The 288,358-nt window shown below is 42.1% G+C and overlaps 1 protein-coding gene across 2 annotated transcripts; it reads left to right on the top strand.

Annotated features, from left to right (window-relative positions):
• The first annotated feature begins 100,500 nt into the window (after positions 1 to 100,500).
• Positions 100,501 to 277,184, top strand: ARHGEF26 (Rho guanine nucleotide exchange factor 26). Of its 2 annotated transcripts, XM_089672609.1 has the most exons (16): positions 100,501 to 101,425; positions 102,243 to 102,309; positions 105,538 to 106,669; positions 114,045 to 114,084; positions 126,726 to 126,868; positions 162,183 to 162,239; positions 163,544 to 163,704; positions 194,267 to 194,419; positions 197,141 to 197,270; positions 199,448 to 199,522; positions 202,061 to 202,150; positions 220,661 to 220,815; positions 252,594 to 252,803; positions 256,119 to 256,186; positions 259,742 to 259,846; positions 273,855 to 277,184. In XM_089672609.1, the coding sequence occupies exons 3-16, from the start codon at positions 105,614 to 105,616 to the stop codon at positions 273,995 to 273,997; spliced, it is 2,586 nt and encodes an 861-aa protein (XP_089528735.1). In that variant the 5' UTR covers positions 100,501 to 101,425; positions 102,243 to 102,309; positions 105,538 to 105,613; the 3' UTR covers positions 273,998 to 277,184. The 2 variants fall into 2 exon arrangements, with proteins under 2 accessions (XP_089528735.1, XP_089528734.1); XM_089672608.1 differs by lacking the exon at positions 102,243 to 102,309.
• Positions 277,185 to 288,358: the final 11,174 nt, after the last annotated feature.

Genomic DNA, 288,358 nt, shown 5'->3' with positions numbered 1-288,358 from the left:
AATAATGGGGCACTACTCCCCCCACTGACACCAATGATGGGGCACTATTCCTCCCACTGACACCAATGATGTGGCACTATTCCTCCCACTGACACCAGTGATGGAGCACTACTCCTCCCACTGACACCAGTGATGGGGCACTACTCCCCCCACTGACACCAGTGATGGAGCACTATTCCTCCCACTGACACCAATGATGGGGCACTACTCCCCCCACTGACACCAATGATGGGGCACTACTCCTCCCACTGACACCAATGATGGGGCACTATTCCTCCCACTGACACCAATGATGGGGCACTATTCCTCCCACTGACTCCAACGATGGGGCACTATTCCTCCCACTGACACCAACGATGGGGCACTATTCCTCCCACTGACACCAACGATGGGGCACTATTCCTCCCACTGACACCAACGATGGGGCACTATTCCTCCCACTGACACCAACGATGGGGCACTATTCCTCCCACTGACACCAACGATGGGGCACTATTCCTCCCACTGATACCAACGATGGGGCACTATTCCTCCCACTGATACCAACGATGGGGCACTATTCCTCCCACTGACACCAACGATGGGGCACTATTCCTCCCACTGACACCAACGATGGGGCACTATTCCTCCCACTGACACCAGTGATGGGGCACTATTCCTCCCACTGACACCAGTGATGGGGCACTATTCATCCCACTGACATCAGTGATGGGGCACTATTCCTCCCACTGATACCAACGATGGGGCACTATGCATCCCACTGACATCAGTGATGGGGCACTATTCCTCCCACTGACACCAGTGATGGGGCACTATTCATCCCACTGACATCAGTGATGGGGCACTATTCCTCCCACTGATACCAACGATGGGGCACTATGCATCCCACTGACATCAGTGATGGGGCACTATTCCTCCCACTGACACCAGTGATGGGGCACTATTCCTCCCACTGACACCAGTGATGGGGCACTATTCATCCCACTGACATCAGTGATGGGGCACTATTCCTCCCACTGATACCAACGATGGGGCACTATTCCTCCCACTGATACCAGTGATGGGGCACTATTCATCCCACTGACATCAATGATGGGGCACTATTGCTCCCACTGATACCAACGATGGGGCACTATTCCTCCCACTGATACCAACGATGGGGCACTATTCATCCCACTGACATCAGTGATGGGGCACTACTCCTTCCACTGACACCAATGACATGGCACTACTCCTCCCACTGCAAAATTACAGTTATGAAGTAGCAACGAAAATAATTTTATGGTTGGGGGTCACCACAACATGAGGAACTGTATTAAGGGGTCGCGGCATTAGAAAGGTTGAGAACCACTGTTCTAAGACCTCCTGCTTGCCAGTTTCATCATCAGCTCCTCCAGTGCTCATCATCAGAATTTCTCCTGAGCCACTCCCATCCACTGGAATTCACTACCCAATCTGTTTAGCTCAGTCTCCTGCTCTGCTTTCCTTTTGGTGATCCTTGAAAACTCATCTCTTCAGCGAAGCCTATCCTGCCACTTCTCTAGAAAGCCTTTCACAACCACTATTAAATCTGGACTCTCCTAACCAGATAGAAAGGGTATTTGCGTCCATTTCAGGGCATTGCACAGTGTTTTGCTGCTATATAAAAACTGCTCAAAGTGACACATGTTGACCTCCCAAACTACTTGGCCAATTGAGAACATGAATTGTCTCATGATCTCACTTCAGAACACAAATACAAAATTCTTCTCTCCACCCATATTGGTATAGAGATGGTATAGTGATCCAGTGTACCTAATTAGATGGGGTTATGGAACTTCTTCATTGTGTTGGGTGTGTGGTCTAGTCCCAGGTGCGCTCTCTTATATTTGCTACAAGTGTTCACTAATAAAAATCTTTCTGGGCACATATTGGCAATGTAATTTGAAAGCTAACTATTGTGACTCATACATAGGACCCTTGGTGCTGCTGTTGCACAATACACCCAAGTTTGTTTCCAAATATAATAAATCAATTATGCCCACCTCCTAAATGCTGCTAAAAATCTGGTCCCAAAATATTGGAAGCCCTTTAGTCCACCAACAGTGATGGAATGAATACTGTAATTAGATAAAATACACCGGATGGAAGATCGCTAACCTAAAAAAGTTGACTGTGAAACTTATTACAAAATCTGTGTGAGCTGGTTACATTTTAAAAGCACTAGTGACACATATATTTTCTTTAACTACCTACTATGTTCAAGATTAAATAATTCATCTTTTTTCACTATAAAATGTTTTATATGGGTATTTTGTACTTTAGTTTTTAGCCAGCTAGAGCACTAGGTTCCCCATGGTTGAAACAAGACAATTGTCTACAGAGTGCAATAGTTAAGGCTCATATTTACAAACACATAACTGAAATAATCAGAAGACTGACTCATCTCCCTTTTTGCTTTGTTCAAAACAGAACTGTAGAGTCTGAAAAGCTTCTGTTATTCTCTCTTTGGAAAACCCATATACAGTATACTCATATTTTCCTTTACTGTGTTGGAATAGTCACCTTTAACCCTTTTTTAAACTCTCATCATCCCTGGTATACTAAGTCATACAGTTGCAAAAAAAAGTATGTGAACCCCTTGGGATTACGTGGAGTTTTGCATGAATTGGGCATAAAATGTGCTCTGAACGTCATCTAAGTCACAACAATAGAAGAACACAGTCTGCTGAACATAATATTACACAAACATTAGATGTTGCCATGGTTTAATTGCACATAACATGTAAACATTCACAGTGCAGGGAGGAAAAAGTATGTGAACCTTTGGACTTAATAACTGGTTGACCCTCCTTTGGCAGCAATAACCTCAACCAAACGTTTCCTGTAGTTGCAGATCAGACCTGCACAACGATCTGGAATAATTTTGGACCACTCCTCTTCACAAAACTGTTTCAGTGTAGCAATATTCTTGGGATGTCTGGTGTGAATCGTTCTCTTAAGGTCATGCCACAGCATTTCAATTGGGTTGAGGTCAGGACTCTGACTGGGCCACTCCAGAAGGTGTATTCTGTGCTGTTGCAGCCATTGTTTTGTTGAATTACTTGTATGCTTTGGGTCATTGTCCTGTTGCATCACCCATCCTCTGCGGAGCTTCAGTTGGAGGACAGATAGTCGTACGTTTTCCTGCAAAATGTCTTGATAAACTCTGGAATTCATTTTCCCATCAATGACAACAATCCGTCCAGGCCCTGAGGCAGCAAAGCAGCCCCAAACCATGATGCTCCCTCCGCCATGTTTTACAGTGGGGATGAGGTTTTGATGTTGGTGTGCTGTGCCTTTTTTTCTCCACACATAGTGTGTGTTTTTCCCAAACAACTCAATCTTGGTTTCATCTGTCCACAGTATATTTTGCCAGTAGTGCTGTGGAACATCCAGGTGCTCTTTTGCAAACTTCAAACGTGCTGCAATATTCTTTTTGGACAGCAATGGCTTCCTCCATGGTGTCCTCCCATGTACTCCATTCTTGTTTAATGTTTTCCTTATTGTAGATGTGTCAACAAAAATGTTAGCATGTGCCAGAGATTTCTGTAGGTCTTTAGCTGACACTCTGGGATTCTTCTTTACCTCATGCAGCATTCTGCGCTGTGCTCTTGCAGTCATTTTTACAGGACAACCACTCCTAGGGAGAGTAGCAACAGTGCTAAACTTTCTCCATTTGTAGACAGTCTGTCTTACCGTGGACACATGAACATCATGGCTTTTGGGGATACTTTTGTAACCCTTTCCAGCTTCATGCAAGTCAACAATTCTTGATTGTAGGTCTTCTGAGAGCTCTTTTCTGCGAGGCATGGTTCACATCAGACAGTGCTTCTTGAAACCAGTAAACCCAAAACAGGTGTGTGTTTTTTAAGGGCAGGACAGCTGTCAGCAACACATCCAATATCATCACACTGATTGGAGTCAAGGTTGGCTCACTCCTGGCTCCAATTAGCTTTGGGAGAAGTCATTAAGCTAGGGCCTCACATACTTTTTCCTCCCTGCACTGTGAATGTTTACATGTTATGTGCAATTAAACCATGGCAACATCTAATGTTTGTGTAGTATTATGTTCAGCAGACTGTGTTCTTCTATTGTTGTGACTTAGATGACGTTCAGAGCACATTTTATGCCCAATTCATGCAAAACTCCACGTAATCCCAAGGGGTTCACATACTAATCAGGTCAGGTTTGTATACAGCACCAACAGTCACTGCTGGCTATGACCTGACCAGAAACTAATGTTGAAAAAAACATGCCTAATTGCTTTTGATTTCCGAGTTTTAAGTCAGGGCTGGATAAATCTGTAGTTTTTCTTCCCCACCTTTTTCTATAACCTACAAATGTATGGTCAAATGATGCAACTAGATCCCTGAGGGTGGCCAGATAGTGTCTGCACATCTTCAGGTACAACTATCACAAAATTTTCCCTTTCCTAGAACGTTTTTAATAGATAGTAGTACCTCTTTCAGATTGTATTACTCTCCCCAGCGGGGACCCATCAGCAAATTGTCAGGTTTTTATTGCTGTCTTTATTTCCACTTAGGAGAGCTCATCCTTACTTAATGTCCAGATGGCAGATGTCATACTGAACAGGAAGTGAAGTGAAATTTTTCAAAAGACGTTAGAGATAGTAGTCTTGGCTGCGTTTTAATTGCTCTAAATACTTTGGTATTGCTGATGTTATGTTTTGAATAATGGCAACCTGGTATTAATTTCAGTAACTATTTCCAGATTATCTCTCAAAGGCAACTGAATTGTATATTTCCATTCATATGAAGTTATGTTCCTTTTCTTCTTAAGAAATCAGCCAAACATCATGTTCTTTGAACAAATGTATTCCATATGTCAGAGGCCTGTACAATCTGTTACTCTGCTTCCGTGTTTGCGGCACCCATGCAAGTTATTATTACAGCTAATTAAACTAATTCATTATATTAAACCAAAATCTGACATTCCTACTGATGATGTTTCTGTGTCTCTAGACACAGTAAGGATGTTACATATGTTAAAGTATAAAAGAATAAGCTTTTAGAATAGATGTGACATCTATATACCTTTTATGACGTATTATCACTGAAACAACAGTATGGGAATAAAAGTGGGATAACACTAATTCTTCTGTTTTAATAGTCTTGACCCTCATTTATAAACATTTTAACTCTTGCAACCCTAACATTCAGTAAAGGACAGCACCCAGCACAACAGTTATGCATGATGATCACAAAAAAGAGATCAAAATACAGGTGTTTGGTGTATGTGTTAGAGCAGTTTTTCTCAAACTTTTCAACACAGAGGAACCCTTGAAATAACTTTCTGGTCTCAGGGAACCCCAGCTAAAAATGACTATATTTACAACTCACTTAGTGAGATGGTCAGTGGGAAGTATGCTCCTTACACTTGTGGTCATTGTCATTACCCTCTTACAGATACCTAAAAATATTAAAGGAGTCAGTAGGAACTTATTTGAGAGGCAGAAATTGCTCATATCTCAAGGAATTCCTAGCAACCTCTGGAGGAACCCTGGAAGAGAAACCCTGCGTTAGCGCAATGATTAGAGATGAGCGAATCGAACCAGGCAAAGTGGAATTCGTTTCGAATTTCAGGAAAAATTTGATTCGCGGCGAATCCGAATATTAGCATACTTCGGGTGCGCGAATCGGATTTTTCCCGATCAGCCGGCAAAAGTGTCCCTGCAGAGAGCTCCGCTATTTCTGACAGTTCTCTGACAGTTCCTTCACATGTACAGCGGTTGAAACATTGTATCTATTTGTTTCCATTTAGGATACAGATGTTTTTATTCGGAAATAGATAGATACAATGTTTCAACCGCTGTACATGTGAAGGAACTGTCAGAGAACTGTCAGAAATAGCGGAGCTCTCTGCAGATACACTTTTTGCTGTACTGGAATACTTCTTCTTTTCATTCTTCTTTTCATTCTTCTCATTCTTCTTTTCATTCTTCTTTTCATTCTTCTTCTCATTCTTCTTTTCATTCTTCTTCTTCTTTTCATTCTTCTTTTCATTCTTCTCATTCTTCTTTTCTTCTTCATGAAAAGAAGAATGAGAAGAAGAATGAAAAGAAGAATGAAAAGAAGAATGAGAAGAATGAAAAGAAGAATGAAAAGAAGAAGAAGAATGAAAAGAAGAATGAGAAGAAGCATGAAAAGAAGAATGAGAAGAAGAATGAGAAGAATGAAAAGAAGAATGAGAAGAATGAAAAGAAGAATGAAAAGAAGAAGAATGAAAAGAAGAATGAAAAGAAGAAGAAGAATGAAAAGAAGAATGAGAAGAAGAATGAAAAGAAGAATGAGAAGAATGAAAAGAAGAATGAAAAGAAGAAGAAGAATGAAAAGAAGAATGAGAAGAAGAATGAAAAGAAGAATGAGAAGAAGAATGAGAAGAATGAAAAGAAGAATGAGAAGAATGAAAAGAAGAATGAAAAGAAGAAGAAGAAGAATGAAAAGAAGAAGAAGAATGAAAAGAAGAATGAAAATAAGAAGAAGAATCTTTTCATTCTTCTCATTCTTCTTTTCATTCTTCTTTTCATTCTTCTTCTTTTCATTCTTCTTCTTCTTTTCATTCTTCTTTTCATTCTTCTTCTTCTTCTTTTCATTCTTCTTCTTCTTCTTTTCATTCTTCTTTTCATTCTTCTTCTTCTTTTCATTCTTCTTCTTCTTCTTCTTTTCATTCTTCTTTTCATTCTTCTCATTCTTCTTTTCATTCTTCTCATTCTTCTTTTCATTCTTCTTTTCATTCTTCTTCTCATTCTTCTTTTCATTCTTCTTCTTCTTCTTTTCATTCTTCTTTTCATTCTTCTCATTCTTCTTTTCTTCTTCATGAAAAGAAGAATGAGAAGAAGAATGAAAAGAAGAAGAAGAATGAAAAGAAGAATGAAAAGAAGAATGAGAAGAATGAAAAGAAGAATGAAAAGAAGAAGAAGAATGAAAAGAAGAATGAGAAGAATGAAAAGAAGAATGAAAAGAAGAAGAAGAAGAATGAAAAGAAGAAGAAGAATGAAAAGAAGAAGAAGAATCTTTTCATTCTTCTCATTCTTCTTTTCATTCTTCTTTTCATTCTTCTTCTTCTTCTTTTCATTCTTCTTCTTCTTTTCATTCTTCTTTTCATTCTTCTTCTTCTTCTTTTCATTCATCTTCTTCTTTTCATTCTTCTTTTCATTCTTTTTCTTCTTCTTTTCATTCTTCTCATTCTTCTTTTCATTCTTCTTCTTCTTCTTTTCATTCTTCTTCTTCTTTTCATTCTTCTTTTCATTCTTTTTCTTCTTCTTTTCATTCTTCTCATTCTTCTTTTCATTCTTTTTCTTCTTCTTTTCATTCTTCTTCTTTTCATTCTTCTTCTTCTTTTCATTCTTCTTTTCATTCTTCTTCTTTTTCTTTTCATTCTTCTTCTTCTTTTCATTCTTCTTCTTCTTTTCATTCTTCTTCTTTTCATTCTTCTTTTCATTCTTCTTCTTCTTTTCATTCTTCTTCTTCTTCTTTTCATTCTTCTTTTCATTCTTCTCATTCTTCTTTTCATTCTTCTTCTGATTCTTCTTTTCATTCTTCTTCTTTTCATTCTTCTTTTCATTCTTCTTTTCTTCTTCATGAAAAGAAGAATGAGAAGAAGAATGAAAAGAAGAATGAGAAGAATGAAAAGAAGAATGAAAAGAAGAATGAGAAGAAGAATGAAAAGAAGAATGAGAAGAAGAATGAGAAGAATGAAAAGAAGAATGAGAAGAATGAAAAGAAGAATGAAAAGAAGAAGAAGAAGAATGAAAAGAAGAAGAAGAATGAAAAGAAGAATGAAAAGAAGAAGAATGAAAAGAAGAATGAGAAGAAGAATGAAAAGAAGAATGAAAAGAAGAATGAGAAGAATGAAAAGAAGAATGAAAAGAAGAAGAAGAATGAAAAGAAGAATGAGAAGAAGAATGAAAAGAAGAATGAGAAGAATGAAAAGAAGAATGAGAAGAATGAAAAGAAGAATGAAAAGAAGAAGAAGAAGAATGAAAAGAAGAATGAAAAGAAGAAGAAGAAGAAGTAGGATGAAAATAAGAAGAATTCCAAGCCGGCAAAAAGTGTATCTGCAGAGCTCCGCTAAGTGTATCTGCAGAGCTCCGCTATTTCTGACAGTTCTCTGACATTCACTCCATACAGCGGTTGAAACATTGTATCTATTTGTTTCCATAAATGGAAACAACCGCTGTATGGAGTGAATGTCAGAGAACTGTCAGAAATAGCGGAGCTCTGCAGATACACTTAGCGGAGCTCTGCAGATACACTTTTTGCCGGCTTGGAATTCTTCTTATTTTCATCCTACTTCTTCTTCTTCTTCATCCTCATCCTCCTCTTCTTCTTCTGAGGATGAGGATGAAGAAGAAGAAGAAGAAGAAGTAGGATGAAAATAAGAAGAATTCCAAGCCGGCAAAAAGTGTATCTGCAGAGCTCCGCTAAGTGTATCTGCAGAGAACTGTCAGAAATAGCGGAGCTCTGCAGATACACTTAGCGGAGCTCTGCAGATACACTTTTTGCCGGCTTGGAATTGTTATTTTCATCCTACTTCTTCTTCTTCTTCGTCTTCATCCTCATCCTCAGAAGAAGAAGAAGAGGATGAGGATGAGGATGAAGAAGAAGAAGAAGAAGTAGGATGAAAATAAGAAGAATTCCAAGCCGGCAAAAAGTGTATCTGCAGAGCTCCGCTAAGTGTATCTGCAGAGAACTGTCAGAAATAGCGGAGCTCTGCAGATACACTTAGCGGAGCTCTGCAGATACACTTTTTGCCGGCTTGGAATTCTTCTTATTTTCATCCTACTTCTTCTTCTTCTTCTTCATCCTCATCCTCAGAAGAAGAAGAAGAGGATGAGGATGAAGAAGAAGAAGAAGAAGAAGTAGGATGAAAATAAGAAGAATTCCAAGCCGGCAAAAATGTATCTGCAGAGCTCCGCTAAGTGTATCTGCAGAGCTCCGCTAAGAAATAGCGGAGCTCTGCAGATACACTTTTTGCCGGCTTGGAATTCTCCTTCTTCTCATCCTTCTTCTTCTTCTCATCCTTCTTCTTCTTCTCATCCTTCTCCTTCTTCTCATCCTTCTTCTTCTTCTTCTCATCCTTCTTCTTCTTCTCATCCTTCTCCTTCTTCTCATCCTTCTTCTTCTCATCCTTCTTCTCATCCTTCTTCTTCTTCTCATCCTTCTCCTTCTTCTCATCCTTCTTCTTCTTCTCATCCTTCTTCTTCTTCTCATCCTTCTCCTTCTTCTCATCCTTCTTCTTCTTCTCATCCTTCTTCTTCTTCTCATCCTTCTTCTTCTTCTTATCCTTCTCCTTCTTCTCATCCTTCTTCTTCTTCTCATCCTTCTTCTTCTCATCCTTCTCCTTCTTCTCATCCTTCTTCTCATCCTTCTCCTTCTTCTCATCCTTCTCCTTCTTCTCATCCTTCTCCTTCTCCTTCTTCTCATCCTTCTCCTTCTCCTTCTTCTCATCCTTCTCCTTCTTCTCATCCTTCTCCTTCTCCTTCTCCTTCTCCTTCTCCTTCTCCTTCTCCTTCTCCTTCTTCTCATCCTTCTCCTACTTCTCATCCTTCTCCTTCTTCTCATCCTTCTCCTTCTTCTCATCCTTCTCCTTCTTCTCATCCTTCTCCTTCTCCTTCTTCTTCTCCTTCTTCTCATCCTTCTCCTTCTCCTTCTCCTTCCTCATCTCCAAGGGCATTTAAATTAAAGGTACAGTGTTCTGCACTAATATAAAGGCTCTCTGAAGCCTAGAAACCCTTTTTATAAGTTAAATTCGTAGCGAATAAATTCGCATCGAATCAAATTTCTTCCTCAAATTCGGCGAATCAGCCGAATCGAATTTTTGAATAATTCGCTCATCTCTAGCAATGATCAAACTTGTGTAACTTTCTGGCAGAATAGAGATATTTGTGTTCTATGCTCCAGTCCTGACAGCATTTTCTACAATTTCAGGGTGTACCTGTGATTGCTCCATTTAGCTGCTTGTAAAATTGGCTACTAATATTTCGAGCTGTAAAACTAAAGCTTTCAGCCAGTGTCTTGCTATACAGTACTTTATAAGACTGGAAGTGCTCATTGATGACCTGTGTAAGGAGTGTGTCTAACAGCTGAGACAGAACTTGGAGGTGAAGGCATGCACATCTTTCGGTTCCAGCTAATTCTTCTTTGTTGCCCAAAGTGTGCCTGTACTTGATTCTTAAAAAAGGTTGGAAGTAGGTTAATGCAGACCTGCAGAGGAGCCAGCAAATATCTTTGTTTATATCCTACAGCAGGGTTTCTCAACCAAGGTTCCGTGGAACCCTACGGTTCGTCCACAGGTTACTAGGGGTTCATTGAGTGATGAGAAATTTCTGCCTCTCAGATAAGTTCCCACACTAACACCATTGATCCTTTTCGATATCTATAAGGGGGAATTATTCCCAATGACTACAAATGTAAGAAGCTTCATCCCACTAACCACACTAATATATCATGATATAGTCATTCTTAGCAGGGGTTTCCTGAGACTGGAAAGTGATTTCAAGTGTTCCTCTGTGTCGAAAATGTTGAGACAGGCTGTCCTAAAGTGTGCCTGGATCTTCAATTACAACCCAAGAACTTAGTAGAGATTAATTTTCAGTACCATTTCAAAGCCCAGCAGATTCTGAGACCATAAGGGTTATTTCCTACATTCAGACGTAAGAAGGGCAGATCTGAGAGGTAAAGGATGCTTTACATCTTGATCATCCTGTAAAACGTCAGTTCCCTTGCACCACAATATGTATTGTGCTCTTGGCTCAACAAAATTCACCCATGTATGCTGATGTTCTGACACATGGAGTTGATTTACTAAAGGCAAAAGGATGTTCACTTTGAAAGGGAACTTTATCTTAGCTTATTTAATGCAGAAAAAAATCACTTTGGAAAGAATACCTAATCATGTGCAAGGTAAATTTAACACAAAATGTATTTTTGCTTGCACATAATTGGATGATGGAAGCCAGCAGAGCTTCACCTCATTCATTAAGCTAATAGAACATTTCCTTGCGATGTGCACAGCCTATTTGCCTTTAGTAGATCAACCCCATGTGGAAAAAAAGAAACTAATGCTGCCACCACATCTAAGGGCTATTAGGCTAACAAATATTACATTTTTGCTCTTGGTTTTAGTTTACTTTAGGAGCTTCCACTCCTCATATTTAGAGATAAAAACTGGGCAGCTTTTGGAAACAGATGTGACTCCTATTTCTTTGCCACTACAAGTATTAATGGAAATCCTGTCAGTCTATGTGATTTGAAGTTTTATGTGCATAGAAGAGTTTACTCATGTCAAGTGTGTTTCATCAGTGAAACATTTGCCAGCAGAAAATAATTACGACCACTTCCGCTAAATTCTGCCACATCTCTCTTTGCAGCCTTTCCCCAAATCTGCCCAGAATTGTTGCACACGTGAGAGATTTGTCAGAGTGAATTTAACATCAATATACATCCAATCTCATAATTCCCTTGAAATGAATAGCAGATGAGTTAATAAAAGTGTTGTCTTATTTTGGGAAGCCAAAATGATCTGATTCATCCATGCATGTAATCTGTTGCCAGTATAAGCAGCTCTGATATTGGAATGGCTTCTAACCAAAATGTTATTCAGACTGCTTCTTTTCTGCTTCAAATTGTTCTACAATGTTGATCCAATAGCTACAAAGTAAAGTTTAGACATCAGTGCAGAATAAAATCACCTTTGAAGATTACATCCATGAAGATGTCCTATGTTTGAAGTAACTGACTCTGACCACATCTCTGGCCAGCAGATATTTTCCATAGAAGCACAACTGTATGATTCCTAGATTGCTAGGGACAGGAGGGTGATTTTAGGAAATGGCTTATTTGCCACTGGTTTTCTTCATTTGTTTTCTACTTGGAATGTGGTAGGTAGAGGACATGGGGTTGGGTGAGGATGGGGTAAGTGCCACCTGCAAAACTCTTGGACATTCTGATTCCTATTGAGTTTTATGTTTGTCTGTCTGCCTATCTGTCTGTACATCAGACATTTTTGCAAGAACTCCTTTTTTATTTTTATTTAAAGGAAGCCTGTGCTGAAAGAAATACTGGAGAAGCTATTACTTGCTTCATGAAAATGTTGACTGCTGGCAGTCCTCTTGATCCTCTGACTTCAATACTTTGATCGTCACTTACTCAGAATAAGAATGCAGAACATGAAGTCAGAACTACTTATCTGCATCCATATTCTGGGTTGGTACCTCAAAAAGTAATGATGACATTAGATTAACCTGACAGGCAACTAACAATTTGTGTGGTGAGGCCAGAAATGGAATCCTCCATTTTACTTTCAGTATGGGTTTCTTTTACCTAAGGTTTTCATCATAGAGTTACTCCTAAACAAGAATACATTGGGGAACATTTATAAAGCAAATAAGCAACACAAATAGATGTTTCAAATCGAAACAAAAACGAGAAGCGCACCAACCTTGCGCATTACTTCAGTAACCAAAGTTTATTAATTATAAAATAATACTCACAAACAGCAAATAAAATCAGGCATGTAAGTCCTCAAAGGGACCTGAAAGATAAAGAGCCAGCACGGATCCCGGGGTAGATACTCAGTACAGCTGACGTGTTTCGAAGGGCATCCCTTCTTCATCAGAGGACTTACATGCCTGATTTTATTTGCTGTTTGTGAGTATTATTTTATAATTAATAAACTTTGGTTACTGAGGTAATGCGCAAGGTTGGTGCGCTTCTCGTTTTTGTTTCGATTTGCAGTATTGGTTGGGCTTCCCCAGCCTTATTTGGAGCTGCACAACTCTACATGCATTGGTGGTCGATCTTTCCAGGTCTGGTTCCATCTATTCGCCACCCGCCTGAGTCCTTGAGTGCAGGAGATTTCGCTTATGACAAATAGATGCTTACCAGGCTGCCTGAACCCTGTCCCTGAAACTCCAGGGAGCCAACTGCCACAGATTTAAAAAGTCCTGTGATAGATTTAACACATAATATTGACAGATTTTGTACTCCAAACAGGTGATCAATTAAAAAATGTTCAGGGTCAGACTTTATTCTGTCACAGTGCTCCTTTAGTGCAGCTGAGGGAGGGATTTATAACTCGCTAGTAATCTTGTAGTAAATCTATCACAAAATTTACCTCACAACTCCTGTTTAGCACTGCCTTGCTATGCGACTGAACTGATTAAAATCCCCCATTGAGTTTTCTAGACAGTTACAATAAAGCTAGAGCATGTGAAAAGCCATTCCTGCAGATGACCTCTATGTCAGGAGTTAGTGAAGGCAACAATGTGGCTTGTTTAGAGAAGCTATACAGTACTTCGGGAGAAAAGCTTAGAGGATGGAAAACACTGGAGGATGAACATATTACAGGAACAATATGTATGAAATAAAAGCAATAAAATGGTAACCAGATAGTTACATTGTTAGTCTGGTTGAAAAAAAGGCACAAGCCCATCTAGTTCAACCAATAAAAAGAAAAAAAATATATACAATCCTATATAAAAAATCCTATACCCACAGTTAATCCAGAGGAAGGCCAAAAAGCATGATCCAATTTGCTTCAGCAGGGGAAAAATTCCTTCATGATCCCCCTAGAGGCAATTGGATATTCCCTGGATCCACTTTACCTATAAATGTTAGTATCCACTTATATTGTGTGCCTTTAGGAAATAATCCAGGCCCTTTTAAAGCAATCCACTGAGCTAGCCAGAAGCAACTCTTCAGGGAGTCTATTCCACATTTTCACGACTCTTACTGCGAAGAAACCTTTCCATATTTGGATATTAAATCTCTTTTCCTCCAGTTGTAATGAGTGCCCCCTTGTCCCCTGTGATGACCCTAAAGTGAATAACTCTACACCAAGCTCACTATATGACCACTTACAGTATGTATTTATACATGTTGATCATATACCCCCTTAATCTCCTCTTCCCAAGACAGAATAAATTCAGTTCCTCTAATCTTTCGTCATAGCTGAGCTCCTCCATGCCTCTTATAAGTTTGGTTTCCCTTCTCTGTACTTTCTCCAGTTCCCCAATGTTCATTTTGTGAATTGGTGCCCAAAACTGAACTGCATATTCCAGATGAGGTATTACTAATGATTTGTACATGGGTAATATGATATCTCTCTCTCTCTCTCTCTCTCTCTCTCGTCTATACGTCTTTTAATACAAGAGAGGATTTTGCTCGCTTTCGATAGTATAAATCAGTTTTATTAATTTGTTGCAAGTCAACACCTGACCGAAGAAATGATGGGGTAAAAAAAAAGAAATGAAAAATAGGAAGAAGGTGACATGATTTCCAAAATGTTGGGGTACATCACAGTAATTCAATAGTTAAAAAAGATTCATGTCCATAATGTTCAGCCTCTGATAACTCTGATAATTCTGTGTATAGGAAGGCGTGTAGTACTAGCAAAGACTGAAAGGAAAAGTGAACATTGAAAAGTTAAAGTGGTTGTACACCCCTAACGTATACCAACTGACTTGACTAGCCTCAGGTTATACAAAGAGATGAAACAATCCTCCTGTGTATGCTCTACCTGTTTATCTGCAGCCTTCTATTCTGTACAGCCATTCAAAGTACATAATTTATACAGAATTTCTACGCTCCAGAAGGCAGGGAGCAGGGATCTGATGTCACATACTGCACAGCATAGAGCACAGAGCTGATTGTAATCTGAGACCTGAGTAGAGGGAATAGACACACTCCCATATGCACAATCTCAAAAGGAAACATGCACAAATGAGGCTGCCAATCACCTGTTGTGGGATGTAAAGGGGGCCGGGTGATCTCCCAGGATTGTCTGGTGTCAGCATAACCTGTCAGTGACTCATGTAGATAGCAGTTGAATGGCAGAACAGACAGAAATCACAGTAGTTACTTTGGATAGAAGCAAGTACACACTATAGAAGGATATACTTTGTTTTTTATTCATTTGTGAGGTTTACAACCACTTTAAGTACAAATATTACATTTTTACTTTATTATTAAAACCCATTGTTTTGTGTGTATTGATCTAATGTTGGCTCTCAAATCTCATGATTCACAGGTGGTTTGGTCTGTAACAACCATAAAACAGCTTTTCAACTTAAAGAATATATGAACACACCAGCAGTAATTTTACCTGTGATATACAGTATGCTGTTTATGAGATTTTATATTAAAGGAAATGTATAGTCATATCAGTTTTTCTTGGATATAATGTACATGTAAAAGTGTCCAGCCTGTGGTAGGGCTGATGTCAGATAGCACACTCTGCAGCTAGCAATCTTGCTGCTGGCAATTTTGACAATTCAGATTTGTTGAAAGGCTGCCTGTCTGTCCCAATGGAATCACTCCTTCCCTCTGTAGCTGAGGCAGCTCCCCTTGATGGTAATCAAGATTCATAAATGAAGCATACACAGGGGCAGCTATATTTGTGTAGCCAGATGCTGCGCTACAGCAATAGGAAGAAGGAGACATTGCCTATTATTTTTTTCGATACTGATATCATAAAATACTGATCTCATCTTGTGAGCAGGGGGAGAGCTAATCCCAAGCAAGCCCATAGACTTCAGAGCGCTGAGATTCCTGCGAGGTGTAGTACGTTGGGGGCAGCCAAATAATGGGATAAATAGACTAATTAGACTACAGATCCCAATATGCACTGGAGTGGAGAGATTTTTTGATTTTTTTAAACAACCTGGGAAAGTTCTTGATTTTGGCACTGAGGCAGTTAGAGAGATAGCATCTCTGTCTGGATATTTGCCTGCAAGCTGGAGACCATACCATACTGAGATTGGGAGAGAGGACATCTGGATGCAGCACAGCACTGCCCACATCACAGCACCTGCACCTCTACTACAGGAAGAGTGTCCACTTACCCTCTGCTTCCTACAGCTGATCACCGAAGGCTTTCAGGGAAGTGACCAAGTGGACCTCCCCTTCTACAGTGAGAAGTCATCGCAAGATCCCAGAACAGGTGAGAGGGCTATTCACTCATTGCTGATATGGCTAGTTGGGACTGAGCCACTGAGAGCAGGACACCAAGTGTACCCAATCTATACTGTACTCTACAACACACGTATTCCACACCTAGAATGCAGCTATACCAATCCTATACCACATTATACTGAACCTTTACCACATCTGAACCACATCTTCCTTGCAGCTGTGCTGAGACTATACCATACCTATACTGTATGCAGGTTGACTGAGACTGTCCTTAAGTGCATCGATGCTCAAGGGCCCTAGCGATAGCCGGCAGAAGACCATCTCAAAGAATTGCCCCTCCCATAATAATTATTCTGCAAGCATTCTTGGTTCCCCTGCTCCTCCAATACCATCCTTCTTTTTTTGGACAGTGCATACCCAGTCAGTCTAGCATCGCTGCCATCAATGCGCTCGGGCAGTATAGTTCTAGCACTCGATAGATTCAACTTTACTACTGCTCACCGCTGCATTACCTGTTTCATTGCTACTATTTATGCTGATCTGGATGCCAAATGTCATCTTATGCCTAGTCCTTAATGTTAATCACCTTGTATGCTAAATTTTCTTATATTACCGTTGTTAATCCATTTCATGCTTGTCTACTTACCAACTATATTGGTTTGGCGTTGGTTTTCTTTGATATAGAACTATAGCATTACTATTGGGTTTCAAGTATTACTTTCAGTGAAAACCTGTGTTATTGTATGTTTGAACACTCAACCTGGTGTGTCAAAGAGGCTGAGGTTCCTTGGAAGGTCTAGGCAAAGAAAAGAGGACCCATCCTATCCAGCAGCTCCAACGGGGGTAGAGCTACATTTGTTTATTTCATGTACAACCTCAACTCATACTATTACAATACACTAAGGCCCACACACTGGGCGATTACATGCATACAGTGGATTCCAGTGGCAAGAATCGGTAGATTCTTGTGGCTGGAATGACAGATGTATGTTAATGGCAGCAGCTGTTCAGTCTGTACAAACTAATGACAGGCTGACAGTTGCCATCCCTGCTCATATGTAACTACACACCAAGGGATATCTTGCTGTTAGAGATGCGTCCAGGCTCAGACATCTGTCCATAACTGCAGGTAACCTCTTAATGTGCAGACATCTGAACAGCAATGGTTGCTGTCAGGCTGTCATTACCTTGTACAGGCTGAATGGACACTGCTATTTACATAAACCCCAGCAGCATAATCAACTCATTCTTGCCCCTGAAATCCAGTGTAAGTAAAGATGGTCTAATGGTTACCAGTAGATCGCGGATGCAATACCTGTGGAGGAGGGGGTGGGAGCAGCTGGGAATAGAGAAGAAAAACTGGAATCAGGAACAAGGGAAAGTGGGTACAAGGCAGCAGGGTACAGGGTGCAGAGCAGCAGCAAGATCAGGATAATGGCTAGCAGTATATGGCAGCAAACAGAGCTATCAGATCGGGACCAGGGGCGGACTGACAACTTATGGGGCCCCTGGGCAATAGGGGATCATGGAGCCCCTGTGTCCTTGCCCAAACTCAAAAAAGCCTATGAAAAAGGTACCAGGGGCATCTCATGGGGCCCCCTACTGACCCCGGGCCCTCGAGCAGTGCCCGAGTTTCCAAATGTCAGTCCTGATCGGGACTGTATGGGTTTTGCTTACCTATCCCCTACCTACAATGCATCTTCCCTCAGTCACCATACATTTCCTGACCACCTCAACCTCTCACTGCTTTTGTCATGGCAGCAGAAATTGTGGGTAATGGCGGGTACGCAATACCTCAATGTCCCAAATTGAAATTGCACGTATACTAAAAAGTCAGCAGCACTGTCCCCAGTGCTGCCCCAATCTAACAGCAGCCTCTGGGATTCACTGGTATAAATGACTTTAAATACCTTCAGACCCATTCATTGTATGAATGGGTTTGGAGATAAATAAAGCCATTCATGTGAATGTAGAAAGCTAAAGTGAGCACAATGGTGACCAAACACAAATCCATTTATAATTTTGAAAAAATGTAGCAGGAGGGCAGCTTCTCAGTTATCATTTCTAAACAGCCTTTGCTGGAGGTAACAAGGGATGGCCAGTATACAGTATCTAGGACTCTATAAGAGTAGTCCCAGTCCTTATATCATCCTCTGGAACCCAGGTCCCTTCTAGCACATGTACACCTAGGAGTCCACAACAAGGTCTGTACTTACAATGTTTTAGGAGTTGTCTGTCACCCAAACTCTACTGGTAGATCCTCAGTGAGGAAAATAAAATATCCTTTTCCAGGTCAGGACTCCAGGATGATGTCCTACAATAGATAATCCTTTAGCAGTCTTCTCTAGGCTCTCAGCTCTCAGCCCATTACCTGATCAGGCTCAGACCTCCCTGGTCACCTTCTGGATACCTCTTCCCAGTGATTCGCTAGAGCATGATAAATACTTCATACTGGTCATTTCACTCAGCCTGCCCTATATTCTGGAAGGGAGAAACCAAACACTCAGCTTGGGAAACCCTGACCAGACAAACCAGACAAAAGCAATGGATCACTGCTCCACCGACTTCAGTGAAGCCAAAGGCACCTTTCACACGGGTGTTCCATTTTTTTCATCAGTTTAGTCACATTTTTCCAAGAAAAAAACGGATCAGTTTTTTTTATCAGATTTTACATCAAGTTTTACATTAGTTTTTACATCAGTTTTCATCATTTTCTGTGTGTCCATTTACATCCGTTTTTATCCGTTCCATTTTTTTTACGGGAACAAAAATAGGGCTTTGATCCGTTCTAAAAAAAACAGATGTTGAAGGATGCAGATGTAAACAGATGATCATCCGTTTACATACTTTTTTCCATAGGGATGCATTGATGTTCATTTTTCATCCATGAAACGGAATGCCCATGTGAAAGGGGCCAAAAACTAAATTTAGCCTAGCAGTCTAACCAGAGAAGGGTGCTACAAAAAACATTGTCTCTGTCATAAAGGATTGTAGTTTTTCTAAAATTCTAATTTAGGTCACAGATTCATATGAGTCAAATAATTTATGCTTTATAGGCTCATTTGATTTCCTTTTATTTATGCTATAAGACAACATAACACATATACATGCACAAATGTTAAAATAAAAGTAAAAAATAAACACAGGAAATAATATGAAATAAATAAAATATAGGAACAATGAAGCGTTTATGAATTCCAAATTCCAATGAATTACTCCTCTAGTTGGCTTTCATTTCAGTTATAATGATTTTTGTGTTTCAGCCATACACCCATACACCCACGTGTAATCTGTTCTAATAAAATTGTATCTCTTTTCTAATTATGGGATGATGTTTCTTTTTAAAATAGAAATAATTTTCTGTGCAATGCATGTGTGTATATTTTATGCAGGGCTAGTGCTAGATAAAATGGGTCCCTGGGCACTTATAAAAATGGGGCCCCCCGTGCTGAAATTCAGTATTTCCGGACGGGCCTCTGAAAGTAAGAACCTATACAGTAAACCAGCCTGTCTCAACCTTTTCAATACAGAGAAATCCTTGAAAATTACTATATCTACAACTGATTAGTGTGATGGCCAGTGGGAAGAATGCTCTTAACACTTGTGGTCATTGGGAAGAATTACTCCCTTACAGATAGCAAAAAAGATTAATGGTGTCAGTGGAAACTTATCTGATAGGCAGAAATATCTTTTCTCAAGGAACCCCCAAACAACTCTGGAGGAAACCTGGTTGGGAAACCCTGCATTAAACTGTAGAAGCAAAATGTGAGTGTGTTTTTAGGAGGTACAATAAATAGTGCTAAACCTTTCAGCCTCAACATGCTATGCACATAACAATCTTCTCAATGTGGTTAAATTGCTGTAATCAGCAGCAAAAAAGGCTCATGCATACTGTACATTAGTACAATACTCTGCGCTTAGATACAAAAGTTTTATGCATCTCAACACAGCAGTATGTTGACCTATCGTGACATGCAATAGGAATTTTTGGAGACTAGAGACATGCTATAGAACTTTTTGAAGGCTGAGGACATACTATGTTGAAGACTGGGAAAATGCTACAATAATGATTAAAGACTTTGGCCCTGCTATAGGATATTATATAGACTGCAAACATGCTACAGGAGTTGGAAACTGTGGACATGCTATAGGATATGATATAGACTGTGAACATGCTACAAGAGTTGGAGACTGCGGATATGATATAAGAATTATTGGAGAGAGGGGAAATGTTGTAAGAGTTGTTGGACATTGGGGGCATGCTATATGACTGTCGGGAAGTGGAAACAGTCATGTATGGATGGGATCGTGGAACCTCCATGCAGCATTGTACAGGATCACCAGTAGTATCTCAGAATGTAGAACACTAGGAGTATAGGGGTCACTTGGAATCTTCTCAGGAGGCCAGGGACACAAGAGAATACTGGAGGCACACTATGAATCTTCTCCACTAGAAGTCACAGGGGACATTAGGCAACTTCTTAAAGAGCACTCCATGTCCTGGAGGTCCTGGTGCTAAGAACACTAGCTGTTGCTCAGGAAAAGCCTGAGGAAATTTGCAAAGTTTAAATAGAAGGGAAGACTGTCTGGTTGGGCTGGATGTGTAGCTAATTGAGTCAACAACAGGTTGTTAACCAGTCTTGAGCACAAGCCTTGTGGGATAACAGGTAACAGCAGAACCTTGCAAGTTAATGCTATAGACTTACATGTACCAGCATGCCTGCTGGTCTTTGGGAATAGAGGGGATAGGTCTGTAAGACTGAGTTGTTAGAGAAAAATGACATGCTATAGGAGTTGTTGGAGACTGGGGATGTGCTATAAAAGTTGTGGAAGACTGAACATGTCATAAGAGTTCCTGGAGACTGTAAACTTGCTATAGGAGTTGTTAGAAACTTTGAACATGCTGAAACGCCCTCCATGTTAGTGAGGAGTGAGGTAGTGAGGTTACCTCAGGACAGGCTGGGAGGTTCTACCAGGTCAGGGCTCCTGGAGCGCTCCCACCTCTCTAGAAATGTGTGAGCTTTCTGGAGGAGGGGAGCAGGCCCAGATCTGCATGTTTGAGGGACACTGACCAGTCCCCTTGCAGGAGACTGGGCATGGTGACCAAGGCAACCCTCAAATATCAGAGAACCTGGGGAATAGTGTGCTGGGTTGGGTGGAACATGGATTGTGGAAGGCTGGAGTGTGGAGCCTGGTAAGAAGCCCCAGAGAGAGGAGCCCACCTACAGGTAGGTCGCTGGAGAAGAGGATCTCCACTTCCTCCCATGTCTCCCAGGGAGGAAAGCCTGTGCAGCATGGAAGGAGCCAGATCAGTGTAAGGCCTGAAGGCAGCCACCAATCCACGAAGCTAAAAGGAGAGGACAGTGTGAGTACTCCTACACGCTGGGCCAGATAAGGGGAGAGGACAGTAAGGTGCAAGACCCAACTAGCTTCTCATCTGAGACTGTTCTAAATTAACAGCTCTCAGGCCCCATTGCCCAGGAATACCCTCAGTGCAGCTGGGTGACGAGAAGGAATCATCCAGGGTCTGAGGAGGTACACCAAGTCATTTTTTTTGTCATTCATGCTGTAGGATGTAAATTTCCAATAAATAAACCACTTAAACACTGGTAAATTAAATTTGTTTTATTAAAAACAGTATATTTTCCCCCAAAAGTTCCCCCAAAATACTTACCAGACCCTTAAGGTATGTGGCTACGGATGATTGTTTGTGCCAAATTAATCAGTAGTGGATGCAACACCCTACAAGTGTCACTGTCATTGCAAGACCTCTGAAAAGGGATCTGTGGTAAAACAGTTTTCAGAAATGTTTGACAGGTGGTGAGGAGGTGCTATGTTGCCTCCTAACTGCCTGTTTTAACCATGTAACTGCTTTAGGGCAGTTGTGCAGTCATGCAGTGGTACTGCCACTGAAAATGGCAAATGGGATTATTTTTTCTGTTACCTCAGCATGTGTACAACCCAGTTTGGCTACCTTTGCAGCTTAACCAATGGCCGACCGACATGTCAGCAAGTGGCCATGACGTGCATAGCAGAACTTATTAAGTGTTCTTGCATGGCAAGACAACTTATTGTTATCTCACATATATATTCTTATTATTATAGCCAAATTTACCACTCTAACTCCTCCCACAGTTTTTACACTACATAGACAGTAATATACCAAAACGTGCGGATTGTTCCCGATTGGTGTGCTATTACTTTGTGGAAAGTTTCGCCGAATGGTTCACGAAATATTGGCGTTTTTGAGGTGAAATTGGTCCCATAGGAATGAATGGCGGAATGTTCAAAACTAGAGTGGGAACTGACAAAAGCTAGAGTGTGAGCTGAAAAATCAGGACATGATTTCTAAACTGCCATCACTCCCTCATTTTCATGCCCACCTACACAAATCTTATATCAAAATGTTCAGCTATCCCTGTTGCCACTAAAAATGTCCATAGTCCTGATAGTTTCCACAATATGACCATTTGTTTGCAACTCACGCTGCCCATTGACATTCATTGAAACTCCACTCTAGCCATCTCAAATTTGTAGGGCAATTTCTAAACTGCGTCTGTGCCTTCATTTTTAATATTTCAGAGACATACTATGCATCAAAATGTAGGTCTGGGTCTTGTGATTCTCACAATATAAAGCTCTTTGGTGTAGGATTCATCATTTGCAAACTACAATCATTTGAAGATGGCAACCGCCAGTGAAGTGAGCAAGTTGGAGCAGTTTGTTTTTAACCGCTCTTCTCTGCTCTTGCTGTAGAGTAAGTTGCCATAGGAACCCAGGTGTGTGAGCAGGCAGCAGAGTGACAAGCCACTCCACCCTGTTACTCCGCCCACTCCAGTTGTAGACTACTGGTGGAGGCAAGAACACTTCACACAATTTCCCCAGAAATTGTAGCTTTTCTAGTTTTCAATTGTATCCTTGGGTGGCTCACATTTTGCCACGCTGTTTTGACGTCTAATTTGTAAAATTACTAGTTTTGGGTATTCAGTGTTTACATATTGTTTATACTGTTTAAGTATTGATTGTCTTAGTTTCTAATAGATGTACTGCTACTCCCGTAGGGGCTGCTCGATGATGCTTGTGCCCAGTGATTGCCCTGACCCTGCAAGCCTCCTGACACCTCTGACACTCTGAGTTCAGTCATAATTCAATAATAGAGAATAATAATGCAAGAGACACAATTCTTTAGTAACACCTCTATATTAGTGCTTGTAGATCAAAGGAACAATGGGATTAGTGTGCACAATTCCATTAATGTGTGAAAGCAGAAACACTAGTACAATAGGAACAGTCAATTAGCAACCTTAACAGATTATACAGTTATAAGAGGGGGAAGAGAAGGCTTGCTGGCTTATCAGCTCCCTCTGGGCCACCTGCACTACAAGGGGTAGGCAGAGGATTATGTAAAAGTATACGCCTCAATAGGTATATGTAGGTACCCTTGTTTGAGTAACACTTACTGGCCAGATTACTGGCCAGTACCCTTGTTTGAGTAACACTTACTGGCCAGATTAATGGAAAGAAAGAAAATGAATGCAGCTATCACATCTAACAATTGGTAAGCTATAATATAATAAAATGTTTGCTTTTGGGTTTAATACTGCTTTATCAAATTTGTTTCCATCCAGTGAGCTCCAGTTCTCACTGGTAAAATGAATAGTGTTGCCTTCTTGCTCAATCCCTAAATCTGCAAGATTTTATTTCATACTGGACAAGCAAACAGCTTGCTATAAACAAAAGAACTATAGTTACTTAAAGTGTTACTAAACCCACAACAATAAAATCAGTCTGTATATGCAGTAAAGTATGCTTGTTATACTCACTGTGGAACCTAAGGGGTTAATCCTCTGCATTGTGTAAAAAGGCTGTTTGATCCCTTTTTCTCTGTTCCTCCCCTTTTCAAGTGACCACCTCTTATCTCCAGACTAAACCATAGGCATGCACATGCTCAGTTTGGTGTGTATTGCTAGAGAGGCTTTTTTTTGTCTTGGAAGAGTGCATGTGATTAGCACAGGGCCAATCAGCACTGTCCAGACAGAGGTCAGGGGATTTCCATCCTCGTAGATCAAAAATAAAACTCCTCCTACAAGCTTTAGCTAGTGGTGGGCTGGACACTGATAGAAGTCACAAGACTGCTCTAACTGCTGATGAGAAAAGGTATTTAGCATTTTGTATTTACTAAAAATAATTGCATTTCCATGTTGAGTGTACTGTGGGAGACCAGATATAGTGAATGCAGGGTCCTGGGTTTAGTAACACTTAAATGAAATTACAGAACTGTGTTATACTAAAATGAGGATGGTGTACTTTCTGGACAATCACTTCATTATTTAAAATGCCCAAAGGGCAGATAAGAGGTTTATATCAGTGAAGAATGGGTTAGAACCTCTTCCGGTGTTTTTTTCTGTGTGTCCTTGTTGGGGAGATTTACCTTTGATTTTATTCGGAATAACCCAAAGGTGGACACATACAGTGTTTTTTAGACTGGAGAAGAGTTCATACTTATGTTTTTGCTGTCTTTCTACCCATTGGAAGACATGACAGGTGTCAAACAGAACAGGAAATAAGGGAAGCGCTCTCCAAAGGATATACCGCCAACAGATTTGGTTGGAGTTGGGTCTTAGTTTCTCATTTGTGCATCTCTGATATTACCTTTTTGGACAATGGCAGTCTGGTATGAATTTTTAATGACTGGACTATTTCCAGTTTATCTTGACTGAGTTGTCAACTGAATTGTAAATTTCCATTCATATGAAGTTCTGTTCCATTTTCTCTTTAGAGATCAGCCAAACATCATGTTCTTTTAAACAAATGTACTCCATATGTTGGAAGCCTGTGCAGTCTGTTACTATGCATTTGTGTTTGTGGCACCCATGCAAGTTATCACAGTTAATTCAATTAATTTATCCTACTATATCAAAATCTTTCATTCCCACTGATCATGTGCCTGTGTAACTAGAAACCGTATGTTACATATGTTAAAATATAGAATACCAAGCTTTCAGAATACTGCAACTTCTACATACAGTAGAGTACAGTTTCAAAGTCAGAATATTTCTTCTTTTGCTATCATGAAACACTTCAAAAAGAACTTGTCATAACTGGGCTTATGGACTTTTCTAGATAGTCAGAGAAAAAGCTGAAGTTTAGTAAAGATTTACTTTTAAAACCGCACCAGGGACAGTACTTAACAAAAGAGTGTCCCATGTGCTGGTGGTTGCTGTGTACAGTTTAAATCCAAGGTCCTCTGCCCCCAGTAGACATGTGCGGTTGGTTTCATTCTGAATTGAAATTTGGACAAATTTTTTGTTATTCGGAGATTTGGATGTATCCGAATGACAATAGTAACGATTCCAAAATAACGAAACAAAATTTGATTGGAATTTGAACAAAATTTGAATTAGAATCAAATTCTAATCAAATTTGAAAAGGAAAATAATTGAATAGAACATAAAAAAATAGCATAGATTAGAATAGAATAGAAAAAAAAAGAATAGAAAGGAAAAACAATAGAATACAATACAATATAAAAGAATAGAATAGATTAGAATAGAAAATAAAAGAATAGAATAGAATAAAATAGAATATAACTGTCTTCTGAAATTCAAATAGAATAAATTTGAATTCAAATAGAAAAGAATAGAATAGAATTCAATAGAATAGAATAAAATAGAATATAACCATCTTCTGAAATTCAAATTCAAATAGAATACATTTGAATTGAAATAGATTAGAATAGAATAGAAAATATTAGAATAAAATAGAATAGAATAAAATAGAAATTCAGTTACAGGTTTGCAGTGAATCATGGCTGACAGAGCAAATACAGTACATACCAACTGAGCTGAGACATGAGATGAAAACAGCCACACTGCTGTGACTCCATTAACCCCTCATCTGCCACATTGATAACGCTCTCCTGTGGAACGTCCCACTTTGTAGGCCCAGCACCGATAATACTGTCCTGTGGTGAGAGGAGACGCAGCGTCACTCCTCATTGGCTGACAGGTGAAGCACTAGAAGGGTTGCGCAAGAGGTGAGTGTGACAGGGCTCTTAATGTCGCCTGAGCACAGCAGCATTAGGTCCCCTGTCCCTTAAAACTGGGGTAATGTGTTAGGCTTGTGTTTCTCAACCTTTTTACCTTCGAGGAACCCCTGGAAAAAAGTTTGGGATCTTGGAGAACCCTTGAAATAATATTCACATTTACAGGTCACGGCACATTAGTATTATCAGCGAGCTGTCGATAATATCAATTATTTTTAGAAATAACATTAAATAAAATAATAAATATTAGAATTTACATATTTAATGTGAAACTTGTGCTTTCACTTTCCGCAGAGATGCTTCATTCTGTGTCCAACTTGGGATAAACAGTGTGTGGTGGGGGCAGCAGGACACATTATCTGGGAACAGGGCACATTACATGGAGACAGGGCACATTACAGGGGGGAAAGTCACATTACATGAGGGCAAGGACCATTATGTGGGAGCAGGGCACATTACGTGGAGGCAGGGCACAGGGCACATAGCATGGGACAGAGCACAGGGCATGTTAAATGGAACAGAGAACAGGGCACATTGCATAGGACAAAGCACATTACATAAGACAGGGCATAGGTCACATTACATGGGACAGAGCACAGGGCACATTGCATGGGACAGAGCAGATTACATGGGACAGTGCACAGAGCAGATTACATGGGACAGAGCACAGGGCACATTACATGGGACAGAGCACATTACATGGGACAGAGCACAGGACACATATCATGGGATAAGGCACATTACATTGGACAAAGCACAGGGCACATAGCATGGGAAAAGGTACATTACACAGGACAAAGCACATGGCACATTACATGGGAAAGAGCACAGGGCACAATAAATGGGACAGAGCACATTGCATGGTACAGGGCACATTACGTGGGACAGGGCACTTTACATGAGACAGGGCTCATTATGTGGGACAGGACACATTGCATGAGGCAGGGCAGATTACATGGGACAGAGCACAGGGCACATAGCATGGAACAGGGGACATAGCATGGGACAGAGCACGGGGCACATAGCATGGGACAGAGCACAGGGCACATAGCATGGGACATAGCACGGGGCACATAGCATGGGACAGAGCAAAGGGCACATAGCATGGGACACAGCACAGGGCACATAGCATGGGACAGGGCACATAGCATGGGACAGAGCACAGGGCACATAGCATGGGACACAGCACAGGGCACATAGCATGGAACAGAGCGCAGGGCACATAGCATGAGACACAGCACAGGGCACATAGCATGGGACACAGCACAGGGCACATAGCATGGGACACAGCACAGGGCACATAGCATGGAACAGAGCACAGGGCACATAGCATGGGACAGAGCACAGGGCACATAGCATGGGACAGAGCACAGGGCACATAGCATGGGACAGAGCACAGGGCACATAGCATGGGACAGAGCACGGGGCACATAGCATGGGACAGAGCACAGGGCACATAGCATGGGACATAGCACGGGGCACATAGCATGGGACAGAGCAAAGGGCACATAGCATGGGACACAGCACGGGGCACATAGCATGGGACAGAGCACAGGGCACATAGCATGGGACAGAGCACGGGGCACATAGCATGGGACACAGCACGGGGCACATAGCATGGGACACAGCACGGGGCACATAGCATGGGACAGAGCACGGGGCACATAGCATGGGACACAGCACAGGGCACATAGCATGGGACAGAGCACAGGGCACATAGCATGGGACAGAGCACGGGGCACATAGCATGGGACACAGCACGGGGCACATAGCATGGGACACAGCACGGGGCACATTGCATGGGACAGAGCACGGGGCACATAGCATGGGACAGAGCACAGGGCACATAGCATGGGACATAGCACGGGGCACATAGCATGGGACAGAGCAAAGGGCACATAGCATGGGACACAGCACGGGGCACATAGCATGGGACAGAGCACAGGGCACATAGCATGGGACAGAGCACGGGGCACATAGCATGGGACACAGCACGGGGCACATAGCATGGGACAGAGCACAGGGCACATAGCATGGGACAGAGCACAGGGCACATAGCATGGGACACAGCACGGGGCACATAGCATGGGACAGAGCACGGGGCACATAGCATGGGACAGAGCACAGGGCACATAGCATGGGACACAGCACGGGGCACATAGCATGGGACAGAGCACAGGGCACATAGCATGGGACAGAGCACGGGGCACATAGCATGAAACAGAGCACAGGGCACATAGCATGGGACACAGCACGGGGCACATAGCATGGGACAGAGCACGGGGCACATAGCATGGGACAGAGCACAGGGCACATAGCATGGGACATAGCACGGGGCACATAGCATGGGACAGAGCACAGGGCACATAGCATGGGACATAGCACGGGGCACATAGCATGGGACAGAGCAAAGGGCACATAGCATGGGACACAGCACAGGGCACATAGCATGAGACAGAGCACAGGGCACATAGCATGGGACAGAGCACAGGGCACATAGCATGGGACACAGCACAGGGCACATAGCATGGGACACAGCACAGGGCACATAACATGGGACACAGCACAGGGCACATAGCATGGGACACAGCACAGGGCACATAACATGGGACACAGCACAGGGCACATAACATGGGACACAGCACAGGGCACATAGCATGGGACAGGGCACTTTACATGGGACAGGGCACATTACGTGGGAACGGGGCACATTACACAAGAGAAGGGCATATTATATGGAGGCAGGGCACATTACAAGGGAGCAGGGCACATTACATGGGACAGGGCATATAGCAAGGGACAGAGCACATTACATGGGACAGAGCACAGGGCACATTACATGGGACAAAGCACAGGGCACATAGCATGGAACAGGGAACAGGGCACATTACACGGGACAGGGCAAATTATATTGGACGGAGCACAAAGCACATTACCTGGGACAGGGCACATCACATGGGAAAGAGCACATTACATGGGACAGGGCACATTACATGGGAAAGGGCACATTGTATGGGACAGACTGTTGGGCACAGTGTGGGGAACACAGCTGAGCACATTAATGTACTGGTTTCTTTCTTCTTCTACCCAGCTTCAGAGGGGACTTTCAACAGTCCTCCAGTAGCATGCTGTTCCCTGTCGGCCCCTCCTCCTATCCTTTCCATCCCAGATAATGTCACATACAAGCACCAGATGACGTCACATACAAGCACCCGGGATGGACAGGAGGGGAGAAGGGGCAGGTGGGGAACAGCGCACTACAGTCAAATGTATGCAGCTGCTTCCCTGCACCTGTGTCCATGCAAGCTACCTGTCAGCTGCTTGTAACTGACAGGTAAGTTGTCGTGGAACACTGGTTGAGAAAAAACACTGCATTAGGCAAATTAGGCAGCCACAAGGCTCCTGTGAGTGCAAGACCTTAAGCGGCAGCCCAATTCAAGAGCTGCCTCTGCTCTTGAATTACTTCAACCCCTCTGACACACTAGGCTAGGTGAACACAGCTTGCAATATCACAGGCATCACTGACGCTGTGTTAGGAAACACACAAAACGAATTAGTAAAGGCAAGTTTCCATACATTGTCACACAAGATGATTGTTAACAATAAAGGCAAGAAAGTGGATTGGCAATGGTAATAGTGCAACTCCACACACAGTATGATCAATAGTCAGCAGTAGGAATAGGAAAACACTATACACCAGGATCAGCATAAATAGTAGGAAGATCACTGTGGGTGCAGCAATGGACAATATTCTGGTTGGATTAACTGCATTCAGGAGACCATACAATCAAAGTGCAATTATTAATAAATGGAGTTAGTAGAATGGCTTTGTAGGGCGGCAGTACATTATTTGGTCTTCTGCCAGCTACAGTGGGGATCGAAAGTTTGGGCACCCCAGCTAAACATTTGTATTAATGTGCATAAAGAAGCCAAGGAAAGATGGAAAAATCTCCAAAAGGCATCAAATTACAGATTAGACATTCTTATAATATGTCAACAAAAGTTAGATTTTATTTCCATCATTTACACTTTCAAAATAACAGAAAACCAAAAAATGGCGTCTGCAAAAGTTTGGGCACCCTGCAGAGTTAATATCTTGTACTGCCCCCTTTGGCAAGTATCACAGCTTGTAAACGCTTTTTGTAGCCAGCCAAGAGTCTTTCAATTCTTGTTTGAGGTATCTTTGCCCATTCTTCCTTACAAAAGTCTTCCAGTTCTTTGAGATTTCTGGGCTGTCTGTCACGCACTGCTCTTTTAAGGTCTATCCATAGATTTTCAATGATGTTGAGGTCAGGAGATTGTGAAGGCCATGGCAAAACCTTCAGTTTACGCCTCTTGATGTAATCCCCCGTGGATTTTGAGGTGTGTTTAGGATCATTATCCATTTGTAGAAGCCATCCTCTCTTTAACTTCAGCTTTTTCACAGATGGCATCAAGTTACCATCCAAAATTTGCTGAAATTTTATTGAATCCATTTTTCCTTCTACTCGTGAGATGTCCCCTGTGCCACTGGCTGCAACACAACCCCAAAGCATGATTGATCCAACCCCATGCTTAACAGTTGGACAGAGGTTCTTTTCATTCAATTCTGTGCCCCTTCTTCTCCAAACGTACCTTTGCTCATTCTGGCCAAAAAGTTCCATTTTAACCTCATCAGTCCACAGAACTTGTTTCCAAAATGCATCAGGCTTGTCTATATGTTCATTTGCAAAGTTCAAACAATGATTTTTGTGGTGAGGACGTAGAAGAGGTTTTCTTCTGATGACTCTTCCATGAAGACCATATTTGTACAAGTATCTCTTTATAGTAGAATAGTGGACCACAACTCCAGTGTCTGCCAGATCTTTCTGGAGGGATCGTGCAGTCAAACGTGGGTTTTGAATTGTTTTTCTCACAATCCTGCGAGCTGTTCTGTCTGATATTTTTCTTGGTCTTCCAGATCTTGCTTTAACTTCCACTGTCCCTGATGACTGCCATTTCTTAATTACATTCCGAACAGAAGATATTGACATCTGAAAACGCTTTGCTATCTTCTTATAGCCTTCTCTAGCTTTGTGAGCGTCAACTATTTTCAGTTTCAGTTTTCTAGACAACTGCTTAGAAGAACCCATGGTGCTGATTGTTGGGGCAAGGTCAGATGAGTCTGGGCATTTAAAACCTTTGAGATTGACATCTCCTGGTCTTCCCAGACGATGATTGAGAACAATCCATGACACTGGCAGGTCTCAGCTTGGCAAAGGGGGCAGTGCATGCTATAAATTCTGCAGGGTGCCCAAACTTTTGCAGACGCCATTTTTTTGTTTTCTGTTATTTTGAAAGTGTAAATGATGGAAATAAAATCTAACTTTTGTTGACATATTCTAAGAATGTCTAATCTGTAATTTGATGCCTTTTGGAGATTTTTGCATCTTTCCGTGGCTTCTTTATGCACATTAATACAAATTTTTAGCTGGGGTGCCCAAACTTTCGATCCCCACTGTATAATTGGGGCCCATAAGCAGTGTTGGTGAACTTATCAACAGCCTTGGTCAGTCAGCATGCAGTATAGGTGCTATGTAATAAATATCCTTCTTCTGGTAACTCAGTCCCTGCTATCAGTGTGCAAATTGTGGACAATGCGTTTTCTCACCAGTCCCTGTGCTATGACTGTAGACTCCCACTGTAGGAAAGGGGCCCCTTGTCTTTGTGCAGATGGCTCTGGTGAACAGGAGTGGAGAAGGGAAGTGTGAGAAGATGCTCCAGTCTCTTTAAAGCAAGGCATGATGAGTGGGATAGTCACTGTTTATGCTGCTCTGCCCCTGTGTCACTGGCCTTAGGCTTAAGGTCACTGTCCCTGATGGTCTGGTCTCCCGCAGAAATGTGGGCACATAGACTGATGTGCTGCCAAGAGGAAGAGGTTTCTCGTGCAGTCTGGTAACACATACACATATGTGGTATCGCTGTGATCATCGGGAGCAGGAACATTTATTTTGGGTTTTTCTTTGGTGCTGGTTTATGGTAGGGGCAAGAAATATACAGCTATATTTAAAAAAATTATTTATTTTACTATTTTGGGCCAATTTTCTTTTGACAATAAAAAATCAGGAGATATAGATTTCCATTTGCCACCAAATGAAAGCCCAATTTGTCCTGAAAAAAAGGTATAATACACCTGGATATACAATGTAGTTGTGATTATATATACAGTTTTAATAACACATGTCAAAGTTGCAAAATTGTGCTTAGGAATGTTCACTTTTTTTTACTCTTAGGCGGAAAGGGGTTAAGGTCAAATCCGAATAGACCATTATTGACTTTGAAGAGGCATTGTGTTATTATTACAAACGTAATAAACTCATATACAGTATACAAAATGAGAATAGGCTGTCTATGCCTTCCTCTAGTGTAGACCAACTGTGGTTTAGAATAATGTATATGTGCGTTTGTGTGTTTTGTTGTTTTTTGGGGGTTTTTTAACTGGATGAACTTGTGTCTTTTTCAGTGAGTCTAGGCAACTATAATGTGGGAGGTTGGTGAGTAAGTTTATTGGTAGAAGTTGGAATTAGCTTAACAGTTTATCAGGGTACATTTTAGGATCCCGAGTTCACAGAGATGAGGTTATGTACAGGTACCTCTGGGTAAATGCATTTTCTTTTACAAAGGGTTTTATTATAGAATAAGCAGAGGTAAACACACAATCGAGAAAGATATACATTGACCAACAAATATGAGACATACAGGGCATTGTTGAAATATTTCAAAGCATATACTTGTAGAAACATAAGCATAAGCTGAGTATTTAAGTGTCGTGGAAGAGAAGACAAGGAAGGGGGAAAAAAAAAAAAAAGGGAGGGGAAAGGGGGAAACGAAGAGCAAACATTTGAAGGTCAATGAAAATGCAAACTCCAATAGAAATTTTGCCATATCAGCTTAATGAAAACAGGAGAGGCCTGAGGAAAAGCCTCTCCAGATTTTAACATATATATTCCAGACAGTGGGCTCACAAAGGAGGGGTTGCAGAAGTAGTATTGCAGATGTAGCACTTAGAGCAATGATCACAATCAGTACAATTAGCATAAGAACAGCTTGGACAGAAGAATAGAGAGGGACAATCGATGAAATGACAAGGACAAAGATAAAACATAAAAACAAAGACAATCACAATAGGGCTCCAGGGCGACCGCAACAGAATCGATCCTCAAATTGACAGAAGGGGCTGGTCAAATCTCGATGGGTGGGCTGCCACCAGCCAGGGACGCCATATCTGCAGGAATTTGGTATGGGTATCCAGCAGTATAGCTGTCAATTTTTAATTAACGATTATAAAGTTCATCCTGTTTTTGACAGCCTCGAAACTGAGGAGAGGAGTATTCCAAGCCCTCGTGATAGTCAGTTTATTAGTCATAAATAAATGTGATGCCAGCTGCCATTCAGGGCGGAGAAGGCCCTCCAGTGGTTTAAATAGGAGCGCTTCATGTCCACATGGAGCATAGTGGGGAGAAGGGCATAAACCCTAATCCATAATCTGCTAACCTTAGGGCAAGTCCACCAGATGGGTAAATGCATTTTACTCATGTTACCAATTTAGTAACTTTCAGTTGTTTTAATCTAAATTACAATTTAGCCATGGATTCATGCCCAACCCACTTCAGAAAAAAAGCTATTCAACTTATGGACATTCACTTCTCTGAAAGTGGAGGGAATTATGGATGAGGTAGCAATAGATTTTATAAAATGGGACTCTGTAGAAAATCCTAAAAACAAATCCTAATATAAAAGGAAGATCCAATCTCATATGTTAAAGAAGAACTCCTAGAATTATATTTTTATTATAATACAGGATTTATATAGTCCAACAGTTTGCACAGCCCTTTATAATATACAAAAGGTACAAAAGGTTATAACTGTAGGGGATGAGCTGATGGAAGTGATAAAAGTTCGGTTGGAGATGTGATAGGCCTCTCTGAAGAGATGAGTATTCAAGAATTGTCTAATGGCAGCCATAGAAGGTAATAGCCTGACAGATTGAGGTAAAGAGCTCCAGAGGATAGGAGAGGCTCCGAAGAAGTTCTGGAGATGAGCATGGGAAGAGGAGACAAGGGAGATTGAGAGCAGGGGGTCTTGGGAGGAGCAGTGAGGACAGTTTAGGTGATTACATTTAGAAAAGAGTTTTAGGGGTTGATTTACTGAAACAGGAGAGTGCAAAATCTGGTGCAGATCTGCATAGAAACCATTCAGCTTCCATTTTTTTTTGTCAAAGCTTGGTTGAACAAACTGAAGTTATTATTATTATTAGAGATGAGCGAATCGAAGTATCCGAAGTGGAATTCGAGTCGAATATCGGAAAAATTTCGATTCGTGCCGAATCCGAAAAATAGCCTAATTCGGACGCGCGAATCGAAATTTTTCAGAAAATGGCGGCTGACATGTGCGGCGACGGAGCGGGGATGTCTGGGAAGGCGCGCAGACAAGGCGCGCTGACCCATAATGCATTCCTCAACTACATGTGATCGCATCAGCCAATCAGCAGCCAGCCAGCCAGCACTGTGTAATGGTCGAGCTATAAATAGCGGCCATTTTGGAATTCTTCATTTGCCTGCAGTTATTGAACAGAGGCAGACCGCTCTGTACTAGGGACAGGGACAGAGTTAGGGCCACAGAAACGATAATTGGGGACAGAGAAAAGTTACTTAGGGACAGAGAACCATTACTCAGGGACACAGACTTGTTAATGAGGGCCACAGAATCGTTATTTAGGGACAAAGAAACGCTAGTTAGGGCCACAGAATTCATACTCAGGGACAGACAGAATTGTTACTCAGTGCCAGAGAATTGTTACTTAGGGCCACAGAAACGTTATTAGGGCCACAGAATTTTTACTCAGGGACAGACAGAATTGTTACTGAGTGCCAGAGAATTGTTACTCAGGGACAGACAGAATTGTTACTGAGTGCCAGAGAATTGTTACTTAGGGCCACAGAAACTTTAATTAGGGCCACAGAATTTTTACTCAGGGACAGACAGAATTGTTACTGAGTGCCAGAGAATTGTTACTCAGGGACAGACAGAATTGTTACTGAGTGCCAGAGAATTGTTACTCAGGGCCCCAGAAACTTTACTTAGGGCCACAGAATTTTTACTCAGGGACAGACAGAATTGTTACTGAGTGCCAGAGAATTGTTACTCAGGGACAGACAGAATTGTTACTGAGTGCCAGAGAATTGTTACTTAGGGCCACAGAAACTTTACTTAGGGCCACAGAATTGTTACTCGCACAGACACAGAATTGTTACTCGCACAGACACAGAATTGTTACTGAAGGCCACAGAACTGTTACTTAGGGCCACAGAATTGTTACTCGCACAGACACAGAATTGTTACTCGCACAGACACAGAACTGTTACTGAGGGCCACAGAACTGTTACTTAGGGCCACAGAATTGTTACTCGCACAGACACAGAATTGTTACTCAGGGCCACAGAACTGTTACTTAGGGACAAAGAAACGCTAGTTAGGGCCACAGAATTCATACTCAGGGACAGACAGAATTGTTACGGAGTGCCAGAGAATTGTTACTCAGGGCCACAGAAACTTTACTTAGGGCCACAGAATTTTTACTCAGGGACAGACAGAATTGTTACTGAGTGCCAGAGAATTGTTACTCAGGGACAGACAGAATTGTTACTGAGTGCCAGAGAATTGTTACTTAGGGCCACAGAAACTTTACTTAGGGCCACAGAATTGTTACTCGCACAGACACAGAATTGTTACTCGCACAGACACAGAACTGTTACTGAGGGCCACAGAAACTTTACTTAGGGCCACAGAATTGTTACTCGCACAGACACAGAATTGTTACTCGCACAGACACAGAACTGTTACTGAGGGCCACAGAACTGTTACTTAGGGCCACAGAATTGTTACTCGCACAGACACAGAATTGTTACTCAGGGCCACAGAACTGTTACTTAGGGACAAAGAAACGCTAGTTAGGGCCACAGAATTTATACTCAGGGACAGACAGAATTGTTACGGAGTGCCAGAGAATTGTTACTCAGGGCCACAGAAACTTTACTTAGGGCCACAGAATTTTTACTCAGGGACAGACAGAATTGTTACTGAGTGCCAGAGAATTGTTACTCAGGGACAGACAGAATTGTTACTGAGTGCCAGAGAATTGTTACTCAGGGCCACAGAAACTTTACTTAGGGCCACAGAATTTTTACTCAGGGACAGACAGAATTGTTACTGAGTGCCAGAGAATTGTTACTCAGGGACAGACAGAATTGTTACTGAGTGCCAGAGAATTGTTACTCAGGGACAGACAGAATTGTTACGGAGTGCCAGAGAATTGTTACTCAGGGACAGACAGAATTGTTACTGAGTGCCAGAGAATTGTTACTTAGGGCCACAGAAACTTTAATTAGGGCCACAGAATTTTTACTCAGGGACAGACAGAATTGTTACTGAGTGCCAGAGAATTGTTACTCAGGGACAGACAGAATTGTTACGGAGTGCCAGAGAATTGTTACTCAGGGCCACAGAAACTTTACTTAGGGCCACAGAATTTTTACTCAGGGACAGACAGAATTGTTACTGAGTGCCAGAGAATTGTTACTCAGGGACAGACAGAATTGTTACTGAGTGCCAGAGAATTGTTACTTAGGGCCACAGAAACTTTACTTAGGGCCACAGAATTGTTACTCGCACAGACACAGAATTGTTACTCGCACAGACACAGAATTGTTACTGAAGGCCACAGAACTGTTACTTAGGGCCACAGAATTGTTACTCGCACAGACACAGAATTGTTACTCGCACAGACACAGAACTGTTACTGAGGGCCACAGAACTGTTACTTAGGGCCACAGAATTGTTACTCGCACAGACACAGAATTGTTACTCAGGGCCACAGAACTGTTACTTAGGGACAAAGAAACGCTAGTTAGGGCCACAGAATTCATACTCAGGGACAGACAGAATTGTTACGGAGTGCCAGAGAATTGTTACTCAGGGCCACAGAAACTTTACTTAGGGCCACAGAATTTTTACTCAGGGACAGACAGAATTGTTACTGAGTGCCAGAGAATTGTTACTCAGGGACAGACAGAATTGTTACGGAGTGCCAGAGAATTGTTACTCAGGGCCACAGAAACTTTACTTAGGGCCACAGAATTTTTACTCAGGGACAGACAGAATTGTTACTGAGTGCCAGAGAATTGTTACTCAGGGCCCCAGAAACTTTACTTAGGGCCACAGAATTTTTACTCAGGGACAGACAGAATTGTTACTGAGTGCCAGAGAATTGTTACTCAGGGACAGACAGAATTGTTACTGAGTGCCAGAGAATTGTTACTTAGGGCCACAGAAACTTTACTTAGGGCCACAGAATTGTTACTCGCACAGACACAGAATTGTTACTCGCACAGACACAGAATTGTTACTGAAGGCCACAGAACTTTTACTTAGGGCCACAGAATTGTTACTCGCACAGACACAGAATTGTTACTCGCACAGACACAGAACTGTTACTGAGGGCCACAGAACTGTTACTTAGGGCCACAGAATTGTTACTCGCACAGACACAGAATTGTTACTCAGGGCCAGAGAACTGTTACTTAGGGACAAAGAAACGCTAGTTAGGGCCACAGAATTCATACTCAGGGACAGACAGAATTGTTACGGAGTGCCAGAGAATTGTTACTCAGGGCCACAGAAACTTTAATTAGGGCCACAGAATTTTTACTCAGGGACAGACAGAATTGTTACTGAGTGCCAGAGAATTGTTACTCAGGGACAGACAGAATTGTTACGGAGTGCCAGAGAATTGTTACTCAGGGCCACAGAAACTTTACTTAGGGCCACAGAATTTTTACTCAGGGACAGACAGAATTGTTACTGAGTGCCAGAGAATTGTTACTCAGGGACAGACAGAATTGTTACTGAGTGCCAGAGAATTGTTACTCAGGGCCACAGAAACTTTACTTAGGGCCACAGAATTTTTACTCAGGGACAGACAGAATTGTTACGGAGTGCCAGAGAATTGTTACTCAGGGCCACAGAAACTTTAATTAGGGCCACAGAATTTTTACTCAGGGACAGACAGAATTGTTACTGAGTGCCAGAGAATTGTTACTCAGGGACACATAATCGTTGAATTAAAGAGTATGTCAGACAACATGCAGAGGAGTGGCAGAGGAGGCAATTTTTTAGGAGCGAGCAGACGTGGCAGCAGAGGAAGGGGTCGAGGCAGCACTATTCGCAGCCAGAGGCCAGTGCTCCCGGTGTCATCCAGCGGTCGTGTCTCCACCGACAACCCTGCCGTCATTGATTGGTTGGCTCGGTCGTCTTCCTCTTCCCAGGTCACCTCTGACACCTACAGCCAACGGTCGGTGGGTACGTCAGACACAACCGTTAGTTGGCATGGCCCGGGAGCAAGCCCACTGAAATCACATGTCCTCTACCTGCCCCTGTCCTTTGCTGTTCCCTCACCAAGCGAAGTATCGCATGCTGTGGGCTCAGCCCCACTGTACAGTGAGGAAGAGCTAACAGAGGGCGGTCAGGAACGGGGGGAGACATCGGCCTTTTCAGCAGCCAGGCGAAGAAGTACTGGCGAGGAGAGTGACATAGGGTGCTGGCAGATTACGGACCTCCCATAGCTGCTGCCAGGCCTCTAATCTGCCATGGGCCCCTATATACCGCCTCCTCATGCTGCTGCCAAGTCCAGAGTCTCTCATGGGTCCCTGTACGGCCTCCCATTGCTGCTGTCTCCATCGCCACACTCTGCCATGTGCCACTTTCAGGTCTCCTCACACACTGCTGGTGTGTAGAATTTTTTGACATAGGGTGCTGGCAGATTACGGGCCCCCTATAGCTGCTGCCAGGCCCCTAATCTGCCATGGGCCCCTATATACCGCCTCCTCATGCTGCTGCCAGTTCCAGAGTCTCTCATGGGTCCCTGTACGGCCTCCCATTGCTGCTGTCTCCATCGCCACACTCTGCCATGTGCCACTTTCAGGTCTCCTCACACACTGCTGGTGTGTAGAATTTTTTGACATAGGGTGCTGGCAGATTACGGGCCCCCTATAGCTGCTGCCAGGCCCCTAATCTGCCATGGGCCCCTATATACCGCCTCCTCATGCTGCTGCCAGTTCCAGAGTCTCTCATGGGTCCCTGTACGGCCTCCCATTGCTGCTGTCTCCATCGCCACACTCTGCCATGTGCCACTTTCAGGTCTCCTCACACACTGCTGGTGTGTTGAATTTTTTGACATAGGGTGCTGGCAGATTACGGGCCTCCCATAGCTGCTGCCAGGCCCCTAATCTGCCATGGGCCCCTATATACCGCCTCCTCATGCTGCTGCCAAGTCCAGAGTCTCTCATGGGTCCCTATACGGCCTCCCATTGCTGCTGTCTCCATCGCCACACTCTGCCATGTGCCACTTTCAGGTCTCCTCACACACTGCTGTTGTGTTGAATTTTTTGACATAGGGTGCTGGCAGATTACGGGCCTCCCATAGCTGCTGCCAGGCCCCTAATCTGCCATGGGCCCCTATATACCGCCTCCTCATGCTGCTGCCAAGTCCAGAGTCTCTCATGGGTCCCTGTACGGCCTCCCATTGCTGCTGTTTCCATCGCCACACTCTGCCATGTGCCACATTCAGGTCTCTTCACACTGCTGGTGTGTTGAATTTTTTGACATAGGGTGCTGGCAGATTACGGGCCTCCCATAGCTGCTGCCAGGCCCCTAATCTGCCATGGGCCCCTATATAACGCCTCCTCATGCTGCTGCCAAGTCCAGAGTCTCTCATGGGTCCCTGTACGGCCTCCCATTGCTGCTGTCTCCATCGCCACACTCTGCCATGTGCCACTTTCAGGTCTCCTCACACACTGCTGGTGTGTAGAATTTTTTGACATAGGGTGCTGGCAGATTACGGGCCCCCTATAGCTGCTGCCAGGCCCCTAATCTGCCATGGGCCCCTATATACCGCCTCCTCATGCTGCTGCCAGTTCCAGAGTCTCTCATGGGTCCCTGTACGGCCTCCCATTGCTGCTGTCTCCATCGCCACACTCTGCCATGTGCCACTTTCAGGTCTCCTCACACACTGCTGGTGTGTTGAATTTTTTGACATAGGGTGCTGGCAGATTACGGGCCTCCTATAGCTGCTGCCAGGCCCCTAATCTGCCATGGGCCCCTATATACCGCCTCCTCATGCTGCTGCCAAGTCCAGAGTCTCTCATGGGTCCCTATACGGCCTCCCATTGCTGCTGTCTCCATCGCCACACTCTGCCATGTGCCACTTTCAGGTCTCCTCACACACTGCTGTTGTGTTGAATTTTTTGACATAGGGTGCTGGCAGATTACGGGCCTCCTATAGCTGCTGCCAGGCCCCTAATCTGCCATGGGCCCCTATATACCGCCTCCTCATGCTGCTGCCAAGTCCAGAGTCTCTCATGGGTCCCTGTACGGCCTCCCATTGCTGCTGTTTCCATCGCCACACTCTGTCATGTGCCACATTCAGGTCTCTTCACACTGCTGGTGTGTTGAATTTTTTGACATAGGGTGCTGGCAGATTACGGGCCTCCCATAGCTGCTGCCAGGCCCCTAATCTGCCATGGGCCCCTATATACCGCCTCCTCATGCTGCTGCCAAGTCCAGAGTCTCTCATGGGTCCCTGTACGGCCTCCCATTGCTGCTGTCTCCATCGCCACACTCTGCCATGTGCCACTTTCAGGTCTCCTCACACACTGCTGGTGTGTTGAATTTTTTGACATAGGGTGCTGGCAGATTACGGGCCTCCTATAGCTGCTGCCAGGCCCCTAATCTGCCATGGGCCCCTATATACCGCCTCCTCATGCTGCTGCCAAGTCCAGAGTCTCTCATGGGTCCCTGTACGGCCTCCCATTGCTGCTGTCTCCATCGCCACACTCTGCCATGTGCCACTTTCAGGTCTCCTCACACACTGCTGTTGTGTTGAATTTTTTGACATAGGGTGCTGGCAGATTACGGGCCTCCCATAGCTGCTGCCAGGCCCCTAATCTGCCATGGGCCCCTATATACCGCCTCCTCATGCTGCTGCCAGTTCCAGAGTCTCTCATGGGTCCCTGTACGGCCTCCCATTGCTGCTGTCTCCATCGCCACACTCTGCCATGTGCCACTTTCAGGTCTCCTCACACTGCTGGTGTGTTCAATTTTTTGACATAGGGTGCTGGCAGATTACGGGCCTCCCATTGCTGCTGCCAGGCACGTAATCTGCCATGGGCCCCCGTACCGACTCCTCATGCTGTGACGTTGCAACAAGGTGGAATTCAACCCTACATATGTTAGACCGCCTTTACGAACAGCGAAAGGCCATCACAGATTTCCTGATGTTAAAAGCGGATAAAGGTACTCCCTGTGTAACTTAGATGTCAGCCATTGGCAGCTCATGCGTGACACCTGCCGCTTGCTCAGGCCCTTTGAGGAGGCCACGCTATTCGTGAGTCGGCAGGACTATGGGATGAACGACGTCATTCCTCTGTTGCACGTCCTTGAACAAATGCTGTTAACAATGGCTGGTCAGGGTGCGGTAGACATGGCGCACAGATCTCAACACCACATGACCCCTGTGGGGGCAGGACAGGAAGAAGAGGAGGAGGTAGAGTAGGACATTGGTGCTCAGGAATTATTGAGTGAAATGGGTGGTTTTTCCACTCAGCGGACAGGAGTGGAGGAGCAGGAGCATCTGGTAGAGGAGGAGGAGGAGGAGACAGAGGACCCAGACGCACCGTGGCAGTATGCTGTGGAGATGGAGGCAGGGAGTCCCTCGCATTCCTTGGCACAAATGGCCCATAGCATGCTCGCTTGCTTGCGAAGCGACAGCCGAATAATAACCATCAGACAGAGGGATGACTTTTGGCTGTCCACCTTGTTGGACCCTCGCTACCGGTCCAAAATGGTGGCCTTTTTCACACCTGCTGAGAGGGAGGCCAAAATTACGTACTATAAAAACCACCTATGTAGTCAGTTGGTCTCTGCCTTTGTGCGCCAACGTCCATCCTCAGACACTGTGGGCCCTGTGCGCTCGCGTTCCGCTGGCATGGCAGCAGGGGAGGGGTGGGGTGGTAGGAGCAGTGGCAGCTCCACCAGCAGCGGCTGCCTCAGTCTGCAGTCGATGATGAGTAGCTTTCTTCACCAGCGCAGTGAGGAAACTACTAACCAGCCGCAGCAGCAGCAGCAGCATCAGGTGGACCTGGAGCAGGAGCTCAAACAACAGGCTTGGGCCTACTTGGACAGCACCCTGCCAACCGAGGTAGACAATCCCCTTGACTACTGGGCAACGAAACTTGACCTTTGGCCCCAACTAGCTGAATTTGCCCTTGAAAGGCTGTCATGCCCGGCCAGTAGCGTGGCATCGGAGCGCGTGTTTAGTGCGGCAGGAGGTATTGCAACTCCGCGGAGGACACGACTGTCCACCCAAAGTGTGGAGAGACTCACGTTTGTGAAAATGAATCAGGCGTGGATTAGTCTGGATTTCAAACCACCAGTTCCTGACACAACTGACTAAATCCGCCATGAATCATGCCTCAAACATGTGCCACTTTCAGGTCTCCTCACACACTGCTGGTGTGTTGAATTTTTTGACATAGGGTGCTGGCAGATTACGGGCCTCCTATAGCTGCTGCCAGGCCCCTAATCTGCCATAGGCCCCTATATACCGCCTCCTCATGCTGCTGCTAGGTCCAGAGTCTCTCATGGGTCCCTGTACGGCCTCCCATTGCTGCTGTTTCCATCGCCACACTCTGCCATGTGCCACATTCAGGTCTCTTCACACTGCTGGTGTGTAGAATTTTTTGACATAGGGTGCTGGCAGATTACGGGCCTCCTATAGCTGCTGCCAGGCCCCTAATCTGCCATAGGCCCCTATATACCGCCTCCTCATGCTGCTGCCAAGTCCAGAGTCTCTCATGGGTCCCTGTACAGCCTCCCATTGCTGCTGTCTCCATCGCCACACTCTGCCATGTGCCACATTCAGGTCTCTTCACACTGCTTGTGTTTTCAATTTTTTGACATAGGGTGCTGGCAGATTACGGGCCTCCCATAGCTGCTGCCAGGCCCCTAATCTGCCATGGGCCCCTATATACCGCCTCCTCATGCTGCTGCCAAGTCCAGAGTCTCTCATGGGTCCCTGTACGGCCTCCCATTGCTGCTGTCTCCATCGCCACACTCTGCCATGTGCCACTTTCAGGTCTCCTCACACACTGCTGGTGTGTTGAATTTTTTGACATAGGGTGCTGGCAGATTACGGGCCTCCCATAGCTGCTGCCAGGCCCCTAATCTGCCATGGGCCCCTATATACCGCCTCCTCATGCTGCTGCCAAGTCCAGAGTCTCTCATGGGTCCCTGTACGGCCTCCCATTGCTGCTGTTTCCATCGCCACACTCTGCCATGTGCCACATTCAGGTCTCTTCACACTGCTGGTGTGTTGAATTTTTTGACATAGGGTGCTGGCAGATTACGGGCCTCCCATAGCTGCTGCCAGGCCCCTAATCTGCCATGGGCCCCTATATACCGCCTCCTCATGCTGCTGCCAAGTCCAGAGTCTCTCATGGGTCCCTGTACGGCCTCCCATTGCTGCTGTCTCCATCGCCACACTCTGCCATGTGCCACTTTCAGGTCTCCTCACACACTGCTGGTGTGTTGAATTTTTTGACATAGGGTGCTGGCAGATTACGGGCCTCCTATAGCTGCTGCCAGGCCCCTAATCTGCCATGGGCCCCTATATACCGCCTCCTCATGCTGCTGCCAAGTCCAGAGTCTCTCATGGGTCCCTGTACGGCCTCCCATTGCTGCTGTCTCCATCGCCACACTCTGCCATGTGCCACTTTCAGGTCTCCTCACACACTGCTGGTGTGTAGAATTTTTTGACATAGGGTGCTGGCAGATTACGGGCCCCCTATAGCTGCTGCCAGGCCCCTAATCTGCCATGGGCCCCTATATACCGCCTCCTCATGCTGCTGCCAGTTCCAGAGTCTCTCATGGGTCCCTGTACGGCCTCCCATTGCTGCTGTCTCCATCGCCACACTCTGCCATGTGCCACTTTCAGGTCTCCTCACACACTGCTGGTGTGTTGAATTTTTTGACATAGGGTGCTGGCAGATTACGGGCCTCCTATAGCTGCTGCCAGGCCCCTAATCTGCCATGGGCCCCTATATACCGCCTCCTCATGCTGCTGCCAAGTCCAGAGTCTCTCATGGGTCCCTATACGGCCTCCCATTGCTGCTGTCTCCATCGCCACACTCTGCCATGTGCCACTTTCAGGTCTCCTCACACACTGCTGTTGTGTTGAATTTTTTGACATAGGGTGCTGGCAGATTACGGGCCTCCCATAGCTGCTGCCAGGCCCCTAATCTGCCATGGGCCCCTATATACCGCCTCCTCATGCTGCTGCCAAGTCCAGAGTCTCTCATGGGTCCCTGTACGGCCTCCCATTGCTGCTGCCAGGAGGCAGCAGGGTCGCAGCAGTGTCAGTGGAGGCAAACGGCCACGGAGTAGAGCACCAGCTCCACTGCAGCCTACCACCACGGCCAGTAGTGGTGCCGGTGTGCACGGAGGAAGTAGCAGTCAGCCAGTGAGGAGTAGAGGAGGCAAAGTTTCCTACTCTGCGGTGTGGCAATTTTTCGTCAAGCCGCCCGAGGAAGTAAACGTAGCCGTATGTCGACTATGTGGCCAGAAAGTCAAGCGTGGCCAGGGGGCCCATGTTGGGACTACAGCGTTGCGTCAGCATATGCAGCGTCGCCATTCGGTGGCCTGGGAAAACCGTGATAAAGATACGGCGGTTCTGCCTGCCCCAGCCCAGGGTTCCATTTTGTCATAGAGTGCTGGCAGATTACAGGCCTCCCATAGGTGCTGCCAGGCCCCAAATCTGCCATGGACCCCCGTACCGCCTGGTCACGCTGCTGCTGGGCCCACAGTGTGACCTGGGTCCCTGTACCGCCTCCCATTGCTCCCACTCTGCCATGTGCCACTTTCAGGTCTCCTCACACTCCTGCTGGTTTCCATTTTGTCATAGGTTGCTGTATGGCCTCCCATTGCTGCTGCCTCCACCGCCACACTGTGGCTCCAAACACTGGTTTTGGCCCCGTGACTGGCCAAATGAGTGAAGTGTGCGGTGATTCTAAGATCGACGGCACTCATCTGCATGTCATACTGAGTGACAGTATTATTTCTCTTCCCCAGCAGACTCCAAGGGCATTTAAATTAAAGGTACAGTGTTCTGCACTAATATTAAGTCTCTCTGAAGCCTAGAAACACCCTTTTTTAAGTTAAATTCACAGCGAATTTATTCGACTCGAATCGAATATTGTCCACGAATTCGCCGAATCAGTCGAATCGAATTTTTCATTTCTTCGCTCATCTCTAATTATTATTATATAGTGTTTATATAGCGCCAATAGGTTTGCTCAGCGCTGTACAATAAAGTGGGGGGACAGTACATGATACAATACAGTAACAATACAATACACGAGGGGTTCAAGGGCCCTGCTCTTTCGAGCTTACAATCTAGGAGAAGTCGATTGGATACCATGCACCAGATTTTGCACTCTCCAAATTTAGCAAATCAACCTCACAATGTTTTAGCAAATAATGTAATCAATTTAGGATTTACATCTATTTTAAAGTGAGCTGATCATTAGATATATAGTATTTTTTCAAGTCAAGTTGCCAGACAAGACATTCATCTGATTTCCTCGCCAGAACCAAGCCATAAACAGTTGATCAGATTACTTGGATAGAGAAAACTGAGGAAATGCTTCCCCCTGCAGCAAACTGATGATATCATCCCAGCCTGGGCAATGACACTTTGGTGGATTTTAAGGAATGCTTTTTAGGGCCCATTCACACTAGTCATGTGTGTTAAAGAATGCCTAACACATTCCTGTTAATGTGTGTTATGTCACCCATTAGTGTGTTGTCACACTTCAGCTGCAGAGCTGATCTGTTCTACAAACAAGCAAAGATGATCTGTTACTTGTAGTTCTATAAACATGCGGTCTGTTCTTGCCTTGCTGCACAGGACTGGAAGCTATAGGCATCACTGTATCTCACCTGAAGATTACTCCAGCTTGCTTCCTGGCCAGTTACTGTTCAGCCTTCCAAACTACATCTCTATTTAAAGCCTAAGTGAAGCCAAAAAAATTTCAGACTGTTCATTGACCATCAATCATTTAATTTATGAAAATAGTGTAATAAATACTACATTAAATAATAGTACTGTGAATAATAATAATGTTCTTATGAATACTGTTGACACTTCCACTTGATATCAGCAACTGTCATTATGGATGTTACAATGCTAAACTTGCAGTAATTACACAGCAATCTGTTCCTTAGCAATCCTTGCTGCGTTCAAAGCAATCATATGATAATCTGATTATTAGTAAACAGCTTACAGCCGAAATTATTCGAAGGGACAAGAAGGAAATTTTTTCTCATACGATACCTGATAGTACGATTTTCATTTAAACAGTACAGTTTTAATCCGAAAATACAGTATGAATACAGTACAGTACATTATACCGTTTTCAAATTTTTGTTCTGTCGTACAAGAATTTTTGTAACTTTAGTAACCTCTTCACTTTCAATATGAGACTAGCATGCAAAAAAAATATTCTTACCATGTGTACATGGCCTAACAGGACACACCACTAATATAAACAGCTCAAGGCCATGCTTGCTGGCAGCTGACCATCAAGCCCTTGGTAACACTCTCTTTCCACTAGCCACCTCCTAGACAAAAAACTAGTGTTGTGCTCTACAGAGAAGTAAAAAAAGATTAACTCAACCTGCTGTTCTATAATTTATCATCCACCTGTAGCACCCTCCTAATTTAGCTAGGGGGAGCTAGACTCCAATGGTTAGTCAGGAGATGAGTAGTAGCTCAGGTACAATAGTCAAAGGGGTCAAATTGTGCTCAGGGCTGAGAGGCTTTGCAGGCCAGCCCCTCTGGAATTTCCCCCTGCTTTGAGGCCAGATCCCCTGCTCAGGAAACCTTCCAGATTGCTGGGTGAAGAGGAAAATTTAATCTGGGGTCTGGGGTTGTACATCGTGGAGATGCTGGCTAGATCTCCAATAGAGACTGTGCTGCAGAGAAGCTTGTAAACAGTTCCAGGAAGTTTGTCCTCAGTTGTCAGTTCCCTTGGGCATCCTATACCCCCCTTACTCTATCCCAGTTCTAAATCCCCTCAATAAACTACAAAATAAAAGCTCAAGGATGATTTCTGACTTCAAATGCAAGCTTTTGTGGAGAATCCCATTTGCTTGGCTGTGCAGGACTATAGGGGGACCCAAATCACAGCAACCCCTAAGGGGGTAGTGCTACACACTTATTGACCCTCAGATATTTACTGGACCCCTTGCATTTTCCCATCCACCAAAAGGGGTCAGTTCTGACCTAGCTTCAGTTTGTGTGCACATTATTGTTTTTACTCTCCTTTCACATGATCGGGTCCACCCGTCAGTTCTTCAGGCAGACCCGATCAGACCCTACATTCATCTCTACGGAGCCGCAGGTGTAAACGGAGGGTCCAATTAGGTGTCTGCAACCAACAAGTGTCCATTTACACCCACCAACCTCCAATCTGATTCACTAAAAAACGTAAGGGAATCTATCTCCCTCTGTCTAGGCAGATCAGATTGGAGGGCAGTCCAGTGTAAACAGACAGTCGGTCCCATAGAGCAGAGCGGACTATATCTGCGCTGCATAAAATGAGCAAACACAGACATGTCATCCACCCTCTCTGCTCTGCTCAGTGGGAGATCAGCAGCCTGATTCCACCCCGTGTGAAAGGGGATTAAGTATACCCAATCATAGACTGGTCTACAATAAATAACATTAAGCATATAACCATTACAATTTGTAAAATATGCCTTTTAACAAAAAATCACAGCTACTATTCTATTCATTTTTGTTTTTACCTCTATCCTTTGTACTCAGTAGATCACTGTGTGATGCAGTTTCTGGTAGTTTTATGATGCTGCCAGCAGATGTCAGAATATGACTTCAAAAAGATCTGATCTTCTATCTTATCTGCCATCTGACATGATTAGTGAGAGCTTTCAATAGGAAATAATTGTACTTAATTATACAGTGTGCACACCATCAGCTTAGCACCAGAACTTTTCTTTCTTCATTCATCCTGCTGTTATAGGTTTACCAGAACAATATACTGAAATGCACTTTTTTTACATATTGTAGTCTTGTGTTTCTCTCTTGACTGTTTATGTATTGAATTCATTTTATAGCCCTCTTCACACTAGTGCAATTTCTCCCAGATCTGTTGCTGCACTGCAATGTACGACATTGGAAATCAAATTATTCTCAAATTATTCTCTGTGATGTCCATTACCATCAATGCTACATAGTGAAGTGCAATTTTTGAATACGTTTTTTAACTGTTAGACAGGGTTAATTCGGTTTGTTGCAGGCTGGCTGCTAAGTGAGCTGGGAATTTTTATTTGTTGTTTTTTGACATGCGTGGCCCTTCCATGTGCTCCTTGCTGCAAAGCCCAGTTATAGGTTGGATTGGTTGCCATTTGTTTGTACTGAAGTGAGATTTTTTAAAGGTGCAGGTGTTTCTTTTGCTGCAACATACTATATTTTGACCTCATGGAATTCACTGGGCGTGCATGTACATGCATTTTTAGCGCATACAAATGCTTCAAAAACACATTTGAAAAAACCCTGAATAATGCATGATTACGCAGCAGTGAATCTAAGCTAAGTGCTAACATATTCTGCAGTGCTCTATACGAGTGTTTCTCAACCTTTTCTTAGTCAAGGCATTCTTTAAAATTATGGACAATATCAAGGCACCCTCTAAAATTATGGAGAGTTCCAAGGCACTCTTAAAAATTATGGACCGTCTTGAGGCACCCTTTAAAATTATGGACCGTCTTGAGGCACCCTTTAAAATTATGAACCGTCTTGAGGCTGCCTATTGTAAAATGTAAAACACTATTATAATAGTTTTATGTAACATAGCAACATACATACACATACAACACTCAACATTACAGGTGATTCATGCTTCCAAAGCAAATACACTTGTGCACACTGGTACTGACTAGTATTTCAGTGTTTTTCCTCTCCCTCAGTTTTTCTCCATCACTGAGCTAATGTGACCCCAGCACTGATGGAGAGGGGCAGGGGAGAGTCAAACAGGGATTGTGTGCAGGCAACCGACATCTTCCTTATCAACTGATGATGTCATTGGTTGTCAGGATGCCGGCGGCTAGTAGGTTGTAATGGTGCACAATGAAAACCTGTGGCTTTGTGTAACTAAAAGGCAGGCTTGTTCTACCTGCTGGCTTGATTTCAAGTTTTTGGCAAATTTTAGACATTTTGCCAAGGCTCCCCTGAAGAAACCTCAAGGCACACTGGTTGAAAAAGGCTGCTATATACCATGCATAGACATTGTTAGCTTCACTGGCAGCCAATCAATCTACTAACATTTTTTTTGGCATGCAGAGAAGTCTACAGTACCTGGAGGACAACCACATCGACTTGGGAAAAAACATAGTCTCAATGAAGGTTGTGTTGTTTCAGAAGTATGACTATAATTTCTAAAGTTTGTTGGACTGAGAATAACTCTTACTTTTTAAAAGTGAGCATGTTTATCCTTGGTGGTAGTAGTAGTTAGTCACATTCAACTACACGTGTTCTGTAATGATGAAAATATTTTGCAGCTCATCCAAGCCACTTCTTTAGTTTTAATGGGTAGCAGGGACTTATTCACTTTCTTCAAGCATCCCATCACTGGGTAATGATTAGAGACATTTCCCTGGCTTTGATCTTTATTATTATTATTATAATACAGGGTTGATATAGCGCCAACAGTTTGCTCAGCGCTTTACAATATAAAGGGAGACAATACAGCAACAATACAGTTCAATACAAGAGGGTTAGGAGGGTCCTGCTCCTTGGAGCTTACAATCTAAAAGATTGATGTACAAGACAGTGTGTGTATATTAGAGAGAATCAGAGTTCATATATAGCCCAAAGGCATAACTAGAGCCTTCAGGGGAGGCATAACTAGAATCTTCAGGCCCCCCCCCCCCCATGTACAAAAAAACATGAAGGCCTCCTCTGACCCAAGCCAGGGGCTCTACCCTCCAAGCCCGGAGCCTTTCCCACTGATCCTGGGGCCCTTTACTACCATTACAGGGCCCTTTATTATGGTCCAGCAATAGGACCCTTTCACATGTTCTGTAGCGGATCCCCTTCCTGCCATGTTGGTGCCCCTCCCCCACATGGTGGAATGCCAATTTCCTACTGTGCATGTGTGAGCCACGCTGCACTTTGTGACTGGTCCCACAGTCTTCTGGGACCTGTGTGTGTCTTAGAAGGCTGCAGAGGGAAGGAGGAGGGGGCACAAATTGCCGCAGTCATCTTACCCAGAAGTGGGATCGGGTACCTGTCAAAACCAGGTACCCACTCCTGCAAATGTGGCAGTGGAAGAGGGGGAAGGTGCAGACAAGCGGAACTTCCCCTTTTTGGTGAAGTTTTGCTTTAATGTTATCAAGGCAATAGTTGTGCAAAAGTCAAAGTCAACAGCCAAAGTCACATGCAAGTCGCACCCATCCAAAGTTGCCTTAAAGTCGCAATGTAAAGTTGCAATGGAGTCGCACAAGTGTGAACGGAACCTTATTCTCATTTTTTAATACTTAAATGTTTGCAGACATTTGGTTCTGAGGGTGAACACATCTCAATGTTTCTCCATTACGTTTTGAAACCAAGCATCACATCTTCTTTAATAAAAAAATAATAAAAGCATTATTTACCACGGAGTCTGAGGTACAAACTGTCTTAGGTATTTATGTTTCTTCAGCTTGCACTGAAAAATGACAGAAAAAGAAGGTGCAGTCTGTGAAAAAAAGAAAGACACTTAAACTCCTGCTTCGCACCTGTACCTAGACATTGGAGGTGCCGCATCGTCTTCTGGCAGCCGGGGAAGCTTGAACATCCCAAATCCAATCCTAATGCACATTTTAGGAGTGTATCCTTGACAGATTTAGGATCCTTAGGTTCCCCAGAAGGCTGCTGGAAGGCCATGTCATCAGCATCATATCAGTGAGTATAGACCAGAAGCTAGAGTTTAAAGACTACTAATGTCTTTTTTAGATTCAGTAATTTTTCATGGGGTGACTGGAGCTTAACAGGGGTGTGATAGTTAGTTATAAGTACAAGGTTCATATAAAGGGGCAAGTTTGACATGTCTTAGATATTCTGAAACATTTTGAAAACTCTAATTGCAAATCACATGGCAGGAACATTGATTGCTGCACTTTATAGTGAACAATGAAAAGCACCCTAACTAAAATAAATTAACATTAATCTTGCATTTCCAGTACATACCTAATTACACTGGCAGACTGCAGGTGTCAATGTCCATCACAGTGAATAGCTAGTTTTCCTTACACTATGGGGTATATTTCTTTCAAAGCAGTGAATGTGACTTTCACCGAATGTTCACTGCAGATTAATCTTTCTGGTGTATCTTTTTAGTTAAAGTGATTGATTCCCTTGCATTGAATGTTTGGTGAAAGCCACATTCGCTGCTTTATAAATATGACCCTATGTTATATCTGCAAGTCAAAAATAAACACTTTCATTCTTTTTAAATTGCTGTGGAGTAATTCTATGTATAATGGTTCAATTCATTGAAAAATACAGTAAGACCAGTAAGGTAATGACTTCTTAATAATCCATCATTTATTCAAATATGTCTGCTCAGTTATTTTTATGATGAGCAAAGCTTTTTGGCAGGGATTATTTGTGGTTGAAGAACGGGATACGCCATCTGCTAAGCACATCACACACGTTTGCAAGTGAGTGTGGTTATATGAAATAGTAGGGTCGGTTTGTTTTGAGATCTCCAGATACTTTTAATGTGTTTTTAATATCCATTTTAACAGCACACATACCGTACATGTATTACATGGCATAGCCTTGCATAGTAAATCTAACAAAGCCCATTTTCCTCCACTAAGGAAATGACCCCCATCAAAATATGATTACTATTTTTCCTTCTATTTCTCTGCCCCTCATGGGCCACTTAGCCTTGTTCTTTGTATAAAATATATTTCTCAATAGCTTTATACAGTCCTCCATCCTGCTCTCATAATGTATCCCTTTTAAGATTGCTCTTATACCAGTTTAACAGTTTCCCTCTCTGACATATTTTTCCCATTCTATTGTATGTCTTCCCCTAAATGTTACATTTATAGCACACTTTTTCTTTTGCTAACATGTTTCCTTTTCTGTAGTCCTATCTTCTTCTGCTCTTCCTCAGCTTGGTGTAGGACCACAACTGGAGCCAGACAATCCAGTAGATTTCTGAAGGGGTCAAGACTATCTACCTTGTGATAATGCCACTTAATATGCTACTTTTAGGATGTACTATGTGATACAGAAATTGGATTCATCATAAAAATGCTAAAATTGCTACTGAGGTTTGACTAAAATATGACACTTCTCTTTGGGACCATGACAATACAAAATGTTCTTGGTTTTAGAATAACAATACTCTTCCAGGTATCTCAAGCTGTTCTGTTTCAAATGCTGTTATATGCAATGGCATACCTCCTTAGACCCCGTCTGTGCGCAGACAGTATGATCACTTGCTGACTTGGACAATTCACAGGCAGTCTAAAGCAGGGCCAGATTTAGGGAGGTGCTGAAGGGGGCTGTGCCCCCCCACAGATTTTAGCTGTGCCCACCCCGCAGGCCTCTGAGAGTATATCCACTGATCCATGAACCAGTCTGAGGCAGACAGTTGATGTAGGGTGACACTCTGATAGGGACAATCCCTTTAAAGGGGCACTCTGACAAATACACTGTATATAAGGGGGCACTCTGATGGGGATAATTGATCATATGTAAGGGGACGCTCTGATGAAGACAGTAGATGTATGGGGGGGACTCCTTTAGGGACAGTGATGTAAGGGGGCGCTCTGATGGGGACACCTGATGTAAGAGAGAACTCTGATGGGGACACCTCATGTACGGGGGCACTCTGATGGGGATAACTAACCATATGTAAGGGTACGCTCTGATGAAGACAATTGATGTAAGGAGAGGACTTTATTAGGAACACTAATGTAAAGGGGCACTTGGATGGGGACACCTGATGTAAGAAAGCACTCTGATTGGAACACTGATATAACGGGGCGCTTGGATGTGGACATCTGATGTGAGGGGGCACTCTGATGGGAACAATGATCTAAGGGGCACTCTGATGGGGTCTGATAGAGTAGAGACATCTGATATAAGGAGGAACAGGTTTTGTTTAATCATACTACACCCTGTTCCAAATTATTATGCAAATTCTATTTAAGTGTCACAAAGATTAAATATTTTGTTTTTCAGTTTAACTCATGGATGGCATTGTGTCTCAGGGCTCTTTTGACCACTGAAAACAATCTCGGACACCTGTAATAATTAGATTGGCAGGTGAGCCCAATTTAAGGAAAAACTACTAAAGGAGGGTGTTCCACATTATTAAGCAGAGCACCATTTTCAAGCAATATAGGAAAGAAAAAGGATCTCTCTGCTCCCGAAAAGAGTGAAATAGTTCAATGCCTTGGTTGAGGTATGAAAACATTAGATATTTCATGAAAACCTAAGCGTGATCATCGCACTATTAAGAGATTTGTGGCTGATTCAGAGCACAGACGGGTTTGTGCAGATAAAGGCACATTGAGGAAGATTTCTGCCAGATCCATGCATCGGATTAAGAGAGCAGCTGCTAAAATACCATTACATAGCAGCAAACAGATATTTGAAGCTGCTGGTGCCTCTGGAGTCCCACGGACATCAAGGTGTAGAGTCCTCCAGAGTCTTGCAACTGTGCATAAACCTTCTATTTGGCCACCAATAACCAATGCTCACAAGCAGAAATGGCTGCATTGGGCAGAAAAATACATGAAGACTAATTTTCAAACAGTCCTGTTCACTGATGAGTGCAGTGCAACCCTGGATGGTCCAGATGGATGGAGTAGTGGATGGTTGGTGGACGGCCACCCTGTTCCAACAAGGCTGTGACATCAGCAAGGCAGTGGTGGAGTCATGTTTTGGGCCAGAATCATGGGAACAGAGCTGGTTGGCCCCTTTAGGGTCCCCAAAGGTGTAAAGATGACCTCTGCAAAGTATGTATAGTTTATGACTGACCACTTTCTTCCCTGGTACAGAAGGAAGAACTATGCTTGCCATAATAAAATCATCTTCATGCATGACAATGCACCATCTCATGCTGCAAAGAATACCTCTGCATCAATGGCTGCTATGGGGATAAAAGGAAAGAAAGTCATGGTGTGGCCTCCATCCTCCCCTGACCTCAATCCTATTGAGAACCTTTGGAGCATCCTCAAGGAAAAGATCTATGAGGGTGGGAGGCAGTTTACATCCAAACAGCAGCTCTGGGAGGCTATTCTGACATCTTGCAAACAAATTCAAGCAGAAACTGTCCAGAAACTCACAAGTTCAGTGGATGCAAGACTTGTGAAGCTGCTATCAAATAAGGGGTCCTATGTTACAATGTAACGTGACCTATTAAAATGTTTAAAAAGTTAAAATGTTGTTAAAAGTTTGATTGAAATAGCTTTTGATTTCAGTAAATATGCTGCAAACACAACAAATGACAATTTTCAGTTCTTTACAACCTATAAAGTGTTTTGAAACTTACTGTGCGTAATAATTTGGAACAGTGCATTGTAAGTTTGTTATCTTTAAAAAAAATACTGTTATTAGGAGGTTTGTTCAATAAAATTTGAATTGTACTCTTAATAGTTGATAACATGAGAATTATGCTGACTGTTATTTACATCAATTATTTAGGTAAATGAGAAAAATATCATTTGCATAATAATTTGGAACAGGGTGTAATCTAATAAAGATTATGGTCAGGTCATGAGACTTTGTGACAGGCTGTCAGTGACTCACAAATGATCTAAAGTGGTATTAAACCAAAAACCAAACATTTATCATATTGCAGCTTATTAGTTCTCAGAAGTGATGGCTGCAATAGTTTGCTTTTTTAGGCTTTCTTTTGTCTAGTTTCATCTGGTGATCCAGCCACTAAGTTTGTTGTTTTTCTAAAGAACAAGCTCTCCAGCAGAATGTATCAGTAACAGAGAGGAGACAAACCATTTAACACTGGCAGGGGTACTTACAATGATCAGCTTTTATTTATGTAAAACCTTTATCCAAAAAAGTAAAACAAAAAAAAACTGTTTGCTGTAACTGTTTATAAAGTTTTAGCTGGAGTTTGGCTGTATTTAAATCTGCTAGTACATCTAACACTCCCTCCCCCCAGACTTACAATGCTGCTGTCCAAATGTACCTCCTGTGCTCATTCATCCACAGTGGGGTAACTCTGAAACAGGAGGTGTGTTACTGGCCAGATCAGCTGGTGAAAACAGAGGGAAAAAGGTCTAAGAAAAGAAAACTAATGCAGCCACCACATCTAATGGTAAGCTTCAATATATGTTACATTTTTGGTTTTGGGTTTAATACCACTTGTGTGTATGGTAAAAATGTAAAATCATATATTCAATTCCACATTGTATGTAAGTTATTTCTAGCATACTCCATTTAATATGAATGATCTTGAAGTTTACTTCCTCAAATTATGGGACACGTTCACTATGCCCTGTATGTCGCACATTTCGCAGGGCCTGCCTTGTGAACCAACAAAGTGCAGAGAGAAGAAGTTTCAAGTGGCCGAGCCAGTATGGCATCACTGCTTGCAGGTAGCAAGGTACCATGGGATATGTAGTCCTTAGAAATCAAAAGTAAACCACAAGAATGAGCAACGTAAAAGCCGCAAAGCATGCAGGCAATCTGGGAAGTTAATGAAAGAGAAGGCCAGCAGACAGGCAGCACTTTTACTTGTACTTCTAGTGCAGTACAGGGGATATCTTCCCAGTCTTTTGAGGTGTAAGAACATAATGACTTTCTCTACCTTGTCCCTACGATGACTATCGTTGATTCAGGGAGCAAAAAAGAAGTGAGAACAGCTTCATTTTAGAAATGATTTGTTTATTTGAATGTTGTTTCATTTATACACATTTTACTTTTTTGGACAGTTAACCATTGATAAGTGATATGCTTCATTTTGGGTTCTTGATAGTATAGATCTTGGAGCTGCAATAAATAACAGTTGAATTGTTGGAATGGTACAGATGAACGTTTGTAGTGGTTTACGTTTCAAGAACGCATACTTATTCTATTTTGTGAAAACAGATGGAGCAAATCTGATATTTCCTAGGTACATCTCAACTCTCATGGATATTTTTGGCTGGCCCAATCTAAGAACTAAGCAGTTGATGAATTTTGGCAGTCTGGATTTATGTATTCTCTGTAGACTGGGCAGATTTACACCTGTGTATTAGTTTTCTTTTTCCCTGATCTCGTGAACAATGCACTTTATGAGACTCTACTGTATAGACAGGTAACACTGTAGTTACTGCAGGACCCCTACTGCAAACTTCTCACAGGCCAATAGTCTCCACATGCCATAGTGTGTAATCTAAGTCTCAGACATTCCATTCTCCCAGATGTTCTTAAGCTTCTTGATAAGGGTTAATTTGGTGTGTAATGTGTGCGGAAAGCTTGTTACCATAATTCATAGGCATTCTATACGGTGATGATGGCTGCTGGTTCATGTTTGGAAAAAATGATGATTTTCTTTACGATATTTTCCAGCAACAGGTATCTGGAATATTTCAAACATCCCTGTAGATTCTGCATTGCTGTTCTCCTACATAGGAAACAGATGTTTCTTTCATATTCCTGTTTAACTCAGGTTGTAGAACATTCACATAGTCATTACATTCATTTTTATAGACATCCCTAATATGAATGCATGCTATGCATATCCCAACATAAAGAAATGTAGCGTAGAGGCTGCTAATAATAAGTGCTTCTTCCCTAAAAGTACAGAAGCTGCCCACCACCGCAAGCACCAGTCCATTCACGCCGGCTCTAATAACACAGTCTAAGACTTATCAGTTAGAATGTATTGCTTGAAGAAACTTTACAGGAAAGAGGTTTAGAGTCACAGGATACTCCAAAATGGTCAAAAGCAATAGTGGGAGGAAAAACTTCTCACTATACTTCTAACAGCATCCTTTACTGGAGATAACAGGAAATGGACAGTATATCTAAAACTATATCAGAGCAGCTCCGTTCCGTTTAGCAACTTATGACACTTAGATATACCTCCCAACTTTCTGAGATGGGAACAAGGGGCACCTATTATCAATGTATGTAGGCATGGAACACACACCCTGCCACGCCCCCTTAAAGGAGAATTATACAAAAAAAATTGTTGGTTAAACCCACAAGTAGTTTTCTGACCACTACTATTCCTTTATATTGGCTTTGGAAATTTACAAATGCAGCAATTTAGAAATTGGATGAAAGGTTTAACACTGTAAAACACTATTTAAAAGATAAATAGTGCATTTTATATACAGTACAACTATATAGATCAGACCAAAATGAGGGACAAATGATGAGGAAAGAGGGACAGAGGGACTTTGTTCCAAATGAGGGACGGTCAGGGGCGGACTGACCATTCGAGCACTCGGGCACTGCCTGAGGGCCTGGGGTCAGTAGGGGGCCCCATGAGATGCCCCTGGTACCTTTTATTGGCTTTTTCATAAGCTTTTTTGGGTGTGGGTGAGGACACGGGGGCCCCATGATCCCCTATTGCCCAGGGGCCCCATGAGTTTTCAGTCCGCCCCTGGGGATGGTCCTTTAAAATCAAGGACAGTTGGGAGCTATGCTTAAATCCCTTCTAGTACAAGCACACCCAATGTCCACAGCAAGGCCTTTACTCATAATGTCCTTGGAGCTGTGAGGAAGGTAGAAAGATCCTTCTCCAGACCCAGGACTTCAGAGAAGTAGCCTCCTCCCGCCAAAGCAGTGTGAGCAATGATGTACAGTCAGTCCATCTTCTATGCCCGTAGAAATGTTCAGGCCCCCAGACAGCACACCATAACCTTATGGCTGGCACCATGTTCCTGACAGATTGCCTCCTGGGTGATCAGGAAGGAATTTTCTTACCCCCCTGGAGTGAATTGGATAATGTTTTATTGTTTGGTTTTTTTTTGCCTTATTTTGGATCAACTGTGGGTATAGGATATTTGGAGGTTTTCTATTAGTTTCTTTTTTTCTATTAGTTGAACTATGGACTTGTGTTTTTCAGCTCAACTATGTAACCATTCAATGTGCCTTAACCAAGCTGTCCTGTGTGCCCTGTTGGCTCAATGGCATAAGAAGTTATTTTTTATGTCTCTGCCAACTTTTACTCTGTAGAACAGGGAATAGATGAATGAGGAACAAACCCTACTTTTTATGGATTTGTGATGGTGGGGAGACATCAAGTTGCCTTCTGTTTTTAAGTAGGCTCTAATGTGCTTTACATAGAAAAAAGATTGAAGAGAATTACAGAATGTGGAGAGCTGCTAAGAGTTTTGGCTGCTGATTAAAGGTAAAAAGTAGGGGAGTGGATCAGTGGATCATGTCTACCATCATTAGTACAATGAAAGCTATAGGAACAAATGAAGTAACGTTTGATGATGATAAGCTGAATAAAATAGTGAAACAAAGGGGAGATTAACAGAATAAAAGGTATTCGAGTGATAATACTGTGAAACATGTAAGTATTATTCCTAAATCAAAGTACTTTGTAGGGTTTCTACAAGCCCTAGTGAAAGGAAAACAAGGGTGTGATAAATCCTAGAAATAATAAAAGGCCTCATTCACATGGGCAATTAGAGGCGATCTGTAAATTATTAAGGCTTGAATCAGTGGATTATTTCAGCTGGGATCACCTGTGTGTATGTTTAGCTGCAGCAACTCCTCCTTGTGAATGAGTGACAAGCTGACAGCAGCTGTGGCATCATGCAAGTAAATTCACACATCTACGGCTAGGGACAGATGATCACCGCTGGATGTGCAAATGGAAATGGCTCCTCTCAGCCCCTTATTACTTTGTACAAGCTGAGCAGCTTCCACTGTTTGCATTTACCTGTGATCCCAGCCAAAGGAATCTGCTGAATCTTTCCGCTGGAATCCTATCTATACCACTAATCACCCATGTGACGGAGGTCTAAAAGAGTAGTAATCGACTACTGAAACTCCTTCATCGGCTTACCTTTACATAGGCTATCCCCCTTCAGTCCATCATGAATGCTGCTGCCAGACTCATCCACCTTACCAACTGCTCAGCGTCTCCTACCCCTCTTTTCCTCCATTGGCTTCCACTAACCTAACAAATAAAATAAAAAATACTAACAACAACTTATAAAATCATCCACAACTGCCCCCAGCTACATCACTAACTTGGCCCCAAAATACCAAACCACTCTCTTCGGTCCTCACAAGACCTCCTGCTCTCTAGTTCCCTCATCACTTCCTCCCATGTCCACCTCCAGGATTTCTCCAGAGCCTTTCCCATCCTCAGGAACTCCCTACCCTAGTCAAATAAATTGATCACATTATTTGCTAAAACATTGCAAGGTCAATTTGCTAAAATTGGAGACTGCAAAATCTGGTGCATGGCAGCCAATCAACTTCTAACTTCAGCTTGTTCAACTAAGCTTTGACAAAAAAAAATGGAAGCTGATTGGTTTCTATGAAGATCTGCACCAGATTTTGCACTCTCCAGTTTCAGTAAATCAACCCCTAAAACTCTTTTCTAAATGTAATCACCCAAACCATCCTCTGTGCTCTTCTCAAGACCCTCTGCTCTCAAGCTGCCTTGTCTCCTCCTCCCATGCTCATCTCTAGAACTTCTTCAGAGCCTCTCCCATCCTCTGGAACTCTGTACCTCAATCTGTCAGGCTATCTCTTGCTCTGGCTGCCTTTAGGCGATCCCTGAATACTCCTCTCTTCAGAGAGACCTATCACATCTCCAAATAACCAAACTTTTATCACTTCCATCAGCTCATCCCCTACAGTTATAACCTTTTGTACCTTTTGTATATTATAAAGGGCTGTGCAAACTGTTGGCCTGATGATAATAATAATATATAATAATAGTAACAGTTGAGGTATGAACTATTGTTAGGGGTAAGCAAACCCTGAGTTGTAGATGCTTAGGAATGGAAAACTACAGTATTGTATATAACACCTGAATGATAAGACTAAACTGTTCTGTTGGGATATTTTCTAAAATCTTTGTGCATTTAACTGTATAGGCATACCTCGGTTTACAAATTTAATTCGTTCTGCGGGACTTTTTGTATAGTGAAAAATTCGTAAGCTGAAACGTTGTTTCCCATAGTAATGCATTGAAAACCAATTCATCTGTTCCGGAGGTCAAAAGAAAGTAAACGCTACTAAAATACCGCATGAGTTATTTTATCAAGTCATGTGGTATTTTAGTAGTGACAGCCATGTGTTAATGTTTCAGCTGTCAGCGGGGCTCCCCACTGACAGCTGAATGTAAAAGAATTGCCGGCAATTTAAAAAATAAATTAAAAAACAGTGTGGGGTTCCCCTTCCCATCCATACTAAGCCCTTTGAGTGTGGTATGGATTTTGAGGGGAACTCCCACACCACAATTAAAAAAAACATGGTGTGGGGGTCCCCCCAAAATCCATACCAGACCCTTATCCGAGCATGCAGCCCAGCAGGTCAGGAAAGGGGGGGGCGAATCAGCACCCCCCCTCCTGAACCATACCAAGCCACATGCCCTCAGCATGGGGGGATGTGTCAGGAATGGACTCACCACAGGTGGTGCTGGGGCTCACCTGCCTTGTGGGCTGCAGTACCAGTGCTGACGAGCGGGTGCTCTCAGCAGTCAGAATCTCACTCCTACAGTCAAGCCATCACCTGAGGCTGATTGCAGGAGGTGTATTTAAGCAATGGCCAGGCCTGCAGTCAGTGCCTTGGTGTTTGTTCCCATGAGTCCCTGTACCTGCAATCTGTCTGCTTCCTGCCTGATCGTGACTCTGCTAGAACTCTGCCTGCATTGACCCCGGCTATTCCTGACCACTCTCCTGCCTGCTCCTTTGTACCTTGTCTGCCCGATGGTTACCGACCCGGCCTGCCTGACTGCGTTTGTGTTCCTGCACATATTGTGATTTGTTGGAGGTTTGGGTTTTGCACTGTGTGTACTGTATAGTCTTAATAAATTATTATGTTTTACACTATACTTGAAGCCTACGTTTCCTGTGTCAGTCCACACATCTCAGGTCATACCCGGATCCCTGACAGGATGCTTTGGGGCAGGGGGGCCCCACCCAAAGCACCTTGTCCCCATGTTTATGGGGACAAGGACCTCTTCCCCACAACCCTGGCCGGTGGTTGTGGGGGTCTGAGGCAGGGGGCTTATCAAAATCTGGAAGCCCCCTTTAACAAGGGGGCCCCCAGATCCCAGCCCCCCCCCCAGTGAATGAGTATGGGGTACATGGTACTGCTACTCATTCACAAAAACAAAAAGTGTAGTGTGAAAAAAGATAGGACACCGTCTTTGACAAGTAAAATAAAAAAAATAAAAAATGACTCCCGCAGTAGATCCAACACCAATCACGATGTCAGCCGCCACCCCCAACCCGAAAAAAGGATTTTAAAAAAAGACTCTGCTCCCGACGATGGTCCCTGGCCATCTGCCTGTTCCAGTGGTTTGACAGTTCTGCCCGCAGACCCCCACAACCCTGGCCGGTGACAAGGTGCTTTGGGGGGTGAGCCCCCCTGCCCCAAAGCACCCCCCATGTTGAGGGCATGTGGCATGGTATGGTTCAGAAGGGGGGTGCTCACTCATCCCCCCCCCTTTCCTGACCTGCCGGGCTGCATGCTCGGGTAAGGATCTGGTATTGATTTTGGGGGGGACCCCCACGCCATTTTCTTGGAGTGGGAGTTCCCCTCAAATTCCATACCATACCTGAAAGGCTTGGTATGGATGAGAGGGGGGAACCCCATGCTGTTTTTTTATTTATTATGGTGCCGGTTTTAAATGTAATTACTTTTTTTTTTTTTCTTCACTATATCTCAGAGATTCAGCTGTCACTTTCCCCTCCAGCTAAAAGAAAGGAAGATTCCTTTTAGTTTATTTCATGAAGGTAAAAGAAACAATGTTTCCTTTTAGTTTCTTACCTTCGGGGAAAGTGACAGCTAACTCTGTGAGCTATAGTGAAGAAAAAAGAAAAGCTGGCAATTGCATTTAAAAATCGTCACCGATATACACTTCGTATTGTGAAAAAAATGTAAAAAATATTCGTAAACAAAGGCATTATTTTCAATGGACTTTCATTCATAAACCGAAAATTATGTTAACCGAGGCATTTGTAAACCAAGGTTATACTGTTGATTCTTGTAACTATTCTACAAAGGTACTTGAACCTTGGTCATTTGATCCTGTGTTACTGCAACCTTTGTTGTATACTAATTGGGCCTTGGCCCTTTGTTCATTGAACTCAAATGCTGGAAATGTAAACATTGTAAGACTCAGTAAAAATATAATTTAAAAAAATGTAAACTGATAAAAGTAATTAAGATAACTTGCACTATTTGTACAGAAGGCATTATATAATTTAATTTTTTTATAATTGATAATTCCATTTCAATCTGCAGCAGCCATGATTTCTGAAAACTGGTTACACTGGGGAAAATCTGTCCTGTTTGTGTAGAGAATGCTCCCAGACATCTTATCTCTTTCTCTTGCCATTGGGTTCCTGATTTTCCAACCAGTTTTTCTTATCAGAACACTTGGATTTATCAGTCAGACAAAGCAAGCAGCCCTCCACTTAGCATTTTCATTTTAGGTTAAGAACGTTATTGGAATGGCAGCGTTATTATAATGATCACAAATGGTCCCAGTTTCTTCAAAAAAGAAGAACCTGCAATAAGGAAACAAAACTCTTGCAATCGTGATCATGGATAAGGGGGTACCACCAGTCCTACTATACGGGGCCCAGGCAGCTGGGTGAATCGGATGTTGGCATGGAGGACGACCAGCACAGTGGGGGGGAGGCAATCACTGGATCCAAACCCTATATGGCTCTCTCTGCAGCAGCTGAAGGCTGGCTTCTTCTCCTCTCCCTCCCACCAGGTTTTAGCTGCTGCAGAGGAAAGCCATACAGGGGATTGGTTCCAGTAATTTCCCCATGTCTCACCAATCACTGTCCCTGTGCACCATACGTTTCCTCCTGCTGCTCAGGCCCCCCTGTGTATCACCCTTTACTCCCACAGTGCTGCGGGCTTCCCTCCTCTCCTTCTCACAGGCATCTGGAAGCACACAATAGGATCCTTCAGGATAGAGTGTGGGGGAAGGGTCAGGTAAATATGTCACATTTAGGTCTCATGCATACTAGAGAAGCTAGTTTCTAGCTTCTCTAGTGTGCACAAGACCTAAATGTGACATATTTAGCAGCCTTTGTCCAGTGTTTGCTTTGTTCAGTGTTTCTAAAGCAGTTTTTGCTTTAGAAACACTGGACAAAGCATTTTGTACCAGCATTTAGCAGTGTTTAGCCTTGTGTGTAAGCTACGTTTAGTAGCTTCAGCGTTAAGAAGTGGGGCCATTGTTAAGGAGAGGGCTGGGAAGCAAGCTGCTCCATCCTTAACAACGTATGGGTCATCAGCTGAAAGTACAAAAAAAAGAAAAATTGCTGGCAATATAAGCAAATGTGAAAAAAACTGTGTGGGCCCCCCCCCCAATCCATACCAGGCCCTTATCTGAGCATGCAGCTTGGCAGGTCAGGAAAGGAGGGGGGGGGAAGAGCGAGCACCCCACCCCTCCTGAACCACAAAAGGCCACATGGCCTCAACATGGGGGGGTGGTTTGGGACAGCGGGGGTCCCCCCCAAAGCACCTTGTCCCCATGTTGATGAGGACAAGGGCCTCTTCCCCACAACCCTCGCCGGTGGTTGTGGCAGTCTGTGGGTGGGGACCTTATCGGAATCTGGAAGCCCTTTTTAACAAGGGGGCCCCCAGATCCCGCCCCCCCATGTGAATTAGTATGGAGTAAATAGTACATCTACTCATTCATCAAAAAAATTTAAAAAGTAAATAAAAACACAACACAAGTTTTTGAAAAGTCCTTTAATAAAAAATAAAAAAAAATGTCCCCCAAGTAAATCCATCGTTAACCACTTGCCCTCCTGAGGATTTACCCCCCTTCATGACCAGGTCATTTTTTGTGTTACGGTGCTGCGTTACTTTACCTGACAATTGCATGGTTATGCAATGCTGCACCCAAATGCAGTATATGTCCTTTTTTCCCACAAATTGAGCTTTCCTTTGGTGGTATTTGATCGCCTGTGCGGTTTTTATTTTTTGCACTATAAGCAATATAATCACTATAAGACCGACAATTTTGAGAAAAAAACCAATATTTTGGACTTTGCTATTAAACATGTCCATTAGAAAAATTTTAAAAATCTAATTTCATCATAAATTTAGGCCAAAATGTATTCTGCTACATGTCTTTGGATGACGTGAAAGTCATAGCGTTTACAAATGGCAGTATAGATAATGGGGGGTTTTTTTCCTACTAGTAATGGTGGCGATCAGCAACTTTTATCGGGACTGCGGCAGTCATTCTGACACTGGGGGGGAACTAACTTGGTGTTACTGACACCCCAGTGACACCAATACAGTGATCAGTGCTAAAAAAAAGCATTGACACTGTACTAATGGCACTGGGCAGGAAGGAGTTACTTTGAGGGGCAATCAAAGGGTTAACTGTGTGCTGGGAGTGTTTTACTAGGGGGCGGGGGGGTGTTCTTCACTGTAAGATCACTGATCGGGATGGCTGTACTGTGCACAGCCATCCCAAGCTGTGTGCTCAAGCTGATAGGGAAGAAGATTGTTTGTAAACAAAGCAATCTTCCTCCTTGTCAGAGATGCAGAGATGCTCGGTAATCACCTGGTGATTGACGCAAATGGCAGCATGGATAGGGCGAGCGCACAGCAGCTCGCGTGCCCCCTACCCAGAAATACTCCAAAGACATGCTGGTAGGTTAATTGGATCCTGTCTAAATTGCCCTAATATGTGTATGTATGAATGTGAGTTAGGGACCTTAGATTGTACACCCCTTGAGGGTTAGGGACTGATGTGAATGTACAATATATATGTAAAGCACTACGTAAATTGACGGCGCTATATAAGTACCTGAAATAAATAATAAATAAATAAAATGATTTTGCTCACAGGTGCAGCCCCGTAGCAGTATATCTGCTATAGGGTGGTCCTTAATCAGTTAATCACGATGCCCATCGCCACCACCAACCCACATTTTTTTTATTGCTGACAGTTTTTGTTTTTTTACATTCAGCTCTCAACGGGGAACCCCACTGACAGCTGATGACTCTTCTGTTGTTAAGGACGGGACAGCTGGCTTCCCTGTCCTTAGCAACCAGTACAAAAAAAAATTGCTAAACACTGGGCAGAGGCGTTTAGCAGTGTTTAGTAGAGTTTAGGAGCTGTCAGCATTTTTTTCAGCAAAAACACTGCTGCTCCTGAATGCACTGGTCCTGGGTTTTTTTTTTCTCGCTAGTAAATGCTACTGATACTAAAAGCTTCTAAACGTCTATGTGTGCATGGACAGATAGGATAGTTTGAAGAGCTATTTGGAAACAGTAAAAAAAAGTCTGACGCCCCTAAATCTGGCTGCAAGAATGCATGAGGCCTTTCCAGCCCCTTGCTTTCCTGAATGAACACAATGAGTGATTGGTACCGGTCTCTCACTGTGTTCATTCATAACTGAAGCATTGTAAACTGTGTTTACTTGGAGGGTGTGGGGGTGGCTCTCAGGTTGGCTGTATGGGCCCTATAGTTTCTAACAGCAACCCTGCTTGTGATGCATGTGTAGCGCCACCCTTGAGAAGGTTGCTTATATTTTTCCCAGGTTTCCCCTTCTTTGTCCTGTAGCCAGGGACAAGGTATTTTCCACAGCCAGGTACAGACACTCTTCCGCTCGTTGTCTTCAATGACCAGTCTAGGGGATGTTTGTTTTTGAAGTTTTAATGTAGAACTGGGGATTGGGATGGGGAATTCAGTAGGATACTCCAAAATTAGAACTATTCACACTGAGGACATCTAGCTGATCTCTTAGTTAGGCACTACTGAAGTCCTGGCTGAAATTAGATAACAGACTTCTCTTTAGTTTGTAGCAACAAGCAGTTTAGGAGTGAGCAAAGTCCGTTTTTCAGTAGTACAGTGATGGAAATAAGTATTTGATCCCCTGCTGATTTTGAATGTCTGCCCACTCACAAAGAAATGATCAGTCTAACAATCGAATGGTAGGTGTGTTGTAACACTGATAGACAGAATAGCAACAAAAAATTCAAAAGAAATGCATGTCTAACAAATTATGCACTGATTTACATGTTCATGAGGGAAATAAGTATTTGATCCTCTTCACAAAACATGATTTAGTACTTGGTGGCAAATCCCTTGTTGGCAATCACAAACGTTTCCTGTAGTTGGCCACCAGGTTTGCACACATCTCAGGAAGGATTTTGGCCCACTCCTCTTGGCAGATCCTCTCCAAATCACTAAGATTTGGTGGCTGACGTTTGGCAACTTGAACTTTCAGCTCCCTCCACAGATTTTCAATCGGATTAAGGCCACTCCAGGACCTTAATATGCTTCTTCTTGAGCCACTCCTTTGTTGCCCTGGCCATGTGTTTTGGGTCATTGTCCCACTCCCAGGCTCCATGCTCCACGCTCCAGCCTCTCACTTCATCTTCCACCCAATACTGACCAACTCCTTCCAGGCTCTATGATTCTTAAGGGTTGCCTTAGTCACCATACCCAGCCAACTGCCAGGGGATTGGCCAAGGTCCCTCAAGCATGTAGGTTAGAGCTTTCTCCCCTCTTCCATCCCTCCTTCACAAACTTCCAATGTTTCTGGGGAGGCAGGAGGGCTCCAAAAGCTCTGACTTTCAGAACCTCCCTAGCCTGTCCTGAGGTAACCTCTGTCTCACTCACAGTCTAACGTATCCCAGGCTGCTACTCAGCCTCTAACTGAAAAAAATAGCTAACCTGGAGGCATTACATCTGTATACAATTATATAACACGCAAAGCAAAATTACTGTAAATTATAGGATTTTTTATTGGAGATATACTTATCTTTTCACGAGAAGTAAATGAAATGAGCAATGAGCAGAGTACGCGTTGACATTCCAAAGTGTGACCTAATTGTTAATGAAATGCAGTAGATGAACAGGTCCCTGCTAGCTCCAACAACAAACGTCTTTACATCCAAAGTATTCCTATCATTGTTGCATGTGGAATGTTAACTGCTTTTGTTTCCATCTCAAGGTTTATTGTTTACTCATGGTTGTTTTTGTTTTACTATTAATGTAATGCTCCTTCTTTGTTTCATAGTTAGGTAGGTGTCTGCTTGGCATTAGGCTGCCACATTTTTCATAAATTAAATTATTTTAATTCAGTTTAACATTATAATCCCTGTTTTGTCTCAAGTAATAACTTGTTTATTATAGCCTTGAAAACAGAGATTTCATTGTGCACCTGGAATGTAATTTTGTACAGCATGTGCAATGCAGGGGTAACACAATGACTTCCTTATTTTACATGCAGTGCAAATAATTACAATAATATTCTAATCAGTGTAGAGAAAGATCTCCAGATTCCAGCCAAATTATGATTTCATCGGCTATATGGGAAATTAAGGGATTCACCATCATCCAGACCCATTGTAATCTACTGTAAAATGCTCTAATATTGACATTTGTTCAGTGGACTGAAGTCCACACTTCATTGATGGCTGTGTTAAGATGCCGGATTTAACTGTAGATTGTACTGTATGTTAAATAAAATTCATTTTGATTAATAAAGGGTCACTTTTGTGAAAAAAAATTATAGAAATTAACAATAATAATATAGCATACACAAATGCTACACAAGCCATATTGTAATTAAATATTATTAAAACAACTTTTTCTTCCCAATCTGCAGCCACTGTAATTTTCTGTAAAATTCAATACAATATGGCCACCTGGAGGCTTTCTGTATAGATGGTGTATGGAACGTTATTATTATTATTATTATTATGATGCAGGATTTATATAGCACCAACAGTTTGCTCAGTGCTTTATAATATAAAGGGACACAGTACAATTACAATACATTTCAGTACCGAAGGAATAGGAGGGCCCTGATCGTGGAGTTTACAATCTAAAGGAACACACCCAGAAATGTAATTTCCTGTTTGCGAGATTAGCTCACTGATTTTCCCAGAAGTCTGCACTAAGTTACAAATAACATTTTGGGCATCCTCTGCATTTTTGGTGATTTACTCCTGAAGGGTTAATTACTTATACAGGAATGCAAACACTGCAACTTTTCTTATTGGAGTTACTCTTTGAATTACTCTTTGAATGCAGCTTTCAGCAACAATTAAACACAGGGGGTATAGAAAGGGATATTTCTCCTTCATTTCAGGCCTGTTCTGTCTGACACTTGCCATTTGAACAGCAAGTATAGTGGAATGTACAGAATGGGGACATAGGAAGCAACAAACATTTGGGAGTAGTCCCTTCCACCACACTATTAGAAAAGCTACTCTTATAGTGTTTAATATCTTCATTATGAAGATTCCCCCTGACATCTGTTAAATTGACAGAAATGAGGTGAAAAGTTTCATATGGGAGCACAGATAGTAATAAAAAGTCCCATGCTCATTCTAAAATAAGGTTGCTAGCAGGGGCAGACTGAAAACTCATGGGGCCCCCGGGCAATTGGGGATCATGGGGCCCCTGCCCAAACTCAAAAAAGCCTATGAAAAAGGTACCAGAGGCATCTCATGGGGCCCCCTACTGACCCTGGGCCCTCGGGCAGTGCCCGACTTTCCAAATGGTCAGTCCGCCCCTGGTTGCTAGTCGTCCCCATTTCTAAGGGACAATCCCTGTTGTGATGGATCTGTACCCGGATTCAGTCCTGGGAGTCTGGCACCGTAGAGTAACCACTACAATGTGCAGACTCCAACAGCATCAATGACAATGGTGGTGCTAGAGCATTGTGCACAGCGATCAATGCTGTTGCACATGCGCAGGGTGCTGTAGCCTCGCTATTTAGGATTGACCCTTTTGCAGTGCGACTTGAGTCTGTACTTTGCAATGGCTACAATACAGTATTCAGCTCCCTGGGACAATACTGGGATGACCAGGATAAAGAAGGGGGAGGGCAAAGAAGTCGGATGCCACATATTGGGGACACCAACCTCACTCAATCTGTGAGTTACTTGCCCCTGACCTGACCCTTAAATGTCACTTAATTCTGACCCCTAAACTCTGTTTGATACCTAATCCTGATCAGTGAACCCTGTGCTTACCTAATCCAGATCCCTGAACTCTCTGCGTTACTTAATCCTGACCCCTAAACTCAATGTGTTACTCAATTCTGACCCCTGAAAGCAATGCATTACATAATCCTGACCCCTGAACTCAATGTGTTACTCAATTCTGACCCCTGAACACAAAGCATGACATCCTGAACCCTGAACTCAATGTGCTACTAAATCCTGACCCCTAAACTCAATGTGTTACTTACTTCTGACCCCTAAACTCTCTTTGATACCTAATCGTGACCAGTGAACCCTGTGCTTACCTTATCCAGACCCCTGAATTCTGTGTGTTACTTAATCCTGACCCCTGAATTCTGTGCATTACTTAATCCTGACCCCTGAACTCTGTGTGTTACTCAATCCTGACCCCTGAACTCAATGTGTTACTTAAAATAGAACTACAGGCAATTTTTGTTTTCATTTTGGATAGAGCAAGAGAGGGTTGTAACCCCTGTCAAATTTGTTTCCACCATCTGTGTCCCATTGTGCAGCTTTCCCTTCACTTCCTGTCCCAAAGCCAAACAGGAAACAAGAGGAAATCCCTGCAAATTAAGTGAATTCCTTGGGGATCCCCAGGTCACCAGAACTAGTGTCCCCATTGGAAGATTTCCCCTCTATTACTTTTCAGGGAACAACCCAAAATTTGGGATTTTATTTTACTTTCACTGTCAATAATGGTAAACAGGGCAAATAGAGAGGGTAAATCTCCTTAATCACTTGCCTACCAGGCACTTTTACCCCTTTACGGCCCAGGCCAATTTTCAGCTTTCAGCACTGTTGCACTTTGAATGACAATTGCGTTGTCATGCAACACTGTACCCAAACAAAATGTTTAACTTTTTGTGAGACAGATAGAGCTTTCTTTTGGTGGTATTTAATCACCACTGGGGTTTTTATTTTTTGCTAAACAAACTAAATAACAATGGCTAAAAATGAAAATAAAAAAAAAAGTTTTTTCTTCATTTCTGTTATAAAATGTTGTAAATAAGTAATTTTTCTCCTTCACTGATGTATGCTAATGAGGCATCAGGCATCACATGTGGGCATTGACAGGCATCACTGATGGGCACTAAAAAAGGCAGCACTCATATATGGCACTGATAGGTGGCACTGATGGGAACTGATAGGTGACACTGATAAGCGGCACTGACTGGCACTGATAGGTGGCGCTGATTGGAACTGTTAGGCAGCAGTGATGGGCATTGATAGGCAGCACTGACTAGCACTGGTAGGCAACACTGACTTGCACTGGTAGGTGGCACTGACTGGCACTGATAGGCAGCACTGAATGGCACTGATAGGTGGCACAGAAAGGCAGCTCTGATATGTGGCATTGATGTGCACTGGTAGGCACTGATATGTGGCATTGATGTCCACTGATGGAGACTGGTATTCCCCTCTGAGGAATTACGCTTACCGGCTCTCCTTACCGGCTTTCCGACAGCCACTAAGGCTGTGCGGACTTGTAGTTCATTCATTCACAGAACTCTGTGAATGAATGACGTGACCATATGGGTGGAGCCCAAAGTGACAGCTAGTACGGGGAACTTCTCCTCGTACTTCTGTCATGGGGGGCAGATTGGGCTGCGGCTGCAGCATTGGGAGCATGTTACATGTTCCACCCTAAAAACAGTGAATTTTTGAAGGGCTAATTTACACTGTAGAACAATTTGTGTTGAAAAACAGAAGTTTTAAAAGCACAACAAATATATATGGAATCTGCACTGCGTAGCAAAGACCCCTCTGTATATTGTGTTTCCAGTTTATGAGTCTCCATGTTGGAGCTTATAAAGCAATGGATAAATTAAGGGCAGGTATGTCTGGAGGGAGATATATATATATAAAACACATACATATTATATACACACACACACATACATACACAAGGTGGTATCAAAAAGCACAAGGCTGCCACCACATTCACAGGAAGCACTGACCTTCAAAGGCAGTGTGCCAAAAGACATTGTCTTGTGTACATTGGGAGCTGTGCAACTGGTGCTATTCTGACCATAAGCATTGCCACATCTGCTATTTCATCATGGACAGCAAGTTAGAACAAACAGTAAATATGAAATTCTGCGTGAAACTGGGCAAGTCTGCCACAGAGATGTTTGACATGATTCTGCAGGTTTTCGGAGAAGCTGCAATGAGTCATTCGAGGTGTTTTGAGTGACACACACGCTTCAAGAGATGGAAGATATCACTGGAAGATGATGAGAGATCGGGAAGACCTTCAACGAGCTCAACCCCTGAAAATGTCAAAACAATTTGCCAACTTCTGCATGATGATTGTCAGAGAACAACCCACAACATTCATGCCATTGTCGGTGTGTCATTCGGAATAGTCCAGGCAATCCTCATATGTGATTTGAATATGCGCCATGTTGCTGCCAAGTTCATCCCCAGGCTGCAATGATCTCATTTCCGCACCCACCCTACTCGCAAGATTTGGCTTCTGCGGACTTCACCCTCTTCCCGAAGATGAAGCTCCAGCTCAAAGGTCACCATTGTGACAACATTGCAGAGATCCAGTGCGAATAGCAGACGGTGCTTGACACGCTTCGAAAAGAAGACTTCAAGAAGTGCTAGGAACACTGGGAGTGCCGTATTGCATTGCAAGCGGACTATTTTGAAGTTGATAGTGTATAAACGTAACTAAAGTACTTTCTTGTAAACAGAGCTAGTCTTGAAACTTTTTGATACCACCTCGTGTATGTATCTATATTGTGATATTTTGGGGGATTACGCTCACACTGGCAGCATGTGAAATCAAGATCAGTCTTTATTGTTCAAATAATGATAACAAAAACAGCTTTCTGGCAGCAAAAAGAAATAAGACTGTCCCAGCAGTGGGATAATAGTCCTTCACACACTCTTAAAGTCTCAAGACAACAGGGACCCACAACAAACTAAAAAACACAGGAGAAACTGCTAACCAATTTCCCCTCTCGATGGCATTTCCCTGCAATCTCTCAACTAGGGCTCAGAACCTCTCAAAAAGAACAAAAATAAAGTCATAAATAAAAACATAAATAAAGCAGGAGTGATGAGACCAAGATGCATCCTTGGTGTCTTCTACAATATATGAGTATACCCCAATGAATATATGAGTACACCCCAATAAATTTGTCAGAAAACCTTTATTTTCCTTTCAGAATCAACATTTTCTATGGGACACTATACTGCAAAATACTCCCACAAACGCAGGCCATTGATTGCAAACAAGATTTGTTAATTTACACACACAAAAAAGTATTTTTCCTAACAAATTCATTCAAGACCATGTTGCAAAAAATGAATACAGCCCACTGAAAGCCTTAGGAGCAAAGTTAAATGTTAGACAACAAAATCCTAATTAACAAGAATTCAACTACAGGTGGGTTGCAAAGGGCATTACTGAACAAAGAAAACTCCATCCCATTTCATGCTGTCAGCAATGGCACCACATGGCAGAGAAATGTCAAAATAATTTCATTACACAAGAAATGTGAAGGCTACAAAAAGATCAGCAAGGTTTACTTATCAGTCAGAATACTGTAGCAAAAGTGATACAAAAATTTTACAAAGATGGAACTGCAACCATCTCACAGAGATGTCAAGGCCATCCACAGAAGTTAGTACCTCAACAGGAACGTCTTCTGATGAGGAAGGTTGAAGAAAATCACCATGCAAGTTCACTGCAGTTAGCTAAAGACGTAGAAAGGCAAAATGGGGTGATTGTTTCCCGTGACACAATATGGCGTACACTGCCGAGGAATGGCATGCACGGGTATTGTCCACAAAGGAAGTCTCTCCTAAAGCCTATGCACAAAAAAGCCCACCCAGAATTTGCCAGGGCCCATGCTGAAAAAGAAGAAGACTACTGGGACTCTGTACTCTGGAGTGATGAGACCAAGATAAATGTTTTTGGAACTGATGGCTTCAACACTGTATGGAGTCGCAAAGATGAGGAGTACAAAGAAAAATTCATGGTGCCTACAGTGAAATATGGTGGTGGCAGTGTCCTTCTGTGGGGCTGCATGAATGCTGCTGGTGCTGGGGAGTTGCATTTCATGTATTCAATGATGGTTTCATGTGTTCACAGATGCACTGCTCTATATTTAAAAGGAAGATGCTACCATCACTCCATGCCCTTGGTCGTTGTGCACTTTTCCAACATGACAGTGACCTAAAACACAGATCTAAGGCCACTGTTGCATTTCTGAAGAAGAGCAGGGGTGAAAGTGATTCAGTAGCCAAGTATGTCTCCTGATCTGAACCCAATTGAACACCTATGGGGGAAGAGACAAGTTGAGCATCACTCTCATCCAGCATCCAGGCTCTAAAAGAGGTAGTTTGTGAAGAATGGAAAAGATAGATGTTGCAATATTTCACCAACTTGTTTATTCTATGTCTATAAGACTTGGTGATGTCCTCACAAATCATGGAGGTCATACAAAATACTAGATATAGTAGTTTTTGTTGTGGAGTGTATTCATTTTTGCATCAACTAATTTAAGTAAAACTGAAGATTTTGTAATCCAAGTTATACTATTAACCTTACATTCATGTAATGAGCTGAAAAATGTTTTATAAATCTCTGTGTTGTCAAAATTTTGGAAATTGTTCTTGTGTTCATTGATATATTGAATAAAATCTTACTTTTCCAAAGGGGTGTACTCATTTATGCTGAGCACCCTATATATATATATATATATTAGAGATGAGCGAATCGAACCAGGCGAACCGGAATTCGAGTCGAATTTCAGGAAATATTCGATTCGCGGCGAAACCGAAATTTTGCCTACTTCGGGTGCGCGAATCGAACATTTCTTGATCAGCCGGCAAAAGTGTCCCTGCAGTGAGCTCCGCTATTTCTGACAGTTCTCTGACAGAAGGAACACATGTTTAGCGGTTGAAACATTGTATCTATTAGTTTACATTTAGGATACAGATGTTTCAACCACTGTTCATGTGAAGAAGCTGTGAGAGAACTGTCAGAAATAGAGGAACTCTGCACATACACTTTTTGCCGGCTTGGAATTATTCTTCTTTTCATCCTACTTCTTCTTCTTCTTCATCTTCATCCTCAGAAGAAGAGGATGAGGATGAGGATGAAGAAGAAGAAGAAGAAGTAGGATGAAAAGAAGAATAATTCCAAGCCGGCAAAAAGTGTATGTGCAGAGTTCCTCTATTTCTGACAGTTCTCTCACAGCTTCTTCACATGTACAGCGGTTGAAACATCTGTATCCTAAATGGAAACTAATAGATACAATTTGTATCTATTAGTTTCCATTTAGGATACAGATGTTTCAACCGCTGTACATGTGAAGAAGCTGTGAGAGAACTGTCAGAAATAGAGGAACTCTGCACATACACTTTTTGCCGGCTTGGAATTATTCTTCTTTTCATCCTACTTCTTCTTCTTCTTCTTCTTCTTCATCCTCATCCTCATCCTCTTCTTCTGAGGATGAGGATGAGGATGAAGAAGAAGAAGAAGCAGTAGGATGAAAATAAGAATAATTCCAAGCCGGCAAAAAGTGTATGTGCAGAGTTCCTCTATTCTGCAGATACACTTAGAGGAGCTCTGCACATACACTTTTTGCCTGTTTGGAATTAATCTTATTTTCATCCTACTTCTTCTTCTTCTTCTTCTTCTTTATCCTCATCCTCAGAAGAAGAAGAAGAGGATGAAGAAGAAGAAGAAGAAGAAGAAGAAGAAGTAGGATGAAAATAAGAATAATTGCAAGCCGGCAAAAAGTGTATGTGCAGAGTTCCTCTATTCTGCAGATACACTTAGAGGAGCTCTGCACATACACTTTTTGCCGGCTTGGAATTAATCTTATTTTCATCCTACTTCTTCTTCTTCTTCTTCATCCTCATCCTCATCCTCAGAAGAAGAAGAAGAGGATGAGGATGAGGATGAAGAAGAAGAAGAAGAAGAAGAAGAAGAAGTAGGATGAAAATAAGAATAATTCCAAGCCGGCAAAAAGTGTATGTGCAGAGCTCCTCTAAGTGTATCTGCAGAATAGAGGAACTCTGCACATACACTTTTTGCCGGAAACCGCTGTATGGAGGGAATGTCCCAGAACTGTCAGAAATAGTCTATTTCTGACAGTTCTGGGACATTCACTCCATACAGCTGTTTCAACCGCTGTATGGAGGGAATGTCATAGAACTGTCAGAAATAGACTATTAATGACAGTTCTGGGACTGTCCTTCCATACAGCGGTTGAAACATTGTATGTATTTGTTTCCATAAATGGATCCATTTATGGAAACAAATAGATACAATGTTTCAACCGCTGTATGGAAGGACAGTCCCAGAACTGTCATTAATAGTCTATTTCTGACAGTTCCATGACATTCCCTCCATACAGCGGTTGAAACAGCTGTATGGAGTGAATGTCCCAGAACTGTCAGAAATAGACTATTTCTGACAGTTCTGGGACAATCACTCCATACAGCTGTTTCAACCGCTGTATGGAGGGAATGTCATGGAACTGTCAGAAATAGACTATTAATGACAGTTCTGGGACTGTCCTTCCATACAGCGGTTGAAACATTGTATGTATTTGTTTCCATAAATGGATCCATTTATGGAAACAAATACATACAATGTTTCAACCGCTGTATGGAAGGACAGTCCCAGAACTGTCATAAATAGTCTATTTCTGACAGTTCTGGGACATTCACTCCATACAGCTGTTTCAACCGCTGTATGGAGGGAATGTCATAGAACTGTCAGAAATAGACTATTAATGACAGTTCTGGGACTGTCCTTCCATACAGCGGTTGAAACATTGTATCTATTTGTTTCCATAAATGGATCCATTTATGGAAACAAATAGATACAATGTTTCAACCGCTGTATGGAAGGACAGTCCCAGAACTGTCATTAATAGTCTATTTCTGACAGTTCTATGACATTCCCTCCATACAGCGGTTGAAACAGCTGTATGGAGTGAATGTCCCAGAACTGTCAGAAATAGACTATTAATGACAGTTCTGGGACATTCACTCCATACAGCGGTTGAAACATTGTATCTATTTTTTTCCATAAATGACATTCTGCAGATACACTTAGAGGAGCGCTGCAGATACACTTTTTGCCGGCTTGGAATTATTCTTATTTTCATCCTACTTCTTCTTTTTCTTCTTATGAGGATGAGGATGAAGAAGAAGAAGTAGGATGAAAATAAGATTAATTCCAAGCCGGCAAAAAGTGTATCTGCAGCGCTCCTCTAAGTGTATTTGCAGAATGTCATTTATGGAAAAAAATAGATACAATGTTTCAACCGCTGTATGGAAGGACAGTCCCAGAACTGTCATAAATAGTCTATTTCTGACAGTTCTGGGACATTCACTCCATACAGCTGTTTCAACCGCTGTATGGAGGGAATGTCATAGAACTGTCAGAAATAGACTATTAATGACAGTTCTGGGACTGTCCTTCCATACAGCGGTTGAAACATTGTATGTATTTGTTTCCATAAATGGATCCATTTATGGAAACAAATACATACAATGTTTCAACCGCTGTATGGAAGGACAGTCCCAGAACTGTCATTAATAGTCTATTTCTGACAGTTCCATGACATTCCCTCCATACAGCGGTTGAAACAGCTGTATGGAGTGAATGTCCCAGAACTGTCAGAAATAGACTATTTCTGACAGTTCTGGGACAATCACTCCATACAGCTGTTTCAACCGCTGTATGGAGGGAATGTCATGGAACTGTCAGAAATAGACTATTAATGACAGTTCTGGGACTGTCCTTCCATACAGCGGTTGAAACATTGTATGTATTTGTTTCCATAAATGGATCCATTTATGGAAACAAATACATACAATGTTTCAACCGCTGTATGGAAGGACAGTCCCAGAACTGTCAGAAATAGTCTATTTCTGACAGTTCTGGGACATTCACTCCATACAGCTGTTTCAACCGCTGTATGGAGGGAATGTCATAGAACTGTCAGAAATAGACTATTAATGACAGTTCTGGGACTGTCCTTCCATACAGCGGTTGAAACATTGTATCTATTTGTTTCCATAAATGGATCCATTTATGGAAACAAATAGATACAATGTTTCAACCGCTGTATGGAAGGACAGTCCCAGAACTGTCATTAATAGTCTATTTCTGACAGTTCTATGACATTCCCTCCATACAGCGGTTGAAACAGCTGTATGGAGTGAATGTCCCAGAACTGTCAGAAATAGACTATTTATGGCAGTTCTGGGACATTCACTCCATACAGCGGTTGAAACATTGTATCTATTTTTTTCCATAAATGACATTCTGCAAATACACTTAGAGGAGCGCTGCAGATACACTTTTTGCCGGCTTGGAATTAATCTTATTTTCATCCTACTTCTTCTTCTTCATCCTCATCCTCATAAGAAGAAAAAGAAGAAGTAGGATGAAAATAAGAATAATTCCAAGCCGGCAAAAAGTGTATCTGCAGCGCTCCTCTAAGTGTATCTGCAGAATGTCATTTATGGAAAAAAATAGATACAATGTTTCAACCGCTGTATGGAGTGAATGTCCCAGAACTGTCATAAATAGTCTATTTCTGACAGTTCTGGGACATTCACTCCATACAGCTGTTTCAACCGCTGTATGGAGGGAATGTCATGGAACTGTCAGAAATAGACTATTAATGACAGTTCTGGGACTCTGACAGTTCCATGACATTCCCTCCATACAGCGGTTGAAACAGCTGTATGGAGTGAATGTCCCAGAACTGTCAGAAATAGACTATTTCTGACAGTTCTGGGACAATCACTCCATACAGCTGTTTCAACCGCTGTATGGAGGGAATGTCATGGAACTGTCAGAAATAGACTATTAATGACAGTTCTGGGACTGTCCTTCCATACAGCGGTTGAAACATTGTATGTATTTGTTTCCATAAATGGATCCATTTATGGAAACAAATACATACAATGTTTCAACCGCTGTATGGAAGGACAGTCCCAGAACTGTCATAAATAGTCTATTTCTGACAGTTCTGGGACATTCACTCCATACAGCTGTTTCAACCGCTGTATGGAGGGAATGTCATAGAACTGTCAGAAATAGACTATTAATGACAGTTCTGGGACTGTCCTTCCATACAGCGGTTGAAACATTGTATGTATTTGTTTCCATAAATGGATCCATTTATGGAAACAAATACATACAATGTTTCAACCGCTGCATGGAAGGACAGTCCCAGAACTGTCATTAATAGTCTATTTCTGACAGTTCCATGACATTCCCTCCATACAGCGGTTGAAACAGCTGTATGGAGTGAATGTCCCAGAACTGTCAGAAATAGACAGAAACTGTCACAGAACTGTCCTTCTTCTCATCCTTCTCCTTCTTCTCATCCTTCTTCTCATCCTTCTTCTCATCCTTCTCCTTCTTCTCATCCTTCTCCTTCTTCTCATCCTTCTCCTTCTCCTTCTTCTCATCCTTCTCCTTCTCCTTCTTCTCATCCTTCTCCTTCTTCTCATCCTTCTCCTTCTCCTTCTTCTCATCCTTCTCCTTCTCCTTCTTCTCATCCTTCTCCTTCTCCTTCTTCTCATCCTTCTCCTTCTCCTTCTTCTCATCCTTCTCCTTCTCCTTCTTCTCATCCTTCTCCTTCTCCTTCTTCTCATCCTTCTCCTTCTCCATCTTCTCATCCTTCTCCTTCTTCTCATCCTTCTCCTTCTCCTTCTTCTCATCCTTCTCCTTCTCCATCTTCTCATCCTTCTCCTTTTCCTTCTTCTCATCCTTCTCCTTCTGCTTCTCCTTCTCCTTCTTCTCATCCTTCTCCTTCTTCTCATCCTTCTCCTTCTTCTCATCCTTCTCCTTCTCCTTCTTCTCATCCTTCTCCTTCTTCTCATCCTTCTCCTTCTTCTCATCCTTCTCCTTCTTCTCATCCTTCTCCTTCTCCTCATCCTTCTCCTTCTTCTCATCCTTCTCCTTCTCCTTCTTCTCATCCTTCTCCTTCTCCTTCTTCTCATCCTTCTCCTTCTCCATCTTCTCATCCTTCTCCTTCTCCTTCTTCTCATCCTTCTCCTTCTTCTCATCCTTCTCCTTCTCCTTCTTCTCATCCTTCTCCTTCTTCTCATCCTTCTCCTTCTCCTCATCCTTCTCCTTCTCCTTCTTCTCATCCTTCTCCTTCTCCTTCTTCTCATCCTTCTCCTTCTTCTCATCCTTCTCCTTCTCCTTCTTCTCATCCTTCTCCTTCTCCTTCTTCTCATCCTTCTCCTTCTCCATCTTCTCATCCTTCTCCTTCTTCTCATCCTTCTCCTTCTCCTTCTTCTCATCCTTCTCCTTCTCCATCTTCTCATCCTTCTCCTTTTCCTTCTTCTCATCCTTCTCCTTCTGCTTCTCCTTCTCCTTCTTCTCATCCTTCTCCTTCTTCTCATCCTTCTCCTTCTTCTCATCCTTCTCCTTCTCCTTCTTCTCATCCTTCTCCTTCTTCTCATCCTTCTCCTTCTTCTCATCCTTCTCCTTCTTCTCATCCTTCTCCTTCTCCTCATCCTTCTCCTTCTTCTCATCCTTCTCCTTCTTCTCATCCTTCTCCTTCTTCTCATCCTTCTCCTTCTCCATCTTCTCATCCTTCTCCTTCTCCTTCTTCTCATCCTTCTCCTTCTTCTCATCCTTCTCCTTCTCCTTCTTCTCATCCTTCTCCTTCTTCTCATCCTTCTCCTTCTCCTCATCCTTCTCCTTCTCCTTCTTCTCATCCTTCTCCTTCTCCTTCTTCTCATCCTTCTCCTTCTCCTTCTTCTCATCCTTCTCCTTCTCCTTCTTCTCATCCTTCTCCTTCTTCTCATCCTTCTCCTTCTCCTTCTCCTTCTCTTTCCTCATCTCCAAGGGCATTTAAATTAAAGGTACAGTGTTCTGCACTAATTTAAAGGCTCTCTGAAGCCTAGAAACCCTTTTTATAAGTCATCTTCGTAGCGAAGAAATTCGCATCGAATCGAATTTCACACTGGAATTCGCCGAATCAGCCGAATCGAATTTTTGAGAAATTCGCTCATCTCTAATATATATATATATAAATATAAAACTTTGTAATCAACAATTGTACTAAACTGCCAGAATAAACATTGTACTCATTTACAACTATTCCCTGGACAAATGGCAAGACACTGGCTGAGACACTTTGTTTTGTGGCTATGGCTTCAAAGTGCTTCAACCCTTGTGAAAGGAAGACGTGTGATGGCTTATTCCTTTGAAGGTAGAAGATATCCATCCCGACACCTCTAACAGTGCCAACTAAAACTGCCAATCAGAGTAGTTTAATGACTACGTGCTTGTTTAAACAAATTACAGATGTCTCAGATCACATTTTACTTGTGAGAAATTCTCTATAAACACAACTAACAAATACATAATAATATTCTCATTTTACTAATAAGTTCAGTGAAGTCTTCTATGGTTAGAGATGTGTTTACTCTATTTAATTGGCCATTTCCTCCCATTCAGTTGGTGACAGACAACTTGTGAATGGCTATGACACGACCTTAAATGCCAGAGTGTTTATTAGCCACGCTGAGACTGAACTACACAGTCTCATAAACTCTTCAGCTAAAGTATAGCTAAAGGCAAAACCTTTTACGTTTTGGACAGGGTGGAGAGGGTTTGGAACAGCGGTAAGGGTTATTTTGCAGTCTGTGCCCCCGTTAAGGAATTTGCCCCCTTTATTTGTCATGTTTACCATTATCATTGAAGTGAAAGTAAAAGAAAATCCCACATTTTGAGTTGACCCTTGAACAAGGTAAGAGGGGGGACCTTCCAATAGAGATAAGAGTTCTGGTGACAACAAGGATTTCCTCAGTTTGGAGAGAATTCCTCTCACTTCCTGTTTAGGTTATGAGACAGGAAATGAAGAGAAGTCTCACCTATGGGACACAGATAAACTTCCCTTACTCTATCCAAAATAAGAAAAAGTTTTGCCTTTAGTTCTACTTTAAGAGCTTGAAGCCTTCTACAACTCTTCCCTACAGTTATATCATCGACTTAGCCTTTAAATATCACCCAAATTGTCCTCTTTTCTCCTTCCAAGACCTCCTACTCTCTAGCTTTCTCACCACCTACCCACATCCTCATATCCAGAACTTCTCTAGAGCTTCTCCCGTCTTCTGAAACTCCATACCCCAATCTGTGTTGCTGTCTCCTACTGTGAGAATCCGTCTTCATCCTGCCACCTAAAAAACTGTACTTAAACTTTATCAACTCTTGTATCACTTGTACTTCCCTATTGGATTGTACACTCTCACCAACAAGGCTCCCCTAACCCAGTTGTCTTGAGTTTCAAATCAAATTTCAAATTCAATGAGTGGGTGGCCCTGTCATCACCACTCTATCAGAAAAAAAATTGTACGGCCAAATAACTCCTGCATCCAATCAGATTCAGGCACTGGTCATGTATTCTGACAGCTGATGGTGCCGGCTGTCAGAATACAATAGTTGCAGCAAAATATTCATTCATCCATCCTTTTTAGCATGAATCAAAAAATCTGTTCAATTTTATTTGTTCAGCCCACAGGCTGATTGATAGTAATCTATAGGTGTGTGACCATCTTAACTGTACTGTCCCTCTGCATATTGTAAAGCGCTGAGCAAACTATCATCACAATATAAATCATGTATAATAATAGAAATATTTTCAATGTGTCATTATTTGGCATTTATCTGTTATTTGTGCACAGCTGTATTGTAATGAGCAGCCTGAAAAATGACAGGGCCTCTTTGATAGCAGCAGCTTGTAGCAATATTCTAGAATAACTTTGTTGTGTATGACATTTTTATAATAGGATCATTTTAAATATATAAATTAGGCGATTAAGTAATCGGATGTTTGCAGCAGGATTCCTGGTAACTTAGGCAATTCTTTCTTTCTGCCATAGCGAATTGAACAAACGCTATGTTGCAACATATTTTGCTATAATCCAAGTTCATGTCACATTGATAAATTACCAATAACATGTTTGTTTGAAGAATAATTTTGCAGCCAATATTAATAAAATCACATAATGGAGCAAATGTGAAATGATTTACAGTGGTTGTAGTTCCCTGGCTATGCAAGATATAAAGATGTAAAAGAGCTTTTATCGGACAAAACTGAAAAGTGTTCCTTTCTTCTGCATCACAGTTTGCACTAATGCACTAATTTTCTTGCAGATTTTCAAATTCAGCAGGACTAAGAAATAAACAGTTCTATCAGACTGTGTAGCTAGGCTGATGGCCTCTCTTTTTTCTGCTGTGGTTAAGCAACACACCTACTGTAGATTATCCCTTTGCCCTCAGCCTTTGATTGGATGGTGAAAGAGCAGCAGCAGTAGCTCATCCCTCTGCTCATTCTACTCTCTCCTCCTGTCAGTAAGGTCCTTGTCAGCACATGTGAAATGTAGAACACTTTATAGGCTCCTAGTGCTGTTCTCAGTTTTAGTCCACCTGTGCCGGGAATTACAAGAACCTGGTACAAGTTAAATTCAGGTACCTACCCCAGTGAATAATGTTTTATATCAATGGCGCCTAACCTGTGGCCCAGGAGCAGTATGCAGCCCTAGACGTCTATAAATGGGGCCCAACATAATCGTAAACTTACTAAAAAATGTTGATTTGGGGGGGAATGTTTTGTAAAATGCATTCACACTTAGCAAAGACATACAGTGGAAGAAAAATTGGACAGCTTCTCTTTACTGTACTTTTAAAAGTTTTATCTTGCCAAAGAAAAATATCCCACTATTCACAATCACAACTTATTCATATCATCAGTTTTCGGCATCACCTTTATTAGTGAGCAACTGATTTCAAGGATGAAGCACACAAAGGTCAAAATTAGAATCAAAATATCTGATGAGCATTTTGAGAATTCATTGAGAATTGCTACTACATCCATCAAACCAAATATTGATGTGTTACTTTATCAAATATTGCACTAGGGCCCTCTTTTATACTTGGGGCCCTCTTTTATACTTTTATAATTTAAAAAAATCCAAAAAATGAAGTTTTATTACACAGATAGGTACATTATGTATATCAGTGATCGGTAACTTGTGATCTGCCAACATTTTTGTGCTCATCAGCCAAACTTATTGTTAGAGTATTTTACGTGTGGTCCAAGACTTTTCCTCTTCTTCCAGAAAGTCAAAAGGTTGGACACCCCTGTTTTGTATAATAGATTAGCCTTTCTCAACCAGGGTGCCCAGGCACCCTGGGGTGCCTTGAGGGTTCTTCAGGGGTGCCTTGGCAAAATATCTAAAAATTGCCCAAAATTTGTATACAAGCCAGCGGGTGGAACAAATCTGCCTTTTAGTTACACAAAGCCACAGGTTTTAATTGTGCACCATTATGACCTTCTAGCCAACCAATGACATCATCAGTTGATGAGGATGTCAGCTGCCTGCGCAGCATCTAAGGCTGGCCATACATTATACAATTCTCTTCCAATTTTCTGCCCAATTTCCTTTAGATTTACCTTCAACTGTGTAGTGCAAGGGCCTGCCTAATTGGATACAAATGAAAGTGTTGTTTAGGTTTGTCCTCCTATTATATGGTTTTTGGTAAATCTAAACCAAAAATCTCCAGATAATTTTATAATGTATGGCCAGCCCTAGTTTGACCCTCCACTGTCCCTCTCCATCAGTGCTGGGTTCACATTAGCTGAGATGGAGAAAAACTGAGGGAGAGGAGAAACACTGGAATACTAGTCAGTACCAGAGAATGAAAGTGTGTTTGCTTTGGAAGAATAAATCCCCTCTAATGTTGGGTGTCCTCCATGTGTGGATGTTGCTGTGTTATATAAAAATATTAGAATAATTTTTCCCATTTTAGAATGGGGTGCCTCAAGACTGTCCATAATTATAAAGAGTGCTTCAAGACTGTCTTTAATTATAAAGGGTGCCTCGGGACTGTCCATCATTTGAAAGGGTGTCTTGACTGAAAAAAGGTTGAGAAACACTGTAACAGATAACTGCATGAATTACTTTTTTTTATCTGCATGAGGTGCAGTTGTAAAAGCCAACTCCTTAGCATTCTTTTGTCTTGAATAAAGTGGGAAGGGTTAAAACTGTCAGTTTTCTTATTGTTGTCTGTGGTTCCAAATCCCCTTTTCTTTTATTTTAGGGCAAGTAATTTGGGGGATTGGTTACAAACTGAAATAAAAACCTGACAACCTGACAGACGTTCTAACCCTTACCCACTCTTTTCACTCTCTGTCACCATTGTAGATATTCCCCACCATTCATGTGACCAGTAAAGAGCAGAATATACAGTACCTGGGTTTGATTAAAGGTGGCTCCTGGTGTCAAATCTAATAAAGTCAAAGGGAACTGAGTGTTAAAACATAATGGCCATTTTTCTAGGCTAAAAGGCAAGGTATTGTCAGATGAGCATTTCCCTAGAGAACATGTACCATAGCAATTCAGAAAAAAGTTGACCATTGCAGAGATTTTTTTTCGTACACACATTTTGCCATACTTTTTTAATGTGCATTTTTGTGGGGGTTTTTTAACCACTTGAGCTCCTGAGGATTTACCCCCCTTAATGACCAGGCCTCTTTTTGCTACTCGGCGCTGCACTAATTCAACTGATAATTGCGCGGTCATGCAATGCTGCACCCAAACGAAATTTACATCCTTTTTTTCACACAAATAGAGCTTTCTTTCGGTGTAATTTGATCACCTGTGCGCTTTTTATTTTTCACGCTATAAACAAAAAAAGCCAAAAATTTGGAAGAAAAACAATATTTTTTATTTTCAGCTATAAAAAATATATAGTAAACTCAAAGTTGGTTATAAATTTAGGCCAAAATGTATTCTGCTACATGTTTTTGGTAAAAAAAATCCCAATAAGTGTATATTGATTGCTTTTTGTGGAAGTTATAGCGTCTACAAACTATGGTATAAATACTGCAATTTACGCCATTTTTTTGCTATACAGCGCTGCGCTAGTTTAACGGACAATTGCGTGGTCATGCAATATGGTACATAATGAAATTTACATCCTTTTTTCCCCACAAATTGAGCTTTCTTTCGGTGGTATTTGATCACTTGTGCGGTTTTTATTTTTTGCGCTATAAAAAAAAAAGGCTGACAATTTTGAGGGAAAAAAAACAATATTTTGGACTTTTTGCTATAAAACATGTCCAGTAAAAAAAAAATGCAAAAATCAAATTTAGTCATAAATTTCTGCCAAAATGCATTCTGCGACATGTCTTTGCTGAAAAAAAAAAAAACAATACGTGTAAATTAATTGGTTTACGTGAAAGTTATAGCGTTTACAAATGGCGGGAAAGATACTGGGATTTTTAGGGGTTTTTTTATTATTATTATACAGTATTATGAAGCGCCAATAGTTCGCTCAGCGCTGTACATTACAAAGGGAGACAGAACATGTGACAGAACAATACCAATACAATGCAAAACATGAGGGGATCAAGGGCCCTGCTCTTTCGAGCTTACAATCTAGGAGGGAGGGGGTGGTGGCACAGGAGGAGATAGCTGTGGGGGATGGAGTGGTAGGAAGAGTGGAGGAGGTCGGCAAGTTAGCAGGGGGTGGGGTAGGCTTCCCTGAAGAGATGGGTTTTCAGGGTGCGCCTAAAGGAGAGGAGAGTAAGTGATAATCTGATGGGTTGGGGCAGGGAGTTCCAGAGGATGGGTGACACCCTGGAGAAGTCCTGGAGGCGGGCATGGGAGGAGGAGACCAGGGAACTAGAGAGAAGGAGGTCTTGTGAGGAGCGGAGTGTGCGTGCTGGGCGGTACTTGGATATTAGGTCAGAGATGTAGTACGGGGCAGTATGGTGGACAGCTAATACTAATAATGGCGGCGATCAGCGAATTATGGCGGCGATCAGGGACTTATGGCAGCGACCAGCGACTTATGGCGGGACTGCGGCGAACATTTTGACATTGGGGGGTACTGACTTGGGGTCACTGACATCCCCAAAAACACTAATACAGTGATCAGTGCAAAAAAAAAAAAACTGACACTGTACTAATGGCAATGGGGAGGAAGGGGTTAACTTTATTTTTCAGGGAAGGGTTATAGGAGTGAGGGGAGTGTTTTACTAGGGGGCGGGGGTGTGTTCTGGGAGGGACAAGGCTGACCAAGAAAGAGAAACTGTTCTTTCTCGATCAGCTCATCCTCGAGCTGAGAAGGAAGTGACAGACAGCACAGCTACTGCAGCTGTGCTCTCTGTCACTGTTTGCCGCCGATTGCCGGGACATAGCCGCTAAGGAGCGGCTGTGACCCGGCGACTGACATCTGCGGCGGTGATCCGCGGGACAAATAGGGCGGCGGCGCGCCTCGTGCGCGTCCCCTATTTGTTTACAAAACACACGTCTTAAAACGTGGTTTTGCCTGTGAGTGCCGCCCTGCCGCCGTATATGTACAGTGGCTGGGCGGCATGCGGTTAATCACACGATTTTGGCGCATTAATGCACATTTAGCACAGGTTATTTTAACACACATTTTGGTGTGGTTTGTAGCACATATTTTGGCACTTCTTCTTGGCACTTTTTTAATGTGCATTTTGATTTAGTTTTTATGCATATTTTGGCAAACAGCACATTTGCTAGCCACTTTTGGAGTACAATTGAGGTGCCATTAACAATTAATGGCACACCAAGCATGACATGCATTTTGCATGCAATTTTGGAATGTACACAAAAATGCAGATAAAAAATTAGCCAAAATACATGTTAAAAAAGCACTGAAATGCATGTAAAAATGTACTAAAATGCATTTTAAACAAAAAGCCAAAATGTGTGTTGAATAAAGCAGCAAAATGTATGTTACAAAACTGCACAAAAATGTGCATAAAAAAGGCCCAGCAAGTCAAACTGAACCTTTTTGAGCATGAAGTGTTGTGTGTTTTTTTAATGTGCATTTTGGCACATTGGTAGCTCATTTGTCAAATGACAAAATGTGCAGAAAAATGCATGCATGCTATCTGTATTTGGGGTGCCATTAGCAATGAATGGCACCCAAAAGCACACTGCATATTTTGACACAATTTATGTGTAATTTGGAATTTCGGAGAGAATTCATCCAACAATTCTGCATTGCTCAGATGTGACTGGGTCCTAAAAAACAATACATTAAAACTATACTGTTTATATGTGTGTGTGTATACATTTGTGCTCAAAAGTTTGCACACCCTGGCAGATATCGTGAAATTTATATTAAAAATATGAGTGATCATGCCAAAAAAACTGTCTTTTATTTAAGGAAATTGATCATATGAACTTGTTTGGCTCCTTTTTACATCATAATGAGAAGAGAAATCACCCAAATAGCCCTAATCAAAAGTTAACATGTTGGAATATTTGTCCTTGGTACAGACACACAAAGTGGCATACACAGGCTAAAATGGCAATTAAATGTTAATTTTGAACATCTGTGGCTTTTTAAATTGCAATTAGTGTCTGTGTATAAATACTTAATGAGTTTGCTAGCTCTCACGTGGATGCACTGACCAGGCTAGGTACTGAGCCAGAAAAGAACTATAAAAAGTCCTGTGAAACAAGGTAATGGAACTTATAAAGATGGAAAAGGATACAAAAAGATATCCAAAGCCTGGAGTATGCCAGTCAGTACTGTTCAATCACTTATTAAGAAATGGAAAGTTCAGGGATCTCATGATACTTAGCCAAATTCAGATAGACCAAGAAAGACTGCAGCCACAACTGCCAGAAGAATTGTTTGGGATACAAAGAGAAACCCAAAGGTAACCTCAGGAGAAATACAGGCCGCTCTGTAAAAAAACGGTGTTTTGGGGTTTTTTTTTTAAGGAGCACAATACGATATTTGAACAAAAATGAGCCGCATGGTCGAGTTGCTAGAAAGAAGCCTTTACTGCACCAATGTCACAAAAAAGCCCAGTTACACTATGCCCCACAACACCTTTACATGCCTCAACAGGTTTTTTTGTGGCATCGGCACAGTAAATAAATTCACTATCTAGAGGAGTCCCATGGAAACACAATGTGAAACAAATTCATAAATTCCAAAAATACAGCAGCTACTGTATCTGGTTGATAATATTTCATATGTTTCATTGGGACAGTAAAGGCTTCTTTCTAGCAACTCAACCATGTGGCTCATTTTTGTTCAAATATTGTTGTATTGTGCTCCTTGAAACAAACACACTCTCTTTTTCCAGAGCTGTATTTCTTCTGAGGATACCTGTGGAGGATACCTGTGGGGTTTTCTTTGTATCCTGAACAATTCTTCTGGCAGTTGTGGCTGCATTATTTCTTGGTCTACCTGACTTTGGCTTGGTATCAAGAGATCCCCAAGTTTTCCACTTCTTAATAAATGATTTAACAATACTGACTGGCATATTCAAGGCTTTGGATATCTTTTTATATCCTTTTCCATCTTTATAAATATCCATTACCTTGCTACACAGGTCTTTTGACAGTTCTTTTCTGCTCCCGATGGCTCAATATCTAGTCTGCCAAGTACATCCACGTGAGAGCTAACAAACTCACTCACTATTTATGCACAGACACTAATTGCAATTTAAAAAGCCGCAGATCTGGGAAATGAACCTTTAATTGCTATTTTATTCCAGGCATGTCACCCTGTGCAACTGTACCAAGGCCAAACATTCCAGGGTATGTAAACTTTTGATAAAGGCCATTTGGATGATTTCTGTTATAATTTTGATTTAAAAGAAGACAAACAACTATGGGATAGTAAATGGCTTCATATGATTACTATACCTAAATAAAAGACAGTTCTTTGGCATGATCAGTCATATTTTCAATATAAATGGCAAATTTCACGATTTCTACCAGGGTATGCAAACGTTTGAGCACAACTGTATATGTAAAACACATATATACACACATGAGCATACAGTATATAGTTGTTATTTGTATTAATAGTTAATCTTGCTGGAGCTGATATTAGGAAGAAAGAAGCCTTTTTCCTCACATCACTGCAGCTTCCCACCCAGATTCTCTACATCTGGGCTACAGAATCTGGGTTGGAGATATTATACAGAGATGGCCAGTGAGATCTTCAGATCACACCTTCATAAATCGGCCATCTCTGTAAAAGTGAATGACAGAAGGGTGTGTCCTGTGATGAGATGTAAAGAACATGTTCTCCGCTTCTCATCTCAGCTTCATAAACTGGCACACCTGAGAGATCAGCTGTGATCATCAGGATCTTGGCTTTTCTCTCTTTCATAAATGGACAAGCCTCAGTTGTGCAGAGAACAGACACATTTGTACAGAAAGTAATACATTCATACACTGATACATTGATACTACGTTAAAAAAAAAATTATCTGCCTTTGAAAGAGAGTGACTGTTGGGTTTCCAAACAATGTAACTAATATCAATGATTGAAGTATAACTAAAAGCAAACTTTTTTTTTTAAATTTGGATAGGGTAGAGAGGGATTAGAACCACTGTCAGTTTTTATTGCCGTCTGTGCCCCCGTTACCATTGAGCCCTGATGCAGTGCGGCAGATTACATTCCTACACTGCATTCCTTTGCAAATCACATGTGATTTCTGTGCGGTGCAATTTGAGCCATACATTTTGTATGGCTCAAATCGCACTGCATGCGTCCAAAAAAGTGTAGGACCCTTTTTTGGTCCGCACCAGAATCAGATCGTATGGGTGTAAACCACCCATGCGATCCGATTCTGAACGTCGCACCGCATTTTGCAAACTGATCTAGGGGTGTCGTTAACGTAAAATACACACCCGCAGTGGTTCGTATGAACAGGGTGCGATTATGATGCGGTGAAGAAATCGCACAGAAACCGATGAGAATTCCGCACCACACCAGTATAAACCCAGGGTAAAAATAAAAGAAAATCCCAAATTTTAGGTTGTCCCCCAAAAAAGTAATAGAGGGGAAATTTTCCAATGGGGACACTAGTTCTGGTGACCTGGGGGTAGGGTTGCCACCTCATCCCTTTAAAACTAAATACATATTAATTACACAGGTTTTAAAGGGATGAGGTGGCAACCCTACCTGGGGGCCCTAAGGAATTCCTTTAATTTGCAGGGATTTCTTTTCACTTCCTGTTTGGGTATGGGACAGGAAATGAAGGGAAATCTCTGCAATGGGACATAGATGGCGAACAAAACATTACCAGGGTTATAACCCTCGCTTATGCTATCCAAAAAAAAATAAAAAAAATTTGCCTATATTTCTACTTTAAAGCGGTATTAAACCCAACAATAAGCATTTATTACATAGCAGCTAACCAGTTATTATACAGTCAGGTCCATAAATATTGGGACATCGACACAATTCTAACATTTTTGGCTCTATACACCACCACAATGGATGTGCTTTAGCTGCAGACTGTCAGTTTTAATTTGAGGGTATTTACATCCAAATCAGGTGAACGGTGTAGGAATTACAACAGTTTGCATATGTGCCTCCCACTTGTTAAGGGACCAAAAGTAATGGGACAGAATAATAATCATAAATCAAACTTTCACTTTTTAATACTTGGTTGCAAATCCTTTGCAGTCAATTACAGCCTGAAGTCTGGAACGCATAGACATCACCAGACGCTGGGTTTCATCCCTGGAGATGCTCTGCCAGGCCTCTACTGCAACTGTCTTCAATTCCTGCTTGTTCTTGGGGCATTTTCCCTTCAGTTTTGTCTTCAGCAAGTGAAATGCATGCTCAATCGGATTCAGGTCAGGTGATTGACTTGGCCATTGCATAACTTTCCACTTCTTTCCCTTAAAAAACTTTGGTTGCTTTTGCAGTATGCTTTGGGTCATTGTCCATCTGCACTGTGAAGCGGCGTCCAATGAGTTCTGAAGCATTTGGCTGAATATGAGCAGAGATATTGCCCGAAACACTTCAGAATTCATCCTGCTGCTTTTGTCAGCAGTCACATCATCAATAAATACAAGAGAACCAGTTCCATTGGCAGCCATACATGCCCACGCCATGACACTACCACCACCATGCTTCACTGATGAGGTGGTGTGCTTAGGATCATGAGCAGTTCCTTTCCTTCTCCATACTCTTCTCTTCCCATCACTCTGGTACAAGTTGATCTTGGTCTCATCTGTCCATAGGATGTTGTTCCAGAACTGTGAAGGCTTTTTTAGATGTCGTTTGGCAAACTCTAATCTGGCCTTCCTGTTTTTGAGGCTCACCAATGGTTTACATCTTGTGGTGAACCCTCTGTATTCACTCTGGTCAAGTCTTCTCTTGATTGTTGACTTTGACACACATACACCTACCTCCTGGAGAATGTTCTTGATCTGGCCAACTGTTGTGAACGGTGTTTTCTTCACCAGGGAAAGAATTCTTTGGTCATCCGCCACAGTTGTTTTCCGTGGTCTTCCGGGGTCTTTTGGTGTTGCTGATCTCACCGGTGCGTTCTTTCTTTTTAAGAATGTTCCAAACAGTTGTTTTGGCCACGCCCAATGTTTTTGCTATCTCTCTGATGGGTTTGTTTTGTTTTTTCAGCCTAATGATGGCTTGCTTCACTGATAGTGATCTCATCTTGAGAGTTGACAGCAACAGATTCCAAATGCAAATAGCACACTTGAAATTAACTCTGGACCTTTTATCTGCTCATTGTAATTGGGATAATGAGGGAATAACACACACCTGGCCATGGAACAGTTGAGAAGCCAATTGTCCCATTACTTTTGGTCCCTTAACAAGTGGGAGGCACACATGCAAACTGTTGTAATTCCTACACCGTTCACCTGATTTGGATGTAAATACCCTCAAATTAAAGCTGACAGTCTGCAGTTAAAGTACATCTTGTTCGTTTCATTTCAAATCAATTGTGGTGGTGTATAGAGCCAAAAATGTTAGAATTGTGTCGATGTCCCAATATTTATGGACCTGACTGTATGTGATGGCTGCATTAGTTTTCTTCATTAGGCTATTTTTCTTTATTTTCATCTGGTGAATCAGCCATTAAGTCTGATTTTTTTTCAACTGAGCAAGCTCACCTGCAAATGTACCAGTTAGGTGGTTGAAACAAACTATTTACTAGTTCATCCATACAGGTAAAACCTTTATCCCAAAAGAACAAACTGTTGCTGTAACTGCAGCTTGAGTTGGAGTTTGGTTTGGCTTCATCTCCCTTCACTGCCCCAGTGGCATGATAGGAAGTACTAAGATGTCACTGAAAAAAGTGTCCCCACTGAAAGATATCCCAGTTTTCTGTTCTGGTGAATATTTAAAAATGTGGACTCCCCCACTCTCTATCCTGTTGAAAATGGTCAGCAAGATAGACAATGAGAGTGGATCTCCCCAAGGGGAATTCAGACTCAATTAAATACAGCACCTACAGTCAAGGGCGTATTTACCACAAGGCAAACAAGGCATTTGCCTAAGGCAGCATTTTTCAGGGGGGCAACACTGCCCCCCAGAAGAAGGGGCACAAGTGGCATGGGGACCAAGTGGGATCTGAGAGAGGCTGCAGGCTGTGTCTCTCTCTCTCCACTGGGGGGGGGGGGGAGGTTCGGTGGCCAATGTATGGGGGGGTGGTAGTGGAAGGCTCTCTTGGGTGGAGGGGCAGGGATGCTGTTGGTAAATGTCAGGCTCACTCCGCAGAATGGGATGAGAGGGCGGTGGTGTTTGATGGCGTCAAGCTCTCTCTAAGGGGTGCCTAGGGCAGCACAAAACCTAAATTCACCACTTCCTACAGTGTAGAAGAAAGTTGTGAGGCATTAGATCTTCCAAAGCAATAAATATTTTCAAGTCGCTGTGCCTTTAGAAAAGGTTCCTGCGCTACTTTGATCCGACTTCAGTGCCAGAGTGTAAAAGTCATATCAAAGTCACTTCAAAATTGTATCTGGATCCTCAGGGTCTCCTAGATTGTAAGCTCCAAGGAGCAGGGCCCTCCTAACCCTCTTGTATTGAACTGTATTGTTGCTGTATTGTCTCCCTTTTTATTGTAAAGTGCTGAGCAAACTGTTGGCGCTATATAAATCCGGTATAATAATAATAATAAGCAGTATAGAAGGAATAATGATCCTTAGGCAGCTCTACCAAGAGTGGTGGCTGAAAGTTGGCTCTTTGCTTGAGTAGAGTCTTCAAGAAGGCAAGAACCAAAAGCAGCCTGGAGTGATCACAAAAATGACCCCTTAGGCCCCATTCGCACCTAGCAATTCCAAATCACACTAAAACTGTGGCAAAACACGCAACACACATTTGAGTACCATTCATTCCTGATGGCACCCCAAGTGTGGTGTTATTTGGCTGCGATTGTTGTACAAAAACAAAAAGGGGGAAATTGTGACAAAACTAGAGTGAATACTTTGCATGAAGCTTCTTGCCCAAAAAGATGCAGGAGCTTCTTTTGTGTGGCAAATCTGCATAGGGCAGCCCATTCAAATGAATCAGCAACCATATGCACAACACTTAAAACATGTGCAAATAGCCCCCGAAAATTTGAGAGTAGGGACAGTTTTCCGGTATGCAAATGTGAACGGGACCATAGGACCCCTTCAATTTTATCATTCTAATAAATGTAACATTCAACAATACCAAGTACCGATGAAGGGGGACCCTTTAAATCCAAACACATTGACTTTTTAGGATACAAGAATCAGGACAAAATTATTTCTAGCTTTATTTAAACAAAATACCCACCAGGGGCTCTAACCCTCTGACACTTAACTGTGTGCATCTTCTTGCATATTCGTTAATTTATAGCGCCTCCAAAATGCTGGTAGACACAGTAAAATTCTTTCCATAATACACAGCAGCTCTGATACATGAATGGCCCTAAATGACCTGGGTGACAATCCAAAGTTGGCTGTGATTTCCTGCACTAGCAGACTTTGCTATACTGGGAATTGCTGGGATCTGCTGCAGCCTGACTTTGTTTCATTACCTTATCTCATGACAATAATGTACTTTCATCACATATATCTATTCATATTAGAGTTCTACAACTGTTGCCACAGTAATTTTGGTAGCATAACATGTCGCTTTGATTGGGACAGTTAATCCACTTCTGTCGAGCAAACTCAAACACATGAATATGTAATATTATTACAGGCATTTACATAGCATGATTTACACACTGTATGTATTGCTACCCCCTTGAGAGCTGCTGGATTTTTCTGGGTCCCCCAAGCGCTATACAGCCAGGCAACATGCATTTTCCACATTTTTTCTCAGTCAGTAAAACAGTCCTTGGGCTTCTTTTTGTTGTTTCTATTAGGGGTTAACAACTTCCAATCCAATCTGCCTAGATGGGGGGGAATGGATCCACTTTTTTTCTTTAACAGAGCAGATCAGATTGGAGGTAGGTGGGTGTAAATGGACACAACGCATGGATAAACCATCCGAAAAGGGCCACCTGAAAAACTGACAGCAAGGCCTGATCAGATCCCAAGAGTGAAAGGGGCCTAAAAGTGGAACTTTAACCACTTGTCCTCCAGAAGATTAGGGCTCATGTACACTGCAGCTGCTAAACTGACATCCAGGAGCTGTTCAGCATTTTTTTCAGCAGACCCTGAACTCTCCCTAATGTGTGCATGTACACATAGTTGTTTACAGTCGCTTACAGGCAGTTGAGTTTACAGTTGTTTTTTTGAACGCACCAAACTTGTGTTCAGGAGTAGATTTTACTGGCGTTTCAAACGCCAAGCGTGTGTAAATGCCGTTAACTGCATTTATAAGCGTTTGCGTTTAGAAGTGTTTTTTAACTGTTCCATGTCCAGAGCCTTTTTTCATAATCAGAAATGCATGCAAAGCATTTTCCATGTATTCAAATGGATCTAGTACACCAGCAGTCAGTTCCAGGTTTTGTGTGAAGGAAAAAATGGTAGAACGTGCTGCATTATGCTCATGACGGTACGCATGTTCCTCACCCCAGACACCACTAAATAACTCGTACACTCCCTTATTATCTCACGCATGGACTACTGCACCTGGACTACTTCTCACTGGCCTACCCAAACACATGCTATCCCTGCTCCAGACTATCCTGAACTTAGCGGCCAGACTCATCCACCTCACCAACTGCTCCACATCTGCCACCCCCCTCTGCTAATCTCTTCACTGGCTCCTGATTGCCCAGCGCATCAAATTCAGATTACTAACTCTGACATACAAAGCCATTCATAACGCTGCCCCAAACTACCTCACTGACCTGATACCCAAATACTACCTTACCCGTGCCCTTCGCTCCTCACAAGACTTCCTACTCTCTAGCTCCCAGGTCTTTTCCTCCCACGCCCAACTCCAGGACTTCCCCACCCAAATCCATCAGACTGTCACCTACCCTCTTCACCTTCAGGCGCAACCCTGAAAACCCATCTCTTCAGGGAAGCCTACCCCACCCTCACCTAACAACCGATCTCCTCCACTCCTCCTACCACTCCATCCCCCACAGCCATTTCCTCCTGTACCACTATCCCCTCCCTCCCAGATTGTAAGCTGGAAAGAGCAGGGCCCTCGAACCCCTCGTGTATTGTATTGTTACTGTATTGTCTCATGTACTGTCCCCCCACTCTAATGTACAGCCCTGAGCAAACCCTTTGGCGCTATATAAACACTGTATAATAATAATGATGGGATCCATAGTGAATACAACCAGAAAAGACAGCTAATCTCAACACATACTACTCTCTCTGCTTCTGCTTTCTCTATTTCTCTCAAAATGTCTGAAATAGTTAAATATTTACTATTTTTCAGTGCATTCTGGGCATTTGGGAAGGTCTCCTGAGGTTATCTTTAAAAAACGCTTCTAAACGCAAACGCACATAAACAACGCAGTACGCAAACACGGCTAAACTGACATTTTTTAACCTATGTTTTCCAACAGTCAGTTTCCATCATTCAGAAGAGTTTTCCAAATGCCCTGTGTACATGAGCCCTTACCCCCCTTCCTGACCAGGCCATTTTTTGTGACACTTTGACAATTGCGCAGTCATGCAACACTGTACATAAATTAAGTCTATGTCCTTTTTTCCCCACAAATAGAGATTTATTTCGGTGATATTTGATCATCTCTGCGTTTTTATTTTTTGCACTATAAACAAAAAAAGCGACAATTTAAAAAAATATATTTTTGACTTTATTGCAATAAAACATATTCAATAAAAAAATAAAATAAACTTTCATCATAAATATAGGCCAAAATGTTTTTGCTAAAAAAAATCCCAATACGTGGAAGTTAATTGGTTTATGTGAAAGTTATAGGGTCTATAAATGGCAGTATATATATACTGGAATTTTATTTTTTTTATACTAGTAATGGCAGCGATCAGCAACTTATAATGGGACTGCAGCGGGCATTCTGACACTGGGTGGTAAATGACTAACTGCCACTGACATCCCCAATGACACTAATACAGTGATCAGTGCTAATTAATAGCACTGACACTGTACTAACGACACTGGACAGGAAGGGGTTAATTTTTGGTTGATCAAAGGGTTAACTGTGTGCTCTCTGTGTTTTATATGTGTGTTGTGTGCTCTTCTACTATGGAGAAATGCTGCTTTGCATTTCTCAGTGAAAATACATTTCAAATATACTGTATGTCTTTAAAAATACAAATCTACATTTTTAGAATGCATTGACAAATACATGTAAAAAAATATGTTAAAATGACTTTTTTATATGTTAAAAAAAATCTGAAGAATATATTTTAAAAAATATATTTTTAAAAATATATATAATTTTTAAATATATTCTTCAGATATTTTAACATATTTTTTATTTTTAACATATATTTTTACATATATGTGTAAATGCATTCCAAAAATGTAGATTGGTATTTTTAAAGACATACAGTATATTTGAAATGTATTTTTAAAAATATTTTTCATATATTTTGTAATAAAAATGCATTTCAACATGCGGTATATATATATATATATATATATATATATATATATATATATATATATATTGAATATGGCCAAAATTGTAGCATTTCAAATGTATGGAAATATATTTGGGAAGAATATTTTTCAAATATATTTTTCTTCCATATAGGTACCTAGGCCCCTTTCATATGTGGCAGACTCCACGTGCGACCCACTTGCTCTGTCTTTTGCACAGCGGACAGAACCTGCTCTCCTTTCTGGGCAGATGGATGTAAACGGACCGAATGTCCGTTTAAACCTGACTGCCATCAGATCAGATCAGATGGAGAGGACCAGATCCCTCTTCCATTTATTTTTGTCAGACTGGAGGCTGCTAGGTATAAATGGACACAAGTCTGAAAACCGGACTGCCCATGTGAAAAGGGCTTAAGCCACTGTGTGGTGTACGTGTAGGAAATACAATATAGAAGGCATTTCATAGAAAGAAGGAGATCTTCCTTAAAATAAATCAGGTGCAGGTAGGGTAGTCCATGTGCAGGCAATAGTATGTAATCATTCCTCCCACACAGCTCATGGGCAGGAAAACATGTGAGTCGGTTTCATATGTCAGCAGCAGTATTCCATGAAGACATGTCAGCCATAATAGCGCCTTTGTAGCTGCCACTAAGACAGATGGAATCCATAGGTTTACAAGGTCCATTTGTTAGAAGGAAATCCCTACAATGGTGACAGCTGTCTAAAACTATGCCTTATAGAGTACAGCCTGGAAGGTTTACACAAGGCTTTTGGCAGGCCAGTCATCCCCAGGAGTACTTGTTAATTTGACAGTAATCATCTGAAGCTTGAAAAGCCATTATAGAAGAACCCAAATAGAATGACATGACGGGGCTCAGCAAAGGCTGGCCAAGCAAATACAAATACACAGAAGCTGACAGTGTGCAGTGGTGGCTTGCACATGTCCCTGCCAGGAAATCTAATCAGAATAAATCTAAAGCTGGCCATACACTATACAATCTCTATTCAATTTTCTTTAGCTTTTCCAACATTATGTAATATAAGGGCAAACCTAATAAACAAAATACCATACTAAATAAATAATAAGAAATACAAACACTCCAGTCAGGCATGTGTACTGCATAGGTTGATCTAAGGATTGCCACATGCGTTACAATCTGACTACAATCATTAGACAATCAACTTTGCATTTATGAAAATGATGTAATATGGGGACCTACCTATACTATCCAGTCAATTTGTATTGAGTCAAGCAGGCCATTGCACTACATAGTTGTTGGCGGTATACATTTGCATTGGCCCCCTGAAGAATGACCCACGGTGGATCACTAATTCAGAAAGAGTTTTGCACATGGTAATGAGGCATCATTTTGCCTCTTCATCTCCCAGTTTAAGCCTGTACTACAACCACAGGGCCATATACAGCCAACTTGACAACCCCCCCCCCCCTTAAAGAAAACAAAAGTTTACTATGCTTCAGTTATGAATGAACACAGTGAGCGATCAGTGCTGATCACTCACTGCATTCATTCAGGAAAGGAAGGGGCTGGTAAATGTGTCATATTTACTGCAGCCTTCCCCTACTCTCCTTCCTGAAGGATCCTATTGTGTGCTTGCAGCTGCCAGTTAGAAGGAGAGGAGAGAACCTTGCAGCACTGCGGGGATAGGTGAACACAGGGGATCCTGGGCAGCAGGGGGAAACGTATAGTGCACAGAGAGGGTGATGGGTGTGGCAGGGGTCAATTACTGGAACCGATGGCCTGCATGAATCTCTCTGCAGCAGCTGAAAGCCAGCAGGAGGGAGAGGAGAAGAAGCCAGCTTTCAGCTGCTGCAGAGAGATTCATACAGGGGATATGTTCCAGTACATGCCCTCCCACCCCCACCATACCGATTACCCTCTCTGCCCACATCCGATTCATCCTGCTGGCTTGGGCCCCATACAGGAGGACTGGTGGTACCCCATTATATATGGCCCTATCCCATTAAATGGGTTACATTCAGTGGGCAGTGTTGGTGGGATCATTTTGGCACTGCTTTGAGCATTGTGGCCAGATATGTGTATACCCATGTATAGCCTCCTTTGCAGCTTAGGGCAAGCATTTGGATGGATGTTAAAAAAAGTGTCTCAACCATGTGTTTTTACCACCTACAAACTGCAAGTGTAAACTAAAGGTGACCATATATGGATCAAAATTCAGCAGGGACTGGCTACATTTCAATCAGTGTGAGGCTGTCCCTGTTTAAAGGGTTGGAAAACTTGTTGATCAGCAGCTGCAGCCTCTGATCAGTGTATGCTGACAGTGCCAAGTCTTGCTGTCAGACTACAATCTCCCAGCTGCAGGGATTCATCCACCCACTTCCATTGTGTGCCTGTTGGCTGAAAAAAAACAAACAAAAAAACGAATCATCTCTGGCCAACTTAATCCTAAATTAGATTGTACAAACAGATTGTAACGTGTATGATGCGTTTAAATGAGATTGTACAACCAGATTGCAGTGTATGGCCAGTTTTTATCTTGTCATATGCTATACAACCAGTACAGTCCCTGTATAATCTTCTTTCCAGTATCCAGTCTGGCAAGCCCATGCACTAGCTAATTTATGGTAAAACTAAATGAGATTGTACAATCAGACTGCATAGTGTATGGCCAGCTTTACGCTCACTGTACAGTCTGTACAATCCCCTTTTCCCTATGTTCACACCTAAGCAATTTCTGTAGCGTTTTGCAGAAACGCACAGCAGTCCATTTAACATGATTTCCTATGAGACATGTTCACATCTCCACGTTTTCACCTGGTGCGTTTTTTAGAAAGGGTCAGGGACTTTTTTAAATGCAAAAAGTTGCATTTTTTTTCTATAGACTTCAATGGAAATGCTGCAGAAAAGCATGGATTGCATTTTTGCTGCATTTGTATGCGTTTTTGATGCATTTTGCATCTGCCTAGCAACAAGAAAAAAAAGAAAAACACAGCAAAAACGCAATACAAAACAGCTCAAACGCAACCTGCATAGGTGTTGATTTACCATCAACGGCACAGTGCAAATGCTTGCCAGACTGGGTACAGGTTGACCAGATAGATTAGGTGTGTCCTGTTATATCATTTTGGAAAGTCTAACAGACATTGTACAATCAGATTGTATAGTGTATGGTCAGCTTTCGCCTGATTGCTCGATAATTGTTCAATAGGCTCCTCCGCTGACGTGTCTCCACTCCTCTGACTTTCTTGTAACATATGGTGACCTCACTAGACTTGTCACATGCTGATTGATGACCCCACTAGTCAGCCGGGGCTTGGTGTTCCAGCGAGTCTCCATCAGGGGGCGCCCACACCATGATAGGAAGGTCCAGCCAAGTTGCAGTAGAAGTGCGGAGTGGGCTCAGCCTGCGCTGGGAGAAGTGACAGGAGCTCCTCTACTGCTACTGCGACCGCTACTACTTCCTGGCTGCTTGGCAGCTCTCTGCCTTCAGATCACCGGGGGATCTGCACTCTGCTCCTGCCTGGGTGTCCCTCCCAGAGGAGCCTTGTTACTCCACCCTGTACAGGTGGAGCTGAGACTGCTAACACTGACCTGAGCACACTGGGCGACTAAGCCGGAGAATAACGTTGTGTCTACTCCGATCGTTACTACTGGACACTGATCGGTGCTGGGCAGACAAGGAGCACACACCTCCTGGACACTGATCGGTGCTGGGCAGACAAGGAGCACACACCTCCTGGACACTGATCGGTGCTGGGCAGACAAGGAGCACACACCCCCTGGACACTGATCGGTGCTGGGTAGACAAGGAGCACCGACCTCCTGGACACTGATCGGTGCTGGGTAGACAAGGAGCACCGACCTCCTGGACACTGATCGGTGCTGGGTAGACAAGGAGCACCGACCTCCTGGACACTGATCGGTGCTGGACACACAAGGAGCACCGACCTCCTGGACACTGATCGGTGCTGGACACACAAGGAGCACAGACCTCCTGGACACTGATCGGTGCTGCACAGACAAGGAGCACACACCTGCTGGACACTGATCGGTGCTGCACAGACCTCCTGGACACTGATCGGTGCTGGGCAGACAAGGAGTACAGACCTCCTAGACTTTGATAAGTGCTGGACACACTAGGAGCACAGATTGCCTGGGCAGTGATTGGTCCTGGACAGACAAGGAGCATCAACTTTCTGGACACTGATCAGTGCTGGACACACTAGGAGCACAGACGTCCTGGACATTGATCAGTGCTGCACAGACATCCTGGACATCGATGGGTGCTGGAGTGGAGAAGGATCGCTGATCTAGACGGTAATGTTGTACACAGCCCGATAAATCATCTATTATCTACTTCAGTTTCATCTTTGATTTTCCAGTATAAAGGAAAAGTAGCAATGAAATCACTTTTTGTTGCATATTTATTCTCAGTGGTCCCTGGATCTGGGGGTTCTGGCAGGGGCACCTTATCTTTATCCAAAAGGTACCTGGTCTTTATCCAGGGGGTACCTGTTCTTCATTAAAGGGGTGCCTGATCTGTATCCAGGGGGTACCTGATCTTTATTAAAGAGGTACCTTATATTCATCCAGGGAGGAACTGTTCTTCATTAAAGGGGTACCTGATCTGTATCCAGGGGGTACCTGATCTTTATTAAAGAGGTACCCTATCTTTATCCATGGGGGACCCGATCTTCATTATAGAGGTACCTTATCTTTATCCAGGGTGGACCTGATCTTTATCATCCCAGAAAAGTGTGGGGGTATATGAGTACCCTTGCATTCCTAAAACAATAGGAATAACGTCTCAGGTGTCAGTGGAGGGAGACTTGCTGGAATTTGTGGTTTCACCAGAGAAGTGAAGAGTTGAAGCCTGCCCCCAGCTGTCTATGCTCATTACCCCCATATTGCTTTGTGACTGTTCATTTTGTGCACGTTAGGTGTTCCACCTCCACAGGCAGGTACGTATTAGATCATGGGTCATTGCCTGTCTTAAATAGTATGATGAAATCTAATCGGTGATCAGCAATCTCTTCACATTTCCCAATCTGCCTATTAGTGTGATTTTACCTTTTTCCTGACCCATCACCAGCTGGATGTGGTTTTCATTCTTTTCTTCTTTTATTGTATTCAGCATAAATAATCCTTTCAAGACAGATCGGCTTTCTTCCAAAGGAATCATTGCATTGTGATACAGCCAGGTGAGAAGAACTGGAAAGAACTGCCATTTGTACGGGGAGTTCACAGGCAGCAGTCAGCTTCCTTTATTTAGGACTTTATAAACCTGTATAATGAACCAAAAGGGTATCACCTACATAAGGTTACCTGTCCTGCTGAATACTGTCACTAAAGTCTATATTGCATATGGGTGATGAGTTCAGATTTGAGTTTGAACCAGGGGCGGACTGACCATTCGGGGCACTGCCTGAGGGCCCGGGGTCAGTAGGGGGCCCCATGAAATGCCCCTGGTACCTTTTTTTTTTTTTTTTTTTTTTATAGGCTTTTTTGAGTGTGGGCAAGGACACAGGCCCCATGATCCCCCATTGCCCGGGGGCCCCATGAGTTGTCAGTCCGCCCCTGGTTTGAACCCACCTGAACTATCCTGGTGGGAAGCTTTCAAAGCTGACAGCCAATCATAGGTGGCAGAGGTACTCCCAGACCCTCAGCTTCACAAAAAAATGGCCTTTGCATGGCCGGAAACACCTCCGCTGCCTATGGCAGGCCGTCAGCTTTGACAGTTTCTTGGCAGGATAGCTCAGGCGGGTTCGGACTCCTGACAGATGTTTCATTTCCTGTCATTATTGGTGAAGAATGTGTTTATCTATGTGCATGGTTAGTAAAACTCTTCTAAAGCTGACCATACACTATTCAAGTTGATTGCACAGTCCCCGTTAGATTTACCAAAATTATGTAAGGGTTCTTTCACAAGGGTGCACTCTATGCCGCTCTGTGGGGAAACCATGAGCACATCCCCTGCTAAATCAGAGCAGAACATGATGGATGTCACTTTTGTGATGTCCCCACCCATTTGATTTTTGTCTGCATTTTGACAGTGTACTGTAGCAGACCCAAGATGGATCTAGTGGCTGCAGCATGTATTTAGACTTGTGTCCGTTTACATCAGACTACCTCCAATTGCCCATGTCTAGGTCCAGAAAAGCAGTAAAAGACTTGGATGGACTTGAATGTAAGCAGATATAAACTACCACTTCCACTTGACCATAGATCTGCATGGAGATTCCATTAGGGCCACCTAAAAAAAGGCCACCTAAAAAAACCTGACAGGTGGACCTGATGAGAAAGCACTCATGAAAGGGGCCTAATAGAAGGACACACCTAATAACCCATTTAATTTGCATCAAGTTAGGCAGGCTCTTGCACTACATAGTTGATAGCAGGGGCTGACTGACAACGCATGGGGCCCCCGGGCAATAGGGGATCATGAGGCCCCTGTGTCCTTGCCCAAACTCAAAAAAGCCTAACAAAAAGGTACCAGGGGCATCTCATGGGGCCCCCTACTGACCCCGGGCAGTGCCCGAGTTTCCAAATGGTCAGTCCGCCCCTGGTTGATAGTAGATCTAAGGGAGGTTTTACAATCAGATTGTATAGTGTATGGGTATAAGGAACCAGTGGCCATTTGTTCCTGAAAACAAGAGTTAATGAGGTCTCTGCACCTTCTGGAATACACTGTAAAGCCAGCGAGGACCAACACTGTCTTAGAAGATGAGTGATCATCCACATGTGGCAAAAAATACTTGATCTCTTTTTATAGAGAAGGGAATGCTTTGTACCCACTTGTATGTATTTTCCAAAAGCAATGTGAAATGTTTACTATCTCACTAAAGAAACCCTTCGTATTGCTGAAATTGGGTCCATTGCTTGAAAGAACCAGGTCACATGTGGCCAGACTACATTATATAAACCAGTCAGACTTCTATTGGGATGACTGCTTTAAATTGATGAAAGATGAACTGCCAAGGAGTTCGTCCCTTCACCCATCATGATTCCTTTTAAAGTACACCCGCCATTATATTTGTAATATGGGGTCTGCAATTAATGGTATCTTTCTGAAAATACAAGTTGACTGGCTAATATGCTGACTTACTGGCTGGCCATTCACTGATCAAAACTCAGCTAGTTTAGTAGGGACTGGCCAAATTTTCAATCAATGTGTGGCTTCACTTCTTCACTCGACAGAAGCCAATTGTTTGACTTCTATTGAAAGTACATGCTGGAAACGTTTTCTTGATCGGTGGCAACAGCCCCTGATCATCTTATTCTGACAGCTGCAGGTGCCACTGTCAGAATACAATAGCCCAATGGGGGGAGAAAGCAGTAATAGCGACCACCATGTTCCATGCAGAGATTTCCCTTCGCTTCCTGACCCATAGCCAAAGAGGAAGTGGGAGGAAATCCCTGCAAATTAAGGAAACCTCTTAGGGACCTTCAGGTCTTACCTGTTGGAAGATTTCCCCTCTATTACTTTTTTTCAGGGATAACCCAAAATTTGAGATTTTAATTATTTTTACCTCCAATGATAATTGTAAATAGGACAAATAGAGAGGGTAAATTTCCCAAGAGGGGGAACAAACAGCATTAAAAATCCATCAGGGGTTCTAATCCTACTCCACTCTATCCAAAATTTAAAAAAAATGAATTTACTGTAATTAAGACTGGTCACTGCTGCTCTCTCTCTCCTTGTGTAGGGTTTCTGGTCTTGCTTCCTGCCCTTCCTTTAGCTTTCTGCAGGCAGCCTGTAGTGGGTGGGGCCTGCTAGGCCCCTCCCACCTTTATGCTCTCTGCAGAGTCTATGTACAGCACATTAGATGGTCTTCAGTTATTTTTTCTTTTTTGTTTGTTTTTATTTAGTTATTTTATTTGTATTTTATTGTTTCACTTTGGTGGGGTGTCAATGTGCTCTTCTTTTTTTTTTTTTTTCTTCTCATTTATAAAATAGCTTCCACTTCTACCTTACAGCTGCAGTCCCCTCACTTTATATTTTTTGATAATATTTTTTTTTTTATTTTAGGTGGGGAAGTGGCACTGTTGTATTTTTTTGTTTGTAGCACAGTGATGGTGACACTGCTACTTTAGTATCTGGGTTTGCCAAAGGCAATTGGTGTGTGTAAAGTGGATTTATATCTTTTGTGGCTATTGAATGATATATTTAAATGTAGAGTTGTATGTATTGGGCTGAGCTTTAAGGTTAAAATGACAAAATAGGTAATAATAATGAATTTACAAATCAAACCCGAGCTTTGCAGCAATTAGAGGAATATTCTGCCTAACAGATACGTTTAGGTTAATACAGCTGAAGCTCATTATAAGTATGTAAATCACTTTGAGAATTAGTATTACTCTGCAAACTTTGAGGTGGTGCATTGCATCAATCACTTGATCACTGATGCATAACAGTATCTCTCTTCTAGGAATGGCAGAACGGTGGCGATTTGCTGATTTTCATTGAGGTTTTTGGTGGCTTTTGGAGGATGAATAGACGTTGCCATGGAGGCAGAAAGTGAGGTGGAGTTTTCCAGTGATCTTAACTTTGTTCCATTGTGGAGGAGAGCAAGTCCTCATGTTCCCCAGGGAGAGGGACTGTACTACAACAGTACTCCTAGACCAAGACCACAGTCGTACCAGAACCCTAATGGATTACTTGTCACAGACTTTCCCGTGGAGGATAAGCAGTGCTTCACGGTGACACAGCCTGCAGAAAGGATTACAACTTCTCCAGAAAGCCTTCAAGGAGGAAAATATTTGCACAGCCCTAATGGGAAACTACAGACATCCCCATTGCTATCATCTCTGGAATACAAATCCCCCAACCAGAAACGTTCATCTCAGGTCTTAAAAGTGGTTTCCAATAACTCCATTTCCTTTACTACAGGTGACAACCATTCCTTGCCGAACCAAAAACCAATGATTTCACGGCGTACATCTGGAAATGTTACATTGACACCTGATAGGGAACAGATTGTCTTTGGGTCCAATACTTGTTTTCCATCAAATGGGATGGTAACTGCTAGCAACTGCAGCCCATCTCAGCCAACACAGGCCACCCAGAATACCTTTATTTCAGAGTCTTTGCCAAGTTCTCCAAAGTCTTCTCGGGAGGACAAGCAGTCTCTCCAAAGAACTCAATCCAATCCGGAAAAATCCCCCATCATTTTGAGCACGAACAGTCCTGCGGCTCTCAAAGCTGGAGCCCAGCAAATCATTCCTAAGAGCCTAGCATCAGGAATAAAAGTCACAAATAAAACTAGTAATAACAACCAAAATTCTGATTCTATCAAAAGGTTGCTGAAGACTCGTAGTATGGTGGAGACCAGCTCAACTCGTCTAATGGTGGCTTCAGAAGATGGGGATGGTGAAAATGAGACCGATAGTCCAGGTGCATTGCGCAGAGGGCTTAGGTCAACATCCTATCGAAGAGCGGTAGTGAGTGGAGTTGAATTCAACAACCCATCAGATAGAAAAAAGAGTAACAGAATGTCTCAACCAATTCTCAAGGCAGTTGTAGAAGATAAGGAAAAGTTTTATAGCTTGGGAAGGATAAAGGTAAGTTGGTCTAAATGCAGTATGTCCTTGAATGTTTGACAAATAGGTTTTGGAACATAGAACTCAAAGCCAACATCTTTTACTTGTTTGACTTTGGTTAATCAATAACTAATAATCTGAGTGTGATCATAATGTTCCCTTGTTCATACCTGAAATGTAGGCTTTGCCACATCACAGTTGCGTAAACCAATGCTTGCAATTCACATATTACCAACTTTTAATTATGACTTGTATTTGTAAGCTTTCTAGACACAAGATGTTCAAATGTATCATAACAAGGCTTGTGAATGTGTTAAAAGTGACACTAAACATTATCATCCTCCAAAAATAATACATACGCATCCACTGCTGATTGACCCTGCAATCTATTTTTCATGAAATCTTTTCTTACTGTGTTTTTTTTTTATCTGCTTGATCTCCTGAACCTCTTCTTTTCCCTCTCGCAGCTGTTTCTTTAGAATTAGCAGTGTACATTAATTGCAACCATGTGCACCGATCTTTGCGAAATACAAATCCCATGAAAAGATCAAGTATACACAGATTAGCTGCACTCTTCTCAGACTTTATTATACGCTTCACATTAAAATCATCACATGGTGGGGTACACCAGGACAAGGCAAGATTGATGCGTTTAGTGCTTAGTCGTAACCTGTCACAGGTTATGACTAATAAAGGATTTTGAGAAGGCTGCCCTCTACAAAAAAAGTTACTTTTTTTGAATTATATATACATACTTCAATAGGGTTTTTTTAAACCAGAGTTTGGTGTCACTTTAATTGTTTTGCCCACCAAACTTTTTAAACTTTTCATTAACACTGCAAATCCTGTCTTCAGTAATGACATCTAATGATCACACAGCCTTGCTTTTACATACATAATAGTTCCATATTATACGTGTTTTACAGCACAATCTTACAGTACAGTGATTCACTTGGGAACCTTATTTTTGAGCTTAGGTCACCAAACCCTTCAAATAACATGATGAGGGTCCCACTAAAGCTGGCCATACATGATGCAATTTTCAATTGTTTTCTACACTGATCAGCCATAACTGTATAACCACTCACCATAACCCGTAAAGGCATGGACTGCACTAGACCTCTGAAGGTATGTTGTGGTATCTAGCATTAAGTCATCAGTAGCAGATCCTGTAAGTTATGACCACAGACCAAAACAGTTTTTTGCAGCATATCCCACAGACAGGGGCGTCCCTAGGGTTGGTGTCACCCGGTGCGGTAACAGTTGGTGACACCCCCTCTGATGATCCTCGAGAAAGGATCAGATCTGCGGATTGAGCATAATGGATCGGACTCCTATTCATTATGCTCCCCAATCCGCAGATCCGATCCATCCTGTGGGGATCGTCGGCTTTCTTTACAACTTACCTTTTCGTGAAGTGGGTCCAGTGTCACCACATATAGTTTGCATGCCAACGATCCCCGCAGGATGGTTCGGATCTGCGGATTGAGAATAATGGATCGGAGTCTGATCCATTATGCTCCCCAATCCGCAGATCCGATCCAATTAGATTGAGATCTGGAGAAGACTTAAAATAACTGTTCCTCAAGCCACTTTTGAATTTATTAGACAAACCATCTTCTTCCATTGTTCCGTGTTCTAGTTCTGATCCTCGGGTGCCCATTGTAGGCACTTTTTGGTTGTGGGAATGGGACAGCATGGGCAATCTGACCGTTCTGCGACTACACAGCCTCATGCACAACAAACTGCAATAGACTATGTGCTCTGACACCTTTCTATCAGAACCAGCTTTTACTTTTTCAGTAGCTCTTATCTTGGATCAGACTACACAGACCAGCCTTTGCTCCCCAGACGTATCAATGAGCCTTGACTGCAAAAAAAGGAACATCTCACAAGGGCTGCAGTTTTGGAAATGCTCTGACCCTGCTCAAATCCTTAAGTTTTCCCATTTTCGTTTTTGCTTTCAGCACATCAGCTTCATGGGCAACATGTTTACTTGCTGCTTAATATATATCACCCACTTTCGGATGCTATTGTAAGGAGATAATCAATGTCATTTACTTTACCTGTCTGTGGGCATACTGTTATGGCTGATCGGTGTATGTGTCCTGTTGATAACATATATGTGTAGTGGTCTCCAGAAAAATACAACGCTATGGATAAGGTGTGAATAAACCCTTAGTAAGGCAAACAGAGCTAACCCATAGTGCTCTGTGAATCCTTCATTGTGTAGTACATGTGTATTTTATTTATGAAAAAAAATGTGTTTACATATTAAAGGATCAAAAGCCATTATATTTCAATTTAAGGAACCATTGGGTATGTACTTCCATGAACAATATTAGAAGAGAACCCAACAAATAAAATCTCTTGCATATTTGAGGTATATTTGCTGCCATGTTTCTGCGATTTATCCTAACTTATCCAGAGTTGAATGTCCTTGTGTGACCTTCCATGGCATTGCTCATACTGGAATCTTAATACAAAATAAATAATTAAAATGAGAAGCATCCTTATTTGTACACTTGCAGGGAAAACTACCTGTTGCTTATGAATCTTCAAATGCAATACTTTTAAGATGGATTTATGCTGGCAGCAAATTGAGGTCCACTGGCAGGCAGCTGTGACCCTTGTTAAGCAACTACTAAATGATGGGGCCAAAGTCATGTACTGACTAAAAGACTGAGCTGATCATGCGGGATCTAGGAACAATGTGGAGTGGCACAACTTCTCAAATGTGCAACATTTCATCCTCCCACATGCCTCCTCAGATGGGCCCATACTGAGCAGTTATAGCTGCTTCCAGAGGTGGTTTTTCGCTACCTTTAAAACGCAGTAAACTAACAGCTGCTCAACTTTGTGTAAATGTATCCTTACAGACCAAAAGGAAGCAAAAAGAAGTTCAATGTTGGGCTTTGCACCAGAACTGTTAGCACTTGTTCACACTAGCAGTTAGAGGGAGGTAAAACCCTGAGGTTAAGTACAGCTTTCCCCCCCTCCCCCTCATTGCTGTCCCATTTAGTGTCAGCGACAGCAGTCGTGGGCACACACATGCCACAATGCTTTGCTTGCAGTAGGAATTATACCCCGTTGCTTTCGGCTCGAGTACTGCCCAACAAATGATGGCCATTCAAGTGGATGGTGCAAGTGCCCTGCATCCGTGTGATATGCCATGTGCGGGGTTCAAGGGGTGAGAAGGCAATACAGCACCTCTTCACCGCCTGCCAAATGCTCTCTGAAGAGTGATCCAAACAAATATTGCTCTTCAGAGAGCAAAGCTATTGTGATTGAGCCCTTAAAACTATGTTTTTATGTGTTTTGAAGAACTTTTCTAAACGGATATGGATGCATGTAATGATTTCTCAATGTTTACCTGCATTTAGGTGTGGTCAGTTTAACTGCGTTTAGAGAAAATAGAATTCTGGGTGTCCAGGATCCAATTAAGCACAGCTAAACAAATGTAAAAATGCAGGAAACGTTGTCTGGGAGGCTATACTAAAGGTTATGTTTTACAGGTAGCTTCTAACTTAAAGCAGCCCATAGGTAACTTGATTTTCTTTCCCTCCACCATGGGTGGAAGGAAATAAAACCACTCAATTCCACCATCGGTACAGTCAGTGTTGATGGGGGAATGCCTCCAGCAGTGCTATTGCGTTTTGTGGATTGTGGAAGCCTTCCCGGCCGGCAGAGCACAATGATTACAGTGCATCCTTTAAAGTATTCACAGTGCTTAACTTTTGCCATATTTTGTTATGTTACAGCCTTATTCCAAAATGGATTAAATTCATTTTTTTCCTCAACATTCTACTAACAGAACCCCATAATGACAACATGAAAGAAGTTTGTTTTGAAATCTTTGCAATTTTATTAAAAATAAAAAACGAAAAAAACACATGTACATAAGTATTCACAGCCTTTGTCATGACACTCAAAACTGAGCTCTGGTGCATCCTGTTCCCACTGATCCTCCTTGAGATGTTTCCACAACTTGATTGGAGTCCACCTGTGGGAAATTCAGTTGATTGGACATAATTAGGAAAGGCATAAACCTGTCTATATAAGGTCCCACAGTTAACCCTTCATGTCGGAGCACACACCAAGCCATGAAGTCCAAGGAATTGTCTGTAGACCTCCGAGACAGGATTGTATCAAGGCACAGGTCTGAGGAAGGGTACAGAAAAATTTCTGCAGCATTGAAGGTCCCATTGAGCACAGTGGCCTCCATCATCTGTAAATGGAAGAAGTTCAGAGCCACCAGGAATCTTCCTAGAGCGGACCGCCCGGCCAAAACGAGTGACGAAGGGAGAAGGGCCTTAGCCATGGAGGTAACCAAGTACCCGATGGTCACTCTGAAAGAGCTCCAGCATTTCTCTGTGAAGAGAGAAGAACCTTCCAGAAGAACAACCATCTCTGCAGCACTCCACCAATCAACCCAGACGGAAGCCACTCCTCAGTAAAAGGCAAATGGCAGCCCGCCTGGAGTTTGCCAAAAGGCACCTGAGGGGCTCTCAGACCATGGGAAACAAAACTCTCTGGTCTGATGAAACAAAGATTGAACTCTTTAGCCTGAATGCCAAGCGTCATGTCTGGAGGAAACCAGGCACCGCTCACCACCTGGCCAATACCATCCCTACAGTGAAGCATGGTGGTGGCATCATGCTGTGGGGATGTTTTTCAGCAGCAGGAACTAGGAGACTAGTCAGGATCACAGGAAAGATGAATGCAGCAATGTACAGAGACATCCTTGATGAAAATCTGTTAGAGCGCTCTGGATCTTCGACTGGGGCGACAGTTCATCTTTCAACAGGACAACAACCCTAAGTACATAGCCCACATAACAAAGGAGTGGCAATGGGCCACCTCTGTGAATGTCCTGGAGTGGCCCAGCCAGAGCCCAGACTTGAACCCGATTGAACATCTCTGGAGACATCTGAAAATGGCTGTGCACCGAAGCTCCCCATCCAACCTGATGGAGCTTGAGAGGTACTGCAAAGAAGAATGAGAGAAATTGCCCAAAAATAGGTGTGCCAAGCTTGTAGCATCATACTCAAAACAACTTGAGGCTGTAATTGGTGCTAAAGGTGCTTCAACAAAATTGCAATGCTTTCAAAACAAACTTCTTTCACATTGTCATTATGGGGTATTGTTTGTAGAACGTTGAGGAAAAAAATGAATTTAATCCATTTTGGAATAAGGCTGTAACATAACAAAATGTGGCAAAAGTTAAGCGCTGTGAATACTTTCTGGATGCACTGTACTGCTAGTGGCTATAGCCACCGGCAATAATCAAACATAAAAAATCAGACAGGCTGGTTGTACCCAAGTCGAATCAGCCTGCCCATAAATAGTTTGAATCTCAGCCAGTCTCTGCTGAACTGGCTGACTTTCGATCCATGTATATCCAGCTTTAGAAAAGCTGAACACAGGAGTGCCAGTGTGAAGAAGGCCTCATAGAGTTGACATACCATCCAATAACTGAGTAAGCTGACCCCCTCACTGTGCTCACGCAGATTCTATAAACCAGAGACTAGAAATGATGGGAGGAATAGAGCAGACTTATTTTCAGGGAGATGTTTTGCAAATTTCCTCTCAAGCAGTGACAGGTGGGGAGATCACTTTGCTTGCTCTGACGTTACCTGACATCTAGGCACGCAGATTTGAAATTCCTGTTTTTGAAGGAATAAAATGTTTTGCGTTCTTTTTATAGAAAGTTCTTGCTGTGTTTTCTTGTATAGAAACTTTGCTTAAAGTTGTTTCACCTGCTGTTCAGCATTATGTAGCCAGGAGCAAAATTCACAAATGATGACTTGCTTGGTGAACTTTAACTACTTAGAGAACATTTAACATCCATTGTTCATAAAGATTAAATGTGTATTCTCCGTTCTCATTGTAAAACTGGTAGTGTACAAAGGCCACTTAATGTATTATTTTTTTTGTAGCGTAAAACACTTGAAAAGGCGCGTTTCCGAAAAGTGGATTGTTTGGTAGTGTTACTCATATTGTATGGTTTTGGTGAAGCTAAAGGAGATGTACAGTGATTGCACAATCAGATTATAAAATGTATGGCTAGCTTTAAACATATGTGAACTTTTAGATACATTTTATTTACGTTACATTCGTATTAGGTCCATATTTCAACTTCTTGCCGACCGTTTAATGTATATATGTGACAGCAAGAGAGATGAGCTTTAATACCCAGCCGCAGCTCATATGCGTCTATGGCAGTATGTAATTATGTGCTGAGAGTGCATTGCCAGCACACTGACCATGCAGCTCTTTCGTTAAAGTGGTTGTAAACCTCAGACATGAGATATGGACAAAGCATATCCTCCTATATTGTGTACTTGTCTCTATCTAGAGCACTGAGTGTCATTTCTGTCTGCTGCCCCATTCCTCTGCTATCAGCATGGATCACTTCTGACAAATTTTTCTGACACCAAGAGAAAACAGGTGACTGTGATTAACAGCCTCAGCTTTTTTCCTGTTTGCTGTGTGAAGGGGGCGTGTCCCTTTCCTTCAATCAGTTCTTCAAGCTCTCCTCACTAAGCTCTGTAGTGTGTAATTTCAGCTCCCCGCCCCCTGTTTTCTGAAAGCTCATACAAGCTTTTATAAATTGTGGACTTTTAACAGATGTAGAGAAAAGAAGACTGCAGATAAAAGGTACAACTTGGGTAGAAGGATTTGTTTAATCTATGTATATGATCTGAGGCTGGTCACTTATCTGGGTATATGTAAAGGTTTACAAATACAAGGGTTTTGATTGGGAGCTAGTGGGAAGGGCAACTGACCATGTGAATGCTGTGAGAGCTAATAACAGCAGTCACATGATACAAAAGTTACACAGTCTCCCAGGTCTTAAAGGGCTGCTATGTAGGGTCAGCATTAAGAGGTTAATTGAGATTTATTATTATTTTTATTGTTACTATTTTTTTCAACTCCAATAAATTATTGAAATTGTTTTATTCAAATTCTCACAATTGTTTGAGATTCTTGTATATTAGTTATCTATGCGATATTATCAAATTACTGAATTTTTATATAGCCAGTGATATTGAATATTTCATTTTACTATGACCCTGAGGATTGTATTGATATGCAGATGTTATGTTTTTTCTGATCCCAAAGATGGAAGTTTTTTGGACCCCAGAAAAGCATTGGCTACTCTTTTGATTGTGCCCCTTACTGGAATTCATATATGGTCCTTTTAACAGTGTGGCACTTTAATCCACATTTTTGTTACAAAAATAAAGTCAAATATATAAATTTATATAGTATTTAACTGCTTAGTTAAAAATAATTTTAAGATTACAAAAATGTATATTGATGTATACGTTTCAGTGATAAATCTCTATGTAACTTCTATTAATTTTCTTTTTTTTTCCTCCCTTTAAAAAAGCGGAAAATCCTTCGAGGACAAGGGACATTTGATGGTGAAGGTAGGTGGAAAAACAAATTGACGTGGGCTTGTTCTTAAAATGATTTAAAGGCTTTGTTCTCTTTTCTTTTTTTTTAATTAAGATGCTAGTAGCAGGAATTAACACTCGTTCTGTTTTTTGGGGGGTTTTTCCCCACATTTTCTCCTCTGTTCTTTCTCATTATACTGTCTCCCAGCATCTACCCAACTTCAGGCATGTGAGTGCCCCTGTGTCTAATAGGATCTATGGAGCCTTGTTGGAGTCTCCGGTTTGTGTGTGCTCCTGTTTTCAGCTACAGGTTTCTATGCTGCCGCTCCCAGATCTGCACAAACAGGCAGTGAAAGAGACATAGATCCACAGCTACACCTCTCCTCCTCCTCTTCCTCCACAATGGTGTTTGACAACATCTCATGAGCTTTGGTCCTGCAACTCTCATGCTTCCTGTGTGCGTCACTGAGTGTGGCTGTACATAAGCTTTTAGTTCAAAACGGAAGCTCGCACAAAGTGGCTCCACAACAAGGCTCCATAGGTCCCATCCGGCATAGGGGACACCCACATATCTGAAGTTAAGCAATGTGGCCAAGGGTCAGTATGAGGAGCAAGAACGAAAGAGACAAGCTGAAAAAAAAGCCAGCAAGGGCACGTAAGTCCTGTTATCAGCATCTCAATTCACAAACAAAATATTTAAAATACTTTTAAATATAAACATAAAGCTATGCTAATGATCTTGCCAAGAGTAAAATAAAGAGTAACGGAAGTCAAGAAGCAAATGTTGCCCCAGGAGACCTCCTGTGCATGTCACATATCTGAAGGTTTCAGTACTTGTTCTTCTGAATTTTGCTGAGGGGTTTCTGAATTCAGATTGGCTGATCTTTCAGAGATTAGGTGACAAGTATGTAAGTCTTCAGATATGTTATTGGTACTGTAAAACCAAACAAATCTTCTTGGTCATCCATTTTCCACATCATTAGTGTGCCAGCTGTGACATGCGATTTTCATGTCACAGTCAAAAAGTGCCTGATCCAGCTGTTTTTTTTTTTTTTTTTTTTTTTCAAAAAACAGAAACAAATGATGGCACAATTGTATCCGCCATTTTTATCTTTTGATCGACTGAACTTTTGGTTTTCGACTCTCCTATGGCCTGCCTAGGAGCAAGAAGCAGCATTTCCTCTGGGAAAGGGATGTCACATGCTTTCTGATACTTATTTTTCATTCCAGCAAAACATTTTATGATTTAGTTTTTAATGGATATGTGAGTATAGGTCCACTTTCTGATAAGGTTTCTAATAATGCAAACAATTTAAGCAATGTTTACTCTTGGGCTTGGTTTCCCTGCATACAGTTCTGCATGCACAATTACAGTACATGCATTTGTAATGCATTTGCAGTACATTTTTTATGATTTTCTTTTTTACTGAGTTGCATTGACATCATTGCTATGCTATGGGCAGTCAAGTATTTACATATCTTTAGCAATCCATGATGCAAATGAGTTTTAAAATAAGCAATCAAGGATACCTGTAGCAATGTGCATAGTGGGGGAAAGAATTCTCAACATTCACCCTTTTGCCTCTGTTACAGCATCTCATTTGTGTTCACCTTACAGATTAGAAGGCTGAAAGGCTATAGTCCCTGACGGTGGGGTTCAGGGTGAGCTGAGTTGCTGACAGAAACAAATTCAGTGTTCCTGTGTTTACTATGAAGATGAATTACTCTATAGTGTTTGCAGCTACAGAGATCAGGGGGACTTATTTTAAAGTGTATGCACTGTTTGTTAATAATATGTAAATAATTGAATGTCCACAGCCTGACAACAGGTTTGCAATACTGTCAGTATCTTTAGCTACCAGTGTTTGTTTTGACTACTGTGAAATGGAAAATCATTACATAGATTTGTTACTGCCTTAGTAGCACTGCTAATAAAGTAGCCCAAAACTCTGAAGTAAACTTTTACAGCTTCGTTAGCATGATTAAATGCTTGTCCTCTGTAAGATTTACCCCCCTTTCATGACAAGGCCGTTTTTTGCGATATAGCACTGCGTTATTTTAACTGACAATTGCACAGTCATGCAAAACTGAGCATAAATTAAATTTATGCAATTTTTTTCCCACAAATAGAGCTTTCTCTTGGTGGTATTTGATCAGCTCTGCATTTTTTTTATTTAAACAAAAAAAGCTTGACAATTTTGAAAAATAAACAATATTTTTTTAAAAATCATATCCAATAAAAAAATTAAAATGTCTTCATAAATTTAGGCCAAAATGTATGTCTTCTGCTACAAAAACCCCAATAAGTGTATGTTAACTGGTTTACCTGAAAGTTATAGCGTCTACAAATGGTGGTGTATATACTGGAATTCTTATTTATTTTTTTTATACTAGTAATAGCGGCAATCAGGGACTTATAGTGGGACTACAGTGGACATACTGACACTGGGTGGGAACTGACTAACTGTCACTGACATTTCCAGTGACACTAACACAGTAATCCAGGCTAATAAAAAGCACTGACTATACTAATTACACTGGGCAGGAAGAGGTTAACATTTGGGGCGAGAGATAAAAAGCACGTCCCCGCTGAGAGGAGAGAGAAATGTGTTGTCTGTCCACTGTCAGCCGCTCCACCAATCACCAAGTCCCGGCCATGAACCGCTGGCCAGGACCCAGTGATTGACTACTTCAGCAGCCAATGACAGCGTGGGTAGGGTGGCGTGCACGTGTCCCATACCTGGAAATGCAAAATCACATATATTTACTTGAATTTCCACAGCGCGGCCACCCTGTAGCAGTACATCTGCAATGGGGCAATCAGCAAGAGGTTAATCTAGTACCTCTGTGGCTCAAACAAGTGATCGAGACTATAATGGGGGCTCTGAACTCAACTTGTTTTTGTAAGTGGGAAACCTCTTCCAACTGTGGAAGGTGCACCCTCTGTGCTACTTGACCATTAACACTTGTCTAGTTGCTTGCTGCAAAACTCTTTCATTTTCTTTTTTTGCTTGTCTGCTGTGAAATTAGTATATGAATTTTTTTTTTTTTTTTTTTAAGGCTGCATTTTTGTGTGTGTACATGTGTTTAGCAAATGTATGGACTATGGAAAATCTCTATTCTGAATGTTTCTCCATCGCTTTGCATACTGAAAAAAACATACATATGGTTATTGCTCACAGAAACCTACATAAACATATGAACTAATGCACATCAAAAACATTACTGTGTTACATAAGTATAAATAGGGCTACAACCACACTGAGCAGTGCCTTCAGAATTACATACTGTATGTGTCATTTGAAGCTGAAGGGGTTTGGTCGGTGTAACTGTACTGTAAGTTTACAATCCTCAGGCTGAATAATCTTTTATGTGGAGGCTGTTTTAAAGCTTTGTGTTTGCTTCCTTATCACATGACTGAAGATAAGGAAAGGTACTGCAACACTGTCATTGTTTTTATTGCTATGCAACTTTGTAATATGTTTTTTCTGTGTAGTTACTCTTGTATCTGTGCAAAAAATAGTATTGCTAAATTTAGAGTGGACCTTTCACTATAATTCACCTTTCACATGATGGTGCATGTCAGCGTTGATAAACACATCATTTTCTGTAATAAAAACAAATTAAAGGTAGAATAGGAGAGGTCTAAGAACAGAACCTTGGGGGACCTCGACGGACAAAGGAAGAGGAGAGGAGGAAGTAGAATTATAAGTGACACTGAAGGTGTGGTGGGATAGGTAGGATGAAAACCAATGAAGAGCACAGTCACAGAGAACAAAGGAGTAATGTTTTTTGAGGAGGGGTAGTCAGCTGTATCAAAGGCAACCAAAAGGTCCAGAAGTAGAAGTACAGAATAGTGTCCATTTAGCTGTTAGTAAATCATGTTTGAGTTGTAGGAGAGCATTTTCTGTGGAGTGTTGAGGGAAAATTTTAGACTAAGGGGGATCAAAAAGGTTATTCTTAATTAGGTGGTCACTCAGTTGGTTGTAGACCAGGCGTTCAAGGAGTTTGGAGGAAAAGGGGAGCAAGGAGATGGGGCGTAGGCTGATTGGTGGGGTCCAAGGAAGGTTTTTTAATCATGGGGTGACTAGTACATGCTTAGAGTGTTGGGGAAGATGCCAAAAGAGAGGGCAAGATTGAAGATGTGAGTCAGAGAGTACAGCATAGACCCAGAGGGTGATTGCAGTATTTGAGAAGGAATAGGGCCCAGGGGACAGGTGGTTAGGTGAGCATAAAATAAAGTTGAGCAACCACATCTGCAGTAGCAGGGTTGAATAATGGAAGTGTTGAGTATACCTGTGGACATGGGGTGTTAAGTGGGGAGGGGTAGCTGTAGAGTGGAGATTTCATCATTAATTGTATCAATCTTATTTTTGAAGTGATTGACAATCTTCTGGGCAGTGAGTGAGTTAGTGGGTGAACATGGTGGAGGACAAAGTAGAAAGTTAAAGGTAGAGACTGAGAGTTGATGGGGGCTGGATGAGAAGGTGTTAATGAGAACGATAAAGTAGGTCTGCTTGGCAGTGTGGAGGCAAGAATTGTATTTTTGGAGGGCAGCTTTATATTGTATATTATAGTATTTGTGAGATGCAATCTTACGCCACAGATGCTCAAGAGTATGGCTGCATTTTTTGAGACTTCTGATATCATCTGTTTGCTAGGGTTGTGGGGGTCGGGGCCTGATTCTGTGTGTAGTAAGAGTGAGTAGAAGCACATACCCATTGCTTCCGGTCAAATAAGGAGGTTAGACTAAGAAGTTTAGAAGTAGTGGGAGTGTTGGTATTAACAGGGATGGTGAAGTCTCCGAGAAAGATTGTGGGGATTTCAGAAGAGGGAAAGTAGGGTAGCCAGGCAGAGACATCATCAAGGAAAGTTGATACCAGTCCTGGGGGCCAGTAGATCACAGCAATTCTTAAATAAATTGTAGAAAAAGACATATACAGTGAGCTTCAATAATGAGAGGGACAGAACCACATCAAATTCACACGGCATGTGAAAGAAGATTTCTTTCTATTGTTCCTGTTCACATATGTCTGGTGCAGCTGGAGTGCAGATTCAGTGCGAATTGAATAAGAGTCCTGTCAGTTTTCTGAGCAGTGTGGTCGACTAAGGTGGGAATTCAGACTCATTGGCTTGTATGGGAACTCTTCTGAATCACAAATGTCTTTTAGTTGTGAACAGGTGAAAATCCTGACATGATCCTGATCTTGATGTAAACCTGATCTGGGCCTGATGTAAACCTAATCTGAAATGCTAAACAACTACTTTGTCAATTAGCTGTGAAAATGGAGAAGCTCCCATTTGTGAATCCACACTCAGTACTTCTAAGCAGGATGCAGAACCTCCTGAGAGAGAGAGAGAGCCCCCCATTATATCTAAATAGCCTTGTAGTGATACTATAAGGAGGAAAAAGGGAAATGGTTAACTAGCACTCAAGGGTACACACAGTAGACATGCCACAGTAGTTGCACCCACCAAATATGCCTTAACTACTATGTCACAATTGAGTCTCACAGACTCACACAACCCAAATTTTCCACTGTATTCACTTTTCTGCACACAGGTTTACAAAACACCCTGGTCAGGACTATGTGATGAACAAAACCGCATATAGAGACCAGGGGCCAGGAGTATGTCATGTAAAGAGTGCAGCAGTAAGGAGTATGTAATGCAGAGGTTACATAGGTCAGGAGTATTTAAAGAGCAGAGTACAGGGTCAGGAGAATGTAATGTGGGGAGTACAAGGTCAGGAGTATGTAATGAGTAGTACATAATGCGCAGGAGTATGTAACAGACAAAGTAAAGTGGTCAGGTGTGTGTAACACACAGAGTGCAGGGTCAGGACTAAATAATGCGTTGAATGCAGGGGTCATAAGCTCCTTAAACATAGAGAGCAAGAGTATATGAAAGTTATTATAAACTTTAAAATATTTTATTATAAATTAACAAACATGGTATACTTACCAGCTCTGTGCAATTGTTCTGCACAGAGCAGCCCCATCCTCCTCTTCTCGGGTCTCCCACAGATGCTCCTGGCTCCTTCCCTCTGCCGAGTGACCCCATAGCAGACTGCTTGCTATGGGGGCACTAGTGCAGGCTTGATCCCGAACCGGCTCTGTGTTCCCACTGACTCGGCCTCTGCTTCCTCCTCACTGGCTGTGATTGACAGCAGCTGGAGCCAATGGCTCCCCGGTGCTGTCTCTGAGTCAATGAGGAGGGAGAGAGCCGAAAGAACCGCTGCTCTTGTGCACATCATTGGATTGAGATTGGGCTCAGGTAAGTATTTAGAGGGGCTGGGGGGAAACTGAGCATTTAAGGGGTTTTTTTTTACCTTAATGCAAAGTATGCATGAGGGTAAAAAAACCTTCAGCCTTCACAACTATTTTAAATTCAGACTGCTGGAGTACATAATGCTTAGCATTCAGGGTTGAGGAGTATGTTACTCACAGGGTGCAGGAGTACATAATGCACAGAGTTCAGGGGCAGGAGTATATATAACACACAGAGTGCAGCAGCCAAGTTGAGCAGTGCCTTGCATGGTCCTTACTGCTGCACTCTGTATGCTGTGATATGGGTTGTGTATTCCTGACTACTGTACTCCCAGCGTACAGAGTGCAGAGTTTATTAGTATTTAGAACGCAGCACTTAGTGCTGCCAAGGCAACCCCCCTTTCTCCCAATGCAAAAATCTACCCACTTACCCCACAACCCCCCACGGCATCAATCCCTTTGCTTTCACCCCTTTAGCACAAATCCCACCCCCAAAAAGAAATCTTCTCCATCTCAGGCAAAAACTACCCTCCCACAAGCAAAAATCCAAACAGCACAAACCCTTCCTTTATCGTTATGAGTACAAATCTCCCTCTTCCAAGATAAAATCTCTCCCGGCACAAATCTTACCCTTACCTCCCCCTCAGGCACACATCTCCACTGAGCAGGATTTTTTCCCCCTTACTCCTATCACAAATACACAGATTCTTCCCAACCACCACCACCAAAAACACAAAACCCCTCCTCCAAATTTACCTGCTCAGACCTCAGGAACAAAGCAGTGGCAAGTCCCAGGCTTCTTCTTGGTTGTGTCATGGTACCAAGCTAAGGAGAAGCCTAAGGGCCTTTCCCAACTCTGAGCCCCCCTATATCTGAGGGTCTGGATATTGTGTGTGACAGAACTGCAAAAATACCTTCATACTGTCACTATGCTGGCATTGCAAACCCATGGCACAAAGAAAGAGACCCGGGGCATGTGTCTAGGGTACCTAATGCATTCAATGCCCATGACATACACTTGGTTAATGTATAGAAATGACCCCTAATTCAAAATCAAAAGGTGCTATTGTCTATGTATTCGAGCCAAAACCTTCTTTTTCTAAGAGCCTAACCTCTTTTTACAGGTTATGTGATTTATGCTGTGACTCTTTTGTCCTCTAAGGCATGCCATCTCATTCTAGACTACGGATAGTAAACGTTACAACCTCTTTCTGTTTTAATTGCCAATATTTCATAGGAAAAAAGTGTTTACAGTCCACACGTTCTCTACATACTAGCGTGAGGTAATGCATCCAGGGCAGCTGTATACTGGAGCCTGGGGAAAACATTCCTTCCCTTCTTTAGTGAGGCTTTGCTGCAGTCTACAGACCATGGTTTGCTATCCACTTCTGGGGCACTGCTCATCATCCTGTTTATTTTCATTGATTGTATTGCTATATTGGGATTCATTATTCTTGTGAAATCACCTGGCAGACACTAAGCCACTGAAAATAATGGCCAATTTACCTTGCTGAACTTCACCTTCATAGACTCCAAGTGGCAAGCTCTGGTTCACACCGGTGCAACATGCGATTTTTAAATCAATAATACAGCGTAAACAACTATTTGTGTAAAAAATTCCAAGACAAACAAAAGCAAAGTCCCAAATAAACAGTGCTCCAATGACAGATAATTTCCCATAATATCCAAACAGGAAGTGTTCTTGCAAATGGTGTCACCCCACAGTGCTTCACGATCACCACTTAATACACTCCACACTCACCAGATTCATTGGACTCCCAGTTCGTATGGCATAAGAGTCAAAAAAAGCTTAAACCGTAATCCAAATGCCAGTCCTGAAATGTGGTGGCTGCATTCGTTTTTTCTCAGCTTACAACATTTTCAGCAGGTACAAAAAAATATCTGTTGATATTGCATATTGGCAAAAATACTGTGTCTTTGTCATGTCCTTCTCCCTGTGGCACTCACATGTTCCCAGTGGTGAGTACACAGCCTTGCTGTCCCCGGCACACGGAGCCCAGACCTTCTCGTCTCCTCTTCTTGCATTAACTTCAATCTTCCTGGGAAAAGCTGCTTTTCCGGGTATTTAAGTTTTGTTATAGATATACAAATCACACCTGGAGTCGCATCCAATGTATTTCTATGGCACTGTCTTAATCCACGCGATTTGAAATAGCGTAATTTCAAAAATAGTTCCTGCACTACTTTTTCCGCAATTTCATTGTGACATGCATTGACTTCTGTTAAATGAAGTTGCAAGTCTCAGTGAAATGGAAGGTACAAATCGCACAGATGTGCAGCTTTGCAATTGCATTCAGTGTGAACCATGGCTAAATCTAGAACCTGAGGTTTATATGCAGACATTGCTGTAGAGCAGGGGGTCTTCAAACATTTTAAACAAAGGGCCAGTTTACTATCCTTCAGACTGTAAGGGGGTCGGATTGTGGCCAGTGGGGGTAGAAAACGTCCCAGGCCCAGAATCAATGAGAATAAACATTGGCTCAGGGTGGGTGGTCAGTAGGATGAGGAATCGTGCCCCACCAATGGTATTGGAGGGAGGAATAGTGCCCCATCATTTGTGTTGGTGGTAGGAATTATGCCCCAGTGTTGGTATCAGTAGGAGAAATAGTACTTCATATCAGTAGGGGAATAGTGCCTCAAGGTCTGGGTAAAGGCTAGCAGTTCGGAGACTTGCAAATCCAAACAGAAGTGGGTTGCTACTACCTGTCAAATGTATTAGGCTTAAAGCATATAAGCTCACCGTGCCCAACTAGCAGTCTCTGCTTATGAGTACAAGTCCAATTCCAAAACGACGCTAACGTACACACATTACGCTAAGGCTAATGCATTTCAGTGTCAAAAGCTGTGAATAAGGTCTGTTTTTAGACTGAAACGCGTTAGCTTAAGTTTGCCATGGAATAGTTTTACTCCTTTATGCAATAAAGAAGATTTTTGTATTTACCTTTTGCCGACATTTTTGGAATTGGAACAGTTTGGAGACCACTGCTTTAGAGCACAAGTCCATGCATGCTGAATCTTTGGTGCACTTTCAGTAAGGCCCCTTTCACAGGGGCGTTCGGTCTAGATCTGTCTGTCAGTTTTTCAGACGGATCCAGACTGGACCACAATGTATGTCTATGGATGGGTGGATGTAAATGGATGATCATCTGTTTACATCGGACTAGATCCATGTCAGCTCAGGCCCCCCTTTTTTTTTTTTTTTAAACATAGCCAATGTCCAGACCTGTTGAAATGGAATGGATGTAGTCTGATGTAAACTGATCTGAACTGATATAAATCGATGCACATTGAACTGAATTGTACTGATATAAATTGAACTGAAGTGTTACGGAGGTAAACTGAATTGAACTGAAGACGGATGTGCAGACTGACAGAAACTGATGTAAACTGAATCAGTTTTTCCTTTGAAAAAAAAAACATGACTGAATGGATGACACCCGTGTGAAAGGCACCTTAGTGTGCTTAAAACATGGGACATAATAGAAAGTTTATGGGAAACTGGGGGTAACCCACATGATAATTGTGGATACACCTACACTACGGCCAAACCACAGAGCAACAGTGTGAAACTGCCCTTAGTAGCATTCAAAGTAATTACATGTATTGTCCAAAATTAATCTCTCATTAACTGTGGTGTTTTTCTCTCCTATTTTCTTTTTTATTTCTGGTACTTGAGATTTGAAAACAGCTCTCATGCAAAAAAAAAAAGAATTCTGTTTTCTGAAAAATTCCACTTTTAATTTTACTTTTCAAAAAACTGCTGAACAATTTGGGGACTACCATTGCTGACTACTTCTGAAAATGTTATCTCACTGACTGTTTTGCTGATCCAATGGTCTGAGAACTCAGGAAATATAACTATATTCTTTTCAGGTCAGTACTGAAGCCAGACAGCTTGCATTTCCAAAAGGAGGTCAGCAGCGGCAACCTACATTTTTTTCCTTTCTGCACTTTATTGTTAAATTTTGGTTATTTGTGAAAGAAACTTAAGACTAACTCTCAACAAATTGCAAGAAAAGAAGAAACCTATAAGAGTGAATATAAAGGACTAAAATAGGGAAAAGCATGTATGAAAACATATTTGTCACACTCATCACAGGAGTTACATCATACAATATACTTGTCTTCCACACATAAAGATGTACCACCTCTGTAAAGAAGACAAGCATTCCTTATCTTAAAACATTGGGTAGCATCAATTATGGAGCATTGCATAGAGTGCAGAGCTGGTTGCTAGGACATGAATGGCTCATATACAAACACTGCTATGGCTGCATGGTGTCTTTATATTGGATGGTTGCCCATAGTTTAAAGTACAGCTTAATACCATGTGACAGCAATGCTTACAACAATGTGCTGCTACAGTCTGCAAATGTAAGAATTTAGCACAGAAGATTTGCTATCACAGGGGGGTTTTCAGCTCTAAAAATCATCATAGGTAAATGACACACGTTAGGTACTCTGCTGCAATACTCCAAAATATTATATATATATATATATATATATATATATATATATATATATATATATATATATATATATATATATATATATATTCTGTGCATGTGTGTTTTCACCCTCCAAACAGCATCGAATAGTACATGTGGTCACATTTCACGAACGGTGGAAGGGTTCTAGTGCTGGTTCACACATATGCATATATCCGCTTGAGATGTGAAATAACATTTCTTCCTATGGTGCCTGTTCACATATGTCCAGTGCGCTGGCGGTATGGATTCAGTGTGGTGTGAATGAGTCCTGTCTGGTTTAGGTGCGGATTACAGGCCAATGACTTCTATGGGAACCGTTTCTTAACCATAGACTGTATATGTTAACAGGATAATCCTGAGAGCTAATCATGTACTGAACCTGATGTAAACCTGACATGAACCGGTGAACAAGTACTATGTCAATTAGCTGTAAAACCTGAGCTTCAATCTGCACCGCACATGTGAATCAGCTCTTAAAGGGGCACTCAATACCAGGAGTGCATTATGTGCAGAGTTCAGAGGTGCACTACATACAGAGTGCAGAGTTAAGCCTTCTTCCAGTGCTGCTTACCTCTGCATCCACATCTCACTTTCACCCCTCTTCAGCTCTAAACTTTGTCTGCACCCCCCCCCCCCTTTAAAAGTTCCACTATCTTCCACATCTTGCTTTTGTTGCCATATTATGCTGAAGCACCCAGCTTGCTCTAGTACCTACCTGTATACTGTAGGTGGCACTGCCACTCTCACTTACACTAGGGATCTTCCAGTGCGGGTGTCGGAATCTGCACTGCACCCCTGGACACTTGCATCTCTCTTGTCTCCATCCTGCACTCAGTGGGAGCTGCTCAGGAGTTCAGATCTGTGGGAGCTGTTGGGAGACAAGCTGTCATTTGTAAACACAGAAGCCAGACTTCTGTTCTTACAAGTGATACTGGTGAGCAGAGGGCCTGAGCCAGAGATGGTGGAACTGAGTTCCAGCAAGTCCCAGCTGGAACTTGCTCGCTCGCTCGCTTGCTCGCTCTCTCTCAAAATCTTTTTACACACACGTACCAGCAATTTGTAACATAGAGAGCTCTTCATTGCTCATACAGAAACAACAGATGTGCTGTCATTTGTAGCAATGAAGAGTTCTGTATGTTGCAACCCCCTCTTCATTTGTATATATGCAGTGGTTTGTTGGCAATTCACTAGGTTGTGTGCGTGGACCTTCAAGCTCTATTGCTTTGGTGCTGATTGATATATACAGTAGATACACAATTTGCAATGCAGTTTCACATATTCGCGTTTAACCTACAGTTCTTTATTTTTGGAAACATTACTGGTCCTGTGTTTATACATTTTTATGTACTTGGACAACTGCGGATAAATGAGTAGGCTTTGCTACGAAAATAAACTATCTTTGGAAGTCCCCATTGCTCCTGCTTACAAAATTTTATAGTGCTTGTCGTTTTTACTGGTAAATATCAGTTGTCAAAATTGGCTTCCCAAGTCTCCATGGGCAGTAGCGGTAATTGTCCAATGTTCTATTGCATGCTTTCGGTATTGACAGGAGGAGCATCTGTTTTTAACCTTGATCTCTCCCTCTCATTTTTCATCTGCCCCCAGCATGCCATAGAATTATCCATTTATAATGCAATGTCTTTGTACGCATATCAGTGTATACAAACACATGCTTGTGTTCCTATTTTTAACTTGGCATTGGGCCTGTAGTTTCCATGATGTATCTGCTATACTGAAATTTATGTTTAACATGTAAACTACAGAAGATTGTGTTTTTTGTTTTGTTTTTTCTGCCAACGTTTCTTCTTTTCACTATTTGGCTGATTTGTTTTTAATATGATTACATAGGTTTCTTGACTTTTCTTTAGTAAAACTAAATCTCCATTGCTTTCAGAAAATGCCGTCTTATACCAGAACTACAAAGAGAAAGCACTGGATAATGACTCAGACGAGGATGCTGAATCCAAAGAGCCAAAGGAAGATCGGATCATTGTAGAGTATAAACCCCTGAGGTCAACCTGGAGTCAGTTGTCCGTGGTATGTAAATTCTAGAATATACTTTTTTGCCAGTGAGCTGAAAATGCTCTTTTCACGAACCAGTTTTCTGGATAAGTTGTATTATGTGATATATGCTGCATTTATGAGCATTCTCTTCACTTACTCAATAAATATTTGCAATAGTATATACTAAAGAGGTCAGAGTTCAGTGTTGCATCCTCTGCTCAGGTGAGTTAGCCCATTGATGATTCACACATTCAAGGTGGATGGGGAAATTCTCCCTGATGAGCTATTGTATTCTGACAGCGGGAAGATTTCCCCACCATCAAAATATACTGAATAGTACTACTGGCTATAGACTGTTTCTCTGATCCAGCGAGGATAGTCCGACAGGGTGGTTGTGCAAAAGTCGATCAGTAGACAACTTCTGTACAACCTCCCTGCTAATACATGGGTCAATATTCAGCCTGTTCAGCAGGGATCAGCTGAATTTGATCCTTCAAAGGGGTACAGAGGTTATTCAGAAGTCGATCTACAACTATGTCTACAAAGTTGATCTAGACATTGACAACCAGCCTGTCACATAAATTCTGCTTGGTCAGTGCCACCAGCTATAGCTGGTGGTGCTGATCTGTGTATTCCTGGTGACAAGAAAGTCTCCCAACTGTCAGAAAACAGCTCAGCAGGAGTGATTTTTCCATCTACCTTGAATGTGTGGACGGGGGAATCGGTTCAGTTTTTTCATTCAACCAGTTGGTTGAGCGAAAAAAAATTGAATTCTCTATGGGCTGTTTTATGTTTTTTATGAACAGCATCTGGACTCTTGACACAGAGAAGAGCTTTGATCATATCCATTGTTGTTATCTATCACAAGCTCTCTCAAAGTTCGGATCTTCTGGCTTTGTTCCTTTGGCCATCAGGCTCTATGTACTTCTCCCACTGCTTGCATGCTTGCAGAGAATATGTTGTTCCAGCATTTTCAAATCTCTAATGGCATTCGCCAGGGGTGCATCTTTCCCCCCTAATTTTTGCATTATTAAAGGATAAGTTCAGCTTTCGTTACATGTTACACCCATATTTATTATTTATTTATTACAGGTAGTTATATAGCACAGTCCATTTATGCAGCACTTTACATATATATTATACATTCACATCAGTCCCTAACCCTCAAGGGGTTTACAATCTAAGGTCTCTAACTTACATTCATACATACACATGCTAGGGCCAATTTAGGCAGGAGCCAATTAACCTACTAGCATGTCTTTGGAGTGTGGGAGGAAACTGGAGTACCTGGAGGAAACCCACACAGGCACAGGGAGAACATGCAAACTCCAGGCAGGTGGTGCCGTGGTTGGGGTTTGAACCAATGACCCTAGGACTGCCAGGCAGAAGTGCTAACCATTTAGTCACTGTGCTGCCCACCATATTCGGAGTGTAACGATTAGGGGCAGACTGACAACTCATGGGGCCCCCGGGCAATAGGGGATCATGGGGCCCCTGTGTCCTTGGCTAAACTCAAAAAAGCCTATGAAAAAGGTACCAGGGGCATCTCATGGGGCTCCCTACTGACCCCGGGCCCTCGGGCAGTGCCTGAGTTTCCAAACGGTCAGTCCGCCCCTGGTTACGATCATACCAGCCCCCGCTCCCCGCTTTGTCAGCTAGTGGGGGATCTTCTCTCCCCTTGCTAGCTGTCACATTTAAAAAAAAACACGACCGTGCGGGCCTCCGCCCACCTGGCCACGTCACTCATTCACAATCCTCTGTGAATGAGAGACTACAAGTCCCAACAGCCTTAGCGGCTGTCGGCTTGTAGTCCTCAATGAATTATCATGGTGCTGTAATGCGCCAAGGTTAATTCATTCTTCCTGTCAGTATATCTGCTTGCTTGTACATCCCGTTATGGGCAAGCAGATATATTGCCAGATCTCCTCATGGCCCCAGCTATCTGCTGATCGCTGGTGCAATGCTTTCCAGGCCCGTGTAGACAAAAATAATAAATGCACTTTTTTTTTTTTACCTGCAAAAAAATGTGCATTTATTATTTTCTAGTAAAAGGTGAACTTATCCTTTAATGGAGCCCCTAGTAGAAAGAATTACATGGCATTAGAGTTAATGGCAAAGCACACAGTATTGCTCTTTTTGCATGAACAGCATCTGACCTAAATATCCCTAGCTACAATCAGGCATAATGACTGAGCAGACTGAACCTTCACTACTTTCCCTAGCAATTGCTATCTCTCTCTCCTTCCAGTACAGTGCAGCATCAGATTACAGTTACTGCCAGCTAGAGACAGTTCACAAGAGACAGCAACAAAAAATTAAAGGAACAGGATGAAATTTATTTCTCCAACAAATAAAATTTTACCAGCAAATGTGATTTTCATTTAGGAAATTCCATCTATTCCAAAACTGAAATTTTGAAGTACTTTTATTATTATTATTATACAGGATTTATATGGCGCCAACAGTTTGCTCAGCACTTTAAAATATAACAGGAGACAATACAGCAACAATACAGTTCAATACAAGAGGGATAGTAGGGCCCTGCTCCTTGGAGCTTACAACCTAGGAGGGAGGGGCTAGTGGTACAAAAGGTAATAATTGTGGGGAATGGACTGGTTGGAAGAGTAAAAGATTCCATTATTAGCTGAGGGCAGGATAGGCTTTCCTGAAGAGACAGGTTTTCAGAGATCGCCTAAAAGTGAGCAGAGTAGGAGATAGTCTGATAAATTGGGGTAGAGAGTTCCAGAGGATGGGGGAAGCTCTGGAGAAGTCCTGGAGACAAGCATGGGGGGGGAGGAGACAAGGGAGCAAGAGAGTAGGAGGTCTTAGGAGGAGCGGAGAGTACGGTTTGGGTGGTATTTGGAGACAAGATCAGTGAAGTAATTTGGGGCAGAGTTATAAATGACATTTGTCAAGATCCCAGTGTTATCAGAAGTACAGCTGAGATTTGTTTGTACAAATGTACCCGCGTATGGTCAGTTTTTAAGTCTGTGGTGAACAGCCAGCCTAGTTGGAAATCTATAATGTGAATTGGAACCCTCTCATTCCAGCCTATGGTTTATAGGGCTTTTGCCAACATGAAAAATAATAGTGAAAATTAAAGCTAGTGCCACATGATACTCCTAGAAATGGGGGTACATGGCAATCTCTTCCCCACCAATGGCTTGGTGAAATCCAAAAATAATCTCCAAATCTCATTCACATGGCTAGGATCTCAAGAGAGCCATGGATGGGCAAACCATGCAATTAAGGTGGAATCCAAACCCTACCGAACTAATCTTAAAGGCTGGTGGTTCACACCACTATTTCTGTGGTCCAGTTGCATTTCTGCATGTACGTTTTTGATAGATTCTGTTGTGTTTTTACCCTTCTTTTTCTTCATCTCAATTGAGGACATGTTTACTCTGATGAAGTTTTGATGTATTTTGCAATGTTCCAGATGCATTCCATAAAAAAAAATGCAATATGTTCTACTTGTATTGGCTGCACTGGAATGCACTGCACTATGAACTAGGGCCATAGGAATCCATGTTAAAGACTGTCAAAGCGTTTTTTTTTGTATTTGCATAATAAAAACACACTGGACTGCATCTGGTGTGAACCAGCCCTAAAACTGTCCCCTTACCCCTTCCCCCTCCCCTGGTTGCATGATCTCTCCTGTGTCAGCCAGTCGCAGGCAGCAGAGAGAGGAGATGGCGTTCCTACACTGGCTAGGTATGACTGTGAGCGTGATGTCACCCATAGGCATCAATGGCTCATCCGTTGTCCACATTCCCTCCTCTGCTGGATGATGTGACTGGACCAGAATGGCCTGAAAATAGGAAAGCATACAGATCTTTCTTACTCAGGTTAGTCAGAATAGATGTTAGGAGGGGACAGTTTGAAGATTAGTTAAGTGGTGCTTGGAATTCCACTTTAAATAGATTCATCAGTTATATTGAGATGTGACATTCAAATCATTTCAGACCTTTCACAACAAGTACCTCATACATAGTTACATAGTTAGTCTGGCTGAAAAAAGACAAAAGTCCATCCAGTTCAACCATTTAAAAAAAAAAAAAGTTTTAATCCTATACCCACAGTTGATCCAGCCATTGGCACATTTTCTTTAAGTAGCATTTTCGAAGATGATCAATAAAAGAATGATGGAAAACATGCTCTTTAAAGCTACGTGTTAGTTGTGCGCTAACATTTTTCCCATAGTTAGCTCAGGAGAAGATGGAATAGTTTGTGTGTCACCCATCCTTTGTCCCTCTGTACACAACAAAGTGATTCTTTGTGGATAGAGAGGAGGGGAAGGTCTGGCCTCATGCTGAGGGGAGCAGTAAAAGACCTTGGGAAGTTCTGTAGTAGCAGAGAAGAGGTTTAGTGTGTGAGGTGCAGTGTGTGTAATGGGTTTTGTTAGGGGGTAATTGAAATGCAGGATCCATTGGATGAAGATTGTGTTTTAACTGAGTGAGAGCCAGGCTTTTTCTTGTGTGTTTTACTCTGAAGGCAGCAGAACTGCGTTCTTGGCTGAACGGACTAACTCAGATGTGCTATGCAAGTGTACTGAAGATACTTTACTGCTGGTCCCAATTGTAAATTCATTTTATTAAATGCACCCTTAGGACTAGCCACGGACTAAACAAGAGAATTCAGTAGATTTCCCAATCCATGCTAACCATCATGGATGAAGGTATCTCTCTGCTGGCCATTGTATTCTGACAGCCACAATACCAGCAGCTGTTAAAATACAAGCTCAGTGAATGTAACTGATTGCAACCGAAAACTTTACATCAGTTGCCACCCTTGGTTAAACTTCAACAGTGTATGGCCAAAATTAATATACATTAGGGGTCAGAAACCTAAAGCTGGCCATAGATGGATAGAATTTTGAACAAAGTCTAAGAATATTTGCACGAAAATTCTCAGAACATTTGTTTTTTTCAAAAAAATTCCGTTTGCTTTTAACAGCTGGTTGTGGAATGAATTGACTTTAGCAAACGAATAGCACATCCACTGTTGGAAATCTGTTCTTTCAAGAAAAAATTTCCATCCTGCTCCTTCGAATTTTTTCATCACTGTGATCGAATACACAGGTCATTGTGTTTGACCAACTAATGATTAGAATTATATATCCCCTCCCTCCTAGATTGTAAGCTCGAAAGAGCAGGGCCCTCAATCCCCTCCATGTTTTGCATTGTATTGGTATTGTTCTGTCACATGTTCTGTCCCCCTTTGTAATGTACAGCGCTGAGCGAACTATTGGCGCTTAATAAATACTGTATAATAATATTTATTTATTTCAGGTACTTATATAGCGCCGTCAATTTATGCAGCGCTTTACATATATATTGTAGATTCACATCAGTCCCTAACCCTCAAGGGGCATACAATCTAAAGTCCCTGACTTACATTCATACATACACATACTAGGGCCAATTTAGACAGGAGCCAATTCACCTACCAGCATGTCTCTTCAGAGTGAACACACTTTTTTAGAACCTTCTTTTCCCAATAATTTTTGTTCAAATTCTACCCATCTAAAGCCAGCTTTAGGCATGCTTGCCATGGTGGACATGCAAAGCCATTTTCAGTGGCACTCAGAAGATCATAAAGTCACAAAAAGTTTACAAAATGATTTGATATTTCCCTTTACAACATACCTGTAGTAAAGTTTAACCATTATCTTGTCTGCAGTCTACTTCGTTTACCAGACAAACTCTTTTGAACAGGTGTTTTTTGCATTAATCTATGCATTTTGATTCACATGTGTGTGTGAACAGATTTTTCTCACACCTGAGGACAGTGTTACATTGATTTACAACAGACAATTCAGAGTGTGTTTGTGCAGCTGAAATGACCATCTTACAGGCCAGACAAAGTACAACTGAGCAGTGAAAGGAAAGGACAAGGATCACACTGAAACTGAAGTTCAGTTTAATGTTCAATAAATGGTCAATATGAACATGTTTCATGTGCACCTATATAATAATTAAGTTTAGCTTGCCATTAGCAGTATGACTATGCAAAAATTGTAAATAAAGGATACGGCTACTAGCACACAGTTGTCCAATGCTTGCAATGGACAAATAATGTAGAAAAGGTTGCTGACCCCCAGTATAGGCTGTGGGGTTGATTTACTAAAACTGGAAAGTGCAAAATCTTTTGCAGCTCTGCATGGAAACCAATCAGCTTTCAGGTTTTTTTGTCAAAGCTTAATTTAACAAGCTGAGGTTAGATGTCGATTGGCTACCATGCCCAACTGCACCAGATTTTGCACTCTCCAGTTTTCGTATATCAACCTCCTGTGTGTTTGTGTTTAAGTGGTTCGTACACATGTAAGGTAGAATAGGTTTTTCTGCTTGGGGATAATTGAGGATATACATTTTAGTTCTGAATCTTCTGATTTAAAGAGGAGATCCAGGCTACCCCTCAAAAAATAAGTCAGCGGCTACAAATACTGTAGCTGCTGACTTTTAGGATACTTACTTGTCCAGGGGTCCAGCACCATCGTCACCCAGGCTGCTCCCCTCCCAAAAAAAAGTGCCAAAGTGGATGGGGGTGGTAGACAAGCGGAGTTTCCCCTTTTGGGTGGAACTCCTCTTTAATTCATATACCTTATGGGTGGATCTCTTCACATATTATTTGCAAGCAGTGGGACTGAACCATGCATTTATTTCAATAGTCACACATTTCAGTTGTTAATTCCTGAGTGGTCATCCATGTTGTTGTTTTTTTTTAATCAAAATTCTGTTATTAAAGTAAACCTGCTTTGAGGCTTTTAGAGCAGTATAAATGGTTGCTGTATAGCAGGAACTCCTCATTGTTTGTACTTGCCTTTTAACTTGCTCCTCTGCCTCCATGTTCACCAGCCAAACCCCCTTGGTATTTTCCTGCTTAGGGAAGCATAGAATTTAATTTTTCCATAATGTAGTGCCGAGTACCTGAGAAGGCAATTGCCAGGCCATATTTCTGTCATGGGAAAGCCTTAGCCCTGTGTAAGCTCTCATCCAGACTCAATCCAGGACTTTCACATGGATATTTGGGGGCTTCAACAGGTGAAAAATGTGTCTAAGATGCAATTGGAAGGTAAGTAGAAGTACTGGAAGGGGCAATGTATAGCAACAGGTTAAACTGTTATCCTCCCCAGCTGCACATATTTGCCTTCCTTGCCTCTCCTGTTACTGTGTTTGGATATTGGAAGCAAAAGAAGAAGCCCTGTGTAAACTGCAAATTTGGATATGGAACTTATCACTGGGCTGGGCTGCCTCCCCACCCTTGTGTGACAGCACTACATGCCTAAAGGGCCTGTTACCGAACACCATCATCATCACAAAGGACAAAAGGAAGTGAGTCATGATCTCCCCATATCTGGAGGGATGGCTTTTTCTGCATGTGCCAGGTATTTACTTTCGGTTGGAAGGAACACAGAGGAGGTAAGTATGTGCAACTAGGAGGGGCAGCAGTTAAGTGAACGTCTTATGCCTGGGCAAAGTACAGGTTCAGTTTAAGGCACAGGCCCAGACCAAGCATGATATAATAAGGAAATATACATTTATTTGACTGTCCAAGTCTCCAAACTTGTTGTAGCTTAGTCACCGATAAAGACAGCCTGTCGCCTAGACTGCTCAAAAGCATAGCCACAATGAAAGTATCCATGTTTCTCTCTTGACGAGACTGCATTAGGGTCATTGCTCTATTTTTCAGGCACTTCTAAGTGCTAGCGTATCTTTCTCTCCTCCTTTTTTTCTCTGTTTTAATTAAACATAGTTACTTTGAGTCCTAATTCACCCAATTTCTGATTAGTCTGTACCTTTAAGATGTACTTTCAAGGTTTCTGAGCATTAGAAAATAAAAGTAAAAGTTTCTGTTCTAAACAGGGCTACCCATAATACAAAGGATAGGATGGACTAAGCATGGTGTGCCTTAGGATACATTGACCCAGGCTGCTTTCACAAATGCTGTACTCTACACTTTATATACTCTACACCAGGGGTCCTCAAACTACGGCCCGCGGGCCACATGTGGCCCGCCGAGGACATTTATCCGGCCCGCCGGCAGGGGTGTATTTGCTGTGAGGAAGGGACAATCAGCGCACTGTCACCACTGACAAGGAATCCATCTTCAACTGCTCTTCCTTCTGGGTTTGCAGGGTTGAATAGCTGAGACATGATTACTTTACTCCCGTGGCACCGCTCGGTGCGCATGCGCGGCTGACATCACCAGCTGCTACACATGTAAATATTTCCTGAACGGTGCACATTTAGGAGATATTAACTGTACCTACAGGTAAGCCTTACCTGCAAATGGGATAGGTTGAGGAAAGGCTGACAACCTACCTTGTGAAAAACTGCCATGAAAATTTCCATGGAAAAGGCTCTCAGGCATATAAGACAGTGCCCAAACAATTATCATTAGTTGAACATTCATTTTCTTTTTTAGGCTTTCTTTCCTCTATTTTCATGGTGATCCAGCCATTAAGTCTGTTGTTTTTCAAAAGAACAAGCTCTCCAGCAGAATGTATTGGTTACAGAGAAGAGGCAAACCATTTAACACTGAGAGGGTTGCTTACAATGATCAGCTTTTATTTATTATGCAAAACCTTTATCCCAAAAAAATGTTTACTATAACTTCTTATAAAGTGTGAGCTGGAGTTTGGCTTCAGTTTAATATATCTAAATCTTGTACATCTAATACTCCCTCCCTACCCCAGACAGACAAGCTGCTGTCCAAAGGTGCCCCTTGTGCTCCTTCATCCAGATTGGAGGCACTCTAATACAGGAGGTGTGTTACTGGCAAGATCACCAGGTGACATCAGGAGGAAAAAAATCCTTAAAAAGAAAACTAATATAGCCACCACATCTAAACTAATATATCCACCACAACCATAATGAGACATAGTTGGCAAAATAAAATACTCTATTCAAAATTACAAAAAAAGCTTTAGTGTTGTTATACTTTAACTCTTTATTGTGCTGGCTACACAAGAAAGCTGATTAATGTTTATTCTTTTTTTTTATCCAGGCTCACCTTCTGTGGGTTTAAAGTCTGATTATATTATTTGCACCGATAAAGCACAGGTAAACAAATTCCCATCACATTGAGTAAATGGAGTTTGGCCGCTTGGTCCTATTCAGGGCAGAGTGCCAGAACATGACGTTCAGTATTCTGTTCACAAACCCAACTTCTTGTAGTGCTCATTTCCATATGTGACAATGGGTAGCCCAGGCAGACAAAGTTTGTTGGGAAGAAAAGTTGTAAAGTTCAGCTAATAAATATGTGTTATGTTTCTGTAAATTATTTTGTGTTAGATATTGATCCTTTCAGAACATCATACATTCTAGTTAAAATAATCCATTATAAATATTTAAATAAACCTCAAAAACACCCTGTCTGGTCTTGAAAGATATAAAATGAGCTCCCTTCAATAGAAGACTTGGTGTACACTTCTTCCCAGCAATCCTTGTTTCCTATCAACCCTTCATTCCATTGATGCATCCTCTGTAAGTCTCTTCGGGTATTTGATTCTTCAGAAGTGTCCCAGCCACATGCTGTGGTTCTTTTCATCGACCCCTACGGCACTTATGTTGTGATGCTGAAGAAGAGTGCTGGATCCTGAAGAGGCTAAGGCTGGCCATACATTGTACAATTTTCTGTTCAATTTCTGTCCAATTTCCTTTAGATTTACCTTCAACTATGTAGTGCAAGAGCCTGCCTAATTGGATACAATTGAAAGTGTTGTTAGGTTTAACCTCCTATTATATTGTTTTTGGTAAATCTAAACCAAAAATCTCAATAAAATGTATATAATGTATGGCCAGCCTTACAGTCAGTGCAGAACTTGAAATGAGGGAAGGTAGCAGAGAGGTGAGTATACTGCCTTCTGTTGTAGGCCTCTTTTATACTGCATATAGCCTGTATCCTATTTCTCTCTTTAAAATTAGTACACCCACATTTTGGGGGCATTGCCAATTATTGTGATTATTTCTTTGATAGTAAAGGGTAGTGTGAAAAGAGTAGCAGAAAAATAACCTAGCTCATCTGCACATAAAGCCATTATCTGAAATACTGGAGTATGGTGTAGTGTCAAAAAGACAGTGGGCTTGATTTACTAAAGGCAAATAGGCTGTGCACCTTGCAAGTGCAGTTGATCCAGAGATTAGTAAATGAATTCACCTTTAGCACCTGGAAAGCACTTCATGCCATAAAAGCCCAGCGTAGAGATGAGTGGGCATCACGTCCTGTCTGTCACAGAAGCGTGGGGAGAGAGATCAACAACCAAAAGAAGTTTAACCAACTTGAATGATTGTTAAAACACACACATAATTTATTACAGGTACTTATATAGTGCTGTCAATTTAAGCAGCACTTTACATATACATTGTACATTCACATCAGTCCCTGCCCTTAGGGAGCTTAAGGAGCCCCTAACTCACATTCATACATACACATAATAGGGCCAATTAACCTACCAGCATGTCTTTGGAGTGTGGGAGGAAACTGGAGTACCTGGAGGAAACCCATGCAGGCACAAGGAGGAGAACATGCAAACTCCAGACTGGTAGTGTCATGGTTGGGATTTAAACAGACAACCGTAGTGCTGCTAGGTGGAAGTGCTAACCACTTAGCCACTGTGCTGCCTAATGAATAATTGAATCCTGCATTAAATTACAATCACATTATGTAAGGAAATAAATCATAGTGTTGTAAGGCATTGAATTTTATTCCTCCATGGCTGTATGTCAGGGGGAAATCTGTCCAGCAGCATGAGATGTTCTGAAATTGTTACTTCTGTGACTGTCAGAACATGTATTGCTAGAGAGGACCTTTAGAGACTTCAGACATACTAGAGAAAATTTTCAAAGGCCTTGGGTATGCTACAGGTGTGTTTAGAGGCTGGAGACATTTTTCAGAAGATGACAGACTGGGGACCTATCACATAACCCTGGAATAGACCAAAGCTATTACCCCTTTACAAATCAATGTTCCCATTTCATCTGCAAATTGCTGGGTTCCAAAGGCTGTTAGGCAGGCCCTTGCACTACATAGTTGAAGGTAAAGTTAAAGAAAATTGGGCAGAAATTTGTAAGAAAATTGTATAGTGTATGGCCAGCCTTAGGCAGGCCATACACTATACAATTTTCTTACAATTTTCTATCCAATTTCTGCCAGATTTCCTTTAGATTTACCGTCAACTATGTAGTGGATGGGCCTGCCTAATTGGATACAATTGAAAGCGTTGTTTAGGTTTGACCTCATATTATATGGCCTTAGGCTGGCCATACACTATACAATTTTCTTTCAATTTTCTGTCCAATTTCTGCCTGATTTCCTTTAGATTTACCGTCAACTATGTAGTGGATGGGCCTGCCTAATTGGATACAATTGAAAGTGTTGTTTAGGTTTGACCTCATATTATATGGCCTTAGGCTGGCCATACATTATACAATTTTCTTGAGAATTTTGCTTTAGATTTACCAAAAACCATATAATATGAAGTTAAACATGAACAACAGTTTCAATTGTATCCAATTAGGCAGGCCCTTGCACTACATAGTTGAAGGTAAATCTAAAGGAATATGGGCAGAAATTGGACAGAAAACTGTAAGAAAATGGTATAGTGTATAGCCAGCCTTAGGCTGGCCATACACTATACAATTTTCTATCCAATTTCTACCCAATTTCCTTTAGATTTACCTTCAACTATGTAGTGCAAGGGCCTGCCTAATTGGATAAAATTGAAAGTGTTGTTAGGTATGACCTTCTATTATATGGTTTTTGGTAAATCTAAACCAAAAATCTCAAGAAAATTGTATAATGTATGGCCAGCTTTAGTCACTCTACACCCTATGCTCAGAGTACATGTGCTTTTTTGTGCATATTACAATTATTTTGCTCTAAAGACTTAAGTGGGTAAATGAGTAACACGTGCATGTTTTTGCACCAGAAAAATTCTGTTTCTTTTATAGACCTGCTTTCCTCTATTTACCCAGTTCAGGAAACAAACACCTGAAGCCTGATACACTTGCACAAAGCTTGACAAATGCTCAAAATAAAAAGGAATATGCTTTGCTTGCACTCTATACAGGTTTGAATGCAGGCTAAACCAGCTTAGGCATGCAGGAAAAATATAACAGCTGAGATTCTATTAGTGATTGATAGCATGAAAAAAATTCCTGATGCTCTCCTTTTATCTTTTTTACTATGAAGAGGCTCAGAAAGGGACCAGATAAAACTTTAGTTAGAAAACGTAGGATTAGTATGAATGCATTAACCGTAACAGGTAGTCACTAAGCGCTTATAATATCCTGACTTTGCAATACAGCAGTTTTGTTTCTGCATCTTGGGGTGTCTTTCTGTTTTGGAAAATAGAGAGTTAACCCAAAGAGAAATTGGGAGGACCATTGTTCAGTACACAGTTGATACAGTATTTTTGGAAGTCTTAGTAAAAACATTATGCCGGCCACACACAGAGTAGACGTATGAGTGTCCAGGTTGGAATACAGAGATCTGGCCATTAGACAATACTGCCAAGTATTATGTCAGAATTGTTAGGACGTTGTAATAAAACCCATGTACACATATACAGAACACAGCTTTTTTGTGTTGTAGTACATTCCTTTTTCCCTGTTGGAACAGGATAGAAAATAAATCACAAACTCACAATATGTTATTTGTACAGTTTGATAATACAGACAACTTGGTTTGTTCACCACAGCCAATGTTGACACATAGATTTTAAATATATGAAGTGGAAGCAGTAATAAAATAATAGAAAGTCACATGTCCATACAGTTCTATAACTGAGGTTTTGTAAACTGTACATTATACTTAAGAAGACAATTACCTTTAAATCCCATTTAATCTCTTTACAAACCTCAAGATAACATAGTGCTCATTAAGCAGTGTTTTCTAGCCGATCCCTTTCGGTGCCCCTGTGCCCAGAAGGGGGCTACAGTCCAGACCATGCATATGTAAATGAAGCAGATTTCAGTGGGGAGTAGGATTCATGCAGCTTCCAGAATGGTTAGATTCCCTGCAAAAGACCACCATTCAAAATAAATATTTATTCTTTATGATAAAATATTCTATATTTTTGGTGATCAGATTTATTTTTTTCACATATTAGACATAGTAACTTCAGTTTAATAGAGGCACTGTATGCTTTCATTATTTATGTTGTATGCTTTTCTGCAATTTGAGCCCCAAAAGTTCTGTGCAACATTTAAATGCCTGAAAAAGTCCAATCTTACACAGGGCTGTGCAGATCTTTACTCTCCCTTTTGAATGCACTGGAATCTGGTGGTTGGCTGAATAGGTAATGAACAGGGGCGGACTGACCATTCGAGCACTTGGGCACTGCCCGAGGGCCCTGGGTCAGTAGGTGGCCCCATGAAATGCCCCTGGTACCTTTTTTTTTATAGGCTTTTTTTGAGTGTGGGCAAGGACACAGGGGCCCCATGATTCCCTATTGCATGAGTTGTCAGTCCGCCCCTGGTAATGAACACTCCATTATGAAGAGATTGAGGGTTATCATTGGTTCTCCTGTACCCGAGAGAGCCCGCTGTTTCTCCAGGCTACAGTGGTAGATTGGGACAGTAGAGGGATGTACAGTAAGTACTGCCTGCTAACTGGGCCTTCTATTTTTCAACCTGTTACAGTGACTAGAATATGCAAAGGCAGACTTGTTTTAAAGTCATTATTATGGAATTTTCACATTTTTACATGCTTGCGTTATGATTTTTTTTATGCAATAAAATGCAGATATCTATAGATTAGTTACTAGAGGTAGGGTGAATTAACTACAATGACTCTGCCTGACTGCTTTACTATTTCAGATAAGATGTCAGCTACATAGAGAGGGCATTTGGCTGATTCATAGACTTGCCATTGACTGTGCGAGGGAACAGGGGAGTGCTGCAAAGAAAGAAGCAGAGTCTGCACGAGTACTTAGCAAACATGGATGCCCCATGTACATATGTAATTGAAAATTATGCATAGAAACAAAGTTTTTAAAACATTAAGAAAATATAATCAGATATATATAAAGGTTTTATATGTGCATTTCAACTAAAAATCATTGCAAATAATATTTATAGCCAGTCTCGGAACGTCTTGACAACTTCCGTCTTCTTCCTCTCGTGGTAGCAGGAGGTGGGCAATCTACCTGGACTTAGTGGCAGTGGATGTGTACCTAATTCTGTCCTTTTTATATGAGCTTTTTTCAGTCCCTGTCACAACAGAGTAAGACAGCACTGTGACCCAATTACGCCCTGCCAAAGTGCACAGTACTGTCAGTTTGCAGGCAGGCAGAGTTTCCCTTTTAAGGGTTGCTGCTCCTCTAAGGTAGGAGTGGGCATGTGGGGTGGCCATAATGGGGAGGGAGGAACTTGGGTTCTGAGAAGAGAGCAGAGGGGTTCGTAATATGCTCTCCCCTTTAGAGGAGGCTGTAGAGAATGTGGCCCTTATTTAATGGGAATCTAAATCATGGATTGTATCCAGTTGTAAGTGCCACCTTGTTCTACTACAGTGTATATGAAGCAATGAACTAAGAGATTGACATGGCCTATTGGGATATTGCCATTGAAATAAACTGTCTATTAACTTGCTACCAAGTAAAGAAATTACTTTGCAACAAGAAGTCTCTGTGGAATGCTCTACTGGTGCAAACCTGGTCTAGGGTGGGTGGTGATAGAGGAAAAGGGGTACCCCGCCTGACGGTGAGACACATCCCCCTCATGTACCATGTATCATGTGGTCGGTTAAACTTCTGGAGCCTCTATCTGAACCTTGTGCAAATCATAGGCCTATGTGTGAGTATTCCAGGAGTGTTAATGTGTGCGGTGACCCGGAGAATGTGGACAAGATCTCTACAACCAACATCTGAACAGTATGTGGGTTTAGGCTGAACATCAGAGTGATGACCTACAACCCTGTATGTAAAGGCAGAGCCCAGCTGTTCATGTTGGCCTTGTAAAAAGCTGAGGATCCCACCTTACAAGTATATTGTCTACTGTGGTGATGCACCTTTGTCGTACAATCAGCAGGTTAACATAGGATGATTGACCAAGCTGTATTGTTCAATTGTAGTGAAGAAAAGTGAGGCTGCTGAAGTCTGTCTGGGATGCCTGGGTCACAAAACTATCTGAACAGAATCCATATCTTTTGGTAGATAACACCATTCCAAGGCATGTATCTAAACTGTGAAGTTCCGTTTGAATTCTTACTATCCTGGTGAAAAGTTACTATATGTAACATATAAACCTAAAACCCTTTCCTTTTCATATTTAGAGACATGAAGGGTTCAGTCATATTTTTTCAAATAGAAGAGTAGTGTAACAAATATCTCAAGTAGTTCTTTATTTAGTACTTCCAATCATTTTATCTAACCGTTTACAAGGAAATGGCCAAAAACCTCATTAGCTGCATAGGATTCTGGGACTGTGCACATAAAACAGCTGTTTCATTGTAAGGTCATTTTCCAAGTGTCCACACTTTGTTTAAAGTGGATTTCCCAGAGTCATTTCAGTCCCTGGTACCAGCTGAAGGAGATAAGAGCCTCTTGGAATGTTTCCAACAGAGACATAGAGCAATTGACAAGAATAAATATGTTTTTCAATATTGCTCTCAAGATGGGAATGACAAATACGGATTTTTTTTTTTTAAAGGTTTGCTTCTTTCTTTGCTAACACAATATTTTACATATTGGTGAACACTGTGTCTTTTAGCTCCAAATAACCTACAACATTTGAAGGAATCTCACTGCAGAGATAGCAGGACTCTGTGGTTCTTCTGCCTATACCATTGAAATGGTACCAAGCAGGGATGGACTGACCATTTGGAAACTTGGACACTGCCCGAGGGCCTGGGGTCAGTAGGGGGCCCCATGAGATGCCCCTGGTACCTTTTTCATAGGCTTTTTTGAGTTTGGGTAAGGACACAGGGGCCCCATGATCCCCTATTGCCCGGGGGCCCCATGAGTTGTCAGTCTGCCCCTGGTACCGAGAAAAGGTCCTCTGACTGCCAAGGGGAGTATGCTAAAGCATGCCACCACCCCTTCCTACCCAAAACACTAATTTATGGTTGAGACTAGGTCCACACTGCTGTGATCTCATGTTGATTAGACTTTCAGTGCAATTGATTCTTCTTTGATGCTACTTTGAAGTGGTTTGCATATTCTTTGGGGCCAAAATAGTGCTTAAATCTCACCAAAGTAATACAGTAACCTTTTTCAAAATTGCACCTTGCTGAACTGCATTGATGTGAGCAGGCACCATTGATTTCCATTGCTATGTGATTCTGTGCGACTCAAGTCTCATGTGAAATTGCACTAGTGTGAATGGAACCTGAAGGCATAAACTGTATTCTTCGTTCATAAATGAATGAATAGCAAGGCTGAGCTATCACATTGCCAGCCCAATATTGCAGATTGCACCAAGAGAGCGATTCTCCCAGTGCAATTAGTGGAACTTTGCTGCCACTTTGGCATGTTTTTCACTCTGGTCTGTGTATCAGGAGCAGTCTTAGAATGTCTGCTACATGGCGGACAGCTGTCACATGGATTACAGCAGGACAGCAGCTCTTGCAATGTAAATTTCAGACTTGGCTTTCAGTTTGACAGCTCGGTCCTGCACACTGCAGGAGACGGGCCAGTATCGAAGTAGGAGAACCCCTGTACATCGTCCAATACAGGTGCCTCCCCTGCCTCTGACTTGGTGTGGACCTGCATGTGCCCTATGTGGGTTCATTCCAGGGTTAACAGAGTTAAAGCGATAATAAAGTTTTTTCTTTTTTTTTAATTAATAACAAATTTGTTATACTTACCAGTGGTCTTGCACAGAGCAGCCCCGACCCTCCTCTTCTCAGTTCCCCCATCTGTGCTCCTGGCCCCTCCCTTCTGTCAGGTGCCCCCTCAGCAAGCAGATTCCTATGGGGGCACTGGAGAAAGCTTACTCCCAAGCCGTGGCTCTGAGTGTCCGTTCACACACAGAGCTGCTGCTCGGCCCTGCCCCTCCCTCTCCTGATTGGCTAACTGGCTATAATTGACAGCAGCGGGAGCCAACAGCTCCCACTGCTGCCTCATTCAATCAGGAATGAGAATCCTTGTCGTGGACCTCTCTGGATTGGATGGTTATGGTCATGTGTGTGTTAGGGGGACTGCAACACACAGGTTTTTTACTTTCATGTATAGAATGCATGAAGGTAAAAAACCTTGAGCCTTTGGAACCACTTTAAGCCAATGGGCCTAGGAGGGCTAAACTATTATAATGCTTTTTTTTATACACTGTGTGATACATTGAGTGGAATGGTAGGTGGGTTTTATGAATAGAGGTTGTCCTTCTCTGCTTAATATTTTACACCAGACTCTGACTTTAAGCTATATGCATTGTCTTGTCTCACCTTTTGCCCATCTGTGCAGCATTTGGCAATGGGACTGGTTCACACCTATGCATTTTTTGGTGCTTTTGCTTTTTTCAGAAATGCTTTACAGTCCATTTAACATGGTTCCCTATGGGGCACGTTCACGTCTATGCTTTTTTCAGCTGCTGTGTTATTGGAAATGCAAAATGGTCCATTTTGGTTCAATAAACTTCAATGGAGAAGTTACAGGAAAGCATGTAGTGCATTTTTAATGCATTTTGCATTTTTTTTAATTTGCCCAACAACAACTTGGCCAAAAAAAGCATTAAAAATTGCAAAATGCATCAGAAACATGTGCAAAAATGCACACACCACAAAAAGCACTGCAGAAATGGATCAAAAGCAAACTGCATAGGTGTGAACCAGGCCTAATTTTACCCCCTGCTTTACCTGCTTCTTGCATATATAAGAATATTCTAATTCACTGAGATGATTGATTACCACACCACTAACACCCAAATGCAGTCTACAGGCCGAATAACTTTTGATAAATGTCACTGAACTCCTGATATCCTGTGAAAATACAGTACGCTTTAATGCGCGCTACACTGTATGTCAAGTGTACAATCCAAACGCACACATTCCTGCGTTACAAATGGCTGTGTGGAATAAGTGGGTGCTGCAGCGACCGTTGGCTGGAACCGAACAGAATCAGCAAGGGAGAATGTCACCAGCACACCGAGGATTACCAATATGGGGCCAAAAGTTTTAATGAACGATCACATAGTTACAGCAAGGCTACGTTTCGGAGTCTCGCAGGACCCCTTCATCAGGCACGTGACATTGCATGTCAACTAGGTAAAATGTCACCAGCACACCGAGGATCACCGATATGTGTCCAAAAGTTTTTAATGAACGATCACATAGTTACAGCAAGGCAACGCTTCGGAGTCTCTCAGGATCCTCGGCATGCTGGTAACATTCTCCCTTGCTGATTCTGTTCGGTTCCAGTCGAAGATTGCTGCAGCACCCACTTATACACACAGCCATTTTTTAACGCAGGAACGTGTGCTTTTGGATTGTACACTTGCATTGCCTGTCAACTGACATCAAAATGTTGGTCAACAGATGTCATAATATATATTAACGGACATCAGCAGTGTGGTTTGGTCCTTGTTGGAGATAGAATGACATTGATAAACACAGATGACCTAATATGTCAATGAAAAAAAATGGGGCAGCTGTTTACAGCTCAGACTTTGTTTTCCTTTTTTTCCTATTGCATGGAGGAAGAAACCTGGATAGGTTTTTTTGGGCAGTAGCTTCACTATTGCTCCAGTTTTTTTATTGGCTGTAGTTTAGCAGACATTGGTGAATTATTTGGTACAATTTTAGTGTTTTTTTTTTTTTTTAATGACCTGACCACTTTAAAATTTCAACCTTGATGACCACCCAAAAAGGAGTGGAATTATAGCTATAGTGGGTGGGACAGCAGGGTTAGCACAGCAATGGGCACAGCCTAGTTTGACAGCTGTATACACACAAGGAGATCAGAACTGTTTATACAGATATTGTTTATCAAAAGTACAACTGACACTTCCTGGGGGGGAGTATTCTAAACAGATCTCTGATTAGAATAAACATACATGAATGGATTAAGGTGTGCTGAGATGAATGCTTATTTACTTTGATATTTCAGGGTATTTTCAGTTATTCTGTCTATACAAACCTTACTGCATAGAAGCTATGATATTCATACACTGCACTGATGATTGCCAAATAGCCTGGACAGCTGTGTGCAGGTTGGAATAAATGACTTTATAATATTAGGCTATATTTGTTCTATGCACCAGAGGTTCTGAATATAGGTGTAAAGCAATACTGAGCATGGCACTGCCCACTTTCCTGAAATGAGGAACAATCATTTTTGGGACATGTCATAGAATGAGACATGTGAATACCTTCTTTTTTTAAGAAGGCAATACTGTGATAGGCACTGTATAGAGTTAGAGGCTTTTTGATTGTTTTAGCCCCTTCTGTATAGTTATACTGTCTCATAGAAGGGATTGTAAATACACTCTGGTGTTTCCATAATACTATATATTGTAACAATTACTATATGCGCTATCTGGGGAGTTTATAGTAATCAGTGAATGCAAAGAAGCGAATGCTACATATATGCAAGGTTATGCTAACATTATGGTTAAAGGAATTTGGTCAAACACGCTGAACAGGTATACTGAAGTCTTGCTATGTGATAGTTATCTACTTGCACTGCAAAACAATTGTGACTTTTCAGTTTTGCAACTTGTCTCAAGCTAGCCTTTTTCTAAATCCCTTGATTTTGAATAAAGTATTTCAGGGAATTTCCAGGAATTAAAGCCTGAGTTCATCTTTAGAAAAAATAAAATAAATAATAATAATAATAAATGCACATATTTTTGCAGGTAAAAAAAATGTACATTTATCTTTTTTTTTTTCTGGAGCCTGCAAAGCATTGCACCTGCATTCATCAGATCATGGGTGCAATGTCGTCCTCCTGCAGAATCCCTGTATAGCTGTCTGCATGAACCTCCCATTTAGAGAGCAGGAAGATCAGTGAACTACAAAATTGTTTACTAGCGCCCCTGCAATTCATTGAGAACAACAAGCCATCTGCCGCAATGGAAGGAGCTAGTTGTAGTTTATTCAATCATGGAACGCTGTGAATGAATGATGCAACTGTGTGGAAGCTCTCTTTTCAAACTCAGGTGCAAGGTGAAGATACCCCACCTTCTGTCACAGTGGGGGATTGGAGGGACACGGGTGGGTGTTCTTTGGTGACATGTTATGCATATTTAGGGTGTAACATGTCACCAAAGGTGAACTTATCCCTTTAATTTTTTTTACATACTTACATTGGTCCAGCTTGGCTTGATGTAATTATCCATGACATTGTTCCTTTCTGTCCAAATAATGCAACTAGATAACAATATATGATGCAAGTGCAGCATAATTAAACTGGGTCTTGTGTCTTGTTCACCTAAATCTGACTGGTTGTAATGGACTGAAAAGTTCCTTGATACTTTACTTGGAAAGTTTGGAGACCCCTGATTTAGAGCAAAGGGATCCTTTTTTTTTTTTTTTTTTGTCCTTTAGGCTTTAGGGGGGCCAGACTGTGGCCAGTCGTAAAGAAAATGCCCCGGCATCAGTGCCCCATAATTGGTTTTATTGTGAGGAATAGTCACCCATTGTTGATATTAGTGAGATGAATAGTGCCCCATTGATGATGTCAGTAGGGGGAATGGAGTCCCATCATTGGTGTCAGTTGGTGGATTAGTTCCCTAAGGGCAAGATAAGGGCCACATCCTAACCCCGGGCTGCAGTATGAAGACCACCGCTCTAAATTGTCATAGATTTTCCCATATTGAGAGCTAAAGAACTAGAAAGCAGACTTACAGACCGTTTTATTCACTCAGACCATCAATGGCCTGTGGTGCAAGAGGGTTATTAACATTTGCTACATGATGAAGTAAATCTGCCTTAAAGTGACCATTTCTCGTGAGAAAAAAAACTGAAAGGAAACCATTCTTTCTGATAAGCAGCACATTTGGTCCCTTTGAGAGCTTTAGGAACTGCTGTCTTGGTTTGTAGGCTAGCAGGTCCCCTGATGTAAACTGCAGTTTCTTATGCCAACCCCTATGTCACAACAGTACACAACATTGCTAAGATTCTGAAGTAGCTAGATGTCTGACTAACTCTGGCTCCACTACATTCCTAGTCTCTGACCTAGACTCAAAGGAGCTCACAACAGACCTTAGATACTTGTAGATAGTCTGTCCCTTCCAGCAAATGAAATAGGACGTTTTATGGTAATTTTCCGAGCTCCTATTCTCTCTCCAACTGAAACGTTGTGAATGAGGCTATAGGAACAAAGTTGTAGATTAGTTTTAGCCACATTCTAAAAAGCATACAGCTGTGGATTTCACCAGGACAGATCTTTTTTGGTTTTTCCACCAAGAGGACTATAATTACCTGGGCATGCTTGTAATAAATCGTGTTACTCTCTCTGCAGAAATACAGACCAAGCAAGCAGTGTGAAAGGAGGTGTAGAGCTTGTATTAAAAGGAATAAGTCATTGCTGCTGATACTGGAATAGTGTGTCCTTTAAACAAAGAGCAGATTGTCAGCGCATGTTCTGATGTGACTGGTGAAATATGCTTTTGATTTATATTTTGGAGTCGATGGAAAAGAAAAATTCTTTTCTGATAAAGCAGTGGTAGGGAAGCCAAATTACTTGCACTGCTTCCAATAATTCTGTCTGTGGAGAACTCATGATCTGGCCCAGGAATATCTCGAGTGAAGTAAACAAAGAATTTAACAGTTAAGTTCATAAGTACTAAGGCATTTTAAATTGGTATTTTTTTATTCTCACATGTAATGAATTATTGTTGGTTATGAATACATTAATTAAAATAAAACTTAAATGAAATATTTTTTATTTTGGAACTGTGACCAATTGGAGAGACTTCCCCTTACTTCCATTTTTATATTTAAAACCAGAAGTGAGAGGATAGTGAGGGGATCCCTGGTTGTCAGCAAAACTAGTGTCCCCATTAGAAGACTACCCCTCTATTCCTGTTCTGGTAACAACCCAAAATGTGGGATTTTATTTCATTTTCACTCTGTATTTTTCCTGTTTACTGTTATAACAGAGCGTCAGTCTCCCTTATGAGGGTACAGACAGCAATAAAAATCATTTGACTGTTTCTTCTACTCTATCTAATGCTAAGCCTAGGTTCATATCTGTGTAGGTAGTGCTGCTTCAGGAACATCACAAATGCAGACGGCTGCAACCACCCACATCAAAAAGAGTGGGACCCATGGGATCCTCTGTTCCTCTGTGGGCTGTGATTTCCAAAGTAATGCAGGGTCTTTTTTCCTTCGTGTCACAGGGCATGGCAGACCATTCAAATTAATGGACTCTCATGCCCGCGTAAACCGTGGCCTGCATGGCCGCATAGATGTGAACCTAGCCTAAAACATCTTACCCTTAAGCCTGGTACATAGTAGAGGTTTTTTTTTAGTTAAACCCAGCGAGCTGAAAGAACAAAAAAAACCTGACAGGTCGCTGTACTGACACAAGTGATGTTGGTACAGCCTTCTCCCCTACTGTGTTATTGTGTTCTAACAGGGGCACCCCCCCCCCCCCAGGACACCCTAATCAGCCCTTGCAGCCATTGGCTGCAAGAGCTGATCGTATGACGATCCAGCATGCCCATTCGTCAAAAGCCGGTTGTGAGACACACAGCTGTACACACAGGCTAAAAGTCAGCAGTGCCAAACCATCCATTTTTGGACAATTTGTGGCCCAAATGTACCCAGAATTAGTTATACTTTAAGTTTGAGAACATTTTGGGCTCCATGTTTGACAGAAATTTTCTGTGACCATCCTGATACCCTCCATTGGGTTAATTGACGATTTTTTTTTTAATTCTCTACTTATAGTCAAATATATAAATTCTCTACTTATAGTCAAACTCAAGAGTGGATAGTCATCCAGAAATCTCAAAAATCAGTGTCTAGTCAGTTCATTCTGGAAGTCAGCAGCTGTTTTTCAGTGAATCACTGTTTCCACAACCAAAAAACGTCTTAAAATACTCAAGATAAGCAAGTTATATGCCAGTAGAATTTCAGTTGAACCTTTATGTGTAAATCAGGGCAAAATTGATGATATTTTAAGTTTCAATTGCCATTCCAGTGTGTCACACTCTAACAAAGATGGTGGCATCGGAGGGAGGCTGGAGACAAAGGTAAAGAGAAATGAAGTTCCTCTTTAAATTGGTTCAAAGTGCTGAAGGTTCTTTTTTACCATCATACACTCTATGCATGGAGATAAAAAACCTTCAGTGTGCAGCTCCCCCCCATACTCACCCGAACCCGATCTAGTGATGTGCATGAGAGCAGAAGCTCTCCCAGGTCTCTGCCTCCTCATTGGCCATTGGCTCCTACTGCTGTTTATCACAGCCAGTGAGGATGGAGCAGGGGTGGGGCTGAGCTGCACTCTTTGTATCACATAGACATACAGAGGGGGCCCAAGAATGAGCACACGAGTGCCCCCAGAGCAAGCATCTTGCTCTGGGGGGACTCAGCAGGGGGAGGGGCCTGGAGTGTTGGCGGGAGACTTGAGAAGAGAAGGATCAGGGTTTCTCTGTGCAAAACCATTACACAATCACTTTGAGTTGGCCATGCATACTTTAAAATTCTCCTGCAAATTAAACAAGAGGCATTTGTCAATTTTCCCCATCTGTGCTAAGCAGTGCAAATAGAGGAATGTCAGCTACAATATTGTATCCACAGCCACTAAATACCTAAACAGTTCATGCATCTGATTGGTCGTTGTTCAGCTGAGAATTTTCAGACATGCTGCTTTGACAAAATTTGAGTGCTGAATGAAATCAAAACTAACAGATTCCTCCATCCATACAAGCAAGGTGGGTGGTGGAATCACTCTGCCAGGACATTGTATTCTGACAGCGGCTCCCACTGCTGCTACAATACACTGATCAGAGGCTGCAGCAAATTGGCTGCAGCCGCTGATCAACCAACGTTTTCCAGCATGTCTGTTCCACAGTAGTCAATCTCGTGTTCACTTCTGTCAAACAGGCAGGGCCACACATGGCTGGAAACTTGTCCGGCCCCTGCTGAATCGGCTGAATTTCAATCCATCTATGCCTGAGCAAGGGGAAGTGGGGTCGATGAGTGGGCAGTGTATGGCTAAGGTTAGTAATACTTGGTGTTTCCTGCCTCTGGAAAGATTACCTGTATAGATTAACAATTTCGGTTTTAAAATTGATGGATAACATAACCAAAAGGGGACTGACATTTCGATGTTATCTTGTAGATGCTCATACTTAATTTTGTTCTCTTTATCTGATAGAAGATTGCAGAATGTTTATGCATCATCTTTCCAAGTGGAAAATTACATGTTGTACAAAAAGTTTCTAGTATTCAATAAAATGTTTCCTGAAAGAAGCTGAAACTGACATTATGTACTGCACTTAGGAAATGATTCTGTAAACAAATCATGTTTGTTGGTCTTGTATTTCCTAAACTGCTATACAAACTGGGCCACAGGGGCCCCACTGTTCATAAGTAGGCAGTGGTTACTGGCTCCCTGGCCTGGCTCTCTTGTAAAACTTGGCACATCTCTGGAAGGATTATGGATGAGAGTGCTATCTGAGGCTGTCTCTGCAAACCTAGCAAAAGGCAAACTAAGCACACTGATGTTCTATAGATAAAGATTATGAACATAAAAGGCTTTCCATTGTAAAAGAAAAGTAAGACCCCTTCAGACAACTTTTAATTTGTTTACAGTAAGAGGTCCCCTACTATACACAAGCCTGCCCCTAGGCCCTATTCACACCTGATTGTTTTGCAGCTCAAAATCCCATGTTCACACCTCAAGTGCTCTGGCGCCTGTAGTTAAAGTGTTACGAAATCCAGGACCCTGTATTACCATATCTGGTCTCCCACAGTACACACAACATGGAAATGCAATTATTTTAGTAAATATAAACTGCTAAATACCTTTTCTCATCAGCAGTTAGAGCAGTCTTGTGACTTTTATCAGTGTCTAGCAGAGCACATGTTAAAGCTTGTAGGAGGAGTTTTCTTTCTGCTCTAGCAGGATGCAAAACCCCTGACCTCTATCTGGACAGTGCTGATTGGCCCTGTGTTGATCACCTGCTCTCTTCCAAGAAAGAAAAAACTCTCTAGCAATACACACCAAACTGAGCATGTGCAGAAGGGCTACGGGTTCAGTCTGTCTCATCAATATGGACATTTGAACAAGAGGAGGGGCAGATCAAACAGCCTTTTGCACAATGCAGAGGATTAACCCCTTTGGTTCCACAGTGAGTATAACAGGCATGCTTTACTGCAGGGGTCTCCAAACTTTTCAAACAAAGGGCCAGTATACCGTTCTTCAGACTTTAGGAGGACCGGATTGGGGCCAGTGAGGATAGAAAATGTCCTGCCCCAGAAGCAGTAGGAATAAACATGGCCTCAGAGTTGGTCAGTAGGACCCTGTAATATGTTGACAGACATGGTGCCACCAGAATTGAAAGTAACTGTACTTCCCATTGGGCACAAGGGAAGCAGGAAGACATGATGGAAGATCTAACCCCAGGGTCCTGTTATTATCTAAATAAAGGGCCAATTTACTCCTTCAGATCCTAGGTGGACTTGGGCTTTAATGCTTTGTATACACTTGTTTTCTTGAGTTGCTTTGAACAAGTGGCTGGGTCAAAATATAATGACCCTGTTCAGGTCTATGCTGATCACAATACGCAGACACCAAAAAAAAAACTGGAAACTGCTCATCAGATCTTCAGAGACCCTCACAAAATGAGGATTGCTGAATCCCCCTAACCCTCCCCAAGTCCTCCAAGTTCCTCAATGCAATACTCTGAACATTTCTGGGTAAAGCTTTAAAAAAAACCTCAGCTCACAGCATCCACACACAAACCTGATGAATGGTTGGATTTCCCCCACATTTCCATTTTATTCTGACAGCAGGGACTCGCACCCCACGATTCAAGCAGAAGTTCTACTCCCCTCCTCCCTCCCTCTGACATGTCCCAGTAGACTATGGGATATGCGCAGTGGGCAGCCAGATGTGAAGAAAAACCCACAGTAATAGAGGGGAAAACTTCCAATGGAGATGCTAGTGTTTGGAGGCCCTAGTGACAACCAGGGATTCCTTCACTTTGGACAGATTTACTCTCACTTCCCGTTTTGACTTTGAGACAAGAAGTGAAGATAAAGCTCCCCATGGAACACATGGCAAAAATAAAACTGACAGGTTTTAACCCTTTCATACTCTGACCTGGAACACGTATTCAGAGCAGGAGTGCAGGCTTCACTTGTTTGGGAGTTGTGATTCAGAAAATATTGAGGTCAGACAGCCAGGTAACTAGCATTTTTGAAGGTAATCAATGACTGCTACCATGCTTCCCTCTTGCCAAGCTTCATTTAATAAAATAAAGCAAAAAGACACCAAAGCCTGCATTAATAGTGAATGTTTTGTGTGGCAGAGATGTCTAATGTGATCTGTTACAGTTTAGAAAGATCTGCAGTTTGTTCAAGTACAGCTGATGGTTTGTATAGAGTACAGTGTCATACAGAAGTGTCATTTGTGAGTACACTATGACGGCTTTGTTCCTGGTAGTCATGAGTTTACATCACACATGTGCCAAAGTACTCCTTGCAAAAGTACTTACACTTCACATTAATCAACATGGGCTCATGGCAGCGTTACCAAATCATCCTATTTTGAGAAAAAGCTGCATTTTAAAATACGATTCAGACTAGCATCACTTCGCCTCTGGTTTTTAGAAACCTAATTCATGTTTTATGTCACTGGAAATACAGACACCATGTATCTTGCAGCAATACAGGACCAGCATTCCATGGTCAATATAGATGCTTCTATTGTGAATATGGCTTTTAAGCCATTGACTAGGAGACAAAATGGCATCATGAAAGGCATTTTATATACGAGAAACATTTAAATATGTATGAGATTTCTTTTTTTATTCGATTTAAAGTTGGAACTCTTTGTTAGTTCCTTACAGTGGTTCTAAAGTCTATACACACAATGAGAAAATCGGATGAAAAATATCACTTTCGGAGCGGGCGTCTGTTAATTTGATCATTAGTACACAGCTTTTGAGACCCGATCATGACAGTTCATGCAAAATTATCCAAAGGAACAAGCACAAAACTTTTTCTCGCGCGATAACAAAACAAACAATTTTCATTTAATCGGTACAGTATTCATCTGTAAAAAATTAAGTGACCCAGACCGTGCATGTTCGGAAATGAAAGAATACAATACGATACAATACATCACTTCCGAAATATATTCTAACGAAAATTTTTGTAACTCCAGTAACCTTTTCGTTTTCTGTATGAGACTAGCATTTTTTGTTTTAAAAAGTCTGACGGTGTATTAGGCATAAATGTTTGCATTCTACGTGTTAAAGCGGAGCTCCACGCAAAAGGGGAAGTTCCGCTTTAAGCATTTGTCCCCCGCTTCCCATTAAGGATTGGCACCTTTGGGGAGCAATTTGACAGATACCTGCTCCCACTTCCACTGCGATTGCCTGGGCGATCGGAAGCGGAAGTTTTCCTCCCCCCCTCCCTCCCTCCCCGTAGTTTTCTGGGACACGTGACAGGTTCCAGAAGACTACGGGTCCGTTCACAAAGCGCAGCACGTCTCGCGCATCCACAGTAGACACCCGGTTGTGAAACTGCAAACTGTCACAGCCGGGTGCCCACACTAAAGATGCCAGTGCCAGGGAGAGAAGACGGCCTGTGAAATCAGCGGTAGTGAAGACATCTCTGGATTCTGGGACAGGTAAGTGTCTGTATTTTAAAAGTCAGCGCATCTACAGTTTTTGTAGCTGCTGACTGTTTTGTTTTTTTTTTTTAGGTGAAACTCTGCTTTAAGGTAAAAAATACTCCCCATTAACTGTTTCCACAAACAGTTACCAGAGCCGGTCCGTGATCAAGCGCTATGGCAAGCTGCAGTACTTTTCTTTGGACTTCTTGGTCTCATGGGAGACTCAGGCAGCAGTGGAAAATGTTGGCTTCTGCTGCTGTCAGTCAAACCCTGTGAAGAGAGAGCGTGGAGGGAGTGAAGAGGGATGCTGAGTATTTCTATAGATGTACACAGCCAAACTTTGGTGTGCACCCGCACATGTAACTCCTCAGCACATGGGTTGCTATGGGGGCATATGCAAGAAAGTAGAGGAGTGGAAAATACCAGCAGGGGATTCCAGAAGAGGTGGTAAGGGTCCTCTCTGTGCAATATCATAGCACAGAACAGGTAAGTATAGCATCTTTTTTTATTTTAATAAACAAAAATTAGGCTTTACAAACACTTTAATCCTTGACAAGTTCTAGACCTGTTAATCAAGGTTATAGGGCAGTGAGTTTTCCATTGCTATTATTACAAAAGTGTTCATCATATTATAATACAATGAGGTAATGACCATAGATAAATGGTCATGTGATGTGTTGTGTTATGTTAATATATTTTGGCAAATTGTATGAAGTGGTCAATCTCATGAGCTTCATTACAAACAATTCATAGAAGTAAGCCTCCTAAAACATTAACACAAGTTGACTGTTTGCCTTGAATATTATCTACTTATTCTGAAACAATAAAGTTGATGTAAAGTGGTTCTAAATCCTGGATATTTTTACCTGAACGGATAAGTTCACCTTTGGGGAAAAAAGATAATAAATGCACATTTTTTGCAGGTAAAAAATAAATGGGCATTTATTTTTTTTTCTAAGGGCCTGCACAGCATTGCACCCGCAATCAGCAGATCACTTCAGACTTTCAGGAGCACTTACCAGCTCCCTCATAGTTCATAGACAGATACAAGCTGTCAGCTGCAATGGCTGATGGTATTTTTAGTCTCTTCTTTTGCAGGAATCTATGAATGAATGTCGTGGCTGTGTGGGCAAAGCCCCGCATGGCCATGCTGTTTTCAGATTGTGACATTGGGTGCAGGGAGAAGATCCCTCACCCACTGTCACAGGGAAGGGGGATCAGAGGGAGAGTGGGTGCATGCTGAACATTTACACCTTAAATGCGGGTATAACATTTAACATGTTCGGAAAAGTGAACTTATTCTTTTAATGCAGTCCCTGCATTAGTGTAAAAAATGTCCTAGTGTTTGTATCGCCCCCTCACCCCCCTTTATATTTAGCAGAATCCGATCTTGATCCAATGCGGTGCCCATCTGCAGTGGTGCTCTCCTCCCTCTCTTTGCTCACAGAGGCAGCAACGGGAGCCATTGGTTCCTTCTGTTGTCAATCAAATCTTGTAAGCAAAGAGCAGAGGGTATATATGTTATTAGACACACAGCCCAGCTTGGGGGCAAGCCCACAGATGCATGGCTTCCTATGGTGGCACACTGAGAACAGGAGGAGCCTGGAGCATTGGCAGGGACCTCAGAAGAGGAGGTTCAGCACCACTCTATGCAAAACCATTGCACAGAGCAGGTAAGGTTGATTGTCATTTTAATATTAAAAAAAAGACCTTTTGAAAGACAAGGAAATTTCCTGAGAGCTTAGTGAATGTGGTGAAATTAACTTTGCAAAAAATACCCAATCATGTGTAAGGAAAATTTAAAAAAATACTTTTTTGCTTGCAAATTATTGGATGTTGGAAGTTAGCAGAGGTTCAACTCATTTGCTAAGTTCTGAGGAAAATTATCTTGCAAAATGAACAGCTGATCTGAATTTAAATCAACCTCAATGACTCAAGCATTGAAATCGCTGGATTGATATCACAGCCAAGTAATAAGCATTTGCAGATAGAAGTAATTAAAGTGTTACTAAACCCAGGACCCTGCATTCACTATATCTGCTCTCCCACATTACACACAACATGGAAATGCAATTATTATATAAACTGCTAAATACCTTTTCTCATCAGCAGTATATAGCAGTCTTGTGACTTCTATCAATGTCCAGCTGAGCACATGTTAAAGAGTTTTCATTCTTCTCTAGCAGGATGCAGAACCCCTGACCTCTGTCTGGACAGTGCTGATTGTCCCTGTGCTGATCACATGCATGCCCCCCCCAAAAAAAAAAAAAAACCTATCTAGCAATACACACCAAACTGACCATGTACAGAGTGACTCCATACGATATTTCTTATCAGGAGATAAGAGGGGGACACTGGAATAAGGGGAGGATCAGAGAAGTCAGGATCAAACAGCATTTTTACACCGTGCAGAGGATTGATCCCTTAGGTTCCACAGTGAGTATAACAAAAATGCTTTACTGCATATACAGACTGATTTTAATGTTGTGGGTTTAGTAACACTTTTAAGCAGACTCTACTTAAGCTGGCCATAGATGGTTTGAAAATTGGCCGGTCCAGTGAGGACTGGACAAATTTTGATCCATCTATGGCTGTTCCTGCTCAAGAGAATATACAGTTGTGTCCAAAATTATTCAACCCCCACTGAAATTGAGTGTTTTGGCCAGTTTGACATTGCTTTTGATCATTCAGTCATCTTGCTTACATTTACATTAAAGAGGCACTTGTAGGTCAGACAAATATAACATAACAGTTATAATGAAATAACCACAAATGTCTTTTCTGTGCTCACAGCATTATCAGTTTTATTCAACCCCCAAGTGACATTCAATCTTAGTACTTAGTACAGCATCCTTTTACAGTTATAACAGCTTTTAAACGTGAAGCATAGCTTGACACAAGTGTCTTGCAGCGATCTACGGGTATCTTCGCCCATTCTTCATGGGCAAAGGCCTCCAGTTCAGTCACATTCTTAGGCTTGCGCACTGCAACTGCTTTCTTTAAGTCCCACCAGAGGTTCTCAATCGGATTTAAGTCTGGTGACTGCGATGGCCACTCCAAAATGTTCCAGCCTTTCCTCTGCAACCATGCTCTAGTGGACTTGGAGGTATGCTTGGGATCATTGTCCTGTTGAAAGGTCCAACGTCTCCCAAGCCTCAGGTGTGTGACGGACTGCATCACGTTTCCATCCAATATCTCCTGGTACTGAAGAGAATTCATGGTACCTTGCACACGCTGAAGCTTCCCTGTACCTGCAGAAGCAAAACAGCCCCAAAGCATGATTGACCCTCCACCATGCTTCACAGTAGGCAAGGTGTTCTTTTCATCATAGGCCTTGTTCTTCCTCCTCCAAACATAGCGTTGATCCATGGGCCCAAACAGTTCTAATTTTGTTTCATCAGTCCACAGAACACTATCCCACAACTTTTGTGGTTTGTCCACATGGCTTTTGGCATACTGCAGTCGACTCTTCTTATTCTTTGGAGACAGCAAGGGGGTACGCCTGGGAGTTCTGGCACGGAGGCCTTCATTACGCAGTGTGCGTCTTATTGTCTGGGCTGAAACTTCTGTACCCACATCTGACAAATCTTTTCTCAGTTCCTCAGCAGTCACACGGGGACTTCTCTCCACTCTACGCTTCAGGTAGCGCACAGCAGTCGAAGTCAGCATCTTCTTTCTGCCACGACCAGGTAGCGTTTCAACAGTGCCCTTTGCCTTGAATTTGCGAATGATGCTTCCTAAGGTGTCTCTTGGTATGTTTAACATCTTTGCAATCTTCTTATAGCCATTGCCCTTCCTGTGAAGAGAAATCACCTCTTCTCTTGTCTTCCTGGACCATTCTCTTGCCTTCACCATGTTTGTAACCACACCAGTAAATGTCTAGAAGGAGCTGAGTATCACAGTCATTTTAAAGCTGCCTAATTGGTGCTTATTATGCTTGATTGCTGCTCGGTGACATCCACAGGTGTTTTCAATACCTGATGGAAAGCACCTGTATGAACCTCTGTTCTTCAGAGTGGTAGTCTTTAAGGGGTTGAATAATTGTGGCAATGAAGAAACCACATAAGAACCATTTACTACTGTATTACATAAACAATTGATGTCATTTTAGTTGCATTTGGGTAGTTACAACGTCCTTGTAGGATTTGATTCTGAATACAATTCCAAATGTACACTATAGTCCCTAAACCCCTTTACAGCATTGGGGGTTGAATAATTTTGGACACAACTGTACAATTAGAAATGCATTGGTCATGGGACTTTACATGAGGCAAATTACAAACCATACCATTGTTAGTACAAATAATTAAGGTTTTATTTGTGATTTGCCTCATGTAAAGTCCAATGACCAAAATGACCTAAATTTTATATGTATTTAGGGATGGAGGCATAACACTTATGGTGCTTAAAACCACAATTTTTATGTATACCTGCTCAAGAGAAGTCAGTGTAATGATTGGCTTCTCTCAAAAGGAAATGTTAGAATATTTTTACCCAATTAGCACCTGCAGCCAGTTGGCTGCAGTGCTCATCGATGTATTCTGATAGTGGAGGAGTCAGAATGCAATAGCACGACTGCGAGGATTCCTCCATCCACCTTGCTTATGTGGATGGGGGAATCTGTTCAGTTTTTTTTTTCTTGACCACCCCACTGGCTGATCAAAAAAAAAGAAAAAATAGTACCTATGGACAGCCTTATTTCTCTTGTTTTGCTCTAGAAAAATAGCATTCAGAGCAAGAATGGGAAAGACTAATCAAGTCCAAGGCACGGCTAGCTTCAGGAGAACTCAGTTCAACAAAGTATTGTTTGTCCAAAAAGAATTGTTTTCGTTATAGTAGTTTAGAGCTCATTTAAGCAGCTCTTAAAAGATTGTTCAGAGATCTTAAACAATGACATAATACCTAGCCTTTTAACAGTGATAACAGGAGGTAATAATTAAAAGGACCAGTGAACGTGATTACAACTGACCAAGATTAAATGTAGTAAGGAATTGTTTTGTGGTCATCATTGTACACATCACTCTGTATACATTTTTATCACCACATTTAATTTTTAACCTCTAAAGCCCTGAATACACATTGAGAGTATTGGACGAATGATCTCTGTTTCTTTTTTGTTTTGCATGCTAGTCTCATATAGAAAGTGAAGCGGTTACTAAAGTTACGAATATTCTCGTACGACAGAATAAAAATACGGAAGTGATGTAATGTATTTGTATTGTCTTTTCAGCCGAAAACTGTGCTGCTTAAATGAAAATCGTACGATCTGGTATTGTACGGCAAAAAATTTCGAGCTTGTCCCTTTGAGTAGTTTCGGACGATTGCTGTGTACTAACGATCAGAACTTCATACGATCACTTTGAAAGTGGCATTTTTCATACGATTTTCTGATCGTGTGTACAGGGCTTTAAGTCCCATACACATGATGAGAATATCGGACAAATGATCGTCCATTTTTTTTTTGGGGGGGAGGGAAGTTTTGCATGCTAGTCTCATATAGAAAGTGAAGAGTTTACTAAAGTTCTGAAAATTCGTGAACGACAGAATAAAAATTCAAACGTGATGTATTGTATTGTATTTTTGGCCGAAAACTGAACTGCACTAAACAAAAATCGTACAATGTGGTATCATACAAGAAGAAATTTTGTGCTTGTCCCTTCGAATAATTTCGGTTGAAAGCTGTGTATTAGTGATCAGATTATTGTAGGATTATTTAGAAAGTGGTGTTATTCGTACAATTTTCTGATCACGTGTACTAAGCTTAAGGATGGCCATGGATTAGGCAATTTTCTTTCCTTCAACCACGGGTTGAAGGAAAGAACATCGGTTGATTTCCCCATCAACACAGTCAGTGTTGATGGAGGAATTCCTCCCACTGCTCTATTGTGCTAGATTGTAAGCTCGAAAGAGCAGGGCCCTCAATCCCCTCATGTTTTGCATTGTATTGTTATTGTTCTGTCACATGTTCTGTCCCCCTTTGTAATGTACAGCGCTGAGCGAACGATTGGCGCTTTATAAATACTGTATAATAATAATAATTGTGTTCTGATAGCGGGAGGTTTCCCCACCATCACAATATAATGACACTGCTAGCGTTTACAAGCCTGCCCATAGATGGATAGAGTTTCAGCTGGTTCCTGTTGAAATGGTCGAATTTTGATTTGTCTGTGGCCAGCTTTAGTCTTTTTTCAGTTGGCCATTTGTGAGGTTGCTTGGTAAGGATCAGAACCTTATGCCAAGTGCTTATTTCAGGCATTGGGTCAGATTTTATTGTGCTAGAAAGCTCAGATTGCATTGCGCCAGACATGTGGGATTGAGCGATGATTTTTTTTTTTTTCTTTTTTCATTTTGACGCAGATGTGAAATGTGCTTTCCATAGATTGTGACGCTGCAGTGTCCTATCACTTCAACACCACAGTCCCCTTCCATTCCCTTCCATGTTGTAATAAGTATCCATAGATATTTAACAAACTCAGCATGAGGAAAAAAATCAGTTTATTAGTTTACTTCTTATGCAAGCAAGAACATACAGAAATTGTTGGAATATTCTGTCCTGTTTCTCTGGTGTTCCTTGTTCAATAGGATATTTATGTGCTTTTTGTTTGCCCTGTTAGCTGTTAGTTTGCTGTACGATTGCACAAAAGAGTCTTTGGAAATGTTAGAAGTATTAATCACCTGTGTGGTGGTGTTCAATTTTCAAGAGTCTGCTACTATGGTCTGTAACTAAGGTATCACATAGCAGTAGATAGGTCAATTGTAGAGTTTCAAAACCAGTCCGTTCGGAGTCGCAGAAGTCTAAAGCACCAGCCGGCTACTGGAATCTGTCTTGTCTTTCCATTAAACATTCACATACCAGCTGATGGGGATTCCATTTTCTCTGTCATTTCTGTACATGCTTTATATAATTACTGTTCAATCTTTGGATTATGCAATCAGTGTTTCACCTGAATATTGTGCTAATGCATTTTGGGAGTAATAATTGCCTTTCTGTCCCCGTGTTTTACTGATGGTGGATAATGATGTCCTTGAAAGGGAATTTAGTGTGTTTAGCATAGGTTATTATTATTTCAGTGTTCACCATTTATTTTTATAGATGTTCCAGTTTTACAAGCTTTTAAATACAATTATATTGCATATAATAAATCATATTTAGCATAGAGATAAATTACAGGGATCTGTCAGTGGATGAGTACATTGTACATATAAACTCAATATAGTTTATTTTTTTTATTTTTATTAAGCAACTGTTATTATTATTATTATTATTATTTTTGCAGTGTTCACCTTTCATGTTTTAGGAAACCTTCCAATTCTACAAGCTTCTATATTTATTATATATATATATATATATATATATTATATATTTGCATGTTTAATATGTAAATATATACTTTTTTTTTTTAACTTGCCATTTTGAAAGCCTAACCAGTTACTTAATTATATAGTGCATTTTCACCTTATTTATAGTTTTAATATATTACTCTGACTCTATCCTGCCATCCTTTGGTATCCATCTTTAATATTATTCTTTACTATACAACAATGTGTTTAGCAGTGGTTTAGGTAATGGAAGTAATGCAACATGCATATTTATAACTGACTTGTTTTTCCCAGGTGAGGAAGAATGGTCTCTCCCAGAGTATTGGGCAGGAAGAAAGGAAAAGACAAGAGGTATGCATTTTACCATTCAGTGGGATGTAACAGAAAATCTTAACCTTTTCTTTCAGTTCAGGATCTCAGTTGTAGATGTACATGAGGACTTGGGCCACAACAATTGGTGTGGAGACTATATGAAAAATCTGGTGCTTATATCAAATGCTTCAGTTGGTCATAGATTGAAATTCGGCCAGTTCAGCAGGAACTGGACCAGTTTTGGCCCATCTATGGGCAGGATGGTTGTGCAGAAGTCGAACTCTTGAGAGTCTTCTGCACAACCAGCCTGTCAATTTTTTTTTCTCTCGATCAATGCCACTGGCTACAGCCGGCAACACTGATCATTGTATTCTGCATTCACAGTAAAAAAAAAATGTAAAATAAAAATTATAATGTATGACTTGCCTTACAAAGACCTGGTTAGAAAATGTGCTGCCTAGAAGTTTCCTTAACAATCCCAACCCATAATGTGACCTCTCCTGTTCCCAATGACTTTTTCCAGCACAGAAAAACAGCAGCAAGGCAAGGGCAGGAAATTCAAAGAGAGACAGCGGAGTCTAAACAATAAATACAACCTATCCCCCAGCTGTTCAAAGCTAAATAAATCATTTTGAGTTGTATTCCTGGCCATACATTCATTTGTTTGTTTTTGTTTTTCGATCCACCAGTAGGCTGATCAAAAGAAACTGCACAGATTCCCCAATCCACACATTTAAGGACAGATGGAGGAATCTCCCTGCTGCGTTGTTGTATTCTAACAGCAGAATACTCTGATCAGCGCTGCAGCTAATTTGGATTCAGCACTGATCAAAAACAAATTTTCCAACAAGCTCATTTGTGAGATGTCGATCATTAGATTGACTTCTAATGGACTGGAACAGTCATAGATAGATTGAAATTTGGCTGATCCATGCTGAACTTTAAGGAAAACCCCCAAGCAAACAGATAAGTAGCCAATTGAAATGTCATCTACCTTCTTATTGGGCAATTAGTCAGCAGTGCGATAATGTTGATTAATTGCCAGTAAGCAGGTTGGAGGTGACAGGGAAGCTTGGTAAGATGCAGAGCTGTCCCAGGAAACAGGAGCATCACTCCCCTGGTTATATGTAGCGACACAGGGAAAATCACAAGACTCTAAATAAAATTGCAAATCCCTTAATCGGTAAAACAGATTGCATATTTGTATTTAAACTGTGTATTTGGCTGTTTGTCTTGATTTCTACATTATTGTTAGGAAGTTCTCAATCAACTTCTTTGTCTTAGGTTACAGGAGTTCATACTCATAGGTTTGTTACATGTCAGTTTTTGCTCTCCTTTTGCAGGCTATATTTGAAGTGATCTCTTCTGAACACTCATACCTGCTCAGTTTGGAAATCCTAATTCGGATGTTCAAGAATTCCAAGCAACTTTCTTCTACTATGACCAAGACAGAAAACCACCATCTCTTTTCTAATATCACTGATGTATGTGAGGCAAGCAAAAAGTAAGCACTCTAAAATTCTGTCATGCTTCTTTACTCATGCTCCTTTTTTATTAAGCGAGTTTGAATTTACAAAAGTGCATTGTTGTACAGAAATGAAAGCCAGATTTGGCTTTTCCTAATACTTAAAGCGGAGTTTCAGTCCCCCCAAAAAAATGTTTTTAAAAGAAGATCCACGATGACATTACACATAGCAATCATAATTGGAATAATGCAATATTAAAATCCTTGAAATAACTTTATAAATCGTTTGATTCTTACCTCGATCTGTGAAGCAGGGAGTCACCATGATGGATGTGGGCATCTGAAGCCCACAAGTCTTTACTTCCTGAATCCATGCTGCTGGCTAACCCAGCATGCAACACTCGTTCTCGCACATGTGCAGTGTAGACAATCCTCGGCCAGCATGTGCAGTACAGGTTGCCATAGCAATGGTGGGGACGGATGACATTCCTGCCCCCCGCCCCTGTCAGGCAACCTGTACAGCACTGCAAGGAAGGCTCGCGGGCACAGGAAACCAAAGGTCTCCTGGGATATCGGAAACGACATCCCAGGAGACCTTGCAAATTGCCGATCTACGTCATCGCCTAGGCGGTCGGGACCGGAACTGCAGGCTTGAAGAAGTATAAAAGGTATTTATAAAAAAAATAAATAATTTCCAACTTGTGGTTCTTTTCACAGAGACTATCTAATAAGGGAAATTATTAAAAATGGGTGGAACTCCGCTTTAACACCGCCTTATTGGCATTTAAAACATAAGTCTGCACCCTAAAAGTGCGTAACACCTAACAAAGAAACCTAACCCTAAATTTTGCCACTTGACCAGACCCTAAAAAAAACACTTCACCTCCACTAGACGTCATCAGAGATGGAAGTGGTATGTAGGAGTCCAACTGGGTGGTGTAAAGAAGTATAGCACTAGATAGGGCTGTCTTGGATCTGCTTAATAATTTATGATGATGGTACCAGCCATTTGAAGGCTTGAACGGTTGGTTAAAGTGATTGTAAAGGAATTTTTTTTTTATCCACTTGCCTACCAGGCCAGTTCTGACATTCCTCTCCTACATGTAAAAGTCATTGTTTTTTGCTAGAAAATTGCTTAGAACCCCCATAGACCAAAGAGATCATCAGGGACTATCCGATCCTTGATCATCTCTATGGTAAACTGGCAGAACTGCCAGCTTTAGTTGCATCCTTCCTGGTGGAACTGGAGAGCCTGGGAAGGCCGCAGTGGGGGGACCTCTTCAGCCACATTTAAAATCTATCCAGCGGCTTTAGAAGCTCTTTAATAGCTGACATAAGAACACTAGTTAACTGTTAACGTTATCACCAGACGCATGCCTTGAATCACTGCTCTCAGCTTTATTATATAATTTCCATTAGAAGACTACTACCACAGGCAGTTTAAACTGAATGTGGAGTGCTGAATGAATGCTGAAGCAGAGACCACATTTACTGAAAATGAAATGGTCAGTAGATTCAGAAAGGACACCCATCAAGAGTGATTTATAGTTTAATAGAAGAAGTCAACATTTCCTTTTGACTTCATTTGCCTTCATCTGTGTATCTACTGGTCATTCCGACATCTAACTCAACTGTGGGTGTCAGGGATCTCCTCGATCCCTGCCGCGATGGTCCCGGCGCAGGCGCACTGCTCCACCTAGTACACGGGCACTAGGTCCGGGCCGGCCGCGGCGTTTGAGCTCGCGCATGCGCAGTAGAAGCCGCGGCCGCCCGCTGGGCACCAATGGCAGCGCAGGGCGGGATATTTAAAGGTCCCTGAGCTGTCATTTCGTTGCCTTCTGGTCTTACCTGCTTCCTGTGTTCCTGTGCCTAGTAAGTTATTGACCCGGATTGCCTTTGACCTTGCTGATTTCTCCTGCCCAGACCCTTGCTTGCCTGACCTCTCTCCCTGGATGCCCCTTATTAGATCTGACCTCCTGCTGCTGACCTGGCGTGTGACCCGACGATTCTCTGCCTGCTCCCTTGTACCTTACCGTCCTCTACAATACCGACTCGGCCTGTCTGACTACGCACTTGCTCAGCCATCCATCCATCCATCCCATCGGGGTCACCCGACCTCCTCACATCTGGCTCTCCCTGGTTGGAGCCCCTGGCGAACACCACTACCACTGACAGGTGTGCTCAGTAGAGGCGACCTGGTCTCGGGGTACTACAAGTCCATCCCCACCATCAGGGGCCCTGGTGAACAAGTACCCTGGGGCTTAGACTCCGCACTCTGGGCACGCCTGACCAGTGGAGTGCTAGTGGTGCCGCTCGGCGGTCCCTCACAGTACCAGAAGGCCATGACTGAGCCTCGAGGAGGACTCTCCCCGTTGGACGAGGTTTGCAGGCACCTGGCTACCCTGACGCAAGCCGTAAACACATTACAGGACAGATGTCTGCAGATCGAGAATCGGTTTCAGGCCTGCACCATATCTGTTCCTGTTTCACAGGCCCCGGCTCCTGCACCACTGGTCGCAGCAGTCCATGAGCCGGCTCCTGGGCCTCCCACATCACTCCCTATGGCGGAACCCCGAGTACCCTTACCCGAGCGCTTCCATGGGGATCGCACACGCTTTCGGTCATTCCGTGACTCCTGTCTGCTCTATTTTGAACTGCAGCCACGGACCTTTTTGACGGAATCAGTGAAAGTGGGGTTTGTTGTCTCCCTGTTGCAGGGTGAACCCCAAGACTGGGCCCACCGACTAAGGGGAAACAATGACCCTCACCTGGTTACGGTCGACAGCTTCTTTAACGCTATGGCCATCTTATATGATGACCCACAACGGGCAGCCTCGGCCGAGGCCACATTATACGCACTCCGACAAGGTCGGCGGGCGGCTGAGGAATACGCCTCTGACTTTAGGCGCTGGATGGGTGACACTCGTTGGAACGAGTTCGCACTTTTGCACCAGTTTCGTATGGGCCTATCAGAGGCTCTGAAAGACGAGCTCGCCCGGGTGGAGGTGCCCGAGACATTAGAGGACCTAATTGCACTCACCATCAAAATTGACCGTAGACTACGGGAGCGCAGATTGGAGAGGTCTGGTCAGGGTCGCGGAAATCCCTGGGGGTCATTTCAGGGATCCAGTCAACATACTAGGCCAAGCACCCAGAACCTGCCGTTTGAAGATGCTCCCGAACCCATGCAGCTAGGCCTGGCTCGGCCTAAACTATCGCCTGAGGAACGCCAGCGCAGACGCTCCCAGAATCTGTGTCTGTACTGCGGCGAAGCTGGTCACATGGTGCGTTCCTGCCCGCAGAAACTGAGTAAGTTCACCTCATCTTCTTTATCTGTTGGCAATATGAACCCGTCCCAGTACTTAGTTGTTCCCCTCTCCTTTCAGCTTTCAGAAAGGACCGTGGAGGTGACGGCCATAGTTGATTCGGGGGCATGCAGCTGTTTTGTGGATATCAATTTTGCTCACCAGCAGGGTATTCCCCTCCGCCCAAAGGAGAAGGGGTTTCACATCTTTTTGGCTGATGGTTCCCGGATAAAGTCAGGGGTGGTTAACCAGGAGACCCCTTCCATTGTGACTTCCATTGCCGGTCAGCACCGGGAACTCCTCCGCCTGGATGCTATTGCATCACCCCTTTTCCCAGTCATTCTGGGGCTCCCTTGGTTGCGGGCCCATAACCCCCAAATTGACTGGGAGACTGGGGTTGTCTCGTTCCCTTCCCCATATTGTCGGGAACTGTGTCGAACTTCGGGCCCGGAGGTCCCCCGGGTCCTCCTGTGCTCTGAAGGGGATGACAGCCTAAAACAAGTGATTCCTGCAGCCTACCATGAGTTTCTTGATGTGTTCAGTGAACGGGGAGCAGATGCTCTACCCCCCCACCGCCCATATGACTGTCCTATTGATCTGTTGCCCGGTTCGGAAATTCCGTTCGGGCGAATTTTTCCCCTTTCTGAGCTAGAATTAGGGGCCCTGAAGGACTATATTGAGGATAGCCTCCGAAAGGGATTCATCCGTCCCTCCACTTCCCCAGCAGGTGCAGGGATCTTCTTTGTAGAAAAGAAGGACAAGACTTTGAGGCCATGCATTGACTATCGGGAGCTGAATAGGGTCACCATTAAAAATCGTTACCCATTACCACTGGTACCTGAATTATTCCAGAGCCTAAAAGCTGCAGTAGTGTTTACCAAGTTGGACTTAAGGGGAGCCTACAATTTGGTTCGCATAAGGGAGGGGGATGAGTGGAAGACGGCCTTCCGCACCCGTTTCGGCCATTTTGAGTACCTGGTCATGCCTTTCGGGTTGTGCAATGCGCCAGCCACCTTCCAACACTTTGTGAACGACATCTTTAGGGACTTCCTGGACATCTTTGTCATCGTCTACTTAGACGACATTTTGATTTTTTCATCCTCCCTGGGGGAGCACAGGGTACATTTATCAAAGGTGTTGGGGCGGTTGCGGCAGCACGGGTTGTACGCTAAAGCAGAGAAATGCTGCTTTGAACAGGCTAGCGTTACATTTCTGGGTCTGATCATCTCCACCACGGGGGTCGCAATGGACCCTCAGAAGGTCTCAGCGATCCTAGATTGGCCTGAACCCACGGACAGGAAAAGTGTCCAACGTTTTATTGGGTTCGCAAATTTTTACCGGAAGTTCATTAAGAACTTCTCGGGTCTGGTCTCCCCCATCACTCAGTTAACCAAGCTTGGGACGCGATTCAGATGGACGCCCGAGGCACAGGAAGCTTTTGAAGCACTAAAAAGGTTATTTACCTCGGCACCCATTCTGGGTCATCCCGACGCCTCCCTGCCCTACATCTTAGAAGTAGATGCATCTGAAAACGCGGTTGGCTCCATCCTTTCCCAGCGGAAGGGCGCCAAGGAATTACTTCACCCAGTAGCATTCTTTTCACGGAAACTTACCCCTGCGGAGAGGAACTACGACATTGGGGATCGCGAGCTACTGGCTATCAAAACCGCTTTAGAAGAATGGAGGTACCTGCTGGAAGGTGCCTCCCACCCCATCCTGATTTTCACGGACCACAAGAACCTGGAATATCTGAGGACGGCCAAACGTCTACGCCCACGACAAGCAAGATGGGCATTGTTTTTCTCGAGGTTCCAGTTCCACATCACATACAGGCCCGGCTCAAAAAACACGAAGCCTGACGCGTTGTCACGTATGTACGAGGACACCAAGGAGATTCCAGTGCCCGACACTATTCTTCCTGCAGGAAATTTCTTGGCCCTTCAGACAAACCTTCACTCCGAGATCCTGAGAGCGTCCACAGCAATGTCCACCTCCGATGGGGCTCCCCTCCAGAACAAGGAGGGACTCCTATGGAGGGAGGACCGGATTGTGGTGCCGGAGGATGCCCGAACCTTAGTCTTGGGACATTGCCATGACCATCCACTGGCAGGACATTTTGGGCCGGTCAAGACCCTGGAACTTCTCCGACGTTCCTTCTGGTGGCCGGACATGGCCAAGGATTGTAAGAACTACGTGGGCTCCTGTGCCATCTGCCAGCGGAACAAGCCTTCAAGGAATAAGGCGTGGGGCCTGCTACGTCCATTGCCCATCCCTGAACGACCCTGGCAGAAAATCTCCATGGACTTCATAGTCGAGCTTCCACCTTCACTGAACCACACGGCAATTCTCGTGGTCGTGGACCGCTTGTCCAAGATGGCCCATTTCATCCCTTTACGGAAAACCCCATCAGCAGCCGAGACGGCGCAAGTCTTCATTCGAGAGATCGTTAGACTGCATGGGGTTCCCGAAGACATCGTCTCGGACCGTGGGGTGCAGTTTACCTCGCGGTTTTGGAGGGCATTGTGCAAAGCCCTGGATATCAAGCTGTCCCTTTCCTCGGCATTTCACCCTCAGACCAATGGCCAGACCGAAAGGACCAATCAGACCCTGGAGCAATACCTTCGATGCTACACATCATTCTCTCAGGACGACTGGGTGCCACTCCTCCCTTTGGCAGAATTCGCGTACAACAACGCTTGCCATTCAGCAACTGGGCAGTCCCCGTTCTTCGCCAACTATGGGTTTCATCCTGTCTTCCTCCCGGACTTGGTCCCGGAATGCCCGATTCCAGCGACACAGGATGCACTGACCTTTTTCACCTCCAACAATATGAAACTACAGGAAGCCATCCGTCAAGCCCAAGAGGACTACAAGAGGGCTTTAATAGGAAGCGAAGAGGGGATCTGGTTTTGCAGCCCGGAGAGAAGGTTTGGCTGGCTACGTCTAACTTGAGGATGCTCTGCCCGTCAAAAAAGTTGGGACCTAAATTTATAGGCCCTTTCTGCATCAAACGGATGGTCAATGAGGTGGCCTATGAACTTGTTCTCCCCGAGACACTCAAGATCCACCCTGTCTTCCACGTGTCCCTGTTAAAACCAGTAGTCCCTGATGCCTTCCCGGAACGAGAATCCAGGCCCCCGGAGGCCGTAACAGTTGAAGAGGAAGAAGAATTCGAGGTGGAGGCAATCTTGAAGTGCCGACGAAGGGGGGGCCAGACCCAATTTCTCATCAAGTGGAAGGGCTACGGCCCTGAGGACAATTCGTGGGAACCAGCCCATAATGTCCATGCACCTAGGCTTGTCCGGAGGTTTCTTTGTGATCACCCGTGGTGGAGAGATCGGGTGGGCATCCGGAGGTTGCCCGTAGGGGGGGGGGCAATGTCAGGGATCTCCTCGATCCCTGCCGCGATGGTCCCGGCGCAGGCGCACTGCTCCACCTAGTACATGGGCACTAGGTCCGGGCCGGCCGCGGCGTTCGAGCTCGCGCATGCGCAGTAGAAGCCGCGGCCGCCCGCTGGGCACCAATGGCAGCGCAGGGCGGGATATTTAAAGGTCCCTGAGCTGTCATTTCGTTGCCTTCTGGTCTTACCTGCTTCCTGTGTTCCTGTACCTGTGCCTAGTAAGTTATTGACCCGGATTGCCTTTGACCTTGCTGATTTCTCCTGCCCAGACCCTTGCTTGCCTGACCTCTCTCCCTGGATGCCCCTTATTAGATCTGACCTCCTGCTGCTGACCTGGCGTGTGACCCGACGATTCTCTGCCTGCTCCCTTGTACCTTACCGTCCTCTACAATACCGACTCGGCCTGTCTGACTACGCACTTGCTCAGCCATCCATCCGTCCATCCCATCGGGGTCACCCGACCTCCTCACATCTGGCTCTCCCTGGTTGGAGCCCCTGGCGAACACCACTACCACTGACAGGTGTGCTCAGTAGAGGCGACCTGGTCTCGGGGTACTACAAGTCCATCCCCACCATCAGGGGCCCTGGTGAACAAGTACCCTGGGGCTTAGACTCCGCGCTCTGGGCACGCCTGACCAGTGGAGTGCTAGTGGTGCCGCTCGGCGGTCCCTCACAGTGGGTATTGTTTGCTCATACATTTTGTTTTCATTCCTATTCTCAGCCTGACTTGCCCAGGTTGGTAACAGGTTTACTTTACTAAACTCAACAAGGCTTATTATCCTGTACTTTGTAACATCGATTGCACTGAACACCGTACATATGTTGATACAAAATCCATGTTGTTCTTCTGTTACAAAAGCATGAGTTATTGAGTGATAAAATCATATTGCTTTATGAAAGTGTTTTGTTTTTTTTTTTGTTAAAGTGGAATTCCAGTCAAAAATTATTAAATCTCCCCTTACTTTCTGTGTGATATTTCAACTTTTTTTTAATATGCATGGTTTCAACTTCTTTATGTATAAATAGAATTTACATGTTGATCCCAGAAGTTTGCTCATGTCATTAAAGTGGTTGTAAAAGCTCAAGGTTTTTTGCCTTCCTGGTTTCCATGCATTCCATGAATTAAGGTAAAAAAACCTTCCGTGTGCTGTTCCCCCCGCAGCCCCCCTAATCCTCAACTGAGTTCCCTCTCGATCCAGCGATGTGTATAGGAGCCTCAGTTTTCTCAGGTCTCTCTCTCCTCATTGGCTGATACACTGGACAGTTGCTCCTGCTGCTGTCAATCACAGCCAGTATGCCAATGAGGAGAGAGCAGGGGGGAAGGGGTCGAGCCACTGCTCTTTGGGTCTTATGGACACATAGAGTGTGGTTCAGAAGCAAGCACTAGTGCCCCCATAGCCATTGCATCAGACGTTGTTGGTATTGGTGGCTGGTTTTAAAAAAAACTTTTTAGATCAGTGATTGGAAGATGAGTGGAGGGCATAAGGCATAGTAATATATGTATTAAGTATTTACATTATAAGAAGTGGGGTAGGTCAGAAGCTGGCAAGACAGTGTTGTTGCTAAGCCTAAATTCATGCTGGTACTTATAGTGGACCTGAACTAAAAAATTGAAGGTGGCTTGGGAGCAAGCATGCCTGAGTGCCCCCATAGCAAGCAGCATGTTCTGGGGGCACTAAGCGAGGGGGAGGTTCCAGAAGCACCAGCAGGGGACCTGAGAAGAGGAGGATCAGGGCTGCTCTGAGCAAAACTATTGCCATAGCAGGTAGGTATGATGTGTTTATTATTTTACATAAATAAAGTTTGAGCCTTTAGAACCACTGAAGGGTTATTGCACACTGGGCTTAAAAAAAACACTAGTTCCCTTGGCTAAAAAAAACCTCCTTTATAGCATTTTTGTACAGGAGTTTAGGAGAGTCAAGGAGCATTCAGCATTTTTTTTTTCTTTTCTGCCAGAAAACCACTCTCAAAAACACAAAACAGAAGGGTTTTTTTTCTGCCTCTAAACGCTTAGCTTAAAATGTGCCTCTAAATGTACTAATGTACATGGACACATAGGATAACATTGTGCTCCTGCAGGTAAAATGCAAATGTGCCTAAACTGTACCCTAAAAATGTACCTTTTCTTGAAATGTTCCTTTATAGAGCAATGCATTTCTGGTACGTGTGTGAAGTGGTGTCACTAGGGTTGGTGTCACCTTGTGCAGTAAAATATAGCGGCCCCCCCACAATAATTTTTTTCTCCCATATAAAACGGCTTATAATTGCAATAGTAGTGCTGTTAATCCTCCCAGTGTAAATCTCCACTTCTCCAGAGTGTATTCTCTCCATCATGTTAATCTCCCCAGTGTACTCCCCCCAGTTTAATAACCTCAGTGTAACTTCCCCCCATTAATCTTCCAGTGTAATACCCCCTAGTGTAAATCCCCCCATTTAATACCTCTCAGTATAATCCCCCCTCCCCCGTGTAATCCCCCCTTGTGTAATTCTCCCAATGTAAATCCCCCCCAGTGCAATCCCCCTAGTATAATGTGCAATCCCTCTTTTGTAAAGCCTCCAATGCAATCTCCCCAACGCAAATCTTCTACCCAATGTAACTCTGCTCACCTGCTCAGTTTACATATCCCCAGTGGTGTATTTAGGCTTTGTGCTGCCCTAGGCAACACAAAAATCGTCTGCCCCCACAAACTCCGACCAACACCCCCCACCCCCTCCCGCAGACAGAGCCTGACATTGACCAACAACACCGCTGCCCCACCTGCAAGAGCATTCCACTATCCACCCCCCGGCGATAGAAAGACACTCATCTTCACAGCTCCGGAAGTCCCCGGGAATGAGAGTCCGGCTCTACATACACCATCAAGCAGCTAGCAGCCTCTCTCGGATCCCACCTGGTTCCTATGGCTTGCGTATCCCTTATTTCATCCCTTCATCTTTGGGGGAGGTGCTGCCCCCCTGAAAAATGCCACCCTAGGCAAGTGCCTTGTTTGCCTTGTGGTAAATACACCCCTGCATCTCCCCCATTACTGACCTCGGATCAGTATTTCTCTCCAGACAAATGTCCTTCTGCCTAGTCTCTTCCTCCTCTTGAGAATGTAACATCAGAGTGGAGGAGGAGCTTAGGCTAGGCTCTGTCAGCTCTTAGGTTAGGTATGTAGCACCTGTCCTGCTTGTGGCTGCCTTTCATACACAATAATGGAGCAAGCGGATCATTGCGGTTCCGTTCCGGTCCCCGGAGAATATGCGGGACAGCGCAGGTGCCCAGATTAGTGAGCCCCGCCCGGGCCCACACATCTCTATGGGCTGTCCCTCTCTCATGGCCGCTTTTGGGTGTCACCCCTCTCGTAGTCCACACCCCCATAACAACGTTAAGTTGAGTGCCTCTCTCTCTCGCCATGGGGGATGGTGGCTGGTGTATGGGGGGCAGTGGTAGTGGAAGGCTCTCTTGGGTGGGAGGCAGGGGTGTTGTTGGTCAATGTCAGGTTCTCTCTGCGGGGTTTGCCAATTTTTGTGTTGCCTATAGCTACAGTGTATCTCTGCAGTGCTACATATAAGGCACTGCTGCCTCTACCTTCTAGTTTCAGGAGATTTAGAGTGAGGTTTGGTGACATCACTGCTGTGATGCTCACTGCCCTCTTTTCTGAAGATTTTGACCCTAAAAAGCAAAGTAGGGAGATTGCTAGGATTGTGAAAGACCTTGGGCATTTGTGAGCATCAGAAGGAGAGGCACTTAAGGGTGGGTGTGGCTAAATTGTGCTAACAGTGGTAGGGGCTAAAGGGGCATGGGTAAACCTGAGCTCACTCACTGTATACATGGCTCACATACTCCACAGTCCTTGTAACTACCAAATATTCTTTCATTGCTGTGCCACAAAGAAGAGTGCAACAGACGTACAATGAGATATGTACAATTTTTAGTACAGATTTCTCCCCCTCAAAAAAAAAAAAACAGTATAAATGCTACCGCCTGCAGCATTAAAACAAGGAAAAAACAAGGAGAGCAATTGTGTTATTGGGATGTACACAGAGATACAGTGGGATGGCATAGTAAGTTGTTTTTAGGGAAAGCATTGACTGCAGAGAGGCAACAGACAATACTGGTGACTAGCCCTCTGCCGGCCGGCCTGCCTACCTGCCTGCTCACTGCCTGTCTTTTGTGTCCATCCTCTAGAATTCAGTTTCTTGTTAAGCACTGGCAAGCTCACTCCCTGAGCTGCCACTTGTGTATACATGAGGTTTACTACACTGATGTTACATAACAATTATCCTCAAAAAGTTCTATTAGGAAAACTTGGCTATGGATAAATTAATTCCCTTTTAAGTGTGTTTGGTTGAATGAGCATGGGTTGAATAATCTTTCTACAAGCAAGGGAAAAGCTTAAGTACCTTGTGTCTGTTGTCCGGGAATGGTGTGATCTGCCTGCAGCATTGTAGCCAGTGCTAACATATACATATTTTCAGAACAGATTGTTGTAGAACTCTGACCTCTGTAAAATGAGAATTCTTTGTCAAGTTCAGGGCTGTACTCTGGCTCACATAATATGAGGGACTTTTCATAAAAGGTGACTTGTTCCTGGTGATTGATATATTGAAAGATGATACCTGGTATACTTTGTAGTACAAAAAAATAGAAAGTGCTTTTTATTTCGGTTCAGTTACCTTTGAAATGTAGTGTTTCCCTTCTGGTAAAGGAATGTTACAAGTTCTTTGTTATATTTTGTGATGAATAGTGGAGAAGCTAGAGTGTTGGCAGAAAACTGGAAATTGTTCCAGAATGATATTGTTGCTACTCCTCATTGTTCTGTGTCATCTTTATTTGGTGGGAATAACTAATTATGTGTGACTGGAAGTCTTCTGCCATTTTTTTTTCTTTTTTACATTTAGTATTTTAATGGACTTGAATTAAAGAATCCAAGAATGCAGACAGCAGAAAAAAATACCAGATGTGTTTAGTTATTAAACCTGGCCTCTAAGCAAAAAAACCAAATAATTCAATTATGTACTATTTTTAAAAAATTGTTAAATGTGTTTTTACGTACAACTGCAAGTACCTGAAACTCTTCAATTGCATCAACAGGAATGATGCACATCGAGATGCAAAATAACTGGCTTTATTAAAATAGCCAGCAGGAATAAATTCTATTCTGACATGTTTTGCGTTAGGCACAGCGCTTTCTCTAAGAAACTATTCCTGATATCTGCTTTTGTCATCTCTTGTGTGCCAGCAGTTAAGCCCGGTACACATGTACTGAAAGCTGGCCGGTTCAGCAGGAATTGGCCAACTTTCAGTACACATGTACTGCTGCCTGTTAAAGAGAAGCCAGTCCAATGACCAACTTCTGTCAAAAAGTCTTGCAGGAATGTTATTCCTTCCTTCTAACAGCAGACTACAGACTGAGAGATAAAACCACTATATCCTTTAACAGAGAAAGTTTTGTCACTCTTCTGATTTCTCCCCTTCCTCTTCCTGTCCCATCCAGGATCTGGTCCCTTACGTTGCATTAGTGCCCCTTCCCTCTTCACTGCTCATAGAGGTTCTGTCATGTGCTGATGGTGAAAGAGGGGAGGGGTAAAATATGATGGTGGGCTTTATGATGATCTGCATCATAAAAGTTATTTTCCTCCGTATGTCTTGATTTCTTCCCCTGGCTTTCTCTAATCCGCTCTCAAAAAAATCCTGCTGTTAACTTCAGATCTTAAGGTTCCAGCTCTACATAATTCCCATTGCCTCCCTTTCCAAACTACTACTAAAATACCTTTCCCTTTTTTTCTTTACACATATGGTTGATATACTTCAAGATGAGACCTTGATACATTCCGTGTCCACTCTCACCACCATCAGTTCCATGCTCCATGCTTCCTTCCTCCACTAACGTCTTTCCAGTCCAAACCACAACCATAATCCCCTCCTCTCCCACACCCCTCCACATTCGCCCTCCTGCATATGCTCCCCCTTCCACTATCAGCTCTCTATATACAGTATAGTATGTAATCATATTTTTATATGCATGGCAGCGGTTATACTTGTTTGTTATGTTTTCTGCTTTCATGCCTTGCTTGAACTTTTTTTTTTTCACAGGATGTTTACTAGGTCTATCTCAAAATCGACTTTTCAGATTGATGTGCCTAAGCTTTAGGTCATCGGATCGGTCTTGAAAGCAGTCTTTTTTATTATTCATAGACAGAAAGTGATCTTTTTTAGTGCTAAATAATATTGTAGTTTGAATTATTTATGACCAGCTTTAAGGAGGACCTATTATTAAACTTCCCATTTTAAATGAATCTGTAAGGCACACATTAAAATTATTACTTTTTTTTTTTTTTTTTGGGGGGGGGGACAGATTGCCCCTTGCATACATTTGATGTGGATGTGGAAATACTCCCAGTTGTACCATTGTATTCTTATAGTGGTGTTCCCCGCTGCCAGAATACACAGATCAGCGCTGCAGCCAATTGGCTACATGTGCTGATGAACACAAATTTTCCAGCAGTCCAGCTCGAGAGGAGTTGATCACTGGATTGACTCCTAATGAACGGGAATGTCCATAGATGGATTGAAATTTGGCTATTCCCCGCTGGACCAGCAAAATGTTGATTACTATGTGGCTAACTTAAGAGTTTAGCACATTACACTGCTTTACTGAATAAGTCATTTGAATTCATAATATCCAACTGTTTTTAGTGACTCTTCTTTTGAAATTTAGCAAAGCTTTTGGAGCCTCTTCATTAAAAATAAACATATTATAGTTACAGTATTTACACATCATGCCAAATTAGGGAACATCTAACCTTTTGATTAAAAAAAAAAAAATCTTAAAATTGTCTGTCTGGAGAAAGAAAATGCTGTCTACCAGAGGAATCCAAGGAAACAAGAAAGAAGGGACTGAAGGACCTTTACTCTGAAAGAGGGTTTGGTATAAATAGCCCCTCTTGCATATGTCGGGGAGTCCTGAATGGAACGGTCATCAATATTGCTGGGACAAAGAGACTTTTGTAAACTTGTGAATGCTGTCAGAATGTTTCATCTCTTCCAGGCTGCTCCCGGGAATCTGTTTCCCTTTTAAAATGCTTTAAACATTTGGCGATTCCCAGCCATGTGTTTTGTAGTGACCTTCTTGTACAATATGTGACTGTTGGTGTACATTCCTTAGTGTACATGGAATTCTGTTGGGGGCTTCCTTTCAAGAGATTGCTGTTTGGGACATTGAGGTCTAGTTGTCATCCACAGAATGAAACAGTAGTGCAAAATAGTCTCTGAATGAGTTCTAAAAATCTCTGTTTTATTCATTTTCTGGAACATTTTCAACTAATACATGTTACGAAATTTAGGTTGTTTTTATTGTTTATAGAATCTAGACAATTAATAAAAAATGTCTCAAGTGACTTAATCTGTTCTTGGCAGTCAACCAACACTCATTCAGAAACATGCAATGAGGTACGAGCAATTGTAAGAGTGCAAAAATGAATAATGTGAATTCCTGTATAGTAAACAATGACATTGATACAGTATAACTTTATATGCTGCTTCTACATACACTAATACCTCATATGCAAAAAATATGAATTGGGAAAGAATTAGGACTGTTTGTGTTTATAACAACCAGACTGTCTCTTTTGTGGTGTTGGCCGCAAAATGGTACACCCCAGAACCCTGACTGTACAAAAAGCCTTTCACACACCTACACAATCACATACCTCCCAATTTTTTGAGATGGGAATGAGGGACACCTATTAGCAAAAGGCAAAGGCATAGGACACACCCCCTAAAGTAGAATTATGCAAAACTACTATTCGTTTATAGTGGCTTTTGAAATTTACAAATGCAGCAAGTTAGAATTTGGATGAAAGGTTTAGCACCGGGAAACACTTTTTGAAAGATAAAAAGTGCATTTTATATAAAACTATATAGATCAGACCAAAATGAGGGACAAATGAGGAGGTGAGAGGGGCTTTGTTCCAAATCATGGAAATCTCTTGAAATCAGGAACAGTTTGGAGCTATGCGATCAGTGTGCTGGTTTTTCCCAAAACCAGGACCCATGATCGGAGATTTCATACCACCAAAATCTCTAAAAATCTCCAGGATCTAGGTCCCAAACCAGGTTTTACCAACCAGTGAGGATACTGATAACCATTTCCTCCTTATGAGGGATGTACCCTGGAGTCCCTCAACCTGCCTGGATTAGAATCCTGGGACATAAACTCTTTTTACATCGTGCCAGGGCACAGCACCGCCACATGGGTTATATTTTATGTGCTGAATTCAATGTCTTTTTTTTGTTGAGAAATAGGAAATATGCCTATTAGTCAGTTCTTCCTTATGAGTTCTTCCGTGTGTCTATAATTGTATATTCCTTTTTGCATGTAGATAGTACATAAGTCATTATTAAAGTTTGTGTTAAGGTCATTTTTTTTCTTTATTTTTATATTGTGGGAATAACAACCCTTGTCTGAGTCTCTGTTATTAGAGCCTTTCCCTTACATTTTTTCAGTTGACGAAGGTTTGACCAGATTTGAAGTGACTGAAAATCTACAGCAGGCATGCAGACATACATAAAAATCTGAAAATTCTGCAATTTGAAACATACAACCACTGTCTAGGGTTCTAGCTCTCCACTACTTAAAACAATACTGTATATTTCTATATGTTGCAGTTAGAGAGTTTCCTTTGTACCTATATGATTAAATGTTGTCAGCAGGACAGGAAGTGAAGGAAAATTTCTCTTGTAGTGCCTTGGATAGCAGTAAAAAAAGAATCTGACGTGTTTTCTTGCTTGACATACTTTTTACATCTAACTTGAGATTGTATTTACCATTTGATGTGCTGTTTAGGCATGTCAGCTATATGTTCGAAACAAATCTAACTGAATTAATTACGTTTTGTTTGTGTTTTTTTTAATTTTGGTATTCGGGTCACTTTAGTGAAAAGGGGGCTGAAATGTTTTTATGTTTTCAGGGTTGGTGCTGAGTTCTTGATTGCTAAATGAGGTTATTGCAATGAAACGGAACGCATGTTTCTCAAGTTATAGACAGTGATGCTTTGCCAAATTGAAAGCTAATGGACCATATTTCCACCAGTCTTTCTAACGCTGACCTTATCCCACAGTTCACTTGTGCTGTTAAGTTAGACATTTGGCTTATGGTCTGACTGAAGGATAAGGTTACAGTTTGTGAACATTAGAATGATAAAAGCTGGAACTGGAATTCACTGAAGAATGACACACAATCTAATGATTATGGAGAGTTTAATGTCTGTGAATTCTCACAAGCTTAGAGATTTGAAATCTGAAGATTTGCACTTGTTATGCTTTCATTCCATGTTTTAAAAATGCTCTGGTTGGTGTGAGAGGCTGCATGTGTATAACATTACTGTAATCATTGGCTAGACCAAGGTTTTTCAACCAGGGCGCCTTCAGGTTTCTTCAGGGGTGCCTTGGCAAAATGCATAAATACTGCCCAAAAACTGTGCAGAAGCCACCAGGTGGATCAAACCTGCCTTTTAGCTACACAAAGCTACAGGTTTTCAATGTACACCATTACAACCTTCCAGCCGCCAGTGTCCAAACAACCAATAACATAATTAGTTGATAATGAGGATGTTGGACACCTGCACAGCATCCTTGTTTGCCCCTCCCCATCAACACTGGGGTCACATTAGCTCAGTGAGGAAGAGAAATACTACCCAGTACCAGGGTGCAAAGTTGTATTTGCTTTGGAAGAATAAATCACCTCTATTGTTAGGTGTCCTGTGTACATGGATGTTTCTGTATTATGTATAACTATTAGTTTAGTTTTTTACATTAGAATGGAGTGCCTTGTTCAGGATTTTAAAGGGTGCCTTGACTGAACAAGGTTGAAAAACACTGGGCTAGACAGTTGCAGTGCACCACAAATCTGTTCATATTTGATAAAAGTGAGCCAGTGTGATCATCTTTCCCAACAAAAAAATGTGATGCTTTTATTCATATGCTGGAAAAAAGTCTGTTTTTTTGTTTTTTTTTTTTGTATTCCATCATGAAGATATTGGAAATTGTAAGATATTGGTGTAATGTATGAACTACAAGGCTGAGGAGTAATCGGTTTGATAGGGCATGTAGGCAAGAAAGATATTAGCTATTTATGTAGTATATGGACAAGACTGAGGTGTATTCCACATAATGGATAAGGCACTTAGGAAAGGAAGTTATAAAATATTGGTATAGTGTGTGGACTACAAGATTGAAGCATATTCTATGTAATGGATAGGGCATGTAGAGGTTGTAAGATATTGTTGTAGTGTATGCATTACAAGATTGAGCCATATCCTACGTAATGGATAGGGCACATAGAAAAGCAATTTATATAATAAAGTTGTAGCGCATAGACTTTAAGACTGAGGGATATTCTATGGAATGGATAGGGCACATGAGAAAGGAAGTTGTAAGATATTGGTTTGTAACATATTGATGTGTATGGACTACAAGACTGAGGGGTAATCAATTTATTTGATAGGGCCCATAGGCAAGGAAGTTGTAAGATATTTGTGTAGTGTATGGACTAAAAGACTGGGGGGTATTCTATGTAATGGATAGGGCATGTAAGAAAGGAAGTTTTAAGATATTGTTGTAGTGTATGGACTACAAGACTTAGGGGTATTTTATGTAATTATAGGGCACATATAAAAAGAAGTTGTATGATATTGGTGTAGCGAATGGACTAACAGACTGAGGGGTATTCAATGTAATTGATAGGGCACATTGGAAAAGAGGTTGTAAGATATTGGTATTGTGTGTGGGCTATAGTCCAAGAGACATATTCTGTATAGCTGTATAGTGGATAGAACATGTAGGAAAGGAAGTTGTAAGATATTTGTGTAGTGTATGGACTACAAGACTGAGGGATATTCTATGTAATGGATAGGGCACATAGGAAAGGAAGTTGTAAGAGATTGGTGTAGTGTATGGACTGCAAGATTGAGGTGTATTCTATGTAATGGGTATAGCACATAGAAAAGGAAGTTGTAAGATATTGGTGTAGTGTATGGACTACAAAGACTGTCATATCCTATGTGATGGATAGGGCACATAGGAAAGGAGATCGTAATAGTTTCAGTCCTATAGCTAAAATTACTTCTTTGACGTAATGGTACCCATAGGGATATTTCTCTTCATCTGGTTTTCATGGTTTTGACTTTTTTTCTTGGAAACTTGACAGTATGTGTACTATACGCAATCATAATAGAAAGCAGTTTAAATGACCTGTTCATCCCAAAGTGATATTTTAGTTTAAGCTTCCTATATCTCTTGGAGGTTTAGCAATGAGGTTTCTTGCCTTTGTTCTGTCTGTCTTCTGGTGCTTTGGATGGTCTCGCTTTTCCAATTGCTTTCTCCATACTATAACATATTAAATTAAATAAAATTAAAGGAAAACTCCAATAAGAAATGGGGAACACACTTTTCATAGCTGTGGCAGTGCAGATGCTAGTCTCCTTAAACACACAATGTTTAATTTATGTTATCCCTTCTTTTTTATGTATATGGATGGCACTGTATTTAATTTAATGAAAAAAAAAATAGTTAAGCACCTTTTTTTTTTTATAATAAACATACAGCTGTCATGTGACCCAGATCTTTCCCAGCCTGTCTGCAGGGAACAGGGGCGGACTGACCATTTGGAAACTCGGGCACCGCCCGAGGGCTCGGGGTCAGTAGGGGGCCCCATGAGATGCCCCTGGTACCTTTTTCATAGGCTTTTTTGAGTTTGGGCAAGGACATAGGGCCCCATGATCCCCTATTGCCCGGGGGCCCCATGAGTTGTCAGTCTTGCAGGGAAACAGCTTCTATTTCTCTGCTGCTGGTCATGTGTTCAAAAAGTACAGAGAAAAAAAAATGAAATTATTATTAAATACATGTTTGAGATTGCCATAAAAATGTGTATTTGAACTCAAATCTTTATTATTTCTGTGCAAAAACATGAAGTGGGCTATCTAGGGTAAGGTCCTGCCAATCACAGACTGTTACGTGCCTCTCCAGCCTGTGTCTATTGCTTGTACGTGCTTAGAATTACAGGGAGGTGATGCCCCCATCAACCAACATGTAATATCCTACCGTCATAGTGTTTAGTTGTTTAGTGGGTATGTAGGAGGAAGTGGGCTGTCATTTATCCCTGTGTATACGACCACATGTGTGACTCTATAGTCATTTGGTCTGCACAGATAAGGAAAAGGAGGAAATGAACAGCTTAGAAGGGAATTGAAACTGGAGCATGCTCAGTAGATGTGGCAGTGGCTGGTCTACACAATCTCAGGCTGCAGCAGGGACACACACAATGTGAAAGGGACAGTGAACTGCAGGATTACCCATGTTTTTGCAGAATAAAGAAAACAAATCTCATACTGATGGAGTAAGTATGAACAACATGAAATACAGCATGTACTGACAGTTTTTAATGATGTGGGTTTTATGACACTTTAAGAGACAAAAGATACCATTAGATGGTCCAGCTGTTTGGCTTCCCAAAAACATCAAAATAATACCAGTTGCAAGCAGAATGACCTATTATATAAAAACAGGACCAAAATGGGTAAATGCAGAAACTATAGTCAAGGTGGACAGAGAAGTTCATTTCTATCCATACGAATTACGTGGGGTGAGTGGCGCAAATATGACGTCATATTTGGTACCAGTTCAGACACACCATGGACCATGCAAACTAGAAAATGTTTTCTTTAGGAAATACAAGTATATTATACAAATTGGTATAAAGGTGTCATTTTGTTTTTGTATGATAGAAACTGTTAGAAGTGTTTGGATCTTTTTTTTATTGCAAAAGCTCCCAGGTGTCGTTCAGAGCCCCTGCTTGTTTAGTGAACAGAGGTCTCTCACTCAGTAATGGCACCATTCAGAGAACACTGCATTTTCTATTTTTGCACTGGACCAGGAAGCTAGTGTAATACGGCTGCATACTATAGTACTTTTCAGTTTCCAATGGAAATGGCCAGGTATACTAGTAAAATAACATTGTAAAATTGTCTATACCTAAACTTCAGCTTTAGAGTTAACTGGCTGGTATTTTTCTTATATTGTATTATTGCCTAAGAATGCAGTTGGTCTTTTAGTACCTGGATATAAGTGAGAGCTATAGGAGAACCATTTGATATATAAACTGTCACCATGGTTTGCAGTGGCAGCAAATCTTAGACAACTTTATGGGGAAAAAAAAGTAAAAATATATTTACAAAATGGCTTACAGGGCACTGTGTTCTTCTTTTTGGATATCTCTCTTGGACTCTCTCTCTCCCTCTCATTCTTCCAAAGCAAATATACTTTTGCACACTGGTACTGAGTAATATTCCATTGTCTCTCTTCTCCCTCAGTTTTTCTCTATCACTGAGCTAATGTGACCCCAGCACTGATGGAGAGGGGCAGGGGAGGGTCAAACTAGGATGCTGTGCAGGCAACTGACATCCTTCCTATCAACTGATGATGTCATTGGTTGTCAGGTTGCAGGTGGCTAGAAGGTAATAATGATGCACAATGGAAACCTGTGGCTTTGTGTAACTAAAAGGCAGGCTTGTTCCACTTGTATACAAGTTTTGGGCAATTTTTAGACATTTTGCCAAGGCACCCCTGAAGAAAACTTAAGGCACCCTGGTTGAGAAAGGCTGGTTTTAAATAATACTTCAATTATCCAGTCATCTGAAACGTAAATTCCCGTTCACTTTAAGGGCTTGTTTACACTTACAACGGGGGGGGGGCAGTAAAACAGAAAAAAATTTCACTGCGCCCCCTTTTGCTGCAGATGCAGTGGTCAGGGATGTGCACATGCCATAGCCACTGTGATTTGCTTTGTGGCCACACCAGAAATCATACTCCCTTTTATCCTGCAGCAGCTAGCATTTTTGGTGCAATAGACTTCAATGGGACTGCACCAAAAAGTCAAGTGTTGCGTTTTTTTTATTTATTTCAGGTGCCTATATAGCGCTGTCTATTTACGCAACACTTTACATATATATATATTGTACATTCACATCAGTCCCTAACCCTCAAGGAGTGTACAATCTAAGGTCCCTAACTCACATTGATACATACACATACTAGGGACAATTTAGACAGGAGCCAATTAACCTACCAGCATGTCTTTGGAGAGTGGGAGGAAACCGGAGTACCCGGAGGAAACCCATGCAGGCACAGGGAGAACATGAAAACTCCAGGCAGGTGGTGGCGTGGCTGGGATTTGAACCAATGACCCTAGTACTGCCAGGTGGAAGTGCTAACCATTTAGCCACTGTGCTGCCCCATTTTGCATTTTTTTGGGGCCAATAGGAAAGTGCTGAATGGGACCTTGATGCGACTTTGATTACCAGAGAGTGTAACGTTCCATCAAAATGACTTTGACTCGACTTTGCCACTCAATGTATCATCAAAGTCACATTAAAGTAGTGCAGGAACCTTTTCACAGTCGCTGCAACTTTGAAAATGTTCCTGCACTACTTTGATGCGACTTTGATGCAACACTGAGTGGCAAAGTTGAATCAAGGTCACACTCAATACTTTCCTTTTGTCAAAAAAAGGTGTAAAAAAACATTTGTTCAAAAATGCATTGCAAAACACACCATAAAAATGCAAAAAACCAACACCCATTGGTGTAAACCAGGTCTAATAGGGAAATGTGCATCTATTGGAGAGAATGTGTTTTTTAATTTTTTTATAGGTATAGACTTGAACTCTGCAAAATCTTGGCATGATGCAGATTATTTTTCTTTAATGGATTGTCCTCTTTCATCAGCACTCAGTATACACCTGCAGATGAAGGTCCTATTACATAAGCAAGGCTTCTAGGCGTAAGCCATAGCAGATGTTGCTTTTGTGATAAGGTGGTCATAGCACAAGGAGTTTGACACACTGCAATTTACACAGCATATTGATGAATGCATTGATTGCAGTACACTTTTATTTTAAAACTTTGAATTTTTTTCAATATTACATATGTTGTTATATCTCCTAGATTGTAAGCTGCAAGGAGCAGGGCCCTCGAACCCCTCGTGTATCGCATTGTATTGTTACTGTACTGTCTCCCACTATAATGTACAGCGCTGAGCAAACTATTGGCGCTATATAAATACTGTATAATAATAATATCACGTAGCATAGTGTTGTTATGATAAGTTCCTTACATATTATATATGAAAGGAGATCTAGATATCAGCAACAACTAAAAGTGCCAACGCTTTATTTCAGAAATGGCACCAAATTTCTGTAGACCGGACCATAGAAATCAGTTAGTAGTCAGCCATTTAGAAATATTTTAGTTATGATAAATTTGGGCCACAAATTTGGTAAGAGAGTGTGCACATTTCTTGAGACGTGCACCTCATTTTCAGGTCCTGTAGGTCCAAAAATTGGAGTCTGACCCATCAGTATAGGTACAGTTAAAGGTAAGCATGTTTTTAGCTTTCTGGATTTATCAGCAAAACTACATTATTAAAATGCAGATCAACCCACCATTTCTAATCAGGCCAATCTTTCTATTTTGTAAATGGTGACATCTTTTGTGCTTAGCCAGCAAATTCTGATTTAAAGCCGTATTAAACCCAAAAGCAAATGTTAATTATATTGCAGATTACCGGTTGTTAGATGTGGTGGCTGTATTAGTTTTATTTTGGGGTCTTTTGATTTTTTAAAAGGAACAAGCTGTCATGAGGATGCTGCATTACAGGGATGAGACAAACTGTTTATAGCTGACAAGGGTGCTTCCAATGATTAGCTTTTATTTATGTAAAACCTTCATCCCAAAATGAAAAATAAAATGTAAAATAAAAAGCTGTACACATGGGCGGAAAGTCAGATGGTTCCTACCGAACTGTTTTCAGCCGATCATTGGCCCGTGTGTACCCAGCTTGAGAGGTGCAATCACATGTGAACACAAATCAGTGACTTTCAAATATTTTTCAAACCACTTTCTAAAATAACCTCATTAGGCTATAGCAATACAGAATAGTTTTAGTAACTCGGTCATGCTATTAAATGCCAGAGGTAACAGGTAATTGCTAAACAAATAGAACAAATGGTTCCTTTAGGTGTAAGCTATATAAATAGCTTGTAGTAGCAATCAGTTGCACATGATGCACAATATTCCAATCATATGCTATTGGTCACTACAGGATGCTAGTCCATAATGCATGCCATCTGTGTAGCGATCAATTATTCCTTCTAGTGATTGATCCCTAGTAATTTTAGTAGCAAGAAATTAAATGTTGTTGTGTAGGTTGAACCTAGAGGTATGCTGTACTTTGCCTATTCAGGAAAAAGTAATAGATTACCTTAATATACCCCATGTACCATACTGATACTTCTTCTCTTCCTTGCACCCATTTCAATCCATTCTTAACCTAAGAAGAAGCTCTTTCCTGCCCTGCTAGGACTGTGCCTAAAGAGCCTGGTATGGCTTTTAGAGGAACTCCAAGCATGTTTTTTTTTTTTTTTTTTTACTGTGGGGTCCCTCCTAACCTACCTACCAGACCTAAAGGGTTTGGTATGTATTAGGAGGGGACCCCATGCTGTGTTTTTTGTTATTTTTGTTTTGTTTTTTTAAATAAAACTGTATTTAAAAAAAAGTCAGTGCTGCTGCAGCAGGTTCTATACATTGTACAATTTAAAGGGACCCCCAGGCATATTTTTATTTTTTTATACTTGAAGCAATGAAAAATGGCTTCCCCTTTAAAACGGTACTTTTTGAAAAACGGTTTTTCACTGATTCATGTCCCTTAGGGCAGTACCCAAGTCCCCATACCTCTTTTAATTTTATACGTTCGAGTCCCATAGACTTGCATTGAGTTTGAAGTTCGCAGTCGAAAATTCATTAGGTTTCAAGGTTCGACCCCCATTACTATCTCATATCAGTGAGAGGAAAAGTGCCCCAATGCAAGAAAAGGGCCGCATCCAACCGCAGGGCTTCAGTTTGGAGACCACTATTACATTCAATTAAAGCATGTCTTGGGAGATATACAGCGTATTTTCCGGCGTATAAGGCGACTGGGTGTATAAGACGACCCCCTAATTTTCCAGTTAAAACATAGGTTTTGGGCTATACCCGTCATATAGGACTACCCCCCTTCCGAGGCAACACCATTTAAAAACGTCAGATTTTTTAATTGAAATGGTTATGACTTACCGGTACTTAAAATCCTTAAAAATCCTCATGTTCATCCTCTGACATCATAAGTTCATGAATGACATCTTGTGATACATTTGTAAGACAGTCATCATATGGATCAAATTCCAAATCAAATGGTTACCACTGGATGTGCGGTAATACGGTAGCTTTGGCTACATACAGTATACAGTATATATACAGCCCGCTGGATGTGCAGTAATGTACATACAGTATACCGCGCTGAGCCAAGCTGGCGCAAAACAAATGTCCCTATGACAGATTAATCTGTCAGCCCGCTGGATGTGTGGTATATACAGTATACTGAGTATATATCACTGTGGTATATACAGTATACTGAGCCAAGCTGTTTCAAAACGTACCGGTACATCCCTACGGTAATCAGACTGCTGGATGTGTGTATGTACAGTAGCTGAGGCTATATACAGTATACACTGGGCCAATCACGGCGAGTGATGTATTCTACTAATGAATACAAAGCCTGCTCGGATTGGCTGAGGTTGTGACATCATCAGCCCACCTCTCTTACTCAGCCAATCCGAGCAAGCTTTGTATTCATTAGTAGAATACATCACTCGCCGTGATTGGCCCAGTGTATACTGTATATAGCCGCAGCTACCGTACATACACGCATCCAGCGGGCTGATTACAGTAGGGAAGTACCAGTACGTTTTGAAATCGCTTGGCTCAGCGCAGTATACTGTATATACCGCACATCCAGCGGGCTGACAGATTAATCTGTCATAGGGACATTTGTTTTGAGCCAGCTTGGCTCAGCACAGTATACTGTATGTACAGTATTACCACACATCCAGCCAGCTTGACCCAAACAAACTCAAGGTTCACATTTTATACCCCGCGTATAAGACGACCCCCAATTTTTGGGGTATATTTTTAAGTATAAAAAGTAGTCTTATACGCCAGAAAATACTGTATTCCAAAAATGCATATGAGTTTCTACACGAAAAAAAAAATTGAAAGGAAAAGTCATCCTTAAAAGCACGAGAAATTAAGAAAGGACCTCATATTGGAAATAAACAGCTGAAGTGTGTGTAAAAGCAGTTTTATTTGATAAAGCGTTAAAGTGATGATTTCTTTAATTTATTGTCATGTACTTCGTGAGAATGAATGCTGCATTTTGTCACACTGTAGAGTTTCTGGGTGGTTTTGTGGAGCTGGAGTGTGGATCTCCATCTGGTATGATTTAACAGAAGTGCTAAGCTGGTGTATACCTTTTTCCTCCCCTTGAACAAAGCTTACTTCTTTCCGTGTGACTTGTATACCTTAACGTTTCTTCCTGCAAATGCAATATGGGCTAGTGTTCAATAGGGAAAGTCTGTGCCTGCCTGTCATTGTATGTAAAATGCCAAGTTATAGTGAAAAACATATATTACGTGAAACAGATATCGTATGCTGTTACAGACAGATAAATAAATGAAGACATATATGGAACAAAAACCCAGCTCCAATGGATCTACTCTGCCCTACTAAGTAGGGGGCTTGGTAAAGGTGGCACACTCGTAAGACTCACCTATTTTTATTTATTTTTTAGTCCATTGTAACTTCACATGATGGATATATTGCACTTCATATTCGAGAATACAAGAAATGGAAATGTTTATCAGAGATGTAACTAGAAGCCCCAGGCCCAGTTATGGTTTCTTTACATGCAACAACCATCAGCTATTCTGTTTATGTGTTTTGTTGCCTAGAGCACATTTTGTTCTTTGGTGAATATGTTCACTAGATGCTGAACAGCAGTCGAACACACAGTAGTTATTCATGTAAGCATAGACAAATACCAGATACCCCAAATGATTTATTTATTTCTAATAGTGCCTCCATCTCTCTTTGTACTAGCCTCCTGTAATGCCCTTTTCCTGCATTGCACAATACAGCAAATCTAGCAGACTGAACTTGGTCACTAGAGGATACCTGGGTGAAGATCTGTACAGATCACACATATGTAGATGTAGCTGTATGTTATTCAATCCCCTGATGTACCCACCCACAAGGAATAGGGCACCCTTATACCATGTACTTTGGGTTTAGAACTCAAACATCAGATGGCCATGTGGAAATAGGATGCTGGAAGATATTTTGTGACCAGTTCTTAACTTATTTTTTTTTTTTTAATTTAGGGAAAAATGCTCCACATCTAAAATTCATACTTGCAGTGCACCTAGAGTGATTGAAACAATCACATTTCAATAGTTACTGTTGTGTCAAAGTTATAATTTTTTGCTAATCTTCAACTGGCTTAAAATAAGAAGTAAAATCAAATGAGGTTGATTTACCAAGGAGTAGAGCTTGTTCACGTTGCAAAGCAGCTGTGATGACTTCAATTATCCAATTGTGTGGGCAAAAATCCTTTTATTTTCCTTGCACACTTGGGTACTCTTTGTAAAGTGAATTTTCACTTAACTTTCACCTCATTCACTAAGCTAAGTGAAAATTCAATTAAAATAAACGTGCCCATAAATCAGTGTCTGGTTACTTAATGCGAAGAATACAGTTTGTACCTATATACCATACATCTTTTATTATTGATCTTTTAGCTGTTTCTATTTTTTGTGTGATAGTGTAATAAAACTTCAGCACTTTGCTCTAGCAGTAGTGTGTTACTGTATAGTAAATGTAGCTTTGGTCACTGAGTTTACTGTAATGTGTTCTACTTCTTTAATGTTGGAAATGCATTTTCATATACAGAGAGTCCATGGAATGCAATAGATATTTATTTGGAACATTCGCAGTTGATTGCCAGTCTGATTTAGGTCTGTCTATGTTCTGGATCCAAACTGAGAGTTGCACAAAAGATCATTGTTTCTCTCATTGAAAGCTATCCTTATCTGTCGGAAGGGGACAATGCCAACTACATAGCTTAGTTTCTACCAGATGACATTTTGTCATTTTTTGGTACACAGTAAAAACTGAGCATGCAGGAAATAAACTTGGGGTGAATGCAAATGAAAAAACCCCGTTTTAAAGAAAAAAAAAATCTTAACCATAAAATTAGATGTTGTACTAAATATGATTGATTTGCTGTCTGTGCCCTCTCTGTGTTAATATCATCCGTGGTCAGTAGAAGCCATACTGTGTCTGTGCCTGACCCCCACCATCACCACCATTTACAGCTTCTGTATGATATGATGAGGAGTAAGCAGTGCTTGCTAACTGTATTTTTAATTCTTCTGAATTTATATGACTTTCAGAGGCATAAGAAAAGATACCTGCTTTTCTAGAATTGAATGTGGATTATTTTAGATGGTCAGCTTAGATGCTAATAGTCCTCTTTTTGAATTTAAAAAAAAAAGTAATCATAATGGTTAATAGGATTTCTTCATACACAAATATAATTATAGGATATTTTTGTACCAGTGACTATGGCTGGACATAGACAGGTGTATATCTCACCAAGAAAAGAAGGTGGAAGATATCTGCCTGTTCTTGAGAAGCATGGCAAGTCCTACAGCATACTTTCATTTTGTCCAGTGAATTCATAGTCACTTCCTTTGCTCTTTTAACTGGGGATATTGACCCCTTTGAACATGACTGTGAGTGATATTGAACATTTCTTAGTTTAAAAAGAACTCCTTATCATCCTCTAAGGTTTCCATAAATGGCCTGATTCTTGTCCAGGTGTCATATCCAACTGATGCATTTGGGGGCAAGATCGGGACATTTAGAGTCAAGGCTATAATCGGAATTCTCAATGTAATGAGAAGTACAATAAATGAATATTGTGTTCTAATACATAAACCAGAAACCACCATACACACAAAAATACTGTTACTCAATACATCGGATTCTGCAATAAACAATTCCTGTTCAACCAGGTTACAGGTAAACAAAGTCAATAGCAAAGCAGGTTACATTTTTGTATCTCCTCATTTGTTCATCGCTGTAGGCAGTTATAGAGAGATCACTCCACTTTCACAGTGTAGTGGATGTAAATATTGGGAGACGATAGGGACATTCAAGGGTATTAAATATTCTCTCTACCACAAGCCTAACATGGCTCTGCAGCTCTAGTGCCTAGATCCTTTAGCTAGCGTGTAAGGACTGTCCTTCCATTGCACACATTACTTTCACCTTGGACTTCGGCTTCTAGGTGTTAGAGTGAAACTTCAGCTGAAGGTTTGTTTTGGATTGAGAGAGGAAGGGTTAGAACCTGTTAATTTATGGTTGCTTTCTCAATCCCTGGTAGTAAGATTTCCCTACATTTAGGAATTGATTTACTAAAGGCAAATACACTGCTCACTTAGCAATTGAAAGTGTACTCTGCAAGGGACATTTCCCCAGTAAATGTGAACTTAGTGAATGTAGTGAAGCTTCACTTTGCAAAGAATGCCCAATCATGTGCAAGGAAAAAAAAAATCATAATTTTTGCTTGCATATGACTGGATGATGGAAGTCAGTAGAGTGTTACCTCATTCACCAAGCTCTGGGGATAAATCCCTTGTAGAGTGCAACTACACTTGCCAAGTGAGCAGCCTATTTGCCTTTTAGTAAATCAACTCATTAAAGTCTGAGACACATGAGACGAAGTGAGGGGAAGGCAACCCTCTTCCAATATAGATACCTGTTCCAATGACAGTTGTTCATTTCCCCTTGCTTCCTGCTCCAGTGAAATTTGTAAAGATTTGGACTTTACCCTCCATGGTCTGTCCTGAAGACAATATCTGCCATGATGTTCTTTTCCCAAGGGCATACACAGACACTTATAAAATTCTGGCAATTGAGCTAACTCACCACTTGAAAATAAAGTTTTTGCTGAAGTTCTACTTAAGTACTGGAGGATTTATTAAATAATGCTAAGCTTGCAATTTTATTATATCAGGCCAAAGTTAGCATTGCATTTGCTCACAGTCATACAAACACAGTTTATTTTAAATACCCTTGTTGTCCTCCCCTATTCTTTTTTTTTTTTTTCTTCTGTCTCTTAAGACATTAATACAGAACATTAAGGAATTAATACTTGGCACCAATTCATAATGGCATTACCAGCCTATTTCAGCTTTGTAAGCACAGCCTAGCGTGTAATGTGAGAAGGCAGATTACTGTTATGACTAGCTTGTAATTTAATTTTTTAGTTTTTATTTGTAGCTCACAAGAGACATGCAGAACTTAGCATTCTAAACAGTCCTTGGCCCTTCTCAGGACTACATATTATGCACAGAACTGGCACAAGTAAACATTTTGTTTGGCAAAAGCGATCATCTTGCAACATTAATTTCTCTTCCTGTTCGTTATCCACACTTGTAACTAGATCACGTGTAAATTTAACCTGCTACCTAAACAAGTCACCTTTGTATAAGAACTGGAATAGTAACTGACATATGACATTTTACATTTAGTTTCTTATCATTCACTGGGTTATGAGAGTTGTATACTCAAGCAGGGCTCTTGTATTTCATGTAATAATTAGGGTCCAGTTCACATCTATGCAGCTGGTGTAATGTCCATTTCACCACTCTGCAAGCGTTAACACTAAGGCATGCTGTTTTACGGCAGCTTATTCATTTTGCTTGAACTGGCTGTGTACCTCAATGCACGAAAAACCTGACCTAAAGCATTTTTCGAAATCTAGTACAAGTACATGGGCTACTACTGTATGTGTATGATGGGGTGCCAGGCTATGTAAATGGCACCACAGTGCACATAGTACAGTGTACCTGCATTTCAGTAATGTGGGGTAAAACATTTTACAATGCTATAATCCATATTCACAATGCTGCGCTCCTTAATCTTTACACAGATTACTTAACACCTCTAAATTAAAATAATGTGCTTATAAATATGTGTCCAAATACTGTTGTCTCTATAGTGCTGGTGCCAAATAAATCTTGTGCGCTCTTCTATACACATGTGCTGGTGCAGCACTCCATGTATGGATTCCAGTGCCATGTCCCCTTCTGGTGTTCCCACACTGACCGGGATCTGTGGACTCTGTGCTAAAGCATCAGGAGTCAAAAGCCCTTGTACTGCTGTTTCCACTGGCACAACTGGACCCCCTAGCTATACTGGTTACTGCTGCTCTCCACTCTCCACCACTCTTCCACCATATGGACTTGACTCTATAAAGATGTCTCTCTCATTATGCAAAAAGACAAAACAAGAGAGGGCTCCATAGTGTAACTCCACTTTATTGTATTGCACATACAATTGGTTTACGCTCACTTAGATGATGCAGTGAAAGAGCAGAGATTGGCAAAACCAGAAGTTCCGCACCAGCCTGCACTGCATGTGCCGGATGTGATGTCACCGGTTGACTCCACCTAACATGTTTTGCCCCTCCACAGGGCATCAATTTTACAATGCATTACCACAATTCAAAAGCATAGAGCCTGAGTTATAATGTGCATTACCATTTATTTCTATGGACCCCTTTAACAAATGCAGAAAAAATTGTGCAGTTTTTTTTAATGTTTTATATGAACTGCCTGGCCAGAAATTTTAGGTGTTCTTGAGTTTTCCTTAAAAAAATGTCATTTATGGATTTTAAGTTTGTCTCAGTCACTTGAATATCCATACCTTTCAAGTTGTGTCTGTGGCTTGATCTGTTAAAAATATGGCCTGTCATTCAGCAGTTAGATCTTCTAAGCATTACTGTCTATGCCATTGATAGTATAACATAATTTTCAAGTGAAATGCATCTCTTGGGTCCAGTCTGTTCATCTTGGTGCATTGATATGTCTGTTGTATGATTGATGACCTCAATCTTGGTTCTAAACTGTGTTTTTCAGATTCTTTAAGGAACTGGAAGGGAGACATCAAAGAAACATTCTCATTGAAGATATCAGTGATATTGTGGAGAAACATGCTAAATCTACCTTCGACCCCTATGTGAAATATTGCACTAATGAAGTCTACCAGCAAAGGACGCTACAGAAATTAATGTATATTTTTTTCTTTAATCTCCTTCTCTTGTACTCTGTGATTTTTTTGTTTTCTTTTTTTATTTCTGTATTGCTTCCTTGCTATGTCACACCAAGGCAGCATAGTTTAAAAAGAAAAAGTAAATCTTGGCACATTCAAACCCAGTTTTGCCTGCATTTACTATAAGGAGGGGGAATTTTTGGGGTCAGACGAAGGGGTGAATTCTAGAATATAAAGTTAAAGGTTGTAGACTAAACTCCTCATTTGTAGCTTGCCATACTCATAGCGAATGTGGACATACAGTAGATGATGGAATGGGATCCAGCATGATAGGTCTTTATAGGAATTATTGGTTAAAAATTGATGATGGTATTTATTTGTCATTTTAAAACCGCAAATGTTTAAAAATATCCAATGCCAGCAAGTGTAACATTGGTCATAAGATAAATACAGGCAATGCTACTGAATCCCAGATCCTCATCAAAATAGGGAATTCAGATGTGGGATGAATGGAGGTAAATCTTCCACTGGGTGTTGGAATTCAAGTGTAGAGTTGTACACATTTAATTTTTCATGACATATTTACAATTCTTAAATGCAGTAGGGACAAAGTAGTACACTTATTATGAATAGAATCTATTAAGAAAATCAGTATGTTTAAATGTTTTCTTTTTCTTTACGAAAGCTAGCTAGTGATGCTCACTGCTTTCTAGAAAAGTAACAGATTTTATTATTAATATTTAACATTCCTCAGTAATGTAACTTTTTTTTTTTTCCACTGTGTGGTTGTGCCGCATTTGATGAGGCTTTCCACTTTCAGGAAGGAAGTTGGAAAGTCTTTCTGCTTCTTCGTCTGGTGGCTTTCTACTGCAGGCACTGTGTTGGTTTTCTTCTTCTGAAATTAACAAAGCCAGCAAGTTTGGGAAGGCTGCCACCATCAGTGTTCAATTTGTTGAATGGCAAAGGCCCAAGAATGGACCACCTTGCCTCCAGCTGTCACTAAGTTGTAGAAGTGGGCTTCACACCCATACAAACCCAATTTTTAAGCTAAGCTCCATATTATGATACGTTATATTTGCATTATACACATATAAGATTTTAAGCATCTTTTCTAAAAAAAAAAACTGTTGTGAGCACAGCATTTTACTAGGCTTATTTAAAGGGAAGCTGACAGCTGGTGCAACAAGGATCGGTTCAGATTCGAATCATCTATGGGCAAGACTGATTGTACCCAATATGATTGTTGTATAACTTGGTAGATCCAGCATGTCAGATATTTCCATGCAATTATTGCCAGTGGCTATAGCCAATAGAAATAATCACTGTGTTCTCCCAGCAGGGAAGATTCCCCTGCTCCCTTCCCCAGCCGGGATTTCCCTATCAACACTGACGACTTGTTTATGGCTTGCTTAAAGCTATTTCACATCTGTAGAAGCAGGCACTGGTAATGTACAGAATGTTTGTTCAGGGCTTTGTAGGCCACAGGTGCTCCTGACCCCAAGAGCACTCAAAATGCAATCTTCAACTCTAATGCAGGCTATAGACAATGCGATTATTCCCATCAAAAGAGTCAGTGTTGATGGGGGAATCCCTCCTGTGGAGCTTTTAGTTATTGTGTTTTCCCAGCAGGGGGAGCTGTCCCTGCTGGGAGAGCACAGTGATTATTGCTAGTGGTCATAACCTCTAGCAATAGTCACATGTAAAAATCCTACATGCTGGATGTACCCAAGTCATACAACATCCAAATCGGGTACAATCAGTCTGCCCAGAGATGGTTCGAATCTCGGCTGCTCCCTGCCGAACCGACTGAGATTTGAACCATCTATGGCCAGCATAAGCTTGTGCTTGAAAAACTTTCCTTGGAGTTCTATAGTGTAAAGCATGTGCTTGTGTTGACAAATATAGATACATGCATTGAAGAACTTAGGACTTTGAGTAAGAACTCAGATTCAGGGGTGCAAAAAAGAAGCTTTGCAGATAACAGAAGCTTTTGTAATGCTTCACATGCTCTTTTATTACTGTTAATGTGATGTTCAGTCATTTGTAACAATTATCTAAGGTTCCTGTTTTTTTATATGCAAATTTGATTACCTGTGCTCTTTGCAAATCCTCATTGCTCTTACTTAAAGTGGTTCTAAAGCTAAAAAAGGGACCAAGGCAGCAGAGAAAGCCATTGGCTCCTGCTGTTGTCAATCAAATGCTGTGAGGCGGGACCAGGCAGGGGGGATAAGCCATGCTGTGTGTGTCTATAGATGCGCATAGCCTGACTCAGGATCTTGCCCAAATATCTGCCCCATAGCAAGAGGTTTGCTATGGAGGCAGACACAGAAGAGGAGGAGAGGACAGAGCTGGTGGGAGATCTCAGAAGATGAGGTTCAGGGCCAATCTGTGCAATACCTTTGCACAGTGCAGGTAAATATATGTTGTTATTTTAATTTAAAAAATCCTTTAGAAATGCTTTAAATAAAAGAGAATAAGTTAGCATAAACATGCTTGTTCTTGGTAACATTAACTATTTTTTGTTAAGGGCACAATGGAAATTTCTGGATTCTGTACAGTTGCGGTGATATAAAATCAATAATTTATGTTAATATATTTACTGTGACAGGATGTTTTATTTCATGGAAAAATTCCTTTTTTGATGATTGTTTTAGACATGGTATCACTTTCATCTTATCATGTCATTCATGTGAAAATCAAATCGGTCATATTTACATATATGTTAATATTCTTTATTTTAGATCTACAAATGCATCTTTCAAGGATGCTCTGGCTAGAATTGAGACTCAGGAAGAATGTAGAAATTTGCCAATGATTTCCTTCCTCATCCTCCCCATGCAGAGAGTCACTCGACTTCCACTTCTCATGGATGTAAGCTTTCCTTGTCTTACCTTTTTTATGGCCTATTTTTTGTTCTAATGAATGACTACGCTACTTACTGAAGGTGGTGGGGCTAATAGAAGTGACGGAGATTCCCCGCCAGCACCCGGAGATCGCCGTGTAAAGCTGACAGGGGAGAGACCTTGTGTGTAAACAACACAGGTCTCTTTCCTGCAAGCAAGAACATGCTGCTTTGTATTTCTCTGCACAGAATTCCCAGGATGCCCGCCGCAGTCTCACTATAATCTGCTGATTGCCACCATTACTAGTATTAAAAAAAATTTAATAAAAATTCCAGTATATATATCGCCATTTGTAGATGCTATAACTTTCATGTAAACTAATGAATTTACATGAATTGGGATTTTTTTTTTTAGCAATGAAATGTAGCAGAATACATTTTGGCCTAAATTCAAGAAGAAATTTGATTTTTTTTTTATTTTTTGACTGAATGTTTTATAGCAAAAAGTCAAAAATATTGTGGGGGGTTCAAAATTGTCGGGGGTTTTTTTGCTTTTGGCGCAAAAAATAAAAATTGCAGAGGTGATCAAATACCACCGAAAGAAAGATCTATTTGCGGGAAAAAAAAGGACAAAAATGTAATGTATGTACAGCGTTGCATGAACATGAAATTGTCAGTTAAAGTAACACAGTGCTGTATCACAGAAAATGGCCTGGTCAGGAGGAGGGGGGGGGGAATCCTCTGGAGGGTAAGTGTTTAAAGTGATTTCATAAACAGGTTAAAGAGAATTTGCAGTATTCAAGAATAATGCAATAATTTCCTTCACAATTACAGCCTTATTAGCCATGTAGCTCTATTTCCAAACATTCCCTCATTGCTTGCCATATGGTTACTGAACTTGGTCTCCATTGTAGGGTGCTGAATCTTCAAAAAAGAGCGAGCCATCCAATAGCACAAAAAGTAGCCAGCACTTACAATCCTAATCCACAGGGACGGTTCATTCATCCTGTGAGCAAGGGCAGTAGAGTGGTTTAGTGGTTAGCATTTCTACTTTGCAGCACTGGAGTCCTTGGTTCATATCCCCAATTAGGATACTGTTTTTTCATGGACACTATGTTTGCATGTTCTCCCTTTGCTTGTGTGGTTTTACTCCGGGTACTCCAGTCTCTTCACACACTCCAAAGACATAGTAGGTTAACTGTCTCCTGTCTAAATTGACCCTACTATGTGTGTGCTTCTATAATAGCAATCTTTGATTGTAAGCTCCTTGAAAGCAGGGTCTGATGTGCATGAATAGTTTGTAAAGCCCTGTGTAAAATGCCTGTGCTATATAAATGCCTGTGATAAATAATAAATAATGGTTATTTCTCACAGTTTAAGATTCAGCAACATAGATGCCCATACTTTTCGTTTGTGTATTTCTATACCAGTAGTATGTTCTTGAATTTACCGATACTGGATATTTCCCATCCTATATAGGGCAGAATATTTTGAAAGTTATGTGTTGACAAATGCCATCTTTATAATATCAGATTTTTAAAAAAAAGTTCCAAGATTTATCCAGTTGCATGCAACATGTATATAGTCAGTAGTCAGAGGCTTTCCCACATATAGGCTGCTTTTTAGACAGGTCTTTATCCTCACAGAATAAGACTTCTTCAGTCTCTTAAGCATCTAGTTACAGTCTGTTTCTGGTCTTCAGTTACATGCAAACGTCTGAAGAAGAACTTTTGCACCTACATACTAGTGAGATTCTTGTGTTTTAAAAGCTAAAACTGGGTATTGTTTGCAGACACGGTAGGAATTTCTTTGAGTTCTTGTTAATTCATCTTTCACCTAATGTCTTCTAACTAACCACAAGCACTTGCACTCCCATGCACTGCCTGTGCCTTCTTCTGTGAGCTGTCATCAAGGGTGAATCAGAACCTTACCTCCCATGTTGGACTGCATGATTGGGTGGGGGTTGCTAAAACAGCACAAGCCACCGGCTGATAACTAAATTATAGATAGTTTTACATGCTTTTCATGTAAGCTTATGTGTGTAAATTCTTGATATTTTTCCAGCTGAGAAATTTTATGGTTACTTTATTATAGAGCTAAGTATATATTTAATGTAAGGCTTACAGTAAATGGTCAATATAAATGTTAACTTTTACTTTAAGTTAATTTCATGCCCGGCTCTAACTAGATATTATGTTTGACATAGACAATCTGTCAGAAAACACCTAAAGATTCTTCAAGATATGAAACCTGCAAGAAAGCCTTGAAAGAAGTTAGCAAGGTAGGTGTAATTCACCTTTTGTTCTATTCCATCCATGCTGTTCCATGTATTTCTACTAGTTTCTAACAATTAGAAACTAATTTGCTTTAATAATTTTGATTTCTGGCTAAAGTTTTCAATTTGGCCTGTTTCCATCCCCAGGACAGACCATTGATTCAGTTTGAATATGATCAGCGGAAGTCAACAGCTGTTTTCATTAACTGCATAGATGGCCATGCATTTACATGACATCAGAAGTTTTAACATCTACACTTTTAATAACCTTTCTCTATTAAAAAAAAATAAATAAAAAACAGTTTTGGCCTTAGATGTACTTTAAATGAAAAATATGTAGAAAACAATTACATAGCCACAAACTGGTAAGAACCAGAGAAATCAGTTTTTAATACAAGAGTCACTATGACTTGATAAAAGCTAATTTCTGGAACATTGTTTTCACTTTGCGACGTGTACATTTATGGGTGAGCAATAGACTTTCAAATAGAAAAAGCAACATTTATGCTCCCTTAATTGGGAGTGTAGTCTAAATGTAATGGGTGATTACCTTGACTATTTGCATGTGTTGCAACCCAGAACTATATAGCTTGTTTAAAACCTGCATACCTAAGCATTCTGTTATTTCACACTATTAAAGTCTAACAGCATACTTCTTTAATGTGAAAAACGCCCCTCTTATATGAACAGGAAAACATATGGCTAAGACTGTGTATAACTATGCCTCTGGGAACTTCCATTTTAGGATGAACTTGAAAGGTTTCCATAACTGATGTAATTATCTGGGAATCAACAGTGCAGAGAATGTTTCAATTGTTTCATATAGATTTAAAGACCCATGATAACATGAATATTTAACCTATAGCTCACTGGTCTTTTTAAGATGGTTTTTATTAATAAAGAATGCTGGACATTTTTGGTGGCCCATTCTGGTTCTAATCTTAAAGTAGAACTATAGGTAAAACTTTTTTCCTTTTGGAGAGCATGAGGCAGGGTTAACACTCCTGTCAGAAGTTTTTTTAATTGTCCCATTGAGTAGATATCCCTTCACTTTCTGTCCCATAGCCAAAACACGAAGTGAAAGAAAATCCTTCCAAAGTGAGGCAATCCCTGTTGTCAAAATGTTAAGAGTTTTTTTTTTTTCCAGAAAAATAGGTGGAGGGGAAATCTTCCAGTGTGAACCCTGTTTCAGGTATAACTTAAGAGGGGGATTCCCCTCCCTCCAGGGAGATTTTCTCTAATATACTATGGTGTCTCTGGGACAGGAAGAGAAGGAAAATGTACCCAATGGTAAACCACCCAAAAAAATAATAATAATAATAGTAATGAGGGTTTTAACTCTTCCCTAGTCTATCAAAAGCTAAAAAAAGAAAAAGTTTATCTATCCATAAAACTTAATAGCTGGTTTTTCAAAGCACAGCTTTCAGTTAGCATCACACGCATTGGTTTAATCTTGCTCTTTCTTTTGGAAACTGAAATAATCAAACCAAAGAGTGACAGTATTTTAACAAATAATTCTGGAGAATAAATACAGGTAATACTGTGCATGATGAACTAACATTGGTTGTGAGCTGCAATTCTTGCAAGTTGCGCATGTTACGACTGATCACCACCCAAGGCATTCGGCATTCCAGTCAGTGTTACCTTATACTCACAATGGAAAGTGATTTGTTTTGAACTAGTTAGGTTTCAGGGTCTCGTGATCTCCAGCCTGCAGGTCTGTCTGTATTCAGTACATCTACATAATTGTGCTTTCCCAGTTTTTAGAGAAGAAGCTATCCATTTGCTGACTAGTCATCCAGGAATCATTGACAGGCTTGGATTTCAGAAGTACACATCACCTGCCTTTGAGGCTTGGTGGAGATTTGGGAGTAATATTATATCATTTATCATTAGTTTCTCCAGGAGCTCTGACCAGACCTTGAAAGCTGGATTAGAAATCCATGCAGAGTCTACATATTTGCCATATTTATAGAAAAGTGATACTATTGTATACTTTGGTATGCATGTTAAATGTACTCAAGATTTACTACAGAGCAAAATTGAAGGTACATCCATCTGTTATTTATTAGTTTTCGAAAAAGCCTCTGCCAAAACGAATGAGTTCAACCATTTATGGTATAGCTGAATGTAATGAGAGAGTGGTGTTGTGTTTCTGAAGTTTAAATGTATTGTGGGCACATGTATGTATTGTAGCTGTAAAAGCTTTAAAACCAAGAGGGTAAAGACTGGGAAGCTTCACTAGTAATGCAGATGATTTTATGGTGTGTCTGTAGATTTACTCTACTTAATATCTTTTATAATTTTAGCAGTTCCCCTTCAATGAATTATCAGTGGAAAGGGTCTCCCGTAACATACTTTCCTTTGTTAGTGCTGCATGCTAGGAAGCCCCCTCACCTGTCCAGCACTAAGGATTGTTCAGTCCACAGATCTATGGTTCATGGCTGTACCATGTGCTCGAGTTTTCATTCATATTTGAGTGACAACATATATGTGTGTGTGTTATTTTTTAAAATAATATGATGTATTATCTTCTTATTTTAGTTGGTTCGTCTGTGTAATGAAGGAGCGCGGAAAATGGAGAGGATGGAAATGATGGTGACAATTAATTCTCAGCTAGAGTTTAAAATTAAGGTATTTTTGTTCTTTATCTTTTCATTGCCACTTAGGACTCATGCTCATGGGTGTAAAAAACGCCACTTCTAGAGGCATCTGGCTTTTTTTATACCTCTGAAGACAGCTGCATGTTGGCTAACGTGCCCATGCACATGCAGATGTTTAAACACATATTTGTATGCCACATGTGGGGGCGCAAGAAAAACAAAACTACTTACATTCCCAGAGAGGCGCTTTTGATGTGTAAACATGCATACAAGTGCATAAAAGTTCATTTATGGTCATAACTGCATTCTAGTGGCTAAAATAAATTATTCCAGCCAATAGAATGAGTTTACATGCAAACATCTTTAAACACCATTCGTAGGTAATTACATGCCAAAACTAACATTTTTTTTAAAGCTGTATTTTTCTGCTTACATATGAATATTTTAATATGCCCATGTGCATGAGGCTTTAGGCCATTTTCACACTGTTTCACACTGCCGGTAACATGCAGCCTGCAGATTCCAGTGGCAAGAATCTTAGATTCTTGCGACTGGAATGACTGGGGCATGAGAATAGCAATGGCCACCCAGCCTTTAAACTAATGGCAGGCTGACAGTGGATGTCACTGCTTGCATATTGCCGCATAGCTGAAGTTATGAATGGCTGTGCCTAGAGGCAGTCCAGACTCGGACATCCATCCATAGCCGCAGATATCCACTCTGTGTGCAGCTTCATGTGAACAGCGGTTGCCACTGTTAGCCTGTCATTAGTTCACATAGACTGAGTGGCCACTGCTATTCGCATGTCCTGGTCATTTAAGCCTCAAGAATGCACTGATTCCTGCCACTGGAATCTGCTAACTGCATGTAACTAGCTGTGTGAAAGAAGCCTTAGATGTTAAATAAGACTTTATTTGCTTGGCCCCCATTCGGGTATGGTTTTCATCTTTAAATAAGCACTGCTTATTCTTATTTTTGCAAAGATCAGCAATAGATTCAGTACTGAACTTGCAACAGTTTTCACATATTCAGTATTGAACTTGCAACAGTTTTCACATAAAGTGTGTTAAAAGTCAAAATACCTACCCTTAAACAAATATGCATGAAGTGCCGCAAAAATGAAAATACACCCCCAAAAAATGCAACAAATAATGCATCAGTCACTGACTGATGGTGTGGAGCTAACATGTCTTCCCAGCCATAGCTACAGCTGTGACTTCTAAGTATGTGCAAGTGTGAGTCTTAGAGTAGTAGTCGGAGTGATGTAGAAAAAAACAAATCCAACATTCAGAACTTAGGTCTGCTTTAAAATCTTTTGCACACATAGGAACTGGTCAGGAGCATGTTTATATTGGATCAGTGCTCATTTTTGGGCAGCACCACAAGAAATTATAATCAAAGTGTTTTTTTGTTTTGTTTTGTTTCTTGGAAAGAGGAGATTAAGGGGGGATATGATCAACATGTATAAGTACATCAGTGATTCATATAGTGAACTTGGTGTAGAGTTATTCACCCTGAGGTCATCACAGAGGACAAGGGGGCACTCTTTATGTCTGGAGGAAAAGAAATTTAATCTCCAAACATGGAAAGGTTTCTTCACAGTGAGAGCTGTGAAAAAGTGGAATAGACTCCCTCAAGAGTTGGTTCTGGCCAGCTCAGTGGATTGCTTCAAAAAAGGCCTGGATTGTTTCTTAGATACACACAATATAACTGGATACTAACATTTATAGGTAAAGTTGATCCAGGGAATATCCGATTGTCTTGTGGGGCATCAGGAAGGTTTTTTTTCCCAGCTGGAGCAAATTAGATCATGCTTTGCTGTTTTTCTTTGCCTTCCTCTGGATCAACTGTGGGTATAGGATTATAACTTTATTTTTTTTAAGGTTGAACTGGATGGACTTTTGTCTTTTTTCAGCCAGACTAACTATGTAACTATGTTTCTTAGTAAACCTGTCTCACTGCTCATGTTTTGCACCATTCTGCTTCCAAATGAAAAGTCATCCAGTTGATCTCAACAACCAATTTAAATTCCAAGACAGAATGTATATGATAAAGCATCTCTGTCAGCTACAACATACTAGCACAATGTAAATATTTCAATGGAAACATTTTTCTTTGTTCAAATTTCTCAGAACTCTCGAGGACTGAAGGAATGTGAAGGTGTCACTGAGCGATTAATCTGCATTTTCCATAGCGATCACTTAATTTGTTTTCACTTCTAAATTTATAACCATCGTGTGTATTTTAGGGAAAGTTTCAAAGCAAACCAAAATTTCCTGTTTTCCACACTCATTATTTCTGCAAATCACCTGGGATGTCTCTTGTTGTTTTGACTTCATCTGTCTTCACTTTCACTAACACAAATTGTTACCTTTTACTTTAGAGCTCTAAACAGCTGTATTATGAAACACGTAAAGCGTCAGTCTAGCTAAAACTGACATTTTAGTTTATTATAGCTAGTTAAGAATTACATCATCAAGCAGGATCTCCTTGCACACAAATTCATGGTCTACAAAGCTGCTGCAGTCATCACAAGGAGGGCATCATTCTCTTTGGTGAAATTAATATAAAATATTTTATATTATGGAGAACATAACAGCAAGAGTATGATCATCAGAAAAGTGGTAGCACCAAAATCTCTAAAGCAGGCAAGAAAGGAACACGGAACTTTTAAAAAGTAGGTCTTGTTGCTGTAGTCCCCAAGTGGTATAGGAAACCTGTGGGTGATTCAACCTACTAGACTGTGCCTATAGCTACTGGGTGAACGAGACAGCCTTTAAAAAGTTATCTAGAGAAATATGAGTACTGATCTTCTTCTAGAAATGTTAGGTGCTTAGTTGTGAAAGCTGTGCTCCAGCCAGGGATGCCCCTCAACAAACAATACATCCCCTTCTAATTGCTTCACAAATTAAAAAAAAGTAACATGACACATCAGGTTTCTTCTCTCTTCCGCACTTAGTGTGCAAGGGTCCTTTTTTGGGTGTCTTGTTGACATGGACACTTCCTCTTGGTTGCCCAGTGACAGGGTCATCCCAGGTCTTGACTCCAGCGACATAACATCACAACAAGAGGACCAGTCTCAACTCTGGTAGAGGCGCCAGTGAGGGACATGGGAAGAAAGTTAAAAACTACCTTAGTATTTTTCCAAACACATTAATGAATGATGAGGATGGGGAAAGTGGAGAGCATTTTGCTGGAGTGGGCTTTGGTCATTGACCTGAAACCAAGTATGCAGATCAGTTAACTAAAATCTAAAATAAAGCAGGCCATAGATGATTCGAAGATTAAACAATAATTCTTGGTCATTCATTTTTCGCATCATTAGTGTGCCAGCTGCAGCATGTGATTTTTGTGTTGCAGTCAAAAGTGCTGGATCCAACATGCTGGATTTTGTTTTGAAAAACAGCAGTCAACCGTTATTGCCAAGCCAAATGATAATATTACACTCCTTGAAAGGATTCTCATACAGCCCTTTAGTGCTTGGCACTTAGACTAAAGACTTCATTTAAATCTTTTTTTTTTTTAGTGGGGCTTTAAAGTGATTCTAAAGCTTGTAGTTTAAAAAAATAAATAAACATGTAATACTTACCTGTCTCTATACAACGGCTTTGCACAGAGTGGCCCCACACCTCTTCTTTTTGGGTCTCCCACCAGTTGTCCTGGCTCCTCCCCCCTTCTGAGTGTCCCTAATAGCAAGCCTCCTGCTGCGGGGGCACTCAAGCAAGCTCTCTCCTGAGCCATGCTCCTGTGATTGGACATTGTCCATTTGCACACAGAGCACAGCTCAGCTCTGTCCCCGGTCTCTTCTCATTGGCTCAGTGGCTGTGATTACAGAAACAAGAGCCGTTGGCTCCCTCTGCTGTGAGTCAATAAGGAGAGAGACACCCAGGAGAGCTGCTGCTCTCATGTATGTGTCAGGGAAATAGTATGCACAGTCGTGCATGAAAATGTGCGCATTCCAGGGACAGTCTGACCATAGGGGCACTTGGGCTCTGCCCGGGGGCCTGATAAGAGGCTCTGTCACTGCCCCTCTACTTTTTGCACAGCACCAATCATACACCAGTCTCTGTACATGGTGCTCTCCTCAGCAACTTCCCGATAGTCCCCATAGATCAGTGACATGAAGGTCCCCACACACACATAGATCCCCTAACCTGAGCACAGAATGGAGACAGCCGAGAGTAGACAGTGCAGAGAGCCCGCTGTCCAGCCACAGACCAGGGAATACCCCCTCCAGGAAAGCCATGCATGGTAAGCCCCACCCCTCCTCTGCAGCCCAGCCACCAGGATCACTCACTGCTCCAGCTCTGCAGCGCTGATATTCCTTTTATTGTGTTGTGTCCCCAGCTGGGATGATTCAGTGATGATCCTGTGTGTGGATAGAGGATAATCTTCTCTTCTGAGTGCAAATCAAGAGCATAAAAAAATATTGGAAACCTAAAACTGCCATGTCCATCAAAGAAACTAGGGCCTAAATATATTGGTCCCTTTTCAGGCAGGAGAAGGATCAATCCGGCAGCATATGAACTTTTTTTACTTGATTCTTACAGGATTAATTCTGTATTTCACGTATCACTGCTGAATCCTGATGTGCCTGACCCTTTCCCAGATCGGGATCCAGAACATCCACCACCATTTCTAATCAATGGATCTGAGGAATATGAAGTGGAAACTATTCTGGACTGTAGAAGGAGACAAGGGGTTGTACCGTATTTAATGAAATGGAAGGGATTTGGCCCAGAAGAGAATTCCTGGGAACCGGAGTCCAATGTGCACGCTACATAACTTTTGCGGGCTTTTTTCACAGCTTATACAGAAAAGAAGCTTCAAGTTGGCATCCGGAGGCTGCCCATAAGGGAGGGGGGGGACTACTGTCAGGGAAATTGTATGCACAGCTGTGCATGAAGATGTGCGCATGCTCATAATTCTCGAGTGACAACTAGATGTGCCCTACCTTATGCACATTTGCAACATTTTTGGCGCTCACTCGCTTATTTAAAGTGGCTCCAGAGACCAGAAGATTGCTGAGTGGTCATCAGCTTCTACTGTTTGTGACCTGATTCTGTACTACCCGGCCCATCCTGACCCTGCTTGTTAGAAACATTCCGTCGCTGATTTAATATGTTGCTGGTTGTAGATGGGGCTCAGGTAAATATGGGGGTGGGGGGTAAGGAGGAGGGTGCACCCAGAAGGTTTTTTTATCCTAATGCAAATAATGCATTAAGGTTAAAAAAAAAATAAAACATTCTGCCTCCAGAACCACTTTAAACATTTTTATTATATTTTTCAAGCATGTAAAAACACACACACAGCATATATAATAAAGTGGTAGATCCTGAAAGTAAATGACCTGAAAATTACTAACTGGGTTCTGGCATGCATATTGTGTTATTTGCCATTTTTTTGTACTCTTACATGTTAGTCATTCTTTCTCTTATTACAAGACACTCCTTAATTACGTGTCATATAATGTTAAACCTGAAGGAAGATCTGCCACGTCCTAACTCATCTTCGCTATTTCCTACCTTTCTTAGGCTGTGTTGCCAAATGCAGTGAATGGAATGACGGTTTTCCTATTGTTTACGTTTTTCCGGAGTGAAAAGAATTTACATGGCCCTGAGGATCCAGTTGAATAAAAAACATTTAAGAGAGTGAATCATGTTAAGTTTTTTGGAATGCAGTGTATTATTATAAGATGCCAGGTACAGAACAGCAATTAACAAGTGAGGATGATCATGTGAAAGAAAACACATTCCTTCCTTGAATAATGAAATTCATTTTCATTTTTGTATGTGTAGTCTAACTGACTGCAGTACAGGTTTGAAAGAGATGTTCTAGCTCCTGTGATGGCATTGTTCTCTATAATTACACAGTTGACACTTTCTGAGACTGCATTGTAATTAGCTTTGGTTATGGCTGTTTTTTAAGATTGATCATTCAAATTTTTGCTAGCAATTTACCCAGTCAGTATCACTAGTAATAGATGGGTGATATCTGGAACATAGCAGCAGCAACATGGAGGTTGAGGGTTTAACAACAATCGTGCAACATAATAAACAATTTGTTAAAGCAATAGAAGCAATAGCATTTGTCTTTTATGTTGAATGAGCTTTCTCCTTGCACTAAAGTTAAGAAAACCAAGGAATGGGTTGGAATGGACAGCTGGGCTAGTCCTAGGGGATTCTCATAAAGACAGGTAGATCTGTTTGTTACCTAGAACACGGTTGTAACTGTAGTCATCGAAAACCATGTGACTGCAATGAGGCTTAGAGGCACAGTTGGCCCAGCACTGTATGTCTACTTTATGACTGACTGTATGCTAATCACAATTGCATTTATTGGTTATGGCTGACAAAAAGTAAATGTTTCTACAGTTTTTGGGGTCCTATACGATTGCTATGGAAACAAAAACTGTTGTGCCAAGATAAGGACTGCTTTTCTGGCAGGGAAAAAATGAATACACACAAGGAAAGTTTATTGGCCCAAAGATTAATCATCATGAACATTAGTTCATCAAATCTGTATAATGCCTATATTAACACAAGTTCATGTTATCTCTCATAAAACTCACATGTAGTCTCTGTGGAGCTATGTACAGTGAAATTGTTCATAATAAAACAATACCTTATTGGGAATACAGAGATTAGCCAACAATGACTAAACATATGGAATGTGCTGTAACATAAATTGTTTTGTAATAAAACAATATGTTAACATATGCGAGGATATGTTCTTTGTATTCATAGCAGTACCACTTGTAGTGTAGTTGAGTTTCATCAAGTCTTTGCTTACTAAGACAATGCTTGTGAGCATTGTCATTCAAGGCGTTTTCCCTGTATGTACTAATGACATTTCACTAAAAACCTTCACAATTTTAATACATTGAAGATAGCATTAACCTCTTGCCTACTGGGCACTTTTACCCCCTTCCTGCCTTGACCAGTTTTAATCTTTCAGCTCTCTCAGCGCGGTCATGCAACACTGTACCTAAACTAACTTTTTATAATTTGTTTTAGACAAATAGAGCTTTCTTTTGTTGGTATTTGATCACCACTGGGATTTTTATTTTTTGCTAAACAAACTAAAAAAGACCAAAAAATTTTGAAGAAAAAAAACTTTTTCTTAGTTTCTGTTATAAAATTTTGTAAATAAGTAATTTTTCTCCTTCATTGATGGGCACTGATAAGCGGCACGGGTGGGCACTGTTAGGCGGCATTGGTGGGCACTGTTAGGCGGCACTGGTGGGCACTGTTAGGCGGCACTGGTGGGCACTGTTAGGCGGCACTGGTGGGCACTGTTAGGCGGCACTGGTGGGCACTGTTGGGCGGCACTGGTGGGCACTGTTGGGCGGCACTGGTGGGCACTGTTGGGCGGCACTGGTGGGCACTGTTGGGCGGCATTGGTGGGCACTGTTGGGCAGCACTGGTGGGCACTGTTGGGCAGCACTGGTGGGCACTGTTGGGCGGCACTGATGGGTGGAACTGATGGGCAACACTGATGAGTGAAACTGATAGGCTGCACTGATTAACTGATGGGCACTGATTGCCAGCACAGATGGGCACTCTTGGTTCCACTGATGGGGCTACACTGATCACCAGGATACTGATGATCAGTGTAGCTGTCCCCCTGCAAAATGCCCCTTACCGGCTCTGACAGCATGTGAGGACTGCCAATAACTATAATTTCCTATTTACCCGCTGATCAGCTGTGATTGGGCACAGCTGGTCAGATGGTAAAAGCGGCTGTGATTGGCTCGTTCCATAGCCATGTTATCAGCTGTGTCCGAAGGACACAGCAATCACAGATCGTGCGCAGGGCATGCCCCAGGGGGCGCGGTTCTGGGAGGACATCCATGGACGTTCTCTCAGAACTAGCCGACCGCACTGTAGCTGTCTCTTGGCTATAGCGCTGCCGAGAACTGGTTAAGCAAGCTGTACTGCTGTCCATCAGTTTAATGCTTATTTTCCCTTGGCTACGCTTAGGTATGCCAGACATTGGTGTACCTAGCACATCTGGCATCCATGTGGGATCATTTTTTACACCCCTTACCCCCAAAAAATAACCAGTGTGCTGAATCATTCTAACAGTGAGAGAGGCTTAAAGGGGCATAGTTATATAAAAGCTGAGCCTACTCCCCCTATACTACCTATACCCAAACTCCCCTTCCCCAGCACACACCCCTCTGCACAGACCATGCCCTCAGGAGAGAGGCTACCCCAGCACAGAATAACACCCCCCCCCCCCTTTCCCCCCAAGTAGGCCACTCAGTACAAACCAACATCCCCCCAACACAGACCAATCAGTACAGATGAACTTTGCCAGCACAGACCCCTTGGCAAAGACACCTCCCCCCCCAGTACAGGCCCCTTAGTACAGACCGATTCCCCCACTACAGACGGATTCCCCCAGAGCACACTGATGCCCCACTTGTAAAGGTCCCTCAATATACACAGACCCCCCCACCCCCCCAGCACAGACAAATCAATAAAGGTGAACTTTCCCAGCACAGCAGAGGCTGACCCCCCCCTCCCCCAATACAGGACCCTCAGTACAGGCCGACTCATCCCCAGAACAGACCCCTCAGTACAGATGGATTCCCCCAGCACAGACTGACGCCCCCCTAGTACAGGCCCCTCAGTACAGACAGACCTACCCCATAGCACAGACCCCTCAGTACAGACAGATCCCCTCCCACTCAGCACAGATAAGTCCTCAGCACAGATGGGTCCCTTTGGCACAAAATCTCATTACAGACTGATCACTCTAGCACAGACTAACACTCCCAGCAAAGGCTCCTTAGTACAGACCCCTCAGTATAGACACTTTAATACAGACATCATCCCCCCCCCAGTACAGTTTCCCCATTAGAACATGACCCTTCTACACAGTAAAGATCCCTCAGTTTACCCCTATTAGTATGCCACTGATATTAGACAAGTTACAGCACTTCACATACAGTATATAACAGTCATCCAGAATGTTGTTTTTGAATGCTTTCATTTATCTATCAAGGTCATCTTACAGCTAGTAGTAGTTACATTCAACAACTGCCTTGAACCATTCTATTGTGATTGGATTAAGGTGACTGATTTACTCATATGAATATAAATGCTGGGGTATGCCCTTGACAATTAAATATTAATGCCGGGGGTATGTCCATGACACCCCTGAATATAAAAATGCTCGGGTATGCTTCTGACACCTGTGGTGATATAAATGCTCGGGTATGTTTCTGACACCCATGGGGATATACATGCTGGGGTATGTTCCTGACACCTGTGGGGATATAAATGCTGTTCCTGACAGCTGCAGAGGAAGCTGTCTAAATTAGCAGTTCATTTCATTGCCCCTAAACTATTAATACTTTAGCGGCAACCCACAGATGTAAAAAAAAAAGATATATATATTTTTTTTTTTTCTCAGAGAATAGGTGCAGGAACTCTCCCTTTCTGAGTCACCCCTTATCTCCACCTCTACCCACCTCTGAGCAGCATTCCTTGATTCCACCCCCTACCCACCTCCCAGTACCGTCCCTTTAAAAAGAATTCAGAACCAATTAAAATTTTTTGGTGCTATGTAAATTGTATGGAATTTGTTAACAAAAAAAGCAGTAAAATACATTCCCAGCAGCAACAATAGATCGCCCCCTGCAACAAAATACCCCCCCTCAAGTATTGAGTAGCAATAGACACCACCCTCAACAGTAGACCCCTCCCAGCAAAATAAGATCACCCCTATTAATAATAGATCCCCAGCAGCAACAGACACCCCCACAGAAATAGATCCCCTCCAACAACAATAGATCTCCCTGCAGTCAGCATCAATAGACCCTGCAGCACAGGGTCATAACAAAATGGCTCAATAATAAAACAAAACATGGCAATAAGTAAACAAATTAAATGACCCCTGTTAAAAAGTCTGCATACCCTTAATTCTTAATGCTGTGTATTGCCCCCTTTAGCGTCAATGACAGCATGCAGTCTTATGTAATAGTTGTCTGTGAGGCCCCAAATTCTTGCAGGTGATCTAGCTGCCCATTCATCTTGGCAAATTGCTTCCAGGTCATGCAAAGTCTTTGGTCATCTTGCATGAACCGCATGTTTGAGATTTCCCCAGGAGACTGTGATGGCCACTGCAGAACCTTCACCTCTTTCTGCTGTAACGACTAGAGGATGAACTTGGCTTTCTACTTAGGGTCATTGTCATGCTGAAAAGTCCAAGAATGTCCCATGCGCAGGTTTCATGTAGAAGAATGCAAATTGTCTGCCAGTATTTTCTGATAACATGCTACATTCATCTGGCCATCAATTTCCACAAGATTACAAGTGCCTTTAGAGCTCACACATCCTCAAAACATGGTGGTGTGTGATGGTATTCTTGTCGCTATAGACCTTGTTGACCCCTCTCCAAGTATAGCACGTATGGTTGTTTGGTTGGTTATGGTCACTCCAGATTACAGTGTGCCAGAAGTAACTGGGCTTTTTTTTTTGTGACATTGGCGTAGTGAAGGCTTCTTTATGGCAACTCGACAATGTAGCTCTTTTTTTTTTTTTTTTTAAGTATCATCATATTGTGCTCCTTGAAACAACCACACCATCTTTTTCCAAAGCACACTGTAGTTCTCCTGAGGACACTTGTGGGTTTTTCTTTGTATTCTGAACAATTCTTTTGGCAGTTGTAGCTGCAATCTTTCTTAGTCTACTGTCTGACTTTGGCATGTTATCAAGAGATCCCCGAATTTTCCACTTCTTAATAAGTAATTGAACAGTACTGTCTGGCATATTGAATGCTTTGGCTATCTTTTTATATCCTTTTCTTTATAAAGGTCCTTCTTACGTAGTCCTTTTGAAAACGATGTGATAATAAATGGCTTCATATGATTACTATCCTTAAATAAGAGCATGCACACATCTGAGCATAACTGTGTGTGTATGTATATTATATAATTTTTTTTATCAAGGTAAATCTATTTCTAAAGGTGATATTGACATGAAATTTTCACCACAAATCAGTAACAAACCATGCAATCCATACATACAAAGAAACCAAAACAAATAAGTTCAGAAAGAAAGTTATGTGTAGTAAAATGGAATGCAACAGGGAAAAAGTATTGAACACATGAAGAAAGGGAGGTGTAAAAAGGCATGGAAAGCCAAGACACTAGCTGAAATTTATCAGTAATTAGAAAGCAATCCTGCCCCATGTCAGTGAAAATTAATATCAGCTGGTTCAGTCTCAACTGATGGCCTCTAAAAAGGTGTCTCATTACCAAGGTGTCACACAAGAAACATCTCATGGTTAAAAGCAAAGAGCTCTCTTAAGACCATCACAACCTTATTGATGCAAAACATACTGATCGTATTGGTTACAGGAGGATTTCTAAACTTCTGAATGTTCCTGTGAGCACTGCTGGGGCCGTAATCTAGAAGTGGAAAGAACATCATTTCACCATAAACCAGCCACACCACCTCGCATAATTTCTGACAGAGGAGAGAAAAGAATTATCAGAAGAGTTGTCCAAGAGCCAAGGGCTTCAGAAAGACCTGGAATTAGCAGGTACAATTGTTTCAAAGGGAACAATAAGTAATGTACTCAACCGCCTTGGCCTGTGTTGCACGCTCACCATGCAATGCTCCATTGCTGAAGAAAAAGCATATTGAAAAAGCATGTTGAAGCTCAGTTAAAGTTTGCTGCACATTTAGACAAGCCTGTGAAATACTGGGAGAATATAGTCTGGTAAGATGAGACCAAAATTGAACTCTTTCGATGCCATAATACACCATGTTTGGAGATCAAATGGCACTGCACATCACCCCAAAAACACCATCTCAACAGTGAAGTTTGGAGGTGGGAACATCATGGTGTGGGGCTGTTTTTCAGCATTTGGTACTGGCAAACTTCATATCATTGAAGGAGGGATAAACGGAAAAATGTACCAAGATAAAAATCTGCTGCCATCTACCAATATGATGAAGGTGAAATGATGGTGGACATTTCAGCAAGACAGTGATCCCAAGGACTCTCTCACCTGGTTTCAAAGAAAGAAAATAAAGCTGCTAGAATGGCCCAGCTAATCACCTGACTTGAATCCAATAGAAAATCTATGGAAAGAACTAAAGATCAGAGTTCATAGAAGAGGCCCAAGGAACCTTCAAGATTTGAAGACTGTGTAGAAAAATGGGCTAAAATCACACTGAGCAATGCATGCGACTAGTTTCTCCATACAGGAGGCATCTTGAAGTTGTCATTACCAACAAAGGAGTTTGCACAAAGTATTAAATACATTTCTGTTAGGGTGTTCAATACTTTTTCCTGTGTCATTCTATTTTATTACACATAACTTAATTTCTGAACGTATTCTTTTTTTGTTTCTTTGTATGTATGGATTGCATGGGTTGTTACCAACATGTAGTGAAATTTTCATGTCAATAGCACCTTTAGAAATGCATTTATTAAGAAAAATGATGATGTGTTCAATACTTATTTTACCTGGTGTGTGTGTGTGTATGTATGTATAATAAATAAATATATATATATATATATATATATATATATATATATACAGACCTCAGCACTTACCATCTTTGCTGTATTAGTTTCTTTGTAAGCCTTTGTATGCTTTGCATTCTATATCTCCAGATTCTTTCCTATCTCAGTCTTGTTTTCGGGTGGCTCCATTTTCTCACAGGATGCCACCAAGCCACTTTTACTGCATGCCTTCAGCTGGCACCTACACATGCACATAAAAAGAGATAGCTAGGCTCTAAGTTACTCCTCTGCTTCTCTCTTCTCCTTGCACCTGCACTGTCACGTCACGACAGTGTATGTGAGACACTCAGGACTCACTCTCCCCCGATCCGGAAATTCTGGGAAGTGGTACTCTGCGATCTGGAACCAGTGCCAATTATTTATTTGATAGTGTATGCTTTTTCCACAGAAATAAGCACAATGGGATTGATTTTCTAAAGGCAAATATATTGTGCACTGCAAGTCTTACATGTTATTATATCACTGTATTTTTTGAGAATTGCTCAATTTATTTATTATGTCCATTATAAAACAAGACAAGGAACAATGACAATTTGTAGAGGGTGGTAAACAAGAGTCACCAATCAGTTTTTTAAACAAATCCATTCAGTGAGAAGTAAGTGATGGGTGACTGCACCTTGTACAAATTACTTTTGCCTTGCTGCAAAAACCCGTTATGTGATGCTAGAAAAATAACTTTATTAAATTCTTATTAAAACACAAGATTAATAAAGTTAACCAAGCACATTAAATAATAAAGTTAATTAAATCACATTGTTTTTACTATCCACTTATTATCTAGTCTTTCTATAAAATATCATCTTTGGTGTTCCATTCTGGCTCACAACAGTCAAAAATATTTTAACCTGATTAATATATCATAACAAAAAGTCAAAATGTGCATAGCAATACTTTTTTATGCATTTTAGGCAGTGGAGATTGTCATATTTGAAATTCTTTTGGATTTCAGTTTAGGAGAGAAAATGTAAACATCTGGCTCTCTTTTAAGTCTCAAAGTCTCAATTTGAAAAGCACAGACAAAACTATTATACAGTATAACAAAAGCGTCCAATTATTTAATATAATCTCATGGATATTTCTGTAGTATTGTAGGGCTGTTGATAGTTCTACTGCAGATTCCATCTTGGCAGAGAATTGGTTAAGTTGGCTGAGCTTACTTTTTGTTTCCATCTGAACTGTCCTGCTGCATTGACTCCTCACAGGAAACAGTCGACTTTCATTTAGGAAAGGAGTTACCAGTGCTGGCATATTGCCCATGTCTTGGCACAGCGTAAAGACATTTGATCAGGCATCCACCAGTCCCATGGTCTGGCTCAGGACCAAGAGATCCATTACTTTACTCTTTGTTGTCATTAACCCTTCATTATAATATTAAAAACTAATAATTAAATGGGTGTGAAGTGACAATGAGACAGTTTAAAAAAGCAGAACGGCTATAATGGTTATATAATCAAGTTCTGATTATTTAAATCATTTGATGCTTACCCATACTTTTCTGATTATTACTTATAGACTTTGCTGCTTTATAATGTAGCCCTTGAACCTAATGCCAGCTTGTGAGTCACAAAGTTGTAACACATGGTGACAAGCCCCATTAAGTATGATTTCATAAGTCTTTGTTAGTAATACAGATCCTCCCTGAGTTGAGTGAACGTAACAGATTTAAGATTCACAAAGTTTTTGAACCTCTACCCCTTTCCCTGATTTACAGTTGTGTTCAAACTAATAGCAGTCGGACATCACTAACCTGATCAATCACTGTTTTTGGTAGAAATGATATTTCTACATGGCAAATAATTTACTAGCAGGTGTAGTAGAGTAATATAAATCCAACAGACCCAACAGTCATGACATGCATGCTGCTGATTCTGTGTAATTGAATCACTAATTGAAAGGGGCATGTTCAAAATAATAGCAGTGTGGAGTTCTATTAGTGAGGTCATTCATTCTTTGAAAAACAGGTGGAAATTACTGCCCTTATTTAAGGAAGGAAGGCAGCAATTGTTGTACATTGCTGGTTACAGTGCATTTCTCTCTGAAATTCTGAGCAAAATGGGTCGTTCCAGACATTGTTCAGAAGAACAGCGTACCTTGATTAAAAAGTTTATTGAAAACGGGGAAAACATATAAAGAAGTGCAGAAAATGATAGGCTGATCAGCTAAAATGATCGCAAATGCTTTAAAATGGCAACCAAAACCTGAAAGAAGTGGAAGAAAGCGAAAATCTACCATTAGAATGGATAGAAGAATAGCCAAAATGGCAAGGACTCCGCCAACAATCAGCTCCAGGAAGATCAAAGAAGGTCTAAAGTTACCTGTGAGTACTGTTACAATTAGAAGACGTCTGTGTGAAGCCAAGCTATCTGCAAGAAGCCTCCGCAAAGTCCCACTGTTGAAAAAAAGAAGTGCTGAAGAGGTTACAATTTGCCAAAGAGCACATTGACTGGCCTAAAGAGAAATGGCGCAACATTTTGTGGACTGATGAAAGTAAGATTGTTCTTTTTGGGTCTGGTGGCCGGAGACAGTTTGTCAGACGACCCCCAAACACTGAATTCAAGCCACAGTACACTGTGAAGACAGTGAAGCATGGTGGTGCAAGCATCATGATATGGGAATGTTTCTCATACTACGGAGTTAGGCCTATTTATCGCATACCAGGGATCATGGATCAGTTTGAATACATCGGAATACTTGAAGAGGTCATGCTGCCTTATGCTGAAGAGGAAATGCCCTTGAAATGGGTGTTCCAACAAGACAACGACCCCAAACACACCAGTAAACGTGCAACATCATGGTTCCAGACCAACAAGATTGACATTATGGAGTGGCCAGCCCAATCCCCGGATCTTAATCCAATAGGAAACTTGTGGGGTGACATCAAAAATGCAGTTTCTGAGGCAAAACCAAGAAATAGAGAAGAACTGTGGAATGTAGTCCAATCATCCTGGGCTGGAATACTTGTTCACAGGTGCCAGAAGTTGGTTGACTCCATGCAACACAGATGTACAGCAGTTCTCAGAAACAGTGCTTATACAACTAAATATTAATTAAGTGATTCAAAGGAAAGCAAAATCTTCAAACATTTTTCAGTTTATATAGTGAATGTTTGAGTTTGTAAAGAAGAATACAAACACTGCTATTTTTTTGAACAGTCTAATACTCACTTTTCTTCATTTGTTTTTAGAGGAACAACACAAATTTGATTTATTTTTCTTCATATTTTGATTTGGAATAGAATGTGTAGTGTTCCCAATGCATTTGTGTGTATGGAAATAAAAGCTATTAGAAGGATTTTGAGCTTTATTCACTTTTTTCAACACACTGCTATTATTTTGAACACAACTGTATGTGCCACCTGCGCATCATTTTCTGGGTATAAATTGGGTGGTAGTGTTTTATAATCAGTCACAGAACATAACCCTTACCCCATTCAGATAAAGTCTGTAATAATAAAGTAACATATATTAATTAGAAATAATCTAAGTGATGTCATACTAAAAAGATGTATGCAATAATGATATCCGGATTTATTCAGTTATGAAAATGAAGAAAGCTAAAACATAAAGACATGTCCAGGCATAGGCAGCAGAGAAAGCATTGTGAAGAAAGAGGAAATGCAGGTTTATTCTGTGTAGAGTGTTATATGAGGGCATAGCTGGTAAATACGAGAGTCTGAGATAAAGTTCACCTGTATATGAAAGTCACATATTAAGATGAACACCAGTGAATATTATGATCTGTAATTTCCCTGATCCTATCATTTCTGATATAACATAACTCCCTCTGTCAGCCTCACTAGGCCTCATAAAGTATCCTGTGCAAATACTAACTCCCCTTCCCCAACCCTTGCCAATTAAAATACGTGACATACTCACAGCTGAGGGATAGGCTTCTCTGGCACTGTACAGTGCATTGTGGGATGGAAAGGGGCTGCTGTTTTGACACAATGTATGTCGGTATTTTAGGAAGACCTAGCAGTGCTCATAACTGGACTTCGCAGAAGTACCACTCATGTTAAAGAACCATTCGGCATGTTACCGTGTTCATGAATATCTTCAACAAGTGTGTGTTTCAATGTTGTCAGTATTTGCTATAGACATTCAAGTATTTAGTGTTTCAGTTACTTCATTGCTGCTGCTGTTATCTTTGAGGTTAAATTGTTCCACAATTACTTCATAGTACCTGCAGCTTAGGGGTCAGTAAGGGCTTGTTTGAATGCTCATTTACTGATTCTTATAGTGTACTGTCTGTAAACTCTAACAATGAACCTTCCTTGTTTGGTCGCTTTTAGCCTGTTACATATGCTGTAAAATCGAAAGCATTTTGTTATATTTGTGCAAAAAAAACCCTGCTGATCTTGTCAGAAATTTAGCACTGTCTTGTGTCCTTTGCAAACTTCCTGTGTTACCTTACCAAGCCTGTTAAGACTTTTCTGTTTTGAACTTGGACTACATCTTTACATGGTTCTGTTTGAAAAAGACATCCTGTCCATTCAGCTCAACCAATGGAGAAAAAAAAATACACACAAATAGAAAATGTTCATATACATTATCCTATACCTATAGTTGATCCAGAGTAAGGCAATAAAACCTCAGTAAAGCAGGATCCTCCAATTTGTTCCAGCGGGGGAAAAAAAATCCTTCTTGATCCCCCAAAAGGAAATCACATATTCCCTGGATCAATTTTAACTATAAATATTAGTATCCAGTTATATTATGTGCATTTAAGAAACAATCCAGGCCTTTCTAAAAACAATCTACTCAGCTGGCCAGAACCAACTCTTGAGGGAGTCTATTCTACATTTTCACAGCTTACTGTAAAATAACCTTTCCATATTTGGAGATTAAGGCTCCACGTACACTAGCACTTTGTTAAGCTCCTAGAAGCTAACATCAGCATATTATTTCTGCTCCTAGAAGCTACATCGTGTTATCCTATGTGTCATTTTAGGAACGTATTTTAGGAAGACCTAGCAGTGCAATACCACACTATTTTAGGCCATTAGCATTTTTTGAGCTTCAGCGTCTAGGAGCAGAAAAAAACACTTAGGCTCCATGCACACTAGCGTTTTTTTTTGGCTAAAAAAACTGGATAAAAAACGCTGGTAATAGCGTTTTTTTAGTAGCGTTCAGAAGTGTTTAGGAGTGTTAGTATTTTATTAGCGTTTTTACAGTATATGTAAGAATACCACAAAAACAATTTTTTTCTGCTCCTAGATGCTGAAGCTCAAAAAATGCTAATAGCCTAATGTAGTTTGCATGGATATACAGTATAGGATAATACTATTTAGCTTCTAGGAGCAGAAAAGAAAATGCTAATAGCAGCTTCTAGGAGCTTAAAAAAAATGCTAGTGTACATGGAGCCTAAACACTACTAAAATGCTCCTAATAGCTTTTTTTTCTGGCTTTTGTATTCCCTCTACATGTGCTGTAAAAATGCTAATTAAACGCTAATTTTCCTAAATGCTTCTGAGCGCTACTAAAATGTTACTAAAAAACATTATAACCAGCTTTTTTTATCCAGGATTTTTCCCAACGGTTTTTGAGCTTAAAAAAAATGCTAGTATGCATGGAGCCTAACTCTTTTCCTCCTGACACAGAGTGCCCCCTTGTCCATTGTGATGACCTTATGGTGAATAACTCTACACTGAGCTCACTATATGGACCTTATTTATTTATATTACGGTATTTAGAATACTACAGAATGGTTAGTATTTATGTTATATAGATCTGAGAGAGAGAGTGGTTGAGTAATTTAGCAAGGGCTACTGAGCAGGGCTTTACTCTAAGAACTGGGAGCCTTTGGGTGCCTGCCACTTTTGTTCAAAAATTATTGCAGTTGGTAGTCCATTAGCAGTTGGTAGTCCATTAGCAAAGGGATATTTTATATGACCTTTCTCTTTGGAATATTGTAATTTTAATTTATTATATGGTCTGTTTTTTTTTTTTTTTGTTTTTTTTTTACACTGACCTCATATATTATGCTTTTTTAGCCATTCCCATTGGTATCTTCCTCCCGGTGGTTACTGAAGAGGGGTGAGCTGACATCCTATGTAGAGGACACCGGTATTTTCTCCAAGAGAACAACAAAACAACAAGTCTACTTCCTCCTCTTCAATGACGTGCTGATCATCACAAAGAAAAAAAGGTAATTTCTGCCTTTTTATACAAATATCTGTGCACCAGTGGGATTTCAGTGCCTGGCTGTTTGTCTCCAGCCCAGCCAACAGCCTGTCAAGCTAATGACCAAAACATGTTAGAAAGCTACAAATGTCCACTCAAAATAAACCCCCCAGATTCGTACTACAAAAGAATGAAAATAAATATACAGCTATAAACTCACATAGCTGTATATGTTAAATGGCCCATCCAACCAAAGCTTATTATACAGTTTTTGATAGATGCTAAAATGTTATCTCCCAAGGATTCTAATGATAGTGAGATTTGTGATTCAAAACCCAATTTTCCACACCTTCTGTGGCTGTTACAAGAAGCTCCACACGATGGACATTAAAGTGATATTAAACCTTTTTTTTTAAATGTTATAGGGTGTTCTGCTTACCTGCTCCGTGCAATTGTTTTGCACAGAGCAACCATGATCCTCCTCTTCTGGGGTCCCCCACTGGCTCTTCTGGCTCCTCATCTTCGGTGAGTGCCCCCATAGGAAGAGCCTCTACCAATGGGGACATTTGTGCAGGCTCAATCCCAAGCCATGATGCCTTCATGCATAGACACAGGGAACACAGGCCAACCTCGTCACTGGTCAGCAGGAGCCAATGGCTCTTGCTGTTGCCTCTCTGTCCTGTGAGGAGAGAGTGGAGAAAGTAGCTTCTCTTGGGCACAGTAATGGATCTAGATCAGCCTCTGGTTAATATGTGGGGGCTGGGAGAAGGTTTTTTACTTTTATGCAGAGAATGCATTAAACTGACATGAAAGTCAATTAAAGTAAAAAAATGTGTAATGGTTTTACATAGAGGCCTCGATCCTCCTCTTCTCATGTGCCACGCCAGCACTCAGCTGCTGCACACAGAGTGTTTTTTACCTTCATGCATAGAGCCTTGAGCCTTTAAAAATTAGAAGGCTGGCAAGATTCTGCTTTATACCTAACAGTTATGCCTCATTTTCACATGCAGTTGAAGGGGGTGGTAAAAACACATGGCCTAGCTGAGGTTTTTGCTACCCAACAGCCACTTCCTTTTAAGCAGAGGCAGCAGTTGTAGGTGTTCATATGCCACAGCCATAAAGCTCATGGCTGTGGCAGGTCTTGTTCCCCCAGTTACATTCAGCAGGCCTACTGTCTGCTGAACTTAAAGTGATACTAAACCCAGGACCCTGCATTCACTATATCTGGTCTCCCACAGTACACAGAACATGGAAATGCAATTATTTTAGTAAATATAAACTGCTAAATACCTTTTCTCATCAGCAGTTAGAGCAGTCTTGTGACTTCAGCAGAGCACTGGTTAAAGCTTGTAGAAGGAGTTTTCTTTCTGCTCTAGGAAGGTGTGAAAGTCCTGACCCTTTGTCTGGACAGTGTTGATTGGCCCTGTGATGATCACAGACACTCTCCCATGAAAAAAAAACCTCTCTAGCAATACACACCAAACTGAGCACATGTGACTACGGATTCTGTATCTGGTGGTAATTTCAACAAGAGGAGGGGCAGAGAAGACAGGATCAAACAGCCTTTTTTACACAATGCAGAGGATTAACCCCTTAGGTTCCATGGTGAGTAGAACAAACATGCTTTACTGCATATACAGACTGATTTTACTGTTGTGGGTTTATTAACACTTTAACTCAGTCAAGTAAATGGGGTTAGCCTGCAACTGCTTCTGAGCGCGGATCACTTTTCAGTAGAGCAGCAATCCTTGCCACACGTGTAAACAAGCCCTTACACCTCAGTGATTTGATGTGTAATTCCCAAAGTGCATCCGTGCTCAACATCAAGATTTCTGTTATTTCTATTAGTGCCCGTTTACACCTGAGCATCGCATCACTTGAAACTTGTCACTCGAGACTCAAAAAAGTACTTGAGCTTTTTTAGGTTGAGATGTGCATTTAATATGAGTGCCTGCAAACGTGTTTTGCCTCGTATGCTCCTAGTAAATAGCTTTCTATTGGCTAAAGCCAAAACATTGCAACCTGAAAACAGCTGAAAGACGTGAGTAAAAAAACGTCTCCAAAAACATTTGAAGAAACTAAAGCTTTAAGCTCAAGTGTGAACGTAGCCTTAAGGTGAAAGGAGCAGGGGTATCAGTCCCTCTGTTGTGAAATTTAAAGATGGCTTCATCCACAAAGATTATAACTACACAGGGGAATGAGGGCTTGTTTTAACACCTTCCCGCCCAGCCTGTAGCAGATTGATGGCCGGGCGGGACACTCGCTGTTGTGACTGGGTGTCATATGACGTCCTGTCAAAATGAGCCGCTCATGCAGCTGCGGGGCCGCACAGTGGCGCAATCTGTCACTACATATCACTATACCAGCCTGTTACCAGTCACAGCAGATCACATGACAGTTGTATACAATGGATGATTTCCTGTCATGCCATCCATTGTATACAATTATGCTGTTAGCTGTCATGGTCAAGGCAGTCACAAGATACAGACAGGGCCAAGCACAACCCATCTGTATCATGTGATCAGCATTGCCCAATCACAGCTAATCACAACAAAAGACTGAATTAATCAGTTTCATTCAGTAACAATGATTGCTCTGTCCTCGGGCCCCTTCTCTTCTCCATCTACACCTCCTCTCTTGGCAAACTTATACACTCCCATGGCTTCAATTACCACCTCTATGCCGACGACACACAAATTTACCTCTCCGCCCGCATCGCCCACCTCCTGAACGACATATCAGACTGGATGTCGCTCCATTTCCTCAAATTAAACCTGTCCAAAACCGAGCTCCTGGTCTTCCCCCACCCCGTGCCCCCCCCTCATCCTCTCCATCACTACTAACAACGCCACCATCACTCCCACCCCACATGCCAAAGTCCTGGGTGTCACCCTGGACTCGAACCTTTCCTTCCTACTTCAAGTCCAATTACTATCAAGATCATGCAGGCTTCACCTCCGCAACATCTCCAAGATACGTACATTCCTCACCCCAGACACTACTAAACAACTCGTACACTCCCTCATCATCTTACGCCTGGACTACTGCAACTCCCTTCTCACTGGCATACCCAAACAAACGCTATCCCCACTCCAGTCTATCCTGAACTCAGCTGCTAGGCTCATCCACCTCACAAACCACTCCACACCTGCCACCCCCCTCTGCCAATCCCTTCACTGGCTCCCGATTGCCCAGCGCATCAAATTCAAACTGCTAACTCTGACCTACAAAGCCATTCACAACGCCGCCCCAAACTACCTAACCGACCTGATACCCAAATACTACCCTACCCGTGCCCTTCGCTCCTCACAGGACCTCCTACTCTTTAGCTCCCTGATCTCCTCCTCCCATGCCCAATTGCAGGATTTCTCCAGGACTTCCCCCATCCTCTGGAACTCCCTACCCCAATCCATCAGACTGTCACCTACCCTCCTCACCTTCAGGCGCACCTTGAACACCCACCTCTTCAGGGAAGCCTACCCCACCCTCACCTAACAACTGACCTCCTCCACTCCTCCCACCACTTCATCCCCCACAGCCATTTCCTCCTGTACCACTTTCCCCTCCCTCCTAGATTGTACGCTTGAAAGAGCAGGGCCCTCGAACCCCTCATGTATTGTATTGTTTGTCTTGTCTCATGTTCTGTCCCCCCTGCTACTGTATAGCGCTGAGCAAACCCTTTGGCGTTATATAAATACTGTATAATAATAATAATATCAGTGAAATACATTGGTATTAGCTATTATTATTAATATTATTATTATTATTCAGGATTTATATAGCACTAACAGTTTGCTCAGTGCTTTACAATATAACGGGAGACAATACAGCAACAATACAGTTCAATACAAGAGGGATAGGAGGGCCCTGCTCCTTGGAGCTTACAATCTAAGAGATCATAATGTGTTAAAAAAAAGAAAATCCTGATCACTTGCCCAGAGTAGTTCAATGTTACTATGGTAACATTGTATTGCTTTGGTCACAGTGTGCTGAAAAATAAAATAGTAAAAAAAAAGGAAAAAATGTGATAAAAAATAAACAAAATAATAGAAACATTTGAAAAAAAAATACAAATTCAATTATTATTATTATGTTTACCAAAGCAATGTATCAGAATACATTTTGACCTAAATTTATGAAGAAATGTTATTTACTTGCAAAATTTTATAACAAATGAAGAAAAGTTTCAGGTGTTTTTTGTTTTATTTAGCAAAAAATTAAAAACTCAGTCGTGATTAAATACCACCAAAAGAAAGCTCTATTTGTGTGAAAACAAATTATAAAAATTTCATATGGGTACAGTGTTGTATGACCGTGCAATTGTCATTCAAAATGCAACAGCGCTGTAAGCTGAATATTGGCCTGGGCAGGAAGGGGGTATAAGTGCCCGGTATTGAAGTGGTTAAAGTGCTTTTAATGTTTGTTCAGAATATTTGAATGTGCATAGTCTAGACAAGGATTGACTTTAATTTGTTTTATATAGTAATAAATGTGACCGGAATAGCCAGAGGTGAAAAAATATACACTGGTGGGACAGAGCTAGAACCATGGCTGGAAAATGTCTCTCCTGGGATTCTTATGACCTAAATAATATGGCTGGATCAACACATTAGGCCCCACCTTTAGTCAAATATTTTTTTCTTCTTTGGTGCCCTTTAAAACTACTTTTCTGAGCTATAGTAACCAGACCTTCCACCTCATTATCAAGGTTCAGTTAATCAAAGTGCAACCTCCCAAAAAGGTTAAAGTACTGGTGGGGAGAAATATGGTTGGACCCTTACCTTACCTTGGATTCCATCTGCAGTGAATAAACAAGGGTCTTGTCATCCTCCTTCCAGACAGATATCGGAAAATGTTAAGTAACCCAATTCTGACCCAGTACTGTGTTGCATCATCTTCTTGTAGTGTTTGGGCCATTCAACATTACCAGCAGGAGGTTGACATTACCCCCTGTACTATGTAAGTTACGGAAAACTGAGTATATTATTCCACTACATTTTCCCCACAGGTACTGTTATGTAGTGTTTTAGAAGTAAGGGGGGGGGGGTCTTGAATAAATGGCCCTTGCCACTTTTTCTGTTTTGTATAGCTCCATGTTTTTACAATATTGGAATACATGAAGATGAGAAATACAAACCATACTGCCCTGGAAAAGTAGAAGTGGAACCAGATTGGTAACAGTGAGCAGTCCACACATTTTCTACCCTCCTAAGTCCTCATACTTGAGCCCACCAGACATTATTGGGCATTTAAACTGGAGTATTTGGATTCCCAATGCACCAATATCCTTTTAAAGGCCTGCTTAAGGTGACTAACAGTCATGTATTAGATCAGCGGTTCTCAACCTGGGGGTCGTGACCCCTTTGGGGGTCGAACGACCATTTCCCAGGGGTCGCCTAAGACCATCGGAAAACATATTTCCGATGGTCTTAGGAACCGAGACACCGCTGCTCTGTCTCGCGATCTGTGGGCGGGATGATATGCTGCCCCTGTAACCTGGCCACACCTCCGGGATCACAACAGCTCCGCCTCCTCACCGCTGATTGGCCACCGGAACTGTAGCTCAGGAGAGGCACACAGGCGGCCAATCACCGGCGAGGAGGTGGAGCTTGGAGAGGAGGAGCCGAGCGGCAGAGCGCGCAGATCGAAGAAGATCGAGGGAGCTGCAGGACCGAGTGAAGAGGAGAGAGGCCAGAGAAGGAAGACAGCTGACAGGTAAGTGCAAATTTTGCTTCTGCAGGCTGTAGATGGGAGAGGGAGAGAGCGAGCCCAGGCTGGAGCAGGGGTCAGCAAGGTAAGTATCATTGGTGTCAGTGGGAGGAATAGTGCCCCATCATTTGTGTCACTAATACCAACGATGGGGCACTATTCCTCCCCCCACTGACACCAACGATGGGGCACTATTCCTCCCCCCACTGACACCAACGATGGGGCACTATTCCTCCCCCCACTGACACCAACGATGGGGCACTATTCCTCCCCCCACTGACACCAACGATGGGGCACTATTCCTCCCCCCAATGACACCAACGATGGGGCACTATTCCTCCCACTGACACCAACGATGGGGCACTATTCCTCCCACTGACACCAACGATGGGGCACTATTCCTCCCCCCACTGACACCAACGATGGGGCACTATTCCTCCCCCCACTGACACCAACGATGGGGCACTATTCCTCCCCCCACTGACACCAACGATGGGGCACTATTCCTCCCCCCACTGACACCAACGATGGGGCACTATTCCTCCCCCCACTGACACCAACGATGGGGCACTATTCCTCCCCCCACTGACACCAACGATGGGGCACTATTCCTCCCCCCACTGACACCAACGATGGGGCACTATTCCTCCCCCCACTGACACCAACGATGGGGCACTATTCCTCCCCCCACTGACACCAACGATGGGGCACTATTCCTCCCCCCACTGACACCAACGATGGGGCACTATTCCTCCCCCCACTGACACCAACGATGGGGCACTATTCCTCCCCCCACTGACACCAACGATGGGGCACTATTCCTCCCCCCACTGACACCAACGATGGGGCACTATTCCTCCCCCCACTGACACCAACGATGGGGCACTATTCCTCCCCCCACTGACACCAACGATGGGGCACTATTCCTCCCCCCACTGACACCAACGATGGGGCACTATTCCTCCCCCCACTGACACCAACGATGGGGCACTATTCCTCCCCCCACTGACACCAACGATGGGGCACTATTCCTCCCCCCACTGACACCAACGATGGGGCACTATTCCTCCCCCCACTGACACCAACGATGGGGCACTATTCCTCCCCCCACTGACACCAACGATGGGGCACTATTCCTCCCCCCACTGACACCAACGATGGGGCACTATTCCTCCCCCCACTGACACCAACGATGGGGCACTATTCCTCCCCCCACTGACACCAACGATGGGGCACTATTCCTCCCCCCACTGACACCAACGATGGGGCACTATTCCTCCCCCCACTGACACCAACGATGGGGCACTATTCCTCCCCCCACTGACACCAACGATGGGGCACTATTCCTCCCCCCACTGACACCAACGATGGGGCACTATTCCTCCCCCCACTGACACCAACGATGGGGCACTATTCCTCCCCCCACTGACACCAACGATGGGGCACTATTCCTCCCCCCACTGACACCAACGATGGGGCACTATTCCTCCCCCCACTGACACCAACGATGGGGCACTATTCCTCCCCCCACTGACACCAACGATGGGGCACTATTCCTCCCCCCACTGACACCAACGATGGGGCACTATTCCTCCCCCCACTGACACCAACGATGGGGCACTATTCCTCCCCCCACTGACACCAACGATGGGGCACTATTCCTCCCCCCACTGACACCAACGATGGGGCACTATTCCTCCCCCCACTGACACCAACGATGGGGCACTATTCCTCCCCCCACTGACACCAACGATGGGGCACTATTCCTCCCCCCACTGACACCAACGATGGGGCACTATTCCTCCCCCCACTGACACCAACGATGGGGCACTATTCCTCCCCCCACTGACACCAACGATGGGGCACTATTCCTCCCCCCACTGACACCAACGATGGGGCACTATTCCTCCCCCCACTGACACCAACGATGGGGCACTATTCCTCCCCCCACTGACACCAACGATGGGGCACTATTCCTCCCCCCACTGACACCAACGATGGGGCACTATTCCTCCCCCCACTGACACCAACGATGGGGCACTATTCCTCCCCCCACTGACACCAACGATGGGGCACTATTCCTCCCCCCACTGACACCAACGATGGGGCACTATTCCTCCCCCCACTGACACCAACGATGGGGCACTATTCCTCCCCCCACTGACACCAACGATGGGGCACTATTCCTCCCCCCACTGACACCAACGATGGGGCACTATTCCTCCCCCCACTGACACCAACGATGGGGCACTATTCCTCCCCCCACTGACACCAACGATGGGGCACTATTCCTCCCCCCACTGACACCAACGATGGGGCACTATTCCTCCCCCCACTGACACCAACGATGGGGCACTATTCCTCCCCCCACTGACACCAACGATGGGGCACTATTCCTCCCCCCACTGACACCAACGATGGGGCGCTATTCCTCCCCCCACTGACACCAACGATGGGGCGCTATTCCTCCCCCCACTGACACCAACGATGGGGCGCTATTCCTCCCCCCACTGACACCAACGATGGGGCGCTATTCCTCCCCCCACTGACACCAACGATGGGGCGCTATTCCTCCCCCCACTGACACCAACGATGGGGCGCTATTCCTCCCCCCACTGACACCAACGATGGGGCGCTATTCCTCCCCCCACTGACACCAACGATGGGGCGCTATTCCTCCCCCCACTGACACCAACGATGGGGCGCTATTCCTCCCCCCACTGACACCAACGATGGGGCGCTATTCCTCCCCCCACTGACACCAACGATGGGGCGCTATTCCTCCCCCCACTGACACCAACGATGGGGCGCTATTCCTCCCCCCACTGACACCAACGATGGGGCGCTATTCCTCCCCCCACTGACACCAACGATGGGGCGCTATTCCTCCCCCCACTGACACCAATGATGGGGCGCTATTCCTCCCCCCACTGACACCAATGATGGGGCGCTATTCCTCCCCCCACTGACACCAACGATGGGGCGCTATTCCTCCCACTGATACCAACGATGGGACGCTATTCCTCCCACTGACACCAACGATGGGGCGCTATTCCTCCCACTGATACCAACGATGGGGCGCTATTCCTCCCACTGACACCAACGATGGGGCGCTATTCCTCCCACTGACACCAACGATGGGGCGCTATTCCTCCCACTGACACCAACGATGGGGCGCTATTCCTCCCACTGACACCAACGATGGGGCGCTATTCCTCCCACTGACACCAACGATGGGGCGCTATTCCTCCCACTGATACCAACGATGGGGCGCTATTCCTCCCACTGATACCAACGATGGGGCGCTATTCCTCCCACTGATACCAACGATGGGGCACTATTCCTCCCACTGATACCAACGATGGGACACTATTCCTCCCACTGACATCAGTGATGGGGCACTATTCCTCCCACTGATACCAATGATGGCGCACTATTCCTCCCACTGCAAAATTACAGTTCTGAAGTAGCAACGAAAATAATTTTATGGTTGGGGGTCACCACAACATGAGGAACTGTATTAAGGGGTCGCGGCGTTAGAAAGGTTGAGAACCACTGTATTAGATGAAGTAACAAATAACATACCCGCTCCACTCTTGTAATCATAGTGCAGCCCTGAGCCCAGTGAGAAAACCGGTCTGTACCTGGTTATGACTTTTTGTAAACCTCTCTGCTCAAGAGATGCATACAAGAGTGAAGAGAGCCTCTGGGTGTAAGAAGACCTAAAATGTCTGTAATGCAAGAGCATGTGCTTTCATGTTTTACTCAAAATCAGATGTCTGTAGCATCTTCGGTTTCCCATTGTGTGCTCAAAGTTATGTTCGTAGAGGTTTTCCAGGGTTGTCCACTAGAATATAAAATTACTTAATACTTCTCACCATGGAAGCTCATGGACTTCAGCACTCTGTACCCTAAAGAGAGCTAAGGACTATAAATCACATACAACCACATCATTAGCTTGGAACCTCAAGCCTCATTGACCTTACTAGATACTTGTGAGGAAAAAAATTATTGCAGAATCATACAAGAAAAGTGCAGTAACCCATAGCAATTAATCATGTGACATACATATGAAGATAATTTTTGTTACTGGTTACTTTACCCAAGATCATTGTCCTTTGTACTGCTTTAATCAATAAATATATATGTTTACCCTTGATCTTTGACATTAGATTTGTAATGTGTGGAAAACTTTCTGCAGTGGAAAAATAATATTTCCCTGTACATAATCCCTTATAACGGTGTATTCAGCATAACTGTGCTGACTGAATTTGTCATGCTTTACCTCATTACCTGAGGCTCTTCATTGTGTCCAGACATGAAATTCCATATCTCAGATATAATTGCATTCCATTGCTGGGCATATTTAGAAAATCGTTTGAAGCAATGGCAGAAACAATCTCCACACCTTTAACTTGTATTCATATATTTTAGAAATGCAAGATAGTGATCTGTATAATTAAATGATATAAGAAATAACATATAGCAGTTTGAAAAATGTATTACCTTTACTATCTTTTAAGTCGGCATTGCAACTATATAGGATTAAGAGGTGAAACAATACCAAAACTAAAAGCAATGTACTAGCTCTGATCAGGGTTGCCTTTCAGTGTGGATGGGGTTGGGGATCTGAGATCTTGCACAAACGCTACTTTGGTTACCTAGGCTGCCAATGTACCCTACTAGTGTGTTTGTTGCCTGTCTACAGCCATGGTATGTGAACCTCAAATCAAAAAGTGAAAATGTTCTATCTCTTAGGAAACATTTATAAATGTTAAATGTGTCTGAAGAGCACCCTGAAAATGTCTACTTATGTCTTGAATTTCTCCTGAAAAATAGCAGTGCACTTCCTGTTATGGGAAGAAGCATAGGCACTACTATACATAGCCTGGGCAGCACAGTGGCTAAATGGTTAGCACTTCCCCCTGGCAGTACTAGGGTTGTTGGTTCAAATCTGCCTGGAGTTTCCATGTTCTCGACATGCCTGCATGAGTTTCCTCTGGGTACTTACTGTACGCCACTTGAGGGTTAGGGACTGATGTGTATGTACAATATATATATGTAAAGCACTGCATAAACTGATGGCGCTGTATATGTACCTGAAATAAATAAATAATAAATAGTCTCAAGGGTTCAATATTGAATCGGCCCATCCTTTTGCAGCTATAACAGCTTCAACTCTTCTGGGAAGGCTGTCCACAAGGTTTAGCAGTGTGTCTATGGGAATGTTAGACCATACTTCCAGAAGTGCATTTGTGAGGTCAGGCAATGATGTTGGACAAGAAGGCCTGGCTCGCAGTCTCCGCTATAATTCATCCCAAAGGTGTTCCTTTGGAATGAATGAAGTGCAATGAGGAAGGCGTGTACAGTAGGGACACTCTGACTTCATTGCTGAAATTGACAGATTTGTGTACCTGTCTCTGACCTGTGTTTGCCTCTGACAGGTACATGAATTGGGAACAAGCACCACCCCATCCGCTCTTGCCCCTTGATAGAATTCCAAATGGTGCCTTATGTCAGCCTTTATAAATTCCCCGGTGCGTACTTCAGCTGAATCTACGTGAGAAGTATACTGAGGGCCTACGTTTGCTACCTGACTGCTCTTCAGGCTTTTGCAATGTTGGCTTTTTCACTGCTAAAGCATAACATGAGCATACACAACCCAATATTTGTAAGTGAAGTATTTGATGAAGCATCACTTGCAAATATGGGACAATCTAAGGGTTATACCCCGAGAGAAGCATCTACAGAGTGCTCCCATAGACCTTTTCCAAGGAGAAAGAATACAACTCTGTAAAAAGTAGGGATGCACGATACCCTTTTTATATTGATGAGTACGAGTACCAATACTTTTGGTCAAGTACTCACCAGTACTGAGTACCAATACTTTGCAATCCAATTTGTGCCCATACAAAATTAATGGGTGAAAATCTCACTGCAAAGAGTGGCATGCAGTTTTAACAGGAACGTGGTGCCATTCCTGTCCGAATCTCATGTGGTTTCCCCGCCACTCCTGTGTGAAGCCAGGCTTGTCACAGCCTGAGTTTACACAGGATCGGTGTGGGAAACCTCCCTGCACCGATCCCATGCTATCACACACCTAAAAGCCGATTCAAAGTTTTCCCTCCTCTTCTTGCAGGAATGACAGTACTTCTGATTGGTCAGCACTGTCGCGATGCTGACCAATCAGAAGCTGTCTAGCCTGTACTGTCATCCCTGTCAGGAGAGGAGAGAAAGCTGATTCACAGGTCTGGGGATTTTAAATCCCCGCAACTTTCTCTCCTTTCCTTGTAGGGATGAAAGTACGGGTTAGACAGCTTCTAATTGGTCAGTACAGTGACAGTGCTGACCAATCAGAAGAACTGTCATTCCTGCAAGAAGAGGAGAGAAAGCTGTGGGGATTTCAAATCCCCAGGCCTGTGAAGCGGCTTTTGGTTGTGTGACAGCATAGGATCGCTGCAGGGAGGTCTCCTTCACTGTTCCTGTGTGACTGTGACAAGCTTGGGTTCACACAGGAGCGGCTGGGAAACAACATGCGATTCAGACAGGAATGGCACTGCATTTGAAAGCATTTTCACATGGAATGGCACTGCATAGTGAGAGCATTTTCACAAGTACTCATGAAAATACTTGCTATCGGCATCGGTGCATCCCTAGTAAAAAGCAATTTTTTTTTTTTTCTTTCATAGAAAGAGATATTGTTCCTGTGCAGCGTATGTACCTAATTGTATTGATAGAAAAGTCACAGACAAGCAGTTGCAGTGTGCCTTTATCATGCTGTCTTGTATGTAGCCCTCCCATGCATACCAGGCTCACTGCTCACTTCCCAAAAACTACGGTAACTGTAAACTAAAATGCATTTCAACAACAGGCTAAAATAGCTCAAATTTCTTATATCATTAATATAGGATCCATTTTAATTTTCTACCTTTTACTTATCTTTTTCTGTAATCTGTGCAGTTGAAGCTCTCCTACTTGGTAAGGGATATTTAGGATTGATTTTTCTGAGATTAGGTTGCTTGGGATAATGTATGAAACTCTTCCTCTCTTGGCTAGGAATGCTGGCTATTGCAATTTCTAACTTCCAGGAAAGTGTACCAAGCCAAAAGCACATTTAATACACAAACAAGTCAGTCTTTCCTTGCAGTTATTAGTTCAAGTATTAAGCTAATAGCTTGATCCCAGACCTTTCTGTTTGCTGTTTAGAGGAAGTAGCTAGGAACCGAATTGGCCTGTACTCAGATGCTCTCAATATGTGCAAAAGGCGAGTAAATATTTACTCCTTTACATCTAACTTATTAACAATTATCTGTGCTAAAACATATTGTAGTAATTGTTGTCAAATGCAAAAAAAGAAAAATGTGTATATGTCTGTGAAATACATTATATTGCCAAAAGTATTGGGACACCTGCCTTTACATGCACATGAACTTTAATGGCATCCCAGTCTTAGTTCGTTGGGTTCAATATTGAGTTGGCCCACCCTCTGTAGCTATAACAGCTTCAACTCTTCTGGCTGTCCACAAGGTTTAGGAGTGTGTCTATGGGAATGTTTGACCATTCTTCCAGAAGTGCATTTGTGAGGTCAGGCACTGATGTCGGACCTCTCGGCAGTCTCTGCTCTAATTCATCCCAAAGGTGTTCTATCGGGTTGAGGTCAGGACTCTGTGCAGGCCAGTCAAGTTCCTCCACCCCAAACTCACTCATCCATGTCTTTATGGACCTTGCTTTGTGCACTGGTGCGCAGTCATGTTGGAACAGGAAGATGCCATCCCCAAACTTTTCCCACAAAGCTGGGAGCATGAAATTGTCCAACATGTGTTGGTATTAAGGTTAAGAGAATCTTAAGGCAGTTTTCACACTGAGGAGTTTTTCAAGCATTTTGGGGTTAAAAAAAAAGCCTGAAAAGTTTAAGAAAACATCTTCCCTGTACTTATGAATGTATATCTATGTGTGTTTTCACAGAGGTGTTGCGCTTGCAGTGCAGTGTAAAAACTCCTGCTTGCAGCATCTTTGAAGCATGTTTGGGGAGTTAAAATAAACATCTCAAAAACGCCTCTTCCCATTGAAATCAATGGAAACCGCCTCAAAAACGCTCCAAAAATGCACCACACATGTGGGAAGGTCTGTAAAAAAAATCACATGATATGAAAGGGGGGAGCGCTAACGCTTGAAAAACGCCTCAAAAAGGCTTCGAAAATGCTCCAAAAACTAGGCATTTTGTAAGCGTTTTGGAGGTGAACCAGTGTGAAAGCAGTCTAAGAGTTCCCTTCACTGGAACTAAGAAGTCAAGCCCAACCCCTGAAAAACAACCCCACGCCATAATGCCCCCTCCACCAAACTTTACACTTGGCACAGTGCAGTCAGGTAAGTACTTTTCTGCTGACAGCCGCCAAACTCAGACACGTCCATCAGATTGCCAAACAGAGAAGCGTGATTCGTCACTTCAGATAACACATCGCCACTGCTCTAGAGTCCAATGTCGGCGTGCTTTACACCATTGCATCCGACGCTTTGCATTGTACTCGGTGATGTAAAGCTTAGATGCAGCTGCTCAGCCATGGAAACCCATTCCATGAAGTTCTCTATGCACTGTTGTTGTGCTAATCTGAAGGCCACATGAAGTTTGGAGGTCTTTAGCTATTGACTCTGCAGACAGTTGGGGACTGTGCACTCTACGCTTCAGCATGTGCTGACCCCACTCTGTCATTTTACGTGGAGTTACTGTTGTTCCCAGTTGCTTCCATTTTGTTATAATACCACTAACAGTTGACCGTGGAATATTTAGTAGCAAGGAAATTTACAGATAGACTTATTCCACAGGTGGCAACCTATCACGATACCAGGCTTGATTTCACTGAGCTCCTGAGAGCAACTCTTTCACAAATTGTTTTAGAAGGAGTCTGCATGCCTAGGTGCTTGATTTTATACACCTGTGGCCATGGAGGTGACTGGAACACCTGAATCCAATGATTTGGAGGGGTGTCCCAATACGTTTGGCAATATAGTGTATATTTATATTATGCTCTGTTTATGAATGGAGAAGCTTAATAGATCATTGTGCATAGTGTTCATTTTTGGACACAAATTGAAGGTAGAATAAGGTAATAGTGGATTAGTTACTGTGGACAATATTTTGTACATTTTGTAACATTAGCTGCATTCCTTTGCTCTTATATCAGTTTACTTGTGTTCCCTTGTTACTAAGCATGTGTCACAATTATTGTTTACTTACATACTGATATAGTGATATGGTGTGATATACTGTGTGTAACTGGATTCTGAGGAAAATATTGTTGTAATGGTGGTAGCGTATCTCCTATCAGATATCGTAGGATGACTTTATAGTACTCTAAGGTAGAGAAATAGTCAGCATTTCTGTCCTGTGTTATGATTTACAGTTAACTGTGACACACTTTAACCCCTTTGTGATCACAATACACCTTTTGCACACCAATTGTAAAATGACCATTGCTGTGAAAACATTACTTAAAAAGTATTTAAACCCAAAAATATTTCACCTGTTGATTCGGCCAGTAAGTCTGTTTTTTTCCAGTTCCTTTAACAGACCAAGCTTTCCAGACAAGGTGACAGAGGGGCAAGACAAACCATTTATGGTCTCGTTCACATGGAGCGATTTGATCCATGTCTCATGCAGGGCTGTGTTTTACTGATAGTCCCATTGAAGTCTATTGGGACATAGCCACTTTTCCCAATATGACATCTGTAAGTTCAGGGGCACGCGCATACACCCAGAGACATGTGGTAATGGGAACAGTGGGAGATTGGTAAGCTGCAATATATAATTTGTTTTTTGTTTTTTTAGTTTTGATACGTTTTACCCTTGAAGCAGAGAACTTGAAGTGCACAACAGGGTGTGTGTTCTTGGTTCTCAGACCCACTGCCAACAAATTATACTTGTATTGTCAAGTTAAATGATACAGCTAAACTTGGTCTAAGCTTCAAAAAACTCCATTCATGAAAGGGTTAAAGAAGCGCTCCGATAAGTATTTTACAGAGTTTCCCGGACATTTATTCAAATACCATCAACAGCTTACTTTCTCCTAGAACTGAAAAATAAACATGTACAATTCTTCTCTCTGCACAGGGGCTAACAATGCTGTTGGCTAAAGATTTCCAGGCCAACCAATAGCCTTTATAATAATTATACGGAATATTGATTTCCTCTTCATCACAGTAGGTTTAAATCACTTTTATTAACATGAAAGCAGTCATAGTTTAACAACAGTTAAGGGGAAATTGGATACATTTGCTTCATTTTTATTGGGTTTTGTCAGTGGCCATTCAGAAACTAAAGTCTCAAATTCCAATGCCACCTCTGAAGTGACAGACCTAATAAGTTTCAAATGGAGCATGTGGCCTCCTCGAGCACTCCAGGCCTTATGTGAAAGTCGTAGATTGGAGCAGAGTGTCTGTAACTGGCATATCTGACAGAAAGAAAACACCTGTGAGCCTTTATACTTTGTGTTGGCAGATGACTTGTACATCTTTTCATCAGAGGAAATATCTCAGCTTTCCTGGCGACACACAGCTCCGCCCAGTACAGTAAAGCAAGATTCCCTCATCCACAAAACTATTTATGAGCAGTTCCTCAGAGGAAACTGGAGATGACTGAATGATGTTTCCAGGCCACATACTTATTTAGTGGTTTTCTAGTGGAGAGGCCTATCTCACTCCAAGCCTGCAATAAAAACCTAATTGTTTCATTATACTGTAGTAATGATGACCACATATCAGTTAGATGCTGCTAGCAGTAACATAGAATGAGAGGATCCTCATTTATTCGTATAAATTAATCTTTAGAGTTCATACTGTCAATATTAGCTTTATTCTTATGCTGATTGCTTGTCTTAGTTGTGGCCATAAATGGTGAATAATTACAGAAGATAATTGCTCTTCTACAGAGAAGAGGAAAAAAGACAAAGCACCAGGCATGGGCCTCTGTCATCATTGGTTTAGCATCTTGGTGGATTTCGGTGCTTCAAATATTTGTCTGAGCATGGGCAGATATAGTTGGGAAGTTATCTGCTAACCTATGAGTAGCAATTGCAGAGATAGGCATGCCATTTCTGGTACTTGCCCTCATGTATGTTGTGGTACAGCAGGCTTTTGTTCCCACAACTACATTTTGGGCAAAAAATGGAGGGTGTTTGTGGGTGTGACTTCACTGTAAGTCATTTTGCCCAAGTTTGCAATGTCACTTTGAATGTGCTAGGATGCATATCTGCTGTGCTACAGTGAGTCTTCTGATGTGAGAATTCAGATGAAAAGATCCAACACTTACAGACATCTCTGTCGGTTGGGGCCAAGTTATTAAACAGGACAGATAAATGGCGATGCTGTACATAACCCCTGATAAATTTTCAGCTATTTTTTGTTTTGGGTAGAAGTGATAATAAGCATTTGACTGTTTGCTTGTCATTACACATCACCTTTTGATATCCTTGGCCCAGTCTGTACACAAAAAAATGTATTAAACATTTTCAATCAATATACAGTAGCTTGTAGCATGCTATGCTGCAAATATAAACAGCAATAAGCACTTTTAAATAGCACAATGGATATTTAATACATTTGTTTTTTGAGTTAGAATAAAAAAATAATCCTCAGCCTACTCCTTTCCCCTTCCCCCCTAAGCATCTTCCAGTACTTGGACTGCTGCTTTCCACCACTCTTTAGAAATTCTAGTACTTTTGAGTATGGGGAAGCATGCAGCATATCACTTGCCTCCCCAGGATTTAACCCTTGGGGCCGAGTTCTTAATGCCAGTCCTCAGCTATATCACTTGGAAGTGTGCTATTCATTGTGACTTGCAGGGACAGCAGCAGGTATCTGAGTGGTGGTAGAGCAGTGGTAAATGTAAGTATAGGCATCAGTATCTGGGACAAAGTAGGAAATTTACTAGGATTTTTTATATCTGACAAGTTTTACTTTAAAAGAGAAGTTTGGGTTATAAAAAAAAACAAACATTTATACTCGCTTAGGTGAATGCAGCATCAATTTGATGTTGTCTCTGTCCAATGAAAACTCTGCACTGAGAACTGAGCATTCAAACACTGCTAATCCCTCAGTTCTCCCTGCCGCTCTGAGCAGACAGCAGTTAATGTCTGTCACCGGCTCTCTGCTCTGCCTCTTCAGCAGGAGCACGGGGCTGTGGATGGGGCAAGAACAGCTGGCTGAGGCACTCAGATGGCTCTCTGAGGGGCCAAACTAATTGCCAGTTCAGGCATCTGGGTGGATCCCGACTATAAAGTTGGGTTCTTTCACAGAGCCTGGACTGTCCGCAGTCTGCTAAAAACAGCTCACAGGAGTGCAGAACAAACTGATAGGAGACGTAGGTCCAAAAATGCTTTTGGCCCTTTTCCTTTAAGGAGCAGCTTAATTTTTTTCCTAGGTTTTAATGTAAAGGATAAAGGGACACTATAGCCGCCAGCACTGATCGATCAGGAAAAGCTCGATGGGGTGGTTGTACAAAAGTCAGTCTCTAGATTGACTTCTGTACAACCAGCCTGACCATACATGGATCGATATTCAGCTAGTCCCTGCTGAATCAGTCAAATTTCGATCCATGTATGGCTGGCTTTGCCAGGCTAATTTCTTGTCACAGCAGTCAAAAACTGTCATTTTGACCTACTCACCACTAGAAAAGTAAATGCAATTCTACTGGTGTATGGCTTTAAACTCCTCCATGCAAATCTGTTTTATAATGGGCTTCTTTTCTGAAGAAACGTTTGTCCACAGTATATGTCATGGACACCAAACACTTTTCTTGCTCCATCCTAGTTGGGAGAGGCAAGCCCTGTATCAGGCTTATCAATATTCACTGCAAGCCAGTGCATCATAGAGCCCTCCTCCCCATCTCTCAGCTAGAGAGTAGGCAAAGGATAAGTCTTTGCTAGCTATGCATATGAACATGTGCAAGGGAACTTGTAAGGCCAAGACCACCCAAAATGGGATTATATACGTCTGGCATGACTAAAGACTTTTCTGGCAATGTTATTGTTACTCACAAGGAATGTCTATGTACAATAATAATAACCTTTAGCTGTCAAACATCCCAAATGTGTTTTTCTGTTTTCTATCATTGTAGGCTGTTTTATGTGTCGAGATTGCTAACCTACCTTTGTCAGTGATAGTGTAGGCTGTTCACACCAGTAATAATGGTATCACATTGTTTTTGTGTGTGGTAGTCCCTGGGTAATAATAGATCAACATATGTTTAGCACATTTGCATTCGAAAGCTGTAAATATGCGGGGAGTGCAAGGCCAACAATATTTTGGCACAGTTTTTTTTTCATGGTGCAGCTTTCTGTTCCTTGTCTTGTTCTCTTGGGATTCCAGTAAAATGCTGAGACTTTTGGCTTCATGCCCCGTGGAAAACAGATATATTTGACAAAATGCAGCTGGACTCCAGAACTGGAATTGTTCCAGCAGTGAGACAATGTATTAGAATGCTACCTGTGTGCAGCTGGATGCTGGAATTCATTTACATTAGTCAGTCAGCTACAAGAGAGGGTCACACACAAAGGAATTTTGCAAGTTTTCAGTTAAAGAACAAGTAGGCTGGTGTACTTGAGGCTTACAACTTTAAGAGATGACAGCATGTGTGTAGATCTGACTTAAAGTGACAGTAAAGGCTTGCTTTTTATTTTTATTTTTTTCAAAATAACAAACATGTCATATTTATCTGCACTGTGCAGTGGTTTTGCAGAGAACAGCCCGACCCTCCTCTTCTCGGGTCCCCCGCCGACACACTCTTGGCTCATCCTCTTGTTGGTGTGCCGCCATAGGAAGCGGATTCCCACTGTAGCACACCTGCATGTTCGATCCTGAGCTGCCTCTGTGTGTCTTATAGAACACAGCTCGGCCCCACCCTCCGCTCCCTCCTCACTGGCTAATGGCTCCCGCTGTTGTGTCTTAGCCAATCAAATAGGAGAGAGTTGAGAGGGCCTCTGCTCTCCTGCACATTGCTGGATCGAGAGTAGTCTCAGGTAAGTATAAAGGGGGGCTAGCAGGGGAAGCTGCATGCAGAAGGTTTTTTACTTTCATGCATAGAATGCATGAAAATAAAAAACCTTCTGTGTTTACCACCACTTGAGATGAAATAACAAAGATATATTTTAAGTTTGATGGTATACTTCAGTCCAAATTGAATAGGACTTCAGTTTTCTTCCGTGCATTGCTGTACTGCTTTAGTGCACCCAGCTCCCTTTTCCCAGTAATCTCGTGATCTGTGAACACCTTCTACTTACCTATTTGCAATGAAGGTGATGTATTTTAAAACACACCCTCACATACAGGGTATCCGATATATCAGATTTGTCAAGGCTTGGTTTAGTTGAGCTATTTCGTCTCAGGCACCAATCAAATTAAAAAAAATAGTTAAAGCTTTACGTGGAGTACAAAATAAAATTCATCCTGAATATGCTCCTCAATACCTTCAAAGGACATAAATCTATTTTTCTGTACATCAAATGCCTTTACAAACCTAAATGTTAGCTTGTAGCAGTGACTTTATCACTGTACTGTACAGAGCTGTGGGAGGGACCTATCTGGCCCACCAACTATAGGCTGCCTGCAGAAAACTACAGGAGAGGGCGGATACAAGACCTGTCGCTCAGTCGTAAAGGAAAGAAAGCAGCAGTGAGTGGTCTTCATCACAATGAGTTACTGCACAGAGGAAAGATTTCATTCTGAATTACAGCACAGATCTGGAAGAAATACACAAATCACATTAGGATTCAAATAAGAATGTACACGCCTATTCTGGTCAGACATTATTTGCTTATTCTGGAGTTTAGCTTCTTTTTCTTGTATTGGATGGAATGGCTGTTTTAGAAGGAGCTTTCTGTTTTTTGGATAATTGCAAGTAACAAATGTATTTGGATTGTAGTCATCATTGGGTCCATGTTTCCCTCCCTATAATGTCTCCTTAGCTGTTACTAGGTATGTTAAACACTTTTATGACAGGTTCTCTTCAATGCTATCTATTCATGCTCTCTTTTTTGTAGTGTTTATGGCAGCAGTAGATTTATTGTTCAGAATGTTTATAAGTGAACAAACAGGTAGTGGAGGGGGCAGGCTGCACATGCTCAGTTTGGTGTGTATTGATTGAGAGTTTTTTTTTCTTGGGAGCGTGCATGTTATCAGCACAGGACCAATCAGTTCTGTCCAGACACAGGGTCAAGGGTCCTGCAGCCTCATAGGACAGTCTGAAAACTCTCCCTACAAGCTTTAACCAGTGCTCTGCTGAACACTGCTCTAACTGCTAATGAGAAAAGGTATTTAGCAGTTTATATCTATTAAATTGCATTTCTATGTTGTGTGTACTGTGGGAGACCAGATATAATGAATGTAGGGTCCTGGATTTAGTATCGCTTTAATTTTTTTGTCTTACATTAGAATAATTGCAGCTGGAATCTTACTGGTTGACGTGGGTATTGCAAACTTGTTTATTTTCATATTAATATGAAGCAATGTTTTGGATATTCAGGAATCTTATAGCTGGAAGGCACCCCTTTGCAGTTTGTGTTTGTATCAAACATAATGTTCTGTGGAAAGATTTAAAGAACAACTCCAGACAACACGTGAAATAAGTGAGTTTTCTGGTTAGAAGTTTGGCAACTGTGCTTTTGAAAGTCACCCTTTAATCTGTGTTTTATATACCTTGCAGACAAATTCAACAAAAAGTAGATAATTTTTTTTATTTTTAGTTCTACAAGGAGAAGGTTTTTTCTTTCTAGATTGGTCTGAGAGGAAGTTATTGTATGCGGTGGGCATCTACTGGCCAACCAGGAGTGAAATGGAGAAGGTGATCAATACCTTCAGTCAGTTACCTTTTCTCGCGTGATTCGGTCTGTCTCCCGTAGCATGAAGGCCCCTCTTCTTATCTTCTTACAAGCCAGGGAAGCAACATGTCAGTGCTAAGTGCTCCCCTGGGCATTTTTATGTGCCCTGATACTTCAAGAGCAGTAAGGAACACATTTTACAAAGATAACAGCTAGTATGGTACACTTCAGCGTGCTCTGTTGCTTCTGAATAAAAAGGTATTTGATGATGCAAGTATGTTCCCTTTAGTATCTCTGCCCTGCTGTTGCCATAAAAGAATGTGTAAATGTATAGACTGAACATTGAGGAGGTGTGAAGGACAGGTGGAAGAAGTATAGGCCTTGATGATCTTGAACAGCCTGGGGCTAAGCATTTTGCTAACCATTGAAGCGCCCTCCTAGTTACTGCAGGCTGTAAGGAAAATTTAGTACAGCACCTTTCTAATCAGTAGAGCAGGGGTTGATTATTCTGGGCTGCTCAGTGTCTAACAGGCTGCTCTTCTGATTGCTTTCCCCTGTGTTCTAGAGGATTCTAGAATTATAGTGGGAGGAAACATGAGAGAAGCAGCCTGAATGTTTATGGGGATCCAGCCAATTCCTAGGGATGTGTGCCCAGTAGGTGGTTAGATAGCTCATAAATAGTCTGAGGCAGGGGTGAGGAGTTCCTATGTCCAGTCCTCCTGGAGGAGACCCCTGTGCAGGTGCTCTGCCCCAGGGGCAGGATAGCTCAAGGTGCCATTCAGAAGACATCAATGTCACAGTTATATCTTAAGCTGGGGGGCTATGTGCCAAGTCTGGTTCTGGAGTCGGTTTGGATCTGGATATGCTCACTGGAGAGTACCAGCAGGAAGTTGGGGGGAGGAGGTGTCCAGCTGTCCTGTGGTAGTGTAAATCTGTGTCTTCTTCACTGATATCGGTAGGAGACACATAGATGATCCTGTGGCACTGTGAGTAAACAACCTGAGTGTGAGGCCTTAGTGACTGTGTATGGCTCCTAGTTTCTGGAAAGAAGACATAGCCACGTGTTAGCAGAGACTTGTGTGGGGCTTTGTGTGCAGCTTAGAGAGACAGAGCAGAGTCCTCAAAAGAGTTCAATTCTGCGGTTGGGGTATCCCATGATCCCTTCACCCCATCAAGTTCAACGTTTCAATAAAGCATCAAAAAGATAGCCTAAACTGTTTTATTCAAGCCAGTGAAAGTAAAGAAAATTCTTTGCCCCTGGCTGTGTGTGCACTAATCTGGTGGAAAAGCATCAGTTTCACTAGAGGCCGCTTTAGGGGGTGCACTACACCCTTAAAACACATGAGGTGGGTTACATCTGTTTTCTAGCAAGTGGAAAGCTAAAGTCTTAAGGAGAGACTTCCTAGGAATGTGTTTCTTTTAGGGTAAAAAGAGGCCCTGTCACTTCTGAAAAAAATAGATGAAAGAGCAGGCAGCAAGGGCCATGTGCCAAGGATGCACTTGTAACCACAGCTCACCTCTGCACCTCCTGTCCACAGCTCTCCTCTGCGCCTCCAGTCCAAAGCTCACCTCTGCACCCCCCGTCCACAGCTGTACGGTGTAGGAATTACAACAGTTTGCATATGTGCCTCCCACTTGTTAAGGGACCAAAAGTAATGGGACAATTGGCTTCTCAGCTGTTCCATGGCCAGGTGTGTGTTTATTCCCTCATTATCCCAATTACAATGAACAGATAAAAGGTCCAAAGTTCATTTCAAGTGTGCTATTTTCATTTGGAATCTGTTGCTGTCAACTCTCAAGATGAGATCCAAAGAGCTGTCACTATCAATAAAGCAAGCCATCATTAGGCTGAAAAAACAAAACAAACCCATCCGAGAGATAGCAAAAACATTAGGCATGGCCAAAACAACTGTTTGGAACATTCTTAAAAAGAAGGAACGAACCAGTGAGCTCAGCAACACCAAAAGACCTGGAAGACCACGGAAAACAACTGTGGTGGATGACCGAAGAATTCTTTCCCTGGTGAAGAAAACACCCTTCACAACAGTTGGCCAGATCAAGAACACTCTCCAGGAGGTAGGTGTATGTGTGTCAAAGTCAACAATCAAGAGAAGACTTCACCAGAGTGAATACAGAGGGTTCACCACAAGATGTAAACCATTGGTGAGCCTCAAAGAAAGGAAGGCCAGATTAGAGCTTGTCAAACGACATCTAAAAAAGCCTTCACAGTTCTGGAACAACATCCTATGGACAGATGAGACCAAGATCAACTTGTACCAGAGTGATGGGAAGAGTATGGAGAAGGAAAGGAACTGCTCATGATCCTAAGCATACCACCTCATAAGTGAAGCATGGTGGTGGTAGTGTCATGGCGTGGGCATGTATGGCTGCCAATGGAACTGGTTCTCTTGTATTTATTGATGATGTGACTGCTGACAAAAGCAGATGGATGAATTCTGAAGTGTTTCGTGCAATATTATCTGCTCATATTCAGCCAAATGCTTCACAACTCATTGGACGCCGCTTCACAGTGCAGATGGAAAATGACCCAAAGCATACTGCAAAAGCAACCAAAGAGTTTTTTAAGGGAAGAAGTGGAAAGTTATGCAATGGCCAAGTCAATCACCTGACCTGAATCCAATTGAGCATGCATTTGACTTGCTGAAGAAAAAACTGAAGGGAAAATGCCCCAAGAACAAGCAGGAACTGAAGACAGTTGCAGTAGAGGCCTGGCAGAGCATCACCAGGGATGAAACCCAGCGTCTGGTGATGTCTATGCGTTCCAGACTTCAGGCTGTAATTGACTGCAAAGGATTTGCAACCAAGTATTAAAAAGTGAAAATTTGATTTATGATTATTATTCTGTCCCATTACTTTTGGTCCCTTAACAAGTGGGAGGCACATATGCAAACTGTTGTAATCCCTACACCGTTCACCAGATTTGGATGTAAATACCCTCAAATTAAAGCTGACAGTCTGCAGTTAAAGTACATTTTGTTTGTTTTATTTCAAATCCATTGTGGTGGTGTATAGAGCCAAAAATGTTAGCATTGTGTCGATGTCCCAGTATTTATGGACCTGACTGTATGACGCAGTTAGGAGAGCTGCACTGTCACTTGTGAACACAGAAGTCAGGTTTCTGTGTTTACAAGTGACAGTAGATAGTGGTGAGCACAGGAGCAGTGGCGGAACTCAGTTACGCCGCGTTACAGGCTGAGATTCAGGGCAATTCAGAACATGATGATTATAGTACCTGTAGCAATTTGTGGTGTACGCTATAGTAGATGATGTAAGCTATAGTAGATGAAAGCTGGAATGAAAATGAAAGCAGTTGGCAGGTAACATCCCTGCTCAGTTTTAATGCAAACACTTTCTGTCATACAATTCCTAACCATTTGGTGAAAACTGTTTTAACCCTGGCAATTTACAAATTGTTTAAATGGTTTCTTTTTAGATGACAGATAATAGGGCAGCCTTCTTGTCAAATGATGCTTCCCTTTGTCATTTCAGTGTAAGAATGCTCTTACACGGGCCATCTGTGAAGCTCCTGTTGCTGTCCGTCCTCTTATCTTAAGGAAGAGCTTATAGCATGTTAGAGTAAATAGCACAAGAGGGACCAGAAATTGCATTTTGCATCTGCTGAGATGTGCATACATGTGCAGTATCCATCATTCATCCTAAAAAAGTTTGGCAAAGTCATCAAAGGAATATAGATGTGAAATTCTCTGTTCATTGCTAACATGTAAGCACACCTTTAAAATTTATCAAACAGATGGAAAACTCTGCGCTAACCCAAATGTATATCAAAACCCATATATATTATGTTGCAGCTCTTCACTGTCGTGTGTTCAAACACCAGTAGAAATCAATATGGAAAAAGTGTGGCTCAAATAAATGTGTATAACGCAATATAAATGAGCAGAATTTTTATTTTTTTTTTAATATTTATATAGCGCCAACAGTTTGCTCAGCGCTTTACAATATAACAGGAGACAATACAGCAACAATACAGTTCAATACAAGAGGGAAAGGAGGGCCCTGCTCCTTGGAGCTTACAATCTAGGAATGACAGACTCATGTAAATGTGTAAATTGTGTTTTATGCGTTTACATGTTTGTCATTTTTAATAAAAACATTTTTTTTGCACATTTATATCGGGTTATACATATTTTAAGTTGTGCTGCACTTTTTCCATATTGAAACATTTAAAATTTATTGCACTTGAATTACTTAAAATGATCTGAGCTGGAATGTAGTTTGGGATAGCCTACTGTAGTGCATAGTGCACATGCCTTTGTTATTCTTTATAAGAATTATTCAATAATGAGGCATATATACATGTATATTTGAGCCAGGCAATGATTAACATGATTGTTGTAAAGTTTATACAAGGCTTTAGTCTTGCCTAGTTAGTTGTGTAGTCACTCTTTAATTGAGTAACAGTTTGTACACAGGAATGCACTACACTTGACACACAATTGACGGAAGTCTTGCTATAGGTTCACGATCAGAGCCAAGAAGTATTTAAAGCATGCTCTGTCTGTGAGCAGTCCTAATTACTGTAATAGAGACATTGCTCATGGGAGGCTTCATAATGAATATTTCTCATGTCAGGGCTCTAGATGTTTTAAACATTAGCTGTTTCTGAGCTTTCTGCCAATCATACCTTTCCCTGGCTGGGGATTCAATACTGAATACATAGTGATTGCCATCCGACTGATTAAAACATTTAGTTTGTTTGGTAGATTTTTGTGGAATCCATATTGTAGACACCTGTTGTTGATCTCTGATGTTGTTGCTTAGGGAAAGCCTTCTGGTGTTCCCAGGCTATCCTATTACCTAATTTTCTTTAAAACCTGGAAAAACTAAAATTATGGTTTAGTGCAAAGTATTTTGATTCTAAACAAAAAGAGAAAAACATACAAGCACAGCATGTAGGCTGCCAGTGCATGGAATCAAAAGAGCTGTGATGTTGGTGGTAGAAACTGCCCTTTTCTTGTGTTTGAGATTACCAGGGGAGTTTTAACTTTAAAGCCTAGTACACACGCGATCAGAAAATTGTATGAAAAATACTGTTTTTGAAAGTGATCGTACAATAATCTGATTGTTGGTACACAGCTTTTGTCTGCAATTATTTGAAGGGACAAGCATGAAAATACCAGAACGTACGATTTTCATTTCATCAGTACAGTTTTCGTCTGAAAATACTATACAAATACATTACATCACTTATGATTTTTCTTTCTGTCGTATAAAAAGTTTCGTAACGTTAGTAACCTTGTCACTTTTGATACGAGATAAGCATGTGAAAAAAAAAAAGGACAATCATTTATCCAATATTCTTATCGTGTGTACAGGGCTTTAATGTGATTGATGGGTTCTCTTGCTAGGATCTATGCTGTTTCTCTCATACAGAGAGCCAAAAAACATTGCTGTTTTAAGTGGGGTACAGACTATGAGAAAATCGGACGAATGGTTATTTCATTTTCCACGAAGGTTCATATCATGATGCAACTGACCATGGTATTATCTTGTTCAAAAAATCTCAAACAATTGTGTACAATTTTGTTGTCACCTTCTTCCAGGTCGTCCTTTGCTTCTGATCATGCGTGCTTTTCTCTATTGAAATATTTCCATATGATTACTGTACACATTGAGCGAAAATCGAACGCTGTGTTCATGTATGATAAACATTTTCTAGCTTGCACTTTTTTTTTTTTCTTCATCAGAATCGGCTGTCAAACTTTTTTTATATGTACCCAGGTTTATATTTACCACAGTTTGTGATTGTTGGTACATTGTGATTGTTGGTACATGGTTTTGAACAAAGTAGCCCCGATTCCCCTATTCTCGGGTCCCCTGCTGGTGCTCTGGGCTCCTCCCCCCTGCCGAATGCCCCCAGAACAAACCACTTGTTCTAGTGGCACTTGCACCTGCTTGCTCCCTAGACCTGCTCTGTGATTGACAGCTGCTGCTGTCTCTGAGCCAATGAGAAGCCAGAGAGCTGGGGCAGCAGGTGCAGGTGCTCTTATGTACATCGCTGGACTGTGCGCAAGTATTAGGGAGGGCTGTGGGAAGAGCTGCATCCTAAAGGTTTTTTACCTTCATGCATAGAAATCTTCTGGCAACAACCACTTTAAATGTAACCCAATACAGTAATACCTTGGTTCACAAGACTCTGGTCGCAAACCGAATTGGCCGAGAACCGAGGCAATTTTCCCATAGGGTTCAATGTAAATCAGGTTAATCTGTTCTGACCCCTACGAACGTGATTGCAAACCAAATTTGGTCGGCAACCGAATAAAATTTTCCCATAAGGTTCAATTCAAATAAGATTAATCCGTTCTGAACTTTTTTTTTTGTTTGCTTTTGAACCACAAAAATATGTACAGTAAACAAAGTACAGTACAGTATGAAGAGAGATAACACTAATCTTGCTTGAGATGACTTCTGGTGTGGAGGACAGGAAGGTGGGTGGGAGGAGGTTATTGTTCGGAGGGAAAGTCCCCCTCCATAAGGACATTGGGGAGATCTCCTTCAGGGGTTTCCTCTCTTCTTTGTCTCTTAGCTGAAGGCTCAGTTTTGCTGGAAAATCTGTCCGATGTCACTTGTCTTTTTCTGAGCTGCATAACTCTGGAAATGAGAGACCACGTTATCGTTCATCAGATTCAACACTCTGTTTGTTACAGTTATGTTGGGGTGGTGCTTCTGGTCACCTTCATTATCACTCTGCACTTTCTTTTCAACAACATGCTTGCTCTGTACATTCTTGTCACCTTCATTACCGCTCCGCACTTTCTTCTTACCACCATGCTTGCTCTGAATTTTTCTTTGGCGCTATACTGGATTTCTGGTACAGTATGTGCTAAAAAGCACACAAAAAAGCTTTACAGCAAGTGTGCACAGGGATGAACTGTACAGTATGTGCTCAGTACTGTAAGTGTCTTCAAAGTACACTTTCAGTGTCTGTCTGTGACCGCGATCTCGCCTACAGGAAGTCAGGACCACGTGTCAGAGCAGGGAAGATGGTGTGGTCGTTAACTGAAGCACTGTTCACGAACCAAAGCAAATATTTGCAAACTCTTCTGTTCGCGAACTGAGTTGTTTGTGAACAGAAGCGTATAAGTATGTGGACTTGTCCACGTATCAGCCTCCTGTAATTCCTTGTAGAGCAGCATTGAGTCTTGAAGATAGAGGAACAGAACCAGGAATTATTTAGACCAACATGCTGCAAGGATCAGGGATGACTCATTAGTGTGATGCTGCTTCATTTTCCAGTCCACAATCTTAAGCTGGCCACAGATGGCCATTTAATGGATTCCTCCATTCAAAGTGGATGGAAGAATCCTCCCCACTGAAACGTTGCATTCTGAGTGGGGACTCTCCACTGTCAGAATACACTGATCAGTGCCTGCAGGCTATTGGCTGCAGTTGTTGATCGAGAAAGATTTTTCAACGAGCCTGATCTACTTCTGTTGAGCGGGATCAAACTTTGGCCAGTCTCTGCTGAACCAGCCAAATTCCCATCCATCTCTAGCCAGCTTTAGTGGTGTACTTTGACTAGTGTTCTAGATCACTGCATTGGAGTTCAAGATCTGGCTGTTCTGTGTAGTAAGAGTAAAACATGAGGGTGGTTGCATAGAATTCCAAATTCTTTGGCTTTTAAAAAATGTCCTATATACAGTATGTGGTGTTACTACTGTACATTTAGCTGCTTACCTGGAGTTCAGCTTAAAGTGGAGTTCCACTCACCCTGTCAAAAAACTGTAGCTGCTGACTTTTAAAAAAAACAACCACTTACCTGTCCCTCGGTCCCGCGGTGTGTCCCCTGCAGCCCATTTCACCAGCCATCCTGGATTCCAGCATCTTCAGTGTGGGCACCCGGCTGTGATAGCTTATGGCTCCACAGCTGGGTGCCCACTGTGCATGTGTGAGTAGCGCTGCGCTTCATGAATGGTCCTGCAGTCTTCTGGGACCTGTTACGTGTCCCAAAAGACTACAGGGAGGGAGGACACCTTCCGCTCAGGCGATCGGACCGGAAGTGGGAGTCGGTACCTGTCAGATTCGGGTACCTGCTCCCCCCCCGCCCCCCAAAGGTGCCATCCTTAATAAGGAGTGGGGGAGCAGTCCTTAAAGCAGAACTTCCCCTTTTTTGGTGGAGCTCCGCTTTAAGAAACTGTTTACAGAGCTCTTTAAAGTCTCAGTAGTTGAACCTTGGAAGTATTAAAAACAGCTGTTTTGTGCTTGTCAGACTACTGGAAGGTAAAGTATGATGAGTCAGTGATGTCTGTAGCGCCTGTGATTTTTATATGCAAAATATTAAATTAGCTCACAAAAAGGTTTCTTTCACAGAATTTAGGATGCAGTTACAGATTTAAGATATTAGGAAACCATAGATGCATACTTTTCTTCAATAACTTGAAATCATTATTTTCTTTGAGTTGGGATTCATTTTTTTTCCATTTTAGGCTGATTTTTGACTGACATGGGCTTCTAAGCAGGATCATCTTACTCCTCCATACTGTGCAGAATGTTTATATAAAGGAGACTCAACCTTAGTATTGGCACATGATCAGGAATCACAGATGTTACAGTGAATTTCAAATGTTAGTGTTTTGATTTCCTTCCAGAGTGTTTCCTCTCTCTGCTTTACGCTGTAAACAGGTAGTGAGCTCATGTAAAAACACTCCCGGAATAGCTAAAATAATCATTACCTCCTCTTTCACCAATGTTTTTTCTTCTAGGAACTGTAGTAAGCTGTATTTTCAAACCCAGCATTTGCCTCTTATCTGTAATAAAGATTTATCTTGACATCCTTGTTTTCTACTTATTTTCTACTCTAGGGAATATTATTATTATTATTGTAATACAGGATTTATTTAGTGCCAGCAGTTTGTGCAGCACTTTACAAAATGGTAGGAGAAAGTACAGTTACAATGCAGTTTAATATAGGAGGGATCAGAGGTCCCTTGTCATTAGAGTTTACAATCTAAAAGGAAGGGTCAAGTGCTACAAAAAGTAATTACTGTTGTGGATGAGCTTATGGAAGAAAAAAAATTCAGTTTATTAGATAAAATGGTTGTAAAGGCTCAAGGTTTTTTACCTTCATACTTTCTTTGCATGAAGGTAAAAAACCTATGTGCAAAGCCCCCCCCCCCCCCATACTTACTTGAGTCCCATCTCGATCCAGTGATGTATACAAGAGCCTCAGCTCTCCCAGGTCTCTCCCTCCGCATTCGCTGAGACAGCACTCCCACTACTGTCAATCCTAGCCAGTGAGGCAATGAGGAGAGAGTGGATGGGGGGACGGACGGATGAGCCACAGTGTGTAAATGGACACATAAAGCAGTGGCTGCTTGCTGTGGGGGGACTTGGCAGGAGGGAGGGGTCGAGACCACCAGCGGGGGACCCAAGAAGAAGAGAATCTGGGCTGCTCTGTGCAAATCCATGACACAGAGAGGGTAAGTATGATATTTTTGTTATTTAAAAAAAATCACTTTACAGTCACTTTAAAGGCAGGATAGGCTTCTCTGAAGGCGGTCATAGTAGGAGATAGTCGGACAGATTGGGTTAAAGAGTTTCAGAGTGTAGGAGAAGCTTTTAAGAAGTCCTGGGTGCTTTCCCCTTTATTATTAATTACTACCTAGAGACCTTTCAGGCACATACAGAAACATTCTTACCAACTAAAGAACCTGAGATTAACCAAATGTGTATTTAGGAAGGGGAAGAGCGAACCAAGTTAGACAGCCGTGGTTCTGATTTACCTATGGGAGAAAACAATAGTGATCACACAGGATATTACAACCCAACCAATCAGGTTTTCTCCTGAAAATGTTAGGCCAGTGGATGTGTGAAGTTAAGGGGTGCTTATAGACATATGATCACTCACTGGTGTGACTGTAAAACTAGATTTCACCTTTATGTTTGGATGTCTTCTGCCATTGTCTGCCTATGTCTACATGGACAGATGAAGGCAGACAATGGCTGATGCAGACTTTTGAACTGATGTACTAGGTCCCATCAGTGATACACAAGACCACGCTCCCTTGAATACACCAGTTGTATTGGAAAAATTGACATCTGAAAGTTAGCTGGGTTTTTAAAGATTACTGTAGTTTCTGAAGTGATGAGTTGAATGTACATAACCCAGAAAAACCCAAGTTACAGTTTTTTTTACTTTACAAAGAGCACGTATAATTGTAGAGATGTGATCACTGCTGTATCATATTTGAATTGTGCATGGATAACAATGACGTTTTGAATTGTGTTATTTCTGTTCTTGCAGTGAGGAAAGCTATAATGTCACAGACTATGCCATGCTGGATCAGCTTCATGTTGAGCAGTGTGACAATGAAGAGCCGTCATCGTCTCCACTGAAGAACAACACTCCCATTCTGTACTCAAGACAGTGCTCAGCCAGCCATCTGTTTACACTCACCATTCACAGCAATCATGTAGCGGAGAAGGTGGAGATGCTGCTGGGAGCTGAGACTCTGTAAGTGAATCCATCTGTTTCATATTTAAAGAACACTCCAGTCATGTATGGACATTTTATATTTCACTTTTATATGTCCATTGGGCAGGTTAGCAAAGAACTGATAATAGTGTCAGCACCAATCCCAGGCTCCCACTGTAGTTGAATCCTTGACTTAGATTTTGAAGGAACCTGCAGCAACCCTGTTGACCCAGTCTTTATTGGGAGTGCCATTGCTGGCTGAACAGGTGCTTTGACCAGACACAGAGGACAGAGCATAGATCTAAAGTAAGAGATGTTGAGGACTCCGTTATAGTGTGTGCTTAGGGTTGGAGTCCTCCCCTGGAACATGCAATAGGGTTTGAAGCTTAAGCTGGCCATAGATGGTTTGAATCTTGTCCGGTTCAGCAGTAACCGGCCAAGATTTGTTCTATGTATGGCCAGGCTGATTGTACCCAAGTCGATCCTTCGATCGACTTGGGTATAACCAGCATGTCCTTTTTATTATTTTAGCATGCGTTTATTGGCAATTAGCCACTAGCAATAATCATCGTGTTCTCTCAGCAGGAGATTGGTGCATCAACACTGGATAACAAGTCACTGGGAATGCATAAGCAAGTCAACTGCACCTGCATTGAATTTTTTATGCTCTCAAAAGTATCTCAAACAATGTCGACACAAGCTGCATTTGTTCATTGACACAGACCCCCACAAACCAAAAACATTTATCTAAGTTTAGAATAGAATGGGTTAGGATTAGAATCCCTGTGTGTTTGTTGCTGCACTCTGGGGCTCTGTTAGTTGGATCTCCCCTTCTTACTCGCCTACTGATAATGGTTTCACAGAGTGGCTGTGAGGAAGAATCTGCAACAGTCATACAGACAGAAATAACAAATGGACATCTGTGTATTTTGCTGTTGGAGAGTTCCCGTAAGACATCAGCAGGTCAGGATGTGATGGGACATCTCTGCCCAGATAGCAGTAACAGCCTGACAGGGGTTCTAACCCTTTCCCCACTGTATCCAAAATTAAGAAAAATTAAAAGGTGGGTGGACATATGCTTTATGTTGAGACTGTGAATATACAGATGGCAGTGTTTACTGATTCATACACCACACGTAGCTTGAATGCCCATCTTCAAACTGAGCCATATATTCTAAGGTCGTGTATTGAGTCCATACAATTGGCAACGTGCTATTTTAATTCTTCCTTATATATTGCTAAATTATTTTTGTATTTTGTATTGTTAGCTTTCATAACCAGAGACATTTTCTTTGTGTACAAAAACATCTGCATGAAATGTTGGCACATCTAACAAGACCTACTGCTAATAATAACAGTGTTTGCCTGGAACCTGCTTCTTTCCCTTGCCATCTGTATGGCATAGGGAGTTGTATTTATCTTTCAGTTGTTGTGGTATCTGTTTTCTATCATCTTAGTCCTAGCACTTAACCCCCATGGATCTCTCCTCTTGATGGATTGTTAATGACAAGATGTCCGTACATTCCAAGTGTTGCAGAGTTACCACTTCTGATATCATGACATGATGGGATTACCAGCTAGAACACTTGCTTGCTCAAGCATACATCAGAGACCAACTTGGTTCCTCCAGGTTCCACACTAGTGTTTTTATCATCCTCATATTTCTTCCCACACATCATTATATCCTACTGTATATCACATGTGTTATGTGCTGGCCAAATCTGTTTCTAAGTAATGACTTTGGGAGTGTTCTCATGTAGTTATTTGTCTTAGTCTGGTATTTCTATTAATTTTTATTTATATAGCAGCAAACCTGCATGTGGTGCTGTACAGAGTAATGTAAGCCTTATGTGGGTAGTTCCTATATTTGCCATACCTTAAAGCTCAACTCAAGATTATTTGCCACCGCCCCTCCCCTTAACCAATGGTATAAAAAAAACTGTCCAAATGCCCATTGTACTTGCCTAAAGCTGCAGTCATGTGACTGCTGGGCCAATTCTTCTCTCTTCTGCTTTTACTTCTGGTTTTGGTGTCTACATCACTGTCTGCTTCATGTGGACATGACACTTCCAGTCTTTTTGCCAACACAGTGACCACATTACATGTTTTTTTTGTTTTTGTTTTGTTTTTTTTAACCTCACTCAATATTTGCACATAGACTTTTCAACACATTACAGCTATGCACTATGGTGCTTTGAAGAGTCACAGGAGACGTTTACTGCATTGACATGCCTTGACGGCACATTAGAAGTGAAAAAGATGGCCTCAAAAATACATAGAACGCTTGTTGCCAACATGCATGAAATAGGCAGGTATAAGTGTGAATCTAGCCTCAGTCCTGTGAGCAAACTGACCAGGGAATGTAGGAAAAGCATCTGCAGGTGCTGACATTACCGTGAGTCTAAAACCAAAGAAAATTAATACAGCTCAAATGCCTCCAGTCTGTTATCCCAACTGGCAGGTGCTGGTCGGACTAAATACTGGCTCCTCAGACACATTGAGGACTACAACAAAATAGTACCTGTCTGCACACTGCCTCTGAGCTCCTCTTAGTAGAAAAATGGCTTCAGCTTGGTCTCCTACCTATGGGATAATCCTGTCTACCATGTTTCACCAGTAGGGGCTTACTCATAGAGGGGGTTCTCCCATGGGTAAAAGACCAAGCTGAAGCCATATTTTACTAAGAAGAGCTCAATATACTACAAGGCCGTGTCTGGATGGGTGCCATTTTGTTGTCATTAGCATATGCATGTTGCTTTCCCTTGCATGGCAAAACACAGGTGCACTTTGAGTTATTTACCCGCAGTTCTGTTTTACAAATAATGTACCAGGAGCGATAATATTGTAGCATTTTAGTTCAGTTCACTCCAATATAGTTGGTAAAAAATGATTTTGCTGTGTAAGCTTTTATAATCAAATATACAATGTAGTATAATATATACAATATATATTATATGACGTATACAATAATAACAATGTAAATCATTGACACTGAACGTCCGTTGCTGTACGGTGTCACTTGGGCTTTATATCCTCAGGCTTACTCACTAATGTGGTACCAACTGCAATTATGAAGCACAAAACTCAGCATCTCTACTAGCTGATCACAACTCATCTGGTTTTTACAAGTTACTGCACTCATCTTAGTATTCTTCAGCACATAAGCAGTTGTACAATTTTGGATTCATTTTGTTGACGTTATACATATTTTGAATCTTCAGAAATTTAAGTATTTCTTTTTATTCCACTTAGTTTATGTATTTACTGTATGTGTTTATTTGATCATTGTTGATGCTTATTCCCCAGACACTTTGCCTGCCCTCTGTAATTTGAGTATAAACTTGTGTTTTGCAGAAGTGATCGAGCTCGTTGGATTACTGCCCTGGGCCAGAGCAAGGAGAAGCCATGCACAGATCGAACAAGTAAGAACTGCGGTGGTTGGCTTATACTACCCTCTGCTGTTCATTTATGGAATTAATATACATTACAAGAGAATGAAAGGCAAATCCTTTTTATAGTGTTGAATAGAACAAGTAGGTGTTAGATATAGGCATAACCCATCTCAGGTTGTTTTTTATTTTTTTTGCCATCTGTGGCCCTTCAGGTGTATAGCCCCAACAGGAAGTGAGAGGAAATCCCTCAGCCAAGGTTCACACATATGCGTTTTAAAATCGTAGTTTTGCAGTGCAATTCAGGCATCCGATTTGTTATGGATACCATATCTTTTTTAATGTGATTTTATGCCTCCTGCATTTTTTGATTTGACTTCTCCATAGTTTTTTCATGCACAGAGAATCCCCAAAAACAACTTGGAATTGCAATGCTATATGAACAGCAATCCGACTCGTCTCCAATTTTCATAATACTCTATGAGCTGCAATTTCAGAACGCATCGTCACAAACTTGCACAGGACTCTCTTTACAAACCTTGTCAAAACTCTGTGCAGGTGGATCGCATATATGTGAACCACCTCCATAGGAACACATTTCATCTGTCCTGTCATGTGAATGACTGCCCAATAAAATGCATTGCAAGTCGCATATGTGTGAACCAGGACTTAAAGTACAGGTAATCCCTGGTTGTCTCCAGGGTCACAAGAACAAATGTCCCCATTTGAGGATTTCCCCTTCATTTCTGTTCTGGTGACCGCTCAAAAAATGTGGGAATTTATTTCACTTTTAGTGGTAACAGTCCCCAGGACAGCAGAGAAACATACGATAGAAACCTGACAGGTGTTGTAATCCTTCTCCATTGAATCCAAAACTAAAAAAAATGCATTCATTTGATTACCTATTGTATAAATACAGTCTGCATTTATTAGGTTTCAATAAATGAGGTAATTTAAAATAAAAAAAAAACCATAGCCCTTAATAGTAAGTCTCTACTAAGTATAAGCGAATATCAAAAATATGTAAAGGTCAGTGAGATGCTTAGTATTAGAGGCCTTTCAAACTTGTGGGACTTGTTTCGCATGAAAAGCAGCACCCCATGTTTCCCAATGAGTACCCTTCATATCTGTGCAACTTCAATTCACAGCAAATTGAAAGTAGTTCCTGCACTACTTTGGTTCGACTTTTGTGCGACTTAAGGGCCATAGACTTCAATGTAAATCCTTCAAAGTTGCACCTGAATGTTATACATGTGACTTTGTGCGACTTTGCACAGCACAAACAATCATCCTTGGTCAAAGCCAAAGTCACACCAAAATCGCACTCATTCAAAGTTGCACCAAAGTCGCAATGAAAATTGCACGATTTTGAAAGTTGCACAAGTGTGAATGGAGCCTAAGTTGTGCTTGCCAATGATTGGTTATATTTGTGTACTGTGTGTCCATGTTATAACAGTCAGTAGGGTATAAATTAGTAATGTGTGACTTTGCACAGCACAAACAATCATCCGTGGTCAAAGCCAAAGTCACACCAAAATCGCACTCATCCAAAGTCGCATCAAAGTTGCACCAAAGTCGCAATCAAAATTGCACGATTTTGAATGTTGCACAAGTGTGAATGGAGCCTAAGTTGTGCTTGCCAATGATTGGTTAAATTTGTGTACTGTGTGCCCATGCTATAACAGTCAGTAGGTTATAAATTAGCAATAGAAGCATATTAAAGAATTGAATGGTCACATTGCTAAGTGATTTTTTTTTATTACTCTGTGCTATCCCACAGTTTTTATCATGCAAATCTGTTAAATGTATATTGTTATATTTTGAATTTATTTGGTAGTACTTTGGAAATAAACATATATTTATAAACATTTCCAAAGTTTATTATTCCTCAAATACCGGTATCATTTCATAAAGTAACAAATGTAAAAGCCGAAGTACAGGCAAATCGCTAAATATAAACAAAATTCATGTAAGGGAGCCATTTCACTTGTCACAGCATGTTGATTACTGTCTATACAATCCTGAAATTTATACAGCTCTGCCACAAAGATCTGTCTGGCAGGGCAGGAGACCTGAATATTCTGCTGCAGTTAACTGTCACTTACAGGTCTTGCCTTTTTTTTCTTTTGCTCTCCCACCCCTCTGTTCAGCTGCATAGTGTTCAATAGTGCATAATATTTCAAAACACATAAATCTTTAGCAGTGTAACCATTTATTATTTTATAATGTTTCTAATGCTATTGTGAGTCATACTTAGGCTCGGTTCACACTCTTGCGACTTAGGATCCAACTTGTGAGGCCCCAAGTCGCAGGACATGTGAAACGCCATGTATTGCTATGAGAGCTGTTCCAATTGACACTACTAAAGTCGCTGTGACTTTAGAAAAGGTTCCTGCGCTACTTTGATCCGACTTCAGTGCCACAGAGTGTAAAAGTCATATCAAAGTCACTTAAAAATTGTATCTGGATCCTCAGGGTCTCCTAGATTGTAAGCTCCAAGGACCAAGGCCTATCCCTCTTGTATTGAACTGTATTGTTGCTGTATTGTCTAGCGTTATATTGTAAAGCGCTGAGCAAACTGTTGGCGCTATATAAATCCTGTATAATAATAATAATAATGTCTGTGGGTGTAGGATTATAACTTTTTTTTTTTTATGGTTGAACTGGATCAACATTTGTCTTTTTTCAGCCAGACTAAATATGTAACTATGTATCAAAGTCACTGAAAATTGTGCAACTTTGCAGTCGGCTAGTGTGAACCGAGCCTAACTGGCTAGCAAGACCCCTCCCCATGCATGTGTCCGCTTTGGCTGTCTGAGTGGCTAATAAGCAAACACTGTTGCTGTCCTATGGGAAGAAGGGCAGTGAGTTATGTGCTCACTATAGCCAGATTATTGGATATGTCTTTCTCTCCCGGCAACAGAGTTGCAGAAAAGTACGGATGGGGAAGTATAGATATGGGTAAAGAAGAGTAATGTTGTATGTCCACATGTGATAATGTGAACTGAGCAATCTGTAACTCCTAAGTGTCTTCTTCAATGTTGTGCAGATATTTATTTAACCTTGAAACATAATAGTATAGCTAAAATGTAAAGTGTTACAGCTGTAAAGTGTAAAGCCACAACAGTAAATCGGTCTGTATAAGCAGTAAAGCATGCTTGTTATACTCACTATGGAACCCAGGGGGTTAATCCTCTGCACTGTGTAAAAAGGATGTTTAATCCTGCCTTCTTTGATCCTCCCCTTCTTCCACAGTCCCCAATGCATCTGCTGATAGAACAGAGACTTGGGGGCAAGCTGAACATGTTCAGTTTGGTGTGTACTGCTAGAGAGTTTTTTTTTTTCTTTGGAAGGGTGCATGTGATCAGTACATATACATCCTGATGTCAAAACATCTCAGAACTTGTCTATTGTGGATCAGTCAGAAAATAATTTCAACAAATATCGATTTGTGCTGGTTGTCAGTGATCATTTTTTACTTGGTTTGCTATCTTTCAATTTGTTGAATCTGCTGAACAATTTCTTTTGTATGACTCCATAGAGTTTTCTGTATGTACATTTATTCTAATACATATTTTTTCTTCTTAGCTTTAACTCAGGTGGAGATTATTCGGACCTACACAGCAAAACAGCCTGATGAATTATCCCTACAGGCAGCAGATGTTGTCCTGGTGTATCAAAAAGTAAACGACGGTGAGTATAGTCAGTATGTGTGTGTGTGTGTATATATGTGTGTGTATATATACAGTTAGTCCCTTCCTTGACTCCGTCTGTGGAGTGTTAAATCAGGGGCGTCCATTTCTGCAAAGCAGTCAAGATTGACCTGATGAACATGTAAAAGGACATGGAGCATCACACGTGGGCCATAAATAATAATAAGTAAAAAAACTTTGATACACAATATTTCATATTTATTTATAAAAGGCAGAGAGTAGTGTGGAGCATCAGATGTCCTCCATTGTGTTATTTCCAAAATGCTGCAGAGAACACTTGAGGACAGGAGGAGAGTATTGTCACAGGACCTTTTTCAAGTTAATGTGGCTGGTTCCCTCCTCCCAGAACATCATTTTTGTCCCTTGTTTTTTTTAGAAGGAATGGGAGCTACTCTTGCTTCAAAGTCCCAAAGAAAGCAAAGCAGAAACTGCATTTATGAATTACTGGGGTAGCTAGTAGTAGAAAAGAATCCCACAGTTCAGCTATAGTGCTGCTAAAAGGGCTCTAGCATGACATGTCATAGATGCCTGTATTTCTCAATGAGCTGTCTCTGCATATCCCAGTGTGAGGTGTGCATGATGGAACACAGATATTAGAGCATTTCATCTCTCCCTGCCATCAGGATGCCAGTCATGATTTTGACTCATCTGCATTTCTAACATAGGAGAGAATAAGAGGAAGAATCCTCGTTTTTGTCTTTCTTGTGTTACTTGCTCTATATATAAGTTGTTCAAAGAAAAATTCTTACTTACTAGAGCAGGTGAACAGAGCTGATGTTTTACTGGATGGCTTTATTTATAAAGGTCACAATCTTTGGGCTGCCCAGGTGAGAAACCCTTCTAGAGTAAGATTTTTTTTCCATCCTTTGTGCCTTATTACGTCAAATAGAACATAATTACAGATATGTTTTATATATATATATATCTCAGTTTCAAACTTAAATTTAACTGTAACTCCACCAAATAACTTTAGATAGTTCCTCTGGTAGCTTCGTATTTAGTGGTTCTACAGACAGAAGGTTTTTTACCTTCATGCATTCTATGCATAAAAGTAAGAAACCTCCTGGAAGCAGCTCCCCCTTTACTTACCAAAGTCCCATCTCAATCCAGCAATGTGCATGAGAGCTGCAGCTCTCCTGGGGCTCTCTCTCTGCTCATTGGCTCACAGCCAGAAATCCAGTTAGGAGAGAGTGGTGGGCGGCGCCGAGCCACATTCTGTGTGTGAAAGGACAATGTCCATTCATTGGAGCATAGCTCAGGAGCGAGCCTGCTTGAGTGCCTCCATAGCAGGAGGCTTCATGTTTGGGGCACTCAGCAGGGGGGGGTGGAGCCGGGACTTCCAGCAGGGGACCCAAAAAGAAGAGTATCGGTGCTGCTATGTACAAAACCATTGCACAGAGCAGGTAGGTACAACGTTTGTTGTTTTTGTTTGTTTTTTTATAAAAAATGTTAACCTTTAGAATCACTTTAAAATATATTTTCTGTAAGTATTTGATATTGTAGCTTCTCTATTCAGATTTTTCCTACTTGCTACCATTAGAAATACATGGAAGGACTTTGGGTGCTGCTTAAAGTACAGACAGTATATGCCATCACTGAAATTTTATATATGTGTTCTGCTTTCTTCTTCTTTTCCTTCCTTCCATCCTGCTTCTTTTTCTGCCTTCCTTCTCTTTCTTCCTTCCTTCTCTTCCTTCCTTTGAGACCAAAAGGTAACTTTTTGGCCTAAGAGCAAAACATTATGTGTGTGGTAGAAACCTAACACTGCACATCACCCTGAACACACCATCCCCACCATGAAACATGATGGTGGCAGCATCATGTTGTGGGGATGCTTTTCTTCAGGGACAGGGAAGCTGATCAAAGTTGATGGGAAGATGAATAATCTGAACATAAAAAAAACAGAGGCCAATTGTGGACTTTAGAGGCACTGCGACAAAAATATTTTTTAAAATCACTTTATTACAGGAATATACACCATACACATCAGTTACATATATGTTATGTAACAAGGTTAGCTCGGCAGCGGGTGTGTGTGACCCCCTGGATGGGTGCACAACACAAAAAGATAGGCACAGCACAACAATAGTGGAGGTGAAAACAAACAGGTGCAATTTATTTACAATATTTACAGAAAAAATGATAAACAAAAAGAGACATCAAAATAAATCCTGGCCAACTTGGCTACTTACTGCAACAACAGCTTTTCCCTAGCTACCCACTAGGTACAGCCTGCTGCTATACCTAGTTGCTAGTACTGGGAGGTTAGCCACACAGGCTTTGGTCTCTCTGCACACAGATAACAGGTCAGCTCCCCAGACAGTTCAGGCACAGATCTGGTTCCAGGGTGGAGCAACTCCCTAAGCACTCTGGGAAGCTTTATACAGGTGTTAATGAGCCCACTACCTTCAGCTGGGCTCATTATCTCAGTGCTGAAGGACTCAGCACTTCCCTCTAGTGGTACAAATCCCCATAAACCCTGAATCTCGGACAAATATATCGTCCATCCAGGACGCAACCAGGTGATTTCACCTGCCTACTGTCACATACCCCCCCCTCTGGTTTCAACCTTGGGGTTGTAACACCAGTAGCCAGGCAGGCATGTACCCGGGATAAAGCATCCACATTTCCTATCTGAACACCGGGGCGATGCTTCACCGTGAAGGTAAATTCCTGTAGGGCCAGAAACCACCTATTTACCCTTCTATTTATTATTTATTTATTTATTTATCGAGTTTATATAGCGCCAAAGGGTTTGCTCAGCGCTGTACAATAGAGGGGGGACAATACATGAAACAGTACAGTAACATCAAACAGCACACAAGGGGTAAGAGGGCCCTACTCTTTCGAGCTTACAATCTAGGAGGGAGGGGGTAGAGGTACAGGAGGAAATGGCTGTGGGGGATGGAGTGGTAGGAGGAGGGAAGGGCAGCGGCTGTTAGGTGAGGGTGGGGTAGGCTTCCCTGAAGAGGTGGGTTTTCAGGGAGCGCCTGAAGGTGAGGAGGGAAGGTGACAGTCTGATGGATTGGGGTAGTGAGTTCCAGAGGATGGGGGAGGACCTGGAGAAGTCTTGCAGTCGTGCGTGGGAGGAGGAGACCAGGGAGCAAGATAGAAGGAGGTCCTGTGAAGAGCGAAGGGTACGGGTAGGGTGGTACTTGGGAATCAGGTCGGTGAGGTAGTTAGGGGCAGTGTTGTGAATGGCTTTATAGGTCAGAGTGAGCAGTTTGAATTTAATGCGTTGGGCAATGGGGAGCCAGTGGAGGGAGAGGCAGAGGGGGGTGGCAGAGGTGGAGCGGCTGGTGAGGTGGATGAGTCTGGCAGCTGAGTTCAGGATGGTCTGAAGCGGGGAGAGTTTGCACTGGGGTAGGCCGATGAGGAGGGAGTTGCAGTAGTCAAGGCGTGAGATAATCAGGGAGTGAACGAGTAGTTTAGTGGTGTCTGGGGTAAGGAAGGAGCGTATTTTGGCGATGTTGCGAAGGTGGAGCCTGCATGTGTTTGTGAGTGATTTGACATGAGGTTGGAAGGAAAGGTTTGAGTCCAGAATGACGCCAAGGACCTTGGCTTGCTGGGCGGGATTGATGGTGGTGTTGTTGGTAGTGATGGAAAGGATGGGGGGGGGGGCACGGGAAGGGGGAAAGACGAGAAGCTCGGTTTTGGAGAGGTTGAGTTTGAGGAAATGGAGCGACATCCAGTCAGAGATGTCGTTTAGGAGGTGAGTGATGCGGGCGGAGAATGTGGGGGTGAGGTGAGGGGTGGATAGGTAGATTTGAGTATCATCAGCATAGAGGTGGTAGTTGAAGCCGTGGGAGTGTATGAGTTTGCCAAGGGAGGAGGTGTAGATGGAGAAGAGAAGGGGTCCAAGGACAGAGCCCTGGGGGACCCCAACAGAGAGGGGGAGGGAAGAGGAGGTGGCGCCGTTGTAGGAAACGCTGAAGGAGCGTTGGGATAGATAGGACGAGAACCAAGAGAGAGCGGTGTCTCTGATGCCAAGGGAGAGTAGTTTATTAAGGAGGAGGGGGTGGTCGACTGTGTCAAAAGCCGCAGAGAGGTCTAGGAGGAGGAGGACAGAGTAGTCGCCTTTGGCTTTGGCGGTTAGTAGATCGTTGGTGATTTTGAGGAGGGCAGTTTCGGTGGAGTGTAGGGGACGGAAGCCGGACTGTAGTGGGTCAAGGAGGTTGTTGTCAGTTAGGTGGGCGCTTAGGCGATCGTAGACCAAGCGCTCAAGGAGCTTGGACATGAGTGGCAGCAGGGAAATTGGTCTGAGGTTGTTGAGGTCAGTGGGGTCCAGGGAGGGCTTTTTGAGTATGGGGGTGATGTGCGCATGTTTTAGGGGGGAGGGGAAGACGCCAGTAGCGAGGGAGAGATTGAAGATGTGGGTAAGGGAGCGGATGAGGGAAGAGGGGGGTGACCGGAGGAGTTGAGAGGGGATAGGGTCCAGGGGGCAGGTAGTGAGGCGGGCTTCTGAGAAGACTCTGGTGACTTCCTCAGTGGTAGTAGGGCTGAAGGAGTGCAGTGATGGGGGGGTTACGGTAGGCAGGGCCTTGGGTGTGGTGGGGGGCAGTGCCGTTGCAAGGTCAGAGGAGGGGAGAGATGAGAGGGTGATGGAAGGGGGGAGGCTAGATGGGGAGGTAGACTGCAAGTTGACTATGTCCTTGCGGATTGCGTCAATCTTGCTATGGAGATGAGTGGCAATCTCGTGGGCGGTAAGTGAGGTACTGAGTGGAGGAGGGGGGGGAGAGAGCAGGGAGTTGAAGGTGGAGAAGAGTCGGCGAGGGCAGTTTGAGAGGGTGTTGATCAGGTCAACGAAGTAGGCCTGCTTGGCGGCGTGGAGGGAGGAGGTGTAGGTGAGGAAGGCAGATTTGTAGAGGGAGAATGCATGAGGGGACCTGGTTTTGCGCCATAGTCTCTCCAGCGCACGACTGCGACGTTTGAGGCATTTAGTGTGGTCATTCTGCCATGGTTGGAGCGGTCTGGGTTTGATGTTGCGTGTGGTTAGGGGTGCCAGAGAGTCTAGGGTGGCTGATAGTGAGTCGTTGTACGCGGTGGTGGCTAGGTCAGGACATGACAGTGGAAGGATGCTGTCGTGCAAGCGGTCGGCAGCCGAGTGGAGGGGGGCCGGGTGCAGGTTGCGGAGGTTGCGGCTGGTGATGGTTTGGCGCACTGGGGGGGGGGAGTTAGGGGAAGGGGAGATGGAGAACGTGAGGAGGTGGTGGTCGGAGAGAGGGAAGGGGGTGTTAGTGAAGTGGTTAAGGGTACAGAGGTGGGAGAAGACGAGGTCCAGGGTGTTCCCATTGATGTGGGTGGAGGATTGAGTGTGTTGTGTGAGCGCGAAGGAGGTGGTTAGGTGGAGGAGTTGAGAGGTAGCTGGGGTGTGGTCGTTGATGGGGATGTTGAAGTCCCCGAGGATGATGGTCGGTAGCTCAGAGGAGAGGAAGAAGGGAAGCCAGGCGGCGAAGTCATCCAGGAAGCGGGCTATGGATCCGGGGGGCCTGTAGATCACTGCGATCCTTAAGGGGGTGGGTGAGAAGAGCCGGATGCAGTGAGCCTCGAAGGAGGAGAAGGTTAGGGAGGGGGGGTTAGGGAGGACCTGGAAGGTGCTCAGCGGTGATAGGAGCAGGCCGACACCACCACCTTTGTGACCACCCAGTCTTGGTGAATGGGACCAGATGAGACCTCCATGAGAGAGTGCCGCAGGGGAGGTAGAGTCGGTGGCCTGTACCCAGGTTTCGGTGATGGCTAGGAGGTTGAGGGAGCGGGAGATAAAGAGGTCATGGATGGCAGTTAGTTTGTTGCAAACCGAGCGGGCGTTCAGAAGTGCAACCGAGAGAGGGGGGATGGATGTGGGGAGGAGGTGCACAGGTATGAGGTTGAGGGGGTTGCGGCGGCTGGCCTATTCTATTGGTCTCCTTATTTTGAGCCATCCATTTCAAGGGAGCGTGATCTGTGATCAGGTCAAAATGTCTGCCCAGCAGATAGTACCGAAGGGAATCTAGGGCCCACTTTACCGCTAAACACTCCTTCTCAATCGTGGCGTAATTTTCCTCGTGAGACTTTAGCTTTCGGCTGAGATAGATTACCGGGTGCTCCTCCCCCTGCCAAACCTGGGACAGCACTGCTCCTAAGCCAACATTGGATGCATCTGTCTGGACCACAAAGTCTTTTGAGAAGTCTGGTGAGTATAGGACTGGCTGGCTACATAAGGCCCTTTTTAAAGACAGGAAGGCTGCTTCAGCCTCAGGGGACCACTTAACCATGACAGACTCCTTCCCTTTTGTCAGGTTGGTTAGGGGTACTGCCATAGAAGCAAAATGGGGAATGAATCGCCGATAGTAGCCAGCAATTCCTAGAAAAGCCCGTACCTGCTTTTTGTTATTTGGGCGTGGCCAATTCTGTATTGCTTCCACTTTGTTTATCTGAGGTTTTATTACCCCTCTCCCAATAGTGTACCCCAGGTACTTGGCCTCCTCCTGTCCAATCGTACACTTCTTTGGGTTGGCCGTAAACCCAGCTTTCCATATTGAGTCTAGCACAGCCTGAACTTTTGGCAAATGTGAGGCCCAGTCTGCGCTATGGATAATCACATCGTCCAAGTACGCTGCAGCATACTTCTGATGGGGATGAAGAATCTGATCCATTTTTCGCTGAAAGGTGGCCGGTGCATTCTGTAACCCGAACGGCATTCTTTTATACTGGAATGACCCTTCTGGGGTTACAAATGCAGTCTTCTCCTTTGCCGACTTAGCTAGGGGAATTTGCCAATAACCTTTCGTCAAGTCTAGTGTTGTCATGTACCGGGCTGCTCCCAGTCGGTCGATTAGTTCATCTATCCTTGGCATGGGGTAGGTGTCAAATTTTGTAACTTTATTCAACTGTCGAAAGTCGTTACAAAATCGCCAGCTCCCATCTGGTTTGGGCACCAACACTATGGGGCTGGACCAGTCACTTTGGGACTCCTCTATCACCCCCAAATCTAGCATTCTCTGTACTTCCCCACGTATTGCCTCCCGTCGAGCCTCTGGGATTCTATAGGGTTTCAGTTTTACTCTTTCACCCGGTGGGGTGATAATGTCATGCTCCACCCCCGAGGTTTGTCCCGGCAGCTCAGAAAAAACCTCTGTGTTGCGGAGCACAAACTCTTTAGCCTCCTGTTTTTGAATTGTAGACAAGGTGACTGCTATTCCAACCTCCGGAACCAAGCAGTTAGATGGCGCTGGTGACAAACCCTCAGCAACTAGGGATTCCCTGTCCCTCCAGGCCTTTAGCAGATTGATGTGGTAGATCTGCTCCGGTTTCCGCCTTCCTGGTTGTCTGACCCTGTAATTCACCTCACTCACTTTCTCAATCACCTCGTATGGGCCATGCCATTTGGCCAGGAATTTGCTTTCAACCGTAGGGATTAGCACTAGCACTCTATCTCCTTCAGCAAACGACCTGGTCCGGGCCCCCCGATTGTACACCCTCTGCTGCGCTAACTGTGCTTGGGACAAATGTTCCTTTACGATAGGCATGACCTGGGCAATTCTATCTTGCATTTGGGCGACGTGCTCAATCACACTCCGGTGGGGAGAACTCTCACTTTCCCAAGTTTCCTTGGCGATATCTAACAGCCCCCTTGGGTGTCTCCCATAGAGCAACTCAAATGGTGAAAACCCTGTGGAGGACTGGGGTACCTCCCGGATGGCAAACATCAAATAGGGTACTAAATAATCCCAACCCTTTCCATCCTTATCTACCACCTTCCTTAGCATTTGTTTCAGGGTTTTGTTGAACCTTTCCACCAACCCGTCAGTTTGGGGATGATACACAGAGGTGCGCAACTGTTTTACCTTGAACAGTTTGCAGAGCTCTTTCATCACCCGGGACATAAAGGGGGTTCCCTGGTCCATCAGCAGTTCCTTTGAAATACCCACTCGGCTGAAAACGAGGAATAGCTCCTTAGCTATTGTCTTGGCAGAGGTATTTCGGAGTGGAATTGCTTCTGGATAGCGGGTGGCATAGTCGAGTATGACCAACAGGTACTGATGCCCCCTAGCGGATTTCACCAGCGGACCTACCAAATCCATGGCAATCCTTTCAAAGGGGACCTCAATGATGGGAAGAGGTACCAGTGGACTACGGAAATGGGGCATAGGGGCCGACTTCTGACACACAGGGCAAGAGGAACAGTAATTTTCCACCTCCTTAATGACCCCAGGCCAATAGAACCGCTGCAGTACTCTTTCCCGTGTTTTCTCCGCCCCCAAATGACCCCCAAGGATGTGTCCATGGGCCAACTCCAACACCAACTTCCTGTAAGGTCTGGGCACCACCAGTTGCTCAATGGTTTCTTCTGCCGCCTGAGCAACTCGATAGAGTAGGTCCCTTTCCACAAGGAAGTATGGATAAGCAGCAGTTTTCTCAGGACTCACTAGTTGGCCATCTACTTTTACTACATTTTCCCGGGCTTTTATCAGCGTGGGGTCTTTCAGCTGTTCGGTGGCAAAATTTTCCCTATGCACCTCTAAGTCCAAGAAATCCAAAACCGGCAGATTTTCATCTGAGGAGGTGGGCTCCTCCCCAGTCCCTTGGGTCTCCCCAGCTAGTACCGACAAGGGGAACTTGGGAGAGACCTCACCACACTCAGACGCTTTCTGGGATTCACCTTCCTGGTCTGCAGGGGAGACAGTGGGGGGGTCAGAACAATCCCAGAATTTTGGAAAATCCCTCCCCACAATGGCATCATGTGGTAAATGAGGTACCAATCCTACCTGATGAGACAGGTTACCTTTGGGGGTCTCAAAAAACACAGTAGCCACGGGATACTCCCTAGTGTCCCCATGCACACAAATCACTGCCACCTTTTTATGCCCAGAGACCTTTGTAGTGACCATCTCCTCTCTTATCAAGGTTACCAAGCTACCTGAATCCAGCAACCCCACAATATTATTTCCATTAACAGTCATTTTGCACAAATGTTTCTCAGTGCCCGGGCTGGCCGTGCATACCACTGTCGCAAACAGCGACTGACGTTTATTGCTCAGAAAGTCACACTGCATAGGCTCATCCACCACTGGGCAATTAGCTGCAATATGTCCCTCTTGCCGGCAGCGGTAACAAATAATTTTTTTCACCGCTTCTTGTGGCCTTGGCCTTCCTGGCCGCTCTTGCCAGACATTGGGTAATACTCCCACCCTCTCACTCTCTCCACCCTCACCCCTTGTAGTCATCTTACCCGCCACTGGGGATGGTCTGGTCTTAGGGTGGAAAGTCCGTGAGTCTCTGGAAGAGGAGGTCAGGTTCTCAGTAGCCAAGTATCTCTCCACTAGATCCACCAGCTTGTCTGCAGTTTCTGGGTCTCCATGGCTGACCCACTTTTGAATAGTATTAGGCAGAGACCTTAGGAACCGATCCATGACGACACGTTCCACAAGTTTTGGGGCGGTCAAAGTCTCTGGCTGCAGCCACTTCCTGCTCAGGTGAATGAGATCATACATCTGTGACCTGGGAGGTTTCCCAAGCCGAAAAGTCCAATTATGTACCCGCTGAGCACGGACAGCGAGGGTAACACCCAACCGGGCCAAAATTTCCACTTTTAGCACATCATAGTTTTTGGCTTGGTCCGGCTCCAGGTCATAGTAAGCTTTTTGCGATTCTCCAGTTAATAATGGGGCCATCAATCCAGCCCACTGTTCTTTAGGCCACTTTTCCCTTTCAGCAGTCCTTTCAAAGGTGGTTAGAAACACCTCCGGATCATCCTCTCCAGTCATTTTTGGCAATAAACGGCCCACAGAAAATGATGGTGTTTTACCAGAATCATCACCAGCCTCAGTCTGCTGCCTCTGCTGGAGCTGCTTCAAAACAGCCTCAATTTGTTTCTGGTGTTTCTGGTCCTGTTGCATCAGCAATTCCCTATGGTGGACCTCTGCTTGTTCCAAGGCCTTCTGCTGGGCTGCAATGCTCTGCTGGAAACTTGCATTTGCCTGCTGTTGATTGGCATTTGCCTGTTGTTGATTGGCATTTGCCTGTTGTTGATTGGCATTTGCCAGAGCCAACTGTCTGATTATCTCCTCCATGCTGGCCTTTAGTTACCACAACTGCCCGCCGTCCTCCACCATATGTAACAAGGTTAGCTCGGCAGCGGGTGTGTGTGACCCCCTGGATGGGTGCACAACACAAAAAGATAGGCACAGCACAACAATAGTGGAGGTGAAAACAAACAGGTGCAATTTATTTACAATATTTACAGAAAAAATGATAAACAAAAAGAGACATCAAAATAAATCCTGGCCAACTTGGCTACTTACTGCAACAACAGCTTTTCCCTAGCTACCCACTAGGTACAGCCTGCTGCTATACCTAGTTGTTAGTACTCGGAGGTTAGCCACACAGGCTTTGGTCTCTCTGCACACAGATAACAGGTCAGCTCCCCAGACAGTTCAGGCACAGATCTGGTTCCAGGGTGGAGCAACTCCCTAAGCACTCTGGGAAGCTTTATACAAGTGTTAATGAGCCCACTACCTTCAGCTGGTCTCATTATCTCAGTGCTGAAGGACTCAGCACTTCCCTCTAGTGGTACAAATCCCCATAAACCCTGAATCTCGGACAAATATATCGTCCATCCAGGACGCAACCAGGTGATTTCATCTGCCTACTGTCACAGTTACTGCACTAAGAATACAAGACTCCCATAGGGGGGGTAGAGTATTCTATGCTGGTTACGAAACTCTTCAAATATTTTTCTTATTAAAATTGACACAAATGTACCGTATCCCAGTAAAGATATCAAAAGGCATAAATCGAATGTTGATATGGGTAATCACATAGTATAACATAATATCACATAGTATACAATTGTTTGTGAATATAAGATTTCAAAATACCTTGAGGTATTGGTTGCAGAGCAGAAAGTGTGTCGGGATTGATGATAATAACGCATGGACCAAACGCGTGTCAAGCAAGGCAGCAGGGGGATCCCATAAGGATGGAGCACCACTTGGTAGTCCCCATAGAGGGGTTGTTTTCAAAATCTAAAAAAGGTTATAGATCATAAAAAGGCTATATAACCCTTCCCCAATCCATATCGTAATATAATAAAGGTCAAATAATGTGTTAAGCTAACTTTCCAAAGATAAAGGCTGTAAGATTGATGTGAAACATTGATTTTAAAGCTCAAAAGGTCACTAGAGAGTATTCACTGAGGTAGTAAATGTAGATAAATATATAAGGGCCTCAAAATTATCCACTCGGCTCTGATGGTTGCTATGCAATATATTTAAAACCTAGAAAAAGCCCAGAGAAAAGGGGAGGGAAAAATAAAAAAAAACGTTGAGAGAAGATATTTATACATAATTCCATTGTGTTGGAGCTAGCTCCAATAAGGACCACTCCAATATCGGGTAAGAACACTAATTGCCGAACAATGTACTGACCTTGTTGTAATACAGGCAAGGATGAAACAATGGGGAGGATAGAGTCAATATGGTGCACTACCTCAATTCTACAAAGTAGGAATAGCCCAAGCAGCTGGGGTGGTAGAGCCAATATGTCTCTGTAAATACAAAGATCATACAGGTCTAAGGCTCGATAAATAACTACAGAGAATAATCTCTCAAAAGTATATATGAATGGTATAAAGTATAAATAATATACAACATACAACATATACACTACCATACCTAAAAGAGGGTATAGTCAACGGCCAGTGTCGCCCTGAACGTTTCCTGTAGTGGAGCCCACTAAGGGCTTACCTAGAGGTAGAGCTGCCCTGCTCTTAGGGACTGCCAGAAGATGAATTGGGGGTGTCAGAGGAAGGAACCACACACACTCTGTCCTGCTGTGCCTGCAGGATCATTGGATGCGGCTCCCTCTTATGCGATCTCAGTGTGGGATGCCAAATACACAGAGGAACGGTGTGTGATGTCATCACACCCGGCCATTGACGGCCGCGCATATGCAAAGCGCAACACACCCACCGCAAGGGAAGGGACGGGGACATGACGAAAGCGACGCTCGCCCAGCATCGGCTACTGCACAACCCCGAAGGGGGGTGGAGCGGCCCAACATCGCCGCATAACAGACCCCGTCCACCTGCGATCGGCGGGATATCCAAGACCAACTATAACGGCGCTACCGGCCGCCTGCTGACCAAAGCCATAGAAACACCAGTGATCCATGATACTACCCCTTGGCTACTCCCACAAATTCATGTCACAGCCGACCCAAATGGGTGACAAGAGGCACAAATAGAATGGGAATAGGGGAAGGAAAGAAGGGACAAGGAAAGGGGAGAGGGGTAGCACAATACCAGGGGGTACCCCAGACACATATCTGCAAAAAATAAACGAACAGCATAGAACAATAATACAGGATAAACAACAAAATAATATGATAATACCAGTTGGTAGATTGCTCAGCCAATGGAAAATCAATATACATGAATACGCATAAATAGATAGATCCATAAACACATAAGATCATACACATCAAATTAGAGGCAAAAAAGAAGGTTCATTATAACCAAAACCTCCAAAGTATCATATATTATATCCAAGATCTTAAAGGAATGGTTTGTAAGACACATTTTCATTAATGCCTTGCAATATTGTAGTATTTAGCCGTTCTATCCAAAAGGTAGATGGATGCAGCCAGATACAGGGCAATCTTAGAAGAAAACCTGTTTGAGTCTGCAAAAGACTTGAGACTGAGGCGGAGGTCCACCTTCCAGCAGGACAGTGACCCTAAACATACAGCTAGAGATGCAATGGAATGGCATCTCTTTTTCTTCCTTCCTTCTTTCCCCTTTCTTGTTCTCAAATGTTTGTGCAGCACTTCATAAAGTAAAGGGAGACCATACAGTAACTTTACAGTACAAGAAAAGAAAGCTAAAAGGGACCCCCTCGTGAGACTTTACAATTTAAAAAGGAGGGGCAAGTGATACAAAAATGTAATAACTGTATAGGGATGAGTTGATTTAGAAAGTTGGTTCTTGGGTAAAGACAGGCTAGCCTTCCCTAAAGAAATGAGTAATGTACTTCAAATGTTGTCTGTCTTTTCAAATCTGCAGCTTTATTGTTCAGGAACTTCCTGTTTTAAGGTGCCACCTGTCTCCCAACAGTGCTTCAGTGTTGTCATTCTGTCACTTGCATCTCTAGTTGGGATTAAATGTGGCTGTGCTGAAACACTTGGAGCAGGCATGGTCAACCACTGTCACTATCAGAAAGCTGGTCAGGAGTAGTGACCTGCAGCTGATGCTGGAGCAAATGCAGCTAGACCTATAGCGACTGTAGGAGATCAGCAGCAGCACTATGATACACACAAGAGTAATAAATAGAGAACACTTTTTGTTATTTTAAAATGGCTAATGATGACGGTGTACAGTGATTTAGAAAACCAAATATCATGTAGGTATGGACACATCTACTTTAAAAGCTGGCTCTGAGTAGAGACTCCATCTGATGGAATTAATAATTTGGGTGTATAGCTTGAATTGTTTTTTAGCTTGAACTATGGTAAAGACAGTATACAGTTGCTGACATTCAAGTGTATATTTGTTTTTTCAGATTTTAACCATAATTCTCTTTTCTGACAAATTCATATGTTAACAAAAATTATGTAATTGCCTTTTTCACATTTGGGCATATTCACTGTAAGAGTCAACATATATGGTGAGCTACACATATAGCAAAACATTTTAGTTATTTGAACACACAAATGTTGCGCATATGGTTATTCCACATCATTTATTGTGGTTGCAAATAACATGCATGTGTGCGTGATCAGATGTTTTGAGAGTAGATTGCGACTGATTCAAAACTTCAAGATCAGTGAATGATCATTAGCAAACATAGCAACAGCGACCACTTAATATTCCTTTACAAACTTTATTCTGTGTGTATCTGTATTTGTTCACTCTGGTAGTACATGGATGTATAGATACTGTGTGACACAAGGAGATATTTGTGTTCTTTCCCAATACCAAGTGATCATTATGGTTTTCTTTGTCTTTGAAGGATGGTATGAAGGGGAAAGACTGAGGGACGGAGAGAGAGGCTGGTTTCCCATGGAATGTGCAAAGGAAATTACATGTCGGGCTACACTAGAAAAGAATATGGAGCGCATGGGACGTTTGCTAGCCCTGGAAACCAATGTGTAGATTCCAATGTTAACCATTTCTTTACTGCAACATTTGCACTATTGTAGCACCACTGTGCATAAGGAAGTTAAAGGGAACACAATCTTCAAACTTTTTTTTGTTGTGAGGGTACATGTTCTCAAAGCTATGTAAACTCTTTACATAAGGGACTGGGCCAAGGATATCACAGCTCCCTGCTTGTCAGCTGTTATTATCTCCTTCTTCTATCTCTGAAATTTGCTAGAGAAAGTTTAAACTGGTGAGGCCTATATACAGAACAGAAAATGCCTTTACTAAAGACCTAGAAAAGCTCTCAGATTCTTTATCAAGCTCTGTATGAGCATGAGAATTAGCAGGGTGATGGAGAATCGTCCTTGTATAATGTTTCATAGCCAGGGATAGGAATGCAGAAGTTCATGATTAGACTCTCATGTATGTTACTAATAGAAATGTTGATTATGAATGTATATTATCTACAGCAAAGATTAGAACATCTGTATGTGGAATGAATATTGTATTTGTATGAAAGGAATACTAAGAGTACTTTGAAGCAGCCATATTTATTAATTTTCTTGTTTAATGATCTGTAGAAATTGGTGTACTGTGGTAAATGTGGCTAAGTTTCTTCATCCCAGAATTGATATTGATGCATACATGACTTACAATAGATCTTATGCCTCCCCAGTGAGTCTTCCCTATAGTATCTCTTAAGATAGTGGTTTAGAACATATGCACTGGTGATCATCAAAGGCAAAACCTGTCCTTTGATCTTTTTATGAACTTACTGGTTTATCTTTAAAAGTCCTGAAGTCCTACCATACATAACTATCTACCAACCTAATGTTACCCACATGTACAAGAAAGGTCCCCATATATTGGGAGATTGGTGAGGTACTCCATAGAAGACAATTTCACCTGTTCAGATATAAACTATAGGACAACTGTGTAGATATCATAGGGTTTGTATTTACTCATAGGGGTGATTACTAAAACTGGGGAACACAGAATCTGGTGCAGTTGTGCATGGAAACCAATCAGCTTCCAGGCTTTATTGAACAAGCTAAAGTTAGAAGCTGACTGATTAACATGAATCATTAAAAAAGAGGACTTTTGCTGTGCTGCAAAAATTTAGCACATCGTCATTCGCCTAAGCTAAGTGCAAAATTCCTTTGCAAAGTGAAAATTTACTTTGCAAAGTGAAAAGGCTTTACTCTTAGCAAAAATTGGTCCAAAATAAGGTTTCTGAGGAATCACTGATATCACAATAGCAAAAAAAAACAAAATAGAAAAAAAACTTTAGTCTTATAATGTAGTGATGTCAGTAGTACAAAGGGTACCAACATTCAGGAAATATGATTTCCCACAGCCAATCATGTGTTTGTTTTAAGAATTGGAGACTGGTACATTTGAGGACAAAACAGGTTGTTAAACTTGCAGCTAAATTTAGTCAAAAGGAAGAGAAAAAACTTTATACATGATACTTATGGCTAATAATTGTTAATGATCTGACATCCCTGTCCTTTACATATTAGGACATCAATATACAGTGCCTTGAAAAAGTATTCATAGCCCTTGACATTTTCCACATTTTGTCATGTTACAATCAAAAACGTAAATGTATTTTATTGGGATTTTATGTGATAGACCAACACAAAGTGGCACATAATTGTGAAGTGGAAGGAAAATGATAAATGGTTTTCAAAATTTTTTACAAGAAAATATCTGAAAAGTGTGGTATGCATTTGTATTCAGCCCCCCTGAGTTAATACTTTATAGCACAATCGTTCGCTGCAATTACAGCTGCAAGTCTTTTTGGGTATGTCTCTACCAGCTTTGCACATCTAGAGAGTGACATTTGTGCCCATTCTTCTTTGCAAAATAGCTCAAGCTCTGTCAGATTGGATGGAGAGCATCTCTGAACAGCTATTTTCAAGTCTTGCCATAGATTCTCAGTTGGATTTAGGTCTGGACTTTGACTGGGCCATTCTAACCCATGAATATGCTTTGATCTAAACCATTCCATTGTAGCCTTGGCTGTATGTTTAGGATCGTTGTCTTCTTGGAAGGTGAACCTCTGCCCCAATATCAAGTCTTTTGCAGACTCCTAACAGGTTTTTATCTAAGATTGCCCTGTATTTGGCTCATTCCATCTTCCAACACCTCTGACCAGCTCCCCTGTCCCTGCTGAAGAAAAGCATCCCCACAATATGTTGCTGCCACCACCATGTTTCATGGTGGGGGTGGTGTGTTCAGGATGATGTGCAATGTTAGTTTTCCGCCACAAATAGCGATTTGCTTTAAGGCAAAATAGTTTTGGTCTCATCTGACCAGAGCACCTTCTTTCACATGTTTTCGGTGTCCCCACATGGTTTCTCGCAAACTGCAAATGGGACTTCTTATGACTCTTTCACAAATGGCTTTCTTCTTACCACTCTTCCATAAAGGCCAGATTTGTGGAGTGCATGACTAATAGTTGTCCTGTGGACAGAGTCTCCCACCTGAGCTGTGAATCTCTGCTGCTCCTCCAGAGTTACCATGGACCTCTTGGCTGCTTCTCTGATTAATGCTTACCTTGCCCAGCCTGTCAGTTTAGGTGGATCGCCATGTCTTGGTAGGTTTGCAATTGTGCCATACTCTTTCTATTTTCGGATGATGGATTGAACAGTGCACCATGAGATGTTCAAAGCTTGGGATATTTTTTATAACCTAACCCTGCTTTAAACTTCTCTACAACTTTATCCCTGACCTGTCTGGTGTGTTCCTTGGCCTTCATGATGCTATTTGTTCTTTAATGTTCTCTAGAAAACTTCTGAGGGCTTCACAGAACAGCTGTATTTACATTGAGATTAAATTACACACAGGTGGACTCTATTTACTAATTAGGTGACTTCTGAAGGCAGCTGGTTCCACTAGATTTTAGTTTGGGGTATCAGAGTAAAGGGGACTGAATACAAATGCACACCACGCTTTTCAGATATTTGTTTATAAAAAATGTTGAAAACCATTTATCATTTTCATTCCACTTCACAATTATATGCCACTTTGTGTTGGTCTATCACACAAAATCCCAATAAAATACATTTAAGTTTTTAGTTGTAACATAACAAAATGTGGAAAATTTCAAGGGGTATGAACACTTTTATCAAGACACTGTACTAATTTGACATAAGCATTGCATCAGTTTCTGTCTAGTAAATTGGTGCAGAAAGTAGAATAACCTACAGCAACTATTTGAACCTCAATTTTCCATGATACAACTACAATCAGTCTGTAGGTTGCTTCACTTTCCACAATGTCTTTGCTCTTTATAGTGTAAATACAGATTTGTAAACAGCTTTTCAGCAGACTGAGCGTGTTAATACAAGCACGTTTCAGTTTTGGGGCCAAGTATTTTGTACCTTACTACTCTTTAGGAATGATTGTAATGTCATTGTAAGTTTTAAACTGGAGGCCTGTCACTGTTAAATTTCCATGCTAGAGTAAATTCATTGTATGTTTGGTCTAATACAGAATACTGTGATGTTTTATCATTTTTACCACTGTATATAAAAGATTTTAATAATGTTAATGTTTGTATTGTTTTGTTTTTTTTGTTATTGGAGTTTACATAAAGTTGATGTAGAAATTGAGGAATCTGCTAAATTTCCTTAGATCTAAAATTACTTCTTAAAGGGTAAGTCCAACCAAAAAAGCTCACTGTTCCTCAAAACCACTCATTGTAGGTATCTGAAAGGTAATGCATTCAGGGATTCTAGTCAGGAGCACAGCTGAAATTATTTAGTAAGGTTTTAAAAGAACAGGATGAATATTTTCACCTATCTGTAGAATTGTGGAAAATCTACTGTTAGTGGTCTGTGAGGACAACTTTAGGTAACACTATACTAGAAAAATATAAATGACAATAAACTTGGTAAACTTCTCTTTTTATATGCACCATTGTGGGATATGAATTGACCCAATGCTTCACCCTGGCAAGATTAGCATAGCAAATAATAGTTGGAATAAACTTTTTCCTTATGGGGCATTTAAATATGTTTTAGAAACACAAGCACATGAGAGCCTGGAGTGAATTTATTCCATATAGGGATAGTGAATGTGTGTCTATAATGCAACTATACTTGACATGTATGTTCAATTAAAGTATTGTAACATAAAAGGGAAAAAAATGGACTGATACAGAATACACTCCCAGGTATCCCAGGAAATTCTATTTTTCTCCACCATCTACTATTTGACAGTGTCAACAACTTCCAAAAACTTATAGATGTCTTCCTCATGTAGAAGAATATACAGGACCATGGGAATTTTTTTTTTTAAATAAAAATCATGCACACATAGACATACGTAGGTTGAACTGGATGGACCTGTGTCTTTTTTCAACTTTTTAAATGTAAACATATAACGATCCACTGAGGAACAGAGAAATTGTGAAATAGTAATTTATAATGCCACCTTCAGGAGGTTGGAGTGCTAACAAAGAAAACATCTTAAAGTGGTTGTAAAGGCTCAAGGTTTTTTATTATGCATAAAGGTAAAAAATATTCTCTGTGCAGCATCCCCCCCATGCCCTCTCTTGATCCAGTGATGTGCACTAGAGTCTTAGCAATCCTGGGACTCCCTCTCCTCATTGGCTCCCGCTGCTGTCAATCACAGCCAGTGAGCCAATGAGAAGAGAGAGGGGACTGGGCCAAGCTGCCACTCCATGTGTGAATGGACACATGGAGCAGCGGATGCCCCCATAGCAAGCTGCTTGATCTGGGGGCACCTGACAGGAGGGAGGGGCCAGGAGTGCTGGCGGGGGACCCAAGAAGAGAAGGATCTGGACTGCTCTGTGCAAAACCACTGCAAAGAGCAGGTAAGTATGATGTGTTTGTTATTTAAAAAAAAAAAAAAGCTTTTAATATCCCTTTTAAGTGTATAACTCTTCCTCTGTCCAGCACGCTTCAGTTTTTTGCTAGTGTCCCAAAAGTTTCTTCGGCTCTGTTGAAAATAGTAGATTTTTTTGCTAGCCCTCTTAGCTTTGTGGATTTTTTTTTTCAGTGACTTTAAAGCAGAACTACACTGTATCTGAGCACCACAAACCATTTAACCATTTGATTAATTTTTAATATTCAAAGCAAATCCCCCATCCATCTCTCAATTATTTATTTTTCTGAGAAATCACTTGAAAAAGGTTGGCTAATTCATGTACCATTTACTTCCTGGAATCCATCTGCCCTTAGCTCAGGTATACAGGCAATATGGTGTGCTTAGCTAAGAAAACCCTGAAGACTCCTGGCATGTATGACATCATTTGCGTAGGCCTGGAAACTTGGAAGTAACTAAGGAAATGTAAATAAAACTGTTTCAAACAAGTAACTATGGTATACTTTCCTATCTATTTACTAATGCTAGCAGCATAAGGATTCAAAATGGTGTTGACTGAGAGAGAAAAGTTCCACTTTAATCAAGATTTCTTGCTATATCGTTGCTTGAACTGGTCCATGCATAGCAGCTATTCTCAGCATTCGTTTTGGAGGCTGGATCCCTTTGAACTGAACGTGTGGGGCTAGTTTTGCATTGTGCTTTCCAGACCTTATTTGTACTGTGCTAGTTGGCCTGAGAGCCCTCTCCAGGTCCAGAATTGTCCAGAATTGTGGCACAGCCCCAGGTGTGACCCTGTTTCTGATGACTTGCTTAGATCGGTTGAGTTGGAGCATTTGAAGCTGTCTCACCATTTGTACCACTGAGCAAATTTTCCTGCCACTGGCAGCTTTTACTGCATAAGGGTTAAGGCTGAGTGATCGAGCACTAACTTTATCTGCTAGGTAGAGTGTTGTGTGTGTGCTGCAGTCTTTCCTACTAGTCAGCATTCTCCTGAATTTCTGTATGGTTTCCACAGCTTACCCCCAGTGACTTGGTCACCTCCAGCTGCCTAAAACCCTCTTCAGCACCAGCTGCTCAGATTTATGAGTACTTAAGGCCTTGCTTCACCCAGGGACTGGTTGCATTGCTTCTCTGTAGCAGCAAATTGTTTTACCAAAGATAGATAAAGGGCAGTCCTGCACCTGTGGGTGACCTCATCCCACATTCCCCTAGTGGTTCCAAAAGCATTTACCTATCGCCCTAGTAGCTAGCTTGAAAAAGAGGCATGGCCTCTAAATGCATTTCTATGTAGACATTTCCGGTCTTCAGGAGGTGACTTAGGTTGCGGCGATGACGCAGTAGTGGTGGTTCCCAATCCCCGGTGCTTGTGCGGTGAAAGCTTCTCACACAGGCATCCCAACATGGACCTGCTTCCTTTTGGCTGTGTAATCCGCTTCCCCTCCTGATTGGACAGAAGGTTGGGAGGTTTGGGTGTCTTCACACACCACCCAGCAGCTTGCCTACAGACCGATATTTACTTCCATCGTTCTCAACAGGATCTATTACAGGGCTGCATAGACTGAAGACATTATAAAATAGGCATTTTAAAATAAACGTATATCCTTTTATGAACTTTAGTTAACTATCTTTTGCTATTGTATATGTGTGCTGTTAGTACACTTTTTGGAACTCAGCCTAGCCAGAGTCAGCCTACTCTGCACTTTAGTCCCTCAGTTGTTCATAATAGTCTTTTCTGGTCCAGGATTTAGAAGCATGGACAGGACATGTGGTTGAGACTTTCTCTCCATTTCCTCCTCCTGAGGTTTCAAAACCAGCAACTATGGGGGCAGGAAGTGCATATGTAATTTATACAGTAGATGCATGTTTAGAGGTATTTATAAATTCAGATAGTAGAGGGCAGCAGATCCCTACACTAGTTAGCAACTTCCTTTAAAGATTTTATTTTCCTGCAGCCAATGCGTTTTGGGGGCTCAACACTCCCCCTTCATCAGGGCTAAAATAAAGATCATGCAGATGCCTGGACTGAATATGACTTTCAACACTTTAGCAAACTCCTCTGAGCAGCTTCCAGGACTGTACATCACCTATGACGTTATAATATATCATAAGGTTCAGCCCTCTTATACCACAAAAAATGAATGGGACTAAAAGGACCTAACCTCTAGCTGATAAAGTGATATATTATGAGGTTCCATCTTATACTGTAATAGATTTTACTTGATCTTCAGTTAGTTTGTTGCTGTCTCAGCCAATGAGGAGGCAGAGACCTGGGGCAGCCGAGGCTGTCATTCACATCACTGGATCGCAGTGGGGCTCAGGTAGGTATTGAGGGGGCTGGGTGCATTGCTGCACACAGAAGGTTTTTTACCTTTATGCATAGAATGCATGAAAGTAAAAAAAACTTCAGCCTTTACCACCACTTTAACTCCATTTCCAGATCTATTTCTTAGCCTTTTTTGTTTTTTTTAATCTTACCTTTTGTGTGAACTAAACTTCTTCACCTTTATTGATATTGATAATACTTTTCCTGTTTTTTTTTTCTTTAGTTTTTAAAGCCATCCTGATGAATATTGTTACAATACAGAGTCGATAAAATTTTTAAATTGTTCATGATTTTACATTATGACCCATTTAAAGTAACTTTAATGCTGAACTACAGGAATTATTATTAGGAACCAATAATTAGGGGTAGGCACTGTTACTACAGTCATCTCCACTAGCTTCTGGGTCTTGTACTGAATGACCTAGCAAACAATGGAGGTCGCTCGCTCAACGCAGTCACCATTCAGAGAACGCTGTTTTTGTTTAATGCATGTGTAAATTCTGTACTTAGATATATAGAAGAAAGATCGCAGATAAACAGATACAACTTTTGTAGCAAGATTTGTTTCATCTGTGTATCACTTGAGGCTAGTCACTTCACTGGGTATATTTGAAGGTTTACAACCACTTTAAGGAATGATTGCAAGGCTTTGCAATTTACTGCTCATAAATGAAGTATAGCTACTTTATTATTAATTTCTTTATTTTTGAGGCTGGAAATGATGACAGGTGAATACTTTGCCATTGTTATATTGCCATTTTAGAACAAATAGTCAATGAACATAAAACAACACAGGGAGGCAGCAGAACACCAGTGTTCTGTTCTTTACTGTTTTGCTCTCAGCGTATTTAGATGTACAGCAAGGGCACTGCCTATGAGTCCTTGGGATCCATGCTGCTAGCTCCTATTTCCCGTATGATGTATTTGTTATTTTGTACAGTGTGTGTGTGTGTGTGTGTGTATATATATATATATATATAATTTTAATGAATATTTAACAAATACCAGCTTACATTGTGCATACCGGTGCATAAATTGAAAGACTTAAATCAAATCCATATTATATTTGGGGTGTGTACCCTTTGTTTTAAAAACAACCTCCATGAGCCAGTGAATATACCTTGCTGTGTGTTTCTTTACGACATTACTGTGTGTTGCATTAGGTTAGGGCAACATATTCATTTGAAAGGGCTATCTGCTGCATCTGAATCACACTTAGTGTGCAACTCTGTTTTAAATTGCACCTCACCAAAACACATTGTGCTTTGTTACCACACATTTTGTTGCACTAGTAAAGTGCATTGGGGTTTTATTAAAAATGATCAGTGCATCTGCAAAAGGATGTGTGTTTTTCTGCAGATTGTGAGTGATTTGTTCTTGCGTTCCTGCTTTGCACAAATGTGAATGGAGCCTAAGGATTTTGCAGGCATATAGTCCAGTATATGATTACTTAATAATACTAAAACAGGTGCTAATGATCAACAACATAACACGTAGGTTAAAACGCAATTATTAAATTACATGTGTAAGAAAAATGAGTACACAATGGCAAGAATGAACACAGCAATATGACACAGGATGGTCTTACTGCATCAACAAGGTGTCTCATAGGCAGAAATTTCAAGGAAGACAGATGTCTCCATGTGTGCTGTCCAAGTTCTTCTGTACAAGCACAATAAAACAGGCAACACCAAGGACCAATGAAAAGGCCAATGTTTGGAAAACTTGCCTGCCAAGTTCCCCCCCCCTTTTTTTTTTTTTTTTTAGAGAGGGGGGGTTCTCTTTCCCATCCAAGTCGGTGTTTTTCTTAGACAAGTTTTCCCATTGATTTGCCCTCTGCTCTGTTTTTTGTAGTCTTTTTCTCTTTAATCACTCCCTGCTGTGTACCTAGCAAAATGCCAATTCCAGTATATTTTTTGCAGCTCCAGTTCTTATACCAGGTACCTTGTTTTTCTTCTGGGCTCTGGCACCCTCTTTTGCTTAGGCATAAGAGGCATATCATACAGTATGTCATGCATGTAAGAGGACATCAAAGTCCCAGTAGACAATAAAAGGTCCCAGAGAACATTACCAGATTGTGACATTTGCTACCAGAATGCAAACAAGGGAATATGATACAGTTGGTCAGTTTGAAAACTGGAGGCAAATTTTCTGCTTCCCCTACAAATCAGGTAATTGCCAAAGACAAAAGTAACCTCGAAACTAATTCCTGCCACTGTTTCCTTTACTCTTCCCGTTATGCCAGTACTCAAAGTAGGCCATGCCTATGCTGGGAAGCTGTCATATATGTTACAGCTTCCCACACAGCACTGTATCCCCAGTCTCATTTAGCTTTTGTACAGGAGATTCCCTGCCCGAAAGCTAAATGTGAACAAAAGGGTCAGGGATACAGCTGATGTCATTGGCTTGTCTAGGGGTGGTTAGAGCCTGATTGGGAACTTGGAGACCCCTTTCACTTTTTAGCGACAGTGCACAGCAGTGGGCAGATTCGAAAGCCTCTATTGGACTGAATAGCAGCTATGGATCGACCCACTCCCATGACCTGTCAATTGAAGTTAAACAGACCTGATGGGGAACAAGTCTCTCAGTTCCTTATCAGGGTCTGTCCACAACTAGTGTAAATCTCCTTGACTATGCACCTCTGAGTGTGATGGATGCAGTGGTGGGAGTGAGTGCACTGATTGAGGAGTGTTCAGTGTGAACACTCCTTCCTCAATGCAGACATGGGCAAATTGCTGTACCTGTCTGTGACAGGTGCATAAATTGGGTGCAAGCACCAACATTTTCTGTGCTGTGTCCCAACAGAAATCTAAAGAGGGACTGCAACCCCCTTTGCGAATTCCCCTGAGTGTGTCCTGCTTAATCCCCCAAAAGTCCTAGCAACCCTTTCCTAGATCTGTGACTGAACTGCAGGACTGCACTTTGGCCCTCTTGTCTACATGTTCCCTTTTTTGTTTTGTCTTGGACTACTAGCCTAGATTTGAACCTTATCTTGGTTTTACTGAATTCCAGTTATAATTACTGACATTAAATTGCCTTTTGTCTTCCCTTTCCCTGAATTTATTGTATTCCATATTTGAACATCTGTAGTTTATCTCTACGGTGTTTATTTATCTAACATTGGTGGTCAGTAGTGTGGCCCCACTGATTAGTGCTTAGGCAATACATGAAGAGAGATTTGTAGCACAGAAGTTTTCAAACAGAAATATAGGACAATTATGTTGTTAAAATTGGGAATGCAGATAAATGTCTCTAATGTAAAAAGACATCAGATGCAATAGTTAGTTAATCATTTAAATGGTTTCCTAAACATTCAGAGGGAGGAAACAGCTCATGCTGTCCATTTTTAAGCCAAATAATAAGGTTGGGTCCCAGAGCTCCAGCAGGTGATCTTGTAGCTAGAATGTTTTTTTAATTATTGGTATGTGCATAATTAGAGAGTAGTCCAGAGTACTGCATGCAGTACAAGTTTAACACAGAAATGTCACTTTTTAAAGTAAATACAACCTTTACAAGCTAACAACAGTGTAGCCTATAAACACATGAATTAACATATAGTGCATCCAGAAAGTATTCACAGCGCTTAACTTTTGCCACATTTTGTTATGTTACAGCCTTATTCCAAAATGGATTAAATTCATTTTTTACCTCAACTTTCTACAAACAATACACCTTAATGACAATGTGAAAGAAGTTCATCTTTAAATCTTTGCAATTTATTAAAAAATAAAAAATGAAAAAAAAAAACACATGTTGTACATAAGTATTTACAGCCTTTCCTCAATACTTTGTTGAAGCACCTTTAGCTCCAATTACAGTCCCAAGTTGTTTGAGTATGATGCTACAAACTTGGCACACGTATTTTTGGGCTATTTCTCCCATTCTTTGCAGTACCTCTCAAGCTCCATCAGGTTGGATGGGGAGCTTTGGTGCACAGCCATTTTCAGATCTCTCCAGAGATGTTCAATCGGGTTCAAGTCTGGGCTCTGGCTGGGCCACTCCAGGACATTCACAGAGTTGGCTTGTAGACACTCCTTTGTTATGTGGGCTGTGTGCTTAGGGTCGTTGTCCTGTTGAAAGATGAACCGTCATCCCAGTCTAAAGTCCAGAGCGCTCTGGAACAGGTTTTCATCAAGGATGTCTCTTTACATTGCTGCATTCATCTTTCCTTCAATCCTGACTAGTCTTCCAGTTCCTGCCGCTGAAAAACATCTCTACAGCATGATGCTGCCACCACCATGCTTCACTGTAGGGATGGTATTGGCCAGGTGGTACCTGGATTCCTCCAGACATTACACTTGACATTCAGGTCAAAGAGTTCAATCTTTGTTTCATCAGACCAGAGAGTTTTGTTTCTCATGGTCTGAGAGTCCCTCAGGTGCCTTTTAGCAAACTCCAGGCGGGCTGCCATTTGCCTTTTGCTGAGGAGTGGCTTCCGTCTGGCCACTCTACTATACAGGCCTGATTGGTGGAATGCTGCAGAGATGGTTGTTCTTCTCGAAGGTTCTCCCCTCTCAGTGGTACTGTGGTACCACCCTATCCGGTGCGAGCAAACACACTATGTTTGCAATCTGCATTTGCTGTGTCAGTAAGAATCTAATGACACCCACAGCAGATTGCACACCCAGTGTGTATAGAACACAGTGCGGAAGCGCTCATGGAATGTGAGCTTCCCACACCACATGCCGGTATGAACCAACAGTAAAGATGATTTGCTACACCATTCTGATGCCCACTGTTCTTGTTGTTTAAATGTTTAATAAACTGTCAAAACAGACTGCACAAAACCACAACCCCACATTCTCTGAACCCCCTCCCATCCCTGTATCCACAGTTATCCCCAATATATTCCAAATACAGATTTCAGATATATATGTGTCAGAAATTGGCTAGTGTGAGGAATGTCTGCAAGCACAAATAGGCAACACATGAAAAAAGACTCTGCAGTGTGAGCATTTTTTTAGCGTATCTGCAGTCATGGTCTACAGCCACTACCTGCACTATATCAACCACGGTTATAGTACCAGAAACATACCAAATTGGGACTTTTCTGACACCCTACTACAGTCTGTAACTCTGATATTGTTGTAGCACTACCCATAGAAGCGTCAATAGGAACAGCAACAAGCATAAAAAGCATAAGGGCACACAAAAAAGTCTTACTTTAACTGGCAATGACTGGTCCTGATTAACAAATTTAGGCAGCGGGAGCCCATCTGGTGGAACACGTGTTATTGTCTCTTTCTACTGTGGGTAGAAAAGAGATAAGCATGGTAAGTTTTGCTCACCACTCCTGGTACCCAACAAATCCAGTCTAGAATGCTTGGCAGTTGGTTGTCCTCTGGAATCAGGCCCTAATATCTCAGTCCTCATAAACGGGTCATCTTAAGGCCAAGTCTCTCAGCTCTGGTCCTCACAGGCTCTGTCCTCACTGGTATAGTCACACACGGCTCCCATGTCTGCACAGCTGTGACCTAGCACATGGAGACTATCAGGGCTCAAACCTCTCACTCTCTGGTGTGGGTATGGACCCCACAGGTACACATTCTCTGGCTCCCCACATTAGACTACTTGGATCTCTTATCAATTTCACGGGAAAAATCACTCCTCCGTTTGCAGCTGTGACTTATGGCACTCTTGGCCTCACCCTGTATATAGATTTTCCAGCTTGCTTGATCAAAGTATAAGCATCAGCAGACTGAGAGTAGACACTATTGGGGCAGGTTGACCATGCAGTAAACCCTTTACACGCACAGTTGGTAGCTGCCACAATTTAATCGAAACACGCAAAGTTAAGAGTATCTGCTTTAGCAATTCTGACCTGTGTCTGTGCCACTTACTGCAAAGTCCAACCATGAAATTAAAAATGTGCATAATTTATACAAACTTCTGCAGTAAAAACTATTACAACTCGCTAGCCTTTCGAACCAGTTAGCGTTACAATATATTGCACAACCAGTGGTAATCTAATCAAAGACTGAGTACAGTGGTAGTTTAAAAGTATGGAAAAGCTATAAAGTCAAACCAGTGAACTATAAATTACAGAAAATGTTTGTTCAGTAATAGTTAATAAAGTGCATAAACATAGACATATCGCATTTTCTTTCTATTTAAAAATTTTTCCCACTCATGGGTTAAGTAGCAGCAATACTAGGAATCCAAGTAGGCTTTCAAGTTTTAGCAGCTCAGAAGAAAAGAATAAACTTATTTCATAGTGCTTTCTGTTTAAATTCAGATTTATTTAAAAAAAAAAAATACAACCACTCATTTTGACTAGTGCACTCCTGTCAGTGATATAAGAAATACAGGGGTGCTGCTGATTAAGTTTTTCTATGCGTTACATCAATGGACTTCTTCAGGGAAACCCTGTGTAGCCAGGTGCTGGCTATGTCATTATGCAATTTAGGGACTCTTACAGATTATGATTAATCCTTTTTTCCCTAGTGCCTGGTACTGGGACAGCTACATCACTTCCTGTCAGCAGAGTGGATCCAACTCTTCCACAGCAGAGGATCTTGTGATCTGTAGTCCTATAGCCAATACATACTGTATTCCTGAGTCCTGATTAAACTACAACTACCAGAGAGCTGATGAATAAGAAGGATGCTGGGGAAGCAGATATTGTCTATGTCTACCGCAAGGCATAGACTCGCTGTCTTGGCACAGGATTCAGAGATGGACACAGGGGTACTGCCTGTCAGGGATCCCCTCGATCCCCGCCGCGTTGGTCCCGGCGCAGGCGCAGTATGCCGCCTGGCGCAGGGACTCGAGCACTGGGTCCGGGCCGGCCGCGGCGTTCGAGTTCGCGCATGCGCAGTAGAAGCCGCGGCCGCCCGCTGGGCACCAATGGCAGCGCAGGGCGGGATATTTAAACGACCCTGAGCTGTCATTCAGTGCCTTCTGGTCTTTCCTGCATCCTGTATCCTGTGAACCTGTACCCTGTAAGTTATTGACCCGGATTGTACCTGACCTTGCTGTTTTCTCCTACTCTGACCCTTGCTTTGCCTGACCTCTCTCCTGAATGCCCCCTATTGGATTTGACCTGCTGTTGCTGACCTGGCGTGTGACCCGACCATTCTATGCCCGCTGCCTTGTACCTTGCCGCCCTCTCTGTTACCGACCCGGCCCGTCTGACCCTGCTCATCCATCCATCCATCCCGTGCAGTGGGGTCTTCTGACCTCCTCACATCAGA

This window comes from Staurois parvus, unplaced genomic scaffold, assembly GCF_062004578.1.
Source record: "Staurois parvus isolate SC_StPar_1 unplaced genomic scaffold, SC_StPar_1.0 ptg000131l, whole genome shotgun sequence".
Classification (NCBI taxonomy): domain Eukaryota; kingdom Metazoa; phylum Chordata; class Amphibia; order Anura; family Ranidae; genus Staurois; species Staurois parvus.
Note: the sequence above shows the minus strand (reverse complement) of the source record. Positions and strands in the feature narration are given on the sequence as shown.

Coding starts and splice junctions, on each gene's coding strand:
- ARHGEF26 (XM_089672608.1), top strand. CDS start 105,614: ATGGAGGCAGAAAGTGAGGTGGAGTTTTCCAGTGATCTTAACTTTGTT. Junction 194,420..197,140: donor AGGACGCTACAGAAATTAAT/GTATATTTTTTT, acceptor TCTTTATTTTAG/ATCTACAAATGCATCTTTCA. Junction 252,804..256,118: donor CTGCTGGGAGCTGAGACTCT/GTAAGTGAATCC, acceptor TGTGTTTTGCAG/AAGTGATCGAGCTCGTTGGA.